This window comes from Coturnix japonica, chromosome 3 (assembly GCF_054131305.1).
Source record: "Coturnix japonica strain WE chromosome 3, WE-NBRP24, whole genome shotgun sequence".
Classification (NCBI taxonomy): domain Eukaryota; kingdom Metazoa; phylum Chordata; class Aves; order Galliformes; family Phasianidae; genus Coturnix; species Coturnix japonica.
The window spans coordinates 3352005-3579232 of record NC_140665.1 but is presented as its reverse complement, the minus strand read 5'-3'; the positions used below and the strand labels follow the sequence as shown (position 1 = coordinate 3579232).

At 45.0% G+C, this 227228-nt stretch overlaps 5 protein-coding genes across 20 annotated transcripts; 2 read left to right on the top strand and 3 right to left on the bottom strand.

Moving 5' to 3' along the window:
- The first annotated feature begins 27762 nt into the window (after positions 1-27762).
- SERTAD2 (SERTA domain containing 2) lies at positions 27763-100110 on the top strand. Of its 7 annotated transcripts, none has more exons than XM_085542382.1 (3): positions 27911-28254; positions 57284-57429; positions 95448-100110. In XM_085542382.1, exons 2-3 carry the CDS (start codon positions 57317-57319, stop codon positions 96400-96402), a joined length of 1068 nt encoding a protein of 355 aa, XP_085398508.1. In that variant the 5' UTR covers positions 27911-28254; positions 57284-57316; the 3' UTR covers positions 96403-100110. The 7 variants fall into 7 exon arrangements, with proteins under 7 accessions (XP_015712010.1, XP_085398508.1, XP_085398510.1 ...); XM_085542384.1 differs by having other exon boundaries at positions 27952-28254; positions 57284-57444; XM_015856524.3 differs by lacking the exon at positions 57284-57429 and having other exon boundaries at positions 27763-28254.
- On the bottom strand, positions 99608-107806 carry LOC146761224 (uncharacterized). Its single transcript, XM_085542388.1, has 5 exons — positions 107546-107806; positions 107343-107459; positions 105839-106017; positions 104595-104826; positions 99608-103544 (listed from the first exon to the last, which is right to left on the bottom strand). Exon 5 carries the CDS (start codon positions 100712-100714, stop codon positions 100229-100231), a length of 486 nt encoding a protein of 161 aa, XP_085398514.1. The 5' UTR covers positions 100715-103544; positions 104595-104826; positions 105839-106017; positions 107343-107459; positions 107546-107806; the 3' UTR covers positions 99608-100228.
- A 139-nt stretch (positions 107807-107945) lies between these two features.
- On the bottom strand, positions 107946-153639 carry AFTPH (aftiphilin). 9 transcript variants are annotated; one of them, XM_085542378.1, is made up of 11 exons: positions 153491-153639; positions 141292-143092; positions 129253-129429; positions 128085-128236; positions 127434-127560; positions 127060-127116; positions 124814-124936; positions 119978-120038; positions 118296-118379; positions 114359-114482; positions 107946-109160 (listed from the first exon to the last, which is right to left on the bottom strand). In XM_085542378.1, the coding sequence occupies exons 2-11, from the start codon at positions 143059-143061 to the stop codon at positions 109016-109018; spliced, it is 2820 nt and encodes a 939-aa protein (XP_085398504.1). In that variant the 5' UTR covers positions 143062-143092; positions 153491-153639; the 3' UTR covers positions 107946-109015. The 9 variants fall into 9 exon arrangements, 6 of the variants coding, with proteins under 6 accessions (XP_085398504.1, XP_085398505.1, XP_085398506.1 ...); XM_085542379.1 differs by lacking the exon at positions 153491-153639 and adding an exon at positions 146625-146771; XR_014944329.1 differs by lacking the exon at positions 129253-129429 and having other exon boundaries at positions 118296-118468.
- LOC146761223 (uncharacterized) lies at positions 149097-175535 on the top strand. Its single transcript, XM_085541215.1, has 3 exons — positions 149097-149267; positions 153154-154377; positions 175199-175535. The coding sequence occupies exons 1-2, from the start codon at positions 149097-149099 to the stop codon at positions 153865-153867; spliced, it is 885 nt and encodes a 294-aa protein (XP_085397341.1). The 3' UTR covers positions 153868-154377; positions 175199-175535.
- LGALSL (galectin like) lies at positions 164717-179038 on the bottom strand. 2 transcript variants are annotated; one of them, XM_085542387.1, is made up of 5 exons: positions 178977-179038; positions 178739-178810; positions 178497-178585; positions 177936-178113; positions 164717-166516 (listed from the first exon to the last, which is right to left on the bottom strand). In XM_085542387.1, exons 1-5 carry the CDS (start codon positions 179007-179009, stop codon positions 166397-166399), a joined length of 492 nt encoding a protein of 163 aa, XP_085398513.1. In that variant the 5' UTR covers positions 179010-179038; the 3' UTR covers positions 164717-166396. The 2 variants fall into 2 exon arrangements, with proteins under 2 accessions (XP_085398513.1, XP_015712012.1); XM_015856526.3 differs by lacking the exon at positions 164717-166516 and adding an exon at positions 170059-175501.
- Positions 179039-227228: the final 48190 nt, after the last annotated feature.

Genomic DNA, 227228 nt, shown 5'->3' with positions numbered 1-227228 from the left:
CATGAGTAATTGCTGAACATGATTCAGTGACTCGAAGAAGTACATGGAATATCTATTCTTACGCATTTTCTCCCTGACTCTGGCATGACAGTGAATCCTGTATTCCTGATTATGGGTGGCAGTGCACTGGGATGATGGTGAGGAGGAGCGGTGCTGCTGGCATGAGGGACTGGGCACTATGCAGCTGCCTTTGTCCACTGCAGAACATCTCCCATTGCACCCAGCTTGCTACCACATTAAGGGGTTGCGTGAGCAAGAGCAAGGTTCAGACAGGTCTTTGAGAGGCAATGTAGCTTTAGAGATGCCTGGGCCTATGCAAAATATCCTAAGAACAGTCAAACTGGAAAAGTAGAATGCAAAAGCAAGGCAAGACCGTGTTGTATCTTCTGAGAACAGTTTCCAAGCATCCAGCAACCTGCAGCTTGTGTGTTTTCCATGGCAGATGTGGAACCCTTTGGATTTAAAAGCCTTCCATGCATTTTTCTCCTATGAATTCATCCACCAGGGTTTATTTGATCCCCAGGTTGCCTCTTTTCCAGACTGAAGAGCCACGCAAAGATCTCTATATGCTTTTGTCACCCTGTGCACCTTCTCTGCTCTCCTGTACTCTGTGAGAGTAGCACATAAGAGCTCAGCATAGATTTATGATTGGTGGAAGCTCCTCTCTCCCATTGGGTTACCAGGGCAGAAGCTAATGAGGGCAGCCCACTAACCACAGTGTTGTTTCCCCACTCTCAGCTGCACTTGTGCAGCAACTGCTTTGCATGAGCAGGCTGCTGCCAAGCCTGTGGCTTCAGTACCGCCAGCTGGTACAAGGCCCCTGATGGCTATGCATGGATTAAGCAGGAAAGTCATCAGCAGGAGCAAAGAGCAATTTCTTGCTGGGTGTTTGTGTTGCTCTGATGCTGTAACAGGAGGAAAAGTGCTGAGGAGAGGGCAAACGCTTCCATTTTTCGGGCCACTGCTTTAGCCCAGCACCGCTCTGCCTGAGATTGTCAGATGTAATGCTGCTAATAACAATTACATCTCTTTATCGTAGGCATCTGAAACAGCGCTTATTTGAGTGCTTGGTGTAGAGCCTTCTTCTCCTCTCTGAAAAATCAGATGTACACCTGGTCGATAGAAGGAGAGATTGTGGAAGAGAATTCATCAGCGATTATGGCAAGCTCCCAGGGTACTATAAACCTCTGCAGGACCAAAGGATGAGAGATGGGTAGCTATTGGGACTGCAGAAGATGGCACCTGGCCTATATGTGTTCTATCTTGAACTTCTTGCAGTGCCCTTCGGGTGTGACATCCCCACCTCTCAGATGCCTGTCCCTGAGCTGGCGGCCCTGGTGTCACATACCAGCATAAGACTGCTACTGCAGGAGAGGTTCAGGATGGATATTAGGGAACATTGCTTCTCTGAAAGAGCAGTTAGGCAGCAGCACAGGCTGCCCAGGGAGGTAGGTGGTAGAGTCACTTTCCCTGAGGGTGTTCAAGAACCATGGATATGGGACAAAGAAGAACATGGTCACTTGGGCAAGGGGGGGATGGACTGGTGATTGGACTAGATGGTCTTAGTAGCCTTTTCCAACATTAATGATTGAATGATTCTATGAACAGGTTGAAAACTTACTTTTGCCTCCCCATGAGGTCCCCAGGGTTCAGCTGAAGATCTTGTACACCCGTCAGCTGCCTTTGAGCAGGGAAATTCAGCCCTGTGTTCTCCAGAAGAGGAGCAAAACTAACAAAGCAACTGGTTTCCTGCAGATATTTATCTTCTGGGTTGGTTTTCTAGGGTCTAGGAGAGAAGAAGCCTCAGAAGCAATTCATAGCCACATGTGGGCACATAGTATGGGTTGCAATCCTCACTGTTCTGAAAGCTTTTGAGAATCTGACCTTACATCATCCATCTTTCAGTTTTCAAAGCTGCCAAGGCAAACTACTAATGTAGGCATCTGAGATAGCTGCTGGGATGACAAGAGGCTTTCACTAACACACACTAAAGCAAATGGGTCTACCCAGTTAAGCAGCATCATTAGCAAATCCAGAGGGAAAAAAGCCAACAGGAAACCCATGCTGATCAAACCCTGCACCGCTGTGGTGGCATCAGAGCCACTCTTCACACTCTTCACACTCACGGCACATTGTAGAGTTGTGCTTCTCAGGGAGTGGAGGTCCTCACTCAGCCTTGTAACCCAGGCTTGCAATGAATCTCTAAGAAAAGCAAACCAAAGCAAAGCCACCCTGCATCCCTTGCTCATGTGCCACTCTTTTCAGAGGTGAAAGCACAGCTCTGTTAGCATCTGAGAATGTCCAGGCAGAGCCTCAGTATCTTGCTGGTGAACACAGAGAGGCAGCAAGGGCTGCAGCTAGTGTTTCCTGAGTGCCCCAGGAAAAGCAGCCATTGTGAGAAAGCACTAAAAGCCCATTCATTACTAAGGAACGGGCTACTGAAGAATGTGGGACCGGTGCCGAAAACTGCCAGCCAGAGCAACAGGAATTATTAAGTCCTTTGCAAAGACCCCTGTCTCCTTCCTTTGGCAGCAGAGATTCTGGACATAGAGCTGTTTCAGGCCTTCTCATTGAAATCCTGTCAATAGCTGTCTGCAGGGAGGGAGAAGCTGGGTTACAGCAAAGGCTCCTTCTTCTGTGGGAACTGTTCCTAAAACACTCCTGGCAAAGCCTGATTTGGTTGGGAAGGAGAGCCCTGCACAATCTGAAGAAGCTCTCCTTGAACTTTTGCATGTCACAGGGGGTGACTTGGCCCTTGAATTTGATTGCTGTGCCCATAACTATTATAACATTAAGGCACAACCTTGTGGGAACCCTCGTGGTAGGTGCCCTATAAACACAATGGAGAAAAGTCCTGCCTTCAGGAGTTTCTGCAGGGTGAGAAGTGGAGTCACAGGGAGGTACAACATCTTGCCCAAGGTTAGACATCACACACAGCTCTCTGATTTGCTCTGCAACATGCTGTCCTCCCCTGAGGCAATGGGATACATAAAGAGGTGGGGAGGTCCCCTCGTGTGTGGTAATGACTGGCTGACTGCTGGCTGACAGGAGATGCCAGCACCACTTCTTTCATACCCAAGGGTTTCAAAGGCATGAGTCTTGTCCCAAAACGAGAGTCTTCATGGTTATGAAGCTTGGGATTTAAAGGAAAACTAAGAGATGTCCTTCATTTGGATTTTCAGAGTGCCCTTGGGCCATATTTTTGAGCTTTTCCCCCAGCACCCTAGAAATGTGTCTTTCCTGCTCTTTAGTTAGAGACCAGAGAGCATCTTCTTTGTCTGCTCCCTCGTCTGTATATTCACAGAACCTGAAATCTTAGAGTCCTCCAATCCACTGTCCATCTCCGTTGGGATGGGTCTATGGCTTCAAGATAAGAAGTGAGCAGCAGACAGAGAGAAAGACATATATATCCACACCCTGCACCACTTAATGTGCCTTGAGTCCTTAGAAATAGCCTGGAAGTAGAGATAAAGAAGATTCCTGTGACTTTTTGGAAGGATAAAATGAGATCTCAAACTGGAGGAGATGAAAGACATGGAAACTTAATGTGCTGGAAAAACAACCAAGGGTCTGGATTGAGAATCTCTCTGGAAAGCAAAAGGCACATTCAATATCCAAACTCCACTGAAGCAAAACCACAGAAAACAAACTGCCTGTGCCAGCAATTTGGGGAAAGGGCCATTACTGGGAAAAGGAGAGAAAAGAGCACAGAGAAATATTTAGTTCAAGTGAAAACAGAGCAGTAGATCTGAAGAACATGAAAGGGATGTGCATGTTACAACCGGCCAGGATAAAAAGAATTGAAAAAGAAAGGAGAGGCAAATGCCACTTTAGAAGTACTGAACAAGAAATCAGATTTTCAGGCAGAGCTCAGACATGCCAGCTAAGTGGAGCCTTGTGAGCACTGTGTGATGCTTAATCCGACAGGAATCCTGAATTCCAGAAACAATATCTACCTCAAGCAGACACACGGGCTCACCCACACCCTTAGGCCACACAGAAATGCTGGTGTTTGGAAGGTTGCCCTTCCTTGCATCTACCCAACTCCTGACTCACCTGAGCAGGAAACAGGGCTCGGAATGAGGCAGGACAGGGGGTGGGAGCCAGGCCCAGCTAATGAGGGTGTTGTGGTCTGCCTACATCGACCTCATGATGCAAATCAGACTGGATGGGGGATGTGCATGTGTTGGCAATGGTAGTGTGGTAGTGCAGGTCACTTTACTCTCCTTGCTTTCCCTCCCCAGAATTAAACCATTTGGCTTATCAGTTCTCCATCATAGGGCCATGCATGCTGCAGGTCCTCTGAAAGGCAACCAGCTGCCTCTTGCCAAGAGCTGAGCAAATTGCAAGGTTCAGGGCAAATAGCAGGAGCCAGCCTGTGCTACAGACATAGAGCTGATGGGGACGGGGAGTCAGTAACATGGGTCTTGCAGGGCAGGACATTCCTCCACAGGAAAACACCTCCTGCTTCTGCTCAATCCAAAGTGCAGTGCAAGGCCCATGCCATCAGGAGCAGGCAATGAACCATAAAACATGAAGAGTCGACAATGTCACTCAAAATCTGCCAGGACTTTGTCCAGAGTGGGCTAAGCAAACAAGTCCAGATGGGCTGACCTATGGTCTGCATGGTTAAGGGTGGACTCTACACTTCATTCGTTTTAATCGCATTAATTTATTACCTAAGTTTCTTGCTTAATTAGTCAAATGAGTAATGAATAGTCAATGCACAGCAGTAAGCCTTGACTTGTTCAGCTGGCTTATAACCTCCTTTAAAGAGCTGGGAGAGCCGTGTTGCTTTGATGGCTCTGAGGCTGAATATTCTGCTCACTTGATGGAGAAAATGGTGGAGAACCCATCTCACAGCACGGGACTGAGATGTCTTCTCAGTGAAAACCAAGGCAGTGACCATGGGATGTTTTGAAGGAATTAATTCTGACGATAAAGCAAAAGTGTTTTGGTTTGGGGGTGGGTCTTTTTGTTTGCATATAGAAACAGGTTGGTTTTATTTCTAGCTTCAGAGGTAGCTTGTTTTCTCCATAATCAAGTAAGAAAGCTAATAAAAAAAAAATCTGTTGCAAATGCCTCTGTTTTCTTTTTTCTTTTTTTTTTTTCTTTTTTGCCTCCTCTTTTTCTTTCTGCTACATTTAATTTTTGGAGCAGCTCTATTATTGGGTAATTACATTGGCTAATCACATTGACAGTTTTAGCAAGATTGGATAACTGCATTCAGGGCAATTGGGCTGAAAATACACAGAATCTGGTAGGAGTGTTTCACTAGAGACTTAACCAGAGCCACAATGGGATGTGTTGGTTAATGTGAGAGCACACACACATAGGGAATGCAGCTCCAAGTCTAAAACAGGAAGATAGCCAAGACCCATAGCCATCCCCCTGGAGCAAGCAACTTCACCTTCCTAGCTCTGTGCTTTGGTCCCAGCGCGGAAATGAAATCCTCTCATTTTCTGCTCCCAAGGAAGGGTTAAAGTGAAGAGCATACAAGATTTGTGTGGCAAAAGGGCACTAATGCCTCCTGAAACCTGCACCTGATGCCCTCCTTACCCACCTTCCTTCTATCTTCCTCCCTCATCTGAAAGCAAGACCCAGGCTGGTGAGTCAGAAGCAGCCTAATTTGAGAAAAGGCACCAAGGCATCCCACCAAGACAAAACATGTCCCACATAGTCCAGGCAAAGCTCTTTGCATTAAATGACCCTGGAAGAAAATATTCCATGAAGGGCATTGATGTTGAAACCTTCAAGCCAGGGCTGCATAGAAGAGGTGAAGGTCTGGCTGTGTAGCTCACAGCCCCCTGTCCCTGTGGAAGCTGATGCTGCTAAGGGCACAGAGGCAGCATGTATCAGGGAAACGTGTTTGCTCACACCCAGAAACCTCCTCTGAGACCAGAGCCCCTTGCTGTGCCATCTGGTTCCAGTCAGATGGACACTGATGGAACGATGCTTAAACCTCTGGTGCTGCTGCCAGCAAGTAGACTGAGCCAGCCCCTAGCTAGAGTGAGCAAATGCAAACCCACTGGTCTCTGAAGCTGGACTGATTTATACAGGCTAGAGAATATAAAGAGTTGGCATAAAATCCACTGAGTCATTGTCTTTAAGAGAAGAATAAACCCACTCATGGAATGACCATCCTTTGGTCATTCCCCCATAAACTTCTTCCAAACATCTTGCAGTGGAACAAGGAACTGTCCTTATGAACAAGGAACTGGCTCCTGCATCACTTCAAGGTAAACCACAAGTCTGTGTGCTCCTGGGGATGCTCTCTCTGCAGAGGGAAGCCAGGTCCCACATCACCACTGCAGGCAGGGTTACCACAAGCTTTTGTTGCCCACATTAGTCCTGAGCCCATTGAGTGACAGTGACCTGGAGCTCACAGTCTGGCTTTTTTTTTTTTTCTTTTCATTCCCCAGGCATGACTTATATCCTCACTGATGGCCATGACCCCACAGCCCGCATGCCAGGCTGAGTACAGCTTGTCCCCAAAACCACACCTTCCTTACTGCAGCCATGGGGCACACAGCACATTTGGCTCTGTCCCCACTTCCCTGCTTGGGTCTTCATGTGCCTCAGGGAACTTGAGCTGGTGAAGTCATCAGAGAGCGGAGGACCATTGGATAAAAGCCCTCTAGAGAGAGACATGTTGTTTTACAGCCCCTTCAGCAGCAGGGTACCACGTTATTTAGACTGCCCAAGTAATGTGTGAGCATGAAGCGTTTTGCTCCTAGGGTCACACCATCTGTTTCATTTAGGACAAAACTAGGACTGGCACTAACCAATGGAACCTTGCCCAATCTGAAGTAGCAAATGTGAGTTGTAAATCACCTCCTCAACTCAGTATACTCGTGGTTTGCTCCATGGAATGTGCCACTATTAAAAGCTGATCCCATTCCTTAAAGCAGAGACAACTTTCCACCTGCAAGTCTAACCAGGGTCACCTGCAAAGTATGAGCAACCCCTACCCTCAGCCTCTTGCCAGTGTATGTGGAGCAGATGCAGAAGACACAGACACCTCCCAGAGTAACACACCACTTGGAAAGGATTCACCAGAACTGGGAAACTGCTTTGGGATGGCCCCAATATGGTGCATTTTTGCTCTGTTGCACGGGCTGCTCTGAAACACAATGATGCTTCGAGATGCTGGGAGATTATGTGCTCTGATTCACTCACCATCAGTTCACATCAGCAGAAGTTTTGTAGTGGGAGCTAATTAGGGAGAGTCCACCTGTGAGAAAGCAGATGAAAGGCAGACCCAAGCAGAAATGTAGCAGAAATACAAGGGGAAATGACAGCAGCAGATGCCAAGTTTCATCCGGAGTGGAACAGAGCCTGAGCGACGCTATTCTGGGAATACAGTGCCACCCGCTGCCGGAGGGACAGACAGCAGCTTTGCTGCCGGGAGAGCTGAGACCAAGGGAAGGTGAACCGCCCAGATACCAGCTACCTGAGACAGATAAGATGTCTGTATTAATCTGCAATCAGATGTCCAAGACAGCTAAGATACCTTTCAGGCAGCGAGTGAGAGATATGCGCATAGCTATGCGTCTTATGGTGAGCAACGTGGTTGTGCTTTCCTGCTGGAGGTGTGCAGCTTTATGCTCCCACATAACTCAGCTCTGGATGAGGGACAGAAAACCCATGTGCTCACAGTAGGAAACCTCTGGGTAAATGGCCCTGAAGATGCATCACTTGTGTGCTCTGAAGACACAGACAGGGTGAGTGAGGGGACCAGCCTGTGGCAGAGGGATGGAAATATAGAGATATAGAAATATATGGGCCTGAGTGTATGTTTTTACAATGAAGGCACTTAATTTGCTGTTTGGATTTAATACGTGCTTTAGTCATCAGTTGCCTGTGCATGTCAGTCTGGAGGGAATTATTTGAAAGAAAAATGGACCCAAAAATGCAAGCCATGCTCTAGACTACTCCATTTCCTTGGGTATCCCAGCACACAGTTGCAAACCTTTCCATCACTATGGACCAGCACTTCCTCCCACGCACAGCACAAGACAAGAATAATAAAGCCAAGATTAACAAGGGTCTTTTTAATGCTTCAGTGTGATTGTTAGGCTCCCACCATTGCCGCTGCTTTCTGTTGCCTTTTTTCTATCTCTTTGCCCAGATGTCTGCAGGGAACCAGACCCTGTAGGTGCTTCCAAGAAAGGATGTCAGCAGATGTGTCCCACCAGTGCACTCCTTGCCACCCTGACAGAAGCACACACACACTAGCACACCACAGGAGCGAGTTTTGACTATTTTAGGGCCTGAAATTTCCCTTGTCGGCATGGCAACTTCCTACTCCGCACCTCTGACGGAAGCAGCTTAAAATAGAAAATCCAGAAAAGCAGCAGCAAGCCCAGTTCTGGCACCATGGGGCTGGCAAGGACAATTTGCAGGGCCACCAACACCCAATGCCTGCCACTGCAGTGCTCAAACCAGCACCAAATCCTCACCATCCTTTGGGTTGAAAGCCATCTGCTCACTGCGACCCTTTGCTCAGCAATGCTTGTCCATGACTCCATGCACGGCCATCAAACCCCACCAATGCCGACTCCCTCCCCAGTAGATTTTCCTGCAGACATTCCAGCATCACGGTGCTGCTGTTTTGAGAAAGCCTTCCCAACCCTTTGAGGTTCTTGTTTAGGATTACTTCAATTTGGAGAACCCCTTCATTTTTATGACCCAAACCATTTTCTTCTCAGCTCTGAGGTGAACGGCCTCGCTCACACAGAGTGAAGCAAGCATGTGGTGCATCTCCTTTAATCCCTGCTTAACCCAGTTCATGTTCTGTCTACGAACAAAACTCTGTGAGATTCATTCAAGGAGCCTGGATTACACAGCATTGGATTAGCAAATAAAAATCCTCGAAGTCCTCTGCGAGCTGCTGAACCTACAACAACCCAAACATCAAGAAAATCCCTTTTCTGATCACGGAGACGTCCTCAGAGGTATTTTAGGTCTCCTGGAATCTGTAGGATATTTGTTTCCGAGGCTTTGGGTGGGCCAAACAATTGTGATTGCTGCACAGTCGCAGTCATTGCTGCTTCCTGTTGCTCCAGGGAGAGCCTGTAGGGATTTTTCCACTCTCCTTGCTCTCTTCAGTGTGTTTTTGGAAGTGTGACCACATACCCAAATATTTTGTTTCTCCTTTATACAATGCAGCAATGGCTATTGATGCAGGTATCCACTGAGACTCTCTCCACCCTGGCTCTATTCTCTATATACCCATTGATTGAATAAGGTATCTCATGCTGGTTACTGCTGCAGGCTGCTGACTCCAGGGGGAAGCAGGAGAACATGGGGAGGAAAAGCCCTTTCTGACTACAGGAGAGGAGGTCAAGCTCCCTCTGAAGCTGTTCCCAACCCTTTTAGGGCACACAGACTCACTTAAACGCCACTGGTGGAAATAGGGACCAATGCATCTTACCTGGCTCGGTTTGTTCTCCATCGCTGCTTGCAGATTCACAGGTGGACAGGGAATGGGTAATGTTGGTTTTCCTGGGCTAGTGAAAATCAAACCAAGTGGTGATTCTCATCCTTTGACCTCCACCCAAGCTCCCTCCCTGACAGCAAAGCTGCAAGGAGGTTTATTGCTGTCCCAGAAGCAGAAGTTCAAGTGACAACAGGAGCCAGCTCTCACTTAACTAAGAATACACTTGTAATGAAAAGTCCCTGCGTAGGGTTTGAAGACCACTCAAGGTGTTTTCCACCCCCTCCTTGCCCTCCCCAAATACCCATCTGATGCTGCTTGCAGGACATCTGCCAGGGAAGGATGATATGACAAAGGAGCAAACATAAATCACAGCTGCTAATTGCAAAGCTGCCTGCATCTGTCCTTGCCCTTTTGTGCCTTCATCTTCACTCTGTGGCTTGCCCATTCAATCCATCTCCCTGTCACTGCTGCTCTTTTCGCCACTCAGTCGTGCTCCCCTTTCAGCTCTTTTGAAGCACAGCCTCTTCTTCCCCACTGTCAGCTTTACTTCTGGTGTCTCCAGCTTTGAGCACTTCTGGCCTTCCTCTTCTACATCCTTTTACATTTCTCCTCTTCTTCCTCCCGCATCACCACCCTCCTTAACTCTGCCTTTGTATCTATAAGCAGACACACACAGACCACCTCGCTGTCGCCGTGCTTTGCAGACATAAACTAATTACAAACCATGAGCCAACGGGCCAGAGGAATTATCCTCCTATTTCCAACAGGCAAGTTGCAGCCCTCCATCCTGCCATGTCAACACACACGCACAGGAAGAAAGGATGGCAGTCTTCTGGGAATGTGGCTCAGACTCCATCAACCCAAAGATTTGTCCCCTTTGCAAGAACAGGCTGCTGGAGAGAAAAGCTGTACCAGCTGCAGCTTAACAGCAAGAGGTATCCTGGAGGCAAAGCTGTGGGCCATGAAGGCATCTCTTCACCCTTAAAACACCAGTCAGCCCCCAGATTTCCAGGTACAGGGTTTTGTTTGGCTAAAAGAACATTAGGGAGACTGCAAGTGACAACTTTGTTACTTTCAAGCAATAATAAATAGATAGGTGAATGTATAAATAAACAGATAGATAGATACATAAGGGTTGATCCCAGTGAACAGGAAAGAGGACAAGCCCATAGGGATGGCTAGGAGTTAGTTAGTGCTTTCCTGGTCAGAAATATATGGCTGGGCAAACCAAACCCAGTACGCACTGCCTCCACCCCAAGCCAAGTGCCTACATGTGCCTGAATGTCTGAGTAGTGGGAAACTTCTGAGCTGTGGGATCTCAGTGCTTGCAGATCTTGTTAACAAGCTGCTCAGGCACTTGTGTGACACACCAGGGGAGCAGGTTGCATGTCTGATTGATTTAATGACAACTATCACCTCTAGGAATTGATGCTCTCATTAGAGAGAGCAGATTAGCAATAGACTTGTGGATGTTTGGCCAGTTCAGGAGATGGCAGGGTACAAATGGTTTCCCCTAATGATACATAACTTACAGGCAAGATCTAAGAGGAAGATCCTGCTAATATCAGGTGCTATAACACAGCCCTGGTTTATGGGATTAAAAAAGTCCCACTGTTGACTATACCCACTTTGGGGAGGAGCAGTGAAATACCTGCTGGAAGGCAGTGCATGTTTCTGGATGTCTTTGAAGCTTGGGTTATAGGATTCTGCTTTCCTGTGCTAAAAATCTTAGCTGATAGTTCCAGCTCTGTGCATGGTAACAGCAGACTAAAAACAGCACCTGGATGAAATACAGGCAGTGTGAGGCACAGTGGGCTTCCTCAGCTGAAAAAGAACTCTGAAAGGGTATTGGAGAGTCTGAGGATGGTAGAGGTGGAAAGGCACCTCTGGGTCCATCAGGCCTAGCTCTGCTCCACATGGACTACTTGGAGCAGGATGCCCAGGACCTGTGTCCAGGTGGTTGCTGAAGATGTGCAAAGATGAGACCCCACAATCTTGGGGTCCCTGTGCCAGTGCTCCATCACCTGCAAAACACAGGCTTTGCATCCCCCTGCATCAGTGGGAGCCTGTTGTGCTCCAGCTTGTGTTCCCATCTTCTCACTGTGCACCACTGAACAGAGCCTGGCTTTGGCTTCTTCACAGCCCTGGCTCAGGGGTGCATACACACTGGTGAGCCTCCTGCAGGCTGCACAGCCCCAGCTCTCAGCATCTCCCCACAGGAGATGTGCTCCAAACCATTCAACATCTTGATGTCCTTTGCAGGACTCTCTCCAGTGTGCCCAGGTTTCTCTTGCCCAGATGTGGACACAGCACTGCAGGTGCTGAGGAACAGAGAGGGATCCCCTGCCTCCACCTGCTGGCAGCACTTCTCCAGTCATAGGCCTTGAGCTTTCTGGGCTTCTGTGCAACTGCTGGCTCTTGTTCAGCTCGGTGTTCACCAGGACCTCTGGGCCCCCCTCTGCATGTCAGCCCTTAGCTGGTCAGAATGCCTGCAGCTGTTCCTCACTGGGGGTGGCACACTGTGTTTCCTTCCCCATGCTCAGCCTCACGAGAGCTCAACTCTTTGGCCTTCTCAGTTCCCTCTGGATGGCAGCACAACCATTTGGTGTATCAGCAACTCCTCCCTCTTCTGCATTGCCTGCAGATTCACTGTAGATGGACTCCACCTGCACACTACTTGTCCCCAGGCGGGCTTTGTGCCACAGCCTTCTGGACCCAGCCATTCTCACCGTTCATTTATCCAACTGTGTTTTGCCAGCTTGCCTATGAGAATGTCACAAAGTCAAAAGCCAAAGTAAACCAGTGCCAAGGTAAACCACCTCCACTGCTCCCCACTCACTCATCTCCTTGCGGAAGACAATCAGGTTGGGGAGGCACAATTTCCCCTCTGTGTTTCAGAGAGCAGAGCACAAGGACACAGTATTTTAAGGAAACAGTGAGATCAAGAGACAGCCACTAAGTGTTCACAGAGCTCCTGACAGTGACAAACAGCACTATTGGCTCCTATCAGATGGAGAGCACGTGGCCTGCACTTCAGGGGAGAGGCTTAATGATCCAAAAGGGTTTTCCTGCCTCTTAGCAGACAGCTCCTAAGCACAGATAGGTGAGCACTAAGCTGAGACAGTCACAGGTGTAAATAAATGATGAGACCCACTGCACGCAGCAGCCTGCCTTCAAAGCTGGACCTGAGGATGCCTCTTGGGCATCTCTCACACAAGATACACACCAGATTTCCCTGTGCCTGATGACATCCTCCCGTCTCCTGGACAAGGAATGTCATCTGGATCTCTTCTTTCTTTCCACCTCCCCTGGGGCTGGCAGTGATACGAACTGCTCTATTTCCTCTTGTTCCAGATCACTGTCAGGTAGTAAACACAGCAGCTGATCAACACACGGTTTATCTAGATAAAGAAAAGGGGAAGAATGTGATCGAATGTACAGATCACCAAATGGGGAAGAAAGTCCTGAAAAATCCATGACATCTACCAGACTTCCTCATTGCTTCCACTGGGGAAGAAGGTATTTTCAAACAGACTGATAGAGGGCAGCATATAGACCAGAGGAGGAAAGAGCAATGTGCTTCCACTCACCACCCCCCAAGGAACCCTCCTACTTGGAGGCAGCACTCTGCGTGAGCCTCCACCTTCCCTATCCCCTCTGAACATCCTGCTGAGACAGCTCCTACCGATGACAAACTGGACTAAGTTCCTCCCCTGAAAGAGGAGGTCTGCACTGATGTACACCCCAGGAAGATCAGGTCCCAGATCCCACATAAGAGGCTCTGTCACCCCCAAGGTTTGCTTGGTTTGGGGTGCTCAGCTCAGGGGAGGTGTGTCCTCAAATGACAGAGCTAGGGAAAAAAAAAAAGCCTCTTCTCCAAGTACAAGTAAAACATGCTTCTGATGCAAAATTAGCATTTGGCAGAGAAGTGACTCACAGTGACTGAGGGCTTCGTGCATCTCTCAAACATCCAGAATCTTTTTTTGGTGAGTGAATCACCAGAAAATGGCACTGAGCATGTCCCAACCTCAGCAGAGCTGGGGGTGCTGAGCTCTGCTCCTCTCCCTGAAGCAGCCCTATGGTGAGCTTGTGGTGCCAGGAAGAGCAGAAACAGAATTAGCCATGGATTCGAAGATAGGACTGCCCAGGGAGGTGGTGAAGTCACTGTCCCTGGAGGTGTTGAAGGGATGTGGAGATGTGGCACCGAGGGACGTGGTGGGGATCGGTTGGTGGTTGGACTTGGTGAACTTAGGTCTTTTCCAACCTTAATGATTCTATGATTCTGAGATGGACAACCTGATTTCCAGTGAATTCTTGGGACTGCAAAGTGAGAGTGAGTTCAGCTGCAGGCAGGTAGGGAGGAACCAGCTCTTTCTTATGTGCAAAGATACCCCACAGGAACAGGTGCCATCAACAGACCCCAGAGCTGTCCCCGGCTGTCCTACCCAGCTTCCCACTGCTGAGATCAGCCCTTATTCTGCTCCTTGCTCTGTAATTATGCCCCTCGACACACGTGGTTCCTACATCTATGTTAATTAATCTCCTAACACAGTTGGCTCCCCACAGCAGAGTCCCTGACTCTCATGGCCTGTAGTACCGAGAAATGTTGGTGATACTCCTTACAAAGAGCTGCCACACAGCATTCTTCAGCTCAGCAACAAAGGCAGGCAGGGAGGAAGGGGGGGCGGGGGGGGGGAAAGGAGTAAAATTCAAACACTGACACTGCTTTCATGGTAATCAGTGCAGCATTATGCAGAATGATTTGTAATTTTACACTGATGGCTATTATCTGCTGGCAGCCACCACGACTGAGACAAATGTCTGATATTCCAAGGGGCTGGGTTTTGTGGCTCTGACAAGGACCTCCCCACAATAAGGAGACCAAGGAGAGAGGGAAACGTTGCTCTGCAGCCTCTGTGCCTGCCCTGATGTATGGACTGTGGCAGCCCTTCCTCAGCGCTCACTGTGCTCAGTGCTGACGGTGCTGCTTTGATGTCAGCCCCACTTGAAATGGCTTTTGCATAGCAATAGAATCATAGAATCATTCAGATTGGAAAAGAGCCCTAAGATCATCTAGTCCAACCAAAAAGAAACCATGGCCCTGTGGACTCCTCTGGTAATGTTTTCCTTGTCCTTTGCATGGAATCATAGAATCACAGAATCACTAAGACCTCTAAGATCATTCAGCCCAATTGCCCACCTGCCACCAATATCTCCCACTAAACCGCATCCCTCAGTGCCACATCTCCACGGTTCTTGAGCACTCCCAGGGATGGTGACTCCCCCACCTCCCTGGACAGCCTGTGCCACTGCAGCACTGCTCTTTTGGAGAAGAAATGTTCCTTAATGTCCAACCTCAAGAAGCTGGAGAAGTGAAGAAGTGGTCTGAGAGGGCACACAGTGAGACACTCCATGGCTCAGCCCAGCATGATGCAAGGCAAATTCCAAATATGAATAGGTGATGTAAAAGCAATATCCAGGCTCTCAGGTAAGTGGAAATGTCTAAAAAATTATAAAATACCTTATAGACAGAGAAAGCATGAAGGAAGTCCCTGGCTACTAAGTGTTAAAATAACTTTTCAGCTGTGCAAGTCTAACCCTATTTTGTCTTGATTTTACTCTTGTGTTTCAAAGTAAAACTTGTAGAAATCTGAATTTTGATCTGCCTAGTCCTGGATTCTGAATGGGATCAGCGATAGAATAGGGTGAGGTTCTGGAGCTGAAATTCCCCAGTTGGGGTTTATCCATAATACCCATATTTCTGCTGCCATCAGAAGCCTGGGTTGCTCATATCCTCCCAGCTGACAGAACAACCGGCAATAGCAATCTGAAATGAAGCTTGGAGCGGAAATCCACCCGGGTCAAAGCTAACATTCAATCAAGCTTTTCCTTGAGTTTTCTAACGCTGATAGAAAAAGGATAGAAGATGACTGAGGATACTCTCTAGGAAAATTTTTGTAGGGAAAAATGTTGCATTTCAAGCCAAGCAGCAATACTTTGCCCAAAGCTGATCCACACGTACCAAACTTCTTTGTTCTATGGGGATATTTCTAGTTTGTGTCTGGCCACTTCTGATGGTTTATTCAAGGATTTGTTGGCATGAATGAGGTATTTCTGGGTCCTTTTTAAAAGCTGTTAAGGTTTTTGCTTTTATCCTGGAGGCCTTCGTGTGCCCAGCAGCTGACAAGCCGTTTCTAGCTCTAGCATTTTGTCCAATAAAATATATTAACATTCCCCGCAGCCTTGCTGCATTTCTTGGATGCTCAGACAAGTAAAAGGCTGCCATTCCCACCTCAAGGCTTCTCACCAAGCTGTCTGCTTGGAATGTAAAAACCCCGCTGTCCTGAGGAGCCTGTGCCTTAAACTGGATGGGATATAAGGTATTTCCATCTCAGTTCCCATGGGGCTGAATTCATAGCCATGCCCTGATGGCTTCAGGAGACTTCAGCACAAACTCTTCATTGTCAGTCATTTTTGTCCTTTTCTGCATGCTTTGTCACTGCAGTTGGACTGAGCAAACACATCAGTGGGCCAAAAGCCACCTTCTCTCACTATGCCTAAGGATCCTAATGGGGAACAAGTTCATAGAGGGGAAACTCTCCACCTGGTCTGGAAACCCCAGGTTCTAAGTCCCTTCTGAGAAATCCTGCCTGACACCTCTCAAAGCTCCTTAACCCAAGAAAATATTCAGCAGGGTTTTTTGTTCCTCATTTTTTTTTCCTGGCAATTCTTTGCTATTTTCCTTTCAGGAGCTCATAGGGGAGATGTGAGCACCTCTTGGAGGTGTTGCATCCTGCCAGTCTATGCAAATCAGCCTGTCACTAGTTTCTTTATGTGCTCAGCCAAAGCTCACGCTACTCTGAGCAGCCATTTTCCCAGGATAGAGCATGTCCCAACAGAGCTCACCAAGGGAAATTAAAAAGAGAGATGTTGCTTCCATTTCACACTGCAGCCCATCTTCTCCCACCCAATAACCTGCTGGGTCTTTTCTGATTGACAAATCCACAAAACACATATATCTCCACTATTTCTCAGGGCATGTGCTCATTGCAAGGACATAAACATGGAGTTTGTCTGCAGGGTCACGTCTCCAAGCTGCTGTCTCATATTGACCTGCAAGCATGAGGCCTGCTGGGTTCTCACACCACCAAGGAGAGCAGCTCCTCCTCAAACTTCTCCGGAGAAAAATATCCAGAACGTCTCTACCTCCTCCTCCCTAGGCCTTTGCTCGGCCCTGGGCTCCTGTCATGTTTGAGATCCTCCTTTTGATCTCAGATTTAGCCTTGTGAAGAGTAAACTGTTCTCCGCCTGGCTGGAGCCGGCCAGCAGCTACTCCCCAATAAACATCTGGCCCTTTGTTCTCTCCAGCACTGTTATCTTGGGCATTGTTTTATCTTTCCTGCCCAGCCTCACTCAAAACCCATTTTGGGGCAGGTTCTGCAGCAGGTAATCCCACCACGCTGAGCAGCCTCTGTATTTAGAAGCCATGATGTCAGCAGCTCCCTCTTTGCAGGGTCAACCTTCAGCAGCCCTTTGGACAGCCACCTCTCTGCCATGTGCTTTCAGCATCAATCTGGCTATCCCTCATTTTCCCAATGGATTTTCTGTCAAAAACACAAAAACCTTAAGGCTCAGCTCCATAGGATAAGGGTTGTAAGAAGACAGACAGACAGACAAGCTGATAGATAGATAGATAGATAGATAGATAGATAGATAGATAGATAGATAGATAAATGGATGGATGGATGGATGGTAATTCAAAAAGCAGAAGTTGACTTTGCATTTCTCCACTCAACTATGTGTTCACCTCTGGATGCCTGCACTCATGGCAAGGCTATGCTTCTTTATTACTCACCTAACCCCATTAGGTTAATGGCTGCTGTTGGTGGCTGGGTGGCACTCCTTCCCATAGGGCTCCTCAGCTCATTCCTGCTCTGCTGGCAGCTGGGGGAAAACCAGAATTTCTAAGGAAAAGACTGAGATGGGACACAGCACACTGCCTTAGGCCATTGGTTATCTGAGAGGTGGGAATAGCCCCTTTCATCTCAGCAAATTAACTCCAAAGGGGAAAGATGGTGACAGATCTGAGAGCAGCTGAGTTTATTTCAGCTTTTAATTTAGAAGAAACAACCCGCTAATGTATGCTCTGAGCAGATGGGTGTCGCAGCAGCCAGGGTTTTATGAAGCATTCCAGAATTTTCCAGGCTGAAGACCTTCTCCTTTTATTTAGTCTCAGAGAGATTGACAAAGGTCAATGTAAGACTATGGAAAGGCTGGGGGCCACTGGCTTCAGGGCTGCCAGACCTTCTGCACCATGAGAATCCACGATAGTTCCGTCTCTCCCGTGAGCAAAGGGAGCCATTGCTTCTATACTCACCCAACATAATGCTTTTCCCAACAGGAAAACACACTCCTTTTTTATTCCTTGAACTGAGCACATAGAATTGCTGGTTTTCTGTCGTGTTCTCCAAGCCCTTTTCTTGTGCTTACATTCACCTCTGAAATACCCAGCCTTGCAGGAGGTTCAGCAAGAGCGTGATGTCCACCCCTTGGGGTACAAGTAGGTGTGAGCTAGCACACGGAGCCTTGCATCCTGCCTGTCTGGCTGCTCACCTTCTGGTCTGCTTGCTGAGGCCTATAGCGCTGGGAAGACAGCTTTATTGCCAAATAATCCTCCATTCTTGAAATCCTCTGCCCCATTACCCTGAAATATCAAGTGATAAACGCTAATTTCAGTGATTCCCAGAGCTGGACTCAAAGAGCTTGATGGCAGCGTTTATCTGTAACACTTCAGCCAAAATTGTCGCAATACTTTTCCTTCATAATCATCAGAAAAAACCTCTGTGATGTGTCTCCTGCCCATCTACACAATAAGCCCATCCTACTCTTTCACTGGCAGCTACAGGAGCCAGATGCCAAGGTGTAGGAGGTAATTCCCCCATGGCCAGGAACATCTGGCTCTTTGGCAAGCCCACTGTGCTGAAGGACCTCTCCAAGGTGGCTGTTGGTTGTACAATGAGGCTGCTCGTGAGCTGGCAGTAAGATCTCACTCTCCAGGCACCGTCTGTCTTCAAGTGACTTTTAAATGTAGAGGATTTGTTGCTTTACCCAGAACACCTGGTTCCTCCACAGCTTCTCACCTTACAGATGCTGTTCTCATTTCTCAGATGAACCTTTTGCTGGCCTCAGACATAACCATTATGCTGATACTTAGAGCAGTTTAGTTTTTCCTTATAAAAGGTCTATGTTTACGCCAAGACTTGAAGGCCTTTACTCCAGCTCTCTGCTTTGTGTTTGCCTCAGCCCAATTAACGCTGTTGTCTGAACAACCTAAATTAGACACTTGGTCATCCTTGGTCTTTCCTGCAGTCAATGGCCCAGCAGACGGTGGAGAACTCCCAGCAGGAGCAGAAGCTGCGTAGGACTGTCCTCTACAGGGTCTCTCTTTCTGCTGAGTTGAGATGGAGCCTTGAATGCCCATAGATCCATCTTGGAAAGCTTAGTGTCATCATCACTTGTGCTGTGACAACACCAGCAGCACTTTATAGAACTCTGCCTGAACGCACTGAAATACAGGGGCTTTAAATTAAACAATTTTTCTTATCTTTTTTTAATACGTACGTATTTTTTCATATATTAACATTTGCTACAGTGAATTGGTGAATTATTGTGGTAGGACTAAACCACTGTGGCTTGAAGTGTTTTGTGAAAATAGTTGTTTTATATTAGAAAAACATGGAGTTTGGGTTAGGCTGAGGTAGCAGCAAATGAGGCAGAAATAAAAAGGTTGGAACGTTAAGAGGCTGCTTTCTCTGGTTTGTTACTTAGGTAGGAAGCATTCTCAGTTGGAAGGGACCCATAAGGATCACCGACCCCACCTCCGGGCTCTACACAGCACCACCCGAACCCAACCCATATGGCTGAGAGCACTGTCCCAATGCTTCCTGATCTCCAGCACTGGGGCTGTGCCCACTGCCCTGGGCAGCCTGTGCCATGCCCACTGCCCTCTCATCCTCCTCCACCAGAACTGACTGTTCTGAGCAGGTTTTAACTACACAGGAGACCCTGGTGGAAGCACGTTAAAGCTGAGGTATGTTTAGGGGATCAAACCCCTTTATGGGTGACCCTCACACAGTCTCACAGTCTCACAGTCTTGTGAGGGTTGGAAGGGACCTTAGAGATCATCGAGTCCAACCCCCGGGATTCGAGCCTGTGTGTAGCAGAGCGGCACTTCTACCACTTGCGCCACAGGGGGGATTCGAACCCGAGCCTCCAATGCTGCAAAGTGGTGTCCTTAACCACTGCGCCACCGGAGGCACACAGTCCCAGTGCAATATATATATATGCGATATATATGCATGAGAATTTCTCCTCTGGGGCTTATTTTATGGCAGCTCTGGCTCAAAAACAGAGTGACCATCGCCCCATCCCTGTGGCATCCATAGACAGAAGCCTTCAGAGAGTCAGTTAGCACAAAGCTTGGTGCGGAAGAGCTGCTCTCACAAAATGGCTACAGGTTACGTGTCTGACTGGAAAAAACTTTACTAAGAGTGCATTGTGCTGCCTAAAAATAACCACATCTTCTTCGTCCAAACCACATCCCTCTGGAGGGCTTTGGTATTTAAGCACATTTGGATGCTAAGAGGAATCCCAACCAGTGAGATGTTTCACTCCGGTCACAGAACTGGTCGGAAGGCTCAGCGTTTCCCTTTGCCTGAATCCACTCCTGCCTCTGCCAACAAGTCAGCAACACAGATGGACATAACACTGGGCACATTCCTGAGCGTACACACAGGCTTTGGTCCCCTGGGATCTGCCTTCCTCTCAAGCAGGTGGATGGGATTTTGGACTGGAAGATCCCTCTGAACCCAGCAGCTCCTAAAGGCTTCCCACACTTCTCCCACCATCACCCCACTGGGGCTGACCACCGCGCTCCCACACCTTCCAGGAGAGGAGACAATTCCAACAGTATTAAAATACAATTAAAAAACGGTCCCATCCCACTCCCACGTTCTAAAGTGCCCCTTTTTAATTCTCTGCTTCTTTAAATTTAAGATGGTGCTGGTCACCTTTGCTCCAAAAATACACAAAGCTGCTGCATAACTATTTTCCAAATAATTAATCTTTCCAGTGGAATAACTTAAAGCCCCACGTTTCCTGTTATGTTATACAGCTGCAATTTGTAACTAGAGATCCTGCGCTGTGTTACATGGGCAGAGGGCCAAGGACATGGCGCTTTACCTACACAAGAGCCCTACATAAATAATCCTTAACCACAAGTTAAACAGTTAGGCACTGTTCGGTTCAAGAAAAAGGGCAGGGAGACAAAACCCTTTCTTCTGGTCATCGTCACAATTTAGGTGGATGCTTCTGCTGTTTTATGCTGTATGCTTCAGTAGTGGGATGTGCACTTTCTTGCACACTGGCATTTGCATGGCAGGGAAACACAAGTTTCCCACTAAATAGCAGTTTTATCAATTAATTCATGTTTCAAATAAATATTTTGGCTGTCTTGAAGACCTCAGGCACCTGCTTAGGTGAGATATGAAGGTATGTTGGGCACACACCTTTGCTTTCCTCCCCGAAAGTGTGGTTGGTGAGATCCTACTAATTCATAGCACTGAGCTGAACGCCATCATTTCCAAAGAACCCTGGCCAGGAGCAGCTCACTAAAAGGGAAACAATCCAAAATTAGGTGAACGGGAGAATGGCTTCCACAAGGCATGGAAATTTTCTTGTTTCATGCTTAGAATAACCCCATTAGTGCAATATCCTGAATGAATTATGCCAAACTCGCCGTGCATACACACACACACACACACACACACACACACAACTTATCCCTTTGGGCTACTTAACTACAGAGAGAAATTTCAGAAGTGGAAGCTCCTGAAAAGAGGGAATATGAATAAAAGCATCCTTTGGAATGTAACTACAAAGTGGGTATCATAATGCTTTGATATAGTTAATGGCACTCATTCTTCTCATTGTGAAATACATTTCTTTTGTACCTGAAAATTCCCAAAAAGCTTAATCTTGCATGTGTTGTGTTATGGGAGACATTAGGAAGCTGCTCAAATTAAGACTTCTTTGAGGTGCTGATCAATGCAGTGGGTGGGGCGGGGGGGCAGAGGACAAAAAGCAGCTCTGAGAGGCAAAATGGTTTACTCCTGGCACGTTGTAAACACAGACAGTAGGACCTTAGGAGGGATTATAAAAGAGAGAATTCTGTCCTGATTTCTACAGTCTGGGAAAGAAACTGGTTGATTTGCTGCCCTGTGCTGGCAGCATCAGGGGTGATAAAAACACTATTGGATCAGTGAGGAGTTGTGTGATTTTCCTTGGGCTGGTGTCCAACCTCCAACACCTTCTCTTTTGGGAAAGATCAAGTCTGGCTTCCTTGGCACCATAAGGAACTATCCAATTAATGGCCAACTTTGTGGATACAGAGAATTCCTGTTAGAGGCAGGATAAACCCGACCACACAACAGGCCAACAACCCAACAACAGCAGAGCTTCTCTTAATGTCCCCCTGTGTTGTGTAAAGGCCATTCCAATCTAAGAACACTTAGCATCTTCATTGTGTATGGATAAATATCTCACATGCATTAAACTCAGGGCAGCTAGTAGAGTTTTATCACAGGGTGGAGAAGTCATTCAGTTGTGTATAATGACACTGTTCATGGCTGTTGTGTTTGGTTGGGCTGGGATAACAGGAAAGCGGAGCCACTGACAGTGGCTGAAAGAAGAGACCTTTGGAAAGGAGGCACAGGGGCCAACCTTAGTTTGTCAGCAGGAACATCACATTTACCCAGTTATCAAAACATGTAAGCAACAGTGCTGGATAAAGCTTCCAGAATACCAACTCATCTATAAAAACCACAAGGGTTCTTAAGACAAAGACCTGCTTTGTATAAAGCTAATAGTTGGAGCTGATAGCACAGGTTTCTTGGGGAATCACCCAGGCACAGCTGTCATCTCTCCATCTTAGCCAAATAAATGACAGAAAGAGGAGATCTCTTGGGATTAACACCATGACCCAAAGGGAATGGATCTAATTCCCATGTAGCCCCTTTCATCTTGTGCCTGGAAATGGCATCTAAATGAGGGGTGGAGACAGAGGTTCTTGGCCGTGCTATGGTTTTGGTTCAATGGACATCTCTGGGTTTTCTGTGCAGCTTTTCTAAAAGGAACTGTTTAAATGGCAAAGACAAGACTGAAGACCAAACTGAGCTCAGGAGAAAGGATGGATGTTGAAGTGGTGAAAAAAAAGCAAACCAGACGAAAAGTAAAACAAACCTGCAGAAACTTGGAGAAGTTCCAGTAAAAGGGGAAAGAGAAACAAGCTGGAAGCTTCCTGGGGCACTGGGGACACTGTATTTTGTTAAGCCACTGGCACTTTCCTCCAGTGGGAAAAGTGACAATTGTAGGGTTTAGGTCTTAATCCAACAGGGGATTCGCAACGTGGGCTTATTTTTAAAGATGTGAGTAATCCTCATGGTTTCAGCTCAGAAAAGTAGAACCTGGCTTGTATCAACCTGCTGCCAGGTTGGGCATTGCTGTTAGGGGAGAAGAAGACATGTATTTGTCCCTCCCTTTATGTGCATGTCCATGCTCTTGGGTGCTACAAAGACGAAAAGAGAAAGATGCCTACTATGGCTCATGGTGGCAATTTTCCCCATGTTGTGAGCACTCTGGCACAGCAGAAAGTAAAATGAACTCATTTATTTACCACGTTCCTAGAAAAGGAGCACATCCCACACGGTAGCTTGGCATCTCTTCCTGCAACAGGTCAAGTTTTGAACGAGCAGGTGCAGACAGGATGAACGGATGAACTCGGCAGTGGGTTCCCCTGCTTGTGTCTGATGGATTGGTGGAAGCAGCTCCTAACAGAACGAGGCAGTGGGGCGAGAACAGAGAAATAAAACAGGGTCACCGTGCTCAGAAATGTATTCGTGTGGCAATGCATGGAGAAACGCCTGGGAAAAGCAACGAGCTTCCTGGGGGATAGTTCTCAAGGTCGGGGTGAGTCCCTACATCCTCATCCCTGGGACTGCGGGTGCTGCAGGGCCAGCAGTAGGGTGGGAGTGGAGAGGGCGGTTGTGACGCACCCCATCGGCATTACAAGACTTCAGCGGCTATTTATAGGCCCTGCCGACCGCAGAGAGCTGTCGGACTCGCTGTTCTTCCCTCCCTCCCTCCCTCCCTCCCTCCCTCTCTCTCCCTGCCTGGCTTTAGCTGGGAGTGGAGAGCAGGGGAAGGGCTGGAAAGCAGCGGTGTGCCCAAGCGTGGCACTCCCTAGCACAGCGGGATTTCTGCCCCTCTACTATTGAAATCAGCCGGCAGATTCCGTCCCAACAAATTAATTTCAGCACACTGCCTTTTTGGCCTGGTGTTCTTTTCTCCAGCTTTCTTCTTCTGCTGCTTCTTCCTTTTAGCATGAATTTCTTTCTCTTTTTGTTTCTTTCCTCCCCCCCACCCCTGGCCCCAGTCGTCACACAGTTTCACTTCCCAGTTTCTGGCATGGGCATGGAGAGGAGGACCTCACTGTTGAGCAGGACCCAATTTCCCTGGCTCCTGCTAAGCCTTCCCTATCTCCTTCAACACCCAGTTCCCTATTTTACCCATCCTTTACAATTTCTGACCTCCTTATAACCACAGAGCCAGACTATAGCCCTACATCCCACCTGATTCATCACCTGTTTTGTGCACACATCACTCCAGGCCCCAGGCCATCCGTGCTGGTTCGCATGCAGCCCCCACATCCATCCCATGTTTATTTGGTGATTCTCTGATTCCTTTTCCATCACTGCTGCAGTGGGTACACGTAGGTGGGCAGCCAGGCAAAAAGAAGGAGCCCTGCCCATGGCAAATCAAAACCATTTGGAATCCCTCCAGCGATGTGAAAAATCAAGGTCACCGTGCAGAGATAAAGCAATCAAGGAGCTGGTTCTGGCGGGGGGTGGGGGGAGGAGGATGGGAAGAGATGAGCCTTATCTTTAAGTAAACCACTTCACCTCTCTGTTCCTGAGCCTGCCTCATCCTTGTAGGCTCTGGGGTTGTGTCCCACTGCCAGGGTATGTTTAGCACGAAGCACCACTGCGCCCAGTGAACAAATAGCTTATTGAAAAAAGGATGAGGATATTTCAAGAGCTGCATTTGAATTTAGGGATGTTGCTTAATATTTGGCCTTTGAATAAGGGAGTGTTACCCACTCTTTACAAGCTCACCCCTCTGAAAACAGGGTTAGGGGAGGACATTTCTTACTCTTCTCATCCTGGATATAGCCCTAACCTGAGAACTGCACATTCACCCCTAAAATGTGGGGCAAGATGGTGAAATACTGAGATGCCTCTGCAAAGCTGTTCTGAAAGCAGATCAGAATCAACTGCCTGCACAGGCAAAGTTCGCTTTATTTTTCAGCTCTCAGTCCCTTCATTTTGGAGAGGCACGTTCGTAAACTACAAAAGCAAATTATCCCTCCACCAGCGCAGATCCAGCCCTGACCTTTCTGCAGCATAATTAAAATTTCAGAGCGCTTTGCCAGATCGCCATATGTCTAAAATTGTTCCTTTCATTTCTAACCTGCTTTCTGCCAGCACTAACATGGAAGGAATTGGTGGTCGCGGCTCACAATAAAAGCCTGCTCATTTCCATGCGATAAAATCCTGATTTTGAGGGACCTGCAGCTTGAGCTCAACAAACATCACACAGCACATGAGTCACTCTTGAATTTAGCATGCTCGTCCACGTGCAGCTTGCAGCTTTCTTGAACTTCTGTGCACAGAATCTTCTTGTTTGTTATTTCCCGAAACTCCATCTTGTCTTCAAGGACCATACCAAAGCATTACAGCTAGAAGTATTTAATGTGTGGCATCCAACAGAGGAGTTGAGCTGCGTTCCTTGTTGCTACTTATCCCATCTATGCTGGCATCCCAGCTCTGCTGCTCTCCTCCTAAGCAGGAAAAGAAGATGTGGCTGTGGCTGGGTGACAGCTGGCTACACAGACTAGGAACGCTTGTAAAACGGGTGATGAGGTGTTGGAGAAGTACTCCCATTAGTAAAGACAACTGAGTTTTCACATTTCTTGGGAAAGTGGTGCCTGGTAGCACTGTGTGGGGTGTCAGGAGGAGGTGCATCTTACAAACACACGTGTGAATGCCATCAGCTAGGGATAAAAACTTGCAGATGTTTTTCCACTGAGGCGAAAGGCTGCAGGAGGGTCTGCTTTCATGCCAGGAGAGCTCTGGTGCTTCTCTCTCAGTCATTTGCTAAATGAAGAGATTTGGATGTGATGTTAAACTCTCAAATGCTCACATTAGCCTCTTTCTGTGACAGCAGTAATGATGTTAACCTTAAATCCCTGCCTCTCAAATGACACAATTACACTGTACGCCCTACAATAAAGCCTCATTTAAGAGAAGCAAGCATATTACACCGCTATACCTCTATTCCCACTTCCAACTATCTACAGAGGAGGAAAGAAGTGCTTGACGTGCAGCAAAATGCTCAGGCTGGCAGTCGACACCATCTCAGTACGCGGCATTGTTATTCCTTCCCTAAATTCAGATGGACTCTGAGAATCTACAATCTTGCTGCAGCTGGACAGTGTTTATAGACATATGGCAGAGGATGGCTTTCAAAGGAATTTAAATATTGCAGGGAGTGGTTTTCTATTGCAGGGCCCCAGGTCTGCTTTGTGATAGCGGTTTACTTTCACTGCTGCTCAAGAAAGGAGCTCTGTGTTCAGAGGGAAATGCAGAAGGTGCAAAGTGAACAAATAAAAGGAGAAATTTTCCATCCCTGGCACAGCAGAGGAATAGGAAGCAGCACAGCAGCCAAAGAGACGAGAAACAGGAGATACGTGACTTGAACCAATCACTCACAAAACGCTGCTTTACATCCCCCGAGTCAATGAACATAAATTAACACCCGGTAAGATGACTGTGTTCACGAGATAAAATTTTGCCTTCCACGAACACCCTCTAAAATGGGCTTAAAATTCTTTCCATAAACATTTCTAGCCGCTAATCTAACAGGCTGGAATGTATTCAAAAAGCAAACACAGCTGAAGGAAATTCACTGCTTTTAGTCATATCTAAGTGAGTATTTGCAGGTTTTTAGAGGTATTCCCTGAGGTCAGTGGTGAGTAAATAAACTTCTTTTGTAACCAGCTGTGGAGCAGTAGGAGCACTGGGCACTGTGGTCTTTGCATGGAGCTATCTGTCTACCTAAGGGTCTCAGAGGACACACATGGGCATACCTGCTAACTTATTGTAACTCTGTCGGCTCGGTGAGCTGAAGCAAGTCTGCTTTCAAACCATGGGCCCTACACAACTCAAACAAACGGCCAAAGCACCTCCAACAGGAGCAGCAAGGTGTGAGCCTGTGAAACTCTGCGTTTGAAGTTTTGTCTGTAACAGTGAGATGTTAAAAGGAAAAGCTGAGTTGTTCGTATAACATCTCAGCTTATATGACTGGTTATAGTGCTGGCCCTGAGGAAAGATGGCAGCACACCGGGAGAGCTGCAGCACTGCAATGATATGAAATCCCACCTCGGTTGCTTTCTCTGGAAGCACACTTGCAAAGCAGCAGAGCAGGATGGTCGCTTATAGACTTGCACCCTCTACAAGGCACCGTGTCCAAACCAACCCGCTCAGTTTCTGCCTCAGTTTTGTTAGATGGTTCACGTTCAAGAACACACACAGCTGCCAAAAGACCAAAAGACCAAACACCCCCAAATTCCAGCTCTTTGAGGACACACAGCTCTGCGTTATCAATCGCAATGATCAGCTGGATCGGATCTGTCGGTGCGCTGCTCGGACAGCGTTATCCTGCGATCTGCTCCGAGTCCATCAGCCACTTGATGCTTCCTGCTGTAAAACCCAGAGCTCGGGATCCGCTTCTAAATCAGATTCCTCTGCTATGAACCGCTTACGGCACCGCTGCGACCCGCCAGCTCCGCACAGAACACCGGCCCCAGAGCCGGGACACCTGCCGGCCCCCGCAGCTCACAGCGGGGCTGCCCCCGCCCCGGCCTGTTCCTCCTCCTCCTCCTCCTCCTCCTCCTCCTCCTCCTCCTCCTCCTCCTCCTCCGCTTCCCCCCGCAGGGTGACCGGGTCCCGCTCGCCCCCCCCCGCCCCTAGTCATGCTCCCTCCCCCGCCCTGCGTGACCAGCTCCTCCGCTTCCACCCGATTGGACCGCGCCCGCCTGTCAGTAAAAGCGTCTCTCTGCGCTGATTGGTCGATACGACAGACCGAGCGGCAGCTCCCGCCCCCGCGAGGCTCTCCCCGTCCCTCCCCGCACTTGGCGGCAGTGTCCTCAGAAGACTCATTGGGCCGAAGGGGCCGCTCCGGAGCGGGGGCCGAGCCGCGCTCCCATTGGACTGCCGCCGCGTCCATCAGCGGGGTTGTGGCTCCCCATTGGCTGGAGGGGCGGGGCGGAGGCGGGGCGGGGCGGGGCGGCCCGCCCTGTGACTAACTCCGGTGTGTGAGTCACGGCGCGGCCCGTCACGCCGTTCAATGCCGTGCGCTGACGGACGGCGCCGCTTCCATCGCTCCCCGAGCCGCCCCGCTCCCATCCCATCCCGCGGTACGCGGCCGGCGGGCCGCGCCTGTCACCGTGTCACATCCTCCCCCCCAGCTCCGCCGCCTCCGGAGCGGCATGGGATAGAGCGAAGCCTCCTCGACCGCGGCGCGCTGATCTCTAAGCTCGAGCGTTCCCCACGAGCCCCTCTGGTGTCCCCGCTGGAAAAGCCCCTCGGTGCCCACAGCGCTCCGCAGCGGCACGAGCGGCACAGTCCCCGGAGCGGGTGAGTGCGGGGCGGTGTGTGTGTGTGTGTGTGTGTGTGTGTGTGTGTGTGTGTGTGTGTGTGCGGGGCGGGCCGGGCGCTGTCCATCCCGCGGGCTGCTCTGGGGCTGACTTTCCTCCGAGCGATAAAAATCCCCATCGCTTCTGATCGATCGATCCGGGTGTATTTTTAGAAAGGTGGACGCCTTGTGATCTCTGCAATAAAACGGAGAGGTGGGGTGTCACGGCCAGACCGGGCGCTGAGCTCGGTTCTCCCCGCACCTCGGTGAGCTGCGAGACACGGCAGTACCCACTGAAGTTGTGTTAGAGGGGCCGGCAGCATTTCGAGGGTCCTGCGAGTGAATTTTCTTTGCTTTTTTAAGTAAGGGGAAGCAAAGCTCGGCTTCACTCATCAGCTTCTGGAGTGACAGGTCGGTGATTTCACGGAGGAAATGAAGTTTTAAACAGATCTCGGCTTGCTTGTATCCTGAACAGAAATCCCCTCTGAGGTGGTAGGAGCGCTGCATGGGAAGCCGGCCCAAGCTCAGGTGCCAGGCAGCACCCTGCCCAAAACTCCTACACCTTCTGATGTATCTGGCAGCTGCGGTCCTTACATCTGCATGGAGCAGGCCTGCTCCTCACCCGGCACCGCTTCAGCACCATTAACTTTCATGGGGTGGGTTTGCGTTGATGTGAGATGTAATCAAGAAACCTGTGCGTTCAGTGAGCCCCTCCATCAGACCTCCTCACTCCTTCTTTCTCTCTCTTCTTTCTCTCTCCGGTCCCACTGATGCCAGCTATAGTCAGGCTGCGTGGTACGTCACTGCACAAGTCCTCCCTGTCACACTGGTGTGACTGCTTGTGTGCTGCGCACCAACCCGGTGACTGGAGTGGCAGCTGGGGTGTTGTTGTGGGTTGTTTCTTTAAGCTTTTTTCCTTCCCCTAAAGAAAAAAAAGACAGAAGGCTATTGGGTAGGTCTTTCTCTTGGGCTGTGAAGGGAATTTCTGAGGGTTTCGTGTGATGCTGCTCTGTGAAGTGACTGTACCAAAAATAACCGCTGAAGACCTCTGTGATACTGATGAAACAAGCAAGTAAGTTTTCTGTGTGTTCAGCTTTCCCTCATTGCTATGGAAAGCAAAAAAGGGAAAAAAATGTTGTTGCAAAAGTTGTTATCTCGTCCTGAAATTCCACTGTGCCTGAGGGAATCCGTACCTACACCAGGTCTTCAGGCTGCATGATTTTGTTCTTGCTTTTCTTTCCTCCCCTCTTCAAAAGAGCCCCCCAAAATTCACACCACCTCATCTGAGTGTTTGAAATCACTGCCAGCAGAACCAGAACCTTGGTTGTTTCCCTTCAAGGCGGTGGTGGTAGTGGCTTGGATGTGATGTTACGGGGAGATAATGTTTATCTGGAGTGTCTTGCATCCACTGTCTTGGTGCAATCTCAGAAGAAAGCTCCACACAGTCTGTAGAGGGAAAAAATGTCAGACAAAGCAGAACTGTCTTCTGCCTTTACGTTCTTGTTTATGAATCTCTTGAAAGAACAGTTTATACTCTCAGAGCGAGGCACAGTTCTTTCGTGTTTATTTCATGTTCTCAGTTCCTTGTATGACAGCGTTCATTGCTGAGCTATTGTGTCACTGATTGAGATGTTATTGTCATTAACATTAATTATGCAAACTAGATTGTTTTTAGAGGCTCTCCAACTCTGTATTGATACTGTCAACTTGTTTGTCTGTTCAACAAAAATCCACACGTTTTCACCCTTCTGAGAGGAAGTAGATCGATCCGTTCCAAATTAATACACACAAACCCACTGCAAAACTAAGCTCATTTAAGTAAAGCATGTTAAATCCTGATAGAGGTGGGAAATAAACTTGGATCTGAAACATCAAGGTGGGCTGAACAGGGGTTGTAGGAATGGGGACTCCTTGCAGCCATCTGGGGGGGGGGGTGTTCACCCCGCAGACCTCCGATGTGTTCATTCCCAATAGTACTGGATTAATTGGGCCAAATTCTGCTGCTCCTAATTGAGCAAAACTCTCACTGAAGTATACTGGAGCTGTCTGCTTGGCTATGGGCTGCTGAATTGCTTCAAGAAATATACAAAAGCAACAGAGCTTTCTTCATTAATTGCTTAGGACATGTTGGATTTTAGACTTGGGTATCATCCACCATGTTTTTGTATTTAAAGAATGCTTGAATTTTTTATTAAATAAAAACCTGTTTTAAAAAAAGGTGACTAATATTTATGTATAAAATATTCCCTATAGCAGAGGTAACACTTTAAAATGCACTTTCGGATGTTAATTATAGTGGCACTCACAAGAGTCTTTGTCTGATTCTGAATCACCCCATTGAAACCCTTCTGAGCAAGATGTCTCCCTAGAAATCCCAATTGTTGCAATATTTATATGTGATATTGTTGTCTACTCTCAGGAAGGAACAAAAAGAAAGCATGAGGGGTGGGGAGAAGAGTTTAAATGAGAACTCGTCATCACGATATCAAATCTGAAAGTGTGTGCAGGCTGGCAGATTATTCCCTGTCTTAAAAATTAAGTCTCTCTCATTTCCCATTTAAATAGCAAAATTGGGTTTGCAGCTTGCTTTGGGTAATGAAAGGGTTTGGTGTTTTTTTTCTATTTCTCCTTTTGGTGCAGTGGTCCTCTGGAAAGTTAGAAACAGAGCCCTGCGGCTCAGCGAAGTCAAGGGTGTATAATTATATAGGAAGGCTCCCTAGCATCAGTGAATTAGCATTAGCAGCTGAGTGAGTTTAAGCTGTAGAGATGGTATTATGGAAATCAAAAAAATGCTGGTTTCTCTTTCTTATTGCAGATTCCATGCTAGGAGGGAAAGATGCTGTTTGTTTGTCTGCTTCTCGTGTAGGCTTGCCGAAAGGTAGTTGGCTTGCAAGGACAGGTTTTGTGGGTCAGGACATAAGTTGCACATATATATTTACTTTAAACATCTCCTTTACATTTTGTTTCATCAGACGATCTTCTAGAAATCACACTAACATCCTGGCCTGCAAAAACCTTCAAGCATGTCTGTTTGTCAGCAGAAGAGAGAGTGAAGGTGACTTATTATGACATGCTAGTGTGACAGTGTTTGTTGTAGCTCAAATGCTACACGTTCCTTACATTCCTGTTTCTGCTTTAAATTAAATTAACTCGACGGTTTGGAGGGTTCTGGTGAAAAGCATTGTAACCCACAGCAGAAATAAAAGAGAAATAGCAACCTTAGCTGTTGTCAGAGATGTGAGTCAGAAGGACTGATATTAATCACTGTAAGATCTGTAATGTGCATTGGCTTTTATTTCTTTGTCTCAAAGCTTCTCCTGTTTTTATACTGGGAAGGCAAGCAACCAGATCATTCATCACACTGAGCACTGAGAGAGAGAAAGACAGAAATGACAAATCGACACTCTCATGTTGAGCACTGTGTAACATGTACGATGCATGTAGCTCTGATGATCTGCATAAAGCATCTTAATTGGGAGCAACAGCACTAATTCAAGAGCTTTATGGTGGGGGTTTTTTGATACACTGAGGGCTCTGAGGGAGCCTGGGGAACCTGGCTGGTTTAGCAGTGGATAGCATGAGCATTGATAACCACAGGCTTCATAGATCTCAGAAGGTTCATGCAGTGAGAATCCTTCTTGTGACTTGTCAGTGGTGTATGTATGGAGCTCAGGCATGGTGAGGTGTACAAAGCACATTTGTGTATGAACAGATACCCTTCAAAATGACAGATGTATGATTCAGGTGACACTAAAGGTCAGCGGCTTGAAAAATTAGTATTATGCATCGTATTGACATTTCAGAGGGAATTCTGATGGGGGTGTGGTTCCAGCAAATGCAAACTGGTGAGTCCAGCCACACAGATAGAATAGACAGCCTTCCCCTTATCTCTTTCCACATCCAAACCTTTTTACAGACCAACTGGCAAAATTAAGTTTATAGCATGTCTCCCTGGGCTTAGTTGTTCCTGCACATCTCTAGTAAAATAGAGCTGGTGTGGTGCTCCTCATGCTCAGCTGTGGTTCAGAAATGGTGTTATTCTTTCTAGTGACTATGAGCAGGAAAAATATTTGCCTGAGTTATATTCTACAGCATTTCCTATCTTTGGCATTTCCATGGGTATCCAGTTAAGGACGGCTGAAGAACACAGAAACAAATAAAACAGGGAAAAAGAGATCTCGTCTAAACCTGATCAGAGCTTTGTTGGCTCCTGCTATGTGAAATAGGGGTTCCAAGAAACACTAAAGGCACTGCTTTTTGTAACCATAAAACTACAGTAGTAACAGTGGCTCCAACAGAGTGGCTTCAAGATAGAGAAGAAATTGCAGTTGTTGTGCTGTCTTTATGAGAACTGTTAGTAATGTGGTTAAAGCATTAGTTCTGAGAACAAGGGTGCTGAGATCTTGGATTCTTCCTCTTTAAAACCTAGCTTTCTAGATACATATATTTGCTGCAAGGGCAACTGCTGTTTGCTTATAGAATCACACAAGTAACTGAATAACGCTGCTCCATGCAGATTAGTAATAAACAGCAGTGATTCCTTCTTTAAAAAGCTTTTAGTGTGAATGTGAAATGTGGGGGACTGGCATGCAGCTCCTGTCTTTCATGGCATGCACTTCATGTTTTGCTGTGGAGAGCGGTTGCACCGCTGTCATGCAGCATTAAGGTGCGTGTTGAGGTGTGGGATGCTGGTGTGCTCTACACTGGGCAAGAAAAAGGTTGGCCACTACTGACTCTTATTCCAAAAGGAAAACATGAAGGTGGAGCCTATTGGAGGTGTGGCATGACTTGCTGCAGTTATCCAGGAGTCAGGGAGAGATCCAGGAATAATACCCAGGCTTCATCACCTTCAGACACATGTCCTGTACTGTTACCAAAGCAGGGGTTTTTTGCCTTTACAAAGCTTGCTATTTTTTTCTTGTAATTCTGTTTATATTTATTTGTCTGTCTTCTCTGTTTTAGTCCTTTTTCATTCCTAATACATTATATCTAGGAGGTATATTCACTATATATACCTCCTAGACTGTGTGCCAGGGATGTTATTAGGCATTGGTGGGTTTTCCCTTACCTCATGCTGAAATATCTGGCCCTTGCCAAAGAAGTTGAGGTCAGAATCGTGGCCCCCTGAGTATCACACACAAAATGTATATGTTGAAGGTAGTCAAGTACCCTATAAGAACAAACAAACAAGATTAGTGAACTTAAAAAAAAAAAAAAAAAAAAAAAAAAAAGGTAACGTTTGGCTTGTGATGCAACACAAGAACTAAGCTGTAAAGCGAGGTAGGTTTCCTGTGATGTAGAAGTAAAAGGTGAAGCCTTTTTAAGAGAATCTTTCAACTATTAAACCTTTTTAAAGGAACATGCTGGTCCTCTGCTGAACCTGCTGACTTAGGGAGTTTGGAAAGCTCTTCTTCCTATAGGAGGGAACGTACTTGTTAGTGAAGTTTGTGGTCCAGAGCTCAGTCTCTAAGGCTGGTGATGGTAGTTGTCTGATATCAAGAGCCAAAATGAGAGGTCACAGCTAGAACCGCAATAGGAAAGTGCTCAGTAGTGAAGCATCCTTCCAGCATTCTGACAAAACTAGAAGGCTCCCCAGCTGCCTTTGGTTTTTGAATATTTTGATTTGTTTTTATCTATTTTCAGATATTTCAGAGCAGATTTTAGGGAAAGGCAGTTTGTCTTTTCAGACTTGCAAATTTCTGTGGCTTTTCTACCTTGGAAAGTTCAAAAGAAGAAAAAATATCTCTTGGGTATATTCTACTTCTTCTTCCTCCCGCATTCAAAATGACATAATCTTCCCTTGTTCAGAATAAGAACTGTGGTAATTCATTTCCTTTGCTGTGATAATACATTGCCCAAATGTCCTGGTAGCATGATTTGATTGTGTTGCTTGGGCAGCTATCATATTGCTCCTATAAAACAACAGGGTTTGAAATCTTATAATCCAAGAAATCCAAACTAAAGTGCTTAACAACAGTGACTAATTGCATGCTAGTGTGTATTACTGTATCTTCCTGAGTTATGCCACTCATTGGCCAAGGCGGACTTGCAGATGAGCTTTTAACATGTAATTTAACAAGGGGATAGTGTTCTGAGTTTAAATTGCTTGTTGCTTTTTTCTTTTTTTTCTTTCTTTCCTTTGTTCAGGATTCAGACCTCCCCATCTGTTTTATGGGAGAGCCACAGAGCTGGTTTCTTCCTAGAGCTGTTGCAGTATGAATGAGCTAAGCGTGCAGGTCTTCTTTCAGGATCTATAGAAGTAGCCTGTGCTACTTACCCAAGAAAAGTTAAAAACCCTTTTCTGCCTTTTTTGGATTTGTTCTGTTTTCTTTCCCTGTTCATCCCTTCTTCCTCACCTATACTCCAATCTTAAGGGGCCTGGAACAACTACCCTTTCTATTTTACATCTTTCCATTCAGGGAGTGGGGAAAGGTCAGTGTTGCACTGGAAATATTCTCTCTAGCCCCTTTGGCCATTGTCAAGTTGAATTTCTTCAACCAGAGGAGAAAATCCTGTTTGAATGCTTTTTCTTTGCTTTAATGATGTATTAGGGTAAAGTCTTTTGTTTATGGAGATAAAGTAGTATAGGTGAATGTATCTTTAGGAAGGGGTCACCACGGCTGGAGTGCTGTTAAGAAGAGCTGCCAGATCTGTCATCAAAGGTTCCTGTGAGATGAAGAAGTCTGTGTATACCCTGCATGTGTATGTGTATTTTTGATGGTTATGCTGGATTTCTGCCATGCCACAGAACTGATTAGAATAATTTATAATAAAAAGGGGGGTATGGATTTCAGAAATAGATACTATGATTGGGGAAGCAGGGAATTGGAGGCAGGGAGGCCAAATCTGATATATATTTCTGTTCAGTGAACGTACCCTAAAGCATAGATTTCTCTTCTGCTATCTGTAAGAAGTTAGTACCATCCTCAGGTATGCCATCAGAGATGACTGCTATGTGCTTGGCTAAATACATGTTGCATGCTTTTGCCTTACTGTTTACTTTGAGCTGGACTCAGGATATTCCAGGCACTTCTCAGATGCAGATGGATAATCCATATTTCCAGTGCTTCACAAGTCAAAGGCAGGCCAGAAGGTACATAGGTGGGAATTCTCAGATTGCTGAGATGCAGAACAAGATTGAAAGGACCCTTGAGAGGAATATGAGTGAGTGGCAAATACGTGCAGATGGAGTGAGATGGATACATGCAAAGGGCTCCATGAAAGAGGTGGGCACCATGCAACTGAGTGTTCTAACTGCTAAACTTTCAGTCCAGTTTGCCTTTATCAGCCAGCTAGGCCTAGTAAATCGGTGTGTTTTGCTTCCTGGTATGTCTAGAAAGAAAAGAGATCCTTTGCTTTGCTTCTGCATTGCAAGTCAACCCCTGGTCAGTTCAGAACTCCTGACATTTGATCCATCTCGTGGACACTTTCTCCTGCATGGTATGATGGCTGTGTAAGTAGAGTCCTTTGGTCATCATCTGCATGAAGAAATGCTATGAAAATGAGAAAGCAGTGGGTTGAGGCACATGAGGTGAGTGTACAAGAGGAGACTAGACAAGGCCAGCAAGAAGACTTTTGGGGGCTATTGTGCATGTATTGCAGGAAGTGTTGTTATCCTACATTCAGCTTTTGCTGCTGTTAATGCCCCTGAAAATGTCTGTTACACAAAACTGAAAACAAAAAGAAAATGTTTTCTTTTCAGTTATTCTGGCATTGCTTATGTGATTGTGAATCCTTCCTCCTCCATCTGGAAGGATAGGATGCAGAGCTCTTTTCTAAGGAGGTATCTAATGCAAAACCTAGTAGCAGCCAGCAATTGGCATGACAAAAGAGTTGCAGCTAGTGGCTGGCATCCTTCCCATCCATCTTGCCACTGGAAACATAATGCTTTGCAGTGTGCTTGTTCTTCAGGCACTGCCGTGGGGAGCCAGTCCCCAGGATGTGTAACGGAGCAGTTGCATGCGATTTGCTTTTGCCTGTGGTGCCTCCTTAGTGGCTCAAGAATGGGAAGTGGGACTGAATGCAGTGGACTGTTTTTCCTTAGTAGAGTGCAACATGAAGTGGATGAGAACAGTAGGGTACTTGTGGAGTGTCTTCTGGTGTGGGAAGATGAGCAGCAAGGTGTCCTAGCACAGACAGTAAATAAAGCATCAGGTGTGGCAGGAGAGCTTGTTTTGTTTCTAACCTTGTTCTGCACAGGGCATACAAGGTAAAATTTAGAAGTATGGAGTGACTGGTTTTAAAAATATTGTGGAATTTGCTCATGTAAGCTGGCTGCATTGTGTATATTCTACCCTCCACTTGATCTGCAAGAAGACCAAGGCCCTGGCTCAATTAATTTCAAGTGTTCTGTGATGTTGAGATTATATTGCCTACCTTCTCTTCTTAATAACTCCTTTCTGCTTCTTTGTGATGGATGGATGGATGGATGTGAGGTGCAGCCCTGTTGTCTCTTAGCTGACTCTGGACAGTGACACACTGAGGTCAGTGGAGTACTGGTTTATTCCCTGACGTATTTTGGTTTTGAGAGAGAAGGGAGATGGCTGGTAGGGTTGCAGGCTGTCTGTTACAGAGTTCCTGCTCTGAGCTGAGGATGGTTGTGCTCACTTCCTTCAGAGCCGCTGTGGCAGTCAGCTGGGACTGTGAAGTTCTGTACTGCTAAAGAGGGACTTGATCTGTCTGCTTCCTTCCAAAGGGCTTTAGGCAGAACACTGTGGAGCTGGGGTGTCCTGGAAAGCCCGGCCTTCCAGAAGGAAGCACTTCTGCACACTGCTGCTGTTTTGTACTTGGTATCTTTGGAGGGCTTTTCTCTTACTGTGTCCCAAGCATCTGCTCTTATCTTTAGCCGATACATTATATCCTACTGAAGACCCTTCAGGCAGAGTTACTTTGTTCCTTTCTTTAGCTTAGTGAGTGCTGTTTATACTGGAGTGTGATAAAACGCAGTTAGTATTTCTGGCTTGTTTCAGGGTGTGTGCTTGTGTGTGAAAAAGATTTGGATACATTAACTCTGTCTTTCTTACCAGTGTCTGAGATACTATCTGCTTAGGATTTTATTTTGATACAGAAGAGCTAAGAAAGGCAATAACGCTCCCAGTGCTCTTGGAAACATTGCAGCAGCTTTGAGTTGGAAAAACAGTGCAGCGATAGTGATAAGAGGGTAAACTACATTGTGTTTCTTTAAAAACTGTCTTCCAGATCATGCAGAGCAGAGTCAGAAGGTAAAGGCTGCTCTCATTGCACACTTCACCTGCATTGTGTGTCCAGTTGCAGCATGCTGAATGTATGCAGATCTGATTCTGGGCTTAAAATCTGGGGATTCCCAAGGCAAAAGAACTGGCTTTGCATGTGTCCTTGCTCAGTATACTGAGCAATTACATTTTTCTTCTGTAGTGTGCTCAGTGTCTTCCAGCCTGAGTCAGCTATGTGTGCTGCCACTTGCTTGAGAGACTGAAAAGCAGAATCTCATGGCCTAAATTCCTCCTTAGCTCTGTGCTGGAAGGCCAGGAGCCAGCTGGAAGGAAATAAAAGATACAGGGACGTGCATGCAGTTTAGGGTGTGTAATCTGGCTCCTCCTCTCTTGTGATGTCAGCATGCTATGATCGTGTTGGAAACTACTTTTTAATTATTGCATTGGTGTTGTGTTTTGGTTTTTTCCCCCTTTTTTTGTTGTGTTTGTTTGTTTTCCTCCTTCCTTTAAAGTTTGGAACTTATGTTGCAGTTGTGGCCTGGAAGATCTGGGTAACGCTTTGTTACCTTTCAGCAGCAGATGCGCCAGGTGTTGATGCTTGAGCTCTGAAGGTGCTTTGCTGTGTTCCTAATGCACTTGTCTATAGAGTACATTGCAAACTGAGCCTTTGGGGGCTTGTTTATGGTAATTAAGAGTCTGATCTCTCACTATATATGCCCTGGTAATCTCTGATTACCATCCTCTCCTCATTTAGAAAAACTTGGGCTTGATGATAATGAGAGATGCGTCAGCTGGAGTAATTTGTGTTTGAAGATATTAAGCTCTGTGCATATCAAAGAATGTTATATCTGAAGCTTTTGAGGAGTTTTGCCCATGATGCAGTACCACTCATGGAATTTGTTTCAACTATAGGGTCAGTTTAAATGGAGCTATTAATGCATGTTGCCATTTCTTGTACATCAAAAAGTGAAGTTCAATGAATGAGTTATCACGGGGCACTGAAATGAGATAAGGACACTCATCATAGCATTGCAATAAATAGCAATGTCATTAAAAGAAAAGAAGACTTTTTTTTGTCTGTAAATGTAATTGGAAAAGCCAGAAATCTTGAGTGGAAATTTTTAGTATGCTGAGCAAATCTCTGTGTGCAGAGGGTGTCTGAGACTTTGATTTTTGCATGAGCCAACATAACTGTGGGATATAATACCGTCTGATACCAAGTAAGCAATGATACTTGATTTCTAGTCCTGGAAGGGAAATTAGTGTCTTATTATTGGACAGCTTTACAAGGAGTGGCACTTGTCCTTAGAAGGCAGCAGTAGACAACAGAGCTGTATTTGACAGGTGTTGACTTCAAGCTGTGCAAGAAGGTTTGAATTGTCGATGTGAACAGAGAAGAAGCTGCTTTCCATGTTCGCAGATAATATGGATTAGGTGTGGGAAAGACCATCCCCATCACTGAGTTTTGTGGCAAAGCCACTACATTTGAGTTTCCTCATCCCAAGAATATGGCTCCATCCTACAATATGTAAAGAGTTTTAAGAGGAATAATGCACAGCGCTGACACTGCTTTGCTTTTAGGAAGTATAAACTTCCTATTGCTGTGGTCTCAGTGCTAGTTAGCAGGACACTGCAATCTGCCCATCTGCAGCAGTTCCTGTGGAAACATCTCATCTGCAGGAGCCTTTGTTTACTCTTAAGAATAAAATGCAGTGGAGCATTTGGAGAAGTCTGTTCTATGGCAGAAATTTACTATAAGTATATAAATGAGGATTTTTTGATCATTAGCCTTAAACTGATTATTTCCTACCAGTTGTGGGACTCATTGTTTAGTTAAACAACAACAACAACAAAGAAAAAACAACAAAAAACCCACCCTCTACTTTTTCTACCCTACATGAGAAGTGTCAGCTCAGTAAGCAGATGTCGTTCTGTGGGTATGGTGCAGAAGCAATAACGCAGAAGGAGCAGTGAAGGGGGGGAAAAAAACCAGCTTCCTGTTCTGTGGTGTTTCTGATTTGTTGTTTTTCTTCTTCCTAATTACATGGAGTTGGAGGGATGAGCTGGTAGGATATGAGTATTGCCAGCTGGTGAATAAAAGCTGTGGTCATGGGTGTCATGCAAGCATGAAGCTGTGGAGGACTGGGATGTGTTGGAAGGAAAAACAAGAATAATTCAGGCCAGCACATGGCTTTCTCGGATAGAATGCAAATGGGGGGAATGTCTACAAAGTCAGTGTCCAAAGCTGGGATTCTGTTTCTTGTTCCAGTTAAACCAATACACAAACCAGTTCACTTGATGTCCCTATTACTTTGGACTGCTTACCCTTCCAGTTTTTCTAGCTTGTGATTTGGGCAGAATGAGCCAGTAGGGAAAATGATGATCTAGAACTGGCTCGACTCGTCTCCGTCTCTTCCCAGAAAGCTCAGTTTCTTCTCTTCCACCAAAACAGTGACCGGCTCCACTGCTGTTGTTCAGAACACCTGGGACTCCACAGTAGAATTATCTTCCACTGCTTAGGAAAGGAAAAGCTTTCAAGCCTTTGCCAGCTCCTTTCGTGCTTCTCTACTCGCTATGGCTTTTCTACACCATACGCATGGTGTAGCAGCTGCGGCTTGAAATTCACTGGGGTTTTTCCCTCACCCTGCGGTATCTTACTGTATCCAGCCCTGGCACCTTTACAAGCATAGACAGCAGAAGCTGTGTGTGGGGCCAGCATCATGTGAGTGCCAAATACACTGATGACAGCCGTGCTCTTGCTGCGCCTCCTTCTGAGGTGACCACAGAGCACAAAGTAGGCTGGCCCACTGGAAACCAAGCTGCTCCCTTCTGGCTTAAGGCCTTGATGCTTGCAATAACCTTGAATCTCTTGTCCCTGAAGATACCAGTGGCAAGAAAGCTTGTCCTTCTTGACAGAGAACCAAACACCTGAGAGATTCCTGAGAGAGTTGAATTGAGTTTTCTCACCCTATTTGTTTCAGAAGGGGGTGTGGTAGCAGGAGACTGGATGCTCTGTGCAGCATTTATATTGATTTTTGTAACTCCTCTATGGTGAGCTTGTGACACACGTTTTTGACCTAACCAAGAGCTGCTGCAAATGCGAAGCCTCTTGTGTCCTTCCCTGTTTCTGGAAGCCCTGACAAGTCAACAAGTCCACAGGGTCACTTCAATGTTTTGATACCTGTGGAAAGAAGTTGGTAGTGGGAATCTTTTTCTGGCTTATGTTGCTGACTGTCAGAAAACAAACAAGCAAGAAACCCAAAACGTTCTTTAACTGAAAAATCACCAAGGCTGTGTACAGTCTGGGGGGTGCAGCATGGCAGTAGGCTTTTCCTCCTGCTTTCAGAAGAGATTTTCTTGATATCAGAGTAGACTCCAGTCCTTCACTGGAGCTGGCTGAAATCAGAAGTCCATGGCTGAGATTTAAGGATTCCCTTCTCTAGTTCTTTCCACAACCAGTTTTTTCTTCTCTGCTTGGGGCAGTGGTATAGACTTGGTACTGTTCTCACCTATGGTAAGGGCCCCATGCTTTTGTATGCTGACTGTGTATCAGTGGATACAGCTGGTGTGCTCACTCTCCAAAGGGATTTCTTTTGTCTTACTGGTATTGCCAGGAGCCATTGTCAAGTATGTTCTGTCAGACGAAATGAAAAGAAACCTCCGAGTCTCAAGAACTTGTGAAGAAGCCTGAGTAGGGAAATTGTATCTTTGGCAGCCTGTAGGCCCTCTGACACAGAGATCACAGGAATCCATGTCTTCCAAGATTCTGGGGAATAGGGGCTGGATTCCTTTTCTTGCACTGAAGTTTGCCTGCCTCTGACAAGAACATATATATTTAAAGTAAACAATGTGAGTTGGCTTCATTGGAATAAGACAAAAAAAGATATGCTGAAAACCTGTAACCAAATTGGCTCGAGCGTATGATTACTCCTGCAGTAGTTGGCTCTGAGCTGCTGTAACATCCACATGTTGTAATGAAGTGTTTTTTGCTTGCTCTTAGGTTTCTTTTCAGTTTTGTGAGTGCACAGAGAGGAAGGAATAGCACCAGGTGACAAGGCAGGAAACACCCATGCATTTCAGTGACTGATGTTCTGTGCCTAGAGTTGGGAGTAAGACACATCTTAGAGCGGGAGGGGGAGGGAAATGAAGCTGCTCAGGTTGTTTAGTGTGTGGAACACAGCCTGGCAGCAGAGAGGCTGGCTGCAGTACTGCATGTCTTCCTGGACCAAGTGAGCAGTGCTGAGCTGGGGAGTTGAAGAAGAAATCCACCGTTGGTTCTAAGTCTGACAGATTTGGTAGCAGAGATTTACCAGAGGATCCAATGGGAGAGATGTAGATGTCTGAAAAGTCTCTGAATACTTTCAGAATGCTGCATGGTCTTGTGAGGAATACTGCTCAGGAAGAGGATATTCCTCTGTTAGAAGGATCAGGAAATCAGCTGAGACCATTTGATATGGCATTAGATAGTAGTGTAACACTCAGTCATGAGGTTCTCGTTTTTGAATAGTTAACAAACTGGGCAGTGGTGATATAAGCAGTTAGAATTGCGATTAACTGTGGTGTTTTTAATTTTGTGGCTGAACCAAAAATGGGGGTTGGCTTCAAATGAAACATGAGAAAGCACAGTTTACTTAATGTAGTATGGGATGGATTCACCTGCAGAGGGGAGGGGAGGGGAGTGCTTGTTCTCTGCTGCTCACTGGCAGCTAGGATCTCTCTTATGTGATGGAAGTGTGATCACAACTGTTGAGCTCCCTTATTCAAAGCAGTGCTGAGTACACTCTTGAAACAATTATCCTGACCAAAAACTTCCTGGCTTCTATAACAGGTAAAACCAATAGTCATTCAGGGTGAGAAATAGAGGTTTTTTCTTTCCAAAGAGCAGTGTGTAAGTGCAGAGTGAGTGAAAACGATTCCCTAATGAAGAAGCAGTAAAAGAGCTAAAGAGCACAGCTAAACAAAGGTCACACTGTGTAGACAGAATGTAGATTACTTAAAATATGTACAGAGACCAGTGTAGTATAAAATGTAGGTGGGCCAGGCCATGGAATATTATCATGCATAGATAATAAATGTGTGTGTGTATATAAATAAAATGGATGTAAATATGTTGTGATACATTCTGAAAGCCTGTCATCAGAACAAATTGCAAAGCGCAGAATGCACGCAAGTTCAGAAAGCTGTAGCTGGAAAACAGAATACCAAGATCACCATAGAAATGGTGTTCCTTAGGAGTTGCTTTGTTTACAGCAACTCTTTAAAGCTCTGCAACACACTGGCAAGCAAATACACAGAAAGTGAATTTCTAACTAGGTGCTCAGGCTAGGTGCAGTGAGATTTCCAGCACATGAATGCAGAAAGGATTGGTGCCAGCCTTACCCAAGCAAAGGCTATTCCCCCTCAGATTCTCTTGCTGGGCTTAAGGTCAGCTCATATGGCAAAGCTCATTTTGGTGTGTCTGTGTGAAGCTGGATTCTGTGCAGTACAGCTTTGGTGTGGAGGAAAGTGTCAAGAGCCTGCTTAGAAATACTCTGCCAATGCAGTTTTACAGATGTGTTCTTTAAAATCCATGTTCAGTGCATACAAGGAGGTTTAAGGAAGCTATACAAGATGGTGTGCAAGACTTTCATCAGCAACTGTGAGTATGATCTGTACTGTGTTCCCCTTGTCCCCAAAACATGAACCAAAGTGAAAGCATTAAGAAGCAGCACTGCTGAATCAATGCAGCCATCAACCAAATGATGAGGATACGGCTGCTGCTGTAAAGAAATAAAAGCTATTTTGGATAGTAGTCTTTAGATTGGAGGTCTAAATGAGGCCACCTTGAGAACTCTTTACCACAGTGTGGTTACGTGAAGAAGGTACAGAGATGAGAAGACTTCCAAAAGAGGAAATCATGTCTAGACTTCAAAATGCCAATTCTCAGTTTTGGTAGTTGTACGCTGTCTGGTATCTTTGTGCCTATGTGGAGGAGAAATAATTGACTGAAAGAAGGAAATGCATCATTTCACAGTACAAGATCCCTAATATTCATATGGAAAATGATCACCAACCCTTAAGAATTGTTGCAGATTAGGAAGCTGTTATTATATATTTTATTGTCTGATAAGGCATCAATTTTGTACCACTTTCTGCAGCAATGAGAAGCCTTGTAAAAGCCATCCGAAAGGTCTTGACTAACTTGCATGCTGTAGCTGATGTGAATCAGCACTTTGTTAAACATTCAGTGTTTTTACTATTTCCATGTTTTAGCTATATTGGGATCTGGGATGTGTTTGCTGGTTCCTGGCTTTTTTTTTTTTTTTTTTTTTTTTTTTTTTTTCCCTAGGTATCTTGAAGAGCTTAAATATACATATAGAGCATTGGACCCAAGGAGAAGAAAAGTTAGTGAGTTTAAATTCACCAGTTCAAACAAATTTTTCCCAGTTTTGCTTATTTTGTGCATGCTGGGGGGAAGGGGGATCTCAAACTCAGTAGTTCCCTAAACAAGAAGGAAAGCAATCATTGGTTGTGGTTAGCTTACAGAGCAGTTTTAATGGTCTCTAGAACCTCTTCGTACGGTTGGCTCAATAGGATCTTGAGAAAGAGGAGTTTTGTGAGGAGATGGGATGTGGTGGAGTTATAATTGTCAGGAGAACGAGTTGGTGCACACATGAAGGTGCTTTTGTGCTGCACTTGTGGGAAGAAGGCAGAGGAGGAAATATTTTGGTGATGAAGGGGTAGAATGCCCAAGTGAAACCAAGAATCTTCAGTGTACTGACTTCTTGTACTCACGTGGTGGTGATCTGTGTGTGGATCTGGATACTGGAAGCTTCACTTGAGATACAAATAATTGAATTCTGTGGTCCTAAAATTCAAATATGTTGTCCTTTTTTTTTTTTTTTCCCAGCAGAATTGTCAGTGTAATTCAAATCCAAATGCATCCTTACACCTATTGAGATTATTATTTGTAATGTATGAAAGTTGTGTTTGAAAATGGAACAAAGCAGACAGTACTTTCTTTTTGCTTTGCTGTTTCTCAGAGGCAAGTGTTCCTTTTTTTGTTGTTATTTTTTTACTTCTGGTAGCAGAGTGGAAAATAAAAGTAAGTATCCTCTCTGACATCTGCTTGTGCACACAAATAGACACGCGTACTCGATCTCCCACATGTGCGCATGCAGGCAGGCACACAAGGAGTTTGTTCTTGCTTGTGTACGGCCAAAAGAGGCCGGACACTGCTGTCTTCAGCTCAGTGGAAATTGGCACCAGCCCATCTCCAGTAAACAACGGCCTGACGTCAACTCATGCAGTGGTGATAGCAGTATAACTTGAGAGATTTTTCAGCTGGCCGGGCTGTTGAAAGGCTATCGCTGGGTTTGATAATCTCTGGCTGCACTTGAGAGGAATCTGTGCAAAGGTGGGGGTAGGAATGGCTGGTTAATGACAGAAATAATAGAGCAATTCCTGATAACTTTGCAAGAGTGGAGAGGTGGTTTTTAAGGCTCACACTGAAGGATATTTGGATTCCTATCTTGCCAGCTGCAGCCGTTCTCCCCGTTGTTATTTCCAGGTTCTGAAATCCTGGCTGCTTGATAGCATTCATGTTAGCACTGTATTGCAAGTTGGAGAATGATTAAAGTGCTGTGTAACAGTCAATCAAGCAGATGATGAAATTTGACTTTTCTGTTGTGCTGAATAAAGCGCTTTCATCATGATTTTAATTCCCAATGGTTGCTTTATTTGGTGTACATATAGTTCAAAGAACAGCCAGGTGTGACACCAAGCTTTTTACTTGGTTCTGTGTATTCCATTTATACTATTGGGATATAAGCACATAAACTGTTGAGGCCCCAAAACTTGTCCACAATGCCCAGGAAATATTTACTTGAACAGCTTTAATTTCTCGTTGTCAGATTAGGCTGGAATAAAGGCACCCTTTTGTGATGCTGGATTCAGAGAACATCCCTAGGAAAGCAGCAGTTTTCCTGTAGTGCTCCTAATGTGTCAATGGCAAAGTTAGTAAAGCTTCCATGGCATTTCTGAAGCAGAGTGGCTGTGACTTAAATTTAATAACAGATGGTTCTCCTCGTAGCCCGACAGTTGAAAGAGACTTCTCTGTTGTTCAGCACTACCACTGAAAACACGTTTCCATTATGAACTTACAGTATTCCTATGCCAAAACCAACAGTTAAAAATGAATGGCTTGCTCTGGTTACAGGACAAAACAAACATGAAAATGGCTGTGTTGTGTGACAGAAAATTGGAATATTACAGTGATGAAGTTGATAACCCTACCAGAACAACTACTAGATGGGTTATTCTTGAATTAATGACACTTCTAAGCAAACATTTCAAAACTATAAAGAACAGTGTATCAGCTTCTGCTTTGTTTCTCGTAGCGCTGCGAAGATGGCAGTGAGTTCATGTTCCATGTAGGCCCTGTCGTGAGGAGTTTACAGACTCTGTGAAATCTTGGAAGGGCATGTGAATAGCTGCTGGTATTAACACTTGCTAGTGCACAAACTTTATACTTGCTTTCAGGGTGTATTCAGACTGGGTTAATAGCAGAAGGCCTCAAAGTGAGGAGGGACAAGAGCAAGGGAGGCAAAGAAAAAAGCCCGTTTTTTCAGTCTGGTGTTTGTCCCATTAATAGCTTTTGACCAAATGTGACAGCAGTGAACAAGTCTCAAAGGTTTTCAACTTCTATAGAGGCAGGCAGGAAGACAGGGGTCTATGTGGGCTCTTACTTCTCAGCAAACTCACAGGGAGCCGAAGCAAGTGTGGAGCAGAGCTGCATGTCTCACCAGGAGAGTGATCCAAGTGGGACTGCTGATCTTGCAGAGGGGAAGGAAAGGGTGAATAGCAGCTCTTTCAAAACCAGGAAGGGCCTGATGTGCAGTGAGTCTGACTGTCCTTGAAGTCTGGCGTGGCTGCTTGATGTCGGGGCTGGCATATGGCAGGGCCTGGCCATTTGTCATTTCTGAGAAGAGCCCCCATCAGTCATAGAGGACATTAGCAGCCAGCCTTCAGCCAGCTGGTGGCTGAGAGCTTGCAAAGCATGAGGATTGCCCCATGCAAACATCACATGTAACCACAGCATGCAGGAGAAAGGCAGGGCTCCTGGATTGCTCTTGCCAGGCAAGGCCAGGTCGTTCAGCAGTGTTGTGTGAGGCTTGTCACAACCCCAGCAGAACTTCCCCCTACAAAAACTATATGGGCAGCTAGCAAAGGCATTTAATCTCTCAGCTGCAGCCTCACTGGAGATCTGTTGCCCCAAGACGGGGAGGAGATGAGCAGTAGGAAAATTATGGTAGTGTTTTTCTGTTTCTGTGTTTTTTGCTTTTTTCTTCTCCTTCCTGTATTGTCTCTCATCTTGTCCAGCCAGTCTGCTGCTGCTCAAAGAAGAAGATAAGCTGGTGGGAAAGGCCTGTGCATTTTGCCTCCACCTCCCAGTGGGTGACTTGCATTTGTTGCCCAACATAAGAGTTAGCCAGAACTGCTCGTGCTAACCTTCTCCTAAACCACAGTCAGAGAGGCACTGGAGCATGTTTTCCCTTACTGGGAACCTACAGAATGGTCTTTTGTGTAGTTAGCCCTCCTCTGCTCTGTTCTGCATGCAATGAAGCTTCCTGGGTGTCTGTGGAGGCCATGGTTCACTTTGTGTTGAGCAGTGTTTCAAATCTGGCTTTAATGTGGCTAGAGATCCAATAATATGGAGTCTTAGCTGGCTAAAGATAAAAAGCTTAAAGAAAAAAAGAAAGCTTTCATTTATGAAGATAAGTTGATCTGTTATCAAGGTGTAATTTTGGTACAATTCGATCATGAGTCTTAAAAAGAACTATCCTTCCTCAAGGATTCAGAAAAATCCTGTGGTCAGCCCATTCAAAGTGATGTGGTCAGGCTTCTTAAGAACTGATGCTGGATATTTCTTTTTGCACTCTCATTATTTTTGCGTCGTGCTCATTGATATTTTCAGTACTTCTATGAAGCAAAGGAGTGAAACTGAAGTTCTCACTGAATCATTTGGCTCAGGTACCCGCCAAAAAGCCACTTCAGATCCTGTCTGAATTTTGGTGTGGTTGCAGAATGTGGTAACACTGCGTGCTCCTGCCATCACATCCTTCTAAAAGGGTTACATCTTTACTGAACAGTACAGCACCATCATAAGGATGGTCTCTTCCATGTTTGATAGCGGTGTTAGATGGGCGCAGAGTGCTCAGACAGCTCTGGGCAGGACTGAATGGAGGAAAGGTTTCTTAACCACTGTTTACCTTGGGAGCTGTGCTGCTTTAGAAGGTAAGAGCTATTCCTTGGCCTGTTCTGTGTCTGTTACAACATGAGCATTACCAAGATTAATGAGGTGGAGGACAGTCCCCAGTAGTTGCTGGGGACTTCTTCGTTTGTTCTAAGATGCTCCTGCAAGTGAAGGAGCAGAATAACAACCCAGCATCTCTGATCAGCTCCATCCAAACTTAAAAAAATCAAGTGCACTCCCCAAGTCTGGTTTCTCAGCTTGGCTGGTTTCTCACAGCTTTCGGCACCAAGGTGGGCCCCCAGCTGAAGGAAATCAACAAGCAAAAAGGAAGGGAGCCACGGCACTCCAATCTGTTTCACAGCATAGATAGCTACCATAGCCTACTCCTTCTTTGGTTTTATTACTTCTCCCCAGTGGGCACAGTGCTTTATGGAGCGAGTGGTGCCTCTGTATCTGCTCCCTTTCTCATGTCTCACTCAACGGAGGACTTGCTCTGAAGTTCTCTGTAGCTTTTTCCTCAGCCTGGAAAGGCTCTTCTTGTCACACCCTTTCAAAGATATCATCAAGCATAGGAAATTTACTGATATCTTTGTTGGCAGTGCCATGAAAACTCAACAGAGAGGGAGAAATGAAAAGAACTGAAGTAGGGAATGGGGTAAACTCATGGAATTGGGCTCTCATGGTCCTGTGCAAAGTACAGCGGAGATCTGGTGAGAAATGCAAAGCCCTGTGTTCAGTTGCATGGTAGAACTTCTAGTTGCTGAGTCCTCCTGGCTTTGCCCTTACAAATACCTTTATTATTATTATACCTGATTAAAACAGTGTGGTTAAAAGTGAACAACAAAAAAAATTTCTTAACTGACATGTGTGTTTCAATGCTAAAAAATGACCTTAGTTTCCTCAGCAATACTCTAGCGTGTTGAAGTGGCTGAAAACCTTCTTTAATTACACTGAATTTATTTCTTTTTGGTAGCAGTAACACTCGAGCAGTGGCACGGCAACAAAGACTGCTTTGAACAAGCAGTTCTGAGGGGTGCCATCCCGCTCCCTTCCCCCAGCCCCATCTCCCAATTCCAGATGAAGAAAACAAGTTGCTGCCTCTTCAAGATTTTTCTTGTCCTTTCTGCTGGTGACAGGAGTAAGTGTTAGTAACATCTGGTGGCCCGGGCTTGCTTCCTCCAGCAGCACTGGTCTCTGGCAGGGCTGTGCAGCAGAGCCAGGAGCCACAGGCGTGCTGTGCCAAGAACCAGTGTGGCTTGGCCAACCAAGGCTTCCAGCAGCACAGTGGTTGCAATAGCGGCAGCACAGCTGGATGTGACTGGCAGAGCTCTGCTTATCTCCCGTTAGGTTAGGCCCTAATACTCACAAGTGGCAGGGCTGGTGGTTTTGGTTTTTTACCTTTTTGTTGGTGTTTTCTTTTTACTCTTTTTGAATAATGAATGTTATTTTAAACAAAACAGCCTGGGGGGATAAGCGGCTCAACATGTGGATCTGAAAACATTTTCTATTAGCTTTAGCTTAGAAAGTTACTGTAAGTGACAGATGTTATGGAGAGCACTTTTCTTTCACAGTCCATTCTCTAACTCCTCTCTGTGTTTCAGCAATGAGTCATTAGTGATTTCTTTCTTTACACTATCAGGCTTCCTTGATGGTGACAGTAACTGGGAAGTATATCCCCATATATTTTAAGAGGGACATAGCATCTGTAAAAGCATAAGGAAGTGAGGAGTCTGTGAAAGCTGATGCAAACCATGCTTTATTTATTCTGCCCTTGTCTGCTCCACAATTGGGTAGGCTTCCCATTGGTGGAAGGAACAAAATTCACTTTGCTTTGCTTTCTTAGAGTAAGGCATAAGTTTCTTAGCTGCCTTTTAAGACAGGCTGGTTGGTTACATTTCACAGAATCACAGAGTGGTCTGGGTTGAAAAGGACCTCAAAGATCATCTCGTTTTAACCCCCCTGCTGTGTGCAGGGTCACCAACCACCAAACCAGGCTGCCCAGAGCCACATTCAGATGAAAAAAAAATAAAAATAAAAGGGCAACAAGCAGAAGGGAGATGTGGAGATTCTGTCACGTCGCATATGAAGTCAATGTAAAAAACTAGTGTGCATTTAAGGGTAAAATTTATGTTGGACTTGTAGTAGTGGTCTTTGGGCTTGCTTTCAGGTTCTGTAGTGCCTGTGATATACAGAAGATAAACAGGTAGTGCTGCAGCTTCAGTTCTAGGGGGAGATGAGGAGAGTTCATTTTCTTTTGTGTGTGATTTCCTGATGTGAGAACTTTTAAAGACTCTTGTAATAATTTGTCTGGAGATTTTCTACTACCTACAACAAGATACAGCCCAAAATTGTGCTATCCCATGTTTAACTCAAATCAGCCTTATACAATAATGTAGTTGTTTCTTCCTTCTAAATATGCAGTGTGTGCGGGGATGATTCAGGAGTCTGCGTGTGGCTGCAGCAAAAAAGGACTTTCATGGCTTGGCTTGCTTTTGCTTTCTCTTCCTGTCCCCTCTGTCATATATGGCTGTTAGTAGGCTGCTTCTGATGGACTGCTCACTGCAGTATCAGTGGAAAGTGAAACCGTGCAGAGTTTTGGGACTTTTGTTAATTCCTTTGGTTTTTTTGCATTGCACGCTGTCACAGGCACTGTTCTTAAAACAAACAGACAGAAAAAGAAAAAACAAACAACTCAGTGGACTGAGAAATTAAAAACATCAACTGATAAAAATGAAAATCTGAACTTTAGAACTTTATCTGCATCCTGTGCTTTTCAGACAGCTTTTTTCTACCCATGATGTGAACTACATTCATAATATAGCACATTCATAACACTAACAAAAGTAACTCAGCAGGTCCTACTTGTAAGAGTTAATCACAAAAGATCCTAACGCACTTTGCAAACAATGTGTGCTTGCATGCAGGAACTGTTCCTCTCTCCTGGTACACAGCCTGGTTCTGGGTGGAACACAGAACTGTCTGACAGCAGGATAGCACAGGAGGCACTGGGTCAGGAAGGGTGAGAATCTATGAGGTGCAGTGGCAAGCTGTGGTGAACAGTTTCCAAAGTTCCTTATTCAGGACAGACATGAACACAGTCAGAATACCCTCGTGCTCTTCTGACAGTATCATTCAACCTTAAACTGAAGTGGCCTCATTCCGAAGGGGTGCAAGGAACTTGGGCTTGGATTTTTTTCTTTTCCTGCCATGGTGATTTTTATGCTTGTAGCAGGACTGGAGGTGGGTGGGCAGAGGATATTAGTCTTTACATATTGGTTATTTCACTTTTTACTGTTCTATGTAATTTCAGCCTGATCCCTTTGAGCTGCTATTCTGACAGCAAGTTTACATTTGAGCTTTTTTAGTTTATTAGATTTTGCATAACGAGTCAATTTTCCCCCTTATTTATCATCAGACGATGCTGGTGGTTTTAGTAGGAGTATGTTTTGGGTGCAGTTCCAAGTATCATGTTGTCTTTTGTGTGTAGGTAGACATGATCATAGAAGTATTTGTAGTGACATTTGTTTCTAGTTGAAGTGAGTGTTCCTGAAGCGTTGGTTTTGTATGATTGTGTGTACCAAGAAAATAAGAGAAGAGTACTCAAGAACACTTTTGTGTTCCAGAAACTGGTCAAGATCTGTTTGTCTCCTCATTTTCTTTTTCAAGAATATTTCCATTACCTTCATGTTTCCTACAGCAAACTGGGTAAACTTTGCAATGGTTTAAATGAGCTTGAGATAGAAGGTAAGCGTAAATGTCACCAAGTTGAGTATCCAGGTGTGATTTTAAAAGTGAATGAAGCAAAACCAGACAAGCTTTGCTTTCAGTTTTGGAGATGTATCAAATGGTGAGGCAAAGCAAAAAGCAAGTCTGGTACTTCTGATAGTGTTAAAGCAAGCACTGCTCATGAAACCGCTGGCTGTTAAAATCTGCTTATTACTCCAATGAGATGATGGTGTTTTGGGATGTGAATTGAACAGTTGTTATGAAGCTGAGGCTCTGGAAATCCAGCTCTCTCTGGCTGCAATGGAGTCAGGATGACACGCAGACCCTCTTAAAAGGGTTCAGGCTCAGTGTGTGGAGGGGATAGGTGTTTTCCTTCATGCTGCTGGAGATACGGGTGTGTGACTGTTGTCACTGCCCAGAGGCAGAGACTTGGGATAATTAAGGAGGAGCACAGACACCTAAAGAGAGAGAATTACCAATAGCTAGACGTACAGAATTAAAACAAACTGGTGATTCTAGTTTCAGGTAGTGACTCTACTGGTTTCACACAGCAGAGAGTGTACACAGGGAGTGTTACGCTGTAGTGCCAGCAGTAGCTTTCTTAGCACCACTCAGACAGCCACGACTGATTGATTCTGCTCCTCTAATTTTGACTCCTTTTGATCAGTGGGAAGAACAGGTCCCTCTAGGCCAAGGGACCAAACCCAGTATCTGGCAGTCGCGTCTCAGGCCTGGTTCTTCCCCAAACTACCCTGTGAGTAGTTGTATCATGTGTGACTCACGGCCTAATTAAGTAGTCTTAAAAAGAATGCAATCCCCACATTAGCCGCATTTTTTACGAAGCATATCCAAGTATTTTCTGTCTCTTGGAAAGTCAGATAAATGGTGTTAAATCGACATCAGGTTGCCAAAACACAGCGCTGTCTGCCCCGCGCGTGCAGAAACAGGCTGTCCTGTGAGCATGCTGGATGGCTGCCGAGGACGGCTGGCTCAGAAGGGAGACTTCTCAGCCTTATCAACAAGGGTGTGCAGCTAAGTGCTAACTGGGCCCTCACTTCTTGGATTGAAAAAGCAGTGCCAACAGAAATATCTTTCCAAGCTGAGGCTCTCAAATGAAACACCTAATTTTTATTGTTTTGGTACCTGATGTTTTACAACCACAAACTGTTGCGAGGCTATTGGTAACTTGAGAGGCTTTATCCCTCTGAATTATCTTCTTTGCAGATGTGTTTCCTTTAACTCTCTCCCATGTTTTATGTACTTCAGCTTTTCTCTGCTGCTCCAAATTTGTCACGAATATGCTATGTTAGTGCATTTTCTGGCTTTCAAAGCTGGCCTGCATTGTTTTGTATTTGGTGGTTTCTTTGGAGGGGAATTCCTTTTTCATTAAGACCTAAACTACCCAGTAGCATAGGTGCTCTGCAGATTCATTTTTAAAAGAATTCCCTAATTCCCAGGCTGCCATAGAAGAGAGGAGAGCAGAGGCTGTGCAGGATGGGGCAGTGGGATGCAGGTGACCTGAGTTCAAGCCCTTCAACATTCCCATTGCTGTAGTGCATTTGCCATATCCTTAACTCTGTTGAATTCCTGGTGATGGCGTTTCCTTATCCTATCCCTCCAACGTATCTGTTTAACTTTTGTGGTTTGTTGTACAGAACTGTGCATCCAGATGTGAATGGATGTGTGGAGCAGGACACAGAAATCTCCCAGCTCAGGGTGGAGGACAGAGGTCAGCATCATCATTCTGGAGCTGCTTTGATCTCTCATCCTAGGAGCTCCTGTATTTGAGGCAGATCATCACTAGGTAACTCCTCAGTGCAGGAACAAGGAATCCATGCTCCTTAGCAAGTTGAATCAGCACAGACATCCACAAGCATTTTCTTGCATCCATCCTGGCTGTATCCATCCTGGCTCCATTAATCAGGCCCACCAGGGTGACTGCTGACACCCCTTTTCTGGTGAGGTTTTGGAGATCTGCTGGCCTGTCTGCAGATGTAAAAACATTTTGCTACTTCAATTCTGCCTTGACAGATTTCCCCCGAAAGCAGCATAGTGCTGCAGCCACATCTGGTTAATTGTGGCATTGCCTAATGTGCTTGCTGCTGTGAAAGCCTCCTGGTTTTTGCCCAGAAAAGGTAAAAACCTCCTTGACAACAATCTGCTGGATCTGATTTATGGATGCAGGATGCTTTTTCTTTCTTCCTGCTACATCCCTCTTACCTTTCTCAAGTAAGCATACAGTAGGTGCTTTTTGCAGTTGGCGTTTCCCTCCCCTGCTCCCTCCATATCAAGCACACATCACATGATAGCAGGCCTCACCCAGGCCCAAGTGGCTGCCTATCACAGCGTGTCGTCAGCTGGCATTGCTCCCAATTCTTCAGAGCTGGCAACTGTCCTCTTTTCTTTGATCTTCAATAACGGGAACAGATTAGCGTTGGGAGCAGCCGGGGTGCTGCTTCACGGTGCTTTATTCCTGTATACCTCTGGTTTTCCACAAATCTTGCCAAGTGAGTTTCCTGATTGTGGGCTATGTCATTCGCTATACTCCCCTTCCCTGCCCCCACCCATTTCCTGACATCACTTTTATTTTAAATCCTTCTGTAGTAGTGGTCCAGTTCTGCTGGAGCACTCCACCCAGTACTTCCGAATGCTGTAAATCTTGCTGATCGGGGGACTTGTGTGATGTACAGAGTTAGGAAAACTACAAAGCTCTGCAGTGCTTAGAAACAAACAAACAAAAATCTTCATTTCTCTTCTGCAGTCTCCTACAGTGATACTTTTTTTTTTTTTTAAAGCTTTGGTGTTAAGAAGCAGATAAAACACATTGCTTTAAGCGGTCTGCTCACAGTGCTTTTGTAGACTACGTCATCACCTTCCCATGTTATAGACCACCTTCATTTGGACTCTGGCTGCCTTCAGATGTAACAGTTGGTCATTCTGAGGCCAAAACTGCCCAAGGCAGCGGCAAGGTTTGTGCTGCTGATGATTATGATGATCTCTTGGCAATCTTGTTGGCATACACCATGCTCTCTCAGCTTTCTTATTCATAAAGACAAAGCTGGATTCTGGATTCCCTACTGGTGTTAGGACCAGCTACTCTTCTGCTGGAAATCCCAACAAGACAGTGAACTTGGTTTTCCTTACTTCCCTGGCATTTGGTTTTGTCCCTGTGCCTGCTGCTTTGAGTCACAAAAGTTAGGCTGGATTTTGTCTTCTGCTTCTCTGTTAAGCATGGGAGCTGGGTGTAAAAGAACACCCCAAATTCTGAGTGTTTTGTTGTTTTTTTTCCCAGCATAAAGTCAAAGTCTTTGCAGCTGTGTGAGTAAGGAGAGGGACTGGATGGATCTTAGTCAAATGTGTTTGTATCTGGTCACAGCATGCTCCTCTTATTAAGAAAACTAATTTATATAACAGTGGGCAATTGATGGAATTTATAGCCCAGTACTATGTGCTGTGGGTTTAACAAACATTGTCCCATAGGACACCTACGACTTGCTGCCCTGAAACACTGCCTGAGATCAAAGAGCCCTTTTGCCATATTACCCATGAGCTATGTATGGTGACCAGGTGCTGCTACAGCCCAGGGCATGGTGCTCGTTCACGTGGGAGAAGAGAAGAGGCTGAAGGGGTAACTTGTCTGTGAAATGCTTTCAGGTCCTCCCAGCTCAGTTGTCTGATAGAAATGCAGACAGCTCTTTGTCTACTTCTGTCTCCTTGCCTTTAGCCATGGCTTAATTTTTGCTTACCTTGTACCTGTCTATGGTTACCTGCCATTGTAGCATAGCCTTAGAATGCTGGGGAGAAAGTATCTGGTATGAGATGTCTTGTATGGATTCAGCAGGCTTTGCTTCTTGTTTACTGGTGAGAGGAGGTGGAAAGCTTCAAGGATACAGGTCCTACAGAAGGGACCCTGCATGTTTTTTTGGCAGGGAGCACGTTTGCATGATACTCTCACCACCCTCATCCTGCGCACTGCGTTGTGGCTCTTGGGTTCCTTCCAGGGGAAATTCCAGGCATCAGCTATTGTAGGGCACAACATCACAAACACACTGTCCTCAGTGGTCAGTTCCTGTGTGTCCTCCCCAGGAGTGGTGCACAGTGGAGATATTTCTGCTGTGAAACCTCATTACACTTGCAAATGATACAGATGTAAAAGAAGCGCTGAACTTTCTGGAGAATAGGGTTAAGATGCAAAACTTAGACAACTTTGAAAAGCCACCTGGGGGAAATAAGAAGCAGTTTGGTAAAGGACAGGCACAAAGTTGTACTCTTAGTGAGAAGAACAAGCAGCCTGGATACTGCATGGGAGATGGTTGTGCAGAAAGGGGCTGGAGCTGATGGTGGCCCCTGGACTGGCACAAGTCACCAGGCTTGTACAGCTGTGCTAAAGGCAAGCTGGGATTTGTAAGCAAGGAAGGTGTACAGATCCTTCCACCTATCCGAGCTTGGCGAAGTCTCCTCTGGGGCCTTGAAGTGGTTTTTTTGTGCTTGCAGCTTTCAGAAACAGCAAAACAACTTACACAGGCCAGGTTTGTTTGTTTTTAATAGAAAAAAAAAAAAAGAAATCTAGAGGGAAATGGCATGAAGGATCAGTGATTTGGCAGACATGACTGTGAGGAGAAAATGAAGGTGCTGATGTTGTTTCTTCTGTAAAAGAGAAAACTGAGGAGATGGATGGGCACAGTCACACCTGCAAAATGTAGGAGGGAATAAGCTGCTCAGCTTGTTCCTTGGGAAGGGGACTCTATCTGTTGCCCATGGTAGCCAAATGCACAGCAGTCCTGATGGCAAGCATTCACCAGAAATCCACAGGGGACTCTCTCTTTTTTTTAGCTAATGTATTTATTTCTGTGGTTATGTGCCTTCTTTCTTTTCCATTTTTCAGCAGGCCAGCATGAGAAGGGTGCAGTGCAAAGGGAGGTCTGTGCTTCATCTTGCAAGCCAGGGGAGTGGGCCAGCTGCAGAGCTGACCTGTGCCTTTGGTCAGTGAGTGCAGCAGCAGAGCCTGCCAGTGTTGAAAAGCAGGGGATTAGTATCCAGGTGTGGCTGCATGAATGCTTGGTCAGAGGTATGTTCTGACAGCAGGTGAGTAGATTTTTGGCTCCTGGTTCAGGGGAGTTTAACAGTCAGACTTGGCTTGCACAAGACGACCAGACATTTTTCTCTGGGAGGTGACCAGGGTGAAAGCAAGAATGCTGCTTTTGACTTGCTGCAGGACTTGGTGACAGGAGCACACAGAAGCTCTCAGGATATGACAGATGAGACAGATGCATCCTGACAGGCAGCCCTTCAGCACCAGCAGTCAAAAGGTGGTGGTTGCATTGCTGCAGGGGTTCGACTCCATGTTCTAGCAAGACTGTCGTAGGGACAGGCTTGTTCTCCTCTGTCATGCGGCAACTGCTGCAGCAAAGCAATATTAGGAAGTAACATTTTAGCTGTCTTCCACGTGATTAGTGCTGCTTGAGGGAGGGGGAAGGGCCTCACATTCTCTATTAATCATTTTTTCTTCTCTCCTCCCATCTGCTAAGTGAGTCTCTTGCTCTCACATACACCGCTAGTATTTGATCACCTTATTGCTATCTTTCTTCCTCCCAATCAGTTCTTTGTTTAGACTGCCCTATTTGCTCCCAGCTTCTCACAGAGTGAACTGAGTCACTCTCCTGGCTTCCTTCCCTTAAAAAAAAAAGTGTGGAGGGGATCCCCTTAAACTGCCCAGTGCCTCATTCTCTCTCCCCATTCAGTATGCATTTTCCTAGTGGTCAGCACCTTCCAGCCAAAGTTGTGGAGCACTTGTGGGCAGTGCCTGTTTCCTTCTCCTCCCCTTCATGCCCTCCCCTGAGGCTGCAAGCCTGACTCCTCCTCCACCTCCTTCTCTTCCAGCTGTTTTCACTAGCCTCCTAGCTCTTCTTGGCAATGAGGAGCCCGGACATCTGTAGAAGCAGCTGGAGGCAAGATGGAGAGCCAATATCCTGCAGCTCACCAGATCTCTTCAAACTTCAGCTCAGGAACCAGCAGCCTAAGACAGAGTAATGCTTAATTTGGTGTGTTTTTTACATTGCTTAATTTGCACTGCACACTGCTTGTTTGTTTCTCACCATTCCACCAAAAAGCTACACCTTTAATGATGCATGCCATTTCAGAGCTGGAGCAAATCATTCTAGAAACCTTGTTGCCAGTCAGTAAAAATGAGTGTTCTTACGCTATAGTGGAGGAAGGCAAAATTAAGCTTTGTTTCCATGTGGATCTTCATCATTACCTGCCAGTATCATTGGATGGCTCAAATGACAGAATTTAATCCCACATGAACTGAAATGGGGCCTCTCTCAAACAATCAGCAGCACCACAAACTCATGTTCCTGAGGGAGGAGCAGCAGTATTTTTGCTGGTTCCCCATCACTTTGGTACCTGATTCACATCAACACTTTAATGGGAAAACGACTCGGTGGTGTTGTGAAGGGTGATAGTTCCCTTGCACTGTAAACACTGAGAGCCAGCATTATGCGGAGCTTGGCAGGGCAGAGCTGCTTGCAGAAGGGAGCAAGGGAGGTCCAGGATTCCTGCTACTGTTCACACAGAGGTGGGGAAGCTCACGGGTGTCAGGAGTTGCAGCATGGCTTTTGGGATAGGGCCCCCAAAGGGAAGCTGGTGAGTCATGTTGCTGTGAAAAGCTTCACAGCGTGTTACATGATGCAAGCTACTTGGCAAATGCTGTAATTGTGTCACCGAAGTGGCTGAGACGCAGCGCGCAGTAAGGAGGCTTTGCCTTGTGAGCATGTGAATGTGCTGCAGCCCTTACTGGAGCACGAGGGCAGCCTGGGAATGCCACTTACACTGCATGCTGCAACGAGAGCTGTGTTTGCAGGGGGCTTCTTGCTCTCTGCTTTGGGATTTGGAATTTGCTGGTTGTGTGACAAAGAGCATGTAATAAGATAAATAGCCGGGGAGATGCTTTGGAAATGTTTTTCAAAGGACTTGGAAGATGGGCATGATGATTAGGGAGAATGTTTCTATACAGCCTTTAGCCCAGCATCCTGTTGTACTGTTGCAACAAACGGCAGTTACACAGGCTTTTTTAATGTCTCATTCCTTTGCAGCTAATGGTAGCTGTTTGCTTCCAAATGCCATTATTTGCACACTTGGCAGCTGGAGCTGTGAGGTACAACGTAACGGAGCTGGCTTTAAGAATTAGGCCTCAGGCCTGACTCCGTTTTGGTCTTCAGACCACCCACTCTGAGCAGTGCTGTGCACCTTAGGAGTGGGTACACGTGGGTACACAGCCTGTGTGTGCTGTTCCTGTCAGGTGTTAAAGTCCAATGTAAAGCAAATACCATTTGCAAGTAGCCCAGGGATGTCCGTGTGCGTGTGTGCGTGCGTGTGTGTGTGTGTGTGTGTGTGTGTGTGTCTAAACCTTTGCTGTGAAACAGAGCTCTCATATTTTCCATTCCTAATTCAAGAGCTGGAGGGATCACTAAAGCCAGGTATCAGATTACAAGAGAAGGAGTGAAGACATGTGGTTGCAGCTTCATCTGCTCACACAGTACACCCATGCAACCGTTTTCATCAGCCTCCGAGCCAACGTTAAAATGATGTCAGGGAAATAGTTCGTCTTTTCTCCAAGTCTGTCCTTGGGAAGCACAGAGTCTGCAAGGAAAGTTCCCACCAATAGAGGTGTGTGAAGGCTGGGACGAGGAGGAAGGAAAAACCCTGTAATGTTATAAAAAGCATCTCATCCATAAAGCAGGAAATTTTGATCCTACTCATCTGAACTACTGAAAAAGAAAAAAAAAAAAAAGGCTAAGAGGCTTCAACAATAACAATTTTCAAATGAAACCATTTGAACGAGCAATGTGTGCAGCTCCAAATGAAGGTGTGACTCAGCCAGGAATTGTTACTATTACCGGTACTGTTTTAGCTTTCAAAACGAGTTGACTTCAGATATTTGGCATGTCCTCTGTTGTGAGAGAAGGCTGACTAGAGGTGCTGGCAGAATATACCTTATGGAGTGGCAGATTCAAACTGGGATGTCTTCTGCTCACATTGAGAGTACTCCCTTCTTCAGGCTGGACAGGAGCTTGAGCAAATATGTAATATGTATGTATTTTTCTTCCCCTGGTCTCCATGAGTTACTTGTTCCTGAGTTGCACTTGTCCAAGCGGAAGATGTGCACCCAGCTCTTTTGCTGCTTCCCACTGTGCCTTTCCTCCCATAGAGCGGATGGGAAATGCCGTATTTCCCCTTTCCCTCCTCCCACCTCCTCCTTCCTCTCCTGCTCCTCTCCTGTACAGTTCTGTGAAAAAATACTTGATGGAGAGGACTTTCTCTGGTAGAGGAGGAGAGCAAACTCAAGTTATTTCCCTGTATGTTCTCCTGTCTGCCTGTTCCTGCGAGCAGGTACTCAGCCTTTGAAGCTGGATATTCCTGGGAGTCAGCAGACAGATTCATTTTGGAAAGGGTAGCAGTGGACTGACATTCGATTTCCTTATTTGAGTGTGACTGTTCTCCATCTGTTGGATACCACATGTGAACTACAACTCCGTCTCTCTGCTCTTCCTCAGTTTTTCTACCCTGCCTTCAGTTCATGCTGCAGTGGCTATCTCCACCATGAAAAGAGGCAGAAATTCTTTCACAATCATTCGCATTAGAGGCTCAGGTTAAAAGGAAAATGCTTAGAGCCGCAGAAGCTCTGAAGCTGGTCTCCTACAGCCCCCGAAGGCCTTCTTACAACCAACACAGGGGCTTTTCAGCAAGCCAAAAAGGGAAATTTATGTTGTACACAACCCCCTTTTGCTTTCAGCTGCTCATGTGGCGGCTGTGAAAATGTCCCTAAACCACAATAGTTATCAGTGCATAATTGCTGTATTGGGATACTCTCTGAACTACCTGAACTCTAAATGTGAACCAAATATATAAAAGCACACTTGAAGGAGTGAGGGCAGCAAAGTTGAATCTGCATATTTTTGGTGTATATGTTTTTGCTTGTCCTAGGGTAGCATACAGTGATTTGTTCTGTGTGCCGCTCACGTGCTATGTAACATGAACAAAAGGCACCAATGCAATATTAGGCACAAAATAAATGAAAACTGTCGAGCTCTTTCCCTCCTCCTGCCACTTTTAGGACAGCATTTTTTTTTCCCTGTGTGGGCTGTGTGTCTTGTATGCTTCTGGGGCTCAAAGAAACACACAGAACTTCTGGATAACAGACGAAACAGAACTAGGTGCTTTGCTGCTACCCATACGCCCAGAACTAAGAAGTCTTATCTGTTCCCTCTGTCCTCCAGACCTTCAGTACAAGAGGTCAAAGTTTGGAGAAGCTGAGTGAAACCCTCAAATTGAGTCCAAGTTTTTCTGTATCTGTGTAATTGTAGGTGTGATATGGTGTAACATGGAGCAGAGGCACTGAACCAGTATAACTTTGAAGCTGAGCAAAAAGAAATGCCATGAGTTGGCCTCTTGTTGAGAGTGTTTCACTGCAGTCCTACAGACAGACTGGCTGTATTCCTGAAAGACAGATCATATCCTGCCAGACATGAGAGACACCAAATGAGGCTGTGCAGCCAGAGCTCTGCAGGACCGCAGACTAGATAGGTCCTTTGAGCCTTTGCCCATGAATACAGGAAGGACAAACTATGAAAGGTCCTTTATGCAGGTGCCTACGTATAGGTGAGGAAAAGGCAAGCCTGAGGTTCCTGCCTCTTCTTCCATCTTGTCTTACAATTGCCTAACACAGCTGTTAGTCCTTTGCTTGGAAGCATAAGACCCTTCACTCCAAGGGGCTGTGGATCAGGGATGGTGAGTGCCTGTGCCACGGTAGCCTGTGAATAGCCAGGTCACCACTGAGAGCAAGAGGAGGGTATGTGGGTGGTACCAGTGTGCCCTGCCATGCACCCTGGTGCCTATGAAAGGATATTAGGAGAGAGCTTTAACCGACGGAGTTCAGATGGGCAAATACAGATGTCAAACTTCATCCAGCTAACTGAGCCACCAGTTAGCATAAGGTAGGCACCAGGAGGCAACAGGCATGTTTAGCTTCTGCAGTTGAAAATGTAGTTGAAACGTGGTTCAGCTGCTATGGCAGATGGGTAGTGTGAGACTCGTTCTGTTAGTGTAGAAGGCTCCTGTTGCAAGGTAGAGGGTTGAAACACCCTAAAAAGCCTCAGCAGAGCTCATCTACCTGTGCTGTTAGTCACTGCCTGCTCTTTACTGTATTGAGTGCAGCAAAGCTGTGCATAAACTGCAGGCTGGCTGATGTTGCTTGCATTAATCCTGAAGGTGCATGATCTTTGCTTCCTAACAGCTAAAAGGGAAGAGCACCATTGGATTTCCTCTGTGCAGTCTCTTGATTTCTGCACTCGTATTGCCTAGCTTACAAGCTAAAGGCCTGATCCTAGCTACTTAGCAAATGTCAGCTGCCCGGCACACCTGTCAGCTGCCAAAGAATAGCTGCAGTTTTCCCTAACTTAGAGCCTGGCTTCAGCAGCCCCAATAGGGCGGGCTCTGCAGTCCAGCTTTTGTTCCCTTTGGTCCAGGCATATTAGGTGGTGTGAAAGCAAAATATGGAGCTCTGGAGATGGATCAGCAGTGCTCAAGATGCTGTGAAGGCAGGTGGGGCATGGCTTTGGGAGGCCATGCAAAGATCCTTGGTGGTGTTGCAACCATCTGTTGGGGCACAAGAAACAGCCACCTTACTTTCAATATGAGAGACGGATGGATGGGAGCTGTCAGGAGCAGAATTTAAGCCTCACAAACATAATGTGTGTTGTTCCAATATTGGCAGAGTGGTTTTTACTTCCAGACCTTTACAAAGCTGCTGTGTTGGGGTCCTTATCATTTATTTTCCCACACATATTGACAGATGGTCAGAAGAGCCTACTGAGCGCAGTAACTGTTTGAGGGCAGTGCTTCTAAGGCAAGTTGTTGATTAGCTGATGTTTCACGTTTTCTGTAATTTAGCACATGCGTGCGTCAAGGATTTAAAACTTCTAGACAATAGTTTGCTTGGCTGTGGGGAATGAGGCCCTTAATGGATAGTCTTTTGCTTACATCCGTGTCAGTCTGTTTCTTTGCTAACTTAGAGCTATGAAACAGATTGTAGTGCTTGGTTCAACTCCTCTCTCTTTGCTCATCTCTCTTCCCATTCCTTATGGTTGCTAAATCCTGCTGTTATCTTTTCTACACAGGTTTCCGCACTTCCTTCTCTCCTCTTGATTTCCCTGTTTAAACCACTTGCTCAAAGTGGATCATCTTTCACTTCTGGTTTAGCAAACATCCCCATCCTTGACTCACTGGACTCAAACCTCAGTCCTAATTATTTTTATTAAGATAGAATGGGGGGAGAGGAAGTCCAAAAAGTCCCAAACTAGTTTCCTGTTTCTACAGTAAGGTCTGGATCCCCCATCTTCCCTTTGCCTTTCCATCCCTACCTCCTTGTTTTGAAGCTTTCCCTTGCAACAGTTTGCAGTGTGCTGGTCTCCTTCCCTTCTGGGCCATAAGCACACACTGCTGGCTCAAGTTTAGCTTTCTACCAGAACCCCCAAGTCCTTCTTGGCTGGACTACTCTCAATTAGTTCTCCTGATCTGTACGCATATCTGGGATTGCCTCAGTCCATGTGCAACTTTTTGCACTTGACTTTCTTGAGCCTCATTAGGTTCATGAGGGCCCACTTCTCAAATCTGTCCAGGTCCCTTTGGATGGCACCCTGTGTGGGTACATGCTATATAGCATAACCAGCTGCAGCTCTGTAGAGGTTTTGTGTGCAGACTAAGTGACAGAACAACACACCTTTGGGGTTCTGCAGAGATGTCCCTATAGCTGGGGAGATCCATAGGGTGGGGGTGATAGAAGACCTAAAGACTTCAAGAAAATACATGCAGACCAGCTGAGAGTCTCCTTTAACTAAAGGAGTGTTATGCCTTGTGCAAATCAATCGCTTCTGATTTCCTTTTGTGTACCATCTGTGTGGAATCCCTCTGGATTTTGACTGGAGGGCAAGGGTATAAATTTGAGATATTGTTTGTATGTGTAGGACAGTGCTGGTCTCCTTTAGGGATGAAGGAGTTACTCTAAAATATGGCCAAATCTTCAAGTGACAAGAAAACCAAGGATGTGTGAACCTGTGCCAAAGAAAATCCTACAAGTGGGAGAGTCAGCTGTGAAAATTTACCCTGTTGCTACGGAGCTCATTTTGTTGCGTGTATCGTGTGAAGGAGGAATAATTAAAGAAATACTTACCCTGGTGAATGAACAGATGATACATTTGCCCCAGTTACAGGACAGTTACACATGCATAAAACCTGAGACACCTGGCAGCAGTGACTGTTAATGGTCAGGTGGGGAAGCAGATTTTTTACTTAATGGAGTGAATGGGCTTGCTGGAAGGCAGTGAGGATGAGGAAATTCCTGTTTGTCCTATGCTGTTAAGAAAACCAGTCTTGGGGAACATTAGAAGCAGCAAAGGTTTCCATTTTCTACTGTGGGGTGTTTTCTCTCTACTTCCACTGCAGGCTGATGGTGAGGAGTCTGGTTGTACCAGGAGTCTGGCCAAACTCACACCTCTGTTTTCCTGAGTGCAGAGGTGATGAACCATGGATTGCAGTGGTTGAGAGCTAACAGGACATCACCATCCAAAACTGGCTTCCAGCTTGGTTTGAGGATGGCTCTGTGCCCTGCTGTAGTGGACTTTCACACTAAGATGACAGAGGGCTGGAACACCTCTCCTATGAAGAAAGGCTGAGGGAACTGGGATTGCTTAGCTTGGAGAAGAGAAGCTTCTGGGTAGACCTCATTGTGGCTTTCCAGTACTGAAAGGAGTGTACAAACAGAAGGGGCAGTGGCTGTTTCTGAGGGTTGATAGTATTAGGACCAGGGGAATGGTTTTGAACGGGGCGAGGGGGGGGGATGGGGGGAGGAGAGGGTGGTTTAGGTTAGATATTAGGAGGAAGTTTTCACATAGAGGGTGGTGATGCACTGGAACAGGTTGCCCAAGGAGGCTGTGGATGGTGGATGCCCCATCCCTGGAGACAATCAAGGCCAGGCTGGATGTGGCTCTGGGTAGCCTGGTCTGATGGCTGGTGCCCCTGCACATAGCAGGGGGTTGGAACTGGATGATCATTGTGGTCCTTTTCAACCCAGGCCATTCTATGAGGTTATGCACTTTAAACTTACGATACTCCTTTCTTTGTAGCTTACACAGCTAATCTTTGGCAATTGGGTTTCCTTCTGCCTTATCCAAGCTTCTCAATTCCTAACTTGCAGCCTTTTCCCATGTGAACTCCTCACACTAAGACCTGGAAGCAGAGATACTATGCTGCTGTTATGGCCTTACTTCCTTTTGGAAAACACAGCACCAATAAATAGGATTCGCTCCTGACTTTGCTAACGATTCCTTTCTCTTTCTTCCAACACTGGATTACACATTCCTCACCACCCCAAGTGAAGTAGCCCAGAAGTAGGTCACACACCACCACCTGCACCCACTCCCTGGACAACAGGCAGCGCTTGCGTCATCTGCCAACGTGACATCCAGCAATGCACACTATGCGGGAGCTCAGTTAGTGGAACCGGAACGTTCCGCTCGCCCCTCGTGATACCTGCCATATGGGCACAGGAAGAGGATGGGGGAGAGCTCTTGTAATAAAGACAAAAGGGGGAGGAAAAAATACAAGCTATAAGCTAACTCCATCAGCACACGAGTTTTCTGCTGGTTGGTTTGGGTGATTTATAATGATGTGTGGAGCTGTGTCACCTTTATGCTGACTCGTTCCAATGCTGCCCAGAGGTCAGCCCGCTGGCCTGTAAAAAATGAGTTGTTGATCTCTGGTGCTTTTGCTCGTGGCTGTACTAGCAGGGCTGCTCTGCTCACTGTCAGGCCATTTGCAGAGCTCACCCGGGGGCTGAGGGGGCCCACCTGGGATGTTCACTCAGCCTCTCACGCTGGTTATTTCATTTTAGAGATCCTCGTAATGTGACCCTACGTAAGGCATAAACAAACGCTTTTCACTTAATAAGTAGAAGATCAGCAATGCCAGCAGCTAGACTTGTAGCCTTTGCTCAACATAATTTCTCATCTACGTGGTTGCTTTTGGAAGCTTGCAGGAGAGGAGCAAGGTTTCAGACTGTTAAAATGAGGTTAGGAAGGAGCATGGTGAAGCAGGGCTGGCTGCTGAAACAGATGCACTGCAAAGGAGATGGGCACATGGGGTTTAACAGCTGAGACAGGTATCTAAGCATATGAATGTTTTCTTAGGACGCATACGCTGTGTTTCTCCTTCCTGAGAAGCGCTGAGAACAAATTGTCATGGAAATGTGAAATACGTTCAGTTTCTTTTGGGCTGAGTCAAGAAATGAGGGCCCTGTAGCCTGGAGAGACGCATATGAGTTCTGTGCAGGGAAAATGCACTCTAATTAGGCTGGTTGACAGATCCTGTTTCTCTTGCTCCTTAGGTAGTTTGCAGCATTCAAGGTACGTCTAGGAAACACCTCCTGCAGTGCTCTTACATTCAGCCTGGCACACTCGCCTGTAGCCCTGTCTGCCATATGTGGATGGATGGTTCTGAGCCCGTGCCCTGCACACACCAGCTTTGTTAGTGTCCTCTGTGAGGACATGCATCCCTCCTGGCCACTGTGGGCGCTGGGTCCCCTCCTCTTGCTTGGCAAAGCTTGCAGTGTTACTGTTTTGAGCAGCACTTCTGTGAAAGCTGCTAAATAGACACATTAAGCTCTATTTTGACAATACACCCTTTTCTTGAGAGAAATGAGGAGTTTCAATTTCAGTCAGTAGCCTGTTTTTTCATTAACCTGTTTTAGTCAGCAAGTCCTGGCTGTACCGTGCTGCCTGCTCTCATGAGCCTAACGAGAGACAGGGGAACAAAACCCCTGTCCTGCAGAAAGCACAAAGGGAGAAGAGGTGGTTCTGCCCCAAACGGGAGAGGAGATGCAGTCAAATGAGCACTCCAGTAAATGTCAAATATTTAAAATTTACAGGGCACTTTAAGCTCTGAGCAGGGTGTGAGGGGGAGAAAGGAGGGGGGGGGAGGGGATGGAGTGAAATTAATAAACCTTTTTCAACTTTTGACTTAATCTTTTCTTCGCTATTCATGTAACTCAGTTATCTGCTAGTTAATAGCAGTATTTTTGATACCTTTCCAGAGCAAAAGCACTGCAGACCTTCAGCCCTGTTGGGTATTTGTGCTACAGCGTATTTAACAGCCATGACAACAATTCAACAATTGTATAGCAGCCTCCCCTCCCTGTCTGAGTGTTGCAGGCACCAGAGTGTCTCCATTGGAAAACCCCTAAACACACAGTTTCAGCCAAAACTGGTTTAATGATAGTCTACTGTGAGCTTGACAGGCTTTTATATATATATATAAAAAAAAAAAAGGGAAAAAAAAAAGTGCCTTTTTTTCCCCTCTCCCCTCCCCCCCCAATTTTTTCTTAACTTATTTGCTCCTTTTGAACAAGCTGCCACTGTAAAATACAAGGCGAATTAAAAAAAAAAAAAAGAAAGAAAGAAATTGCTTTAAATTGCTTAACAGGCTTGATGAGACAAAGACTGGTGTGTTGGAGTGGCTGCAGGGAGCTCTGCGGCTGCTTTTGTATGATTTCAGAGGTGAATTTAGATGGCTGGAAGATAGATGGGTGCCAGATGCAGTTTGACACAGATTCCGGCAGCTGCTCCCGCGCGAGGTTTCATTAGTGGTGTGTTAGCCAGCAGCAGAGCTCCGTCAAGGCCCCGAACACTGAAACGCCAGCGAGAGCAGTGAAACAATGCAATATTCGCTAAGTGATTTTAATCTGGGAGATTAAATGACACCCAGTCGGCTTCCCGACTTCAAAAGCCAACGTGGTATAAAGCTGCTAATGGCACTCGCTCTATCCAGGCCCTGGTCACATACGTTTATACTGCGAGTGCTTCCCCCTCCCCACACCCCCCAAGCCCAAAATGGGAAGGGAAGGGTAGGTTTTGTGTTGCAGTCATGTTTTTCCATCGTAGTCGTATAATGTGTTTTTAACTGCAGCAGGAAATATTGCCCTCGCTTGGACAAATGCTTACATTGGATTGAAGTGCTCACACACTCCTGCGATGCACAGGCGTAACTCTTTGAGAGATTTAGGGCCATGGTCCCTGAAGCAAATGCTTTCCTTTCTAATAGAAGGGCTTGACCCAAAATCAGGAAGCCATTGGTATGTATATTGAAGAATTTGGTTTGATTTTTAAATAAATCAGTGTACTAGGGTGGGTAACTCAATGGAAATGGTGGTGGAATGGATCTTTTCCAGGCAGCTGGAGATTTACACAGGGGGAGGAAGAGAAAATGGTACCAAACTGATTTCCAGCGTGAGCCAAGCTGGCTGTGCTTAAAGGGTCCTTAAGGGCCTGATGGGCTGCCTTTGGGGGCCCTGCATATGGCAGGTGTGGCTTTACATCCAAAACCAGCCGTGGGTGTTTCTGATTGCTCTAACCAGTGTGCTCCTGACCAGAGGAGGCCTTCCCTCTGTTAGGGATGTGCATAAAGGAACAAGCAAACAAAAAAATCTCCTCTTTCCTCCCAGAGATGTCATCTAAACATTGCCATTCCATATTTAACTGCTGGTGTCAAGCTGCTGCAATCATTTTGAGTCGTTTCCTATCCAAGTAAGCAGACAAAACAGCTTTTTTCCAATTAATATGCAAGCTGAATACAGACAGGTTGCCTTTCAGTCTCAACCACAGTTTGTTTGTGAATGTAACAATTCTGTGTCTAGATGCCTTCAGTAAGCACCCCATGCATGGCTTCAATTAAGCTTTCTATATTGAGAAAGTATGCCTTAATTTAGCAGGTTAAAGATATCTCTGTTACATCAGTTTGTTCACATTGTGTTGTGACCTAATCAACTAGAGATGTGAGCCATTTCATGAGGAGTAATTACTCAACAACAAAAAATGCCTCTTTCCTAATAGCTGGGAGTGAGTTGGCTAATTGGAATCCATTTTGGTGGTGGCAGGTCAGCAATCAGGAGGTGACTTTCTGGCTGGCTTCTAGGTGGGAGGGAGAAGCTGAAATGCAGAGCCACGACTTCCTGGGGCCGCTGCAAGAGCATTGCTGCCACTCAGGAGTCCTGCAGTGACCCCTGTGTGCCCCAGTGATGCAGTGTCAGGGTTTGGCCATACCCCCCCTTCCTGGATGCTTTTGGAGGAAGGAATTTGTGTGTGGGTTGGAAATGCCAGACCTGCTCTCAAGCATTGTGAAATAGCTGATTTTTTTTTATTGTTACTGGAGGCGGGGGGCTCAGTGATGGCTTTATCATGTGACAGGTCTTCTGCATTGCCTGGTTAGGCCATGGTGAGGAGATGGTGTGAAGTTTAGAGATGCTGCCTATTATGTCTCTACTAGGAATAGCTTATGACAGTGATGGAACAGTTTTTGCTTTCAGCGCTCCATTGCTTAGGAGCACTGACTGCTAATCCTGCTATGGAGGTACCATGCTGAGGCAGCTTTTAGATGACCCCACTGGTTGCTGTCCTGTTTTTCTACTTTCCCAGCTGATGTATATTTTGAGGTACACTCCGATTTTATTCCCTCCCCCTCGCCCTGCTTCGGCTTCAAATTTTGCTGGGAGGAAGGTGGAGAGGAAAATCCTCACAAATTAACATTATTTCCCTGGTGGGCTTTGCTGCCATTTTATCTAATTACGCCTGCTGTTTTCCAGATCGCATTGTAAGCATTTGCATGAAGGGGCTTTCACTTACCTCCTCAAGTAAATTAAATAACAGCCCTTAGGCTGGGCTGACAGCATAATGCATTTTCATACCTTGAGACGGGAAATGCTGAAATGCGAGGGCAACTCTGTGCTTTGTCTTGGATTAGGGCAACCAGAATGTGTGTGAGCTACTTTGCAACTGCCCATGCCTGACTCTCATACTGTGTTGGCTCTGTTGGGAAGAGGAGGACGCATGGGAGTTTGTAGTGAGGGCCGTGGGGATCAGATCATTGTTCTTAGCTCTCAGGGATCCACAGGCTACGTGTAGGATGTGCAGGGAAGCTGGGGAAAGCCAACCTGTTGTCAGCACATGTAAATGCACAGCCCTATTGGAGAGCATGAAGGGATCTGCAAACGAGGAAAGACTGAAAGCCGCAGACGTAAAGCAAATGAGAGGTTCAAGCCCTGCCCTGAGGACAGTGTGACTCGTGGATGGAGGAAGCTGGACCTGTCTTGAGCGCTCTGAAAACCAAAACACTTGGATTTGACTTTCATTTCCACAATAAGCTTCTACTAGCCATACAACGGGTTCCCTGTGCTGCGTTTCTTCAATTTGTGAAATGAGACGGTGCTGTCTGCTGAAATGACAGTCCATTGCTTGCTTTGCCTGACCGTTACCACAGCCCCAGGAGCTGCCCTCCTCATTCAGAGCACCCAGAGCCATAGCAGCAGCCCAGCGGATGACCCAGATCCTCCCTGTTGTGGCCCAGCCAGCAGTCAGTGAGCAAGGAGGAGACTAAGCCATCTCCTTGGGTAGGCGGGGAATTTACTTTCTGTTCTGGCTTGCTCATCATGGTCATGACTGAGGGGGTCAGCAACCAGAGTCTGCCTAGCTAGTGGTTTCTGCATGCTGGGGAGCTTCCCAGGTATTTTGTGGTGACAAGGAGGGGCTGGACATTTCCTTGTAGCTTACAGTGAAGCTCTGTGGTGACAGCAGCCCTATCAGTGGTTGTATTTCCAATGTTGAAGAGCCTTCTAGCTTTTGCTGCTGATTCTCCTTTCCTGGTGTCATTGCCTGGGGATTAAGGAAGTCATGCAGATCACCAAGATCTGCTAGGAGGAGTCTGCAGTGACTCACTTCTGACTGGGGACTTCTGCAAGAGGAGAAGCACAGTTGACTTGTTTTTCTTCTGAGTTTTCTTTTCCATCACAACTTAGTTCCATGCTGAAGGTGAGAACTGAGGGCAATGCTAACACTTTTAATTTGTTTGTTAAAACACTGAAAACAGAGACCTATTCTCTTCAGACAACTACTGCATCTCAGTTTCTGAGATTCAATTTGAATGCCGGTGAGATTTATCATATAAAAAGCCCGAGTTTCACTTTGTTCAGGCTTGGCCTAATGCCTCAAATACACGGAGCTTAGCTCAGGAGCAGCTTGTATTTTGTATCACAGAACCAGCCAGTGTAATTCCTGAAGGATGGCAGTGGGACACGTTGCATCTCCACGGACTTGTCAGTGTGCTCAGATGGCTGCATCAGGACACAGGGCAGTGAGTGGTCACTGTGGAGCAGGCTGAGGAGGCACTAGCCCTCACAAACCAGTAATTATAGCTTAACATGCCAGTCATCTTTTAAGCATGAATGTGCACGATATTCCTGGTGTAAGACACTGCTGCTTTTAACAGGTTAGGTGAGATGATTCAGGACTGATACAGCTACTGCAACGATTGGGTAGTGTACGTCCTATTATTATTCACTCCTTGTGGATGTTAGACAGCTTTCTAACAATGCATGGTATCTCTCAAGCTCCCATCCCCTTCTCTTTCTTATATATATTTGTTAATTTTATTATTATTATTATTCAAACTCCTGCTGTACACATCCCCCAAGGAGGTGGGAGGGTGGTTTGCTGGGAGATGACTTGGCTTTGTTGGAACTTCACTTAATGCAGGATGGGGGCAGAGAAAATGAAGCTAAATTACGCAGATCCTGAAGGCACAGCAAGTGTGCTACATCACTTGTGAGCATGACTAGAACTGAAAATGAATCACAGCCTTGTTAGACGCTGTATGTGTCAGTGCATGTGGGCAGAAATATCGTTCAGTGAGAGGGAGAAAAAGACAGAGGGAGAGACTGAATCTTTTAAAGTGTGCTGGTCCCACTGAAGTATAAGTAGTATTTAATCTAATGGGTGATATCAGGGAAGTGGTGGGACAGCTTCTGTAGGATGTGTTGCCACATTGACTTTTCTTCCTTTCTGAACATTCAGCAGGAGTCTGGACCTCTAAACAGTGGCATCCGAAGTTCTTTTCTAAACCAGAAAATGCTACAACTGCAAGTTCAGATTTGTACCTGCTTTTGAGTTTGTAATACAACCACCAAGATTTATTTTGGGGTGAGATTTGAATGTGAAGTTGCTTCAGCCTGAGAGTACATTTTGCATTAGGAAGCAGATTTGATGTGTGCTCTTCCTGTAGACTTTTGACAGTGCACGCGCACACAAACACACTGGCACACCCATGTGCATGTCAAGTTATTTTTCCATATTCCAGTTTAAAAAAAAAAAAGTAAAAATCTCCATTCTGGATCTGTAATCTCAACTCTTGCACCTGTGTAATTTGAAAAGGGCTCATCTCCAAAGTGGAAACTGGTTTTGCAGTTAGGCCATATAGGAAAAGGGCTATGGCAGGTGACTCGAATGGAAAGCTACTGGGATCAGCTGACTTCTAAAATCTGCTATGTGTGTTTTTACTCCAGTAGATGCTTAACACAAATGATAGCAATGTTCCTCAAGATGCATTCGTGCTTTCTGCAGGGCCCTATCTGTGCCAGCTAGTAAACAATCATCATCTTAAAATTCCCTTCTTGGACACCCAAACACTCGTTTGAAGCCAGAAGGAGTAAATCAGTGTATTCCTTCACAGGTTTTGGCTTTGCATTTCTGTATGTTGTGCCTAGTCCTGCAGCCCTTTCTTTCCCTCTTCCTTCTCCAGTACAGCAAATGAATACATTGATGGGTGATGGATCAGATTGCTGGGTGCTTCTGTCCTCTGGTCTGATCCTGCCAGTTCTGTATTCAGACTCTTTTGTTTCTTCTGGTTCTGATGTGCTGAGCACTCATACAGGTGGGAGAACCTGGCTCAAGTCTGCAGTGTGCATTATGCATGTTTGGAAGTTGTTCTCCTCCACAAAGGGAGCAATCTTACCTTCCTAGGAAATGCTGCAGTTCAAATCTCTCTGAGGATGGAAAGGGGAATTGATCCGCTTTCTTGAAGCCTGAGATCATCTTTGCTCAGGGTGAGCCAGAATCTATGGGAAGATGGAGATGCGTTTCTCAAACGACACCTCATGGAAGAGGTTGGTTGTTGACAGCACCAGACCACTAATGAAAACTTTAAGGAATTAAAAAAATAACAACGAAACACCAAACAAACATAAGCAAAACAACAGATTTTTAAAGGTTTCCCTCACTGCCCTGTTACAAGCCTATAAAGCTATTTGTGTAGTAGGTACTGTGGGCACCGCAGACTAGACAGGCTCCATTGAAAGCAAAGTCGCTACTTCGCAGCCTGAAGTTTAACAAGAACAAACTTGTGTTTGTTTTTTTAATTATTGTTTTTTTCCTCTTCTCCTGTTTATGTGCTCTTAGTTTCTCATCCATCCAGTGCTAGTATGGCTACATTTCTTGTTGACTGGAGGTTTGTTCTCTTCCAAGCTGCTCCATGCTGTTTAGTCCCCAGCCTACTTTCCAGTGTCTCCTATAGACTTTTTATCCTAGTCACCCTTCTGTCTAAATCTTCACTGGATAGGAGTTCTTCTTTCATTGGGAAACCCATTGTCCTGTCTGTCTGACATGTGCACTGGAGGCAGGAGCAACCCATCAGCCCAGATGAGTTAATGTGAGCTGCAGAAATCCTGAAGTGATGGCTGAAAGTCCTTTCTCTGAAGCACAGCCTGTGCTGCCTGACGCCTGTGGCACTTGTTTTGTGGCACATTTGGATCCTAGTGCCAGGCTCTTCTGCTGGATTTAGGAAGACTGTGTGCAGAAGAAGGCAGGTGGTCTTTGCCAGTAATGTTTACAGGGACTGGCCTGTGACATCTGGTATGGTTAAAAGCTGATGACTGTAGACACTAGCAGGAGTTTAAAAATAAGCAGCTAGAGATGTGTGGCTTCTCCTTTATCCCCCTCCCCACAGACCAGGTGCTCTGTACTTTCTGAACGCAGTGGTTTCTGAACGTTAAGAAGCACGTAAGCTGTCTCCAGCTGAGGACACAGTGCTGCACTTCCCTCTGCACCAATGCAGTAAATAAGAAGAGAAAGAAAGAAAAAACACCATCAGTAACTCTTGAAAATCCCGATCATTGTGCGGCATCCCTAGAATGTCCTTATGAACTGAACAGAATGGGAGTAGCCTGTGATTTTCTGACTCCTTGATGCAACTGCTTTGGGAGAAACACAGGAAAGGGATCCATGTTTGCTACAAGAAAAAGGTTTTATTTACTTATAGCAAGAACATGTTCCAAAGAGTAAAGATTTGAGACTTCATGTGCATGGAACAAAAGGCCGTTGTGTGCTATGTACAAGAGTTGCTGAGAGTTTGTATTCTGCCCTTCTCTCTCTCTCTTTTTTTTTTCTTTTTTTTTTTTTTTCTGTGGGAGTTATTTCCTGTTGTTGACTAGAGTTCTTTATTTAGAACCACCTAGCTACTGAATGATGGCTGGCTCGCAAAGAGAAGAAGTGTGATTAAAACTTTCTAAGGCACATTTGGACATCTTCTCACTTACATTAACTTGTGGTGGACCTTCGCTAGATAAAAGTTCAGAAAAACAAGTGCGTTTTCCACTCATTATCAGCCAGGACTGCTAACAAAATCGTGCTGTGGGGCTGAGGGCTTTCCCCTGAAAGTCTCATGGAAGATGGTGTTTCAGTAACAGATGTGGCTTGTTGTGGTTTGAAATCCAAAACAAAGCCACCAAACTCCTGGTCTCCTTCCTCCCTGCCATGAGTAACGATGTGGCATTTTGAAGGGGCCACTCCTGATGGACCCCACTGTTAGGGCAGGAGTGCAACAAGCACTTGCATGTTCCCAGCTATTCTGATGAGAAAAGGTTTCCTTTGCTGAGTGCTGTCAGAAAGAAGAGGTTTTTGGCTGCTGACCTGCATGGGAACGCCATTTGTGTATGTGTGTCGAGTCAAATTATCAGCGTTCTGACATACATTTCACTTCTTCTTTTGCTCCCGTGGCATGGGTTCAGCTAAGGAAAGTGAGCAGAAGAACAGGTTGAAAAAGAAGTTTTAACCTAAAGGTTAACAATACTGGGCTGTAAATGTGGATATGCAAGCAAAGTGGCTGAGGTCACTGACTTTTTGTTTAGCAGAAATCATGCTAGGAATGTCCCCTGGGTGTGGATGGTTAGCAAATGCCCTGGGGCATGAGATAGCAGATGGACTGTCACCCCTGCTGGACCAGGCTGGGGATCTCTCCCAGGTTTTGACTTCTGTTTGGCTCTTGCAAGCAGGCTGGTGCCTTCCTTGGAAACAACAGGCAGCTCCTGCTTCTGCACACAGGTTGTGGGACAGGAGCAATGGCTGCTTGCACCCTGACAGCAGTTCACGTCTTTCCTCCTGCAAATAAAACCGATGGAAGCTGGCTAGAAAAGCTGGGGCTCTGCAGGAAAGGGAATCTCTCTGAAGGAAAGGACTTTGGGAGCCTTCTGCCCATCCCCTTGTCCTGGCTGGGAGAGGAAGTGGCTGTCTCAGCTGTTGTGGACTTTAGGGAGCAGCATGGCCCATGCAGCACCAGCTTTCCTAGCTCTCTGCCATCCTGCCTGTAGCACAGCTTCTTTATTCCTTCAAATGCTATCAGATGCTGTGGGAGGAGAGAGATGGGGGTAAGCAGGCAGGAGAGGTGCCTCACCCTTCTCCCAGAGCCAGACTTGAGAACGTTGGCTCCCTGAAGTCTCTTTGGGAAGAGGGCGAGAGCAAGTAGGAGCTGTGAGAAGATGAACAAGGTAGTAATAAACAGTGGATCTTTGGCTTTTTTCTTTGTCCTGGTGACATACCAGGAGAACAGGGTAGGGTTTGCAAAGCTTTCATCTATCTTTGCTTAGGAATATGGAGTAGGTGCGACCTCTCTTAGCCTTTAGCTGATGGTCACTACATGAAGAGCTTCCTTCAAAGTAAGAGTGTAAAAAAGGTTTGGAGAGAACATAAATGAACCTGTGCTGTTCCCTTGTTCTTTAACAAGCTAACATCTGCCCATTGCAGGGATGGCTTTAGGCAAGGCTGAGAAGTTCAGGCTTCACCCACGCTCTGTTTATGTGTGCATACAATATGGGATTTGCTGGTAAGGGAACTGAGGGAATGCAGAGAGCTCAAATGAATCATTTCCACAGCCATGGTCAGTACAAGCATCCGATATGCCCATTCCCTCTTCTTACAACTTTGTTTTTTGCACGTGATTAATGAATTCACACATTCTGTGAAGGGTTAAAACAGAAAAATTTGTGCATTAATTGCATTGACTCAATGAGTTCAGTTCTAGATGGTCTTCGTTTATTCAGAGTGGAACACAACAGCAGTGGGAGTTTATGCTACATTTGATGTTCTTGTGATAGTTATTGGTTGTTGTTTGTTTTTATTTTACTGGCTTTTTCTTCTCACCTAAATTTGGCTCTGCAGATTCAACTGTTTTATTGGGGTTTGGGGTTTTTCTAGAACAAGTTGTGTAGGTCACTCACTGCCTAAAATTAGACCCCTCGAAGGCCATCTGTCTGAAAGGAGTTCAGATTATCATCGTCCGTGAAGGATTTTGCACCTGGGACAGTGGGAGGAAGGATTTATTGTTGCAAATTGGGATCACACTGAAAATCCCCGTATCTCACTTGGTTAACATTGCTGAGTCTAGTGGTTCTACAAAGCCAATTGGAAACAACATGCCCAAGCCTTCCAAGTGGTGTAGGAGCTTAATGTGCTGTGCCCATCCTGCCAGCAGAAGCTGCTGGAGAATAGGTGCATTTGATTGGATGTCAGTGTACTGCCTTGTGTTTTCATATAAGTAAGGGCTGAAATGTATTTTTTTTTTTTTCCCTCGGTAATGCATCTGAGCATGAGCATATCATTCTCTAGTGATGTGGTTTTAAGTGCTGTGTAAGGTTTGCAGCACTACATCATCCTGCATCAACACTGTAGCTATGACACCATTTAGCTTGTGCCATCTCAGCCTCAGACACTCCAATACTGCTGCACTGCTCTTTAATGCCACGCATCTGAGCAGGAACATTCATGTCTGTAAGACTCATCACCTGCTGGTGGCCCCATTTGGTCTGTCGAGCCTTCGGCATTGCAGCAAGCTCGAGTAGTGCTAAACATATTCCAGCATGCCTATGCAGACAGGCTTCTGCCACGTTCCAGGTGTGTTTAAGAAGACAGTGGGGTATGTCTGCACTCCAGAGATGCACGACTCCATGCAGAGCTCTGCTTCTGAAAAGGAGCTGCCATGTGCTAATCCAGGTTGGAAGAGTTGCTGTCCTGTGAGCAATGGGGAGCAGAGCGTCCATCAGCATAACAGACGTGGTGGCACCCTTTGTGCTAATGAGGCACACGTGTGGCTCTCATGTTTGACAGCCCTGTGTTGTGCAGGTTTTCAGGATCAGGTTGGGATTGTGCAGGAGACTAGTGGGTGGCCTAAGGCTTCTGGCTTGATTTCAGTGACATCTGTTCACATCAGTGGTTAATTAAACCTGAAGACCGGCCATCTCTCTGTGTTTTTCCCCTCTGCTTCTGTGTTGTTGTTGTTGTTTTCCTTTATTTAAAGTATTCCCTCGTGGTTGTAAAACAGAGCCTTTGGTTCTATCCGTAGATTTTTTTCTCTTAATGTACTGGCCCCCAGTATTAAATGAGAATCAGAGTATCAACCTAGCCTCTCTTCAAAGATGTGACTAAGTGTTCCAGAAGAGAATGGCATGTGCCTTGGAGAGGGGCTGCAGAGTGAGCACTGAAAGGAGAAATAAAAATGCAGCATTTCACAGTCCCAGATTGTTTAAAACTTAACACAATGTGAAGCACAGTCCACTGCATCTCCAGAAGCTTGAGTGCAGAGCAGGGACTGACTGAGGGTCCTGTGTGCTGTACAGCTTTGGTGTGAACAGCACGGCCTGGCTCCACAGTGAAGCACGTCTCACCAGAGATTCAGCCTGAATGGAATATAGGAGAGAACAAGGATGTCTGTGAGAAGGCAGAAAGATATGTGAGTACCCGGTGATGGCAGGCAGGCAGTGCACACTTTGTCAGGGGATGGAGCTTTTCAGCTGGAGCGATGATGATGCAGACCAGCAGCCTCCAGAGCACTGGGAGTGCACAGGGAATTACAGAGGGAGGGAGTCATCTCAGTGCACGAGGAATGCAGCAAAACCTCCTCTGACTAGGCCAGCTAATGCACGTTGCTGGTTGTTTTTTTTTGTTGTTTTTTTTTTTCTTTCCTGATAATCCAGTTCCATATTTCCTTAATAATTTAATACGTGAAGAGTAGCAGCCCTTTTGCAAGGCGTTCAAATCACAAAGTCTCACTTTCAGACAAAACCTTGCCCTTCTTGTCCTTGAAATGCTCTGGGGATTTTTACCAGGTACAGTTACTTCACTTAACATCTTGTTTGTTGCTTTTATTTTAATTCCTCTATGAACTCACCATGTGGCACAGCTCTTGGTCCTGCCAAGCCCCAGCTTTACAATAGTAGACTCTAAAGGCCTGATCCTGTGCCGCTCGAAGCCACAAGCAGATTTTGGGAACAGACATTGGCATCGAAATCTGCAGCAAGTCTTAGAATAAGCACGTGGAGGAGGTTAGTTGTGCTCACAACATTGATTCATGAGCTCCATGGTTTTCGCATCTCTGTTCATTTTACCTAAGTAAGACCAACTGCCCAGTTGGACATGTAATATATGATACTGCATTAGAACTAAGGCTGTGTTTGGTCACACTCATTAATTAAACCGATTTCTCCTGTAGTTGTGGTGTGGTTTTTTTTTTCCTAGAGAACTAACAGAGAATGATAATTAAGCATATTATGCATTCTAGGGAACGGTGTTTCTCCTCCTGCCACGGGAACATTAGAGGAGAAAAACAGGAACTAAAACAGAAAATCTTAAGAAGAAATAAAAAATAAAAAGCTAAAATTGGAGTGCGAAGGGGGAGCGGGAGCATTCCTTCCTTCTGTTTCAACTCTGTGCCTTGGGATGTGCATGGCAGCCTTGTTACAGTGGATGACTTGCACCAGCAGGGAAAAAAAAAACAGAAGCCAACTGAAATCTAAAGCAAAGCAACATGGCTTTCCACAGGTGCAGCTCAGCTCCCTGGTGATGTGTGACTGCAGTAATGCAGCACTCTAATTTCTCTTATTTATTTTCTGAGTTGATAGCTTTTATTTGCAGCTGACCCTTGCTTAAGAAAACCATTAGTGCTTCAGTTTTGGTGCTGCTGCTGAGCATCTCTCCCTCCTGCTCCAGTGCTGTTGTTGCTGTCATCGCCTGCCTATGGCTCCCTCCAGAAGGCCACAGTTGACCCTAAGCTGGCCTCAATGGGGATGTCTTGAGGCTTTGTGATGGTTAATGATGTTTAATTCACACCTTTGCTTAGAATCGTGGAAGCAGAGGATGGCCTGGGTTGAAAAGGACCACAATGATCATCCAGTTTCAACCCCCTACTATGTACAGGGCCACCAACCAGCAGACCAGGCTGCCCAGAGCCACATCCAACCTGGCCTTGAATGTCTTCAGGGATGGGGCATCCACAGCCTCCTTGGGCAACCTGTTCCGGTGCGTCACCACCCTCTGAGTGGTTCTTCCATGTGGGACCTGTACTGCACAATGGACAGCACTGCACCAGTGGGACAAGCACCTTTGGCTGTAGGCAGGCCCCTAGGTATGGTTTTCCCAAGTTATTGGGGCTGGTAGGGTCTTTGCAAGAAGTTGCCTGCTGGGGAGCAGTGTTAGGTGCTTCTCTGTCACCCCTGTGTGCACTAATGCCAAAGCATCCAGGGAGGGAGTTAAGCTGTTTTGTTCTCACAATTACCTTGTGAAACCCTTGTAGCATTAACATGCACTGCAATTAGAAAGGCCTGGGATGCAATTAGAAACCGAGGAAACAGTTCACTGTCTTTCTTTTTTCTTTTTTTTTTCTTTTTTTCTTTTTTTTTCTTTTTTTATTTTTAAACTTAAGGGATGCTGACGATTGCCTGTTTCCTAATTGCACTCGTTGATAGCCAGAGATTACCTGGCCATCTGTAATATTTCTAATGAATTGCTCTAGGAAGTCTGGTGTCTGTTATCCCCTCCCAATCTTTGATTTGTCTGTTAATTGATTTATGCTTAGTACAGGATGGATTTGAATGATCTGAAGGAGACCCGGCCTCATTCAGGCAGACTTTGACTGTCAGTTCTCAAACACATCCTTATGTTTGGGCTGTGCCTGTGGCCCGTGTCAGGTCAGAACCCAGCAGAGAAACACAATTTGGTTCCTTCTCTTGTAGTTTGTACCCTCTTGTGTGAGCAGCTCAATGGTCTGCCCCTTGCAGGCATGGACACTTTTCCCCCAGCTCCTGTGGTTTCTGAGAGTCTCCGCCAACTCACTTCCCTGCCCAACATTTCATGGCTCAGACACAGGCTGTTTCCATGCTCGCTGACATGTTTGGGCAAATTGCTGGGCCTTGCAGACACCTCCTGACCAGATTGCTGCGAAGCTGAGCTTTCCAGCCAGGAAGGTCTCCTGAAACCCCACTGCAGGCCATGGGGAGCTGCAGTCAGCAATAGGATTGTTCACTGTGTGTTGCCTTACCTCATCCTGGAGGAGGATGCAGCAAAGCGTAGGCAGGAACTCCGCTTGGATCGATCCATGTTGTGACCTATGCTCATCTGAGTGTGCTGCTGAGCGTGGATGCAGGTTGTACTCGTTGTGTTGGGAGGAATGATCTGAGTTACAGTGTGACTATCAACTCCTGCCAACAAAGGCCCAGGGGAGTTACAGTAGGAAACAGAAGGGGCGGTGAGTTTTCTCTTAGACTAGCATAAAATTGGAGCAACCTAGCAAAGTCACAAGTACTCACACTTGGGTAAAGGCTTGGGCCTTTTGCTGCCAAGTATTATATGGCAAGACTGAGGCCTTGCATGTCAGAGTGGAGCCCAGCTGCTTATTTAGCAAATGTTTGTGGTTATGCCTACAGTCCTGGTGATAGCCTGCACACACCCAGGCACAGCAGCCGTAAGCCTGCTGTGGACTTTGAGCTCCAGAAGGCAGGCGCTGCTCGGCTGGATGCGTCCCCAGCACTGTTACATGCAGCCAGATCCCACTGCGGTACACGTCCAGAGCAACTCCCAGAACAAGTGGGGGAAGATCCATACAGCCCTTATCAGAACTCGCTGCCTCTGCTGGCTGCACTCAGGGGAGTGGGGAAAAACGTAGCATTGTAATGGATGAGCAAAGGGGTCAGGATTTACGTGGCTGTAACTACAGAAGGTTTAATTCTGCTCTTAAATCTGGCAGGGAGAGCTCAGAGCCATCACTGCAGTTGCCCCCCCAGCACAGTGTGAAGGGTGCAGAACACGACCCTGACATCTGGCTTCCAAAAAAAAACAAACCACCAAACTGATGAACGTGTTGGATTGTTCTGGCTGTCTTTTGAAAGGCTGCAGCTTGCTGGGCAGGTGCCACTGGAGTCCTAAAGAAAACGAAGCTTTTCCTTTCATTTAGTGACTTTTGGTAATGCTGACGATAGTTTTGGAGGTCCTGCTTGCTGAATTTCCGCACCTGTCTGCTGGGGGGGATCCAGCCAGGGGAAATCCTGCCTTTAATTTCTGCTGCCTGCTGTTTGAGTTGCTTAGAGGGACAGAACTCTGAGAATAGGTGAGATGGGGCCACGCTCATGGCGTCAGCGGTAGGAAATAGCAGCCTCAGTGCTTTAAACCCCGGCTGCACGGGGTTCCTTCAGTTGTCATTTTAAGGGCATAATACAGGTTAAAGTGATTATTTTTGTGTGTGCAAGCACCGTTCTTTTCAGTCTTCCGCTTGGAAATGGAACTCTGTCTCTAGGTTGGCCTTCAGCTCAATTGATCCCAAATCGTTACGGGACCTTCAGAGCCTAATGCCTAAGCCATAGGAAGGACTAAGCATCGCCTTTACGGCGGCTCTTCCAGTTCTATCGGCCCCGAGTCCGAGCGCTGGAGCGGTGCCGCCGAGGCTGCGGGTCGGGCACGGGCACGCGTGGGGGAGGACGAGGAGGAGGAGAAGGAGGAGGGCGGGAGGCGGGGGAGGAAGGCCGGGGTGAGGCGGGGCCGTGACGCGGGCCGGAGGGCGAGGAGCTCGCCGGAGCCGCCCCTGGCGTCAGCGCTGGCGGCAAGGGCTGGAGACGGGGCTGCTCCCGCCTCCTCCCTCCTCCCCCTCCTCCATTGTATAATGCTGCGTGATCGCCGACCGGAGGCTTAAGTCCTCCTCCTCCTCTTCCTCCTCCTCTGCACCCCGGCGCAGCGCGGGAGCGCCATATGGAGCTGCTGTGAGGGGCGAGAGCCGGCGCCCCGCGTGCTCGAGTTGCCGGCTGGAGCCGCATGTGGTGAGCGAGGAGGGGTCTGGGGGCGGCCCCTGGGGCTGCGTGCTGCCCGCGGCGTGTCCGCGCTGCAGCCCCTCGGAGCCGGGCCGTGCGGAGCCGAGAGCCGCTCTCCGGCCGGAGAGAAGCGTGGGGCAGGTGCGCGAGGCTCCGTGCACTTTTAATCGATACAAAGTGCGCCGCATCCCGCTGCGCGTCCGAACGGCCGGAGGGTGCAGCCTCGCCGGGAGCCAGCGGGGAGAGCGGGGCGCTGGGGGCACCGCGGGGTGGCGGCGGGCGAGCCGGGGGACGGGGGAGCTTCTGCCGCACCGAAGCGAGGCTGCCATATGGCCGGGCATGCCTGCATCCCGACTGGGCTGCGGTAGGGCAGGGATTAGCGGGGCTTCCCCCCACGCTCCCTGATAGCTCAGCCGGGAGGAGCGGGAGGTGGGGGGAGGTTGTGGACAGCGGTTGTTCGGCTTTAGAAAGCGGTGCGTTCATTGTGGCTTCCTGCGGGGGGGCGGCTCTTGGAGCGCGATCTTTCTTTTGGTGCCCCTCTCGTTCGGGGTGTTCGCTGTCTCGCTCGTGTCGGTGTGTCGGGTGTGGAAGGACGAGCTGTCTTTAAGCACAGAAATGGGAGTGCAGTTACCTGCTGTTATTTCTTTGCGTTTTCTCAAGCTCATCTGGAAAACTCCGGGACACTTGTGTTGGAAATCCGTGGGGAGGTTCACGCGCTGTCCTTTAAGCCCCTCTCTGGCTAATTGGCGGTGAGACGGCTGGAACGTGAAACGAACGTGCCCATTTCACCTGCTGGCCCCCTCACCCGACTCGGGGCACAGCATGTCACGGCTCTCTGTGGCAGCCCGTGCTCAGATAAGTGCAAACTCCCTGCTTAGGGAAGCGCAGGCTTCCCCAGCCGGTGCCCGGGGGCAACACGGCAGCTCTCTGTGCCGTCGCCGGGTGCTGGATTTGGCCGCTGCAGGACGTGCCATTGCTCGAACAATGGTGGTAGAGGGCTCGGCTGCCCCCTAACATCAGCTTTCTGCTGCGTCTCGAGCGAACGCTTCCTATCGGTGTGAGTTGAAAAGGCAGTTCCTGCCTTTCTAATCCCACTTGTAGGGGCTCACCTGCATAAAATACTCCCTCCAAATGCGTTGGAGGTGCCCCTGTGAGCAGGGGAAGTGTTGGATATTCCATATATCGCCTTAGAAATGAAGCAGTTGGTTAGGCAGGGTGAGTTACAAGTTGCCTTTTCTGCCTGAAGTTGAAATGCACGCCTTTCCACATAAGAAGCTGGTATCTTTTGAATCTGATTTAACGTAATGAGCTCGTGGTGGTGTTGGAGATAGGGGGAGGATGAGCAATTTGTGCTGCCAGATAGGTATATTGGAGCACGTCCTGAGGAGTTCTTCCATTGTCCAGGCAAGTACTGCAGCATCTAACATAACAGCTGGAGATCTTCCTCCTTTCGTGACTGCTCCTACTTCCATTTCAGTTGGTAGTAAAAGCCGCCCACTCCTTCTGGGCAGGATCTGGATTGGGCTGCTAACAAATGAAGCCAGGCTTTGTGCATATAAAACCTGACTTTGAGTTTTTGTATTGGGCTCATTTCTTTTTCACTGAAGCTGATTAAAAACAAACAAGAAACTTGCTGGCCATAAGTGCTTCAGGTTTTGACTGAAGTAGTCTTAAAGAGCATTAAACACGTCTGTAGGTGCTGATTTATTCAGAAGTGTGATTGTATTCCTTTATACACCTGCTGTATTTCTATGGAAAAGATGAAATGATGCCACCATTTCTCAGTGTTTTAGTGGAAGTGATAGCCTCAATAATCTAAGCATTCTAGTCCTCTGCCTGAGAGGCACCGAGGAGTTTAAGGCCATGTATTACTACCAAGGAAGCCCTCAAATTCGATACATTCAGGAACTCTTCTTTCATGCTGATGTAAAACACTCCTGGCACAGTTCTTCTCCATGAGCGCTCGCACCAGAGAGGTGATCCAAAATACTTGTGACTATTTCTGCTTTTATGTAACATCTTAAAATGTAACCTGTCAAGCGGGGAGGAGGCGGTGCTTTGGAAGTGTAAGTAGTTTGCTGGTGATCTGCTTTTTGTAAGGCAGCAGAGATGCACCTTCTCCCAAGCTGGCTGTGCGCAGGCGGCTCAGGAGGAGCCGGCTCCAGTTGCAGCAGCTCCTCAGCATGCACACGCACCAATCAGTGCCAGCAGCGGCGGCTTCCAGCTCCCAGGTCCAAAGATCAGGAGCGCACCAAAGGAGGGAGCAAGGTCCAGTTCAAATGGAGGCAGGCTGGTGGCACAGACCTTCAGCGTGGGTCAACCCCTGCTCATGAACCGCGTGGAGCAGGTGGAATTGGCCAAGCTGAGAACAGCACTGACTTCCTTCTGGGCCTGGCAGTGCCCATTGGCACTTTTGGTTTCTGTCTATAGGGCTGTACTGCCTTGAAGAAGTGCCTGCTTTCTGTATGTGGAGAGGGACCCTCCGACACGTGGTAGTTCTTTAATTCTTTTACAAACAAACTCAGTCCTTGTGTTTGCTGGAGTGGAGGCTTCAGGTTGGTTGTTGTTTTTTTGGTTTGTTCAGCATCACCAGTACAAACACTAAAAAAGAAAAAGAATAAAACAACAAAGCTGAGTGTTGAACACAAGCAGGAAAAGCAAACCTTGTAAATGCGGCACTGACTGTGCCGGTGGGTGCCCTGGAGTGGAGCAGAAAGCTGAAAGCAGATGTGTGGCAGGGGCTGTGCCCTCCCTGCTGCCACTGTGTGGAATAGAAACCATGCGGAGACACTGGCTGTCGTGAGTGTGTCAGATGCTCTGGCACCACGAGGAGGGTGGGAGGAGCTGTGAAGGTGCACTTGACCCATGGCTGGGAGATTCCTCCAGCTCAAAGGGGATCTCCTGCCTGGGGAAGAGCTGCTTTGAGGGCATTTCCCAGGGAGAGCTGGGATGGCCTCCACCATGGTACAGTGTGGGTAGTCCTACTAGGTCTACTAGATTACTAGGAGTGGCTGGAAGCAGTGCTGAGGAGCAAGGTGCTGGAGAGGCCTGGAGGAGCAACAAAGCCACCAGAGAGCAAGTTTTTGCATCCCACTTGTCCCTTCACTGCGGCCAGAGCTTGGCTAGCATGAGGGAGACAGCAGCTTAGCGTGTACAAGGAGCTGTGCATTATGTGACCCTGTGTTAGGTGCGTTGCACTGTTATCCCCCATTGAAGGGCCATGCTCACTCCTCTGCCCTGCATGGTACAGAATGGCTGGTCTTGCCATACAATATTGTGCTTTTCAACCACCAGAACCCTCTGCAGTGCTGCTCTCAATGAATTGGCTGTGCATGCTCTGTCCCTGGAGGTGTTCAAGGCCAGGTTGGACAGGGCCCTGGTTTAGTACCAGATCTGGAGCTTGATGGCCCTTCCTGTGGCAGGGAGGTTGGAACTTGATGATCCTTGGGGTCCCATTCAGCCCAAACCATTCTACGATGCTATGACATCTGAAGTTGCTAACCCATATAACCTGGTCTGTGTCTTGACAAGTGGTGGGCTTAATGAGGAATTTCTCATTAAAATTACATCGGAACTGAGTTTGAAGTGGTGTTGAATGGCACAAGTTTGTGTGATTATTAGGAGCCAAAGCTCGTTTACCTCGCTTTCACACCAGTAAGATTTCATCTGACAGCTTCTGCTTCCAGGGAAGTTTGAATACAAATGCCTTCCAGTATGTTAAGAACACAAAAAAAGTAAAGTGCAAATGTGGGTTGTTTTCTTTCATGTTACTTTTTAAAACTGGGCGCTGTATGGAAGTAGCAGAAGAAAGAAGTTCCTTTTTCAAAGGAACTCTGACTTGTTGTGAGGACATAAAGTGGCCCAGAAGCTGGTTTGGGTGATGTGCCATGAGTCAAGCTGCTGTCTCACTCCCTGATCTCCCCCAGAAGCTCTGTGTCTCTGGAGCCTTGCTCCCTCTGATGGAAATACAACAATTATCAGCTCCTTCCTCAGCAGTCCCTGAGGTTCCCTGCAGAGCAGCCTGTAACTTCAGTCCTTTAAAACCTTCTGTCGTGCCAGGCGGGCGGTGAGGGTGAGCAAGCTGTGCTATAGAAAGAACCGCCCATGATTGGAGGTAAACTATGCGGATATATATTGGGGTGGAGGTTGAAAGGACCGTGGAGGGCATATTTGAAGCAAACCGTACAACTGCTACAGCAGGTCTGACTAGTTTCACATGCCTAAAGGCAGCTTTGTCTTCACTTCAGGTAGCTGCAAAATGAAGTTTTAAAACCTAATTCAGAAATACACCGTCATCTTCCAGCGCCTCCACAAACCTTTTACTCTTGGTGTGTTTTTACATGCAGCCTTTCACTTGGGGAAGAAAGTGCTTTAATAGGTACACGTGCATGCATATCATTTGCATATTTTTAAAAGACACATTTCATCAAGATAGGAGGCGGGCGTGCATGCACAAACCACAGTGTTTTTTCAGCTAGTGGTAACGCTTTGCTTTATCTCTGCGTGTGAGTGTACGTGTGTACCAGTGAGAGAGAACTGTCTGCATGTGAGCACTTCCCGTGGCACGATGTGCTGCCAGGTGCTCCATGTGCCCATCCCCGTGCAGGAGCAGTGACTAACGCTTCTGTGCTGCACTGTGCTGCCGGAGGAAGGATTTTGACCTGGGCAGCTCTCATGCTGGCTGTCCCAGGGGCCCAATAGCTTGCTTAGGTTCCCCTCCTGTGCTGGAGCACATGCTCTCTTTCACCCTCCTGCTCCATCTGGCTCTTTGGAGCAGCCCTTCCCTTCTCCTCCCCTAATTGAGGCATTACAAAACGCCTCGCAAAGGAACAGAGGCACTACCAAGTTGCTGGCATTCGTGCCTGTGTCACACAGCACTGAGCTTCCTCTTGCTGCCCCGCTTCTCCCCACTGCCAGTGCTGCTCACGTCATACATCTGTGTGGTGTGTGTGTGTGTCTTTGTCTGTTCGTTTAATTGTGGGGAAAACTAGCATCATAATGTCTTGGGGGAGGTGAATGGGCTGCTCTGCTCGAATACAAAATGATGTTCAGGACTCTCAGTTTCAGTTTCCCCATCTCCTGTATTTTCCATTCCCAGAATGGGAATTGACTTTTCATTCGGCACTGAGTGACCTATGGGAAGTACACTTCAAAGTATGGATTGAGTACATACGCTGTTACAATATGCTGTTAGAAAAGCATCCCTGTATGAGCTGAGATGATTTACTTGAAAACTTCTGCATTCCTTCAAACATTTCGGATCGTGCGGAGGCTGTTTGGAATGGCACCGCTTTGGTACAGTCGTTTTCATCACACAGTCCAACAGGTGCTGTGAAAAACGAAATCTCTTTCCTCTCTGCCTCTGGCTGCTGTGCATTGAGAGCAGTTCAAGGCTGGCCAAAGTTCCCTTTATCAGTTCTCTGAGGGTTCCTTGGGCGGACATGAAAATGTTTCAACAAACGCGAGCGCTGCAGCGCACCAGGCTGAAAGGCCACCGGTAAGACAACGTGATAACATCACTGGACGCTGTCTTAGCAAACTTTTGTGTCAAACTTTAACTTTGTTGTTGTTGTTCTCATTGGTGGAGAAACATCCTGCAGTTTTACTGCCTCCCTGCAAGAGAACTGGGGGCCAGCGAGCGCTTTTCACTGAATATCCCTGTTTGCAGGGCTGCGTTCCTTTATTGAAGCAACAGCGTTGAAAGCAACTCGAGTGCAGTGTAGCAGCTTTATGGAGTGCCAAGGAAATGCCTCCTCTTCTAATCTTTGTTTTTTTACCTCTTTTAACTTTCAGTAGCAAGAAACGAGTTAACAAATGAAACCTGCAGGCCGGCAACTAAAATGACTTGTCATTGCTGGGATGTGCTTTGCATTTTGCAGCACATGTTTCTTTGGAGGTTTTTGCTCTTCCCCTCCCTCCCCCCGGTTTTCTGCTTTTCAGTTTGACTGTGATAATTTATTCAGCACTGTTTTCAGAGCAATAACCTACTTTTTGGCAAACCATTCAGTTCTTTCTGCAGCAGTGTGGGTATTTTTTCCCCCCATGCAATGATGAAGGGCCGAGGACAAGGGGGAAAAACAAGCTATCTGTGGGGAAAAGGCGCTGTGATATGCTCGAAAGCAAGGGCTCTAACCAAGCAATTATAAATACAGGCAGAAAACTCTTATTATCCACAAAGGGGTCTGGTCCCTCTTGGATGCGTGCACAGCTCCCATTAACCTTTATGGGAATCTTACGCAGCCAGCAGAGATGGGTCTGCAGTGTTCCATCTCTGCGCACACTAAAAATACCAGCTAGCCCATGACATGTGTGTGCCAATAGAGATGTCTCGTGGTGTACAGCAGAGCGTCACCGTGATCTATTGCTTCGAGTGGTGTTGCTGAGGAGGAAGGATGTGTTGGTTGTGCTGTTTCATCCTTCTCCCTTAGAGACTGACCGGTTGCATCGCGTTGTGTGATCTTAGCAGGGAAAAGGGAGCGTACGTTTGGTAATCCGGGTTACTTTCTGGTGGCCGCAGTGGCACTTTCAGGTTGTTTCAAATATGATTTACAAGGATCCTCTTCCCAGCCATGTTCTCGCTTTGCCCCACAGGCTCTGGAGTGGGAAGAGGGGGAAAGTAGCTGACTTGTGGCTGAGCCAGGCCCTGGAGTGGCATACAGCCATCTTCATTGCTGTTGCTCTGCTGCTCCATGAGATGCCGGCCCTGCTTCTCTCCACATCCAGACCTTGGTGTGCCAGTGGGACTGGCAGCTGCTGGGCGAGGGGCCCCAGTGCCAGGAGCAGCACGGAGCAGGGGAGCCAGTGTGTGGAAGTACTGGAGTGCTTTTCAGGTGACTGCAATCAGAGTCTACTGAGTCATCAGCTCATCCTGTAGTAGAGCCTGAGAAGCTGGCCTAACATAGTGCCTGGTTTTATTTACTGTGGCTCTCATTTCCTACTACTGATGCCCAAGTGTGTTATGCAGATCCTAATCCTTCAGCTTTTGACACTGGCAGCAGCCAGAGTCTCTCAGCCTGCGTGCACCCAGTGCTGTATGACTTGATTTGTGCTTGGCAGGCCTGGTGGCTTCCTTAGGGCTGCCACGTGGAGCCTGAATTTGAGAAGAACCTTAGCCGGGCTCAGTGGAGCAGCTCTGCAAAATGTGGGGCTGCAGCAAGGCCTGTCCTGGGGTGGGGGGCTGAATGGAGGTGTCTGTACAGAGGAGGGCATCATGCCCTGTGATCACCTGGGTCATGGCTCCCAGTGGCAGTCTGCCACCAAGGCCCACATCAAGCTGCTACAAGACATTTGCAGCAGACATTTCTTCTGCTGAGCAATCCCTTTTTTTTGTAGTAAATACCACTACCTTGTATGAGAATAAGAGCTGTTTTTCTAGCCTCAGAATGCTGCCTAGCAGCTCTACCTGCTCCCTGTGCTGAAACGAGCCGTCCTCATTGCTCATAGCTGGGCTGCAGTGCTCCCAGCTAACCTGTGTTGTCTTGTTCACCTCCTGCTTCTGCCAGGGCAGATTTTAATGGCTTAACGAGCTAACAAGTGCCCGTCTGATTTAAACTTGTATTAAGTTCTGCTACCCCGATAGAATTCTTAATATTATAAACACCCTTAATAACATGGCTATAATCTAGAAAACCTGCTCTCCTTTTTTCCAAATAATTACTTAATGAGGCAGTAATTTATCCTAAGCTATATTTATTGGAGCCTTATATTTATTGCAGCTTTATCGGACGCGCTCTGCTCGGTGCGTGCAGTTAGTCAAAAACATGAGAACCGCTCGGCTCCTTCCAAGAGAACAAGTTACATTTAGCAATCTGACAGCATTAGAAACTGTTTCCAATTTAATAGAAGCATATGTTTCCTGCAAGGCTTAACACATTGCAGAGTTGGAGATTGCCTTAGACTGCAGCTTTGCCTTCTTATTTTTTTTAGCGCTGCTAGGAACGAGCTGGAAAGCGAAGGCAGAAGTGGTGCTTGCAAGTTGTGTTTCTGGTTGTTTTGCTCGCTTTTGTTTCCCAGAGAGCCTTCTAACAGGGCCTGGGCAGGCTGAGAGCTTCACAAACTATCAAGAAAGTCGTGTGGGCGGCGCATGGAGAGCTGTGCTCAAAACGCAGTTTCTGATCATTAACAAACAGCCAGAGCTTGCTCTGCCCTCTGGGCCTCAAATAGTACAGTATGCAACAAGGGAGAGCAGGCAAGGCACGAGGATGGAAACAGTAGGATCAGATTACAGTTTCAAAATATCGCTGGAACACGTTTGCTGGCGTTACGCTATTGACTGCCTTTATAATTGCATTGCTTATTTGCTGGGGAAGGCTTCACTCTACTTTCTGATGAACGTGGACGTTCCTTTGGGGCCTGGGGGGCTCTGGGCTACCAGCACTGAAGTCAAACCACAGATGGGGCTGCACTCCAGAAACACGAGCATCCAAGCTTCTGCTGCCCTGTGCCAGCTTTCCTTGTGCTAAATGGTTCTTAGGCCAACCACTGAGCATTGCCCACCATGGCTGCCTTTATTTCCAGTTCAGCCTGAGCCTGGAAAGGCCTCTTGCAGCCTTCCAGGGTGGGTGGGTGGGTGCTGATGCTGAGCCTGCAGGGAGAGGGGAGAAATAGCTGCCACTGACAGCTACTGCTGGCACCGGCGGCCGTGTGCTGAAGGCTTGCAAACATGAAAGCAATTCCCTGTGCTCTCTGGAAGCACACAGCTACCCAGGAGGCCAATTTTTTAATACAGCTCTGAAGGAGAGTTTTGTAAGCGCTTATTAAACCTCACTCCGTTTAAAAAAACAAAACAAAAACCCATCCAGAATTAATGTAAAATGTAAGTGTCGGGGAAAACAACCCTCGTAAATGAGAGAGCATGGTTCTGGAGGGGCACAAAGCCCAGCACAGCTCTCTCCACACCACCCCTCTCATTGGGTTGGCCTTTGTGTCTCCTGCTCACCTCTGCTGCTAGAGCAGATCCTTACCCAGCAGCACTCATCAGCAGCCCTCCCTTCAACCAGCCGGCGCAGGCGCATTCAACTCAAACAAGTAAAATCTGCATCAGATCCTGAGAAGCAGCCTTGCAAAACAAACAAAAAAACACACAAAAAAACCACCCACACCAAAGCCCTGTCAGTTCACAACGTGTGAGCCAGCTGCAGCATGCTGAATGTAGCTGTGCGCTGCTGCATAGTACGTGCTGTACAGCTCCCTGGGATGCTGTCGTACCAGGATTTAAAGACCACAATTGAAACTGTGGGGGGGTTAGAGGTACCTCTCTGCCTCCCCAGCTCTCAGGGATGGATCCTTGGAAGCCATGGGAGCTGGCTGTGGGTTCAGGTGACCCCTCAAGCTGGGCTGGGCAGCTCAGTGATACCTGTGGGGTGTGCACACCTCTGCTAGCGCTGAGGAGCTGGCCCTCATCTTGCCAGTCCAACACAGTTGGCACAAAAGACCTTTTTATTTCGGTCCTGCAGCTCTTGGTGCCAAACCCTGATCCTGCTGAAGGCTGTAACAAAACTCTCATTGACTACCGTGGGGCCCGGATACAGCCAACACAGCCCTCAAGGATGAGGAGCAAGGGATGGAGGAGAGGGAAATAATGCTCCATGCTCCAGATGTGGGGAAACTGGCTGCCTGTATGCTCTGCAGTTGGGTGCGTTCACCTTTGTGAGCAATGTGCTGCTGGTTCTAATAGCGAGCCTTGCTAGATTCATCTGCTCATCCTCCAGGCTGGCTGATGGGGCAGCAGCAATGTGAGTGGAAAAGCAACTTCTTGAAGACTGTGTCCCTCTTGGTGCCCAGTTCTTCTTTCTTTGTCTTCCTTCCCATCTGCTCCAGTGAGCCAGGGTGCTTGTGAGCTGTGGGAGTGATTTCCAAGAAGAGCCCTCAGCCTCAAGAGGCATTTCAAACAAAGCTGTTACAAACCTTTGTGAGTTAACATTAATCACCTTTCCCTCTCTTTTTTTTTTCTTTTCTTCTTTTCTGTTCCCCCCCCCCCCCCAGTATATCCAGCGCTTCCCCATGCCAAACACCCAACTAACAATGACTTCTTTAGAAATAGCCCAGCAGTAACAAGGACTAATGGCATAAACCAGCATCTCTGCCTCGATGTGTGCGCCCCTCTCCCTGCAGAGCCCAGGGTTGGCCACCAGGCAGGCTGGGAGGCACAGGCAGGCACTGCATAAACTTTATCCTGTGTGGTCAGTCCAAGCTGATGATCTCTTCTGCTGAGCCCCAACTGTATTTCCCCCCAGCTCAGTCTGAAGAGCACCAATGGAAGGACACTAAATGACACACAAAGAAAGAATATATATATATGACTTTTGTTTTTCAATTAAGAGAAGCCAGCTCCCAAACAATGCTAACATTTCTCTGGCTCTGAGGCACGTGCAATCACCCTAAATGGGCATAAAAGCAAACTGCATCTTTCTCAGCAACAATGATTCAGCTTCTGGGTCTGGATCTTCCAGCTCTGCGGCCAACTGGTGGATAATGTTGGGGAAAATCTCCAGCTCATTCCCCACCCTCCTTCCTTGGATAAATTCATTTTTTTTTCCATGGCCTTTCTTCAGCCTTTTAGTTCCACATACCTAAGTAACGTTCAGAAACTAACTTGCATACCAAACCTCTGTCTCTGTTCCATAGGACTCCAACTTCCCGTGCTTGGAAGGGTGCAAAGCCAGCCTGCTCTCACCCTCAGTCTTTGCCGAGCCAGCTCTGTAAGTTCGGTGCCTTTGTTTTCCAGGCAGGAGCTCTGGCTGGAGAGGTTACCAGTGAGGGTTTTGTTGGAAGCGTTTGAGCTTGCAGCTTGCCTTTATGGCATGCGATGCCTTAAGATGTGCAAAAGGGATCTCTCTAATGTAGGCATGAAGCTGCTGGTAGGAGGAGGTGGTTTGAACTGTAAAGAACAAACAGGCAGTCCGAAACTGCACAATTACAGAGATCCAGAGAAAACCTTGCAGGACTCAAAGCGTGTCTGTTCTTACCAACAGCATCACTTGGTCTGAAAAGATACGGCCTCCTTGCTTCTCTTGGAGTGAATAAAGTGGTTTATGGAAACTGGAGGAAAATGTTTTTACAATTCCCATTTGCATGCTGGAGGAGAAGGGAATAAAGTAGAACCCTACACAGCTGGGAGCGTAGCAGTGTTCGTTTGAGTCCCCATCTGGGGCAATAAAACACTCCTGCTTGGGCTGCAGTCCTGCTTTGTGCCTTTAATAGTTAAATGCTTTTCAAACAGCGTTTCTGGGGAGAACTGGAAGCCACACTGAAAACCTAGGGGGTTAAATGTTGAGTTTTCCTGGTCTGTTCTGTCTTTGCAAAGGACAAGCTCTGAACTAAGCTACGTGAAGATCGAGCGAGATGTGAAAGCATGACAGTCATACATACAGGAAACCTTGAATCATTCTCAGCTTCCTGGAACACGACGTGGAGAGCTTATCGTTGTGTTTACTAATGATGATCCCATCGCTGTTGCCTGGCTTAGAAAATGTCCAGCAGTACCAGCACCTCCATCTTGGGTGCGTGCGACAGCAGCCGACTCATTGGAGTTCATTAGAGATGTGTGCCAATGTCCCCGATAATACCATTTCATCATCCAGTGTAAGGAGCAAAGCACGGCCACCACGATGGTGTTTTCTTTATCCTGAGGAAAAAGGTTGGCTTTGTGCAGCAAATATTTTTGTACATTCCTCTCGGAGTCTGACAAGCTTCAAAACTCATGCAGTCCCTGAGCCATTAACAGATCTCTCTTTAAATAGATAGAGTGTTGCGGATGAAACGTCGGTATGTCTGTAGGACAGAGCCTGTCTTTTTTCAGGGGAGGAGTGAGTAGGAAGGGGTGGGAAGCTGCAGGCCCTCCCTGTGACCCACAGCTCCTTTAGCGCGTGCTGGAGCCCGGTAGGACTTGGGATTCGTGCTGGCCTCCAGCTCCCGTTCTTGCTGTATTTGTCGGAAGTCACAGGAGGCGTGTTGGCTGTGAATATTTGAACAGGAGATCCTCCCCAGCATCCCCAGCCCACGTGCGTGGCTCCGGAGTAGTCCATGCAAGTGACAGCAGGGAGAGGAGAAAAACCAGAGCCCGGCAGTAGTGCTACATTTCAGAGGTTTTGCTCACCCGAGATTCCAGGCGCGGGGACTGCTGGGAGCTGGCCAAGGCGCTTGGATCGCAGCCTGCCTGTTCCTCAGCTCTGCTGAGCTGTTCCCTCCCCCCGCCTTGCTTTTTTTAATTGCATAATATGCTAGAAAACGATCTCGATTTGGGACTTATTTTTAACCAGAAAATGCTCACTTCAACCCAATCTGATTCGGGATTTTGCATCCAGCAAATGCTTTCTGAACCTCATTCCTTTTTTCCATCAGAACCCTGTCTTCTTTTGCCCCTTTCTGTCTCTCCCATTCTGTGAGGGCTCTTCTCTTTTCAGTGCTCCGCAGACGTTCCTGCGGCTGTCTGCATGTCCTAAGCAGTGCTGTCTGTCTGGCCAGCATGCGGTGACCAAACGCCTCACACCCGCCCGGCTCCGTCACTTTGTGGGCTGGGGGAACTGGGAATGGTGCTCCAATAAGGAAGGCATGCTGTGTCTCTGTATGAGAGCTGGGAGGCAGCTGTATAATGAAACTTCGGGCTCTCCAGTCTGCCCTGCTCAGATGCACAACACAGGGCTGTGCCTGTCGCCACTCTGAGCAAGGAAAGCACCTTGGTTTGGGAGAAGAGAAGCCACCCAGGGGCTCTGGGAAGCCCGGCTGGAGGTGGTGAGGGAGGGGCCCAGGAGAGGATCTCAGCTGCCGTGTGACAGCATTTCCTGCCCCCACCAGCACAGCCCTCCCACGCTGCAGCAGGCGGTGCCCGCTGAACCCTGTGCCATGCAGCCCTTGTTCCACATGCCTGTCCTCAGCATGGGGCTGGGGCTGTGCCTCAGTTGGGTGCCCCATGGCTGCCCTGCACCTGGAGGGCTCTCTGATGGAAGGTGCCTATGTCCCCACACCCCATGCACTGTGCTGGCTGGGTCTGGGGCCCCCACTGCGGCAGCAGAGTGTGCAGAGAATTAACTTGGCCATCAGGCTAAATGACCTGGTGGCTCTTCTTCTTTGTCTGTAATTTATCTAATTTTGTGATGGGGGAAATAACTGGGTTTCCTGCTCCAGTCGTGTAGGCCATATGCAGTCATTTAAATAAACCCATGAGGTCAGAGATGCGCCTATCCAAGGAGCTCAATTCCCAGACTTCACTGAGGTCTCTCTGTTCGCTGAGGACTCTCTCAGTGCATGATTGCTTGAGCCTCGTTCCCCTTCCCCCCATGAACATAGCTCCAAACAAAAAGGGAAATGACTTGCAAGAAGAGTGTGTTGTGTTTTCATGCCTAGTGGCGCTCCTGCAGCAGTCAGGAAATTCTAAGGTGCATTTAGCAGCCTGTAGCTTGCAGATACATGGGACCATGCACTTCATCACACGTGCCAGGGGGAAACCTGCCACCAGCTACACAGGGGCTTGAGTTTTACAGGTGCTGCTCTAGTTCCTGCTTAGGATTTGCCAGTGTAGCCATGCTTAAAAGTGATGGAGCAGAGCATGGAGTTCAGGTTGCTTCTACTTCTCCATCACCCCTCTGTGAGCAAAGTGTGAGTTTTATTCAGGTGGCTCCAAGTGCTTGGGCTGACAAGGGGGGCACGAGACATCTGGGCTGCCCACACCTGGACAGGGAATAGGGATCAACTGGGTAACTTGCTTGGGTGGGAAAAGGAGAGCAGATTTCAGCTTCTCTGTCTTCATCAGTGCCTTCTCCTTCCTTTCAGATATATGTTGGGGAAAGGAGGAAAGCGGAAGTTTGACGAGCATGAAGATGGGCTGGAAGGCAAAGTGGTGTCTCCTACTGACGGTCCCTCTAAGGTGTCATACACCTTACAGCGTCAGACTATCTTCAACATTTCCCTTATGAAACTTTATAACCACAGGCCATTAACCGAGCCAAGCTTGCAAAAGACAGTTTTAATTAACAACATGCTGAGGCGAATCCAGGAAGAACTCAAACAAGAAGGCAGCTTGAGGCCCGTGTTTGTGACCGCGTCGCAGCCCACTGACCCTCTCAGCGACAACTTCCGCGAGGCCCAGCCAGCCTTCAGCCACCTCGCCTCCCCGTCCCTGCTCCCCACTGACTTGGTAAGCACTACATCCCTGGAGTCCTGCCTCACCCCAGCCTCTTTGCTCGAGGACGACACTTTTTGCACTTCCCCGACTGTCCAGCACGACGGTCTGACAAAACTACCACCTCCTGCTCTCCAGCCAGTCAAGGACAGCTTCTCCTCAGCCTTGGATGAAATCGAGGAGCTCTGTCCCGCACCTACCTCCGCAGAGGCAGTAGCAGTAGCAGCCGAATCAGCCGCTGGTGACTCTAAAGCCCACCCCTGCGAGTCCAGCGTTCCCAAGCCCGAGGGCGTCGCGGAGAGCAGAATGGCCGAATCCAAACTCATGGAGCCACTCCCTGGCAACTTTGAGATCACGACTTCCACAGGTTTCCTCACAGACTTGACCCTGGATGACATTCTGTTTGCTGACATTGATACGTCCATGTACGATTTTGACCCCTGCACGTCGGCTGCGGGGGCTGCCTCCAAAATGGCGCCCGTCTCGGCGGATGAGCTCCTAAAGACGCTGGCACCGTATAGCAGTCAGCCAGTAACTCCAAATCAGCCTTTCAAAATGGACCTCACAGAACTGGATCACATCATGGAGGTGCTTGTTGGGTCTTAAAGTACAGAAATAGAGCAGCTCTCTCTCTCTCTCTCTCTCTCTCTTTATTTTGATTTCTTTCATTTTAAGTACCAGTATATACACTCGGTAGTATTTCCGTCGTCCCTCCCACCCAATTCACAGCACTGTGCATGCGTCCTTGCTTGCCTTTTTGGAAGAGAAAAGGATCACACTAGTTTTTGCTTCAAGCAGAGTTGGAGTGCCTTCATCCACGTACAACCACTTCTAATGTATTTTGTTTTTTCCAAGTGGTTCCTCGAGGAAGACCGAATATCCCGGTATCGGAAAGAACATGGATTGTAGACAACGTTACAAAGAGAAAAACAAAACGAAATTGTACGAGCCAAGCACAAGGATTATGTAGGGGAAAGCTGTAAATTGCATGTGCACATTTGTCTATTTTTTCTATAAGTTTTATCGCGAGAGGTTAAAAAAAAAGAAGAATTATTTAGATAATCTCAGTACCATTTTAGCCCTGTAGAGGCTGACTTGGCAACTCAGCCTTTTTGGAGGCATTAACCCGCTCCTCTTTCAGCGTTGCATTTACACGGCTGTTCAGAAACTGCTGCCCAAATTTATTTTCTATTTTTGTACAGATTCTGCAGTTTATGATATTGTTTTTTCTAAAAACAAATGCTGTTTATACACACGGAAAAAAAAGAAAAAAAGGAAAAAAAAAATAGCTATTTTGATAGGATTTGCTCACATAGTTCCTGCATAATTCAGATGTACAAGAACCACTTGTACTTTTATACAGAGTTGTAACGTTTTATATGTGTATGGTGCAAAGAGAAAATTAGATCAAATAAGCCTGCAGTCGGTTTCCCTGAATGCAAACAAAACAAACCAAGTGCTTTAAGAAAGGGCTGGCAGCCGCTTCTGTGGGAGCCTCGCCAGTGTCCGCTCCCTGCTGTACCCACTGCGCACTACTGTGATCCCCAAACTCAGAGCCATGTCTTCATCCAACGTGTACACGGGGCGCTCGGCAGGGAACAGCTGTGGAACTTCACCCTGCAGTGCCGGCGCTGCTCCCCTTCGCCCCGCGGCTCCAGAGGGGACGGCGCTGCCGCTCCGTGCCAGCAGCCCTGGCAGCACCCGCGGGGCCCTTTCTTGGAGCATCTCTCCTTCCCTCGCCCCCACCTCACTGTGCTAAGTGCTGAAAAAGGCAACTTCAGTATTACTGCAGTGAAGTTCATCTCTTACCTGCACTGGATGGACTTGCTTTTGTATCCATTGCTGTTGAAACTGGAGCCAGTCGTGTTACATCGCTCGGCATCTCGTATAGGGTTGGTTTCTCCTATCCACTGCGTTACCTGCTTTACACTTTATAGACCTGTTTTACAACAAATATACAGACACAGCTTTCTATGCATGGTTCTCCCCCCCCCTACACACACACCCTCCCCATTAACACCTGACAAGTCTTCTCATTACGGCACCGATAGCATTTTTTGAGTTTGTTGTGGTGTACCTTTAATTTAAAGACAAAATGTTTGCAACGTATCATGCCTGTTGCTGAAGTCGCTGTGGCATCTTAGCTTCCCGATGGTACTTTAGCTGTTGAGCGCCGGTTACAACCTATATTGTTGACATGCCTATGGCTTCTTTAGGAATAACTTTTATATTTATTTAAGAAGTTTTAAATTATGTTGTACGTCATTTGGCAATATTCAGTCAGCTCTGCTCCCTTCTTGTCATGGATGAAATTGGGTCTCGCTCGCCTCGGAAGGAGGCAGCTTTCTATGAATTGGCACTTTAAACCAGGCCATGTATATTTATTAGAGTAGAGATAGATAGATGGAACGTAGATCTGCACGCAGACAGAGCGCAGAAGCAAACGCATTTTGCAATGAAGGAACTCTTGATGGAAACAAAAGGCACCACTTCCAATCACAAACTGCTTCTGCATTCCTTTGTCCTGCAGAGTGGGGCTGGGGGCAGCTGGCCTAAGGAGGAATGGGGGGGTGGAGGGGAAGGTTTCGTTCCTTTATTTCCAAACCAAACTCAGTGATGCTGATGGATCCAACAGACTTGACACGTAGGTGACTGTTTCCACCACAAGCGCTGACCACACACAGCACAGGGACCATGGCAGCAGGAGGGCCCTTGCTCGGCCACAGCCCCCCATAGCAGCTCAGCCCCTCTCTGGGCAAAGCAGCGGTGCCCATGAGGCACACAGCACCATCAGCCATCTCACACTGTAACTCGCCCTGTGCTCACATCACCGCGGTGAAAAAAACCAATTGGGAGCATGCTGGAGCTGCCCTTGTTTTTGGGGGTTATTTACACAGTCAAACAAATGCCATATGTTAGGCAGAAGTTCACATCAATGCTATTTTGGGAGCGCTGTGCCGCTGCTCAGGCGCAGCTCACTGCAGTTTTGTGCTCACAGAACAGGGGACAAGCACCAATTACAGCTCCCCACGCACAAGGCAGTGCTGCAGCCCAGGTCCCAACAAGCAGGAGCCCTATGCCAGGCATGGAGAGTGACATTAATGTGCAATGAAGTGACAAGAGGGGAGCAGAATAAAAGAGCTTTGGATTTGAAGTTATTATTATTTTTTTTCCCTTAAATTATTTATTCTTTTTTTTTTTTTTCCTTCTTCCTTCTGTAAATATATTTATTTTATTGTGAAGCTAACAACATCTGGATTGTAACATGTACAGAATGTATGGTAGGAATGTATTCTCTCGTAGGAATGTAAATCTGTATGAACAAGGGTATGGGAGCCAGACTTAGAGCAAACCAGTCGAGTTCCAGGCAGAACAGGGATGGGTCACAGGCTGTTTTTTCCCTCCCCCTCCCTCTTTCTAATACGGGTCCGGTTGCTGGAAACCTGCAAAGAAAAAAATCACGGTAAGAATCAATTTGGACCTGAGGTATTTTTTTATCCCATTTCCCCCCCCCCCCCCACTGCTGAGTGATAACAGCCTGGGTTGTTTAGCACCAACGTGATGAAGGCACAGTGACTGTTACGACAGTTACACAGAGCGAGCAGCCCTGGCCCATCCGACAGGCATTCGCTGCCCTGGCACACAGTGAGCTGCGCTGGGGCAGCTGCTTGGGTTCCCCCCCCCCCCCCCTCAAGGTTTTGGGTTTCTGCTGTGCAAGTTGCTTTCAGTGCTTCTGTTCATTAACAAGACCAATACATTTGGGTTTTATATATATATATATATATATATATATATATATATATATATATAAAAAAAATATTTTTTTTTGGGGGGGGGGTTTGTTTCTTTCTAAGCACTTTTTCTTTTCCTGAACCTGATGCGATTCCGGATCCTCTTTACGATCCAATTGCTGATAGAACCCACCTTCAACTCCCACCTCGTGTCATTGCATACAGGCATCCGTACAGGCCAAGATTCTGGAATAGGTGTAAATAGTGTGACATGTTTCAGTGCATGGCTGTTTGAACAGGGCTTGTTCTTGTCGAAAAACAAACAAACAAACAAAAAAAAAAAAAAAAAGAAGAAAAAAAAAAAGAGAAAAAAAAAGGCTGAACTTCCCCCTTTCCCCTCCCCCAGACCTTAGAGCTGTGCCTTTTCTATGCAATATTACAGACATATACATCTGAAACCAGATTACTGTATTCACATGTAGGTATGGGCTGTAATCGAAAACAATTGGACAAATGTACATGGAAATGAGCAGTCTTACTTTTGTAGTTTTATATTATACAATAAACGATTAAAATAAAACAACGGATGGCTGTGTTTCAGTCTGCAAAGAGAAAGAGGCAGGGCCGGGCGGAGCAGGGAAGCGGGCAGGGATGGGGATCAGGCTGCGTTTAACGCACAGCGTGCGCTGTGGTTGAGGGCGTTAAAATCCCAGCAGGAAACAACCGCCGCCGTTAATGCTGCCCGCGGTGCCCCGGCCGTGCAGCCCCGCAGGTGGCCGCAGCCGGGAGCTCTCAGCCCTTCGTGTGTCCGTGCTGGAGGCAGCGCACTCCATCAGACCCCGCCCTTCCCCCCCATCCCCCCTCTCCTCCCTCGGCACGCACCGCTCGGCCTCCACCGCCCACGGAAGCGTTCTGAGCGTGCAGAGAACCAAAAGCAGCTCGGCCCGACAGCAGCTCGGCCCGGCTGACACTGCAACCGGCCGCGGGACAGCGGGCACGTGAAGCGGGAGGGACTGAGAGCAGATCGCATCTCTGCCCGCAAGGCACGGCCGATGCACGCCCGAGACTGCAGCGCGAACACTCCGGCCGCCTGCTGCTGCAGCGCCTGCCGGCACGGCGTCATCACCACCTGCCTTCCCTGGGGCTGCTTCGGCAGATGCAGAGCTGCCTCCGGCACCGAGCGCCATGGCCGAGGCACGGAGCCCGGCCCAGCCTTTGGAAGCGAACGGGTTCCCACGCGTTTAAGGAGCTCTACGGCCGGACAACACGGAGCCGGCACAGGGATGCACTGACGGGGCTGAAACAGCCGGCAAAGCAGCAGTGGGGCAAGGACAGCAAAGCAGAAGGCCGCCCCATCTCACCACGCTCCTGCTGCCCGTAACGCTCCCCGGGCCCGGAGGATGTGTCCCTGCAGCACAGCCCGGCTGCCCTGGAACCTCGCACTGCCCAGACACCACGCAGGGGACTAAAGCCACATGCAGCGCTTCATGGTGCTCCTCTGCCTCCAGGGCTGAGGGCTGCAGCCTCCCCTCCTCATCCCTGTGCACACCCTGCATCTCCTCTCCTTCTGTAACTGCCTCAGCCACTGGACTGTGGGGCTCTTCCACCCCTTTACAAAGCAGGTGAGAAGCAGCCAGGTCACATCTCCAGCCGCAGGCAGGGAGGCCTTTCTGCCCATCTTCCTGGTCCCAGCACACTGCTGCCAAAAACCCACCGACTCCTCCCAGGACCTGGAGCAGCTGCCAGGGGGAGGCATATCACCAGCCGCAGTAGCAGGAGTTAAATTGCTCATTACTGCAAGGATTTCCTTCCATTCTTCCCCGCCACCGCTGCCCACCTCGTGCAGCTTCCCCTCGACCATTTCCCCTGGCACTTCCTCTCCTTTTCCCCCCATTCACTGGGCTTCCTCCCCCGCTCCTCCCCTCTCCTGCAGCTTGGCACACAGCCCTCGCTCCACGCTGCCTTTCTGCCTCCCTTCCTGCTGTGAGCGGGGATGACACGGATTTTGTGCCCGTGCCAAGCCCTGCATTTGCTAGGGAATAAAATGCCATGAAACCCTGCAAGCTTGTGAAGAGATGGTACCGACATTGGGATGGTCATTTCTCAGCACAGCCGTCGGCAGGGCTTGGGAGTGAGCTCTGAGCTCAGGGCTGAGGGCACCTTTCCTCTGTTGGAGGACACCAGCCCTGCAGCTCTGCATGGAACCAGAACATCTTCCTTCCCTCAGCTAAACCTATTGCTCCGGCACCACAGTGCTTTCAAACCAGCCACATTTGTTCAGGGTAACTCTAATACAACAATGATAACTCTCCTCTGCCCTCAAACTGTGCTCCCAAAAGGTTGGACATCACAGATCAGAGGTCACCGGGACCCCCTGCACAAAGGAGGGTGACTGCACTGAGTCCCTGCTGTCCGGTGGGGGCTCCTGGCTCAGCACCACGCAGGACGACAACGAGAGCACGGCTGTGCCAGCTGCAGACAGACACCATGGGAACAAAGCGAGGGCCGAAATGCGGCCGGTGAATCATATGCTGCGGGTCGGTCCGACCAGTTTTCAGTCCCACACCCGAGAGCAGACACCGCAGCGCTGTGCAATCCAAGGCAAAGGGGTGGGGGAGAACGGGAGTGAAACGCGCCAGGCAGGAGGGACGGCTCCTCAGTGCGGCCCTGGGGATGAGCTCTGAGAGGCAGCGAGTCGCAACCTGCTGCCACAGCCCTGAGCCCGCCTCCCCTCCCACGCCCCGTGCTCCTGCCGTGACCTCCTGCCTCACCGCCGCTCCCTGCGGCAGAGGCTGGAACCCACGGGCGCAATGGGAACCTCAGCAGGTCCCCGTGGGGAGCAGGGCTGAAGGGTTAGAGGGGAGCAGGGCCGGCTGAGCTGCTGTGTGCTCAGGGAGGGATGGGGGGGGAAACAGACCTGGCCACAGAGCAGGGAGGCAGTGAACAGGCAACCTGGTACGGTCAGGTCAGCCCAGGACACCCTGTGCCACCCACAGGTAACTTTTTGTACCAAGGAACACCCTGCTGTAACAGATTAAAGCAATCTGTTTTCAAGAGCTTCATCTTATATTGAGTTTATCACCCAGAACAACCATAGGAAAAGAGTATTTTAAGTGTGGTTTTTGACTGTGGTTAACCCAGAAATCAGGGACTTGATCTCAACTTGATGACTACACCAGCCTGTAGCAATGCAGATAACCCCACCGAGCAGGCCGAGCCCAGCTGTGCAATGTTAGCTCCTAGCCAACACCTCTTCCTAAAGCACACAGGTCCTCCGAAGAGGTAAAGCATATGAAGGGCATCCAGTGTCTCAAAGAATCCCAGAATAGAAGGCAGACATTGTTACGTACCCATCATTTGGTATCTGTCTATAATCACATATAACTATGTGTGACCATCGCAGCCAGCTCTAGACAGGGAAAACGGTCTGGGGAGCATAAACTATACAAACAAAAGCAAATGCAAAAACCCTATTTAGACACTTAAGCTGAAGTGTTCTGCTAGAGAAGCTGCTCTTGAATTTATCAGCCTATTCTTCGAGCAACCCTGAAGAAGCAGGGAACAATCACACCACGGCTGCAGCTGTAATGTGTGAGCTGCACTTCTGCAGCTACAATAGCAACAGCCGGAGCATCTTTTCCTCCCCCCTCTCTCCAGCTAATGAGGATTTCCCATGTGTGAATTGGTTTTACAGGAGGCCTTTCTTTGCATTGCTTCCCCCTTTTCCAGTGGCAGCTCTATCTGGGGGAGCCAGGCTCCACCAGGCAGGAGAGCAAAGCAAGCAGTGCTGAAAGTAGAGCACAAACTCCCCTGCAATCCCAGCAGAGCTCCCTTGTTTGCATCTACCTGTTTGGGTTGCCGAGAAGAAACCAGAGCCTATTATCAGGCCTGCTTCTTTGTCAGGTGATTCTTTGATGTAAATTCAACCATGATCAAACGTGCTGATGGCAGCAAACAGCCGTGGAGTAAGAAACACGCAGACTGCACAGTGACCCGCAGAGATTACAGCAACCAGGGCTGCAGACAAATCAGGAGGATTAAAACACAAATGAGCTAAGAACTCCTGTGAGAAGCACTCAGGTAGACGGAAATAAGCAATGCAGGCAGCAAATAAGAGAACAAGGCAGACTAAAGACTGATGAGACCCTACTGGTCCATAAATGGACCCTACCCTATAGGCAGCATTGCTCATGAAGGCCAAGGACAACTACAGTGCTAAGAGCACCTGGAGTGTTTAGCACCCATCCAGCTTGTTTTCTTAAAAACCCATTCAACTCTGAGCTTTCTTAACAGTTAAGTCCTGATCCCCATCCTGCATCCACTCCAATCTCAAATGAAGGAGGCTTTCATGACGAGGAGAAAAACTCAGTCACACCCAGTGCAAAATGCTGCTGGTTTCCCCAGACAGACTCATCTCCGGTGCCAGCAGGTCCTCCAGCAGGCTGCAGAAATGAAACACTGGGAAGAAAAGGAGCCCGTGCCAGCTGCGATGGGCCTACAAGCTGGAAAAGCCTGAACTCCTTACCTCTTCGGTCCCGGACTGGGGAGAGTTGGCTCAGGCTGCCTCCTGAATGAAAGAGCAGCTTTCCTAATGACTGAGCTCACACTGCCATCCTGCTAAGGAGCTGCATTGATTAGAAACCTAAAGGACAGCTGTTAGTTCCTCCCTTTCCACCCTGCTTCCTCCTCCCCGGCCAAAAGAGGTGGAAAGTTGCCAGAATGAGCTTCACGTAGGTGGACAAGGAAAGAGAGGGCAACAAAAATAATAATACTCTGTACCCAGCACTCTGCCCTGGAGCTGAGTGAAGAGATGAAGGGACATTGGGAGTGATCCAGCAAAACTTCTTGCCTCATTTTCTGTATAGCCCTTAAACTGGTGCATCTACAGGAGTAAGGCAGTCAGCAGTGCAACTACTCTTCCAGTAAGAAACTCCCCTCTGACAGCTAATCTAAATCTCCGCTCCTGTAGATTAAAACCATTCCCCCTTGTCCTATTGCCATCTACCTTGTGTGCCTCACAGTGAGGTTTGCCATGCTCTCTGCATTACAGCATGAGGCCGCAGTTACCTGAGGTATGTGGACAGCATTTCCTAAGAGGCATCATCCTCCCGAGCAGCTGAAGGCCAGTCAAAGATTAAGGTCTGATCCAAAGTGCTTGCTTTTCTCCCTTTGTTTAATGCCTTCCAAGTGCTGAAGACAAGCTCAGATGAGACAATACTTCCTGCCATTTATAAGATTAAGGCCATCTTTAAAACCACACCTGGTTTCAGTAGCTGCGCTCACTGCAGTTCTTCACTGTCTGAAGGAAACAGAATGTTTGAATGAAGATAGGTTTTCTGCATGTGCGCATACGTATTCCAAACACACAAAATCACAGTAAAAGTATCATTAAGCACAGGGAAAACTACACAAAAAGGACCACTAAGTCTATTTAACCAAACGTTCAAAATATCTACAGTACCTGACTCTCCTTTGTGTTAGTCCTTGGTTACTCATTATTTTACCTTCTGCAGGACCACGGCCTGTTTCAGTTGGAAGAGAAGTATTCTTTTTGCCCCTCCACATTCTACAAGTAGTCCCAAGGCTTATTTAAGGCACACAGCCTAACTCCTACATGTATTGTTATGAACCTCTGGGGGATATTTGCCCTAAAATTAGGTGAGTAGAGTCCAAACAAAAAAAAAAACCAACAGTGGATCCACAGAAGAAGATTCAGAACCCCTTAATACAGGAATAAATCTCTTGGGTGACCATATAGTGAATCCAGATGGAAGACAGTGAGCATCCACCATGCCTGTGAGGTATTTTTGACACCTTTATCAGTTGAGTGTTTCCCAGACATCACTGGCAAACTTCAAAGCTGATCAGGGCACATCAAACAGAGCTGGTCTCTGCAGCCCTGCCGTAATGCAGGGATAACAACACATCTTACAAGTTTGAGATGACAAGATTAAAAACAAGAGCTCCAGCAGTTCCAGCTACTTAGCACATGCACCTAACTCCTGATGTTGCTGAATCCTAAAAGTACAACAAATGAGCAAATAAGGCACTTCTTTTCCCCTACTTTCATGTTCCAGGTTCACCTAAGGGAGCACACCAGGCTGCCTGCTGCCTTTATCACCTGTTCAGCACAGGGGCCTGATTATGAACCAACTTCTGTGCTTTTCTAAGCGGACACTCCTAGAAGCTGCTGTATGCTATTATAAATTATATTCAAGTGTATTTTGCAACTAGGCATCCTGCTTTCAGACTGCTCTGAAATCTAAAAGGTAATTATACAGAGGAACAGAAGTGGAACAGAAGAGTTGTACCTGGAGGTAAGCAGTTGCACCAGGGCTGATCCATCATATACACACTGAGTTAAGCCTCTCTTGCATCCTATGCAGATCCCTGGAGATCCAGCTGGAAGAGCAGTGGTCCTGCAGTCCAACAGCAATCACACTACCACGTAAAACTGTGTTCAGCAATCCAGCATGATAAAAGTTAGCCCCTGCACACAATAATTGTACAGGAGGGAATTTATGTACATTATTCATAAGCTTCATTTTTGGGATCTCAAAATGAACCTGTCAAACTAATAGTATTCTGTGGAAGACGTAGAGCCTCAAGGACTGCAGGCAGTGCAGCAGGTGGCAAAGCTCATGGTAAGGCAGCACTGAACCATGGAGTTTCAGGAACAGCAGAGAAGGGTACCTCCATGTAGACTGCATGTGGTAGACAAAACTGCCTTTAAAAGACAGGAGAGAGGTAGAATAATGCGTTTGTCCATCCCATAACTGACAAGGAAGAAGGGGTTAGATTAAACAAGCAGCTGAAAAGCAACACTGCTTTTTAAGGCAAGCAGCATCCATCTCAAAAGGCTGAATTTAGATGGAAGATTTATGTTTTTCAGCAGAGTAGGTCTGTGAGAGGTAATCGCTTATTTTTCATTTTTGGCAGAAACAACATAAAACCCCCATAAACATGCTGTGGGTAGCACCAGGTTTCACAGAGCGTCAGATTGGTTTATCACTCAAAGCAGAAATCCCTTCCCCTGCCATTTCCTTCCCTCCCCCCATTTATGGCAGGCCACTAGGACCGCACTTGAGGACTGCTAAGACAAATGGGCAGCTGCCTCTAGAGGCAATTGTGAGGAGACTAAAGATCAACTTGCAGCTGGCACTTCCACCCCCCACCTCTCCTTAATACTTCAGTCCATTCGCTGCCAGACAAGGATCATGAGTCAGCTCCTAAACATATTCTCCTTGGAACAATAGCCATAGCTCTCTGCTGCAGCTATACCACTGCTCCAGCTCCAAGGGACGCACTACAGCTACAAGAACAAAAGGGCCATTTTTAACCTACAGCAGCCAAACAGAAATGAACATAAAATAAGCAGGCATTAAAGAACACTACGCTAAACCTGTGAGAACAGCAAAGCCAATTTTGAGGTGAAACAGGCATGAAGTCAGCGCTGCAGTGAAAATGTGCTAAAGCTAACATAAGCTTTTTGGATGTATACGGTAAAGCAGCTGGCTTTTGCATAAATCTTTTCGACTACAAAAGGGTGCAGGTTTCTTCTTTCTTTTTTTTGTTTGTTACTATAGCACTGCACACTGCATCACTGACTGGAAGGCAAAAGAGTCAGTTTAGCCTTTATCACAACTACACAAGCTGCTCTTTCATTTCTGACCAGCCACCACTCACTGAAACTCCTGAGCTCACAAAGGTAGAGCTCCATCCAGTACTAATCTTTCCAAGGGACTCCTACAAGAGAAAAGTCTGCAAGGACAACATTTCAGCTTATCTGTTAGTAACATCAAACTTTAACTTTACCTTTTCTGATCCAAGTGCTGTCAGAGGACAGAGAATTCAAAGAGGTGAGAAGTGCATTGGAGGTTTGTCAGAACCACTTGTCAGCTGATGAAGTGCTGGTGACTACCACTTAAAGAGCTGTGTGCATAGGAAAGGTTAGATGCTAGTCACTCTGCCCACACAAAGCCCCCTCAAAGAACATCTGCACCCAGAGCATGCCTTACCTGCAGACTCTATTCCAAATAGTTCACTAATATCCTCTGAAGAGCTGGGAAACAGGCAAAACTTGTGTTCCTTCCCACATCACCTGAATGTGTGTTTCTTGCAGTTCAGCACTGCCTATTATTTTGAATAAGTCTTTAATCTCAAATACCAACATGTCTTGAGCCACAGCACCTTGTAAGTCAGAGGCAGAAATAAAAGACTACACTGTTATATATTCAAAGAGACAGGACAGCTGAAGAGAAGTCTGCTGCTTCTTCTGCAGGACAGATGTGCATTGTGGGACTGCACAATGAAAATTAAAAGGTTCTACAGTTAATGCAGCACATCAATTTTAGCATCAACAGAAAGAAGAATAATGTATACATTCTGGATAAAAAGAAAACAGACCATATACATATATATCTTTTAAATTATTTTATTTTGTGTAAGCTAAAAGGAAATTTACACACTTAAATCTCAAAAGACCTTGGGCATGCACATTGACCTTTTTAGAGGTTCTTCTACATAGCTCTCTTTTTTCCATAGGAATTTCCCCAAACATTTACAACCCATAGTTTTTACTGTATATACAGCCTAAAACCATAGCAATCTATGATTATGTCATTTTACACTGTGCAAAATCAAACAGAAATAGTGGTACAACAGAACATAAGAATTTTTAACAGATAAATTTCATTGTAAGACATTCATATAGTTTTGGTCCTTCTTTTCCAATTCAAACTGATTAAAAGCAGACAGCCTCATAACGACCCAAAAATCAAGTGTTTAGACAAGGATCCATAACTGGAGCGAGAAGTTACTACCAGCATACCTTTCAAAAGGCTACATAGCGACAGAACCATACCACTGAAGTTTAAGAACAAAAATTGATCAGCCAACCAATCGACCAGGGGAGGAAAGGGGGAGGAGAAAAGGAAGAACACATCCTAAGCTCGTTATAACAGAAGAGAAAATAGTGAGTTTTAAATAACAACAACTGAAACCCCTCGATGTAACCTTCTGTTTTCCCATCAAAAAGTATTTCAATATATGCAGGAAAGAAAAAGACACTCAATGCAATCTGAAAACTTTTAAAGGGGACTTCACGCATTGTGAAGATTGAAGTTTTTCCATCATGTGTTTCTAGGATATATATATATATATATTTAAACTTTTTAAAGTTTTGTAAGAAGGACATCACCAGTGTATTTCACAAAGACATAAATGTATACACCCCAGCACAACAAAAAGAATAGATCTTCAAAAAGATTTTACCCCCAGTTATTTACATTTTTTCTCTAATATAAATTTAGGTCTTCGGTATGTAAATAAATATACATAACTATGTATACCTTTCTAGTGCTGCTTACCAACAAATCATCTGAACTTGATTTTTTTGTTTGTTTGTTTTAATTAAAGCAAGATTGCTTTTAATGACCCATAGAGGGAAGAAAAAGAAAATCAATAGAAAACGTCCAATTCACATCACTTTAGTCTACCTTTTCTTGGCAGCTTGTTGAAGGTGTTAATGTGGCTGGGAACATCAACACCTTGGCATGCATGAAAGTTAAGTCAGGAAGGCTAGAAATCACCTTGGCAGCCTCTTCACTGAGATGTTCTTCCTTTTTAGGCTTCCTGTTGGGAAGAAAAGAAAAAAGTGCATTAATCTGGTACCTGCAATCCAACAGATCACTGAAAGAATCACCGATGGAAGCAATGTTCTGTCAGTTTGTCTCCCACAGAAAGGCACTTCTGTAAGCTATTTGAAGCTAGGCTAATGTTATAATACATACCTGCCTGCCAACAGAACATTCAATGGGAAGTCAGCAAAATGTTCCTGAATACTGTTGCAATAAGGAGAAATTATTCCCTATTCAGATGCTAATTTATCTGGGGGGGAGGCAAGTTCCAGTGTGCCATTCTGGGACTATTCACTTGAAGAAACTGCCATACTCATATTCTAGAGCTAAGACAAAAGGAACGTAAGCATTAAACTGCCTAAGTTCAGCATAATCTTTCAGTTACAAAATGGAAAACTAGAAAGGTCATTAAGAAGTTCCTTTAAAAATAAGAAGTAATAGAAATGTACTTAAGATGTGTTTTCAACACAACTGCACTCGGACTACATACTGTACTTCTCTATAACATGATCCACAGCCTCTTTTCCCCCTGCAGGGTCTCATCATCAGCAAATAGTAGCTCACAACTTGCTGCTAACTTGCTTTGAAGTGCAGTGGCATGTGTAGCCCATAAGGATGCACCCAGCAGTTGGGGGAACCACTGGTGTTTACTTTGCCATTTGCATTATTCAGCAGAACTTCTGAGCAGAAATGAATAAAGAATCTGAAAACCCATGCTGCTTGGTTCTCACTGTTACGCAAGAAACATTTCCTAATGGCTCAAACAGCCACAGAAGATCCCATCCACTGCCCACACTCCCATACATGATGCTTCATCTTGAAGAATCCTGGTTATTACTAGAAAACCAAATATTCACAGAAATGCACTAGCCTTACCCTACAATGACACTGGAAATCCTTGCTAAGGAAGCTCCTCTGCCATGGAGTGAAAAGCTGAGACAAAAGGCCAGAAACAAACTGCCTTTATGTAGAGCAATTCAGAAATTTGCTTTCCATATCTTATCCACAGCTATAAACTTTCAGCTGTGTCTACGAGAAGGAAATCACTGCTCCAGTCACAAAGCAACATATAGTCATGTATCCGTTTTGTCAGCACCCATCAGGATCATTCCCTGAGCTGATCAGAGATCAGAAGAAATCAGGAGCTATGTGTTTCCTTCAGCAGCAGTCTCAGAATTTCTTGGCTAAAGGAACAAGAAAATAATCTGGAGTTAAACTCATCCTTGACATCACTGATCACTGTGTTGACACTGAGTTACCAGTTCTGTTTGCTACTTGAAACCTCTACTTGACGGAAGATCTCAAGATGAGACATTATAGATACTAAATCTGATTTTTCATTGCTAGAATAGCAATACTTTCTTTTCTCTGCTGCAGTGGAATTTCATGAGCCACTGACTAGGCAGATTACCAAATTATGGAGGATAAACAAAGCTGTGTGCTGGATTTACCAACGGAAGAAGCAGAGAGCCAATATGTGCAGCCTTCTCTAACAGCTTCACTGTCAGTGCTGTGTGTGCTCTAAGGACTATCTCTGAGCTGCTGAAACGTGTTTGTCACCCACCGCTGTGTTATCAGTATCTGGTGCCACTATTAGTTATCACTTACCACAAGCCTTTTAAAGGTACAAACTCCTGGTGATCAAGGACTTACAGCTAACAAAGGAGTATTTGACAGAGGAAGCCAAAGGAAGAGGGCTGACTCAGAGATCTGCATTAAAAGGAGTTCCTGCAATTGTAATCAGGCACCAAGATGGAGCTCACACACTCCTTGCTATTTATATGCCTCTTCCTCCTCTGCGCAACTGTGTCATACTAAGAAACTGCACTGCGAGGTCTCGGAGGCAGCGCTGCATTTTATTTGGCTCAGGCTCCTCTAGAAGACAGTAAGACTGGACACTGCAATTACCCTCTCTGGGTAACAGACTAGTCAACACCTTCAGTAGCAAGACTCGCAGGGCGACCCTAAACAATTACTCATTATCTTAAGTTTATAGAGAGTTAAAGTACTATCATCACTGCTGACTAGTTTTACATTAACATCATTAAGGTTTTAAAACTACCTTCTAGAAAACACTTTGCCCTCTCCACCTCTTCTCTTACATCAGGTTACACTTCTTCCCAAGACAGGGAACTGAGGGAATACCTTTCCCCAAGCAATTATACCTGTTCTTCTACCTGCTGGCATGAAGCTTTTGTTGTTAGTTTTTTTTCTTTTTTTAATAGCACATTAACACTGAACTGCAAAATATTAGCCAGACTGACAGGCACAAAAGCCACTGGAAGAAGATTCAAGACATACGTAATGCTTTGCTGATGTGTCACTCATAACCAACTGTTCCAGCTTACATTCTAACTCCTTCCTGCAGCATTCAGTCTTTCAGGATTTAAGTGATCACTTGCATTTGCAAAAGGCTTTGAGGATATCACCAAAAAAGCCAGGCTCTAATAGCAACAATGAGGCGATTAGAAACTTTAAAAATCACTCTTAAGAGTTAGTTTACTACATCCAACAGTCCACCATGGAGTGTTTGCAGTTTAAATGAGGGTTTCAGCCATTTCTTGGAAATGCTTTCCTTCCAGAAGTCAGCAGAAAAACTTTTGATCTCTGCCAATTCAACAGAATTGCAAAGTTCCCCCTCCTCTCCTATGTGTGAAACTGTTGATCACAGCCTGAACCTCTGATTGACCAACTTAGTCAAGCAACGAATCAACTGCTGGAGCACAGGTGAAGGTAATTTGGCTGTGCTATCGGAATCTTGGCTCCACCCCTCCCAGATCTCATTTAAGGACTGACTACCACTAAGGCAGGATCTCTTTCTCTGGAGATCGCTCCTTTGTGGAGCTTACTGAGAGCCTCCGACAACAGTGAGCATTTTCCATTCATCGTAGATTATCTTTCTATCACAATAATCCTTCATACAAAACATCTTGTTTAGCCTCTGTTTACCTGTCAATTGTACATCTCCCAGCTCTTTCCTTTTGAGAAACTAATTTTCCAACTTCAGGTGATCAAAAGGAAAAGATGGAGCTATTTCAAAGAAAAGTGGCTTATTACAGCTGAAATGATACCTCCCTCTAAACTTTAACCTCAAAGATCCTGAATTCAGACAATTTACAGACAGATGTGGGGTAATCTTAGCTCAACCGAAGTTGGTGCTGCAGCAGTGCTTAGTCACTTCTTCACATCTTCCCCTGATTTACTGTGAATGGTTAAATCTGTTTCCATTTTAGTGCACATGGGCCACCTTTGCTGAGCTGGCTTTACCCAGCCACCAGGACTCTAGGGCCATGATGAATAAAAAATCCAAAAGAAATGCAATTTTTGCTGGATAAAGCTACACCCTACAACATACCTAGCATACTGCTGAGATAAGACTTTATCTCTGACGTTTAAGTTTTTCAAGATACTGGTGCTTTTTCAGAATATATGAAAAGACAGAAAAACAAGCTTCAGAGCAGACAAAAACATACGAAACTTGTTTATCGCTGAAAACAGCTGCTTTAAAGCAGCTCATCTGCATGTATCTGAACATAACTGGCACATTTGAGGCCTCCAACCCTTTCCTACAGACAGCTGTATTTCAATAGCACCAGTCTAGAACCTTTTCTTGTTACCAAGCAATGCTCTCCAGAACTAAGGAAGAGCTTTGATATGTAATCATCGAGCTTCAACACAGCAACTAAAAGCTTTAAGTGTTCTGTGGAAGCACTTAAAAAACTCACCCCCAGAGAAAATAATATAGAAAAATGAAGGTCAGGATTCATAAGCAAAGCAGACTGCACTGCTTATTTGTAAATAAAAGCAAATAGATATCTTAAAGGTCTGTCAAGCAAGCAGACAGAAATCTAAGAACAGACATAAAGAGAATAAATAACAATATTTGGAGTGGACATACTCTGCTGCAAATTTATGATTATTTTTACATTAGACTTTGGACATACTACAAAAATACTTCCAACTATTTCTACCTTTGCTAATTAGCTAAATTCAGACTTTCCCGCTACGTTATGTTCACAAGAAGTATATGTCCTCCATGCATCAGGCAATCCAAAAGTGGAGCACTGAGGTATGGAGTTCCCTCTACTGGTTCGCTCTTGAAATGCCATAGAGCATTGGTCTTTTATTCAGCATTCACCTTGAACATTTTCACTGCGGGAAAACTATCAAGACTGTTTTCTCAATAAAAGAACATGTTCTAAAAGAGCTGTGAAATTTTTAGTGTTACTTATTTTACACGAGGCTGCTCCAACCATTAGAATTCCTTACACATGCTGCAGTTCTATTCACCTATACCCATGTGCTTTAAGTGCTGTGCTGCACAGAAACTTATTTATTTAGTTTTAGAGAGCTGAAGCTCAGAGAGAAGACATCCTGCTATTAGTTGCAAAGCAACTATTAAATACATGTCTATGAAATAGACATGTACCTCCTCAATAGTAAAAGCATTTTACTGCTTAGAATCACTCAGTGTCTCTCTAATGTGCACAATCGTTATCTATACATTAAGACAGTCCAGAGCTGCTAAGATGGACATTAAACAACTAAACCCAAAGTATTCAAGCTTAAGAAGTGAAAGACTACCTATTTACCAGGCCAGATGTCAAGGAAGACATTTGACACCTAAAACCTTCATATACTCTACAAACAGAGCTAAGTCCAGAAAAATTTTGCATGAGCTCCATGAAGCAGAAAGGATATAATGAACCAGCCACACAAGCTATGTGTGTTAGCTCCTAAAAAATAACTTGCAACAGCAAAATAAATCTGATGTTTGGTCACCAAAAATTTTACTGGTGCTGGAACCATATAAGTGTTTAACAGCTATATCAAAGACCTAGAAAAGCCATCTGTTAAAGTCCTAACAGCCTGAACTGGGAGCTTCAATTTACCCTTCCACTCTTAGGAATCACTTCTGTTATTCAGCAAGTCTTATCCTCCAATTAAGCCTTTGGTTCTAGCTTTTGACATTGAACGTGGTGACTTCTGTCAGCTCACAAACTGTTTCCCATTTTGTTTTAGAGCTTTATGATAAAACAAAATTTAAACTACAGTAGTACAGATTTGACGTTTGTAACATGTAACCTTGGCTTACATCTTAAACATTTTGTTCCTTCGCAAATGTCACACACATTCACTCCTCGGGGGAAAAAAAAAGAAAGAAAAGGGAAAAGCATGACTGATGTTATTTACCTTGTGGACGTGCTCGCCTTCTCTACCGTGGACATGAGTCTTGCAAATGCATCTGTCACTCTGCTGCTTGCATTGGAAGTTTCCAGTTTTGAGGTTGTCAATTCATACAACTCAGGATCCACACCTTATAGTATAAAATGATAGTCAGTGATGGTTGGAGACAAGGACAGACATAACTAGCCACAGAGCAGCTTGCTAGAGACTGTTTTCTGTAAACATCTGAATCGTTTAAAATTTCAAGATACACAAAAAGAACATGACAGAACACGTCTGTATCTAAAGCAGCATCTTCTCTCCCCACACTTTTCAGTAGCTTTCAAAGCTATATTATGCAGTACACACACCTTGGATCAAGCCTGGTATACAAGGTCTCAGTCTAAGAGTAAAACTAATTTAATTTACCTTTTATAGCGAAATACCTGCAAAACGCCAGCTGTGTTAAAAGGGTTTGTTTCAATTACTTCAGCTCAACTGCAGCTATTAAAAGAATGCTGATGGTTAACAGTGACCAGCTGTTTAGTGACAGATTGCACAACACTGGCACGTGTTACAGCAACTTCAGTGTATTGCTTTTTACAGGAGGATGTGATAAATCTATTTCATTTTTTTTAGGCAAGGAAAAACAGCTTTTATGATGCACACAAGTGGAATGGCATTTTTTAAAAGTTACACAACCACATTTATACAGCTACCAAAACTGTTTGTCTGTGCTCTCTTTTCATCTTTCATTTATTTATAAAGAATCACATATCCAGACACTTCAGCCTGGATTTCCTAGTTTCAGCTGTCTTAGATCAGATACTGAATTTTGGCATTACATATGTTGCAAATACATTTCAATTAAAAATATAGTATTATTATTAAGTCAGCAGACATCAACAACTGAAATTACTAACATATTTCAAGACTATTCCACCACAACTTGGTACTTGGGAGTATTTAAAATTGTTGATATTCTTCTAGTTGCATTTGCAGCTATTTTGTGCTTTGTGGTCTTAAATGAAGTGCATGTATGCATCATCCTCAATTACAAATAACTTTAAAAAACAGTGTAAAATTTGGACAGAAACATCTTGTTTTGTAGACACGTGCATTCTAAAAGTGTATAATGCTGGTATTGGTTTGGACAACACAGAAGCATTCTATACTCCTGCAGAACAAACATTGCAAACCCTTGGATAATGACAGTCACAAACAGATACCTAACATAAAACGAGTATGTATAGCTTGGTATCATGGTGACAGATCAAGTGATGGTGCTCAGGATCAAGACATATTTAGAAGTACTCCCAAAATATTTAGAGCTGACTGAGTAACAAAAAATTCTCTGCCTAGTGTCCTTCCTTTTCCACTCAATAAACGCAGCACGGTGGTTGCAAACATAAGGTTAAATACCCCTGTGCTTAATTGTGAGGAAACCAAGCCAAATAAAAAGGAGAATTAAGAAAATAATCTGGATAAGCTGAGGAGGTGAAGGCAGGGGGAAGGATTTGGTCCATTTAATGTCAGTTTATGAGAAAATAATCAGCTCTCCCTTCAACCTACATGTTTCAGGTCTGGATTTGCAAACTAAATTTCAACCAGTTTCATGTGAAACACCAAAATATGTAATGTACTGAGACCAGGATACCAGGACTTTAAGTATTATCAGATGTTTACAGAACATGGAAAAAGGAACAGGCCCAACTATTCCATAAAATATCCAATTTCAAACAGGGAGAGGAAGACTTGAAGATATACATTTGACTTGCAGAAGCCTGCGAAATCCCATTAAGGTACAAATTGTAAAACCAAATGAAATGAGGAATTCTTTGACATGCAACTCTGAAACAGGCATTAAATGTAACCTTACGAATTGTATCATTCAGACATTTACAGTCCTGAATTTACTCTCATTGCAACGTGATGCCACTGCTCAATTTGCTATTCCATTACACACCTTTTACTCTGCTACATTTACGTTAAACTTTCAGCGTGAAAAATAAAACAACACAGTAAGTTTGTGGGAACATACGAGAAATGAATGACTTCTAGATCATGACATAGAATGCAAATTGTTATGAAGTGTCATTTTGGCTACTGGTTAGATCAGACTGAAAAGAATACAGTATAGCTCTAGTAAAAGTAGAACTAAGGTCTTCAGAGATATAACAAACTTCTAGTACTGATAAAAAGGTTATTTTTAAACTAAAAGACAGAACAATTTGTCTTTTGATTTTTATATAACTTCTTAATTTCTTTTAATTTTTTTTTATTTTTTATTAAGAGTTGCATATTCTCCATTTTATTCAAACAATCAGAGAATAGCTAAGGAGAGCACTGCAAAACCTTAATGAGATATTGAAGGAAAGTTAGCCAACCAAACCCCACACAAAGCTCCTAAACACACACACACAAACACATGAGCTGCAAGCCAAGAAACAAATGACTTTCCCAGAAACAAGTCAGGAGGAAAGAAAAGGAAAAACTAAAAACAGGCACTATAGGGCATACCAGGGAAGGTGATTATACCCGCAACTGATGAAACAACAACAGACTAAAGAAATAAATAAATGAGTGCAATAAAAGGCTGATATGGTATTCCTCCAGTAATGATTTCAGGTGTGCACAGCAGCAGCAGGATAGAGGGACATATGTGACTGCACAAGCAGCACGTGTACTAGGTACTGATGAATGACGTGTTGATAGAATTGCACGCACTTATAAAAGAATCTATGAAACCCAAGAATCTTAAACTTGCTACCTGTCACTTTCGTGACAAACCTGCCGCTATCTTCCACCTGGTAAGAACATTTCTCAAGAGTGAAACAAGACCACATTTGGAATGGGATGCCATAAAACTGTCTTCCGTGACCAAATTGCAAAAGCAAGAAAGCAGTTCTTTAAAAACAGAAATTATAACTATAATTATAAGCACTTCTAAAAAATACTGGACAGCCTCAAAATTGGTTTGAAAAATTAGTTTCTTAAAATTAAAAACACTGAGACAGAATAAAACAAACAAAAACCCCTAAAAATAGAAATATAACTAACAATCCATTCCTATGAGAACTTTGGTTATTATGGCTTCCCAACATCTGACAGGCATTGGATTGAAAGAGCGTTTGCCTTATCTGCTCTGACTACACACCCAGAGAAAACTCCAGAGGGTTCCCTTAAGTTCCTGAAGAAATGTATTCCAAGTGCAGGTTTTCACAAGCTCACATAAAATACTGAAAGCATGTCATAACCATCCGAAAAATTAATTACTTTCGCATTTTATTCAAATGATAAAATGATATTTTCATCTACTCCTTAAGTTGCAGATGAAGAGCTTTAGTTTTATAATTAGCATTCATGAAGTTCTAACACCCCACAAACATGCAAACATCCTTATTTTTCTATTATGAATGCTGTTAAAACACTTTTTTCTCCTCCAATCATTAACACTAGTACTACAGACAGGACAAAAATTTAGTCTCCAGGTAGAAGACAATACCACCTGGATTGTGATTCATTAAGCCCTACACCTTTACACTCAATGACTTCCAATTAACAATACAATTCTTTAATTTGGAGACATTCGTTTAGAAGAGGAAACAAGCCTAATTTTAATTTGTTTTAATAGTCACATTTTTCAGTTATTCTTAAGTACTTGGAAAATTTCACTTTCAAAATTTCTCATTTGAAACAAGTGTTTTAACATCTGAACTGCAAGAGCAAAAGAGCCATTCATTCCTCCATTGTGACAATACAGAGCTGACAGTACCTTTTAAATACCTCGCACTTGACACCAAACATCAGAAAATAGAACACAGATTAAAGGAAAAATGCAGTAGAGAGACATTTTAGAGAAACGTAAAGTAAAATTTCTCCTTGTTTATAGGAAAGTCAAGTGATGTGCTCATGCTTTTAGTAAGTTGTTATACTACAGTTGTGGTTTTAACACTCTGCTGACCTGGGATTGTGGTGGTGCTGTTAGAGCTACTGTCATCCACGGGCCCAAAGAAATCAAGGTTCAGAAGAGTAGAACCTCCACTAGCTTGAAATTCAGTGACCGTGTTGGTAGGCAGCCATATAGAAGGTAAGCCAAGGGAGGGGTTTATGTGTAAAAAGGGGGTAAGACACACACTTGAACATGCAAGTTATAATTAGTACTCAGTACACAATTTAAAAATTGACATGAAAACAATGCTTACAGTATTAATTTGTACCTTCTAAAATGTTAACAACTTAATTTCAGTGCACATTTCCTCATGTACAATGCAGCAAGGAAATCAACACTAGTTAAAAATAGAACCATTTATTTCAATCTAAAAATGAAAGAGAACCAGCAAGACCCAGAGAGAAAGATGTGATCAATTAAAGGGAAACAATATATGCATCAATTGATAGGAAATACTGAGTTTCTTCTCCCTTCAATGACACTGATAGCCATTCTTTCATCAAGGAGACTTAGCAGGTCCCCAGATAGCAGAGAACCAAGCAATTGATAATGATTATCTTAAAAACAATGTAAACATATGATAATAAATGCCACTCTTACACCCAGTTCCTCACTGGTGAATTATACTGTTCCCCTTTAGTACTGAAACAGAAATTAAATCAAGATACATTTTAAAGAAGTTACTTGTTAAAAAGAAAGCATGATGATCTGACTGAAGTAATAAGACACTAGACAACAGTAAGAGGGTCCATCCAGGCTTTCCTTCAGCACCATGATATTGCTATCCAAACTGGTACAACCTACATATTCTGAAACTTGAGGCAACACCAAAGCAGCAAGAGATGCAATTTCTTTCAGCCTGCTTTTGAACAACTTATACGTTATAAATTAACCATTGTTAGCAGGCTCCTCTTATAGGTATTGTTTTCTTTCAAGATCTCTAGTCTATCGTTCAAACAAATTTCCAAAATTTATTTCCTTTGCATAAACTTGCATTTATGAGACTGGAGGTGGCAGCACAAAGTTTTTTGCTATTAAAACAGACATAGGTGAAGGGTTCTAAGTAATAATTATATACATTTATAGATCGAAATAACTTTGTAGCTACCTGTTCAATATATTCGGTCTAATTAACTACTGAGTGCAAGCAAAACAGATGATGTCACATTTTTGAAAGATAAAAAATTATCTGTAATTCTGAAAACTTTCAGGTCAAGAGGTGCATCTTTCACAAATAGTTTGCAGTTAAAATATTGTGCTTTGAAGTAGCCATTATATACAAGTTTGTCATTCAAAGGACGTTTAAGGAGAGAGTTCATCAGTGAAAAATACTTTTACAAAGGAAAACTCGTCATCCTAAAATGCTCATTTATTCCGGGTTTTGTTATAATCAGCAGTTATTTATAATGAAATGTTAATATTGCCACTGTGTCATTAGCATATGGCACAAATCTAAAAGAATACTTCACTTTGTATTTTTCAGACTACATAATTTTTCACATAGCAGCACAGTTAATCAGAAAGAAAGCCTGAATTTCCAAAGTTAGGAATAAGAAATAAATAATATATATATTTATATATGTATATGTGTGTGTATATATTTAAAAAAAATAATCAGCAGATAGATGTTTGTCTGAACTTTGTAGTTTTCTTATCTCTAGCTCTGGCGCTAGAGGCTCTACGGAGAGACGTACCATCTAAAGGGTTAGTAAGGCCACTGCTACTCCAGTCAAACTGGACAGGTGGTAGAGATTCCTAGAGTTGAAAAGTCAGAAATCAGATTTTATAGTCAGTTCATGTTACAACAATGCAAAGCAGTTCAAACAACAGATTCTTTGGCATCTAAATACTAAAAAGACAACTGAACGAGGAAGCCCCAGCTTTTGCAAGGGGTGTATTCTCATAATACATGCTAAACATCCAAAGAAGATTTGTTCTTCTATAGGAAGCCTCAGTAAATTCTCAACAGTACAGATTAGGTCACTCAAACAGGATTTTTCAAATTATACGTACGAATTAAATAACTATTAAGGCATAGTCGAACATTAAATTAATAGCACTTTCACAAAAGACAAAGCATTTTGCATAGAATCATGTATATGAAATTTAGAGGACAATTTCAGAAAAGGGTTATAAGTGAAAGCTGTCTATATCCCTGCTTTGACCCAATTGTAGACAAATCCAGTTATTTACTATAAAATAGCATGTGATTGTTTCTGGTGGGTTGGTTGGGGTATTTTGTTTTGTTTTGTTTTGTTTTTGAGTTTTAATACAGAAACCTTAAAAATGAAGGAGAAAATACCCAAGAAAACCCTCATGCGAGAACAACCACATCGCCCTGTGATTTATTATCCCTTTCTGATAAAACCATTTCAATATTTAAACAGACCAGTGGTAAGATGAAAGAGAGGAACATGGAACCTGGCTCCTTCTGTGAGTCTATCCTCACCATTCCATTTCCTCTTGTTCAGTCTTTTTGCACGTGCAAACACACACGTGAATTAAACAAGCAGTACCACATTTTACATGGAAGGCATGTTTAGCAACTTGCAAGTGCTGTCCTCCTGTATTCTCAGAACACAGACCAATAGGCAGCATCATAAATTACTGAAAAAGTAGATCTTCCTTTTATTGCACCTTTTTGCCCATTTCATTTCCATTCTCTCCCCATTGGATTCAACTTCACAAGTTTAATACAACTAACAGAAAAATAACACTTGTGGAAGAAAAGCAATTGAACATTCACAACATTACTGGGAATGCATCACTAGCTGCCAGGCTTCCAGTGGCACAGATGTGCCTCCTGTAGAAAGTTGGACTATCTATTTTCTTTTCAAAACTTAAATTATTCAATATTGATATCATATTCAGATTCAAGAATCAAGACTGCAGCAACCTGTGCTAGCTTTGTACAATTAAACTAATGATAAAAGGTTTTTGCTAGGAGATAGGTGATTACAGAAATAAAAGGGAACCGAAGACTTCCGCATTTACTTAGAGTAAAACCTTGCCTAGAAAAGCCTTTCCTACTTAATCACTTGGAATTATTTCCAATACTGTGGAACACAACTAGAACAACAACCATTCCAAGGAACCTAAAGGAGCTGATGCTACATTTTTATTTTTACTTTTTTCTTTGCTCTGGTAATGAAATTACTGGCATTTAAATGATTTGGATGGAGAAATCACGTTACCAGTGTAGAAGCTATACGTGAGATTAAGTCATGATCTCAATGATCAGCAGCATGTATAAAGTTTGTTGCACCTAAAATATACTAGCACTAAAAAGAGGTTACTTTTTCTTTTTTTTTTTCTTTTCTTTAATCATATCACGAAAGAAACGGATCCAATATAATTTAGTAGTCTTCTGGTGTGAACAAAATGAACTCAAAGTGAAACAAAGTAGCTTCCTACCAATTCACAGTTACTGAGGAACACCCAGTAGATTTCCTATCAAAAGACTGAGTCAGGATTGATGAGTCCTGATGAGACCACTACAGTGTTGCATGGAAAAGGTGATACCAATGGCTAGCTCAGCTTTTCACTTTGATTACATGATTGTCAGACTTGATAAGGAGAGGGCAAAGGATACAATGAATTCTTGATAAAATGGATGAAAAGGATATATGACTCCAAATCAGTCAGTATACTGCATATACTAGCTATTCTGTTTTGTGGGATGAAGCCACTCCACTGAATTCAATTGCTCACAAAAAAGAGAGCGCCAAGTAAATCAGACCTCATCTATACAGGATGTTGGCAAGCTGTGGTCCACGCATCAGCAGGTAAAGCAGAAGTAGAGGACAGAAACAAAAGCCAATAAACCAGAAAGGTTTCTGTTTCTAATGTCCTTGGCCCTAATAAAACTAACTATTCTGAGGCACCTGAACTCAAACAAAGGAAACATGCCCTGCAAACAGAGTCTGCAAGGTTGCTAGACTACTGTATTTACAACCAATATTTTAATAGCACACTTTAAAGAAAGGCACCCAATCTAGAAGAATATTGAGATTCAAAGAAAACTGCTCTCGCTCCTCCCTCCATCTCAGATTACAGGACATAGTACAGAAAAAGTATATTATAATCTGCCAGAGAATTACTTTGAATGTTAAGAAAGTAAGGAAAACTAAAATACCTGCTCTTTTTACTGCATCATATTTCATTTGGATAAAAGGAAGAGATGTTTCCACAAAGTAATTTTAGAATGGTATTAAGTAAGATGTTTTTAACATTCAAAATCTAAAATGTATTTGTTTCCACGTCAGTGATTAGCCAGGAAAACTTACTCCTCCCTTGCCCCTTTCCCCACTCTAAAGGGAAGTACTTTGCTGTCCTAAAGCTGAAGGAAGATTTGTAATACAAATGTACGATCAGTCTTTAAATAGATCCTTAAATGAGTACCACAAACATGACTTTCAGAAAAAGGTTTACACAGACATAATTCATAAATTTTGTTGTATGTAATTGTGCCAATGGCTACAAGTGCTCTGAAATGCATCTTTCCTCAGACACCACCTTTAAGCAACTTATTTGCATCTAATAGAATATTTAGTCATATATTATCTCTTACCTGCAGATTTTTTCTTCTTTTACTCTGTCAGAGCTACATACATTCTTGGATCTTTCTCACATGTGTAACTGGAGAACAGTTCCATGATGGAGCCTTTGGCTGGTGGCCATTATATGACAGTTTGCATCTATCATTATTAGAAGTCCTGATGGTCCCTTATGTAATTAGAAGTGTTTTTAAAGACTGTCACCCCATGAGGTTTAATTAAGTTTAAATCCCTAATACCCAGCAAGTGTAAGATACATACTCTGTTATAAGCTTCTGAATTAGAGATCGTGTTGTATGCGTGCAGATGTGCTGTAATAGGCACCTGCAGAAAAGAATTACTGACAATTTTCTTCTAGAAAAAGAAGTCACTCTAGATTTCTATTTCAATATTCAGATTAATTAGCAAAACTAAGCAGGTAATAAACCACAGTTATCCTGTATTGGTAGAGCTGAGCACTAAAGATAGGTATTTACAAACAGAAAAGAGGATATTTTGAAACAATAGAAAAAGAGCAAAAATACTGATATAGCTTTTTGGAAGAAAGCCCAGAGAAGGTGGTTAACCAGAGAACAATATCAAACCAAGAGAAATCAGACAACATTGAGCCCAGATAACAACTTATTTGACTTCTTTGCACTGACAGAAGACAGTTATGGCCTAGAAGGCCACTTCAGCAGATGCTGTGATACAGAATAGAAGGGCACCTGTCTGTGGGCTTTCACAGTCAACGCCTGCCTTTTTGAGCAGTCTTTTCCTTACACTTGTGCCTTAATAGGACCAGCAAGGTATGTAGGACACCATGCTCTCAGACACAGGTAAAAGCAGTCAGGGCATTATTTCACATTCTGTTCACCAGCTTACAGCACTGACTAACAGAGAAATGCAAGCCCAAAAGTCTCGATAAACAAGAGACAAAATAAAAGTCTAGACATTACCTTCAGATACAAAACAGAACAAGTCTACAGAACAGAGCAAGGGTTTAATCTATGCTTTCCTGGTAAAAACTTTGTAAAGAGCCAGTGTAATTTTCTAAATCCATTCAAATATAGAAGTTAGACACGATTTCTTCAGCTCAGAGAAGTCACAAGCACAGCAAGTAACCAAATGCTGGGCAGATTAAACAAACCCTGTGCTAAGGAGAGACACAGCTGAATTTCTCTGAATACGTGCCAAGCATCATTGTAGCAACATGGAAAATGTCTCTGCATATCTTGGTAGCTAGCTGCCAACCAGGCACACCACAATACACCACATTCTAGTATCAGAATACTGGAAAAACAACAACAACAACAACAACAAAAAAATACCCACAACTTTCAGAGGATTCGAAAGCTCACTCCTAAGCTTCTCTGAACTCTATAAGGCTCAGACAACAGAAACCAAAGAAGTGACTTTGAGCTGTTCAATGGATAATTACTCAAAAAAATCTGACACAGAACTCAGATAGTGAAAAAAAAAATAATCAGGTACTCATGCTTGTAATGATTGTACCCAGAATCCCTTTTCCAGACATCTGGGCTGCTTTTTATGTTACTCTGAAAAAGAAAGGAAAAGGAAAAAGAAACAGTATAAACAGTATACCTGCAAATATGATAATTTAAGGAAAAAAAAAAAAAAAAAAAAAAAAAGGAAATAAAAAAACAAGCACTATCAAAATATGATAAGCTTTAGATAAAGGAAAGACAGAACACCAGGCAGAGAAAGGACTTTTAAACTAACTTGCTATATACCAGTAGATATCATCAGGACTCTTAAATTTTGGCCACCAACTGCTGTAGTCTTAATCATGGAGACTCCCGTCCAGTCACACATGAAGAGTAGATCCAACAGTATGTCTTCAATCTGACACAAGGACCACCTGCCTTTGATACAGGTGCCTTTGAAAACTTAACTAAAACATGAAGGAGAGGTAAGGCATTCCATTATTCCCCCCATTCACTCTTTTTATCTCTCCCTCTCTCTGTTTTTTACCTGGAACTGATCAGATGCACACGGGTTCATCTCCGGTGATACAGGAGGTGTCTGTCCTATGGAAGCTATCTTTTCTGCTGCAGATATTGGTTTCAAAGGTTCCTTGGTAGGCTCAAGCATACCCTAAAAATAAAATAGAAAATCACGTCCCTGCATGCACAAATACATAGATTCCAGGAACTGCAGACACTGGAAAGGTGTGTATTCATTCTGTTTTGACGGTTAACTAATTCAGAAGAAACCAGTCATACTACCAGCTTGTAGAATGACCCTAAGAGCTGTAATTATTGACATAGAAAAAAAAATGCCTTAAAAAGCATTAATAAACAAATACAACTTTTTTTGTTTGTTTTAAATGGTTCACACTTCAGGTTTTTGTTCAGAAGCTAAAGAAGAGCAAAACAGATGATGACTGATCTTCAATCTTCCTGAATGAAAGCAAGGGCAAAAAAGGTCTATAGACAGACAGAAGTCCACCCCTGGATAGGCAAAGCACATCTGAACATGGAAGCATGAGAAAATAAAACCACTGCATTTGTTACTAGCATATTTTAAATAATTTCAGGAAGTCAGCTATCAAGATCAGTAGTCTCACAAACATTTCTATAGCACGTTAGTGGAGGCTGGAACATCAACAACCAACTCCCGAAAAGTACAGACACATTTATAGTAGTGTAGTAAGACAAAGAATCAAGTCACTTTACTTGCAGCATCACCTTTACCCAACTTATGTGCTTAAAATATACAAACAACTCAGAAGATAATTTATCAGCTACAACAATCCATTGCAAAAAATATATATAGTTGCATGTCACATGCAAACAGTTACACGAAGAAAACAGCAGTTTCTCTGAGATGTGTTATCTCCTGGTTTAACAGAATACCATGCTTACATCCAAAGCAGTGCCTGAACTGACCTTGATACGTCAGAAAACAACTGCTCTAGGAATTAACTACAGAAGTCACTCTAGGAAATTAACCTACGGATTAAATTATACTAGGCCAATGAAAACTACTCCTCTTATATTCAATTTGTGAATGACCAAAAGAACACACACTTTTTTTTTTTCCCTGAAAAGCTACACAAACATACATATATAAAATATACAGGCAGTACTACACAAACTAGCAAAAAAGGCAAATCTTATCTTCTGAATAATTTTACTGTTACTGAACTGCAAAGCAAGAACTGCAGAGTATTGACTTAAGTGAAAACAGCTGATCCTACTATAGCAGGTTACTTGGCTTTCCTTCACGGTCTACACAAATGTAAATTACACTTGCTATTTTTACGTAACATTAGAGGCAATACAACATCACTTCCCATATGTCTTCTATGCCTAAACAGTCTATTGGCTTGGGAGCAGAGTCTAGAGGCAGGAAGGAAAGAGAAAAGGGAAGAAGTGGAAAAAGTAGAAAAAGAAGAAAAACATATTTCCGAAAAATTGGAATTATTAGGAACTGCAAACTCCAACCATGCAGAATTATTTTTATTTTATATACACATCCATATGTGGATCCCCTATTGACATGTATGTGGGTCCTTTATTAATATGCCAGTAACACTGCAAAGCATTATTATGCTTCTCTATTGATCTAGGGACATTAAGATGCAATCAAGTAATTAATGGTCTCACAGAGAAACAGCTGCATGAAGAGGAATGCTTCAGAGAGTTGGGAAAATTTCCTACACACATAAAATGGAATATTGTAGCTACCCATTCTTAACCTTTCTTTAAAGCATCTGGTCATATGCCAGGGCTTCCTGCAACTGCTGCTCTGAATTGACATCTTGATTTATTGTCATGTTCATTCATAATCTCTAACTACTATTTAACCATCTAGATTCCTGCATAAAGTTTCAACTGACATTTTTACATCTCTATCTTGTATTTAATAGTTAAAATCAATAAGAACTTTCCATTGTCATTTACACGTTATTATACTTTGATCAATTTTTCTTTTAATAAAATGCTTAGACTAGCTACCCCACTGTGTTAGATAGTTTGCTTTATGAAATGAGTTAATCAATACTTTTTACCATTTAAAATATTAAAATACGTGCTTGCATGCATCACAAAAATTGTGTATTTAATTAATTCTTCTGTACAATTTCAACTGATGCCTAAACCACAACTGAACTTCCAGACATCTTCCACCATACTTTGTGCTTAGTGCTATTTAATGTATTTGACTATACAGTGATATGGCAACTATAAAAAAAGCAAAACACCAAGAAAGCTTACCAGTCCTGCTGCATACATGGGTACTATGACAGGTTGTTTCTTGTTGCCTGTAAACAGCTGATAAAACAAGAAAATTTTCTTAAGAGGTTTTCCCATGCTGTTTTAGTGATTATAATTTTGTTTCAATGTTGCTTCAAACTTATATAAGACTAGTATAAAAGAACAGATATTACATTAAACACAATAGTTAAAGTAAATAAAGCTTTTAATATTAACAGGAAGCATAAAAACTAAGTCGTAAGACAGTATGCCTTGAAAAGCCATGTTTAGTGCAGCTATACAATTAAGAGGCAAGTACTCATAAAGAACCACTTCAATTTAATACTACATTCAAAGCAGGTCTGTTATTTCGAAAGCTTTATTGACAGACTCACAATATTTCTTGTGTCGATTCCCAAGGAGCACAAAAGCTTTTTGTTGCTGTGGGAGCCACCCCACTGGTACCGCAGTCCATATGCATCGTGGATATCCTGCAGCTCTGTCCACACATCCGTCAGTTCCCTACACAACCCATCATAAATTGAACATCACCAATAGGAATAGCACTTCACCAGCTTTCAACTTGGATTCTCGTTTTTAATACAAGTACATCTTAATGTACATCCCAATTAAACTTATACCCAAGTACAACACTCTGGGGAACCAAAGCTGCACAGTGTTCTGAAAACAATTATATTTCAGACTTTTAATTGGAAAACGACGTCCACAGCTGGCAGAACAAGGCCTACTTAGATTTCACCATCATACAAATAAATGTAGCAATTTACAGCAAGTGTAACTAATAAGATATCTTCTGATTAACACTGAGACATCAGCTAGAAGAGATGCTGCTGACTAAGTAAAATACTGCTGGCATGGTGTAATCACAGAAAAGAGCCATTCTGCTGGATGGCTAATCTTACTCAAAACTATTTCAAAATAATCAATGGAAACAACTCACTTTGAATTACTACTGTATGTTTTAAGTTCCCACAGAAGACATATTTCTAATTCATTTCAAATAAGTTGTGTTAGCAGTTTCTTACCCAGTATTTGCTAAGGTCTCCTCAGTTGCTGCCTGCTTCTCACCTGCTTCCAGCAAATCATTCAAGGAAATTATCTCTTTTTCAATTTCAACAACAGGCATGGAAGGAAAACAGACTTCAAATATTCGTTCCAGACGACATAACAACGTTGTCTATATCAAAGAGAAAGATATTTACATGGACTTTTGTTAACTGTTCTTAAGAAAACTAGTCTGTGATTATAAACTTACAACAGAGAACTATTGCTGGCTGATGCAAAGTTTCACTTGGATGTGGTGCTCAAGGATATGATTTTGCAGAGTTAGAGTTACGGTACTATGATTAGGCTGTGGTTGGACTTGATGATCTTTGAGGTCTTTTCCAACCTGGGTAATTCTATGATTCTAAGATTCACTTACCTCAAGCTACAGAGCTGCCAGTGAACCACGTGACTTTGTTACCACCAAAAAAAAGGCTGTTAGCTACTGAGAAAGGGTCTTATCCTCTCTATGATGAGCTCTTACAGAAAAGTTCAGAACAGATCTTACTAATCTTTGTTATAAATTAGCAAAAATAAAATAAAAGTGTGTATGTGTGTATGTGTGTATGTGTGTATGTGTGTATGTGTGTATGTGTGTATGTGTGTATGTGTGTATGTGTGTATGTGTGTATGTGTGTATGTGTGTATGTGTGTATGTGTGTATGTGTGTATGTGTGTATGTGTGTATGTGTGTATGTGTGTATGTGTGTATGTGTGTATGTGTGTATGTGTGTATGTGTGTATGTGTGTATGTGTGTATGTGTGTATGTGTGTATGTGTGTATGTGTGTATGTGTGTATGTGTGTATGTGTGTATGTGTGTATGTGTGTATATACACATACATACAAAAAGTATTAATCTATTATTTACTTAAAATACATGAAAGTCAACAATTTTATGAGCTCTAAGAATTTTACTGAACACATTTTTGGTCATTTCAGATCAGTGCCCTTCCATCCAAACTTGATATGTAATGTGGATTAGAAGACAGTCTCACTTGTTATAAGAAGTACGAAGTCAAAAGCCTCACTAAATTTAGCTCGAAAATAATGACCGAGAACATAAATAATGCAAAGACTGCACACTTCCTAAAAATCTATTAGTATCAATGACACTAACAAAGATGATAGAGAACAGTTCAGCAATCACCTCCTCCAGCTCCCTCAGCACCCGTGGATGCACGCCATCGGGTCCCATGGATTTATAAACATTGGTGTTGCTTAGGCACTCATGGACCACCTCTTCCCTGACTAAAGAGAAGTCTTCCATTCCCCAGACCCTCTCATTATCCACCAGGGTCTGGGATTCCTGAGGGAGAGCTTTCCTCTGAAGACAGAAGCGAAGAAGGCATTCAGTATCTCCACCATCTCAGCACCTCCTGTTACCAGAACATCCCCCTCACTTAGCAGGGGACCCACATTCTCCCTAGTCTTCCTTTTACTGTTAACATACTTTTAAAGCCTTTTTTATTATCCTTTATCACAAAACAAAAAAAATCTCCCAATAAAATACAATTAAAATGCCCCCCTTTTTTGGCCAGCATAGTAAGCTTTATTTCTTTTTAAATTCTTCTCTTAAATTTCTCCCTTCTCAGTTGATTTCTGACATAGCCACAGAATTTCAACTTCATTACAGCTGTGTGAACTGCCTCAGACTGCAGATGGAGCACTAAAACAGCACATGTTTTTTCCAGCCCTGTTCTACCAGTTAGAAACAGGTAACCAGTAATCACTTATCATTTAAGAAAATGTACCAATTGCAACATATGTTCCCCAAGTGAACCCTAAGCCTTTTCTTTAACATACTTATTTTTAACAGAGAAACATGAATCTCTCTTCTAGCTAAGATGCAAGCTTAGCATCTCTGTCTCTTGTTCACGCTCACCTGGTGCTCCTCAGCAGGTACCTCTGTGATAATCTGCTGCCCTGTACAGGGGGCAGCACCCAGCTCCAATGCCTGCTGTTCTGCTGGGGATGTGGAAGAGAAGCAAAGGAGGCAGCAATCCCATGCCCACCCATCCTTCAGCACGTGCCAGCAGAGCTTTGCCTGCAGAGCCCTCCCGTGGAGATGCAGCATATTCCAGCAGCAGTGCTACATTCACAAGTACAAACCTCAGACTGAGTTTTTCTCTTACAACTGAGCTTATTTAAGGTTCAGAGATGGAAGGGTTGCAAGGAGGAAATTATGTATTATAACTAGACCAACCAATACAGCCGGGACACATCTTTAGGCACACAGAACATCAGCTTCATAGTGACTATCCCCAGCATTTCCCAAAAGAATATCAGAATTTACTTTCTTTGCCTCATCTCTTGTCTCAGTTCAGCAAACCACTGACCACATATAGCAACAAATAATACAGACACAAAGATTAAACAATCAGAACATGGTGATTCTTTGTGCTGCAGTAAGATGAGGACTCAAGAATTCCTTCTCCCTGTCCAGCTCCTAACCACAGAAAGCATGACAGTTAACTTGCTTATCACATCACCAGTTTTTGTACTATATATATATTTATATGCCTGACAGACAGGGACAGCCAGCAGATCAGTTATAAGACATTTGCAATGCATTATATCAAAATGCCACTATTAACATATTATCAAATGATCTGAATTACACAGCATTCCTGACTCATTTTTTTCCCCTCCTCTTCATTATCCCACTGGTATTTTCTGACTGTAGTGAGTCACGTTCCACAGTGCAGCATTTTCCTTTTAAGTTTAATCACGCCTTAATGCCCATCCACTTTGGCCATACAGTACAAGTCACATTACTTGTTACAATAGCTGTGGACTGTTATGCATTTATCGGTCAAAACAAAGACACTAATTTAGTATAACTGAACATCATTCTGGATTCTAACTCAATGCTTCAGCATACAAAAGCATGCTCTACTTAAGTTATAAAAAATAGCTGTCTTCAATGCGTCAGTTGCTATTAGAACGGACATGAATGGGTGAAGTTCCTTTCATTTAATAATACAGCAGAAACACATATTCCTAGAGACAGGGAAGAGTCAGAAGAAAGGCACTGTATCATGACAACAGCAAGGCATCAGGTTTCTTGAACAGGCTGGATATTTGAGAACATAAGTGACCAAGAACACATTTAGATAATGAAAGAATTAAGAGAAAGTCTCTATGAACCAACTCCGAACTCAGTTTCAAAAATTTGAGCTCTAAAATTGTACCAAAATTTCAAGCACAGTTTAATTATAGCATTCTCTGCACTTCCCTTCGTCTTTTCTAAGTCTCTAGAAGTACTCAGCCCTTACTTATATATAGTAAAGAAGAACTGTTTCCATAGCAAACTAGAATAATTACTTCTATGTGTGCAAATAGACAGAGGGAAAGGTGTACGTACGCACATATCTCCAGCAGTGGTAGTGTCCTTCAAGGAAGTTTTTCTTCTAATTGTTAAGGAAATACTGCACTGACAGTGTCCAGGTACAGACAGCATTAGAAAGATCTTGAAATTAATTCAAACATTTCTCTTAACAAACCTCATTCTATTGTTTGTACAAAGCAAACTTAAGAATATTACTGGTGTCATGTACAGTAGGAGCAGGACTTTCAGTGAGAAAAATCCAGTTTGACAGGAATCATTCTTACAGGCATCTACTAAAGGTGTAAATGAAGGGCAGATCTGCCATTCTAAAAATTAACTGTGATTCTCCAGTGGCAAATTCAAAACTCCATAGTTCCTGTGGCTGCATTAAAGTTCTTGAGAAAGATGTAAGATATTTGGTAGTCAACACCTGAAACAATCAAAATACCACAGATGTAACAGACTTTCAAGTGAGAGCCATAGCCACAGGGTTAGAACTTATCTGCTATGCTGTGTAAACAGAAGAAATAAGATCCAGACCTCTGAGCTGGAAGACCAAAGTACATGGTTTACAGAATTTGTTTTTCTTCTCAATCACAAGACTACAGAACCAATGTGTTCCTTCCACATGCTAAGGCTACCTTGGAAACTGAGCAGCCTATATCTCCCCCAGCCCTCTGTACATGAACTCAGCAGTGATGACAGCTCACTGACGTTCTTCAGAGCTGTGCAAAGAAGAGATGCTGCAGCTTTCTGTAAAGACAACATATTTGGGTTATGCTAGGCAAACAGTCAATATGAATCAAAGCTTTCACCGCAAAACTACTTGGGTACTTCTCCAGGTGAAGTGTCATGTTTATTTCCCTAACACAGAATCACAGAATTATCAAGGTTGGAAAAGACCTAGAAGATCATCTAGTCCAACCATTACCAATACTTCCAGGCTAAATCATATTCTTCAGCACCACATCCAAGCGTTTCTCGAACACTCCCATGATCGGTGACTCCACCACCTCCCTGGGCAGTGCATTCCAATGCCTGACTACTCTTTCCGAAAAGTAATACTTCCTAATGTCCAGCCTGAATCTCCCCTGACGCAGCTTAAAACCATTCCTTCTAGTTCTATCACTGATTACACGAGAGAAGAGGCCAACCCCCAGCTCACTACAACCCCCCTTCAGGAAGTTATAGAGAGCTATAAGGTCTCCCCTGAGCCTCCTCTTCTCCAGGCTGAACAATCCTAGCTCCCTCAGCCGCTCCTCGTAAGGCCTGTGCTCCAGACCCCTCACCAGCTTTGTAGCCCTCCTCTGAACACGTTCCAGGGCCTCAATGTCTTTCTTGCAGTGAGGGGCCCAAAACAGAACACAGTACTCAAGGTGCGGCCGCACCAATGCCGAGTACAGGGGGACAATTACCTCCCTGTTCCTGCTAGTAACACTGTTTTTGATGCAAGCCAGGATGCCGTTGGCCTTCTTGGCCACCCGGGCACACTGTCGGCTCATGTTCAGCCGAGCATCAATCAGTACCCCCAGGTCTGTTTCCTCAACACAATCCTCTAGCCACTCTGCCCCAAGCCTGTAGCGCTGCCCAGGGTTGTTGTGGCCAAAGTGCAGAACCCAGCATTTGGTCTTGTTGAACCTCATCCTGTTGGCTTCGGCCCAGTTCTCCAGCCTGTCCAGATCCCTCTGCAGGGTCTCCCTACCCTCAAGCAGATCAAAACTCCCTGCCAGTTTCGTGTCCACCGTGAACTTACTGAGGGTGCACTCAATGCCCTCATCCAAGTCATCAATAAAGATGTTGAAGAGGACAGGTGCCAGAACCGACCCCTGTGGAACACCACTCATGACTGGTCTCCAACTGGATTTAACTCCATTTACCACCACTCTCTGGGCCCTGGCCCTCCAGCCAGCTCCTTACCCAGCCGAGAGTGTATTCATCCAAGCCACAGGCTGCCAGCTTTTGTAGGAGAACAGCATGGGAGACAGTGTCAAAGGCTTTGCTGAGGTCTAAGTAGACCACATCAACAGCCTTTCCTTCATCTACTAGACGGGTCACAGGATCGTAGAAGGAGATCAGATTGGTCAAGCAGGACCTGCCCTTCACAAACCCATGCTGGCTAGGCCTGATCTCCTGGTCATCCCACACCTGCCTCGTGATCTCCCTCAAGACAATTCGTTCCATTACCTTCCCTGGCACTGAGGTCAGGCTAACAGGCCTGTAGTTCCCCGGATCCTCCTTACAACCTTTCTTGTAAATGGGAGTCACGTTGGCAAGCCTCCAGTCTTCCTGGACCTCACCCGTTAACAGGGAGCGCTGAATGATAACGGAAAGCGGCTCAGCGTTCACCTCCGCCAGTTCCTTCAGCACTCTCGGGTAAATCTCATCCGGACCCATGGACTTGTGGCAGTCCAGTTGGAGTAGTAATTCCCTGACTGCTTCTTCTAGAATCACAGGGGGTTCAGTCTGCTCCCCAGCTGAGACTACCAGGTCAGAGCATGGGGAGCCCTGGGAATAACTGAGATGACTTTTAAAGGCAGATGTAAAGAAGGCATTCAGAACCTCTGCCTTTTCCTTATCCTCTGTGATCACATTCCCAGCCTCGTCCAGTAAAGAATGGAGACTCCCCTTTGTCCTCCTCTTACAGTTGATGTACTTGTAAAAGGGTTTCTTGTTTGTTTTTACCCCAGCGGCCAGCTTAGATTCAAACTGGGCTTTTGCCTCTCTGATTTTCCCTCTACACATCTTAACAGCCTCTCTGAAGTCATTCTGAGCTGCTCTTCCCTCCTTCCACAGGCAGTAGATTCTCTTCTTCTCCTACAACCTTAAGAACAGCTCCCTATTCATCCACGCCGGTCTTCTTCCCCGCCGGCTCATTTTGCGGCTCAGGGGGACTGCCTGCTCCTGTGCCCTTAAGACTTCCTTCTTGAAGAGCAACCAGCTCTCTTGGACCCCTTTGTTCGCTAAGACTGAATGCCAGGGGACTGCCCCTACTAGTCTCTTGACCAATTCAAAGTCTGCCCTCCGGAAGTCCAAGGCAGCAGTTTTACTATTCCCCCTCCAAGCTTCACCATGAATTGAGAAATTTATCATTTCATGGTCACTCTGTCCAAGGCAGCCCCCAAACTCCACATCTCCCACCAGACCTTCCCTGTTTGCAAACAGCAGGTCTAGTGGGGCATTTCCTCTTGTGGGCTCAATGACCAGCTGCATCAGGCAGGCATCCTCTATGCACTCCAGAAACCTCCTAGACTGCTTCTTCTGTGCCGTGCTATACTCCCAGCATATGTCAGGGAAGTTGAAATCCCCAATAAGGACAAGGGCTGACGACCGTGCAGCTCGTGCCAGCTGCTTGTAGAATACCTCATCTGTCTCTTCATCCTGGTTTGGCAATCTATAACAGACGCCCACCAGAATGTCTGCCTTGTCAGCCCTTCCTCTGATCTTTACCCATAGAGATTCAATGTTATCATCCCCAGTCACAATCTCGGTAGCATAAAAGCATTCCCTAACGTAGAGAGCCACACCACCACCCCTCCTTCCTTGCCTATCCTTCTTGAAGAGTTTGTAGCCATCCATTGCAGCGCTCCAGTCATGGGAGCAACCCCACCATGTTTCTGTTATGGCAATTAGGTCATAGTTTGCCTGCTGCACTATGGCTTCCAACTCTTCTTGCTTGTTGCCCATGCTACGTGCATTAGTGTAGACGCACCTCAGCTGAGCCCCTCATCTTTCTCCTAGTCCCAATACCACTTCGCCAGGCCGATCTCTAGCAGGCCTGCCTTTATCCCCTTCCCCCTTCCTATCTAGTTTAAAGCTCTCTCTACCAGTCCTGCTAGCTCCTGGGCAAGTATCTGTTTCCCTTTTGGAGACAGGCAATTCCCATCAGCCGACCTCAGGCCAGGTGCCGAGTAGACTGTCCCATGATCAAAGAATCCAAATTTTTTGCGTTTACACCAGCCTCTCAGCCATGCATTTATAAGATGGCTTTTCCTGGTTATCTCAGTGTTTGTCCCTGCCACAAAAGGAATACTGTCAAACACTACTTGTATACTACTTGTATGCTCGCTCCATCAACTAACTTCCCCAGCCTCCTAAAATCATGTTTTATAGTCCTCAGCAATCCCATTGCTGCCAGCCTGAACTATCAATAAAGGGTAATCAGAAGGGTGGATAAGGCTGGGGAGTTTTCTAGAAATATCCCTGACCCGGGCCGCAGGGAGGCAGCACACCTCCCTATGGGTAGGGTCAGGCCGACATATTGGACCCTCTGTTCCTCTCAGAAGAGAGTCGCCCACAACTATTACCCTCCTTTCTTTCTCGGAGGAAGCAGTCATCAAACGTGGAGCAGACCGCCTAACCTTGGGCAAGCTTGGCGGCAGCACTGCCACGTCATCATCACTCACCTCTCCCTCTGGTTTCAGGGCTTCGTATCTGATACAGAGAGGGACCAGGGGAACCGAGGAAGGTCGGGGTGGGGGTCACCTGCGACACCGGGCTGAGACCCGCTGCCATTCTTCCTCTCCTCTCAAGCTGTGTCTCCCTGCTTGACTATGGTGAGAGAGAGGGTCCATTACTCCCTCAGTCTGCGAAGTGCAATCTCTGCACCTTTCTCGCAGAGAGTCACTCCACCAATCAATCTCCTGTTCGCATTCTCTGATTGTCTGCAGACTACCTCCTCCCTAAGTTCCACCACAAGGTTGAGCAGCTCATCTAGCTGCTCACACCGCACACAAGTTGCATCCTTCCCATCCTCTCCTGGCAGCAGCAGGCTGAGGCACTCCTGGCAGCCAGAGACCTGAACCACCACATCTTGGAGCAGACCCTCTGTCTGGGTTGCCGCAGTCTTTGCACAGGAAGCCCGTTTCCTGGTGAGGACCATGTTTGAAGCATTAGCAACAGGTCCTGTCAACAGAAGAGCAAGTTACCTGAAAAAAAGACAAGAGCACTCACCCGTGCTCACACAAGACACAGCCTCCACTCCCACTGCTGCCTTATTGAGTGGGCAGTGCAGCAGCCCTCAAACACTGACTACCTCCAAACTAGGCGCTAAGAACAGCTTTCCACACCTTCTGTGTTGTGTGATCTCCCTGATCTCTCTTTATCCACACAGCAAATAGGTCAAGGTCAATTACCAGTGATAAAGAGCAGGCAGTGTCAGCTCCACCCCTGGTGAGTCAGGAGCCCTCCCACAAGCTGCCAGCTGCTAGCCCAGGCACAGCACTGCTGCTGGCTCCAAAAAACCTCTAAAAAAAGAGCTTTTCTGGACGTTTTTCTTCACTTCAGTTCAGATTTACCCCAGTGCAGTTTTACCTGCTTGAAGCTGGTCTCTGAAGCAAACACGCAGCATCTGCTTAGCAAACAGAGCACCTTCACAGAACAGTGGGAGAAGAGCTGCAGGCATAACAAGTCCTGAGCCAAGAGAAGCAGAGCTTACAGAGAACACTAGCTTAACTTCTCGTGATTCCAAGGAGGTGGCTATTCTCTCATACCCTTGAAAAGCACTCGTGCTTAAGACAGTGAGAGAAATTTCTTAAAAGGTAAAAACCAAAAGGAATTACTTTCATAAGATTTAGAAGCCAGCATGGGAACATACTTGATTGAATAACTAAGTAATATTGCCACAAGAGCTAAACAAACAAACAAAACACTCTCAAAACTCACCAACAACAGATTAAATTGTTACTATAATAAGAGTTATAAGAGTGGCAGTTCTAAATAACCCCCCCAAAAACATGTTTAATCAGTAACTACAAAGCCCCTAGCCTTGCTGCAGAGCAAATCTGAAATTTTAGTAGGCCTTAGGTAGAATAAGACTTCTGGGCTCTTTCCCTGTTTGATCCAAAGGAAACCATGGGGAAACTAAGTGCAGATATGTCAATCTATCTCCCTTCTCTGGCCAAAAGACTTGCCCTCTCCCTCAGCTGAGGAATGTAGCAAGTCCTGCATTTTCAACGAATGTAGAAAAAAGTTTAATGGTTCTCTCACTAGACTTCATAAAACTTGCTCCTTATTTCAGTCAGCCCTGCTATTCCGATCCAGTGGCAATGTACTAATTTTTCAACCAGGCTTGGAATTGCCCTGAAGTTACTTTTTTCCTAGAGGATGACTCTTCACTCACTGGTCAACACAAAGTAATCTCAACATGACAGCAATCCAAAGTTTACTTTGCCTTGAAGTACACTTGTGGCTTAGTAACTATACATCAACCACCCTGGTCAATCTGAAGAGGAAGAGGTCCAGCACACAAGCTCTCAAACCTCACTTTAAGGGCTGTTTCCTTCTCTCTCTTTCAGATTTATTAACTCTCAGCTGAATCAGGGAAGACATTCAGTCTTCCAACCAAACCATTGCTCATCTCCTCCTCCTCTAGAAATGTTTACACTCCTTGAACATAGCTGTGCAGTCATTTCAACCACCCCCATGACTACTGTAGGTAAAAACTGTTCCTGTGCTTTGCTTAATCCTATATATACTATTAACACAGTACTGCAGAATAACCCCCTCGGCTGACTAATGATCAGCACTATCTCATGCAAGAGGCTGCACTGCAAGCTTTATGTTCCTTGTAAACAAATGCTACATGGGCACATAAAGGAGATTAATGCATAAAGTACAGTATAGGTTTGCTCAAAATCTGTTAGATCAACCAGTTCACCCACAACTACACCCTAAATCAGATTTAGTGAACTCAAAGGCAGGCCTACCCTAAACTCAAACCTGCAGCCTAACTGAAACAAACTACTGTCTATCTTCAGATGAAGAAAAACATTACATGATTAAGGTACACAGTAGTATTAAGATGTGTTCAAACAGCAGTCTGTAATATCTGTGTTCTCCAGCCACAGAAGCTGGAATCTAATGGATTATATATAATTTCTGTAATTCTAACTGAACATGATAAACCCATTTGTCCAGAGAGATGGTGGATACCCCATCCCTGGAGGTGTTTAAGGTCAGGTTGGACGGGGTCCTAACAAAATTGACATAGTACTTGATCTAGTAGCTTGACAACCCTGCCTGCAGAAGGAGAACTGGAACTCCAAGCCAAGCCATTCTATGATTCTATACCATTACCTTTTCCTACCACTATCTAACACTATGGAAAAAAAGAGCTCAGCACACTACATACATATACAGTAATGTTGCTGATTAAGTATACTTCTCAGTTTCCTGCTTTTGCAAAGAACTATGTCGTTCTGTTTTATACACTGTTTAACACTGTTACACTACCACACCACAGCCAGCCTTTAAGCCTCAGCATTACAGATTAAGTATACAGTATCTTGTAAATGATCCCAGCACACCTTCAGCCTATGCCAAAGTTTCAATTTTCACATCTATCTCAAGTGTCCAGCACATGCACTATTTCTCCCTCTTAGCAAGTACTTCAGAATAGCTGTTTGGTGGTTTGACCTCAGTAACATCTTCTAATCATAAGTAAGAAAAATTAAACTCAGATTTTGATCACTTTTCTAGTATTCTGCGCTCCAAGCACTGGGGCTATTTGTTGGCTCATGTTGACTCAATTAATCCCAATACCTAGAACACACAAGACAGCATTTCTAGTTGCAAAGCATCAAACTACAGCTCCTTGGAGTAGAAACACAATGTTTGTTAACACAGGCAGATTTGGAAAAGTCTTTTGAAAACCTAAGGTGCTTGCAGAACACAAAACAAGCTTTCAAAATGTACAACTATTGTTTTTAAGAGTTAATGGATAAACAATGTAGCAACTAAACTTTGTTGCAAGGCTGAGGTAACTGTTGCACCACAGAAAACTCGCCTGGCTCAACTTCCCCTGCAGCTTTTGCTGGAGCAAGTCCATAAGCTCTGGGTTGTACTTCCTCACTTGCAGGAAGGACAGAATCACTTTATAACCAGATAGTCTCCACTGACCAAAGGATAAATCACAGAATGGCCTGGGTTGAAAAAGACTTTAAAGATCATCTACTTGCAACCTCCTTGCTGTGGGCAGACCCCGCCAACCACTAGACCAGGCTGCCCAGGGGAAGAATGAAAAAAATCTTTAGTTGGTTTACAATCTAACCAAACTCCTTTAAGACTTTTGACAGCCCACTGTCATACAGCTCAGCCTGTCTGGTGCTAACATAGATGTGGGGAAGGGAAAAAAAAATTACAGAATCTCTAAAGGTTCCTCTTCTATAAACATCAACATTCAGAAGTGTTTTCAGCTGAAACTCTACCATATCATGGGAAACAGTAAGCAAAAATAAATGATGGAAACTTTCTGATTAGTTCTTGAAAGCATGATTCTAGAATAACCTCTTCCCCCCCCCAATCCCCTTTCAGATTCTGAATGACTTATTTCAAGTGGAAACAGAAACAAGTTAGATTAATTGCACTAATGACGCAAGCACTCTACAAATGAACAACAGAGAAGGTAACAATAGGTTTGTGCTTGTGCTGGAGAACAGGACCTCCTCACTCAGGTAGCCCTCTGCAATGAGGAAGGTTTTGCACAGACACAAAAATCCATGTGCAGGCTCATTTGAGACCCTTTTTTAGTCTCTCGAATTCAGTCTGAAATTTAGAGCACTAGTCACTGAACAAAACAGGAAGCAGGAAGTGTCAGGAACTGTGGCTCATACCTTTTAAAGTGACAAGAACTGGAGGATAAGCCCTAAAAGCTTTGTTTTATTTGCTTATGTTTGCAACACTCTGGCTGTCACAGCATTCCTCTGAAAATCTATTTTGTCTGTCATTGGTAAGAAATGTTAAGAGAGTGGGCTGTCACCAAGTCTACAGGAGATCCCGCAAGAGACTTACCTCCTTTTTTTCTGCTGTCAGAAAAGTTCCAAAACTTTTAGATACTTATTATCACCAACCCTTTCCTGCTGGTGCTGCTACTCTTTTCAGAAAGAAAACATATTCTAAACTACTCACCTGGATTGACTTAATTAAAAAGAATCAAGAATCAGAATTTTACAGCCAAAATGCTTTAAATTTTGCATAAGACAGTATTAAATCCTTATAAGAATGTATCTATGAATGAACAGGCAGGGATCTCAAATAGGACATGCAAAAAGACCTAAGAATGAATTAATACACATTCAGCAGCTAAGGGAGAAAACTTAGGAGCTAAGAAGTGACCCTACTTTACTCCTGGATACACCAGCATCTTCAAGAAGTTATTGATCCATTATTTGTAATGTTGTTATGATGTGAAGCTTACCATAACTGACATAACAGAGACTCCCAGAAGTTGGAATATTAGGGACAGAACTCAAGAGGTCATATTTTACAATCACATCAGTACTTTGAAATGAATAGCAACAGTGCCTGCCTGCAAAGTCAGATACCTTTTTATGGTGCTCTCCAAGCAAATGAACACAATGTTAACAAATTGAATCCTCATTTTTAATCAGATGTTTGAAAACACAATACAGAATGGTGCTGGAAAAAAGTTGGGAACTAGTTGCCCCAGCTTTCTGACACTTATTTTATGCCTGATTAATGAGAAGGAAACATCAGAGAGCTCCCAAAAAAGCCATAAACTACAAAGCAAAGGAAGAACTAACACAGGCTCTGAAATGCTTATGGTGGCTAATTACTTTGATCACTTTATATAAGGACTACATATAATTCTCAGAACAAATGCATACAAATTTCAATAGACCAGGCTCTTTTTTTCTGCAGGAAGGAATAGTGCAGAAGATGAAAGAAGTAAATGCAGCATACTATTTAATACCAGTCTTTCTCACCAACCAAATTAAATCTCTCCCACAAGACAAACAAGGACTATCAAAACATCTGTTATACACAGAAGCAGGAACTAGGAAGAGCTTTATGAAGAAAAGCAGAATAATTCTGAACAAGCAAAATCAGGAACACCCTTACCTGAACTGAAGGTGCTGGTTCTTGAGATTGCTTACTAGTAGTTCCCTGGAAAGACGCTGAAGCAAAACTGTCAGTCTTGTGTAATGCTGGACCATCAATCCTTGCAGATGTATCTGTCCTATGTGACTGCCACGTTTCTTTTCTGTGATGAGATTCACCAGCTTGTTCATCTCCAAAGGCAGCCCAAGAACAGTCATCCTTTTCTTCATCTTCAAAAGCGTTCCAATCCGTAGCCTGGTTACAACCTGCTGAACTGAAGTCCGCGAAGTCGTCAGAGTCCTGAAAATCAATGCTCTCATCTTGAGATTTTGGCACTGAATCAAAGTCTCCAAATTCACTATCACCACCATTTTCTACCTCAGTAGTATTCTGGAAGTCTAAGCCAGAGGTTTTACTGGTAGCATCACATTCTAAAGTGTCAGCAGTCTGATTTAGTTTAGCTTGATCCAACGTTGTTGGCAGCTGAGAAACAGTATTCGTGTCCCTGAATTCACCAAATGCATCATTACATTTGCTAACATGTGCAGGCTGTTTGGAAGTTCCCTCTAAAGCTGAAGCATTTATTGATTCTTGAGCATTAACGAAAGCAGAAGATGCACTGACTGAACCAAAATCACCGAAGTCATCATCATGTGAGATGTGATGATCTACAACTTCAGTACTACTTCCACCACTCTTAACTTCTTCAGAATCATCCACATTTTCTCCTTTGAGATCAGCGCTTAAGCTTTCCACCTCATCAGTTTTGATGTTCCCTGTTCCTGAACCATCAAGCTGAGAAAAATCTCTGCCATTTTCCCCATCATGTTGTTTTCTCCTTCCATTGTTTTCTCCATTTTCAGTAGTGCATATTGAACTTCCAGTTGTTTGAAATGTACTAGAAATAGTAAATTCATTCACTTCCAGTGCTGAGGAATCCTGTTCACAGCTAACTTCTGCAACACAAGTCTCTTCTTCAGTATGAATTGCTCTGTTTATTCTGTTGTTTTCCTGAATGTTCAGAGAGTCTCTTTCACTAAGAATGGTGCATATTGTAGGCCCTGTTCCCTCTACGTTGATTGTTTTTCTGTTTGAGAATGTAGCAAAATCTGCAAAGCCTTCACCTGAGCTAGGAATTGAGTTCAAACTTAGCTCAGCACTATGGCTGCTAACAGTTTTTAGTCCCTTTGAATCACTGATGTTGTCTAGATCTTCTGTTCCCTGAGGATTTACAGGGTCCAATGCTGCAAATCCATTTGTTAGAATCTCTAGACATGGAAGTCTTTCACCATTACAAGCATCTATTTGCTCATCCTGGCTTTCAACTACTATATCAGTTCTAACATCAGAAGAAAACCCCTCTGATTTCCCAGTGTTTTCTGTTTGTTCCTCTCTCTTGTTTACATCTTCTAAACTTACATCAAAAGCAGTACCTGAAGTTCTACACGTAGATTTTTCTTTGCTGGTACTAGTAGCTAACGTATCGGAAAGTTCCTTAGGAGAAGTAGGAAGCTCTGCAATGCAGTCTTTAACATTTTTAACAGACGTGAAAGTTGCAATGCTAGCTACATTGTCAGAATAATCATGAAGGGGTATAAAATGATTTGTGGGTATAAATTCCTCCTTTGCATGGCTGTATTCTGCTGCATCAAAATCGGCAAAAGCTACACCAGCAGTGCTCACACCAGAAAATCCTCCAAATTCTCCAAATTCATCTTCATCATCATCATCAGCTCCGTTGTCTAGCGGTGGAGGGGATGAGGAGTACATTCGAATAATATCTGGTTCCATTGTTTAGTTCCACTTCAAAGTTAATATATTTCTGTAAAAGAAAAGAAAAAAAAAAAAAGTTTATTGGAATTCTGATTTGTTTGTTTGTTTCACATTTTAGAAGTTTAAGTGTAGGTAAATGTCATTCATATTTGAAAAGAAAGATAAGATACCACTATGTAAAATGTCTGCAGAACATTTACCTGTAACTCTCAGTATTTAAAAGATACTGCTTTTCTTTCTCTACAAAGAAGCCAAGCAAGGCTTACATCAGAAGACAGGTGAAAAAAGATGGCAGCCTCAGCTCAAGCCTAAGACAACTATCTACCAGTAGCAGTTCTGCAGGATACATAAAGCACATTATAAAGGTGGTGCCAAGACCTCAGACTCATTTTTAATCAATTTTCCTGTTTTAGAAGTCACAAGGAAACTACTAAAGATGTTTCAAGACTCTTGTAAACAACTACATGATTACATTTCTCAACAGACAGCACTGAAACACCATAACATAAAATATATTAAAAATAAAATAACATAAAATATATCTTCAGCTGTTGTGCAGCATAATAACGCAACTAAATTGAGTTTTAATCCACCAGTTGCCAACTTGCTGTCACCAGCAATTCATGAAATAGCCACTTACCCTGGTCTGCCTTCTCCCACACGCAGTTGTGCCCTCAGTTGACTGTGTGACAATAATTAAACTACTTGATGGACAGCCAACAGTCACATACTTAAGATACCTTCAGACAGTAGCTTCAAAGATTCCTAAAGCTGCTTCCACAAGCTTCGAAACCATTCACAGAATCACAGAATTATCAAGGTTGGAAAAGACCTAGAAGATCATCTAGTCCAACCATTACCAATACTTCCAGGCTAAATCATATTCCTCAGCACCACATCCAAGTGTTTCTCAAACACTCCCATGGTCGGTGACTCCACCACCTCCCTGGGCAGTGCATTCCAATGCCTGACTACTCTTTCTGAAGAGTAATACTTCCTGATGTCCAGCCTGAATCTTCCCTGAAGCACCTTAAAACCATTTCCTCTAGTTCTATCACTGATTACACGAGAGAAGAGGCCAACCCCCAGCTCACTACAACCCCCCTTCAGGAAGTTATAGAGAGCTATAAGGTCTCCCCTGAGCCTCCTCATTTAGGAACGCTGAGAGAAGCTACCATTATAACTGTGGTATATATTGTGTATACATATATATGTGTGTGTATATACATATATTGTATATATATATGTATATATATATATATATATATATATATATATATATATATATATTGTGTATATATGTGTATATATTGTAGCTGTGATCTGCTGTCTGAATGTTTAAGTCTCTACCTGCTCATGGGTTTCTATCAGGTTCTTTGGATTTCATAACTCCAAGCCAAAGCATGCTGCCCCCCAACTACTGTTGCCTGCCTGCTTTTGCCCTACTAACCACCAGTTGGGAAACACCACAATAAGCACCTTCCAAGCCTAGAGCAAAGCTAACTTCTCCAACAAAGCTTATTCTCAAAAGCAGAATGGAGCAAGATTACCCACAAAATATTTAAACACAAAAGTAAAAGTAGCATGAAAGCATTCCTGTGTCCTACTGCAGACACAGTCAAGGTATGAACTGTTTTCCCCCAAAATAGGGCTAGACATATTTCACTACTGCATATGATAGTGCTACTTAGTGATTCATGAATCTACACACTCACAACTGTACACACCACTTCATTGGTTTATAACATAGTGCCCATAGAGGGAGATCTGCAACTGGTTACTTTCCATACTTAGCACAGAACCTAAACAACAGCACACCAAGGGCATAACAACAACAAACGAAGCTCTGTAGCTCTTTTAAAGTACCACAAACCACAGCACTTCAGTCCAACAATTCTGTGCATTTGCCAAGGAAGCCCGATAACTTTAAGGGAACTAACCTCTCTTTGTGTTCTGTTTTTCTATTTTAAGGGGTATTCTGCAGTTACAAAATAGCCTGCTTATCAAAATGAAACCAAGAAGTGATTTGTAACATAACATGGAAACTGAAGACTGCAGAGAAGCGTTGTTTAGAATAAAGCTAAAGTTGTCAACAAGCTCCCACACAGGCTTACTCAGCACCAGCTGCTCAACAAGGTATTTGTGAGGAACTTCACTCTCACATCTCAGAGACTTCAGCAGCCAAAAGCACTCTTTGCTTTACATAAAGGTTTAGCAGTTGCTGCTCAGTGTCACATGTGAGCATAAAGATTCATCCAAGATGTCCATGGAGTGTGTTTGAGTTCAGATTGAGATTGCTCCAACCCTCTTACTTTCAAAGCTTCTGGGTTTTCCATCCACTAAATACCATAACAGCATTTATTCTTGGCAAATATCCAAGCAGTCAATCCCTACTCAATGTCCAAGGCCAATTAGTGTCACTGAAGTCAATGCAATCCCAACATTAAATTTTATCACATCGTTACATGTTTTATTCTTTATTAGGCAGAGATTCACAAGCCCTCCAAAAGACATCTCTAGAAAGTCATTTTTAAGAGAGAACAGATTTTAAAGCAGAAGATGAGTGTTCTACGGATCACTGATTTATACTGGAAATAAAAATTTATGTATGCAACTAAGTCCATAGGAATTCAAGCAGAAACCCAAACAAAATCCCTAGATGTCTCAAGTACTCTCAGACAGGTAGTCCATAAAACATAATGTGTTTTAAGAAGGCAAATGCTCATGTTAACACGAGCTAAAGTCTGAAAGATAACTCACTTGATTTAGAAACCAGATTTCTGAAGTCTGCAAGACCCAATCTTGAAGTTCTCAGTGTGGTAGGAGCAATAAAGACGAAGTGTAACCAAACCATCATACACATCAAGAAAACTCCAAATGGATACAATCTCAGACTTTCCTTCTTCTGAAGCAGTTTTAGAATAATTAAGTCACATGAGCAATTATATTTAAGTTAAAAGGACATAAATCCAGGCAGGCCAGCTTCCCCAGTGCCAGAGCTCTTATTTTTACTGATGAGAGGTCACAAGAAGGGCAGGAGAAAGCATGCAATAGAAAAAGGAATTTGCTTCCAGCTAGCACATACATGCATTTACAGCTCTGCACGTAGACAGTGACGTCAATGGACAGTTGTGTTGGTTCAGTAATAAAATAAATTCACATTGTATTGTTATGGCTTAAAGATTTCAAAAATCTTGGAAGGGAGCTGGTTCAGCTACAGCTCATCTGCTCAGCTAAGAGATGTCAGTAGCTCAGTGGCTCACTCAGATTACTGCAGCTTGATGTATACGAATTAGATGGGCAAGATGCTGAGAAACCTCCTAAATTATGCATCTAAATATTGGCCCATGTATTTCTTTTTAAACTGCACTAATCATAACTCAAGACTTAAGGGTGTAAAGGATGAAGCTTGCACAACTGAAGCTTAAAGTTATACCATAACACAGTGAGTCAGAGACCTTGAAAAACTACTTTGGAGCTTCCCCATTAAAAAGAGAAGGTATCAGAATTTTTATCAATGTAAGCATGTCTCTTGAAGCCTTTTTATAAATATAGGCATATACAAGTTGTTTGTCACTTACGTTATTCAAAATATCATGGTCAACCCTGCCTTAGTTAGTGCTCCACCACCTGACATCACAAGCTCTGGAACTAACTCCATACATTATCTATTGTAACAGCTCTACCCGTGTTCTTTTGTTGATGGTTTACTTTACTATTCTCTTCACCTCACCTGGAAATAAACAATAAAAGAGGTCAGAAAATTCAAAGGGAAGAGGATAATCTTTAAGGAGAAAAAACAAACAAAAAACAACTAGTCAACATTCAGAAAACAAAATGAGTGACATGGGGGCAACAAATACCATCACTGACAGGAATTTACCTACAAGACATAGAAAGTTCAGAAGTTAAAATGACAAAGAAGAGAAAGCGCAGCTGAGGTAACCCAGGGCTGAAGCAGACTGCCAGAGCCCAATTAAACTTGCAGGAAGACTTCTGATCACCCAAACATTTTCCCTTCTGCCACATAGAAGACACTTCCTTCAATTTTTCATTTTAAAGCACTTTGAAAACATCCCAGGCATCATTTACACAGCAGCAGTCTCACTGCACAGTACTCTGCTCCACACATTTCAGGAACAGTTGCCAAAACAGGATCTGCAAGGAGTGTTAATGCTAGTTAACCATCAAAGCTCTGATAGGATTTTCAAATCTACATTTTCTCTTAGTTCCATCGGTTTAACCCATATGAGCCAAATGCATAATCACTTCTATGGGCTTATCAAATTCTTTTTGAAAGCCAACTATTTCCCAAGATGCTACGGATGCATTCTAAAAGTTTGTGATCAAGAGTTTGTGTGAATCTGCACTATACACGAGCATAAGGTTACGTTACTACAATTTAATTGTTATTTACAGCACCCAACCTACTATCAAACTAAGTGCTTATCAGAAGGAAGGAGCGTCATACCAGCCTTCCCCCACCCTCAGGCTGACTAATTACTGATGATGTTTTTTAAATGGGGTATATTCCCAAATCTTGACACAACATAAAAAGCAGCATAGGCATTTTTAGACTTGATGTTGTTTCCTTCAGAAAGCATTTAATTATGATCCCCTTTCTCGACTAGACTGAAGTGTTCCACCTACCAACCACAAAATGTTGAACACAATAAATTACCATTCACGCAAACATCAACTTAGTGATAAACCACAGGTCTGATAGAACAATGATTTTATTCCTTAATTCCCTTAGTTAATCCCTGCTTTGACTGGCATCTCAAATGAGGGCTAAGAGATGGAACTGTGGCTTCATCTTTTATAGCACAGAACTCTACACCCAACTCAGACATATTCTATCAGTCATGCTGTTGGGCTGTAGCATTTTGCAAAACCAGTATTTCAAGTGATAAACCCTTTCACTTGCAAAGTGTGTTTTACTCAAGAAGCAGAACTTGAAACAACAATGGCAATATATATATATATCACAACGACTGTGACACATTAGTTATTTTCCCCCTATTTCTGAAACTTAAAAGTCAGTTAAGAAGTTCAAGTGCACTTTAGCATTTACCTGAATGGATACACCAATGTTTCCAACATACTACATAGTAACGATACTTCCTTGAGGGAAACTGTAACAGCCTTCACCTGCACAGACCACAGCAGCTATATTTCTACTGTTTGAAACATATGTTTCTTCAAATCTTGATTATTCATGATGAAGGAATTTCACACATTTCAGTATTTCACTGTTAAAGTTGTGCTGTCAGTGTCATTTATCAATATACTTATAATTACATATCAACATTTTCTTTAAAAAAAAAACCACAATGCTCATCAACTTGGTCGGATTAAATTCTGTTTTAGCAGCTCTTGAATTAAATCTGTTTTTCTTAAGTACACGAGCATTTCAGCACGTAATTTGACTTAACTTAAAACAAGCCAATAGAAGGGAGAAAAGAGAACACTGTGAAGCTGGAAAAGATTACAGCAGTAGATGATTTAAGCTTTGATAATGCAAGGATTTATAAGAACCAAATTCACACGCTACATTTACCTCAAGTCATTAATTCTGTTTTCCAAATGCTATCAAGCCAAGGTGTCCCATTATTTTCTTGTAGGAAATAGGGAACAATATCTGCTTTCCTCACACTGAACCACATCACTGTTCATTACCTTTTTGCAGGGTAACGGAGAGTCTAACAAAGACACAGCAGCAAAAAGCACAACGTAAATACAATACACCAAAGCAGGTTTAAATAGCTCATTGTCTGTGTACTTTCTAAGACATGTTTTGTTCTTATATAAAACCTAAAAAGAAATCAAGTTAAATTTAAAAGGGAGGCTACTAAGAATATTGCTAAGTAAAGAAATAACTGAGATTCGTAAAACTTAAGTAAACTCATCATGGATTAGAATGTTTCCCTGAACTTAAGGGGAACATTAGCAACACAATGAATAACCACTCAATTGTGGTTTAGTCTGAAAGCAAAGCTGAGTTAAGCAACCCATCAAAACCCATAAAGAAACATAAAATAAAGAGGGATGACATGAGCAAGATCCCCATGACAGAAACAACCTCCCTGAAATGCCTGGCAGTAAAAAGCTTGCAGTGCCAAGGAGGTGGGTTCAAGTCATCAGCTGCTAGAATCCGTTCTTTCCAAGTACATTCAGCTCTTCTCTGCAAGGGAATTCCTCAAACAAACATCAAAACTATCTCGGTAAAGATTTAGACTTTGCAAAACGTTGCTCTGCAGGAGGAAAAGGTGTCTACTTTTCTACCTTTGCCTTTTCATTGCCTTATTAACAATGGGAAATGGATTTCCAGTCTTTCTGTACTGCACCTGAGAGCTCATTTCTAGAAGGGCAGCTGTAAATGAGGGAAATCTGTTAAACTAACATTCCTACAAACACAATCCAATCTAGAAAGAGTCATTCTCCAAGCAGCAGTCAATATGGTCCTAAATTGGTTTATTAAGTTCACTTTTCTTTTTGGAATAACTTCCCAGCAAATAACATACAGAAGGAAAATGTTTACTTCATAAAGCCTCCAGAAATCAATGCTTTCGATTTTGAATCTGATGTTGTTACAGCCAGAAGGTCCATTATCCAGCACAGGAGTTTCAGGACACTGTTTTTGCTTGGACATTTATAAGTTGAGGAAAACAACGTTCTCTAACTCCAATACATCCGTGGTATCTAAATATAAGCCTTATTTCTCATCACCCAACATTTGGAATTAATCAATACCACTGAGCATTACTGCGGTTTCAACAAACACTGAATATGCCAGACACCTTCTATTAGAAAGCACTGTAAGAAAAACAGCGAAGCAGCAAAACTCAGGAGACTTCCATCAGGATCCAGGCACTTATCTCAATCTTCCTGACCTCTTGCCTTCCCCAAGCAGGCAGTGAAAACAAGGCATCCTCAGACAGTTCAGCCTATTTCAGAATCAAACCTCTTTGCCACTGCTCCTCTTCCCCATCACAAATGATAAGAGCAGGGAAGGTGATACAAATATGAAGTCTGCAATATCTTCCTTATTAAGAAGTGATGAAAAACTAGATTTCACTAGCTGTGCTGTTTCACTTCTCCTTATTCCATCTAGACTTAAGTATGGACACTGAGTTGGTCCACGATGCTTCTCTTAACCATGAAGAGCATTGTTTCTCCAAAACAAAGAGACCAGGTTACTAATTACAAAGTTACAACACACAAGAAAACCATGTAATGTTACCACTCAAAATCAACTGATGGATCAAATGATTTTGCTTCAACAGCTGCAGATACAGACACTGTCAAAATCTAAATCTGCAAACACACGTTGGGGAAGATGTTCTAAGAACAGGCATATTTTCAACTCATGTAAGCAAACATGCCTGGCTGGGAAAGTCAATCAGGTTTAAGATCTGGTGCCATGGGAACATTGCACTTGTGCACAGTGTACTGTACACATCCATACAATGTGTAAAGTGAGACAGATTGCTTAAGTCACACATAACTGGGATGTTTTCATTCTTATCATTTCTCAAATACATTTAACAACAGCGTTCAACTCTGTGAGAAAATGTGTTTCTGGATGTTACTCTGCAACGTGTTATTTAGGAACCTGTTCCAAATCAAGATCAAAAGATTCTGGATTAAGAAGTATTAAAAGTAAATTACCTAAGCTCAACTCTTCCTAGAGATTTATTTACAGAGCAGTATGTTCTCCGGTACATTTAAAACCTTCACACTTCATTGATACTACAATAAAGAGCAGATTGCTGCAGCCCAGAAGTGCACTCTTAGAAAGGGGTCTCAGAAAGCTCAGTAGTGGAAACATGTCAGCACAAGCAGATCAGCCACAGTTCTGCCCTCCATCACTGCAAACTTTTGCTTGTTTCCTTTGACACAGAAGGAACAAGTAGGTGAAAAGAACAAGGCCAAAAAAGTTAAACACACTTATGAAGGACATAATTGGCCATTCATTTCACCCACAGATATTATGGCACACTATAAGCACAACACATGTAGGATATCTAATACTCCAAAAGAATAAGGTCTATTTTCCATCATCTTTCAACAGATAAATGAACTTAAGGTTTCACGTTTCCTTTCCCCATAAGCTTGTACCATAACAAAGAGAAAAGAGGATTTGTCATGTGGTTCTTCCAGAACAGGACTCTTGGACTTAGAAAAAATAAATAAATTATTTGCCATACAGAAGTGACCTTGCAACCAGTGACATCACAGAGATGTTTGGAAGTGAATCCAAAGCTTTCGTTGCTGAAGACATAAGCATAGAAGAGAGACTACTGGAAAAAGTCTACTGCAAACAAGACCATCAATTTTCACACAAGGCACAGTTCAAGATTTTATTTATTGATATTTGTGCATAAGGAGCAGCTTGCATTGTGTTTTCTATAAGAAGGAAAAATAAAATGGACGGACAAAGTAGCAAGAAACCTGATAAGTAGAATCTGAGAAAAGGCATTTCTCCAAAGAGGACTATCCAGAGAAGTCATAAATGAGTATTTTGGATCCCTGTGAAAAGGTTAGCCCGCCATCACAGTGAAACATTCGCAAAGACATAGTTTAAGTTGTCAGATAATACAATAGCACAGAAAGAAATGAGCATTTCATAGGAAAAGATAATAAGTATCTGAAAGATGATTATGCTGCAGAGCATAGAGAAAACCAGACCTAGCATCGGTTTCTTTACCACAGGTTTTCCAGCTGATACCGCTACCTTTCTGCAAGGACAGCTCTATGAATATTTCAAAAGGAAAGGGCAAAGAGTTGACTGAAGTCTGTCGAAGCTGGTTTGTTATTTCTGCTCTGAAAGACAAGTCTTTTGAAAGTACCTAAGAGCTTCAGAAAGAGTTATTTTGATGTAACTAAGGCGCAAAATGCTGACATTAACTTAAGCTAGTGAAGCAATTTTTGACTTCTACTTAACAAACATAAAATCATACCCTGCTTTAATCAACAGAAACACATACCACAAATATCAATTCCCTGTGAATTATTTGAAGTCTTATAGGTTTGCAGAATCCTTTGCTAAATGAAACCACGATCACAGCAACAATAAAATCAAAAGAAAAGAACTGGACAGCATGAACCTGCAGGCTGAGGTCCTTTAGCTGCTTCCTTATATGAATGGAATTCCTAAATGAAGTCGAGAGAAGGGGTCATACTTTCACATGACCTTAGAAGGTCACGTAGCACCTACTTAATAAAAACATCATGAAATGGAACCAAGGTAGCACATTACGTTTTCTGAAGTCTATTTTTTACATAGTAAATTTATGTTTAAGTTCCCCTACTCTCAAATTTGTGCTTAGCAGTCAAAGGTACTTCATTCCTTCTCCCAGCTCTCCCATCTAGCTTTACATTCCTCCAGATATGCCTCCAACAGTGTTTGGCATAGGACTGTGCACACAGACTGCCGGGTGCACTGACAACACAATGTTTTCAGGCTTAAAGTAGGCTAATTGGCTTTCCGAGTCTGGTTGATACGTCCAGAGAACAAACCAAGATGGAAATATTTTTAATTATGCTCAACCTCTAAGGACCAGCCCAGTTAACAAAGCAACATCCACCACACTCACTTTGCCACAAACAGCTGAAGAAATCTGCTCTGATGAGGCTGTAAGCCATGCATGAAAGCAGAACTTACACGACCACCACAGCACAGCTCTTGTTGATGAAGCACCTCCTACTACCTTATGAGTAGAGGTTCACTTCACAACGAGCATTAAACTTGCCAAAGTTTCAGTTCCTACACAGAGTGCTGAGGGCTGCAACCATCGGGACACCAACTCGGTGACATCCTGAAGGAACACTTAAGGTGTAATCCCTGATTTAAGGAATCATCTCCTATCAGAAGAATGCTGTGGTCCATCAGGCAGCCACTTACAGCAGCAAACTGAAGCACCAGCACTGGCACTTTATCAATTTTGTCCCCATTTCAGTACACCACCACTAAGAAAAATTAAAAAAAAAAAAAAAACACAAAAAAACCCAAATCTTATGAGATAACTTTTCTCCAACACATCATCTTCAGCGACTGACACTCTGAAAAGCGACCTTAGTGGCTGAAGGCAGGTCCCCGGCCCCCAGATACCTGCCCCACACGGCTGGGAGCCACCTCACGCCGGGCCCGGCCCGCTGGGCTCACCGAAGGGCACAGCCCTGAGCCGGCCGCCTGCTCCGAAGCGGTCCCGTCCCCTGAGGGGAGCGAAGGACGGGGAGATTTTCTCCTCGTCCCCCTCCCGGTCGCGGGACAGAAGGTCGGAGCGGCGATGTCCTCACGGGGCCCGCGCCCAGCGCGCTCGGCTCCAGGAAAAACCCCGTTCGCTTCCGCGGGGCAGGGGGAACCTTCCCCGGCCAGGCCCGGAGGAAGCGAGCCGCTCCAGCGCGGCGATTCGCAAAGCGCGGTGGCGGCCTTCCGTCCTACCTGAGGGCTGCGCAGCGGGCGGCGGGGCCCGGGCGGGCATGGCGGCGGCGAGGAAGAGGCGCGGGGACTTGGCCGGTTACCTGAGGCCTCCCGCGGCAGCCGCCATCGAGGGGGAACCCATGTCACGGCCACAGGAACCGCGTCGCGGCGGCCCGGCCCGGCCCCCTCCCGGCGGCCACCGCCTCCTGCCCCGCGGCCACCGCCCACTTGGCCCCGCTCCTCCCGTCGGCCCCAGCGCTGCCGCCGCCCTTGGAACCGGCGTCACTCCCAGCAACGGCCGCGAGAACGTGAAGGAATTAATAAGCGAGGAGCGCCGCTGTGGGAATGGCCGCCCCGTTACAGGAAGCGGCCGGACCGCTGCGCCGCCGCCATCTTGAGTGCTGGCAAGCTGCCTCACTCATTGTGGGTCGGCCATCTTGGACGAGGCGGCTGGCTGCGAGGTGACGCCGTGGCCGCCACGTTGAGTGAGGGCAGCGCAATGAGATCTTGGCGGCGCTGCCTCGTGAGGCGGTTTACGTTCTAATTCCTGGGGGCTCGAGGGACATTTCCTTGCATAAGAAATTGTTTATTGTGAGTTTTTGCGCTTTTGAAGTTTGCAGGGTAGCGGCCTGATCCTGTATCTATAATCCCACAATCCTGTTTTCAAATCCATCCCTGGAGCAGACGGGGCAATCTCCGTTCCACCTTTCACATCTGTGTGGCCACAGGGTGAACGTCTCCAGCTTCAGAGGCTGCAAACCTGGCAGCCCCCAGGGCCTGTCTGCATCCAGCTGGAACCTCGGCTTTAAGCACCAGGATCTGCCAGAGCTCCCTCCTTCAAAGAGGAGGTTGGTACAAGTTTGTTACTGGAAAATGAGATTCTGAAGCGCGTCCATCTCGTGGTTGGGGTATGTGCAACATCAGCCAAATGGGGTTTTAGCTGAACTGGCTTTCTCTAATAAGCCACATGAATCCTGTAGGAAGCATAGGAGAACTATATTGTTAATAGAGTATTATATAAGTATTATATAGAGTATTATATTATATTCCTATATAAGATAGGAATCTTGGTACAGTAGCTGGAAACAATCATAGGTGACTATTAATGAGGCTGTATGACTTATATTTTGCCACCTGGTGGCTGCTTTTTCAGCTTAGCATCCAAAACAGTGTGACGTCTGTGCTGACCTGGCGGGACAGGAGAAGCAACAAGGGAGCTGGAAGGTGAGCGGTTTAGCAGTCAAAGAACTTTGACCTTCACCCAGTTTATAGCACTGTGGTTTACAGAGAAGGATCTGTAAAAGAAGAATGCTTGTTAAGCACCAGCTGGACTGTCAGTTCTTCCCATATCTGGTAACAGGCTTTAAGCTGCAAGGACCCAAAATATATTTCAGCTTCCCGTGCCAGTTGTGTTTGGTTAATGGCCGTTGCCTGAGAGTGTTCATTACCTTTACAGCAACATTGTAAATAACATAATTAGAGGAGTTAATTATAAAATTAACTTATCTTCTACAACCGTTGTGAATGAATATAGTGGATAAACACCATGCCTTGTAAAATCCCAAGCAGCAAACTAAGCCCCAGCACCCTAAAACAAATGTAAAAGCCTTTTGTGGAAAAATCCAAACCCACAGGCCTTATTGTATGTGACAGGAAGAGAGCTAGAAAGATTGGCAGTGTCAGTAAATGAGGTCCTAGAATAGAAGGAAAATGGACAAGTAAAATTCCCAGATGATTTGAGGAAGTGAGTCATATCCTAAGGCAGAAATTCTGTCCAAATGCTCTTTGCCAGTTTGACCAGAGGGATACTTCCTTCTGTTTCTTGGTGGTATTTAGTAGTTCCTAGGATCAGAAGCTTTAACAGGTATGTAGTTTTGCATCTGTACAGTTCATTTAACTTGAATGCAGGATCAGATGAGAGGTAAGCATTCTAAGTGAAAAAGTGAAATCTTCATTTAGGCATAGAGTGAATGATTGGCGAGGAGTATGGGATTGTTTTTAGTCACTCCTGCGTAAGCTTTGCTGATTGAGAGAGATTACATTTACTGGCGAAGGCAGACTGACTCTTTATGATAGCATTAGCCATGTTATGTGTTTGTTCTATGAAGTAAATCCATGAATTACAACACTGATTTCAAGGTTATGTTTTCAACATAAGAAAGTTTCCTTTACAGAACCACATGCATTATAGACACTATGTTATTTGAATGTTATTCTTGAGTGATATTCTATAAATCTTCAAATATTTTCAAGAAGTTTTTTTATAGTCTTATACTTTCATGTCGTTTTTTCCAGCACGGTGAAGGAATGTAATCTTGAGATGGTCGTCTCAATGTGAAGATTCTTTTACATGGTGTAATAGTTTTGGTCGGGTGAGACTAGCCTTGTTAACTCCAAGGTCCGGTCTTGTTAGCAGCAGCAAAGCAGCTTTATCATGCACTTCTGCTAAGTCGTAAACTGTCAGGAGAGGGCGCAGCATTACTACAAGTCTTAGACGGAAAAGGGAATCTTGGTGCGCCGAGGTGATTCAGAAAGACTGTCTCCCAAAAACCCGTATGTTCTGCTGACTGATTGTGAACTGAGGATAACAGGGAAGACTTAAGATCTGCAGCCACGTTCTTCATAAAACTCAGTTGTTAGTAATTCTGAAGAAAACTGAATGTTTGTTGGGAAATCACATAGCTTTCTATTTTTCATTTTGGAGTTTACAATGCAATCCCTAACTATCTCTTGGCTTTATTTATTTATTGTATACCACTTTTGCACAGTATAGAGCAGAGAATCTTATGAAAGATGTTGGCTCGCTACCAGTGTTGTCTTTTATTTGTTTTTTAACTTAGTGTTATTTTCTTATTTGCAAAATGTGTATAGCACAACACAGCTCCTGGCAGTGAAAGCTTGTTCTGATTTCACTGCCTGGTGTATGGGGAAGAAACTTGCTCTAATCAATGACTTACTCAAGTCTTTAAACTTCGGACAACATGCTTCCTTCTTTGCTGATCTGGCAGTGTTACAGATCAGAAAACAGATATTCTCTTTCCTGAGAAAACATGGTGCTTGATATTTTTTTTCCTTTACTTTTTTTGTTCACAATTGAATCAGACACTTGAAGATTGGAGATTACCTACAGAATTAATTTAAAACATTATTTGTACCTACAAGGGGATCTCATTTCACTAATGCCTTTCACTTGTGTTATTGTTAGTATAGTGCTAACTAATTATATATATATAATTATATATATGTATTCCCCATGAAAATAATTTTAAGAAGTAGAAAATCAAGCAAATTGAAAACAGGAAATCTAGCCTTTGCATTTTGTCTTCACAGAACATTTTGATTTATTTTTTTTTCCCCATTCTGACTTGAAACTGAATAGGTACATTTCTGTGAAATGCTTTTAATTCAGCAAAGCTGCATTTAGCTTAGACCATTATAGCTGAAATAACCACTGCTACTACATTATAAAGAAGAAAGAACTCGTCTGACTGAATTCACCAATCAGCCTTGAAAGCTTTACATGAAAATTGTTTGTGGCTGTGGTTTCATAAGGTGGATATTATCAAAGCTGTCTGAATGAATAATTAGTCTTTTCCTCTGGCGTCCATGTAGGCAAGAGTTAGTGACAGAAAAACTGTTACTGTTCTCTAACTTAAACAAAGCTGCATATGAGGATGAACTAAGCAGCCTGTTACTGAACTGCACTGCTTCCTTCAGCATCAAAAGGTGGTAAAACAGACCTGTGTGCAGCTGTTGCTTTTTGCTTTAGACAGTGGTTGATGACCTGAGGTCTGTCCAGAATCAGTGCAAACTCTGGCTCTTCCACGTGGCAGTGCAAGCCTCTTTGTATTCAGGAAGCCAGTAGTACCTCTTGGACCCAGGGCATCTTCCAGCTACATCAAGGAGTCCCTTGTGAAGAACTCAGCAGCTTTCCCTGTTGGTCTTTGAGCTGGCTGCACAGCAAGGAATTTGAGGATCCATGTTCCCCGTGCTTCAGACAGCATCTTAATTCCTGCTCTGTGTTGTCTTACCTCTCTTCTAACAGTGAAAGGAATTTGCTGAGCTCTATGCTGGGTGTTAGCTGTTAGGACCACTCCTGAGTGGCAATCACTGTTTCTTCCAGGGCTATATTACTTCTCAAATCTCTTCAGAGACTGCTAATTCCAAGTAAAATAATTAGGCACTCATGTAGTTTGTTTTAGTTATCCCACAGGTGTGACTTGAGTTTTCCCAGTTCTCGGAAGGACTGCTTCCATTTGTTCTACATATAACTGCACAAAATACACAATGTTGCTCTGTATGCAACGTACAAAGTCTCTGGAGTGCAAGTTTGTTACTGTTTCATACAGATCACACAAATCTCCCTAGCCATCTCTACTGGAGTCATAGTTACAAAAGCTAGAAGGCATTGCTACATTAGCAGCCCAATCTCTTGTGACTTGCAAGCCATTAAAAATCTCCAAATTGTCTTTAAACAATTGTAATTGTGTTAAATACAAAGAACCCTATGTAGTTTCAGAAGACGAGGGGAAAAGGATGAAATGGCAGTTATATCAGGTGGGCCTTAGAAATCTCCTTTATCCAAAGGGCCTGTAGGTTCTTTCATTTTTGCCTCAGGCTTCTTTGATCAAAGATAGGATTGAGGACACTCAGTACTGTTTTTGGGAGGCATGGGGTTTTGTGTTGTTTGTGGACATATGTGTTTTGTTTGCTTTTGTCTTTCAAGGAGCTCAATTCTAGGTCTCCATCATGTCTTCAGCTGTTTTGGAGCCTCTAGTGAACACTGAGGATCACGTTCTTTCCACATGAATGCTACCCAGTAAATTAGCCAGCTCATGAATGTCAAACCAGCCTCATTCTACCTGCTGTGGTTTACACTACATCCTCAGAGTAGCAGAAATTAGTGGTATCAGCAAGGTTATACTACCTGTACACCTGGTCTCTACATACTTATGTATGTAATCCAGCATCAGCATGTACAAAACATTTTTTTATTGTATGCATTGTAGTGCAGGTAAGGTTTCTGAGGAGAGGCAGTAGAAAACAAAACAGAATTCTGGGAAGAGAATTCAAAATTATTTATTTAACAGCAATACTTTGTCTTTAAGAGGCCTGGCTTGTGAATAATGTGCCATTGCAGGGAAGAGCTGAGTGCTCCAATCAGTCTTCCAGCTTGTTCTAGATCAAGTGGCCGCAAGTAGTGAGGGTCAAGCAGCTCCTTATATTGTGTAAAACCCAGAGGGGTTTATTGATCTGTATGATGTCCCATCATTTTTTCACAAACAGGAAGAAGTAAAAATTAATTCTAGGTATCTATGGCAAGAAAAGGACACAAGCTCAGTAGTGGCAGCAGAATGTGGGAAGTTACAGGCAGAAGAGTGTACAGAGAGCTAGAATGTGAAGGGAATGTCACAGTGACAAAGGGAAGCACAAAAACAGCAGGGAGATGAGAAGCCCAACCTCTGCAGCCTTCAATCTCCATGACAAGGAGACCTCTTGAGAGTGGCTGGACCAGCTCTTGCTGCAAGAAGAGCCATGAAAGATGAGAACGAGTGCTTGAGTAGTCTTAACATAGGCCTTTATGTAGAAACACTCATTTAAATTATGATAGCTGCATTTCAGCCCTGGGAAAAGGGTGCTTTCTTGGAGCTCCTTGATTCTAGTGAACAAATGCAATCCCAGCAGGCTTAAATGGTGTCATTGATGTGCTCTGGAGGCATCCTTGCCAGATTGTGCTTCCTCTAATCTCTGCACCACCACTCAATCTAAGTTCAGCCTACATTATTTCAAAGGAGATGTATGTGCATCTCAGAGCAATGAGCTACAGCCACCCCTTCTCTTATGTTACAGTAGCCAAGAGGTGTGAGTTACTGGTGAAATTGGCTCGTGGTTTTCATTTTGTAAGCAATGAACTAAAAATATTTCAACAAGCATAATAAAACTAGAAATTTATATAGTCTATCCTTTGTTGGAAGGAAGCTAGATTCCCATTGTAGCTCAGAGAGAGCTATTTTCAGAGTACTGGACTGGGCTCTGTGCCTTCATTTGACCTAACTAGGATCTGACATATCCAGTGTAGATGTTGAGGAATTCTCATGCCTCTGTTCTGCATATGCAGTGCTACTGAGTTGGAAACGTGGCTCCAAACGGCATGGAGAGCCAAAATTTGTCCTCCTAATGCAAGCTGATTGTGAAATACTCCAAAGGAGCAATTTTATCTCAATTTTCCTGCGTTTATGGAACTGTCTATAATATAGGCCACAGGGTATTTGCTGTCTACTTTGTCAGATGTAAGTCAGCAGTTCAGTGGATTTACACGAAAGACTGATGGTGACACACAATCGGTTTGCATGCAAATGGCCTTGATCCAGTTGCCCAGTTGAGGAATGTTGTATAATCAGTGCAGATATAATTATATCCAAATTTGGCTATGCTCCATATTTTATCCATATTTATCCATATTCTGCTGCAAAGGGGCTTGTCTCCATTGCCAAGAAATCCCCTGGGCAAGAGCGTATCTCAGTATTTCACTATTTATTCCATATTGGGTGGGATTTCCAATAAATCCTTCTCTGTGGAAAAGCCAAGACGCATGACCCTTGTTAGCTATCTCCAAAAGTCCAACCTCTGTCTTCTTGGCAGTCCAGCTCACTTATGAAATGTTGCATCCTGTGAGATCATTCACACTTCTTTGAGCAACTAATTCCTGATGGAATATCTGTTGCTATTAGTTCATATTTTTTGAGGAACAAAGGCTCCTTTGTGTGCTGTCATGTGGTGGAGCAGAAGGGAGTTTTAGGGGTACAGCAGAGCTCTCCTTCCAGTCGGATGGTTCCTTTTCTTGTTTGAAGAGGTGGTAGGATGCAAACCAGCTTTCGTTCAAAAATAACATAGGCATTTTAGCACGACTGCTCCCCCTCTAGCACGTCCTCTTGTACTTTCTGGGATCATTTTATCCGAGTTGTGCTGATGTAGCTCAATTGCTATCAGATGTCCTTTTGCGGGGTCACTGTAGGGATGAGGGACATGTAAACTGAACCTGCTGGGGTAGCTGTTACAAACTGCTCTCTGCTTTCCTGTAGCCAGCCACTCTAAGGTGGATGGGACATCTGCTTTGTGACTGCAAAGTTATGAGTCTTCTGATCTTTTTTCCCCCTATATAAACATCCTTAGTTGCCATTTGACAGCACGTTACACTGAGAAGATTTTTCCACTCTGCAGTTCTACACCATGAAGACACTTAAATTACCCTACAGGCTACACATTCAGAGAGATCCATGTTACTCACACATCTCTGGTTTTAGCTGACTATTTATATAGCTAGGCCACTTCTCTGGAGAGCCTCCCTTTCTCAATCTGATAGAGATGAGGGCAGACAGAACTACAACTTTGTGCTACCTAGAAAACCCAGGGTGCTAACCCTCTGCGAAGTGTGATGAGGAGTTACTGTACTCTCAGGTTTGCTTTAGGGCTGTTTTGCTTTTACAGAGCTGGACCAGTTTTCCTGAGTCGGATTCTGTTATGTGCTAGCTACTGTGGTGCCTTTAATTCAGTTAAGAGCAAATCAGATAGGTTTCTTCTCCCTTTGCAACTATTACCTTATTGTTGCTCTGTTTGTTATTGTGTATTACGCCAGCATTACACAGCTACAAGCCTTCACTGCTTCACCTGGTGCAGTGTCTGTGGTGAGGGTTTCTCTTCTGATTTTGTAGACAGAGCAGTATTACAAGCTTACATCTACAGTTTCTTGACACTCATTCTGCCTCTGGATAAGCTTCGTGTGTGGAAAGTATTGGGCCTCTGGGACAGGCTGGACCTTTTCCTACACAGGGACAGCTACAAGGAGGCAGGTGGCAGTAGGTTAGAGCTGTGTTGGGCCCCAGTCTAATGTAGGCCCAAAGTAAGGCTCCACTGCAGTCTCAAGGATTCCCTTTAAAGTTAGTCAGTGATTCTGATGGTGAATGTGGACCCAGGGCAGTGGTCATGGCACCAAGCCTGCTGAAGTTCCAGAACTGTTTGGACACTGCTCTCAGAAATAGGGTTTGGATTTTGTGTGCTTTTGTGTGTGGTCCTTCTGAATCTGGATATTCTGTGATTCTGTAAGTAGGCAGAAGTGAGAAAAGATTTAGGCCCTTAGTCTCTATGCTCTGAAGACATCACCCAAGGTCCCAACAGGCAATACAAGATGTCAGTAAATGCAGACTTGTAACTCCAAAGACTTCAGAGATACAACAAAATAAAATATATGAGGATAACATTGCCCCTCTGATTCTGCAGTCTGTTAGTGTATTTCACTCCAAATCTTTGCTCAGTCTTTAGTTAGGCAGAGCAGGCAAGGAACTTGAAGAGAGCGAGAACACGTCAGGACTCCTAAGTTTGCCTAAGACTGTATATAAAAAAATAATATTGTCTTAGAAAACAAAAAGCATGTGTCCTGCATTTGCTGAGCAAGGGCTTTCATGCCCATGGTTTTTCCCTGGCTGCTGGCAGATTCACAGAATTGGATGTATTCTGACTGAGGCTGAATAAGCAGCTGGAGGGCTGTTATCTCAGTGTAGCGGCACAGGCCTGTTCCCTTTTCTGTTTTCAGGCAGTCTGCCCATTCTCTCTCCCTTGTAGAAGCTGCAACTTTATGGGAGGGTGAGCACATTCACATACATCATAGCGTTGGTGCTAGCTGAGGCTGAGCCAAGCAAATTATTTCTGTCTCATTCCCATAGAGGGAGGAGGGCACTTAATACCTTGAGTTTATACCTTTTGATAAAGCACTCCAAAACACCTGTTCATGGGATCTGTAGGTTGGTGTAGGCAGTGATCATTCACCCATCTCTGGCATTCAACCACTTTGCATTGATATAATTTAAACTACGTACAAAACAGGCGACTCCAAACTGCTCAGGTCAGATTTGTCTGCTACTGTAACCTTCTTGACATCAGTAAAGCACCGAGAAAGATGAATTCAGATCTCTACATTTTTCTTTCTTGTTTAGGAATAGGAGACCACACAGAAATGAGGGCTGAATCCTATAACATCAACATCCCCCATGCTACTCACAACCCATCAGCCAAGAGCTTTTTAGTAGCTCCCTTTTTGAAAAGGTGCTGGTGCTGAAATCTTCAGAACTGACTGGGATAAAAAATTACCCTGTTTAATCTGAGCAAAAATCTGCCCTCCTGAAACATGATTCTGCTTTATCTGATTTTACTTTTGGTGGAAGGAGAGGCACGCAGTGTTTTCTTATTGTTACCTATTTTTGGCAGTTCAGGAAGGATCTTGTTGAAAGCCTCTGAAAGCTTTGGTAACCAATAATTACTTTGGATCTAGCTAGTAAGAAACTCTGTTTTAAGCAATATGGAATGTTACGAAAACAAAAAAGGGTTACATGTTTATAGAGCACTTTCCATGTTACTTAGCATTCCTAGTTGTTGGAATGTGTTGTGTTTCCTACTCCTACATGTAAAAGATGCTTGCATTACTCGTGGGATGTTGAAGATTGTTGTTGTGCAAATGCTGCCCCAAGCACCTCCACCCCTAGGGCTTTTTATTTAAAGCCCTTCTTAAGGATGGGTGAACCCCTCTGGAAGCAGAATTGCAGATGTCTTCTTTATTGTGTGAGTGATGCAAACCCCTCTGCCTTCAGCACTGAAAGCCTTTGTTGTTCTTCACTCTATTAGGGTGGTAGTTTCCTTCCTATTAACAGATGCTTAAGAAGTCTTGTATCTGTCCTATGTTGTTTTCATGTCTCTCTCTGTTTTTTTTTGTGTTTGTTTGTTTGTTTGTTTTGTTTTGTTTTGTTTTGTTTATTAAAACCTTGAACACAGGATATGTGTGCTTGTGAACCAAGGTTAGGCAGGTATCTACACTTGGATCTTTGGTAGAAGGCAAATGTCCCCAGGGGCCCTTTGTACACACTAGAGCCAGATCCTCTGGAAGACCATTCAGGGCATTAAAATAATCACTAGTAAATCATCCTCTGAAGGAGTGCCTCTCATTCCACTGCCTCTATAGGAAATCCGCAGGGACCAGACTCACTTACTGCAGCTGAAATTAGATGCTGCAGAAGGTGGCGTGGATGCCCCCACAGTTTCAGCTACTACTCAGCCATTAAAAGGCTTCCAGTTTTCCCACTAACATAGCCACTCAGCTGGCCTAAGCAAAAAAGCAGCCTGTGGAAAACTGTGTATTAAGCATTAGTTTTTATTGCACCAAATAGCTCTTTAAAATCCTCACCCTGGGAAGCTGTTGACACATGTTTGAATCACTCTACTACCTTCTCCTAATAAATGTATATGTAATTGTGTTTGTGTATACTAGTTACATGTTGCTGTGGAAGTTTTGGCATGCTGATATGTATCTGCATGCCAACCATCACAGCTCATGGCTTCATGGCCGTATATGGAAGTTCACCTGTGAAGATGTTCAGAATTTCCCTTTGGAGCTGCTTGAGTTCTTAACCGAGTGGAGCTCCTACGTGCTGGAGATGGGTGACACTCTCTGGCAGAAGAGAACTGTGGCCTTCTATTTGAAACCTGATTGACATCACCCTGAAAGCCATGAAGGACATTTCTTCCTGCTGTGCCTTCCCTAGAACAGCATGTTCCATGTGAATCAGTATGCTCTTAGAGGCCAAATCTTACTCCTCTCTTCCAGCACTGCAGGTAAAGTAAGACAGCCGGGCAGCTTGAACATAGAGGAAGCCAAAAGCATGAAAACATGCTGAGGTGGAAATCCGTTTGGTAAGGTGCCATGGCTGCATGGATTCAGTGTCTAAAATCCCTTGCAAGGAGAGAGACACAGAGTCATTGACTGCAGTTAACTGTAGGGTTTCCTGAAGGCCAGAAGTAGAAACGCCTGAAAAAACACTTGAGTATAATTAGAGGCATTTTAAAATTAAGATAAAACTTGATCTACAAATCTTGGATTTCATGTTGCACTACACCCCCTGGAGTAGGCCTTTATCTTATATTTACATCAGGATGTTAAGCAGTATGCCACTACCTACAGTTTACTTGGGATATGGTGACTGTTAATTCTTGAAGTGTGGATTTAAGCAATGTGCTAAAATGTTTTAGAAAATTTCCCGTCTGATATTTGGTCATTAGGCTGAAATGGGCTGCGTACCTCAAGGAAGGTGGTAATAAGCATGGTGAAAGTGTAGGGAAAGTTAAATGGTAATGTAAAGGTAGCCTACAGTCTTCTGTTTACTCACCCACCTACTGACAGATAAAAGCACATATGAAACAGAATATTGGTATACTAAAGTTGGACAGGGTTTAATTTGCGTGGAGTATATTGCCATTCATAAGCAGCATCAGCATACATAAACTTAACAGAATTTTGAAAAAGACCAAGCATCTCATAGCCCCCAACACCTATTGTTCTATTACAACAGTAAGTACATAAAATTCCGAGAGTACCAAATAGGTTTCAAACCAGCTCAGTCGTGCTGTAATTCTCTGTGACAGCATCCTCATGTTGTCCTCTAAAACAAGTTTGTACAGCCAAAGATCGAGAACTGTTTGAACTACCAGCTGCATCAAGAGGAACAGTCACTGTCTTCCTGTGATGGTCTGTGATCCTCGGTTTATTTGTGTTGAATATAGTGACAGCCTACTGACCTGACCATGGACATGGGTTGTGGTGTGGCTGAAAACTAAAAGAGGATTGGTATTCGGATGTAGAAGGAGATTTCTGGCATTCTGTCACTTACCTGAATTGACTGCTGAATGCTCTGAGTGTGCATTTGTTATTTCTTCTATGTGTGAACCCAGACTGTGCTCTACATAGAGACGCTTGGGTTGACTTTTACTAGAAATGTTCAGACCTTGGTCAGTCCTATGCAAGTTCTGCCTAAACCAGCCTGCAGACAGGACTATTAACCTGTTCAATATTGTTTCTAGACAGTCTGAAACAATCTCTTCTGTTTTACAGGACATATAAATGCTTTACAGGACACATAAATTCTTAACAGCTGCTGCTGCACGCCTACTTTGCACAGGCAGTTCCTGGTTACCTCCCAGTCTTGAAGGGATTTGGTGAGCACTTGTGCAGCATTGGCACTGCAGACACTGTCCACCAGCAGCAGAGGCTCAGGACTGAACCCCTGAAGAATGTCTATAGATGACTATCTGTTCTCTTTACTGACGGAGATGTAATTCCATGTATTACAGGACAAGGCAAGGCAGGAGTGAGATGGGCACTTTGTTCTGTAAATGCATCATCTCTTCATCCTGGAAGAGGATGAAAGTGAGGTTTTTCTCCTTACTGGCTTCCTTTCCACACAAGCCAGTATGGGCCATGCAGCTCTCAGAGGATACTCCTAGAGGTAAAAACATCGCTCTTGTCAGTTGCTAAACTTTGGAGTTGTTTATTTCTGTCCCTGCCTCCCACCCCAGACAGTGATATGACTGCTGGCACTATCCAGTAATTAATGGGCTGACATTTTAATGTGCACATGTACAATAATCCAATTGGTACCATTATGATGTAGAAATCCATTTCTAAAAAATACAGCCATCTCTTCTGCCCTCCAAATGCAGCATGAGATAATGTGTCATGTTCCCTAGTTACTAGTGACACAGGAGGAAGGTAATCAATACAGCTGGTAATACATAAAAGCAAAAATTACAACTGATTCCCTTCACTGAAAAGCATCATTTTTTACCTGCATTGTCACAGCTTCAGCTGTTCAATGCATTAAAATGATCATGCACTTCTTTTTGCACATGCTAATTAGAATCCTGTTATGTTTTCTGAGAGCACTGTTTGAAGACAGGTTTATTGTGGAATCCTATACAAGTTTATTCTTTAGTAGGTGCTGTGTTGCCACAAATCAGTGTACTTCCACCAGAACCAGTAAGAAAAATACCTGCATGCATCGCTCAGGATGTGATGCTGTGTTTTGTCTAGGGAAAAATGTCTGCACATCATCTTTTGAGTTCAAGGTTCAGCAAACAACTGCCTGCTAAGAAACCTGATCTTCCATGTTGCAGTTTCTCTTCTGCATTATTTAAATGGCAGGCAAAAGCGCTGTGAGGCAGTGCAGGCTGCAAAAAAAAAAAAAAAAAAAGTGTAACGCCATTCAATCTTTACCATTAAAAAAACATATTTTGAAAGGATTTTGCATTATGGATAACCCATCTCAGAAGTTCTGTATGGCATTATTCAACTTACTGTTACATATTTTGGCACAAAGGAGTGTGTCTGCCTGATGGGTGAAGGGAGGACCTGGAAGCCAGTACTTCCCTGTTGTAGCTAAAAATCAAAGCATTGTAACATTAGGTATGTACAAATCCACATATTTCAAGTTGTAGCACCCACCTCTGAGAAAGTCTTGTTAAGTTCCCTGTGGAGAGAATGACAGCAGTAATACTAGAACTGGCAAGGAGCATTCAGGAATTAATGCGAATTGTCAGGTCTGTCAGCTCTTTGAAGTTCTTCAGTGAGTGCTGCTAAATAAACACCTTGATTGGTGTCTGTAAAGGATGCATAAAGCTGGGAAGTAAGGATCTGCAGCCCTGTACTGTGGCTGTGGGGTTTCCAGTAATGGTTCCTGCGAAGAGGAACGGCCATCTCTGAGAAAAGACAATGAAAATGATGGCGAATGGTTGTGGAAGCTGTGTTCTGCATCCATGCAGTAATCCAAAGCTTCTCCCAGCTTTTTTCCCTAAGGGTCTGTATTTTAATTGTTGAAGCTTTTTGTATCTTTCTTACAAAGGTGGAGCATGAAAGGAATTACACTATTGTTGATGTGGCCTTTCTACTTTAAATTCAAATACTTTGTTTTCCTCTGGGGATTGTAATTAATCTATTACTTCCCAAAGAATGTTTCTTCTACCAATAACCATATTCTATCCTTAGTTCTGGTCAGGGTTTCTTCTGGAAAGTGATTATCTTTCCCATTAAACAGGAAATTTCTGAGAGAGCAGCCAAGAAAGAATCCTTTCTGCCTCTTCAGGCACGCTGTGCTATAACTACTGTAGCTTGTCATACATAACAATACTGTCAGCACTGGCTTTTTATTTTCCCTGCAAGGAAAGGGCTTTTAGAGTCCAGACAAAGCACGTTTCAAAAACTTCTGGTATCTCCATCAGCACTTGGTGGCAGCCTGCTCCACTGCATGGAGCTTTGGCTCTGCTCAGCTGGGGCTACACCAGCCCACAGTCTCTGGAGCATCAAGGGAGAATCTCTGCTGTTAATAGCAGATTATTTAGTACTAAAATCCTCCTCTTTTCTCTGCCATTTTAGTTTTCTAAATTTACCAGGATTTTGTTCATATCTTTCTGAGTCATGAGGAAGCCCTGTTCAGCAAGCCAGGTGTCAACGTAACTCTGTTTCACCATCTCTTTTGAGGTCCAAAGCTGACTTGTGCATCTCCTTCAGCTGGCTGCAGAGTGAGCTCCTTCTCAGTGTTTTTCACTAAATGACCCCTCTTGCATCATAGCCCTGGTCTAGCAGCAGTGTGGAAACTGAAACCTTAAAACCTGAACAGGATGAGAAATACGTAACCCTTGGAGAATGCTGGAGCTGACGAGATGTTTTGGAGCCAGTCTCTATTCTTAGAAGAGTGGTGAAAGTCATCATTTAAAAATAAGATCCACTGCAGTGCTAGCAAAGAGTTGTATTTGTGGTATTCCTGTGAGTAAATCCCTCAGCACAAATTGACTTGGCTTCAAGATCTGAAATGTTCCACCAAAATAAGGCCCAACTGTGATTTATACACAGTACTGTTCTGAATGGGGGAGAAATATACATGGCATTTGTTGCAACAGGTACCCAGAACTTGTGCCTGGAGTTTACTCAGTATTACAGATCAAGGAGAGAGCTTTTGAAAGGATCTCTGTAAGGGTTAGCCAATGCAAGCAGTGAAATTGGGTATATGTTCTCCCCCTTTGGAAATTTGCCCAGACACTTTGCTGCTGTTCTGCTGTCTGGCAGGGACTCGATGCTGCCTTTACATGAGGTGGGTACTTTGCCAAGTACTCTGAATCTTGTGCAGAAGCCTTACTAGCATGCCTAGGCCTTAAGATATCAAATGAGTGTGAACCTATGTAGCAGTGGAGGCTTGGGGCTCACACTCTAGGTATACCAGAATCCCCTGAGACATAAAATCATCATAGAATTTCATGGGTTGGAAGGGACATTAAAGCTACCCTGTTCCAACTCCTCTGCCATGGGCTGACTGGAGTCACAGAGCACAGATCTTGCCAAGACTCCTGATACAGAGGGGGCTTAAGGGAAGGCAAGTTGAATTCATGTATTTGCAACATTGCTACCCCCACTCCTGAGAAGGGAAGATGAAATCTGAGACTATACAGGGGCTATTGGAGACACTTGCTAATGTGAAATCTTGTCTGAAGTTCATCATGGTTACTGGGAAATTCCTGCTGGCTCAGAACCAAGTCAGTGTTCCTATTTGATGCCACACAGATTTCTACCTGTTGTATTTCTGTCTGATCTCCTTATTTCTGGTTTGTATTTACATCATCTTACACTGTTTGAATCTTGTACTCTCTAGAGTTCTTAACATAACTCTTTTTAGGATCGTGTGTAGTAACAAAGGGCCAATAGATGTCAGATGCCTGTGAGCAAGAATGGCCATAGATCCAAGCTCTTGTGGAACATCTGATTCCATATCATTTTACTGGGGGAAAAAAAATGCAGCCAGTGGTAGTCAAATGTTGTTCATCTGCTACTTCAGTGCTCTTTGGATCTTGAGGTCTCTCTCAGAAATCTAGCTTGTTTTTTACAGCCACCACTTGATGGAAGGCATAATCTTTTCCTGTTGGATGATGCTGCTTTTCCCAAAAGCTGAGGTCCTGAAGAAGCTGAGATCTTGAAGCTTCCTCTTGCATCTTTACGGTGAGGGTGATGGAGCACTGGAACAGGCTGCCCAGGGGGGTTGTGGAGTCTCCTTCTCTGGAGATATTCAAGTCCACTTGGACGCCTACCTGTGCAGCCTGGTGTAGGGAACCTGCTTTGGCAGGGGGTTGGACTCGATGATCTCTAGAGGTCCCTTCCAACCCCTACAATTCTGTGATTCTGTGATTTATTGATTTTAACGTGAGCTTTAGCTAGGATCACATCAAGAAGTGAAACACCAGATCACATAATACTGTTTCTGGAGCTGATGTTGTGATTTTGCTCACCACATATCCATGAATCTCATCCCACTGAAGTGAATGGGAGTGCGTGCGTGAGTTATACTGCAGAGAGGCTGTTTTATCCCATGCAAAAGTCATCAGCTGTCTGAGTCTCATGTCCTGTCCTGTTCTGAGACATGCCTGTTAACTCATGCAGTTTACACTGCCCAGTGATGTCAGTGAGTGTTTTGCATGAGTAAGCAAGTTATTCTTTCCTCTACAATAGTTATTTGGTTGTTCTGTATAGAGTGTTTAAATTTTAAAGGAGTTTTACACAAACTGCTACCAAAGAAACACTCCTAATAACGAACTGTCACACTACAGCTTTATTAGAGGAAGAATTAGCTATGTCTGAAAAGCAGCCAGAAGACAAAAGAAGCTGAAGAAGTAAATTGGGTGTGTAACGAGTATTAACGATTGTTATAGAAGACCAAATAAAACCGCAGTGAAGATTTCACATTTTATTGTTATTAAAAGTTCATTATGAAATTGGCACAACACATAAAAATAGATCTGTGGTGAATGGTACACATTACTGTTATTGCCACGTCATTTCGTGCACATCCTCACTTTTTCAAATCAGAAGATAATGAAGATAAAACATTTCATTAGCTAACTGTGAAACCAGTGTTACTGCAGCTGGGAGACACTGTGCTTTCTATTGACTCTGTGCAAGAAGATAATACAGACAGAAATAGTCCTTTTATTGATGCTTAAATTCAGGAAAATGAAAGAACAGATTTTTAGAGGATACCCCAGCTGAGAGGGCTGGAATTACCCCTTTTCTTACAGACCCATTCTCATGGAAGTCAATAGGTGTTTTGCTATGAACTTTAAAGGCAGCAGGATTTAGCTATTTGTTGACAGACAGATGGAAAGGCCTAGCAACAAAAGCTAAGGAAGTCCCGTGGCAAAGCTTGAGTTTATGATTTTGATCTTGCACATGCTGCTGAATCTCCTTGTTATGGTAATTGTGCATATTTGTAACAGCAGTGATTGCTGGGAGGAGCTGGGAGGGTGTATCAAAGCCAGATAAAGCGTCAGTAGCTCATTTTTTTTCTCCCCATTTGGGTTGGCCTTCATTTTAACCCCTTGCACCATTCATTGCAAAGCAACTTTTACCTTGGACACTTTCCGATCATGTGAGAAAATCAGAACAAAACCTAGAATGACCACAGATTTCACCAGGCCGCTATGTACTCCTAGACTTCGGTGGACAAATAAAAAGCTTTTCTTTGTTTCTTCGTTACTTCTATGCTTGTCATGGTGAGTGTTTAGGTCTGCTCTCAGCCTGACTCTGGCTGTTCACACTGTCATCTCCATTGTAGGGTGCTGGAAGGTTGCTCAGAGCCTCCACTACTGGCTCTGCAGAACTGGGCTCTAGTTGGCCTCTGAAATGCCCGCTACCGCTCTCTAAACTCATGTTCCATTAGGACTACAGTACATCATGCGACAACACCACCAGTAGCAAGCTTGGAAGTGCTGTGGCTACTCTGTTCTCATTTCCTCCATAGTGTATATTTTTAAAACCCAGAAGATAAAATCTCAGTGCTGCTCTCTCACATGAAAATCTCAGGGCTTCAGTCTCAGCCTTACTTTGGGAGAGTGACAAGGGTGGAAAGCTGGCACAGCATTATGGTGAATCAGGCTCTCTCTTTGGTTTTCAGGCTGTTTACTCAAAACAACCCTTGAGAAAGATGCTATGCCTCAAGCAGATGTTACATTCAACCGGTTTAGCAATATTACGCCTATTTTTTCCCAAGCTAGTCAAGGAGGGGAGGGAGAATATAATATATGTTAGTGCAAGTTCACAGAGACAACACATGAATATTTTGTACAAAATGTTCTTTCAAGGTGGGGCAACCATTTCTAATTGTGCCATGAAAAGAAGGTGTTTGTTAACATTTTTACAACTTGACTGTGAAAAAGCATTCATGTGAAATATGTTTAGACAGCCTACCTCACATCACACGGGATATTTCAAGGCTCTTTCTGAGCAGTCAATAAATTCACATTTCTTAAAAAAAGAAAGAAGGAAAGAAAGAAAGAAAAAGCCATTGGCTTTTTCACAGCCAATTCCAAATTTAACTAAGTAATTTGGGGGTGGATATTTTTGGTATTTTGTTTTATTTTTTCCCCTTTGGAAAAAAATAATAAAGCTATGCTAAGTTGAGGGATTACACTTCAGAGTTTTTACCCATTCAAGACTTCTTTCATTTCAGAAATAATTTTCTCATTTAGAGGAATCCACGGGAATATTTAGCTCATAGATTCTAGCATAGGATCTCTAAAGCTTGTTAACACATAAGCTTGCTCCTGAGGAAGTGCAGCTTCGAAGCAGTTCACAGACCAGCAATGCCTACTGAAAAGCACTTTGAAAACCTGTCCCAGTCTGCGAACAGTCTGATTTCACTTCTAGTAGGGCTTATACCCCAAATGAACATCTGAGTAATCCCTAAATTCTGGGGACAGAATGCAGATATAAATTTTACAGCAGTCTCCCATCTCAAACATTTGGGTTTAGCTCAAAGTCTGACTGAACAGAAACATTTAAGGCCCAAGTTTTCTCTGACTTGCACTGCACCAGCTTCTGAGTGCAGTTAGCCAAGTAAACCAAGCACACGTGGGACAGCCCTTGGTTACGTAGCCATCATCCTTCCTGGTAATGCCCAAGGCAATTAACATTCTGTTAATTCTGTCAATTAATATTCTGTTAAACACACAAATAGATGTGGAAATTCTAAATGTGACTTTCTGCCCTTTCTTGAGCTCTCAGCCAAAACCACTGCCCAGCTAAAGTGGTTTTACAGCTCTTTTTGCCTCTAAGCCCTGCTCAGAAACCATGACAGGGCAGAAGCAGGTGGTGGGTGCCACGGTCTGTCAAGTTAGGCAAAACAAGACTGAGGTTCAAAATAGCATTTTGCTGAGCCAGGTAACTACTGAAACATGAGCCAACTAGTGTGCCTGGTACAGTTTCCAGGTGAGAAAGTACTAGTTTCCAGGTGGGAAAGTAGGCAGGATGGTTATCACCAGGTCCTTACTGCTTACACAGACCTCTGTAGAGTTTATCTCAACATCCTTGGCCTGTGTTCTGTGCTGTGCCATGACCCTACAGGTCATGAAAAATCTGAGGGCTGCACTAAGCTACTGCAGCTACCGGGAATCTCAAGTGGCTGAAAAGTCAAGTCAGCCAAACCCCTTATTCTGGGGTACAGCAAAGGCATGGAGCGGGAATCTCTCTTGGCCTTGTGCTGTCAGAGAGATCTCTTTTGGTTTTGTGCTACCGCAGGGTCAAGGTGCTACTCTCTCCAGCCTCCTATTTTATGGCCCTCTGGAGTAGCAAGACAGCCTCAGGCAATGGCACTGCATCAGAAAGCATGGCTTTGCATATATAGTTAGAGAAAGCACTAGACAGGGTGGGCATCAAACATCTCCCCAAACAGAATTAATCTTCTGCTTGCATCTGCTTTGGGGCTACAAAATCCAAACAGCTCATGTGGAAGCACCTTTCCCTTGGATTTTTATTACCATCATTTTTAAGAATATATTTTGTACCAAAACACTGTCAGCATTCTTTATACAACGAAAAATGACACAGTCATCATGAATCGTGGAGAAGAGTAAAAACAGAGCAAGACAGGGAACATTTCATATGGAGGTTCAATCCGGAGTACAAATAGAATCTGATGCCATACACCAGATAAAAAGATCATCTGGAACGCAACAGGTTTTTGCTTAATTTTGAAAAAGGAAAAAAAAAAAAAAAAAGTCGGAGGACTTCAATGTTAAGGCTAAAATTTCCATTACTAACTAATTTTGTAGGCAGGAGCCCAATTCTTAACTCATTCACAGCAGCACCACCCCCCTGTCTTCACAGAGAGATCTGCACTTGCACGAAGTAAGAATCAGGCTTCTTTGCTTTTGTGCTTGGAGGACTCTGGTTGACCTTAGCAGTCTCTGGAGCAGAGCCATAGCTGGAATTTCAGCTTGCAGTCTAAGGCTTCTTAACTGCAGGCCAAATTAGCACAAAATGAGGCTTTGCAACTGGCACTCTACCCTTCATTTTGGATATTCCAGTTCTGGTTACTTTGAAACACTTCTTTATTGCAAGCTTAATATAGTTCTGTTTGTGAGAGTTTGTTCTCTTTTTTTTAAAATATGGTGCTACAAAGAATGTTTTTATATTCTGTGTCGCAACATTACATGTCTTCAAAATTGCCTAGGAATGTGTTTATATCATGATTATAACTACTCAGAAAGACTTGCCGTGGTCTACTGTGAACAGCCAAGGAGAAAGCGCATTTAGTCCTAAAGAAGTCAAGGAAAGTGGTTGTGTTCATTTATAGTGTAACTCAATGACTCTGTTTATACAGCTATACCTACTAGTTAAAAAAGCTACTTGGAAAGTTATTATTCATGTGCAGCAGATGATTTTCAAGCATTAATAACTTGGCTGTCTAGACAAGTTTTAATTGTCATATCAAAGGCCGAATATGTTCTCAAATGAGTGCAAAAAGTAATCTCCCATCTCCCCTGGAAAGAGGCTTGATCTCTTGCTGAACTAAGAGACCAAGTGTCACTTTTTCTCAAGTTATAAAAGCACAGCTTCAAATTTGCCGTTTTGTTTTTAAAAACAGTCTGACTTGAACTCAAACCTATCCTGTGCAGCAAAGTTAGTAAGCCCTGAAAAACAGTTTAGTGAATAATATGCAAAGAGCTCCCCCCACCAACTACCATGCCCACATTTTCCCAGGGCCCAGAGGGCTCCGTTAAAATGTAACTCAATGTTCAATAAGAAACATGAATTTTCCAGAGCAATACGTGGAGTTTACCCAAAGAACCCAAGACATTTTGTACATTCAAAATGTTTACACTTTGCTGTTCTTAACGATCAGTAAGATTGTTCGTTTTTACTAATACATACAATGAGTATAAATAAATAAACTACAGATAAGCTTTAAAAATTGTATTAACAGTACATTGTGCAAAAACTTGTAACAATCTACATTCTATGCAAATACCCTGACTAAAATATACAGGCTAGTGTCCTCACACCCTCATTCAGTTTTTTTTTTTTTGCACGGTCCTTGGACCAAATCAGCGGCTGGGAGCAATCAGCAGGATGCCACTGCAAGCCGTGGAGGTCAGCTGATTAACACCAGCAGCTGATCTTGCCCCTGGGCTTGTGCAAAAATCCCATAGAAATCAATGGGAGTTGTGCTGGACTAAGAACTAAAAGAGTTTGATTGTACCCCGATAAAGTGAATAGCAGATTTGCCATTGATTTCCATGGAACCAGGCTCAGGCCCTCGGTAAGGACATCAACATGTGGCCCTACGTTGTGTTACACTACTCCACTTCAGTGCAGAAACAATATTTGCAAAAGAAAAACCTTTTGTTGTTGTTGTTACTGCTGTGCAGTAACTGATTTTAGTGCTGTGTTTCAGAAATCACCTTTCTGTGAGATTTGAAACAAGACTGCAAGTCTTTCCGAATTCGTTCCAACTTGATTATCCAGCACATGTGGGCTATTTTGATCAAAGAAAAGTGGCTCGATGTCTATTAACCATCAGTGTTCTTCATTAGGATAGACAACAGCCCAGTTCATCGGCACAGGCGTGAAGAACTGCACACAGAAAAGGAATGGGGCAGCCTTCCTACTATAGTTGTGTCCAGAGCCGGCTGTCACTTCTCCACACAGACGATGGCACCTGAGCCGGTTTGGAATCTACAGTTCTAACAAGTTCAGCCAAGTTTTGTAAGCTGAAGATCTCCATTAATCTTTATTGTGTCAATTGCTGACAGTGTTTCAATACGGTGGTAAAAATCAAAGAGCTGATGTCCATCCACAAATATTCTAAAACGGGGATGCTCACAAAGTATCTCAACCTGTAAAAAATAAAACGATGAACTGTGTTCACAACATGACTGGGAAGTTATTTTACAGGATGCAAAGAGCACCAGACTGGCCTTCAAGCAGTGTTGGTATGGTTACACATCTTGCTACTAACATGCCATGTAACAGAGAAAGCTGAGCCCACTTTGCCCCCACGACCCAAGTTACACTACAAGGGATCTGCCTGCACTTCACAGAGACGTTAATCCAGTCTCACACTGGAGGTGTCAAAGCCTGGTGCACAGCTCTGCAGGTTATGGTCCCCACTGGCACCAGGGAGGTTTTCTCTCTGCGAATAATGCCAGAAGCAAACTGCTAATTAAAGGTATACCCAACCCAAATCTTGCATTCCTTGCTGCAGATGTGTTGGTTTTTTTTCACCTGCAGAATGAGGGGGCAGTTCCATCTGCAATGTTTTCCACGCTGCCATTAATCAGTGGAAGAGAGCAAACACAAGAGGGATAGGTTTGCTCTCCCCTCCCACACACCAGAACTGCACATACACAGCTGCTGTGCAACTAAAAAGCTTTCACTGTGGTGACTGCACACGAGACTGCCTGTTGGACTTGGGGCTGCAGCGAGGGAGACATAGAACAGTACAGCTTGAATATAGTCAGACAGCCCACACGAGGCACAGACTGCACCAGGAAGGATAAAGCTCATCTCTCATCCTACAGCCCCAGAGAAATAATCAAGAAAAGCCACAAGGAGAGGAGCTAGACCACTCGTTCTGGATAAGTCTGGAGATTCCTGATGCTGAGGATGGCTTCATACCTTGAGGATAAGCTTTGCTAGAGCTGCCCCATCAGGAAGCCAAAACGTGAAGGCACAAAACATGCTTTTTTTTTATGGGCCCTCATAGACCTCCAGGTCCAGGGAAGGCTGAGAAGAAAATCTGCAGGGAAACCAGGTGCAAATCCTGGGTTGTTTCTGAGGCTGGTAGTCTGGAGTGAAGTGAGTGGTAAACTGAGCAAGTCTAAGTGCATCTGACTTAGGGCACATCAGGGAAGCACTCATGCTGTTGCACAGCTCTGTTGTCACTGCAGCAGGTGCATCCAGCCCCAGGCCTTGTTATGTAAAAGATAGGGTTAGACTCAACACTGCTTACAATCCATTTCCGTGATCACCCTGGGCCATACCGGAATGATAATTGAACTGGATCACAGGTAATTGGCGAGAGCACTTAAATACTCCTGTTTAATTTAGTCACTGAGAAGGAGACTATCAAAGGTGCAAAGGTAACTGGGAGCTCAAATTCCATTTGGGAAAAAAAAAAAAAAAGGAAGAAAAAAACAAGAATACCAACTATTCTACAGTATCTAATACTAATACTAATGCATAATACTAATACTAAATGCATACTCTGGCCTGTCAGAGAGCCCAGCCACCGCCCATGGCAGCAGGTAGCCCATCCCTCCCAACCAAAGCAGGACCAAGGCTCCACGCCCTGCCAAGCATATTTCCCACATGCACCAAAGGGTGTTGCCAGCTGTGATGGGAGAGATGGCAGAAGCAAGTAGAGTGCAACCAATAGGCGGCAAAACCTGTCATAAACACCTTGTAAAAGCCCAAGGCTCTGGGGAGATGGTGAGCTTTTGGGGTTGGGGGAGATTATCTTGGGGAGGAGAAGGATTATGAGAGTTTGGCAGAATGGTGGCACTAAGCAATGGGGCCAGCAAGGTTTTGTAAGAAGGCTGGGGGGGAGCAGGAGGGTTTTTCTGGGTCAGCCGCACAGAGAAGGAGTGCAGCCCTTTTTCTCACGTAGTCAAACTGCTGAGAGAGAAACAGCCCTCTGCAGCTGCATCCTTTACTAGTGCTGATTAGCAAAGACATCTTCACATAGCCATAAACAGCGCAGATGGGAATCTGCTTTTAGGTCAACCCAGTCCTGTACACACGGGATTTCCACGCACACTATTTCCAAGTGACCGTGGGCTTAAATTTGGCAGGAGACTTAATCCCAGGGTTCAGAAAGGAATAGCACTATCGCTGAGCTATTTAATCTGCTGACACAAAGGGCTACTGCCAACCTCTGTGTAACATCCCTGGAGGAAAAGGATGAACAAGATCCTCATTAGCAGCGCTAAACTGCGAACGCTACGTCCATTATAGAAATCATCCAAACCTACGGCAGTCCCACAGAGTATTTACATTCTCCAGTAATAACTTGAAATGCAGTAATAACATAGAGGTACTCTCTAATTTATAGCTATAAAACTAAGCTCGGGAAGCATGCTTCATCACACAGCATTACAACCTCCGACTTGTCATAACACCCTGTGATGTGTTTACGGCCCCATCGGAACTGCCTGCAGGTGCAAGGCGGCAGAGAAGCAGGCTCTGCACAGCACAGCGTGTGATCCATAGCAGCAACTCGGCCATACAAACACAAGTGTGGGGATGCTAACAGAGACAGCACGCACTCACCCGAAAAGGCTGGTCCGGTATAAATGGGAAGTAAGGAATAGATGACTGCTCTTCTCCCCATTCTCCAGCCACACATGAGTTCCTGATGAACTGCCTGTCTGTGAATACGGCTTTCAGCTCAATGGCCACGTCCGCAGGAGGATCCTCCGACTCCCCACAGGTCAGGCTGATGCCGAAGCTGCAATGCAAACACAACCGCTTTCAGCCAGAACACGAGCACAGAAACCCCAAACACAGCTCCGTGTAACTGTCAGCAGCACGGAGCTCATGCAGAGAATGCCCGAAGAGCTCTGCAGGGCAAAGGACACGGCGACAGTGCGTGCACCGCATGTATATGTGTGCATGTGATCCGACGAGAGTCCTCCTTTCCTTCAAGTGAAACGCTGGGAAACGGGATCCAGTAAAGAAATGCCCCCTCTATGGGTCAAAGGAGAAACCAGCACGCTATATTTAAAGCGATAAAAATAATCCCTCTGTAGAGAGACCGTGTGTGTGTGTGTGTGTGTGTGTCTGTGTGTGTGCGGACTCCCACCCCCCCCGGCCGGGCCCGGCGGGTTTCACCTCTCGGGGTTGAGGTCCACGATGCCCATCACCAGGATCTTCTTCCCCGGCCGCATCCCTCCTTTGATGTGCCCGCAGAAGGGGACGATCTGCCAAGGAAAGGGGCGGCGGGTCACTCGGCTGTGTGGCCGAACGGGGGAGGATGGATGGGGTGAGGGGTCGGGGGGGAAGGGAAGGTTGTTAAAAGGAGTCCAAAAATAAAAGCAGCAAGAAATAAATAAATAAATAAATAAATAAATTACCAGCCGAGGGAAATACACATCAGCCTGCACCGGGGATCCCAGGGAGTTGTTTAAATGCCCGTCCTCTATTTTCTGCAGGTAGAAAGCAGAGCGCTGAGGCAGGCAGAGGCAGCAGGGCCCCTCCCGGCCTCTCCCCTCCGCAGGTGCGCTCCCCGGGCAGCAGCAGCCGCCACAGCCGCAGCCGCCTCCGCCCGCAGGTGCCCGCCGCTCCCCGAGCTCCGCACCGCTCGGCACTCACCAGCGCGTCCCGCTCGGCCACGGTCCCCGCCATCTTGTGCGAGCGGCGGCGGCGTCGGGGACGGGGAGGGGGCGGCGGGGCAGGGCTGGGCTCCGGGGGACGCCCGGCGGCTCGGGGGGCAGCGGCGGAGCCGGAGCGGTGCCGGCGCAGAAGTAGGAAGGCAGAGAGGAGGAGGAGGAGGAAGAGCAGAAGGGGAGGTGGCCGGCGCTGCCTCGCCCGGCGGGGAGCGAGGAGGGCCCAGCCCCTGGCCTGCGGGGAGCCGGGCAGGGCGGGGATGCCGCGGCTTCCTCCGCTCCGCGGCTCTGCCCCGCGGCGCGGCAGCCGGGCGGAGGAGCTCGAGGCGCGGCCCGAACGGCGATGGGCGGGAGGGGCGGCCGCAGCCCCGGCCCCGCGGGGGTCTCGGCCCCGCTGAGGAGGAGTCGGAGGGAGAGGAGGAGGCCGGGGGGCGGCGCTGGGCCGGGGTAGGCATGGCGGGGATGGGGGCGGTGGGAGGGATGAGCGCCCCTCGGGATGGGGAGCGCTCGGAAGCGGAGCTGTCCTGAGCCGTGCGGGTCAGCGCGGAGGACACACGAGGAGGGATGAGGAATCCATCCCCTTCGCCGCAGCACGAGGGACCCGTCCCGACAAGAGCGCCGTGGTGGTGCTGCCGATGGGCTCAGGGCTCTGGGGGTGAGGGTCTGGAGGGGATTTTGCTGTCGCTTCCTCACATTTAGGGTTTGGTGGTGTGAACGACCTTCTGGCGACGTGACACGGGCCCGTGCACGTACCTCCAGCCTCCCGCAGTGCGCGTCGGGCCGGGCGGATGAACGTCGCTGTCCTTCCCTCTGCCGCCGTGAGGATTAATTACTCATGCTGCCTAAAGTGCTGTTGGAAGAAGCTCAGTCATTGCAATACTCGGGGTTTCAATATGACCAAGTGTATCTGTTGGGAAATGCTTCCAATTGCTTGGTGATGCCATCCAAGAAATCAAAAGCTACTGAGACTAAGTGAAGGTTGTGCAAGTGTGTGGATGCTTGGTTACTTTTTCAGTAGCATCCACTAATTTGGGGATGTTTTCATCCCTGGATGCCCAGCTGGAGGCGGCTCATCAGAGCTTATGTGTGTGTGTAAGCCTCTGGTGAATCTCACGTATGGAAGCTGTGGCTTGTTCAGCTGTACCTGCACAGCTGGGCACGCAGGCAGCAGGATCCCTGTGGCTGAGGTCTTGGCCTTGGAAAACCACCAGACCGTTTTCTTCATGCCAAAACATCAGGTGTCAGCCCTACCACGCAGAAAAGCACCTTCCTCAAATACAGCCAGGAAACAGTTCCTAAGCATCACAGGAGCGCACAGCCATCACATGTGAGGAAGGGTTGGCTTTCCAGCGGTGAGGCATCTGCACTCATGAGCTCACCACAGCGAGGAGCCAGAGGTAGACCTGATGGCTTTGTCAGCTCCCTTGTGTTGCTCACCTCTGCCCCCAGCTACATTGTGCTGTTTTGTGACTGGCCTAAGAGAGAAGAGAAAGCACCCCATGCTTTTTCATCTTTAATTGGTGGTACAGGGGTACATGATACCCAAAGAGCTCTTTTCATGACTCATCATCTTTTCCTCAGCTGTACAAGGAGCCACTTCATTGGATAAGACTAAGTTTATAGGACATAAAATCAGGCCAGCCTGTCCTTTGTGCCGCGAGTTCTTGTGAGGAGAGAGGTCACTGTTATTATGTCTTCGTCGTGTTTGTATTTTGGGATAATGGAATAGCAGGACTTGGCCATTTAGTTATAGCTGCTTTGCCCTGTGTTTGTCTTTCCTGGCAAGTTTTCCACAAACGAGCACAAATGCAGTGTTTGTTCTGTTGGCCTTGGAAGAAGTGCCTGGAACAACCTGCGGTGTGAAGCTATGAGGGGGGAGGACCTTGCTGTGTTTTTCAGGCACTGACTGGTCTGTGTGCTTCTGTTTCTATGCCAGGTTCTCCTCTCGCCCTGTAGCAGCCTGGGGATGAGTGAGGCAGCACAGGCTGCTCCTGTGGCTTCTTCCATGCTGAGATCTGCCCATCTCATCTCAGCCATGAGCTTGTAGGGCTGGTGGTGGTAGCAGAGACAACATGATAAATATTTGTGCTCCACTGAAATAATTACACATTAGGTATTGCCGGGACCGACTTGTTGGCCAAGTATAAAAACCCTCATGGGTAGACATCGCCATTGAGTTCAGCGCTTGTACAACCCTTTGCTCAGTGGGGACCTGAGACTCCTGAAATACTTCGAACTGTGTAAAGATTAAAAAGAAATGGCACGCTGCGAATACCATTTTGGAAGAGCTAATGATGTGCCCAGCCCAGCCACCCAAGCCATTGCTGAGAACTGGCAAACCCAGAACATCATCTTAATCCCGGCACCTTGTATCTTGCAGCCACTCCCTGTGATGATTTAAAGAGGTGTATCTAATTCTCAGCTGGCCTTCACCAAGAAGGAATGCAGCACGATTGCAATTTTGGTGTGGTATAATTACCCTGCCCTTCTTGCCCCATTACCACTGACACCGCTCTCCTCACGCCTGGGTTTATAGGCTGACTTGTACAACCTCTTTCATTTGCTTTGTTTTCGTTTTTAACAATGCTGGTAGGAGGTGTTTGCTGGTTTCGTGGAAGCTTCCTTTGGTTTCTGGGTGGCACGACACCAAAGTCCTCGTTTTTCCAAGGCTCTTTCAGAGCTGAGCAATGTGATACAGGAGAGTTTGGCAATAAGTTTGATTCATTGGGTTGAGCCAAGTGCAAAACAGTCCGGAGGTGTTTCTCCCTTCAGAAATATTGCAGTGCTGATAAACAAGGGGCTACTTTTCTTGGAGCTTGATGACTCGATGGTTAATGTTGTCAACATCTTTGTGGATGGAGGAGGGAATCCTGGACCAGGAGCAGCACCCCTGTTCAGCTGGCTGTCCGTAGTGTTTGGTGTTTATACAGATCATTTCACAGCTTTAAGTGAAAACCTGACATTTATTTTGTGTGGCTTCCTTGCTTCTTATTGCTTCCTGAATTATTCTGCTCTTAGCCTTGCCCTTAAGGGCTTCAAGGCTCTTGCTGTGCATAAATCCAGTGGAAAACTCAGATTTCTGGGCCTCTCAGTAACAGAGATCAAGTAAACCAAGGAGACTGGCCCAAGTGAGTCATTTGATTGCACACAACTGCTGTGCCCTGCTGCAGAGCTTGTGTCTATCAGCAATATTTACCTTGCAGATTATTTGCTGGATTCTGCACTGGGAACCAAGGTACGTTCATCAAGGTATGTCAGATAAGAAGTTGGCTGCGGGTTGAAGGCTGTTCATGTTCAGGGTTTTTCTGCTCTTCCACAGAGAATCAATGTCTGCACGTGAGGCAGGCAGATATAATGCTGTGAGGCTGCAGCAGGAGCTGGAGGCATCCCTACAGGACACTGTGTTTGTATGACTCGGAGGCTGATCTTTCCTGCTGTGTTCCATGTGGGGCTGTTTGATCACAATTCTCATGTTGCCAGTTCTTTTTGCTTTCAGTTTCAGTTTGGAGTTCTTTGCCATTTCACAAATGCTTGGCTTTTAACTTTCACCTGAGCTAATTTTATTTCTTTTCCTTCCTATCTCCTGAACATGGTAAACAGCTTGAGAACTGGCTGTTTTTCCCAGAACTGAAACCCAACATCAGAACAGACCATCACATATGTAGTATAAAATGTCATCATTTTGAAGACAACCCCATGAATGTAAAGAGAGGAGTTCATGAACACGATGCTTTATGCATCATGTCTTCATCACATCTTCCAGGGCACATAGAAGAAGACTGCTAAGGGGCTTTTACACATGAGTATCAGCATGTCAAAAGGCTTTTATTTGTGTGTGTTAAATTATTAGTGACTGCTCTATCTCAAAGAGGTTTCCTGTTACTTTGCATGGTCTTCAGGTCTGGACGGGGGGCACTGACTATTTTAGAGGCATGGCAGAAAATGTCCTTCATTTATAAGATAATAGACCCAACTTATTAATCTTCTTGCAGTGCTTTCTGCAAATGCAACCCGGAATGTGAGAATCACATCTTTACACTTCAACTGCCAGCCCCAGCAGTTAAAGCTTTATGCAGAGCAAGTTGTGAGCATGTAGGCAGGGCAATGCCCCCATGGATTTGCTGGGTATAACTGGGTGGTCCAAGCCAATGTGCTGCTTTGGGTGCATTAGGAGCAGAGTCAGCATCTGACCCAGTCCCAGAAGTCTGAATGAGCAAAGACTGATGGCTGCCCTACAATCCTCTAACAGCGCCTTTGAACGATCCCTGTTCAGTTGGCACAGCTGTTGGCACAACAAGGCTGTTCCTGAGAAGGCACGGACCGACAGATGGACGCTCTACTTTGTGCTGTGTGGTTTTCCAGTGTCCTTGGGCAGCTGATTGAGCAAGGGTTTCACTGCCACTGCTGTAATCTCACTAAGGCGTTGCGGCAGTCTGAACTCATCTTCCTTCTTAGATCATGTATGGTATCCTCCATTAGTAACACTTTGCTCTGACAGGCATCCTGCTGTGCACTGCAGCAGTCAGGGGCTAAATAATTTATTTGGGAAGCAAGTTTTGTACGTGGCTTGGAAAAGGGAGGAGAATAGGAATATTGCAACAGTGAACCGTGGGGTGGATTTCAGCAGTAGCCTTGGAGAAATACATTGTGCCCTATAGTTTCTGAGCATTGCACTTTGCCATCCATTGTTTCAAAATTGCTTTCTCTCCCATAATTACCTTCACAAGAGGTGGAGGATTCAAAGCATTTATTTGTGCTTCTTTTTCCTTTCCTTCTTTCAAGGTAGTTCATTGATTTCCATTCCTAATAATAAGTGTGAATAAACAAAAGGAAAAAAAAAAAAAGAGCACAGTAATACATTAGTTGGTATTTAAAACAGAGAGAACAAGTCTGTTTGCCACAGCACGCTCCACATGTGGACATCAAAGTGTCTTACAGAGGTTGTAATTCTCATTTCAAAGATGAGGAAGCAGAGGGGGAAGAGGCTGGCTTAGCCAGTCAGTGCCGGAGCTGAGCAAGAGTCTGCAAACCCTTCCTCCCTTAATCAGGATGGCTCAGGTCCCAGGTGCAATGAAGACACTGTGACACTGCAGGGAGAGCAGCAAAAAGCCACCAGCCACACAGACAGCAAAGCCTGGTTTCCTTCTGTTTGTCCAAGGGTTCTCTGATATTGGCCTTTGATGGTGTGGTCATGAGATGCCAGTGGCCTTTCCCTCGCCAAGGGCACTGATGGAGTATGGCTCTCCAGCTTTGTTGTCCATCTCCCTGAAAGTTTAAAGTACTTAAGAATTTTTGAGCCTTTCTGTCAGGCATGGTTGCTACGAATCAGTGAGTCACAAATAACGTGTGCTTGCATGCATACACCCATGCATGCGCACACAGACCTATGTCTTGGCATTGCAACGTAAGGGATATTTTACCCTATGAAACTATGCAATCTGTTAACATTTTTTTTAATTGCAGATCTGTGGTTTTAAACATGTTTCTCCTTAGAGTTCTGAAAGATAAAGGGTGGTACAGCAAGGATCTTCATTACGTTTATTCAGTAGTGTTGTTCCATCTTACTGAAAAGTGCTTTCCAAAGGAAGATGCTAAATGCTTCCGAATTGCTCTTCCAACTCCATGGCTGCATCCTCTTTGAACCCTCAGAGGCTCGCTATTAAGTCAGACTCTTTAAGTTACTCAGTTGATGAATCCTACCTCTTGGTGAGAAGACTTTTATGCCTGCAGCCGTACTGCCCCAGGGCACGGTCCTGTCACGTCTCATTGCCCAGAGAGGGAGGGGCTGAATGAGCTTTTTGGTGGGAATTTCTGAAGTAGTGATTTTCAATCTTTCTTGATCTGTGAGCTCTGAAAATACTTTAGGTGGCTGTTCGGCCACCTTGAAGGAGGTTGAAGGAGGAAACTGAAGCTTACTGATAAGAGACTGGTTTTATTAGCTTTGACAGACCAATTACGAGTTGGCTGTGAATACCACAGATATTCTGTGCTTGGAGTTTCAAGGTATAATGTGTCTATGAGTTCATACAGGGATCTGCCAATGGGAAGCAGACGTAATGTGTAAGATTATCCATCTGTACTCATATGGTAGGAAGGAGCAAGATCACTGGGAGCAAGGACATGAAATCATGCATCTGCCTCTAGGATGGCAGCCATGCTGTGGTTGTGTGTGAATGGAGGTGGCTGTCAGGGCTCTGCAGGGTACTGCTGAATGGGCTGTCCTGGGAGGTCAGCTCTTGGCACAGAAAACAGCCCGCCTACTTTTGTTGCAAGCTGTGCAGCATAGCTGATATTTACTGGCCAAGGTAACTGCTTTGAAATGGCTTGCAGTGTGACCTTCTGATGAACAGTGCATCCCTGTCTGCTTTCTTCTTCTTCAGACAAGTGCTGGGAAAGATGGTTAGCAGGGGTAGGTCATCTAGCTTTGTCATTCACCCTCTTTGACCTTCGGCTCTTCTTTTCTTGACTAAGTCCAAGTTACCCATCAATTAAAAAGAGACCATATTGTGTTTTTAGCCCACGGGAGCATTGTGAGAGCTTTGATAATAAACTTCTCAAGATCATCAAGAGAAATGTACTGTATAAATGCAGATTAACATTACTAGCAAGCCTGCAGGTTCTTTACCTTATATGTCTCTTCCGTGGTGTCTGCTGGCAGACCTAAATACATTTGCTTCTCAGATTACTAATCTCATATGTAATATATCAATGGAGCAGACTTTCTTTATATTTTAAATACCATGGCACACTGTATCATACAACCTGTGATAATACCGTTTAGCATCTCTGTCATTAGAGCATCTCTTCATATTTCTGTTGTTACAGGCCTTGGAGGTGTTGTTTATGGGCAGACCTCAAATCTGGTAGTAATTTAGTTTTCCAGGTAAAACTGAGGCCCATTTTCCAAGCACCAAACTCTGAGCCAGTGGTGTGGTAAGTGAGTCTCTTAGCTCTCCCATGGGGTCATCAAGCACTGGGAAACTATTTTCAAAAGAACCAGAGACTATCAATTACAGGACCTCAATGCAGAGTTTGCAAGTGAAAGTAAGCAAGTAAACTTGCTAAACAGAATTTTCTTTTCACCCTCTGTGTGCTGCAAATGACACTTCAAATAGACACTGCAGTGGGTGCATTTCCTGCATGTCTGGTTGCTCGGAGAGATGTTTTAACTGGTGGGGAAAGCCCTCAATCATTAGCAGCGCCTCTTAGGCTTCTGGTTGCCTACTGAGTGTTTTACATCCCTAAGTGCTTCATTTGTATTCTTCTCTTCACAGGGAGCCTTTTTGTGGGTTACTAATGTGTTCCTCAGACTTGCAGACTGTTGTTCCAAAAGAGTTAAAGGAAGTACACAAATGATGGGGACAGCCACTTGAAGGTCCCTCTTCTTCACACCTTACCAGGAGAATATCCAATATCCTTTTTACTGGGTTGTGTAGTGTTTTCTGATTCATGGGCCTTACATTCCTTATGGCCCAATGGTCTGGTGCCAATACAATACTTCCTTCCCTCAAGCTGACGTGGGGACTATGAACGGAGATGCTGTCTTGATCTCTGTTAGGCTGGAGATGGCACTTCCACATCTCCTTCGTTCCTGGTGAACATTCTGGTCCCCTCGACTGATGCACCAAGCAACATAAAAGGTCAAGCAACGAACTGGCCTCTTGTTTGAAGGCGGCAAGGGAGCTCTTTCCTTTGTTTTCCTTGTTGGTCATTTCTGCCAAATCTGGCAAATTTTTGTGTGACTGCTTCTGCCAGTGGCTCACATTGGATGTGAAGCTGTGTGGATGGAGACTGGACCTGGGCACTTTGAAGGGAGGTGTTGGTGTTGCTGTCACCACACCTAAGCCCTTTGCCAATCTGGGGTCTGGGCGTCAAAGGCGAGTAATTGTTATTGATGGAGGAGTTGCCTTGTTTGTCCACTGACTAAACAAAGCAGATTTTCCAGCTGTTCCCTCCTCCAAGTCTCCTCCAGATCCTTCCAGTTTCCCCACATTACTCCCTTTTCCTAATCTCCCCATCTTTTCTCTGTGGCTTCCTTCTGCAGTTTCAGTTCCGGTGTGCAGCTCCCAGCCTCACATTCTTCTCATCTGAAGAAGGCTTTCCAAGCGTGACTTGAATGTCTTGGATGGTACAACCTCCTTGCAAAGTCATCTGTGTCAAGAAACAATATTTCCTGATTTTGTAATGATCACATTTAACTCTTAGTAACATACTAAAGTTAGTAGCCACTCCCTACTGGCATGCCCTATTCCTGAAGAAGTTGTGTGCCTTTTAACCTTGGGGTGCTTGAGGACATTTCCTGACCAAACCATCTGCTGTTCAGATTTCCATTTGCCCTTCAAAGCCAAGGTTGCCATATTTGCCACATTTCCCAGGGCCTGTGACCTGAATAGCAAGTTGGTGTCCTGTGAGTGTCTGGTCCTGGAATGGCTGTGTTTCCTGCCACTTGTTTCAGTAGCTGCACTGAATTCAGCATCCCCATGAAGAACTGTTCAGGGAATTTCAGCTTCCTTGTGGGGGATTATTCAGACGATTCATCAGAGCTTTCCAAAAGCAGAAATGTCGAGTAATGGCACACACCCATTCTGAAAGTAGTAGGCCAGTTAAATGGACAAACCCTGCGGCCACTCTGCATCAATATGTAGTGAGAATGGTGCTGCACTAAGCTCTTTTTTTTCCCACCAGAGCAGCTCTATCTCATTGATTCCCTCAGTGTTGTGCCAGAGAAGAGCTGGATGGCTTTTTTGTATTTAATTTCACTTCCTAACCTGGCGGGCTTTCCGCAACACAGAAGTGTCATCAAAGTATTGGTGCATGTTTCTTCTGCGTGGTCTGACAGGGATATCTATCTCGTCCCCTTTGCTTAGGGTGTAGCTCCTTTGGAAATGTTTTTTTGTGGAGCAGTGTTACGTAGGGAAAGTTATGTTTAATGACAGTTCTGGGGCGTTTAAATGTTAAAGTACTTGCATAGCAGAGGTGTATGTGGTTGTTCTGGCATAAAAATGCTTGGGTTATGGGAACCAGTATAAATTATGCTAGCGAGGGCAAGTTTTATCTTTATATGTCGGGAAAGCTGGTCCTATTATTGAATGTAACTGTAAATAAAACAAACTTGGCACTGTTTTTCATTCACAGGCATCCAATTCAAATCTATCCCCACCATCACCATAGGAAATGGCAGCTGTGAGGGGTCAAGTGAGTCGGAATCAGACTCATCTCATGACTTTCAGCTCAGGCTCCACCAACTTGACATTGAGACTCCCTTTATAAAGATAAAAATTACTGCAAAGTCAAGAATCTGGTATTTCCAACACCTGTTTTCAGGTGGGGATGAACCATAGCCTGCAAGAATCTGAGGAGTGTAAAAGAAGCATGGGGAGGAGGTCTGTTGCTTACAGTGTAAATACCCAGTGTAAGGGAGAGAAATCCCCTGCTTGACCTCTGAGATGCTCTGTGCGTCTCCAGACTGCCAGTCTCACCTCCTACTCACCTGGGCACAGTGCCCACTGCAGCTATAGGGCACCAGTCCCTGCTCAGCCTGTTTTAATTAAAAACAACTTTTTTTGTGTGATAGATACCAACAGAACGCAATAACCGGCAACACGGAAGCCATCTGCCCTGAAGACATCTGCATGCAAAGAGACGACTAGCAGAATATCTGTCAGGAAAGCCAGAAGAACTCAGTTTTGGAAGGTATGTGGTTCCTTTCCTCTTTGGACATAGCATCACTGCAGGCTGATGTGGGCTCCTGTAACAGAAGAGGTCTTCAAGGTGTAGAGAGTCTACAAGGGGAAAAAAGGGAAAGCAGTGGAGGGGGGAAACAAGCCAAGCAATTAGCATGCTCTGTCAGGGGTTTTATTTCAGCCTGTCCATGTCCCTCCACACTGAGTACTACTCCTTGTAGGATAGGAGGGTGTCTCTGCCCAGGGTTACACAGAGTCCCCATAGGCAGAAGTGGAAGAGGAGAGGAAGCACTCAGCTTAGTTACACAGCCTTGATACCGATTGACCAGCTGACATCACAACTCACCCAGGGTTGCCTGGGATGCCCGCGGCAGAGCCAGTTTTAAAGCCCTGGCATCACAGCCACAGGCACCGCCAGGTCCTGCTCCATCAGCTCTGATGTAGCAGGAGCCTTATGTAACTCAGCCAGATTTTCAGTTTGGTTGCAACAGTTTCAGAAGAACTGGTGGACAGGATTTTCACTATGTATAAGCTCAAGAATGAGTGTGCTTCTGTCCCCTTCTGTCTCATGCTACACTAGGTTGCACTCAGAATCAGGGAGCGAGGGTTCATTTCCAGCTAGCTACACAAGGCCTTCATTTGCATCCCATCTTTGTTTTGTGTTGGGATAACAGAGGTTTGTGCTGCCATGTGGGACATTTTCTTACTGGTTGCCTACAACCACAGCTGAATTTCAGAGGAGTTTTGGCAGATAGCCCCTCTGGCAGCCACTGATCTGTGCAGCAGCTTCTCAGGCTGAAATGTTTGTCTTGAAACACACCAGCCCATATCCGTTATTGCACAAGCTTTTCCCTTTCCTATCCTGTTTCTGCCCTATCTAAGCGTGTGAACTCTTTTCGAAGGATCTTTAGTATTTTCAGCATCAGAGCAAGCCTGAATAAACTCATGTTAGGGGTAAACTTCATAGGGAAGACTTAATGCATTTCTTGGCATTTCTTGCCCAGGTCCACCAGCTTTTTGTAGGAACCCAGCCGTGATTGTCAAAGTCTGCAGAAGTGCAACTTCTCCATCTTTATGAAGGTTTTTAATCTTATTATCTCAAGCCTTTTATCTTCAAATGTTCTTGGCTGTTTGTTTGTTTTCTTTACATTTGTTTACATAACTGAAAGTTTTTCTGGAAATGCTGGTATGGCTTTAAACTGCAGGAGTGATTCACTGGAAATAATGCATTCAAAGATCTTGGCATCTCTTTTCCTTGTAATCTGGTGCTGGATATTCTGTGATTCTCTTGGGAGGTTTTTCCCCCTTGAATGTGCGTGTATGCACTCAAAGCCAGAGAGACACGCACGCATTTGCAAATGCAGACACTTCCCTCTTTTTTGGGCCTTTTAAGTTGCTCCCTGTTTCTGGAACAAGACACATCCCACTTGTGCTATTAACTCTCCCTGCTGTGTGCCTCCTTTCTTTGAGTCTAAAAGTGTGATGGAGCTGCTGAGATCTGTAGGTCCCATCCTGCAGCCCCACTGGGTTTTTGTACATGTAGTAAACCTCTCTATGCTTTCCATACAGAGAATACATGCAAAATCTACTCTGAGGGAGGTCTGTGCTCTGTGCTGACTTCTACCAGTCCTTCCTGACTGTGAAATGAGCTCATCCATAGTGTAAGGGGTAGGATTTCTCTGCTGGTCCTGTAAGTGAAATCTCATGAAACTTCGAGTGGCTCATCACTGTAAATATCAGCATTACTAGAGTTATTTCCTTTGAAATTAATGCTGCTAAAGAGGAATCAGGGGACTAAGCATCTTTGAAGAGCAACAGGTTGTTTTTTTACCTTGTTCTGAAAAAGGGTCATTTATGCAATGCTAGAATTCCCTGTAACTTAGGACTTTGCACTGTTATTTCAGAAGTTAAAAGCTGTTACAGTGTTCTTTAATCAGCAGCAGACTGTGACAAAAACATGGTTGCTTTACAGCGACAGTCATGTCATTGCAAAACCAACATCTCCCTTAGAACCCGTGCAAGGTAATCAGCAGGCGTTAGGTGAGCTGGGGTTAGCCCAGTAAATGCAATGCAAGGAGCCTGCAGCAGGATATGGAGTCACTCCGTAATTACGCTCCTGTTTTTAATGCTTCATCTGTGAAACAGTCGCTGGAACAGGACAACTTTTATACATTCAAGGAGGGCCATGGTTACTCTAACTAACTTCAGCAGCTCTTTGAGGGCTTTTATCCAAATGTCACCAAGCCCTTGTTCTTCACAAAGGGAGATAAATGTAATTATCACAGCTCTAAAGTGTGGAGAGCTGAGGCATATTGAACTTAATTACCTGCTCAAGGACATACAGAAAATGGGTAGCAGAGATGGGAACACAAACCAGTTCTCCTAACTTCCCTTTATGCCCTAGTCACTGGATCTCGTTGCCATCTCTGTTAGGTAGCAACTGCAGTGGTGTTAATGAGACAAATAGTCCAAATGGGGCAAAGCTGTGTTGGCCTGAATAGAGGGGAGACAAGCCAGGTGGCTGTGAGATACACCTATAGGCTTTGGCCTGGCATTCAGTGAACCAGGGCTGGTTTGGGGAGCTTGCATGTTGTACATACAAAACATCAGCTTGTTCTCATTGACATCCCCTGCTGCCATCCCAGTCAATGAGCTCAGCGCTCTGGGGTGAAGCCACAGCACAACACACCAAGCACCATCCGCTTAGGCTTCTTTCTTTGCAGTCTGTCTCATTTGTGTTCCGACCTGACCCCCAGCTTCCCTTCAGACATACCAGGACCTGTGGCCACCAAGGCCTGTGATTCCTTGTTTCTGGAAGCAGTGCCACGTGCCTGAAATAAGAGGCTGTGCAGAGGTGAGAGATCAGATAAGAGAGGCACTGCTTCTTCAAAGGCTGCATTTAGCAGCTGCTCTTTCCAAAGGCTGACAACAGAGAAGGATGGCATTACAGTGTTCTGCTCTAAGTGGTGTCAAAGCAGAGGAAAGAATCACCCCTCTCACTGACTCCAGGCCAGCTATATTCATACTCTGCCTTCTCAGTGCCTATGCAGCCTTGGTGCAGAGCTGCACAGTTCTGGTTCCTCCCTGAGCACTACCAGCTATCATAAAAGCTCTGAAATGAAGGTGCCTGTGGCATCTCCACGGGCTCTCTGGAGGTCTCTCCACCCATCTGTCTCACTGTTTTTATGTACAGCTGTGATAAAAGTTGTCTCAGCAAATCAGGAGGATTCACTGCTACCTCAGTGACATCTTTTTCCTGTTTGGGGTCAAAATCTAACCTGGAGATTTCGCAGTAGATCAGACTGGTTTTCCTGTGGTTCCCTGAGCACAGTATCATGTGTCTGCACTCATCTATCTCTAGGAAGCAAACCAAGTTAAAACTCTCAGGATGAGGTTTTTCTAGCTTCTACTTGTGGCTCATCAGAATGCAGCAAAGTGAGGCTTTCAAAAATAGGAACGTATTTCTACCCCTGGCTGAAATAACATGTTTCAGCAGGGTCAGCAGGCAGCTTGCTGCTCACACCCCGGTCAGTGCCTGCTTTGGATGAGAATGGAAGGAGGTATAACCATGGCAAGGAGTGACTGGTGTCAGAGTGATATCTGTAAATGTGAATGACAGGCTGTGGTTCCAGATGACCTGTTTAGCATTTGCTCAGCTTACTTAGCTGTCATTGTTACCCCACTAAAACTTAAAGGCAAGCAAGAATGGGCCAGACAGTGTTCTGTGGAAAGAGCAGGGTGCTCCAAAGACTTCCTTGCAAGAAACACAAGATGAGGGAAAAGGAACTGGCTGGAAAACAATAATATAGGGGCAGGAAATACAGCAATGTACTGTACACCAGTAAACTGAAAGGGGTTACCCTCTGAAGTTCTTGTGAAGGAGGACTTCTGGCATTTGGAAGGGTTGTGTTTGGCCATGCCAAGCACCAAGCATGCTCTGCTTCTCACGGCAGACTGATGGAGAGCAATCAGAAGAGCCCTGAAAACCATAGTGGCTGGTGCTGATGCTGATGACAAGAAGGTAAAGAAGCCCTTCCCTGCAAAGCTGGTCACTCCCCTCTGCCCGTTTTCCCAGCAGTAGAGGAAAAACAAGTGTTCACACACTCCCATCCCATCCCTGCCTTCCTATCCCAAAGTTCTGCCACTACGGCCAAGAAGTCATGAGCCACATCTAGTTATACCACTGCTCTGTGTTCTTCAGGACAGGGAAGCTTGCTGTGGATGCCTCTGCTCCCAGCCACCTCCTGCCAAGGAGAGATCTCTGAAGAGAGGTGCTTTAGAAATATTGTCCAGTAAAGGTGCTTATTTGTGGAAAGCAGCCTGAAGACTGGAAGAAGGCAGCAGCCATCACTGTGAAGGTGCAGCAAATGCAGTGCTGCCGCAGCTCCCCGCACCCACCTGCCGTGCAGGGCAGCCCTTGGTGCAGCACAGGTTCCACTGGCACTGCAGAGCAGCAGCTATTCTTGGACACCACCTGCCGGCGTTGTCCTTGTTAACTCTTCCGATGATGAGCTGTTGGGCAGAGGGCAGCCCAAACAGCGGGGAGGAGAGATGGACGTGACCTTTCCAAGCTCGTCAGTGAATGTCCCGCTTGTTTTCTTTCTGAGGGAGGGGGGCTGCCTTGGGGATCTGAAAAGTACCGTTATGTAAGGGAGGGATTTTTCCATGCTTCTGGGATAGCAAAAGAAGCACTGTGAAAGGGCGTGGGTGAAAGAAAGAAGACAGAATAAAAAAGGAGAAAACGCTTGCAGGAATAAACCAGAGGTTTTCCCTACCACAGCTCTGGCAGAGTCCTGTACAGCAGAGAGAAAAGCTTTTCATTTTTGGATGCAGCGTTTTAAATCGGAAAGGAGGAGGAGATTCAGCTTCAGACTGCCCTGCCTTCCAGCACCAGAACCCCAAGCTGTGTGTGAGAACAAAGGGCTCGTGGTCACTTGTCCTACTTGGCACAGAGCATGGGGAGGGGTTGGTGAGGGCCATGCTTGACCGTCTAGTGGCTTTGCTGTATGTGATGAGAACAAACCTCCCAGCTGCAACTGCTGTTTGAGGAACACAGTGCAGCCCTTCCTCCAGCTCCTTGCCTTTGTCCTGCTGCAGCTCTGGCTTTCAGCACAAGTCACACCAACAGGCTCCCAGCACACCCATGGGCCCTAATTGCTCTGAGCAGCTTCATTTGCACACCAGCTCCATTTTAGCTTGCCTGCAGCTAGCTCACAGGTGGCTTTGTTTCCAGCTTTATTGCCTTTGGGGTATGTGTCAGTGCTTGTCTCCAGCCCTCTTTGACTGACTGTAACCCCCCAGGTAAAATATGGGATTTGTCTGCCCCATTGCCTTGCCTGGGGCTGCTGAAGAACCCTACTACAGAACCCAGCTCAGCACATTAACTGCAGTGTCATGCCTGTGGGTAAGGGTGCTGTTTGTGCCAGGGTCTTTCTTGGTTTCCTCACAGGGCAGCACCACTTCCTGATGTAGGCAGAAACTGCTCTTCCATCCCCTGACCCTGAGGTAACCATCTCCTCCATGGCTTTCCAGCAGAAGTTCCTCCTGGTATATGTGTATACATGTTTTGTCCTGCTTGTATCTGTCTCAGAATTTACCTCATTTAGCACTTTTCCATGGTGATAAGGTCAAGGTTTAAGATCACAAATTGATTTATTTTCTCCAAAGAAGAAATAAAGAAACCTGTCATGGTACCATCTGCACAAGGCTTGCTGAGATTCTCTGTTGCCTACCAAAGGGTTCCTGCATTTGTCCCTCTCCTGACTATCCATTGGTGTTATTGCTTTCAGTTAGGTGAGGACTGAGGTTTTTATGTCTTGACTTCTATTCTCTCTTCAGTCCTTGGAAATAATCCAAGTTTTCTTTCTATTTGTGTAGTTATTCTTGAAGGGCTACAGGTGAGAGCCTCTCTGAAACATCTGTGCTAACTTGTAGTATCACAGAATATCCTGAGCTGGAAGGGTCCCACGAGGGTCACTGACCCCCACCCCTGGCTCTACACAGCAGCCCACAAACCCTCTTTCCCAAGCATATTCCCTAGTGCCCTTGTAGGTCTGACTTCCACTGGTGCTTGAGAGGGTAGAAATGTAACAGGGCTGCCTTGGTGCTGTGTATCCTGGGATCTGCATAATGCAGGATCTGAGCAAGCCATCAGTACCTGCAAAGATCCTGCTGGCATCTCTGGCTGTTCTCCTGTCAATGGCAACAGCAGTGCAGGTAGCAGTGCCTACTGGGATTTTGAGATATTACACTTGTTGTAAGATATTAATTTCCTTTTCTGTTTGCTGGCTGTAGAGTTTGAGGGATAAAAGATGTATCTGGCAGGTGGAACAGCCTTTGGAAACAGAGTTTGTTCAGTATGGTGTGTGCAAGGTGTGATCCCATAGTTTAATGGCTCATAGTATTAAGGGTTTAGTGAAACAGTCATAATGAGAGGCCTCTTCCTGCAACAAGACTGAAATTCTCTTCCTTCAATTGCTTCCATTTTCTGTTGTGTAGTGTGTTCCAAAACAAGCCTTTCATTACCATACCATGTTCCCCAGGGCTCTTGTTTCGTATGAATACTACCAGTTGGAGAGATGTGTTCTTGGGAGATGCTTACATGGCTCAAGAGCTTTACTTTGGCTCAGTAGCTTTCTCTAGTTGGGCAAGCTCTCTTTTTATGGTGAGTATAATCAGAGGTGAATTACAGCCTGCACTGATATAATGTGACCCAGCCATGACAATCATTCATCACAATGAATGATAGATGTAGTTATTACCTTGTTTTATTACTGTAGCAGCTAATTCTGAACTACTTTTACAGTACAGGATGAATACCGTAGACTGGAAGGAGAGTACTGGCCTTGGGTCAAATGGACTTCAGAGAGAAGAAAAGCTGTCTTGCACATCAGATGCAGGCAATTTCACAATGCAGAGGAAATACTGTTTGGCTTGTACTTTCCAGTGTGCATTTCCTATTTTTAAAGGTGGGAAGTCACGCGTTCTTATTCTCTAGTGAAGTCTCTCAGAGAAAGCACCTGTAGTCAGAACAGGTCTTTTAGTAATTAATATGAGTCCCAGTTCCATTCTTTATGGATCTCAGTCGCTTACTGGTAGTTTTCAAAGTGAGATTACTGTTGTTTTTACATAAGAGCTTTGCAGGCCGCGTGGTACACTGACAGATTGTGTTGCCTGTAAACGATCTGCTCTGCAGTAACAACCTTTCTGTCTCTTTTCAATATTGATATATTTATTTATAAAATAACAAATGAAGGAAAGGATCTTGTCATGTTATCCAGTGAACTGGCAGCACTAAGAGCTTCTTAGGAGTGAGATCAAGCCTGCAGTGATGGCACTATGGAGCTTCATTGTAGACAAGCCCCAACAAAATAAGCAGGCCCGATCAAAACTGCTAACATCGTAAGTTTCACTAAAAATTAATTAGTAGAGAGGAAGAGGAATGGCAGTCACAGCTTTGAAGATCAAGTTGCAGAAGGTAACAATGTAGTAACCCTGAAAGGAATTTGGGCAAAGATTATACAAATTTTGGTCTTCAGAGGGAAATATGAAGAGAGGTTGATCTTGCAGGGTACAAGTACCTGAATCACCAGGGTACAGGTGACGGTACCTCATCTGTGCCTCAGGAGTGGGCAGGTTTCAAAGGCTGTGAGGTAGGGCAAGAGACCTTGGCTGGCTGAAAACCCTTCTGTGAGGGTTCTGTGAGGTTCTGCTGGCCAAGGTCCCCTGGCGCGCTGCCCTCAAAGACAGGGATGTTGAGGAGAGCTGGCTGCTCTTCAAGGATGCCCTCCTGGCAGCACAAGAGGTCTCCATTCCCCTGAATAAGAAAGTGGGCAGGAGAGGTAGAAAACCGGCATGGCTCAGCAAGGACCTGCTGAGAGAACTGAGGGTGAAGAAAGGGGTGTACAAGCTCTGGAAACAAGGCTGTGTCACCCGGGAAGAATACAGGGATGCCATCCGGACTTGCAGACGTGGGATCAGAAAAGCCAAGGCGCAGGCAGAACTGAACTTGGCGAGGGATGTGAAAAACAATAAGAAAACCTTCTACAGGTACATTGACCAGAAGAGACAGGCCAAAATGGGCGTACCTACTCCGGTAAATTTAAAAGGAGAAATGGCTTCAACAGATGAAGAGAAAGCTGAGGTGCTGAATGAGTTCTTCACCTCAGTCTTCACTGGTGGCCAGGATCCTAGTCTTTTTCACGTCCCTAAGTCTTGCACCCCCATACCTCCATGTGGGGACCAAGGAGGTAAATCCCTCCCCACTGTAAGGGTAGAGCAAGTCCGAGAGTGCCTCCTTAGACTGAATGAGTACAAGTCTATGGGGCCAGATGGCGTGCATCCCAGGGTCCTGAAGGAGCTGGCTGAGGTGGTTGCTGAGCCGCTCTCCATCATATTTGAGAAGTCGTGGCTGTCAGGTGAGGTCCCGGATGATTGGAGGAAGGGTCACGTCACTCCCATTTACAAGAAGGGGAGCAGGGACGACCCGGGTAACTACAGGCCGGTGAGTCTCACCTCTGTGCCTGGGAAGATTATGGAACAGATCCTCCTGGACAACATGCTTGATCACATAAAGAATGAGCACGTGATCCTAGACAGCCAGCACGGCTTCACCAGGGGAAGGTCATGCTTAACTAATCTTGTGGCCTTCTATGATGGAATGACGCCGTTGGTGAACGAAGGGAAGGCAACTGATGTCATTTACCTGGACCTGAGCAAGGCCTTTGACATGGTCCCCCATCACATCCTCATCTCCAAATTGGAGGTAAGTGGATTTGATGGGTGGACAACTCGATGGATAAGCAATTGGTTGAAAGGCCGCAGACAGAGGGTGGTGGTCAATGGCTCTATGTCCAGGTGAAGGCCGGTAACGAGCCATGTCCCCCGAGGGTCTGTCTTGGGACCGGTGCTCTTTAACATCATTATTAATGACATCGATGAGGGAATTGAGTGCACCCTCAGCAAGTTTGCTGACGACACCAATATAAGTGGTGCAGTCGATACGGTGGAGGGAACGGATGCCATTCAGAGGGACCTTGACAGGCTGGAAAGCTGGGCTTGGGTGAACCTAATGAGGTTCAACACAGCAAAGTGCAAAGTTTTGCACTTGGGCCAGAAGAACCCCAGGCACCTGTACAGGCTGGGAGGAGTGGTCCTTGAGAGCAGCTCGGCAGAGAAAGACCTGGGGGTCCTGATGGATGAAAGATTCAACATGAGCCAGCAGTGCGCTCTGGCAGCCCAGAAAGCAAATGGGATCCTGGGCTCCATCAGGAGAGGGGTGGTCAGCAGGGATAGGGAGGTGATTGTCCCTCTCTACTCTGCTCTTGTGAGGCCCCATCTGGAGTACTGTGTCCAGGTGTGGAGCCCTCAGTACAAAAAAGACATGGAGATTTTGGAAAGGGTCCAGAGGAGGGCCATGAAGATGATCAGGGGGCTGGAGCACCTCCCCTATGAGGACAGGCTGAGGGAGTTGGGTTTGTTCAGCCTGGAGAAGAGAAGGTTGCGGGGTGACCTCATTGCAGCCTTTCAATACCTGAAGGGAACTTATTCCCAGGAGGGGAGTAAACTCTTCAAAAGGGCTGACAATAGCAGGACTAGGGGAAATGGTTTTAAGTTAAAAGAGGGAAGATTTAGGTTGGATGTTAGGGGGGGACGTTCTTTACTAGGAGAGTGGTTAGGCCCTGGAACAGGCTGCCCAGGGGGACTGTGGATGCCCCGTCCATGGAGGTGTTCAAGGCCAGGTTGGACAGGACCCTGGGCAACCTGATCTAGTAAAGGTGTATGTTTGGTGGCCCTGCTAGGCAGGGGGGTTGGAACTACATGATCCTTGATGTCCCTTCCAACCCGGGTCATTTTGTGATTCTGTGATTCTGTGAGAAACTGTGTTTCACCTCCCTGAGATGCAGAGCCCCATCTGTAGCTGGCTTTCCACAGGCATGCTCAGTCTCAAATTTGAATGAGAAAACAGTCTATTGCATGACTCTGGAAAGGCAACAGAGTGCTCTCTGGGGATAAAGATGCGTGGGTGGGCATGTATGTGTCTTCATTTACTGTAGGCAAAAATGACAGTCTCATTTGTGATTGTGTCTGCCCTCTGCTTCCTTCTAGAGCTCCCCTTCTGCACTTATGGCTTACCAAACTTTCTTTTTTGCTTGCAATTTTCCCTTGTTGCTGCAATTTTCCATTGTTTCTTCTTTGCCTCAGGCTTAGTTCCTTTTCTGAGAAGTTGGAGTACAAAAGGTCTGTTTTTAATGAAGTTTAGGAGGATACTGATGTTTTGTCTTACATTTCAGACTGAAAGAGTTGCTTGTTTGATTAACGTTTTCGTGCTCTGAAGTGCAGTGTTTTTTGGGAGCTAAAGAATGGATGGAGGTCAAGGAATGGAAGTTTAAAGAAAAATGGAGGTCAAAGAGTGGAGGTTAAAAAACCTGGAAGCTCAAATTGAAGGCCATTTTTTGGATGCTACAGAACGGAGCCTGAAGGATGGAGGTTGCAGATGGAGAACACTTTTTGGATGCTGTTCACAGGAGGTCCAAGAATGGAAGCCAAAGAGTGGTGGCTGAAAAAGTAGATGCCATTTTTTGTGTGAGGAGGAATGGAAGCTGAACAATGACAGCTGGAAAACTGGAGGCTAAAGAATGGAAACCACAGGAGGGAGGGCATCTTTTGGAAACCATTTGTTGGAGGCCTGACCATGGAAGCCAAAGAATGGCTGAAGGACTGAAGGTATTTTTTGAGTCTGTTTTTGGATACTGTCTTGTAGACTAGTTTAGGAGGCTGAAAAATGGGGGTCGTAGAAGAAACACTATATCACAGCTTGAACCAGTGATTGAGCACCTGGTAGGAAGGCAGGGCCAACCAAGGGGGGCTCAGGTGAGTGCAGAATGCTTGTCATGTTACTGAAATACGGTGTTACCCTAGATTAAGAGATTGAGCATAAATTTTGATGGAGGTCAGCTGATGAGTTTTAAATTCTGGTTGGAAATCAGTGGGTGGTGGATTTCTATAGCTGTTCTTGCTCTCCCCTGTCTGCTGTGGTGCCCTGCTGCCAGAGGGTGGGTCTGTTTCATTCTGCAATGATAAAAAGAAGATTTTCCTTCTTAAAATACCCAAAGGGGGTTGCTCACACAGATCCTCTTCACTGTGTGCCATGCTGGTTCATGTGGTCAAATCCCATCGCTTCCAGCATTACCGAAGGGCTAATCCCTGCCATTGGAGACACCCAGATTAACCCACCACGGGATTAAGATGCTTGAGCTGTTGCTAGAAGATTAGTAGATTTAATTCTCAATGTTTGCAGAACTTGCCCTGAAACTGATTTCCAATTAGAACTCTTGGGCTAGTAAGGGAGTTTGGAAAAGTCTGAATTGAAAACAAGCGGCTGTAAAGCTTAAATTGGGGTGGGAGTGCACAGAATGGAGATTTAAGCCTATCAGCCTATCACTGTTGATGGGGACAAAAGGCACTTCTTTTGTGTTGTGAGCTTCTCATAGGTGGTTTTATTCTGAGTCACTTGGCTGCAGGGGAATGGAACTGTCCTCCTGGCACCAGCTTTATTCAGTCGTTGGGCTGATCTCCTGATAAGAGAGAAATATCTCTGTCCTAGATAACATTAGTCTTTGTGGTGAGGAAAAGTGCCTGCTAAGTGGCTTGTCAGGTGCTTTGCTTTCTGGAGATCCCTGCTAATGACATTGTGTGCCATTAAGTGGGTGAGTTGCCCAAAAATGAACTCAGTCTCAGTTCCTGCACAATGCAAAATGAGGTTATTTTGAGGACAGGGCCTCTGCAGTGGTATTTGTAGTTAGGAAGTGATTGGCTCCCTCTTTCTGTACTCTGCACTGGGATTCAGGCTGTCTGTGCTCATCACATTCTATTTCAATTGCTAGCAGGAGTATTCGTGTTTAAAAGGGAACTTCCTCTTGTCAGCAGGGCATTAATTCCACTGCCAAATCTGCTCGTGCCTGCTCTGCTCTCTGTAAATGCGTACATGTCTTTCTAGTGCATGGGAGAGCAACAGCTGTGTGTGGTCTCATAGCAGCCATTCTATATGAACTGGAATTCCACCTACCACCAATATTTCCCACTAAACCACATCCCTCAGTGCCACACTTCCATGGTTCTTGAACACCTCCAGGGATGGTGTCTCCCTGTTCCCCCTGGGCCTTAGAGCTGCAGCTGTACTGAGAATTCCCTCTTCTGGGAATGCTGTGCAGCCTGATGGAGCAAGAGTTGTTCAGTTTTAACTCATGCATTTATAAACATTGAGCACATTCCTCTGCACTTTAAAAGCATACTTTGGGGGATATCTGTAGAGCCGCATGACAGAATCACTCTGAATATTTTATCCAAGACCTGTGTTGCAGTTTCTTCTAGAGAAATAACGCTTTACAACCCAGAATATATGGGTCTGTAGTTAACTGTGGCAAGAGGACAAGGCTACTGGTGTGATGGCTCCACAATCTGTCACCAAAGCATAATAAATGCATTATGTAATAACCAGTAAGAACGTGGGATGGCATATTCTGCACAGGGAAGTTGTCCTGGATTCATATTAATATGCACCTAACCGATCAGCTTTGCCTTAGCAACACATGTAAGATAGAGCTGACTGATGTGAAGAACTTCAGTTGTTCACTGGATGAAAATGGAATGCCTGGCATCATGTTGGGGTGATTTGGGCTATCTGATGACTAAAAGTGTGTATATACATATAGTATATGCTTTTCTGATCAGTATGTGTTCTCTGATTTGAATCTTATTGAAGCTGCTGGTTTCATCATCAGAATACCTACAGAGGGTGGACCTCTGGCTTACGCTGATAACATAGGGAAGCAGTGCTGGCTGGATGCCTAGACTTTCCCCACAGTCAACTCCATGCACACCCATATTCTTGTGTTTATTTTTCCCCCACCACCCAAAAAAACCCAAAACAACAAAAAAACAAGGAATCCCAAGCAGGATTCACTCTCAACCCCATGATGTCCCATCATGTTGCCTCTAAACAGCTGACAATGTGTGCCTCAGTACTTAGTGCTACTTTACTCATTGCTCTCATGGCTGGGGGTCCACTGCTGTACTACCAGCTTGATAGGTGCTGTAGTTGCAATTGAGAAATGGTGTTTCAGTGGTGAAGTATGTTTTCCGTTGACAACAGGGAGATAAAGGATGTGAGGTGACTGCAGCCCTGTAGGGGGTGGAGGTGATTCCTACTCTCTCCCAGCTGTGTGATTTTGAGCTCTGTTGTGTTTATTCCTTCCTGGTAGAAGCACAGAGCAGGGCACTCTTTAGCTTCTGACTGTCATCCAGTTTGCAACGTGCATTGCTCGGGCTGTTATAAAAGTCCCTTATTAAGTAATTGTATTTCTCTTGCATAAGTGTTTGCCTTCAGGAAGTTGTAGCCAATCAGAGGCTGCAACACACAGAAAGCATTCCTAACCACTGTGGTTTTTGACAATAATGCTCTGCTACTGATCTGCTGGAAGTGCTGTAAAAGCTTTGTATGTTGGCTTGAGCAGAGGAGACCTCAGTGCCTGCGGTGGCTGAACTACAGCGGTAAGGCGCTGCCAAAGCACTGCGCTGAGCGGATCGTTGTGAGTAATATTTCTGATCCTTCTGAAGGGTGTTTGTGGCTGATGAAATACTGCAGGCTTTCATTGCCAGCCAAGCGTTAGAGGGAGGCAGAAGGTGAAAAACAAGCGGTGAAGCTATTGTCTTGGGTTAAAATAATGCTTTCCTCTTAGGCTTCCTTAAGCAAACGCACGTTCCTCCAAAGCTGTGTAATCAGGTCTCTTCCAAATATGCTAGTAAAAAAGAAATGTGGTGCGGAATTCAATTACAGAACTGTCAGGAGAATGTAGACTTGGCTGGGCAGTGAGATGGAAGAGCCATTCGGTCCCAAATACTGGCTCAGAGTCTGACTATCAGTATTAAGGGGAAAATAAATAGAAGAGCAGGGCAAGCACGTAGTGATATTTCCTTTGCCATATTTCCTGAGCCTTCAGAAATCTGCAGGTTAGGTTTTCCTTAGTCAGAAAACAAGTATTTGGTGTTACAAGTGGATTATTCTTCTCAGGATTTGCTAGCTCAGCATATATCTGTTAAAGACTATAAGTCTTCTGGAGGTTTGTCCAGCATGAATCTCCTCAGAATCTGATATCCTAAGTTAAGAGAGTTTTTACACGCAAGGTTTTCATGAATATGAATGGGCTCTTTTCTGTTTAGATGGAACTGGGTAGGAAAGGCATTCATGGATTTAGCAGAAACTCAGTCTCTCACTGAATTTCCTCTCCCGCTTCCCTTTGCTGTATCTGGATGCAGCTGACTCACAGAGAAAGCCCAGAACTGTAAAATGATTCACTGAAGTGGGAGCTGGAATTTATGAGTTGGACACTGAGCAGCTCTGTTGTTATTTCTGCCAACCCTAGGAGGCACTGAAGTGTTTCTGTGTAGGAAAGACACCTCGAGTGCTGGGCTGTGAGGGGAAATAAAGGTATTGCCCATGCTGTGGGTGTGTGTACAGGTAGTTTACAGAACTTTCCCTTGATATAACAAAGTCTTTACTAATGGAGATCAATTGGGAATGCTCAGGTCACTACTTACTCCATCTTTCAAGCTTTGTATATAGGATTTACAAACTACAGAGTTCCTAAGACCTGCTAAAGCAATTGAATTAGTTTTATAGCCAGTGGATGAGCAGGTAATTCATTAACAATCATAGAAAAACAAAGGTTGGAGTGAACCTCTAAGATCGTTATGCCCAGCTACTGACCCATCCCCACCATGACTACTGATCATGTCCCTGTTATGGTTTTGTAATTTGGTTGGTGTTGGTATTCCACAACAGAACACCATGCCTAATAATGGGAGTAAAGGGGACAAGTTTTTTTTCTGTGGACTGCCTTAAATGTTCATGTGGGGAGTGGCACCGGAGGGGAAGTGGGGAAGGGGACGGGGTTGCTGGCCCGGCTCCCTGCGAGGAGACTACGCGGTCGGAGCTTCCCGCCTTCCACAGCTCCATCGGTGAGATTGGGGACTTGGTATTCTCTTTGTTGAAACTCTCTTGTTGTTGTTCAGCGTTATTAGGTTATTAAACTGCCGTTCGTTCTCAGATCACCTTTTTTCTCCTTCATTTTTTGTTAGACCCAATCGCAATCTCCCTTCCCTTCCCCTCTCCCGAAACGCACGTGGCCGGGCCGCGCCGCCGCCGCGCCGTACAGTGCCGCTAGAGAAAGGGGGAACTTTTGTTCCTGCTCCCCTGGGTTTGTTCCCACTGTCCCGGAGTGAGCTCTAGAGAGAACTCCGTGACAGTCCCTCAGTGCTGTATCTCCATGGTTCTTGAATACTGCTGTGATAAGAAGTGGAAACACCAACAGAAGACAGTTGCTAAAAGGGGGAAAATCTACAACCTCATTTCTTTTACTAAAACAGACCGTGAACCCGAGAACAAAATGAAGCAAGCATTAGTACACCAAAGAAAGTCTCTAAATCTTTTGCAGGATAAAATGGACTCCACGCCCAAATTGAAGATTTTTGTGATGTTGCTTTCTCTGGCTACTTTCACAGCCATGGTGATAATGAATGCTGGAAATGCCACTGGGATTTTCAAAGGTAATGCAAGCAAATACTTATTGTTCAGAGGGTTGAGTCTCAAGCACTGCATTACTTTCTGATGCCTTAGATCAGTTTCACTTCTTCAGATCTTCAGAGCCTCATCCAGTCCCTTGAAATCAAAGCAAATGGTCTGGATGTATCTGCTGGTGAAAGTTGCCCTTGGATCCCTGGTGGAAACTTTCCAGGTCCTGTTGCTGTGTGTGTTTAGAGGATGCTGCTTGGTTTGCGTGCTGTCCAGCTCACTCTGTTGGAAATGAGATTTGTGTTTCTATCTGACTTTTGCTCGCAACTGGCTTTTCTGGTTGTGCACAAGAGAAAGGTGCTCAGGGTTCCCCATAAGGGATAGTGATCCTGTAATGGGTTTTAAAAAGGAAGCCGATTGCAGCAAGCGGTTTGTTTTCAACAAGGGCATCCTCTCATCCCTCTCAAATTTGAGGTGTGGACTAAACCTTGAGGAAGATTGCAGGTTGAGGTTGAGATTGCAGGTATTTCCCCGTCTTCGGTATGTAATAATACATTAGGCTGCAATAATGTTCACTACCAGGTCTGTTCCGGACAACGCCTGGCAACATCTCAGAGAAGTACAGCACCGACTTCACACCGGCTGGCTGGACTTTCCTCATCTGGAATGTCATCTATGCCTGGCAATTGGCATGGCTCCTATATGCGCTGTCAGGGATTTGCCGAAGGTACTCTCTGCCCATGACACAAAAGCTGGGGGGTGGCACTTCCCTTCTGTAGCACAGGCTGTTACCCCCTTCCTGGGCTTTCAGTGCAAAATCACTGCCATTCCTCTTAGCTTGACATGCTGAATCTATGGTGCTTCTTCTCAGTTCAGCTTCCAAAACAAAGAAGCAGGTTGGAGGTCTACATGAACTACTTTGTAATCTGTCCACACAAAGCAAGTCAACAGTTCTGTGAGAGCTGATTTCCACTGGTTGGTGTGATCTGACAGAGTTACCCAGCAGCTGCTTTCCAGAGGTTGTTTGCAGAGGCTGTAAGCATTGCAGATAATGAGCATTTGGATGGTAGGGTGGGAGGAGGTAGAATCAACTTATTGGCTTTACTTTTTTGTTTGCTTAAAGGGAAATCACCTTTTCCCTCTCTGAAGTCTTGCAATCAATTCTTATTACACTGATATGCTATGGTGGTAGAACTAAATGTTCCAGTTTTGCTAATGGTTTGTGTAGGAGGTGAAATAAATCCACATGATGACATTTTATATATGTATCTCAGTTGCCTTTCAAAAAAATTCAGATAAGTAGATTGCAAAATTGCTGTTAATGCTTCTTTCAAATAGCAGTCAAGCACTGGGCTGCCACAAATGGAAGCTGTCTGTTTAAGCTGCCCACTGCCCTCTTGGAAGGAATGCTGCTTCCACCAAAGTGTTTATGTTTCTTGCTCTCCAGATACTCCTCATAAGAGGCCTTTTGAAGGCTGGGAGCTGCACTGAATGCTTTCAGGTGACCCTGCTGAGTTTAGGTATATAAGGTGCTATGAAATACACTGTAAGGAAAGTTGGGCCAGAAGAATTACAAGGCAGGATTCTGCAGGAGAAGTTCTTGATGGCCTTGATTCTGCCACCATAAAATATGCTCTGATTGCAATCCAGGTGCGTTTACTTTCTCCCTATCCCACCTGTCCCTGCTCTTGACTGTGCCGGGGAGTCTTGTGGACTCTGCAGTGTGTACAGGCAGCAGTGGGCTCAGATCTGTCTCTGGTGTGCTGCCATCAGTGCAAGGGGCTTCCTGAGTGCCAGTGGTCCTTTGCTGTGGATGTGTGGAAAGAGAAGTGCTTGTGGTGGGTTCTGAAGGGGTACCTTCTTTTTCCTTACAGAAATGAACTTGGATTTTTCTTCCTGAAGCCAGACTTGCTGCCAATACCTTTTTACATGGCATGGATTCTGAATAATGGCCTCAATGTCGGATGGCTGTTTCTATGGGACAGAGAGTAAGCCACACTTGTCACAGCAGCTTTCTATCTTAGGCTGGGACTGCCCCACTAGTGAAACACTCAGGCAAGCCTTGGCAAAAGCTACCCTTAATATTTTGATTTTTGCAATTTTTTTCCATCTTGTCCATGAGGTAGATAAGCTGTTGAAGTTTTCTCTCTTCATATTTGCTGTTCTTCAGTGTTTCATCCAACAGATAGGACAAGAGCCAGGACAGCCTTCATGAATACAGTTAAGCTCATTGCCTTGGATTGTTTTCATCATTGTGCTGGCATGAAGGGCTTATAATAGCACCACTGTCAAGAGATGAAGAAATCAGCTGCAGTGAGGAAATAATAATTTAATGATTAGGAGGTAAACAGGGTGTCAAAATGAAGCCTACACATAGTGATTACCTTTATTAAAGGCTTGATTAACTTAAAGTCAGTGAAGGCCAAACACTAAAGCTATGAATTAAGGCATTGTGACACCACTAAAAAAATGCATTGTATGTTGTTTTGTTTTCTTTTGTCCTAGATACCTCCTCCCAGCCCTGCTGTTGCTTGCAGCCCTTACTTTTACCACAGGTGCTGCTCTCTTCATTTCACACAGAGCCTTGAGTATCCATTCCACATGGTTCATGAAGGGTCACCAAGCTGACCTCTGGCTCATCCGGATCCTGGTAGGTGGCATTTAGGAAGCTGAAAAAGCACGTTCAAGGTGATAACACTCTGTGTCAGTGGAGCTGCAAAGTTGGACATCCATATGTAAAAGTTCCTGCTGGAAATGTTTCTAAGGCCCTTGGCACAAACTGGGGTTGGGCAGTGTTCTGTCCGTCCGTGTGTTTCTATTTGTGAGATGCAAGCAAAACAAAAGGAATTGGAAGCATCTTGGTTCCCTTATCTTCACTCTTGACCTCTTGCTGTACTTGTGGCAGGTGCAGAATGGGCTGGCACTGTATACCACATGGACCACCATTGCCACTCTGCTGAACTTTGCTGTTGTGTTGATCTACAAGTGGGATGTGTCCAATGAGACAGCAACAACTGCCTCTCTGAGCATCCTTACCCTCATACTTGTCATGTGGTGAGCAACCTCCTGAGTTCCCTCTGGGCCTGAAAAAGCTCTCCTACCTCTAACACGTCACGATCAGGTTGGACCACCTGTCCCTCTCAAAGAATGAAAACTCACTCAAAACCAATTTTGATTGTCATCTTGCCATAGTATATCCCATGGGGTTTTGCATCAGGTAGAAAACAGTCAATTTTCCATGGCCAAGCCCCTTCTTGGAAGAAGAAAGGGTGGTTGTTTTGTTTTTTTTTAATACATTGAGTTTAAGATTTTCCTTCATACCCCTCCAATTGAGGAGAGCTTACATCTAATGTGGGTTTGTTTTTTCCCTGCATTTACCCTAGATAGTTTTTATTAATCTCATGAATTTTAGTAAATGAATAATTTTGGACACTGGTCCGCGCTTCCAACAAAACATTCTTAATCTGACTCCTACTTTTAATGGGGAGGGGGGAGAAATACAAGAAAACAAGCATAGAGCTTGGTCTTTGTTTTTCTCCACAGGTTCTGTCAGGAGAACTTCTTTCTTGATAAGTACGTCCGTTATAACCTCACGATCTACCCAGTGATCATAATAGCTCTGACTGGCAGCATGTGCAAGGACTTCTCAGTTTCCTCCCCAACCACCAACGGCGTTTTTATAGGTGATTCTTTCATAATCTTTTGAAGTAGTCTGAAAGAAAGTCCAGTAGACCTTTCCAGAGCTCTTCTGTTTATCAGAGACAGAAGGAAATGAACATAAGTCCCAACAGAACTAGTGACTTATTAGAAGATATTTCACTTTGCAAACTAGAGATTGGAGCGGAGTGCTTCTCTTTGCGATTGAGACTATTGCCTATGAGCCTTGGGGTTGAAATCAAACTTAGTGCTGCCTCCTGTTTGCTTCACAATGCAATAAATTTGCCCTGTGATCTTTTGGTGCTTTTCTGGTAGCTCCCTACCTTCTGACACAGGGCAGGCACATGGAAGACAGGGCTGGGATGAAGCCTGTGGGCTTTGCTTTGCACTGCTTGTAGTTATAGAGTGGTGCTTTAATTTCTGACCCAAGCAGGAGCTACATCTGAATTCCACAATGCAAAGCCCTGTACATGCTCCTCTCCTGTGTAGAGTCTAGGCTAGCACTGACAAGTTTGGCCAGGATTATTTGGTTGCTGCAGGTCTCTGTAGCTGAGCTGAATGTAGTCATACATTGCAAAAGGGTTTAAGCTGTACACATGCTATATAGACAACAGCATGGCAAAAGCTGTGTCATGAGTAGTCATATGCTGGCATGAAAGAGAATGAGATGTGCAAACCCTGTGTTGCTGAAGCAATTTATGATTCTCATTCTCACTACAAGAACAGCAGAAGGGGAGTATACGATCACCCTTCAGCCCTTCCAGTGCTGCGTACCAGTTCCTGGGCTTGCGCTGCCAGCATTGCAGCCACTTTGATATGCATTCCCCTTCTGTTGTATGGGCAGGGTGTGCAACTGGGAGTCAGGAATTGCCCCAGGCAAGCACCCAGCAAAACTGAGTTGAACTTGTCTGCCAGATCCTTAAGTCCATTGACTCCTGCCCTGGTGGTCGTGGCCATCTGCAAAATGAAGGTGCATAAGCTCTGTTAGATGGCTCTGTTCCTGCAGTAGGTGCTTCTTCTGATTTTTATACCAGCAGATTTTCATTCTTAGTGGAGTGGTTCAGCTTGTTTGGCTGGTAGGACAAGAATGTGCTTTTCCCAAACTGGTGCCTGTTTCTTTATATAGTTAACTATTCTTAGACTATTTTGTTAACGTCATGTGTCTTTATGCCTGTATCTGTAATATTTCCCCTTTTAAGACATGCCTTGACCTGGAAGCTTTGGGCATGTTACTGGTTATCAGTCAAAGCAAGATCTTTGGCTTGCCGCATGACAGCCTCCTGACATTAATGGGGGGGTAATGGCTCCTGGACAGAGGCCTTTGGGTTTGCTTTAGCCCTTTCCCTGAATGCCTGCTCTCTGAGGAGCTAGAAAATGACAAGAAGCACTGCCATTCTTTTGCATGCTAACCCATGTCTTTGTTTCTCTTCTAGTTGTACTGCTGGCACTGACCTGTTTCATCTTTGCTGTCCGGTTGGCATTAGTCATATGGAAACACAGTAATGAACCACTGGAAGCATCAACACCACCACAGCCATCAAGCACAGTGGCCTGAGACCTCTGACATGGTGATGCTATGGCAGATGCTTTAGAGGGAGAAGTAAGAGCTGAGCATCCTGCAATCACTGGTCCTTCCTTCCAGTAACAAGTGCCTTTTATTTTTTGGCTATTTTTTGGCTATTTTTTGTTTGTTTTTTAATATTCTGGATTAGTAAGGCTTGTGCCTGCAAACCTGTCCTCCTCCCCTATTCTCTGAGCTCACCTATTTGCAGCCCCACCTCAAATGTTCACCCTCCTCTGTTCATTCTTCTTTGGATCTGTGGAGGAAGATGTCCTTTGGATGAGTAGCACTGTATACATTTGTGATGATGGAGCTGCTCCTCCCAGTGTGAGGAGGGCTATCAGCAGACACCACAGAGAGTTGCCCTCACCCTTTCCTGGGAGCTATGGTGGGCAGGGGAGGAGCTGAATACTTCTGACACAGCTGCAAGTCTTTGGCATATTCCAGGCTGCTCTAACTCTACAAACTGACAGCACATTCACTTCTCAGCACACAGCGTTATCTCTGTGCCTCTGCCTTGTTTTTCTTTCTGACTTTCTTACTGAAGTTTGTCACTGTGTTGGTGCCCCTGTCAGTGGCCCAACGGTAACAGAAGACCTCTGGTGCCCCCACCCCTCCTTTCAGACAGGGAAGATCCAGGTGATGTGGGACCAGTGGGTTACTCTTCCTAAGCTGTGCCTATTTAGTGGTTGCGTCCTACAGGAGGGAGATTTGCTGCCCTTCTTTTGGGAGAACAGCCATCCAGACACCATGATACCTGATGGAGGGTGAAGCCTGTTCCTTCACAGAACTCTTCTTGTTTTCTGAGCTGGGTAGAGTGAATTCATCCTGGATCAGTGTGTTTTTTAATGTGGCTTCACCACTGTGGGCTTGCTTTGGGAAGCCAGAATGGCTTAAAATGAGATGAAAGGAGCTCCTCACTCCTCATTCTAAGTGCTGTAGCACCACGTTAATCTTGTGCAGACCTCCCTGCAAGAAATGCCCTGACAACTGCCCTGAAATGCTGGTGCTGAGTGAGCCCCTGGGCTGGCCCCACACAAACAAGCTGCTGGCTCTGAGCTGCCTTCCACCACCATTCCCTGGAGCTGGGGCAGGCAGACATTCCCACAGCACAGTGCTCCCTGCCAGCGTTGGGAAAAGCAGCTTTCCTTGCAGCCGTGGCAGGAACAGGAACCTAAAAATATCATCACCCTGCCTGCCCCTTTCATTTTAGCTGTAGCGAGACTAGGGCTGAAAACTAGCAGTGTAAGCATTCCCATTTGCTATATGCTATTTTTAAGGGTGGTTTCTTTCTGAAACAAGTTGTTTCCACTTGTTTTCTAGAACCAGAAATACCAATGATGTGTGTTTTTTACCCCACAACAGATCACTCTTCCAACAAAGCTGCATCTCATGAAGCCATAAGTCTGCCAACTTTCTGGCACAAATAATCTGCCTGGCTTTTGTTTCCATGAGCAATGATGGGATTGGGGTGAATTTTACTGGATTTAAAATTTCTTGGAAGGCTGATGGCATTAAGAACCCAAAGCCTGAAAAATTGGGTTTGTTTCTCAAACTGTTAATTCCAAGCCTTGGTAAGAGCCCCTTGTGTCTCTCATAGCCTAGTGCAGGGTGCATGCTGGAATATAACAGAACTAATTTGAGGCTGTGAGGGAGAATAAATAGTCATAGAATAGACTCATAGAATCATTGGGAAAGACCACTAAGCTCACTAAGTTGGACCCCAGCCCACCCCACTATTCCCACCGACCATGTTCCTCAGTGCCTTCAGAAGGGAACAGGAGCAGCTTCTCTGGCGAGCATGGTGAACATCACTGAATAAAACTCCAGAGACGTAAGGCAATGATGAAAAGGATACACACCCTTTGCTATGCATTCAGTCTAAACACACTTGGGCCACCCCAAGCCCTTTGAAAACTGTTAGATGTTTAAAGCTAAATATTTATTTTATCTGTGCAGAGCTGGGACAGTGTGGTGTCGGGACATTAGCACAGCTCCTTCTGCCAAAGGTATCTCAACACAGAGTTGCAGTCTTGGGTGCAACTCACACATGGGCTGAACATGTGGGAAAATGATGCTGAAGGAGCCCAGGGTCCTGATTCTGCCCCTAGCAGAGCCCTGGCATCAGCAGGCAGCTGCCCAATGAGTGTGCTGTGGGTTCCCCTGCACTCTCCACCTCCAAGCCCTGAATATCCACACAGGAAAGCTGTGTTTTTTCTTGGCTCTTTGGGAACAAATGAACTTGAGGATGCTTGCCCGGTACTTAACCCATCGAGAAAAGGCTTAGTTTGCTTGGGATGGGTCCAATCTGTAGTGCAGGAAGTGATGGTGGGGTGATCTAGTGACTTGGTTTCTCTTGATGTTGTTCTAGCAGCTTTAAATAACAGACAGTACTGGAAATAATTCAACTTCAGAGACCCGATACATGAATTAGAGAGAATAAATAGCTCATGTTTGTGCCCATGCCCACTAGGTGCCTTGCAGAAGGGGGTCATCATGTAGCTGGTGGGGCTGTGGACCTTAGAGTGATGCTCAGAGGTCCCAGATATGGTGTGGGCTTTGGAAGGTCTCCAAAGCAGGGTGGCCCTGTGCAGTCCATGCCCAGGCTGAACAGGTACTGTGCATAGACTAACCAGCACCCATGTGTGAATTCATTGGGTGCTCATGCAAAAGCAAAGAGGGAGCGTGGATTCCTCTGGTGCCCATGCATGAATTCATTGGTTTCTAGTACTTGAGCTCTGTGGGTGCTCATGCATGAAGTAATTGGGCTCATACATGAATTAACTGGGTGCTCATGCATCAGCTAACTGGGTTCTCATGAACGAATTAATCAGTTGTTCTTGCATGAATTAATTTGGTGCTTATGCATTAGCTGTTTGAGCCCTTGTGCATAAATTAATTGAGCACTCATGCATGAATTAGATGGGTGCTCATGCATGGATTATTTTGGCACTAGTGCAGGAATTAATGAGGCTGCAACCCCTGCTGTTGATACTCACTGTCCCACTGACCTGTGATCACCAAGCTTCATTCCCACTCGTTACATTGCATTCACTTACCAAGGGTGCAGAGCACCATCTAGTGAACGCTGGAGAGAAAACCATCGCTGCAAACCCTGAGATGTTCTGGGTGAACCAGGCAACTAAACCAACATTACCACTGTCTTTTTTCCTCTTTCATTTTTAAAATGCATGACCTTTCTCTATCTGCAACTTGATCCCGAGCACCTGGAGAGCTGCTGGCCCCTTGCAGAGCCTGGGAGAGGCTGCAGCCCAGCAGCCTGCCACTGGCAGTCACTCTAATTAAAACCTCCAGGATGAGTTCACATCTCTTGATTTTTTTGTGGATGTGTTTGAAATCTCCCATTGCTTTGGGCGGTCTGCACTGTAATGAAGTTTTTAGCAGCAATACTTGAGCTTTGCAGTTACTCTTTATAGCCAAACATCTCAGAGGAGTGTTGAGCAGGTTTGTTAGGAAAGGCGGATGTTTTTTGATGTAGGAGATGGCTGGGGACAGGTCTGTAACAGTAAGTCACTGCCACCATCCACAGCTGGCGGAAGACAGACCCTCAGTGAGCCAGAGGGACCGAGTCCAGCTGGATTATCCTCCAAAGTCACTTCATCATGGCCCCAAAGTCCTGCCTTCCTTCCTTTCCTTCCTTTCCTTCCTTTCTTTACAGATACAAGTTAAGCATGATGTGGAATAAGGGGTGGAATGTTGTGGTTTTGTGCTTTCTGTTGTCAGTATTCCACATCAGAACCTCATGCAGAACAGTGGCAGTTAAAGAGTTCATGTCCTGGTTCTGTGTTACCTCCATTTGGGGTTTCTGGAGGGGAGGGGTGGCATCCATGGAGGACTTGGCATGAAGAGGAAGCAGGGTGGGACCCTGGACTGGAAACAGCCATAGTGGAAATGCTGCATGATCCCACATTTGTTTCTAATGATCCACACCAAGACCATGATCCTGAGAGAGTGACGAGTACACTTGAAACATGGCTGACAAGAACAGCACCGGAGAGGTATGTTATTTCACTGGTAGAAATGACCAATAGATATAAAAACCTAAACAGAAGACCCCCAATTTTTGAACTGATTCTTACACTTCAAAACTTGGAACAAAAATTACCACTATCCCATGTTCTATATCAGCCATCTGCCAAATGGCAGAAAGACTGGATAAAATGGAGAGGAGCCAAGACAGCATATGGGAGGAATTGCCCCTAACGATTAATTGTGATGAACCTGTGGCAGTATCAGAAACACCTGATGAAGACCAGGACAATCAGCTGAAGGAGCTGGTCAAACTGATTAAAAGTCTCAGCTATGAAAGGCAAACACCCCCCTGTTCGAGCAAATGACTGTAGTAAATTTATGTCTTGTGCTGCCCTGTGGAGCTTCTTATGTGAGCATGGAGAGGACATGAAGAAGTGGCACGACAAACCCACTCCTGCACTTCGAGTATGGGTGAGAGAACTATAGAGCAGATCAGCCACCACTGAAGTTGCTCCTGTTACTTCAGGTAACAAATAGCTTTCCAATGATTCTATCAATGTACACAATAGGAGGAGTGATCCCCCATGTGCCCAGCACTGAATAAACATATAGCTGCTTTATAACCTAGTTTTGGTTATAGAGGTTATAGAGTCTGATTCCATGCGTCAGTAGGAAGATGAAGAAGGGAAGAGAAGTAGGAAAGGAGGGAAAGGAATGGAAAGAAGGAAAGGAGAAAAAGAGGAAAAGATGGAAAGAAAGGAAGGAAATGAAGGAAGGATTTGAAGAAGAGGAAGGAGAAAAAGGAGAGGAAGATGAGGGAGGAAAGGAAAGAGAGGAAGGAAAGGAAGGAGAGTGAAGTAGGAAAGGAAGGAAAGAAAGGAGAGGAAGGAAAAGAAAGGTAAGAAAGGATGAAGAAGAAAGAAAAGGAAAAAAAGGATGGAAAGGAAAAAGAGGAAGGAGAGGATGGAATGGAAGTGAAGGGTGAAAAGGGCCCCGCAGTAGCAGAAAGGGAACGCTTTGGTACAGAAAGGGAAAAGGACCTCATAGAAACCAAGACAAATGGTAGTTACAGATAGTTTATGTAAAAGGGGGACTGCAGACACTAAGTCTGGGAAAACAAGGGGAAGAAGGCCATAAAGATAGGAGTCTGAGAGCATCTCAAAGACATGAGGCAGCAAGGTGATTAGATATTCACAGGGCAAGATGACACTGACGTGCAGGGGTGCTCTTTCTGCAAGGCCAAAAGCTCACGCCAGAAGAAAACAGGAGCTCTCACAGCAGGAGAGGAATCTTCATCCCAAAACAATGACAGAGAAAGAGGGGGTAAGCCGTTTTGCCAATGGGGTCACAGGAAATTTAATGAATATGTAATATTGGTATTGTATATTGCCATCTGTGTAGGTTACCAGTACTGTGGTTTGAGTCAACGGTTAACATCGTTGTTCTTAAAATTTGGGTTAAGCTTAATAAATATATATACTGAGGTTCCATTTGAAACATTGGAGTGAGTGTGGTGTGAGTGAAGTACAGCACAGCTGTGGGGCAAGTGTGGAGTCCCAACCTGTGGTTCCATCCCCCCACAAGGGAAATGGCCAGGGACGGACAAAGTGAAAGTCACTGACACTGTCTTTTCAAAACATCTTCATCTTTGTTTTAATGTATGTTTATTCTTGTTTTATGGATTGTTGGTCATTGTCAAGCACATAGTCATAAAGCACATATGGGGTTGGCTGTGTAATTGTAAATTGTTACATCTCTTGTAAGATAGTACTGCGGTGTGACAGGGTTGGATTAGACTTGATAGATTGAGTTAAGATGGGGGGATCACAGGGAAAAGAGGTCCCTAAGCCCACACCCCTGGGATGTATTGGTGAGATATTGCAGGGGAACCAGGGGGAACCAGGAATGCAGTGAGAAAACATACCTCCCTGGACCCAGAGGTCTGAGGAAGGTACACAGCGGCTCATAACGTTGTTCACAGGGCAGTCTGCAGGGGATGTAAGAAGAAAACTGCAAAAACTAAGAGCACCAGCTAATCGGAACTTGGAAAGTCTGCTAGAAGAGGCTTGGAGAGTGTTTAGCAATCGGGAGGAGGTAGATAAGAGAAAGGACAGAAAGATACTGATCGCAGCTTTACATGAAAGGAGAAAGGGTGAGATGAACAGAGCGAGGAAGCCCCTGGAGAAGGACCAGTGCGCCCTCTGCAGGAAAAGGGGGCTTTGGAAAAATGAATGCCCAGGAGAAAGCGAGAAGAGAAAAGGTGAGCCATTAATAGATAAATTCATGAGACACGGGTTACCAGTGGAGTGTGAATCTAAATATAAATTAAGAAACCGGACAGAAGCTACCGTATAGTACAGGATCTGAGAGCAATTAATAAAATAGTAGAGGATCTGTATCCTCTGGTAGCAAACCCATATACATTGCTCACAAAGTTATCTAGTGAATTGGCTTGGTTTACTGTACTGGACTTAAAAGGATGCATTCTTCTGCCTGCCTCTGAACCCTGAAAGTCAGTTATTATTTGCATTTGAGTGGGAAAACTCCAAATCAGGCAGGAAAATGCTAACAGAAAAGTTAAAGCATGAGCTCATGTGGGCTCCTGCCTTAGGGTTGCCAGACACAACAAAACCATTCTGGCTGTTCTCATATGAAAAACAGGGAATAGCCTTGGGAGTTCTAGCTCAGAATTTGGGGCCCTATCAAAAGGCAGTAGCCTACTTCTCCAAACAACTGGATGAAGTAAGCAAAGGGTGCCCAAGCTGCTTGAGAGCAGTAGCTGCACTGGTGTTAAATGTTCAGGAAGCACACAAATGTACTTTAGGCCAGAAAATCACAGTATTGACATCTCATGTCATTTCAGCTGTACTAGAGGTGAAGGGTATGCATAAGTATCACTCCTTAAGTATTAAGCTATCCTAGTGGAACGGGATGATGTGGAAATATTAGTAACACTGTCAACCCAGCATCCTTCCTCAGTGGAACCTCGGGAGAACCAGTATCTCATGATTGTCTGGAGACCATCAATGCTCATAGATGATCTAGGAAGGCAAGTGGGAGAGTGAGGATGGGTCTCTACTCCACAGGGTAATATAATTATTCCCACAGCCATACTATGGGCAGTGATAATGGCTGAACGTACTAAAACTCACTGGGGAACTGAGGCACTGTATAAATATCTGGTCCAAAGGATAATTGCTCAGAGCTTATACTCCATAACAGTGACACAACAATGCGAGATTTGTTTACAAAATAACATAGATTCTACTAGGTCAATCTTTGTAGATAGAAAGACTGATAGTAAAGGTGGGGTGAGAGTGGGATGGTGAAACTTGATGGGCATAGGGTGCAGTTGGGAATATGGGAACTCTGAGGTAGTATAAGGGATCAGTGAAATTGGAAGATGGACACAAGGTGAAGGATGTGACCCTCCCTCCCCTCTTTTCCCTCCCTCCCTCCCTCTCTCTCTCTTTCCCTCCTTCTTTCCCTCCCTCTCCTCTTTTCCCTCCCTCCCTCCCTCCCTCCCTCCCTCCCTCCCTCCCTCCCTCCCTCCCTCCCTCCCTCCCTCCCTCCCTCCCTCACTGTCTACTCTTCCTTCTCCCCCTTTCCTTTAGTCATTACCAGCACTTTGAAACCCTGTTGTGACATCTGATTTCCATTCTCTTGGCCATAAACTGCCGTTTTTCTCATGGTCTCATGGCCTCTGTGCTCTTGTGCCTTGGGTCTGTGACAAGTGCTCCACATCTTCAACTTTCTTCATTGTTTTCTTTCATAGACTGAATCATCCTCTCCCCCTCTCTCTCCCCTTCTCACCCTTTAAAGGAAGTAAATGAAAATATTTATAGTTCCCACCACTTCGATGTCCTTGCATCACAGCATGCTGTGGGAAGATGGATTGCTTCCAGGGATGGGGACAGCATGTTCTGGCACTGTGCCTCTACCATCACTTCCTCCTGTCTCCTTAGGAAGAGGAAGAGAATGGTTAAGTCTTCTTGGTGCTTGTTTCCCAAGCCTGAATCTCCCTTTGCCTCCTTGGACCATGCTCAGAGGGGAAAAAAATGCATACCCAACACATAGAGGCTTGAATGGGGAGGACAGAGATGAGCATCTGCTGACATTTCCTCTTATGCCATGCTGGTGCATTGCTTTATCTGAGCACTTAACACATTATGCAACTATTAAGTACCACTGGTTGCTACTTGGGTGTTAGATTCCTTTATTCACAGAAATGGAGCTTCACTTGTAGCCCTGCTGTGCTCCTTAGCATTCCTTCAGCCCTGCTCAGGTGCATCACTCCAAGCACACAGTGCAGGTGATGCAGAAACCGTCTGAAATGATCAAGCACCTCAGCAATTGAGCCCTCTGATCCCTCAGTAGGAGGCTTTGGCCATGCCTTTACACCAAAACACCAATTTGCTATCAGGGCATCATGTGCAAATTTGCTCTTGTGTTTGGTTTGTAAGTGCCCTTTCCTCTTGCAGGGGAAAGCAGAGCACACCCCATTGACCCACTGGCAAGGTCACTTGTTGCTTCCCGCAGAGAAGGCACCCAGAAAACACAGCTCAAGCAGAGGTTTATTTGGGGTTGAGCAAACTCTGTCCCTTTTGGGTTTCCTCCATAGGAAGCCAAGTCCCTCAGGTCAACAGATCTGCCTGCCTAACACAGGGGAAGTTCTACCGATAGGCAGCCCCACCATTCTGCCTGGCCTTGTTGCTGTACCTAAAAATTGGTGTGTGAACTTGTGAACTGAAGCAGCAATTGGAGGATCTGCATCTTTGAGGGCTTGCCTCTTCTCCATGCAGTACAACAAAAAGCATAGGGAAGGCTTGAGCTGACATTCTTCCCTAGAAATACTTTATTTTGGAGCTGCATGGGGACTTCGGGCAGCTTGAGTGACGTGGTTTAGTGGTATGGTGGTGATGGGTTGATGGTTGGACGTGATGATCTTAGTGATTTTTCCAATCTTGATGATTCCATGATTCTAAAGACTTCTGATAGAAATATGATGAGAAGAGGAAATCTGAGAAACCCAAAACCAGAGGAACTGTACACAGTACAGAAAGGTTGGGCAGAGGTGAGAGGTGGATTCTCTGGGCATCCCTGTGCCTCAGGCTTTGCTGCAATGAGTGGGGATAGCTGATGCTCTTACTGAGTGAGCCACACTAAGCTAATCTCAGCATTTTTCCTTGATTTTACACAATGTTACAAAATGGAAATTCATGGTATTTTGGCCCATTCCTGAGAGGTTATTTGGTGACTTCTGTTTCTAGCAGAGCACACAGAACATTTTTAGCTATGTAGATCAAATGGGAGTGCTGCTCCACACCTGGTCTGGTCAACATGTAGTACTGAGGCACTGGTGCTTAATGATGCCTCTGGTTAGGTTTTAATTACTGGGTCACTATTCCTCCCCTGTATGGAGAAGAGCCTATTCCTTTGTCTGTTCTCCTTTTGTGGAGGTGTTAAGGAGTCTAGACAGGGCTGGGACCTGCACCTACCACTTCTCTCTTTTAGGTGCCCTGACGAAAGCACATGTGTGATGTGACTCACGCCACTTGCTTGCACAGGAGGAAAACTCATTTGTTGCTCCCCTCTCCAACACCTTCAGATGAAGAATACCAAACCACAATTCCAGACCCTACAGCTTGTTTTGAGGACAGTTGCCTTTAAGAGGACCCTGGTCAAACAGGGCCAAGGGACAACCTTCCTTTTCCCATGTTTCTTTCTTCTTGTATCCATCCATCAGGAGGCTGAAGCTGGTAAGGTTTCACATGTAATGAATTTAATGGGTGCTGCCTTACCTGGGACTGGATCCTGCGTTCCATTGAGACCTCAAGGTGTCAGGATGAGCTCACAGCTCTCCCACCCCTCAAGTCTGGCTGCACATAAATAAATAAATATATAAAAAGCGACTGAGAAGGAAAAACACTTTTTGGTTTCTGGCAAACCATGAACAACTGAGAACAAACACACACAGCATCAGCTCCCACTGATCTCAAAATAAAATGCAGGATTTGGGGGGGGAAAAGAATGCTGTTTGCTTCAAGCACAGCTTCAAGGAATGCAAAAAACCCTTGATCTCCTAAGGCTTTGTGCAGCACAGCTTTCAGTTCCAGGAATGCTCCACTTGCATCTTGTTGGGTGTAGATCTTAATATAGTTAATTTCTTCAATGCAGAAAGAGAGGAAAAAAAAAAAAAAAAAGAAAAACACTTGCCTGCCTCATCTGTAATAGCAGGCAAGATTTGACTTGATACATTTAATTACGGTGGTTGGCGCAACCAATTTCTTGGTCATTAAAAAATGTATGAGGAACACATGCGCAAATGAGCTATTACACTAAAAATAAACAGCCCCCAGAAGGTACCAAAACAAGGAACACACAACAGGGTGGAATAGGGTGCTGCACGCAAGAAGAAAACTCCCCTGCTCCCCTGTAGGTTGGACAGCCATAGCAATAGTGATGTGTTATTATTACTTCTTAATGTATTGGCTACTGTTGCTATTTTATAATATAGTAACTTCGGTCCTTGGAGTGCTGAAGGTTGGTGGTGAGGAAACATGGATTAGGTTTGCTCTGACACCCTGCATAATGCATAGTGCTGAGAGGATACCATCCTTCATCAAAAAAAAAAAGAACTTAAAAACCATATGGCTGATGACTTTCCAACAAGCATATGTTCTCTGCAAGGTCTGTCTGCTGCCTTTTCATTAGAAATATAGTGTTTTCACTCTCTTTTCCTTCTGCTTCCCCTTATTCTTGCCCTTGCTCTTAATATTAGTAGCTTGCTCTAACAAATAATGTAGCATACATCCAGTTGTGGTCTGATCTTTGGTGGCGGATGGCCAAGACCTATGCAGTGCTTGTGGTGTATTAGGGGAGTTCTACGCTACTCCCTTTGGGTATAGATCTGATACCAGAGGGACGTGTTGGTTGTAGCAACAAGTTTTTCTCGCTGTGTGCCAAATCATCTCAGATCAGCACATGGAGAAAGCGCACAGGGCTTAAGCAAAGAAAACCCTGGGGATTTAAGCATATGAGTGCTTAAATGAGTGCTGAAGTGCATTCCTGATTGAGGCCTAAAGGAATCAGTGTGCTATACTGGGAGCAGAGGGAGCACTGCTTGCGCTGACAGCATTGCTTGGCTGGATCTCCAGACCAGGAAAGCAGCAACATGGACTATCTGTGGTCACCTCTTCTTCTGGGCTTATTCCCAAATTCTGAGAAGAAAGAAAGGCACATAACATGTCAGGAAGGTGTTCTGCTCTTTTGCCATGTCCGAGCTATCAAGTGTTGACCGGGTCCCAATAGTGGATATTCTCCTGTCTGCAGGAGCCCTACAGGCCACGTTCCCTGATTCCCCTGGGCTGCTGAAAACAAAGGTTTTGGGAAAAAAATAAACTCATGAGTTGAATTCACTATTTAAGAGAAAAAAATGCATACTGAACAAGGTTGCAGCCTGCAAATGGTTTCCAAACAAAGGGTGAGGTGTCCCCAGTAATCCATCCAAGTGTGATGTTTTGCCTTCTTTTTCATGCTACTTGACTGATGCTGGCATTTCCATGAGAAAACTCATTTGGTTTTTTGTTTTGTTTTGTTTTAAAGTATCTTTGCTTTTAAAATGAGCTTTGCTTTTACAAATGACTCCAGTCCTGAACAAGAAGGGGGAAAGTGCTTCTTTTCAAGGGTTTAGTGACTTGGAGGGAGAGTGAAGCAACTTTGTTTCAAGCCAAATCAAAGACCTGAGCTGACCCCTCAAAAACTGGGGGATCGGTTCAGGTCTATCAAGATTCAAGAGTGGCTGCAAAAGACATCTTCATTGCTTGTCTAAGGGAAAGGCTGAAAATCAAGCGTGGCCCCTCTACAGTGAAATCATGAGTAGAGTTGAGGAGAATGGGAGTGGGAATCTTTTCATGCAAGTATTTGGAACACCTCTCCTGCCCACTTCCAGCCATAGCAGCCAACATCAGGCCAATGGCTTGAGTTTCAAGTTCAGCATGTGGCAGTGGCACGGGGTGAGTTGTATCCTGCACCAGGGGGTCCTCAGAGCTTGTCTGAGGCTGTTTGATGGCTCTCTGCCATGGGGACATGGGGTGGCTCTTGCAAGCTGCCCAGAGATCCCAACAGGCTGAAATGTGTGACATGGTCCCAGTGGCATCATTCAGGAGCACACCTGAATGTTCTTCTTGCAGGCCTTGTAGGTTCTGCTGAGAAATGAGAGCACACACTGCATCAAGAAATCTTCATATTGAGAAATTCACTTCACATATTGAGGAATTCATCCCTCAGCCATCATACAGACCAGCTCCGCCACGACAGCTTATGCATGAGACATGTTTGCAGCTTCTGTAAACCATTTTCAGAGCCACAGAACAAGTTATTTTGGGATGCTCTGTGCTGAAGGCAACTTCTTCATGGTGACAATTTTGTGTGCCTGCTTCGCTCTGTGATTCTGGCTTTGAAATAATGCTGGCTTTCAGATGCAGGCCCCATGTCTCTACATGCAGGGTGGTGGCTTGATATTCTCATCATGCTGTCAATAGATGCACTTCTTGAACAGTTCCCACCCTCAAGCCACCATTTTGTGTGGCACCTATGTCAGCCCTCCTTAATCTACCCCACTCAACCTTCTGGAAGAACACCAGATTTTGCTAACAAGCCAAGCTTCTAGGTCCCACGACCTCCTGAACCAACAGGACTGGATCAGAGATGTCTCTGAGGCACCAGGACAGCTTCTGACACTTGGACTATGGGGATTTGAAACCAAACAGTGACTTGACCCTGGCATACATTAACCTCAAGTCTCCTGTGTCTACCTACAGCTTCTCCCACTAGAGGCCACTGAAAGCCAGTGTCCTCAGGCCATGCTTGATGGCAGCTCAGGTGTCAAGCACCTCAGATGGCACATTGGCTGTGGCCCAGTCTTGGGCCACAAGCTCCAGAAGGAAGAGATGCCTTTGCAGTGCTGTCCCAGGTGAGCACATTCTGCTCCTGTCCCCTTCCAGATTCCACTTATGGCTTCAACACTTCTGCATTCCCAAAGAGGAGCTGTGACGTGACTCCGCAAGCGTCTGCACTGCCATCTGCCAAGCAAGGTGCTAATGAGCATGACTAACAGGATCCAGAGCTGGCCCTGGGATTCCAAAGTCTCTGAATGTGACTAAAAATGTATCATGCTTTTTATTAAAGCCATATGCCCATGGAAAACATCACCCAAGGCCTGATGCCTCCAGTTCCTCCCCCACCTGCCTGTGGGGGCTACAGGAACCATGGGGGCCTTGCGAGACTCCAGCAGCATGACCTACAGTGCACACTGCAGGTTGTCTGCAATGGAGAGACATTCAGCTGGCCATGGCCTTCCTGGCTATGTGTTTTTCAGGAAGAAGGTACAGAGTTTGTAAGAAGCATTGCATTCAGTTTTTATCATGTTAACCTCCACAGCCTGGTCCATAGGGATGAGGAATGAAGTCGTGAAAAGGCCATATATTTGGACTGTGATAATGTAGACCCTGATAATCTGGTCCATGGTGCATGGGGTGGAGGTGGCAGAAGCTAAAAGCGCAGGCAGCAATGCTGATAACCCCTGTACCCATGTTCCTGGGGTGAGGAAGGGGATTGCAGTGAACACGTATAAGCCTTACTTGAGTGCAAACCCCTCTGCCTGGGACTGCAGTGATGGTGAAATCAGAGTTTATAAGTGGGTTGTGTTCAAGCAGCCTCGGCACAGAAAGGAGCAGATCAGGCACAAGCTACAGGGATTACAGCACTAGCTAATTAGCTCACACGTGAAATCCCAGTGAGCCATCAGCAGATGCATGAATGCCACACTAAAGCATGCATGAGAACCCAATTATCTCACTCCAGAGCACCCAGATAGTGCCTGCACGAGCACTCTACTCATCCCCACCTGGGCCATGATTAAAGTCAGCATGAGGGCCTGATTAAATCACTCAAGGGACTTTTTCAACTCATTCATGGGTACCCAGCCAATTCATGCATGAACACAGAACCAGTGTATGCAGGAGCATCCCATGACATCATGCTAGAGCACTTGGATAGCTCTGGATCCAAATGGGTGATGAAGAGGTTGCTCACTGGCAGTAAGATCTGCATTTTGGCTGCTGGTTGTTTGAATCAATGCATCCAGACTAGAACCACTTCCATCCCATGAGCAGGGATGACAACCAGAGCTGCCTGCTGGCACAGCCACCAACACCTGTCTCCACTCACCTGCTTGGGTCTAACTGCATCTGCTGCTTGTTTGTTGTCAGCTTTATTCCATGTTGCATGACCTAGTAAACATTAATAAATGGTGCTGGCTGGGACAAAATTACAAGTAATAACCAGGTAAGCACAAGCAGATTTGCACAAGAAAGAAGGAGAGGTGCCTATGTTTGAGGCATTAAATTAGGTTAGGAACAAGCTCTGTTCTATGCAAAGCCCCATTTGTTCCCTTTACTTTGGAGCAGATTTGCTTCTTATCGATCTGGAGAAACATGGAGAAAATCAGCTCAAGCCTAAGGAAGAGTGTGCAGAGCTTTGTGCTGCGGCAGAGGGAGCAGCACAGCCTCAGCACAGGGCTGGAGCTCCAGGAAAAGATCCATCTGTACCCCACCACGTGCTTCTGGAGATGTGGTTCTAATCAGGAATGGGGAAGGCTAAAGTTAGGAAGTTTTAGAATAAACTAAAATAATAGCTTTCTCTCTTCCTGTAACCCAAACTAGAAGCTGACTTTGTCTTTATTATTGTTTTATTAAGTTAGGTTGCTGCTGGTGAGCCTTTCTCACAGTGAAAAATTCATGGGGCCAGCTAAAGCTGAGAAGGGTCCCAAATTACTAAATGTAATTGTAAGATAAAGCCACAGCAGGGCAGTGACTTTAATGGAAATAAGCTGTTCGACTTTGCCCTTGAAAGTTTATGGCGTTTAAAGCCATTGTAAACATGTCCATGTACATGGATACGGTTTCTATAGCAGCACAGCAACAGTTAAGGGCTTGCTCCCAAACATACCCCAAAGGAAACTAAAAATAGTGTGTTCGTTGTATCAAAATCTGTATACATATTCGGGCAGACATACAGAAACCAGGGGTATATGAGCCTCCATCCTCTTTTTCTCTCCTTTCTGACAGGGAGCTGGAGGAGGACTCTGGACCTGAGCCCAGGAGGGAGTGACTTTCCAATTGCCCATTGCTTGCTACCAGCTCTGCTGCAGCCATAAGACCATTATGACCATTGGGTTTTATTGATTTTTACCTAAAGGCTTGGGATCATGGGGTATGTGGAGTGCATCTGCCTTCCTGCAGCAGGAGTGGGTGCAGATTGGGGTGCCCATATCTGCAGCAGTATAGCAAGGGTGCTGTCAATGGGCATGTAGGGTACGCTGTGGGGTTGTAGATGTTTTCTCTTGCCTTTGATGCAGCATTTAACCAGGTCAGGAGCTGGCTGCTCATCAAGGCAGGACATAAGTCTTTTCTTGCTTCACCATGTTGAGTCCCAGTTCCTGTTCTGCATGGCTTTTGCTCTCCAGTGCTGTCATCAGCAGTGTCCCAGTGCAACCCAAGGTAACCTCCAAAGCAGAGAGCTGTGTTCCTGTGGTTTCCAAGTAGGAAAGAGGCAGGGAATGCCTTTTCTAGGAAGAAGCAGCCTTCAGAATCTTCCCACCCTGTGACCACATACAATGGCTTTGAAGCAACAGCATCCTCCTTGGCAGGAGTGCAAAAGTGTATTGCATTGCTAAGAGCATGCTGCACAGCATAAAGATGCACAGCAGAGAAGCTGGCCAATGCATGCAGTAGGTACAGCATGCCAAGCTAACACCAAGAAATTTAGCTTGATGCAAAGCAACAGATTTCAATGCAGAGATAAGCAGTCAGAACCTGTTGATGGCTATATCTTTCACACAGAGCATGGTTATGTTAGACTATTCCTATGCCCTCTTGCAGAACAGCTCAGTATTTGGGAAAATGATAAACACAAAATCAAGTAAAATGCAGGAAAATATAAATCACATCTTTCATAAAGGACACATTTTGCTCCGTTGTTAGGTTGTTACCCATCCACAGCCCAGCATCAGCAGTACCTGCCTGATGCCTCCCGCAGTCACAGCACTGAACCAGGGGATATTGGCAAAGCTCTACTCATCCTAAGGTTTCATGACACAAAACCCTGGTAATTTGTATTTATTCCTTGCTACAAGTGGGCACCCTCCTACATTTTAAACAAGTATCACATGCCATAATGGTTAATGAATGACAGGTCTCCGCTAATTCATTCTGCACGAGGGGATTTATCACAAGCTTTAATTTGCAAACCAATGCCATCATGAAGAAACGTTGCATTTGAGGATGCCCACCCAATAGTGAATCTTTCTCATCTCTGAGATGCCCACAGAAAGGTCATGCCCACCTCCTGTCAGGGCTAAATGGCATTTTTGGCTTTGGCAGCGCATTCCCAGCCAGTCCCGTTCAGGCTGTGCCAGGGGAGAGCCCAGACATGCTGTCTCCCTGCTGATTTTACTCATGGGTTATTTAAAGCAGGCATCGATAGCTCTGTGCAGAGGCAGCTGAGTGCAGCCGTCGATGGCTAATGAAGGTGAATGTCAGGAGTCATCATCACAGTGATTAGTGTAATTAAAGCGAGCTGCAAAATGTCAGCAGGAGAAGCAGCAAGTCCCTCTGATGGGAAGTTTGCCTCACTGGGTAGAAGTCCTCGCACATCCTCCATATCCCCTGCACATCTGGATGCACTGCTTCTGCCTTACCCCTGGTTGCCCTTTGAAGCTCTCCTGTAGTGCTTGCACTATTTCTTTGTGTTTTCCTTATAGTGAGGCAAGCAGTGAGGCTTTTCCCTGCTGGATCATAAGCCCTGCAGCTTGCACTTCCAAATTCTATCCCTGCAAAGAAAAGCCTACCAGGCCCATGTATTTTCTAGAGGGCAAAAGCATCCCCCAGCAGAAGTTCCAGTGAAGCTCCCACTGATTTGTCCTTGCTGCCTCTGTATCACATCCGTTCTCCTCATTCCAGCCTCCTGCCATGACATCCCTTCAATTAATCATCTCCCCTTCCCAAGCTGTAAAGCATGGGTGAATATATCTAGCTGCCTGCCTTAGGAGGCTGATATGTGGATTAATTAATATTTCTGAAATGCCTCGAAAATTGCTGAGTGTTATTGCTACATAACAACTGTTGCTACGTAGGGAAAATCCCTGCAGCCAGATCCAGGCGTGGACACCACACCTATGTTTCCTGCCCTTGCCGAGGTCACAGCCTGGCTTTGCTATCAGCACAGAGCCATAAAAATCCCCATTTTGGCTTCCCCAGCACTTCACTTGCGCTGTTTCTGCAGATTTTTGGAGTGCCCCATCGGATGTATCCATGTGCCCCATTCCAAAGCATCCCAGGTGGTGTTTTTGGTGGGCAGCTTGTCTTCCCTGGGCAACCAACCATACCCAAAGCAGGGCCAACACCCAGCCACACAGAGCTGTTTGTCTCCCATGGCAGAAGTAGGGAGCAAGGGCGGGTCTGCCGTGCTTGGCAGGCCTGGATGCCACACCTCAGCATTCGAGTGACTCACAGGGCGCTCAACCAAGAGGCAGTTGAAATTCTCCTCCCCTTTTCTTGCAACCAGGCAACAAGCTTTTTAAAAAAACAGCGTGCTTTCTCCTAGCTTCCCTGCTGGGAATGTCTCATTTTCCGTGGCTGAGAGCCTTGCTGTAGTGGGAGTCAATTTGGTCATTGCACAGGGGAAGGGAGGTGAGTTTGGGTTCCATCAGTG

Bases quoted from the DNA above. Each gene is read 5' to 3' on its own strand.
- AFTPH (XM_085542378.1), bottom strand. From the start codon at position 143,061: ATGGAACCAGATATTATTCGAATGTACTCCTCATCCCCTCCACCGCTA. The intron at 128,237-129,252 runs GTGATTGCTGAA...TCTTTGATATAG, and splicing joins TGCTGAGGGAGCTGGAGGAG to ACAACGTTGTTATGTCGTCT. The intron at 114,483-118,295 runs GTCAGCAGAGTG...TTATACTATAAG, and splicing joins CAGCACCACCACAATCCCAG to GTGTGGATCCTGAGTTGTAT.
- LOC146761223 (XM_085541215.1), top strand. From the start codon at position 149,097: ATGAGCAAGATCCCCATGACAGAAACAACCTCCCTGAAATGCCTGGCA. The intron at 149,268-153,153 runs GTAAAGATTTAG...CCCGGCCCCCAG, and splicing joins CAAACATCAAAACTATCTCG to ATACCTGCCCCACACGGCTG.
- SERTAD2 (XM_015856524.3), top strand. From the start codon at position 27,965: ATGCCGTGCGCTGACGGACGGCGCCGCTTCCATCGCTCCCCGAGCCGC. The intron at 28,255-95,447 runs GTGAGTGCGGGG...CCTTCCTTTCAG, and splicing joins CGGCACAGTCCCCGGAGCGG to ATATATGTTGGGGAAAGGAG.
- LGALSL (XM_015856526.3), bottom strand. From the start codon at position 179,009: ATGGCGGGGACCGTGGCCGAGCGGGACGCGCTG. The intron at 178,811-178,976 runs GTGAGTGCCGAG...TTCTACCTGCAG, and splicing joins TGGCCGAGCGGGACGCGCTG to AAAATAGAGGACGGGCATTT. The intron at 178,586-178,738 runs GTAATTTATTTA...TTTCCTTGGCAG, and splicing joins ATGTGTATTTCCCTCGGCTG to ATCGTCCCCTTCTGCGGGCA.
- LOC146761224 (XM_085542388.1), bottom strand. From the start codon at position 100,714: ATGGCGCTCGGTGCCGGAGGCAGCTCTGCATCTGCCGAAGCAGCCCCA.